This window comes from Panthera tigris, chromosome B1 (genome assembly GCF_018350195.1).
Source record: "Panthera tigris isolate Pti1 chromosome B1, P.tigris_Pti1_mat1.1, whole genome shotgun sequence".
In the NCBI taxonomy this organism is placed as follows: Eukaryota; Metazoa; Chordata; class Mammalia; order Carnivora; family Felidae; genus Panthera; species Panthera tigris.
Genome location: NC_056663.1, coordinates 48,199,981 through 48,488,338, shown reverse-complemented (window position 1 = coordinate 48,488,338; position 288,358 = coordinate 48,199,981). Strand labels below are relative to the sequence as shown.

The window sequence follows — 288,358 nt, the reverse complement described above, 5'->3', positions numbered from 1 at the left end:
CTTCTCTCACTCAGCACCTTCTTAAAGACAAAGGCTAATTTGAACCCACTCTGAAAAGCAAGTCATACTGCTTTCAAGTAAATTAAAGGCATGCCAGAAAAAAGTCCCAGTTGATTTAAAGGAATCCAACAAAACCCAGGACCAATAATGTAGAATTCAAAATGTCTGGCATTCAAAAAAACTTCATCAGGCATACAAAGAAGTAAGACACTATAACATTTAGTCAGGAGAAAAATCTATGGATGCAAATCTAGAAATGGTGGCTGTGATGGAATTAAGCAAGATTTTAAGATTTCTACAAATGTGCTCCATATGTTCAAGAAACTAGTGGAAAGTATAGATAGAAGAAATAGAAGATATTAAAAAAAAAGACCCAAATGCATTTTCTAGAATGAAAAATACAATATTGGAAAAAAATACTGGGGGTGATATTAATGGCTGGTTAGTTACAGCAAAGGGAAACTTGAAGTTAAAGACAAAGAAATAAAAACTATCTAAAACTAAGCAAGGAATGAAAAGGACTAAAGAAATGAAGAGGACAGCAGTGACCTGTGGAACAAGATAAAATGCTTTATCTTATGTGTAGAGTCTCAGAAGGAGAGGAGAACGTTGCGGGTGGCGAGGGAACAGAAAAACATAGGAAGAAATAATGGCTGACAGCTTTGAGATTTCATAACAAGTATAAGCATCAGATTTAAAAATCCCAACAAGCTCCAAGGAGGATAAACAGAGAAAAATCATACCAAGACGCACCCCAACCAAAATGCTGAAAAAAAAAATGATAAAGAGAAAAAGCTTGAAAACAGCTTATGGAAGAAATACCTTACATACAGAGGATCAAAGCAAAGAGTGATAGCTCACTCTTGTCAGAAAATAATTGTTATGGGCTGAACATGAACTCCCCAAATTCCTATGCTGAAGCCCTAATGCCCAGTACTTCAGAATGTGATTGTGTTTGGAGATAGGTCTTTAAAGAAGTAATTCAGTTAAAATGAGATTGTATGGTGGTCCCTAATCCAATCGAACTGCTATTCTTTTTTTTTAATGTTTATTTATTTTCAAGAGAGAGAGAGAGAGAGAGAGAGAGAGAATGAGCAAGGGAGGGGCACAGAGAGAGGGAGACACAGAATCCGAAGCAGGCTCCAGGCTCTGAGCTGTCAGCACAGAGCCCGACACAGGGTTTGAACTCACGGACCATGAGATCATGACCTGAGCTGAAGTCAGACGCTCAGCCGACTGAGCCACCCAGGCACCCCTGACTGGTGTTTTCATAAGAGGAGGAGGTAAGGACGTGTACAGAGGAAAGACCATGTGACAAAGGAAAGACACAGCAAGAAGATGGCCATCTGCAAGTCAAGGAGAGAAGCCTCCGAAGAAATCAACCCTGCAGAGACCTTGATCTTGGACTTTCCAGCCTCCAGAACTGTGAGCAAATAAATGTCTGTTGGGTAAGCCACCTAGTCTGCAGTAGTTTGTATGGCAGCCCTAACAAACTAATAAAATAATGAAGCAAAATCTTTAAAGTTCTGAAAGGAAAAAGAACTGGCAACTAAAAATTATAACTGCAACAAAAATATCCTTCGAGAATGAAGGTGATTCAGATCACCGATATCTGAGAGAATTCATTGCCAGCAGATCTGAACTAAAAGAAATGATAACAAACTTTCCTCAAGGAGAAGGAAAATGCTATCAGATTTATGTAAAATAGTATCAGGAATCATAAATATGTGGGTGATATAAACACATTTGTTTTCTTATTTAAAAATGTTTAAAGCAAAATTAATGACAGTGTAGTGAGGGCTTTTTAACACATAAAAATGAAATGTATTACAAGAAGGAACAAAAGATTGGAGGTCTGAAATGGAGGTATTTATAAGGTTTTTATACTATAGGAGAGGGGTTATGATGTTTAACAAGAGACTGAAGTAAGTTGAGGATGTATGTTATAAGCCTTAGAGTAACAATGAAAACAACAACGCCAGCAAGAAAGATGAGAACCAGAAAAACAGAGAGGTGTAGCTAATAAGCCGAGACTGGGAATAAAATAGAATATTAAAAAAAAATCCAATCCAAAACAAGACAAGAGAAAAGAAACAAAGGCCAAGTGGGACAAATGTAAAGCAAATAGCAAGATGATTTATTTACATCTAACCACACTAATAATATTTTCATTTATTTCCTTGAGTTTTATTGAGATATAATTGACATACAGCACTGTAAAAGTTTAATGTGTACAACATAATGACTTGACTTACGTATATTGTGAAATGATTACAATACGTTAGCATCCATTATCTCATATAGATACAAAAAAAAAAAAGAAAAGAAAAAAATGGATTTTTCCTGTGATGAGAACTCAGAATTTACTCTCTTAACAACTTTCACATATACCATATTGATAATTCCATTAAATTTAAAGGGTCTAAACACTCCAATTAAAATGTACAGACTGTCACGTTGGACAAAAAAGCGAGATGCAGCTATTTGTTAGACACAGATAACCCACTTTAAATATAAATACAAAGGTAGGTTAAAAGTAAAAGGATAAATTAAGATCTATCATGCAAGTAGCAATGAAAACCGAGCTGGAATGGCCACATTCATATCAGACAAATTAGATTTCAGAACAGGGATTATTGCCAGGCACAAAGGGAGAAAATATATAACAACAAAGGAGTCGATTTATCAAAAGAAAATAATAATTATGGATACATGGGCATCTAATAACAAGAACTTCAAAATACACAAAACCTGATAGAACTGAAAAGAAAATCAGTTGACCAACTTGACCAACTAAAACATTATATCCAACAATAACGGAATGTACATTCTTTTTCAAATTCACATGGAATTCATCAAGAAGGACTATATTCAGGGCCATAAAACAAGTTCCAAAACATTTAGGAGGATGGAAATGATACAAAATAAGTTTTTTGACCATGATGGAACTGAAGTAGAAATCAGCAAGAGAGATATGTGGAAATCCCCAAATATCTAAGAATTAAACAACATACTTTAATCCATGGGTGAAAGCATAAATCACAAGAAAAATTAGAAATATTTTGAACTGAATGAAAACAAAAACATATGAAAAATTATAGGATGCAGCTATAGAAATGCTTAGGGAGAAATTTGTATCTTTAAATGCCTATGTTAGAAAAAGAAGATCTGAAGTCCATCTTAAGAATTTAGAAAGGGAAGAACAAATTAACCCCAAAGTAACTGAAAGGAACGCATAAAGATAAGAACAGGGCACCCAAGTTGGCTCAGTCAGTTAGGCATCCAACTCTTGGTTTTGGCTCAGGTCGTGATCTCGTGGTTCTTGGGATCGAGCCTGCGTCAGGCTCTGTGCTGACAGCATGGAGCTTGCTTGGGATTCTCTCTGTCCCCCTCTCTCTGTCCCTCCCCTACTCTCTCTCTCTCTATATATATATATGTATATATATATATACATATATATATATATACATATATATAAATAAATAATTATATAATTATATATACGATTATATATATAATTATATAATTATATATATATATATATAAATAAACATTTTAAAAAACCAGAGAGATAATAGCCAATTATTTCTCTGGATGAAGATATAGAAATGACAGTACCCCATGGATAATGTTGAGTTTGGTTTCCTTGCAAGTGTGATGCAGAGTAATGTGTCTCAAACTGGGCATGTGACACATGGGGATATGCAAAGCTACAAGATAAAAATTTCACATCTTCTTAGAGGATTATTTTTATTGGAAAGTTGGGAGAAAATCTTGTTATGGTAAATATGAAAATCAAATACAATACAAAAATGTACCTAGATTTTTAAATTGCAGTAAAAGCACATCATGTAAAAGCTACCATTTTAACTATTTTTAAGTGTACAGTTTAGTAAGTGTTAAACATATTCACATTGCTGTGAAACATATTTCCAGAAATTTTTCATCCTGCAAAACTGAAACTCTGCACTCATTAAACCACTCCCCTACCCTTCTCCCTCCCCTCAGCCTCTGGTAACCCCCACTCTACTTTCTGTGGCTATGAGTTTAATTGCTTTAGATACCACATATAAGTGGAAGCAGACAATATTTATATTTTTGTGACTGGCTTATTTCAGTTAACATCAAGTCGTTAAGGTTCAGCCATATTGTAACATGGGACATGATTTCCTTTCTTTTCAAGAATTGTATGAATTCCGTTGTATGAATACATCACATTTTGTTTATCCATTTATCCATTGGTAGACATCCTCTTTTTGGCTAATGTGAATAACGATGATGGGAGCATATGAACATTACAGAAGGTTAGCTTTGTCTACTATATTCCACAAACCCTAAGGATCAATTTTCACTCTTCTCTACCATTAGGCTTACTTGGTGGAAAAGTTTGGGTAGTCCCAGGGTAGTGGTTAAAAACACGGTCTTTACAACCAGTGCAACCTGGATTTATACATACCGATCTCTTATTAATTACCTCTGTGAATCTTGGTAAGTGACTAAACTTTGGAAGCCTTTTTTATCTCTCTGTAAAACGAAGATTCAGTAACTACTATGGCTACAATGCTTAACACAGTGCCTGGCACACGACTAATGTTCAATAAATAGTAGCTAGTGCTATTCTATTGTTGTTTTCTATAAATGACACCAAAGTCTGTTTCCTCTTCCTAATGATAGTGTTATCATAATGTTGTCTTCATGATTTGAAAATATCATTTCCACCCTTACTTCTATTCCATGTATCTCCAATAATTACTTGCATGTGATGTTTACAAATCCCTCAAATTTGTTTCATTCTGCTATAGGTGCTTTCTAGTTGGCCTGTATCTCTTAAAATGTGATGCTCACCCTCATGTACTGCTTTTCTAAACCCTAATAGGTTGGGCCATTTTAGCAAGCCATTTGGCAATATTTAACATGACACTTAAAAATGCCCATACCCATTTATTTAGGTATATTCCTTCTAAAAATCTAATCTAAAGAAATATTCTGAAATACAAAGCTGCATCAACACTAATGTTCATCAAAGTGTTAAATATAAGCATGCAAATAATGTAAATGTTTAGCAATAGGGAAATAATTTAAAAAGTAGACAACAAAGGGGCACCTGGGTGGCTCAGTTGGTTGAGCATCTCTTTTTTAGCTCAGGTCATGATACCAGGATAGTGGGATCTGTCCCCATATCAGGCTCTGTGCTGAGTGTAGAGCCTGCTTGAGATTCTCTCTCTCTCTCTGTCTCCTCCCACCCACCCGCCCCTCTCTTCTGCTCACACTTGCTCTCTCTCTCTCTCTCTCAAAACAAGTAGGGAACAGTTATATAATAAATATTTATTAAAAATTTTAATGTTATAGGGAGTGTGATTCAGCAGTCCCTATGAAATAAAAAAATTATATAATATTAAGTAGAAAAAGCAAGATAATTCTCAACCATACAAAATTATATGGGCATAAACACAGCGACATGCTAATTTATGCACTAAGTCTTTCATTTTACTAAGATCCTATTATGGGTTAGGTCTTGTGCAAGGTTCTGAGGACACACATATAAACACAATTAAAATTCCTATTCTGAAATGTCTTGCAATCTAGCTAAGACAGAGTTTTAAAATATTGTAATAAGTCCTATAATGTAAGTATATGCTTCATGAGCAGAGGGCAGGCCTTACTCTTCAGGGGAGGGGGAGGAGGCGGGGGCAAGAAGGGTACACAGAGGAATCATGTCTAAGCTAACTTTTGGAGGATAACTGGGAAAAGGTAAGGCCAGCAGAGGATGGAAAGAAAAGAATGGGGGACAGAAGTGGAGAGCCTTCCAGACCAAGAGAAGAGCAGGTGCAAAGGTGAGAATGTCACATGGCATTCTGGAAGTGACAAGTGGCTCCCCAAAGCAAGGATTTATGTTAATATGTGGAATTGCCAAGAGCTGGAGCTGGAAGGACTGGCAGGATTCTTCACATGGCCTGGAGGGGTGGGAACTAACCAGTGTGGGCGTGGTCCTGTGAGTCTTATGGAGCGTTTAAGGCAAGAGAACAACACACTTGTAATTTGGAAGGCCATTAGCAGCGAGGAAAGGGCTGTGACAATAAGCAGGAGTCTGGTGGGGAGGATACAGAAGAAGACCAGGCAGGGTAGGAGCCTGCACTAAGAATGTGATGGTGAGAAGGGACACTGGGTATCTCAGTCAGTTAAGCGTCCCACTCTGGATTTTGACTCAGATCATGATCTCACAATTCATCAGTTCGAGCCCCACATCGGGCTCCATGCCACCAGTGCCAAGCCTGCTTGGGATTCTGTGTCCCTCTCTCTGTGCCTCCCCTGCTTGCACTCTCTCTCTCTCAAAATAAACAAAAATAACGTGATGGTGAGGGAGTGGAGGGAGGGATTGAAACAGGAGGAATCGACAGAACTTGGTGACTGAATAGAGAGATTTCCACGTTTCTGGCTTGAGCAGATGGGCAGATGGTGCTGCCATCATCAAGATGAGAGTATGGGAGGAGGGGAAGGTTCCGTGAAGAAAGATTTGGTTTGGGGTGTGAGAAATTTGAGATGTGATTTCTTTAAGTAATATAATTGAGCTGATTTCTTGATTACAATTAAGTTACATAATTTGCTGATGAGCCGTTTCTCATTAACACTATTAGGGAGTAGTGGGGTGCTGTGCTTAACAACCAAAGCTGGGGAACAAGTAGACATAAGCAATCTCAGAAGCAGGAACCGCAGTAATATCCCAATATTCACATGCTTGAGTGAAGTTTCAGCCCTAGCTATAAATACATGAGAAAATATATGCTTGCATGTAGAGTAACTAATTAATGCTAAGTGTGGTGCACATTTTAACTTGCCTTGAGCATAACTTCAAATTATCATAAGTCATTACAGCCGCAGGGAGTCTGTTTCATAAGTATGTGTTTAGTTTGCATCCCGAAACTTTGGATAAAGACTCCACACTTCCCAAAGTCCCTTACTGCTAGGTGTCAGTTTACCAATTTTTGACCAGGAAATGCAATTAGGACAATACGATTTTCAGGAAGTAGGGTTTTTTTTTAATTAATTTTTTTTCACATTTATTTATTTGGCAGGGGGGAGGGGCAGAGAAAGGGAGACAGAAGATCTGAAGCAGGCTCCACACTGTGAGGGCAGAGACCGATACGGGGCTCAAACTCAGGAACCATGAGATCATGACCTGAGCTGAAATCAAGAGTCGGCCACTTCACTGACTGAGCCACCCAGGTGCCCCTCCCGGAAGTGTTTTTAATTGGAGAAGTGTGCCCTTTTTCTTCCATTTCCTATCTCCTGCTGGATTGACCATTGGTGGGATGGCTGGAGCTGGGTCAACGATCTTGGATCCTGAGGTGAAAATAGGAAAAGAAGTATACATGGGGGCAGAAGCCTGGATCCCTAACAGCACAGGCACCAAACATACTTCAGACATTTGAAAGAGAAATAAACCCTTTTGTGAGTGTGTGTGTGTGTGTGTGTGTGTGTAACAATTGGATCTAATCATATTGAATTTAATTTCTGTTTTCATTAGTAACATTAATATAAAATTGTTGTCTTCCCAGTGCCCTGACACTGTAATAATGCTGTGGGAGCACTGGGGTCATGGACATGAATAAAAGGACTATAAAACTTGTGTTCTCTTGGGGAAGAATCACACACCACCAACCACACAGCCACAGGTGATCAGTTCCATTGCTGTTATTTGCTGGAGGCACAGAAGAGGGGGTCATTAGCTCAGGTTGAGTGAGAATGACATTTAAGCTGAATCCTCGGGGTAAGGAGGCAGTCACCAGGTATGGAAGGAGTGTGGGGAGAGGACATTTAGAGGATCATACAGCATGGATAAAGGCAATGGCTATGTGCAACTTCTAGGAATGTTCTCTGGAAGACTAGTGTGTTTAGGGAACAGTGTGTTATCCAGAATGGCCAGAATGACATTTGCAATGGGACTGGCAGAAGATGAGCCAGGGAAGGGCCCCAATGTCAAAATAAGTAATTCACACCTAATCTACAGGTAGTTAAGAGCCATCTAATAATCTGCAAAGATAAGAAGTCTAGTCCCAGCCTGCCAGGGCAATGATCACACAATTCCATTTTCAGAACATCAATCTGTTGGTAGCAAAGTAGCAGAGGGACTTCCTGTAGAAATACAATATAATTACGATTTCTTTTCAGAGACTCAAATAATTTTTTGGGCAAGAAGTGGGAGTTCGGAGAAGGAAAGGAGGGAGGGAGGGACACACGCACACACACACACACACAGAATGTGTACGTTGGACATATTTAATAGATGCTCCAGATGGTAGATAAGGGAGGGAAGAAAGCCTGAAGCCTGAATAAGAAAAGATTTCCAAGGAATGGAAGGAAGGATCAAGACGAATTTTGAAAAGTTTAATTAAGATCATGGGAGATTTTTGCCTTAGGGAAGGAGAAAACTGTGTCTAAATTTATTTGTAATGAGATCTTCACACTTTCTTCCTTGGTCTATTTTTGTGGCTTCTTTGCAGGTGAATGGTAATAGAGGTTAAATGTCTGTTTAGTTTGGTTTCTAGAAATGTTATATGTGGTATTTATTTAATTTCAGGTTTATTTTTTTATAAATACCCAAGGGAAATTTTATAATTTTAAAATTAAATTCTGCACTGGGAACCAGAGAAGAAAACAGACCTGAGATGTCTCCTGTATGCACTATGGCCCTTAGACCGTCTCACTTCATTTGGTTTACTCATCGCCATAACCCTATGAGGTAGACATTATTGCACCCATTTCACAGAGGTTGCTGATGGTCTCAGAGATTGAGGATAGTGCCCAGGTTCTTTCCAAGTGGAAGAACCAGGATTTGAATTCTTTTGTTTTTTTGAGAGAGAGACAGGGAGAGAGAGGAGGAGAGGGGAGGGGCAGAGGGAGGGAGAGAGAGAATCTTAAGGAGGTTCCTTGCTTAGCATGGAACCCGACAGGTTGGGGTTTGACCTCACTACCCAGGGTGGGGTTGACCTCACGACTGTGAGATCATGACCAGAGCTGAAACCAAGAGTTGGATGCTTAATCCACTGAGCCACCCAGGCCACCCCCCCCCCAACCCCACAGGATTTGAAATCTAATCAGCTTGACTGTAGAACCTATGTTCCTTTGAAACACAAAGAACATTCTGGCTCTGCCTTTCACAGGCTGAGAGAATTAGGGGTTTGTCATACAGCTGTAATGAGGTGAACTAAGTTATGCTCTGAATTCCCAAAGGAGATACCTCTGGGTACCTTGAAATGAGGCACACTAGTGATTCCAGGTTAATTTTCTCATGGGAAGGAAATAGAGCACTCATCCATTTTTTCTTGTTGGCAGTTTTATTTGGGTCCCTTGAATCTATGCAGAAAAGACTTCTAAAGCCACTTGTAATGCTCTGGCCTCAGCGAAACAGGGGAGATAGCTGAACAATCCTAAGCCACCTTAAATCACCTAATCTCTTCACATATAAACCATATGCTTCTTTGAAAGGTGAGGACTGTAAGGCTCTTGATTCATATGGGAAGCTTCAAGAACACAGGGATGCCTTGTTATGTGCTGTTTTTAGTCAGTTTGCTTCAGAAGTCTTGAATGTCTCAAAAATCAAACAGGATATTAATCTATTTTAACTTCTAAAATTCAAGAGAGGTATTCGAACACTCATGGTAATGTGCATTTAGTTTTCTTACTTCCTTTCCTCCATGGTGATTTCATGGAATTGCCATACATGTGGAAGTAGAAATATGGTCTTATGGGTCGAAAGCTCTGTCTTCAGATTGTGGGACCCTGATGCAGAGACAGGAAATGGTCGAAGACATACAAGCACCTTGTATTGCCCTAAAGACCAGACATCAAGAGTTCACACATTCTGGCATTTCTCTTTCCAATCCTAGCTTTTAATGTTTCTTTTTTGCAAAGCCCTCTGGCCTCCGGGCATCGTGCCCATCATGAAATACGTATTTCCAACTCTGTGCCTTCCCTCCTGCCTCCCTCCTCCTTCCCTCGCGCTTCTCCTTCATCTATTTATTTGCCTCTGATTAAATTATTTGAGAACCTAGCCAGCACTCAATGGGCTGCTTAGGAAATGCTGGTGGAGAACTGACAGGTGGCACACCCCTGGGGGAACCCTCCTTTCTGCTGCCTGGCGGGTAATGGAAGTACAGTTCCACTCTCAAAACCTCCCGGGGACCCAGCTCTGTTCTCCACCTTTTTTTTTTTCCTGGTGTTTCTCACTCTACTTCCTGAGAATCTTCTGTTTGCTCGCACATTGCCCACCGCTGTCCTCTGATGCTCATCTTTCAGATCCTCAGGATTCTTGATGCTGGCTTTCTGCTGTTGTCTGGCCCACAGACCTGGTGCGATCTGTTGGTCTCAGAAATACCAGGACATGCAGCTCTCTGCTTCCCTGAAGGACTGACAGTGATCGCGATGCCTATAGCTCATCTGTGGGATGGCGGTAATATAGTTGTGACAAGTCACAGATGCAGTGTCTGAGGCTTTACTGTGGTACAGGAAATATAATAAACACTTAATAAAACGTTAGATCTTATCATTAGCTTCCTTTACATGCCTGTGCTTCCTCACACCTGGGATTACCTGACTTTTCTTGATTAGTTTTGGAAAAGTTTCAATTATTATTTCTTAATCGTGTATGCTGCCTAGAAGCCAGACACTTTACTTTTTTTTTCTTAATGCTTATTTATTATTGAGAGACAGAGAGAGACAGAGCGTGAGCAGGGAAAGGGCAGAGAGAGGAGGAGACTCAGAATCTGAAGCAGGCTCCAGGCTCTGAGCTGGCAACACAGACCCCGACACGGGGCTCGAACCCACAAACCGCGAGATCATGACCTGAGCCAAAGTCAGACACTCAACCGACTGAGCCACCTAGGTGCTCCTAGAAGCAAGACATTTTTAAATATAAAGAGATAAAGAAGTTTAAAGTAAAAACAATAAAAACAGACATGCTAACGCTAATCCAAACAAAGTTGGTCTGGCTTTCTCATAGGCAGCATATAACTGAGTTCTGTTTTTCTACTCAAACTATTTTTACCTTTGAACTGGTGTGTTTAAATGATTTTATATATATATTTTTTTTTCTTTTTAGAGAGACAGAGTTCGAGCCAGGGAGGGGCAGAGGGAGAGAGAGAGAATCTGAAGCGGGTTCCATGCTTATCACAGAGCCCGACTTGGGACTCAATCTCACAAACCATGAGGTCATGACCTGAGCCAAAATCAAGAGACAGACACTTAACCGACTAAGCAACCCAGGCGCCCCGAACTACCTTATGATCTAGTAATCACACTACTGGATATTTACCCAAAGAATAACAAAATACTAATTTGAAAAGATATATGCACCCGTAAGTTTATAGCAGCATTAATTACAATAGCCAAATTATGGAAGCAGCCCAAGTGTTCATCGAAAGATGAATGGATGAAGAAGATGTGGTGCACACACACACACACACACACACATATACATATATAATGTATTATGAGTAATACTACTCAGGCATAAAAAAGAATGAGATCTTGCCATTTACACAATATGGATGGATCTACCCATATGAAATATTATGAACATGAAATATTATGTATATGAAACATTATGTATAATATGAAATATTATATGAAATATTATGTATAATATGAAATATTATAAACATGAAATATTGTGTATAATATGAAATATGAATACGAAATATTTTGTAAAAGAAATATGTATAATATGAATTATGTATAAAAATATGTATAATATGAAATCTTATTTATAAGAAATCTTACATATAATATGAAATATGTATATGAAATATTATCTATATGAAATATTACATATAATATGAAATATTATGAATATGATATATTATGTATAATGTGAAATATTATCTATAAGATGACATATTATGTATAATATGAAATATGTATGAGAAATAATATGTATAATATGAAATATTATATATAAGAAATATGTATAATATGAAATATTATGTAGAAGATATGTATAATATGAATTATGTATAAGATATATTATGTATAATATGAACTGTTATGTATAAAATGAATTATGTATAAGATATATGTATAATATGAAATATTATGTATATGAATATTATGTATAATATGAAATATTATATATAACATGAAATATTATGTATACTATGAAATATTATATATAACATGAATATATAATATGAAATATTATATATAACATGAAATATTATATATAACAAACATAAATATTATATGTAACATGAAATATATATAACATGAAATATTATAGATAAGATATATTATGTATAACATGAAATATTATGAATATGAAATATGTGTAATATGAAATGTATGAATAATATGAAATATTACGAAAATGAAATATTATGTATAATATGAAATATTATATACATGAACACATAAGATCTAAGTTATTCAGTTATATTTCAGTTGTATACCTCCTTAGGTATACACCCAACAGCGACCACACAATAAGAGGAGACAATGTAGATGCATGTTTTCACAGAGTGGTTTGCCCAAAGCTAGATTCTCACTCATTTTCTCTTCCTCTCTTGACCTACCCTGTGTTCTGATTTCATCCAATCCCATGGTTTAAAAACCGTGTTTAGTTGGATGTCTTCTGAATCATCTATATCAGGTCTTTCTAACTCCCCTGAGCTACAGACTCTAGATGGACACTGTCACTCTTACTTAGATCTTACTGGACACTGCAACCTAGACGTATCCTCAAACCAGTCCCCAAGGCCGGTGGCCCTTTGCTTTCCTCCTGATTTCTCTGTAGCTCTCACAGAAAGATGCAATGAGATTAAAGCCCAAGTCTTCACGGAAAGCCTTCAATGCCCTTCTCTGTGTCCTATGATCTGCGTGTGCTCCCGATGCCAGAGGTCCTGAACCAATGCCAGGATATGAAATATTACATATGATATGAAACATTATATAAAATATGAAATATTACAAATCGTATAAAATATGACATATGATATTAAATAGTACATATGATATGAAATATTACAGCAGATATGAAATATTATAGATGATATGAAATATTATATAAGATATGAAATATTATATAAGATATGAAATATTACAGATGATATGAAATAATATAGATGACATGAAAGATTACAGATGATATGAAATATTATATAAGATATGAAATATTACACATGATATGAAATATTACACATTATATGAAATATTATATATGAAGACATAACACGTAAGTTATTCAGTTATATTTCTGCTGTATACCTATCCTTAGGTATACAAACAACAGCGACCACAAAATACGAGGAGACAATGTAGATGCATGTTTTCACAAAGTGGTTTGCCCAAAGTTAGATTCTCACGCATTTTCTCTTCCTCTCTTTACCTACCCTGTGTTCTGTTTTCATCCAATCCCACCGTTTAGTTGCATGTCTTCTGAATTTTCTATATCGGGTCCTTCTAACTCCCCTGAGCTACAGACTCTAGACGGACACTGTCTCTCTTAGATCTTACTGGACACCGCATCCTAGACATATCCTCAAACCAGTGCCCAAGACCGGTGGCCCTTTGCTTTCCTCCTGATTTCTCTGTAGCTCTCACAGAAAGAGACAACAATGAGATTAAAGCCCAAAGCTTCATGGAGAGCTTTCAACGCCCTTCTCTGTATCCTATGACCTGCATGTACTCCTGATGCCAGAGGTCCTGAACCAATGCCAGGGTATGAAATATTATATATCATGAAATATTATATATCATATGAAATATTACATATGAAATATTATGTATGAAATATTACATATAATATGAAATATTACATATAACATGATATATTATGCATAATATGAAATATTACAGGTAATATGAAATATTACTTATAATATGAAATGTTATAGATAATATTAATATTACATATAGTGAAATATTACAGATGATATGAAATATTATATATGATGTGTAATATTATATATGATATGAAATATTATGTGTAATATGAAGTAGTGTTTTTTTCTACCATGAAAAAAAAATATATTACATTGATGGTAGTACTACAATCTTTGTCATCATGAAATCCTAAGAATTAACCATGCATGAAAATGATACAAGCAGTAGTCATAATAGGATGTTTTATTTCATGAGGAGCCCTCCTAACCTGAAAAGAATAAAGGACATAATGAGTGTTTAGTCTGGATTAAGGGTATTGAGTAAGGAAGTGGGCAGTCAGAAAAAAGTAGGCTTCCCCAGGAAGAACCTAACAAAGATTTGTCTTGTTGGAGTCAAAAACAGTATGTTTTTTGATATTTATTATCAAATATAAAATTTTTGATATTTTTTGATATTAAAATTTTTTGATATTTATTTATGTTTGAGACAGAGAGAGAGAGAGAGTGAGAGCAGGGGAGGGGCAGAGAGAGAGAGGGGGACAGTGGATCTGAAGCAGGCTCTGTGCTGATAGAGATCGTGATGCAGGGCTTGAACTCCCGAACCAAACCTTGAGATCATGACCTGACTTGAAGTCGGATGCTCAACCGACAGAAACACCCAGGTGCCCCCAAAACAGTATGTTTAGCTTAACATCACAGAGAGCAGAAGAGGATGTAGGAGAGTCAAATGTACCAAGTTCAGTGACATCAAAGCTAAGTATTAAAATTGAAGTCACATAGTTAAGAATTCAGAAACTGAATTATTTAATACCAAGCAAAGCAAAACAAGAGGAACAGAGAGTGGGGTGTTCGAAGCCATGTTTTCAAATGCCAGTTAACATTTAAACTATTCCATGGATGTCCTTAGCAATAAGAAAGGGCTGGGCCAGGCCTAAATGGCTTACCTATGTTAGGGAGTAACCTCACGGGACCCCTCTTCTGACCCTTCCTAGCCCTTGCTGGTCCCCATGAGATATTTCTAAAGCATCCGCTCTGCTCTGTTTGGGAATTATTCTATATCTGTTTCCTGCCCTTTACACTCAAACCTCTCTCTGTTGGCAGCGGGTTTTACAATCTTCATCCTTTTTCTTGGATAGAGACTAACCCTGCAAATTGACCACCTAGATAGGTCTGCTTTCTTTTTTTCCCCCCCAAAAGTGTCTGCATGTGGGGTTAGCTTAGTATTTTTTAATCAAGATTTATTTAGTCAAACACATTGGTCTTATACACAGAGAAATTCAACCCTTGGTATCAGAGATAAATGTTGAGTTCCAATTATCTCCAATTGTGGGACTTCATAGTAAAACCCTTACTCAAATTCACGTTATGGGTGTTTTTCCATGGCAACAAACGAAATACAAGTGTTATACTACCTAGAAAGTAAAGAAAAGGAAACCGTTTACTCATGAAATTTACTATCAAATAAATTACACTTCTAAAACACTATCTTAAGAATTATAATTCTATCCAATTTCCATCTGAGTATGATCACTTGACTGTAGCAGTGAAACCAAATGAAAGACAATTCAAAATTACTTTAGAGGAGAAACAAAAAATTGGCAGTGTTTCTGGAACAACAGAAGAGATTTGTGAAGTAGCAATGACACGTCTAGACTCCCTAGAAATCAAATTAGAGGATATAATTTAGTAGCAGGATTCACATTTATATAAATGTACATTTATAAAACACTATCCTAAGATTTAGAATTCTTTCAGACTACCATTAGAGCTATTGTAGAGTCACTTTGAAAATAGCAATAAGGGGCGCTTGGGTGGCTCAGTCGGTTAAGGGTCCGACTTCAGCTCAGGTCACAATCTCACGGTCCGTGAGTTCGAGCCCCGCGTCGGGCTCTGGGCTGATGGCCCAGAGCCTGGAGCCTGCTTCCGATTCTGTGTCTGCCTCTCTCTCTGCTCCTCCCCCGTTCATGCTCTGTCTCTCTCTGTCTCAAAAATAAATAAACGTTAAAAAAAAAATTTATAAAAAAAAAAAGAAAATAGCAATAAAACTAAAAGGGAAAAAGAAATCAAAATTACTGTACCAAGTCCAAGAAGAAAGACAAAAAAAAAAATTCTTTGGTCATTCTGGATTATTCAAATGGGTTTGTTAACAATAACAAAAACACTAAAACAAGAGCACACTTATAAATAGAATCAAAAGAAAGCAATTTATAAGATTGACATTTAAATCATCTACAACTAGAAAACATTACACTAAAAATTATAATCCTACCAAGCTTCCAGTGAGCCAAAAGACAGCCTTCAGTTTTGAATATGAAATATTATATACATTATGAAATATTGTCTATAATGAGAAATATTGTATATAATATGAAATATCATGTATAATATGAAATATCATGTATAATATGAAATATTGTATATAATATGAAATATTGTATATAATATGAAATTGGGGAAATTTGAACACAGACTCGTTATTAGGGTGTTCATATAAGTTGTCATATGAACAGGGAATGTTGAAATTGAAAGGGTCCGAAGGTATAAACTGGGTCTGTCCGGCAGACTTGGTTGCCCTGGTATTACTCATTTGTATGGAATTGTTGGTAATTTTTAGGCTGACCATGTTATTCTATTTATTTTTTTAAGCTCTGTGCTAGAAAAGCAATTCTTTTTTTTTAACTTGTTTTATTTTTTATTTTTAAAAATTTACATCCAAATTAATTAGCATATAGTGCAACAATGATGTCAGGAGTAGATTCCTTAGTGCCCCTTACCCATTTAGCCCATCCCCCCTCCCACAACCCCTCCAGTAACCCTCAGTTTGTTCTCCATATTTATGAGTCTCTTCTGTTTTGTCCCCCTCCCCGTTTTTATATATTTTTTGCTTCCCTTCCTTTATGTTCATCTGTTTTGTCTCTTAAAGTCCTCATATGAGTGAAGTCATATGATTTTTGTCTTTCTCTGACTAATTTCACTTAGCATAATACCCTCCAGTTCCATCCATGTAGTTGCAAATTGCAAAATTCATTCTTTTTGACGGCCGAGTAATACTCCAATGTGTGTGTGTGTGTGTGTGTGTGTGTGTGTGTGTGTGTTATAGCACATCTTCTTTATCCATTCATCCATCGATGGACATTTGGGCTCTTTCCATACTTTGGCTATTGTGGATAGTGCTGCTGCTATAAACATGGGGGTGCATGTGTCCCTTCGAAACAGCACACCTGTATCCCTTGGATAAATGTCTAGTAGTGCAATTGCTGGGTTGCAGGGTAGTTCTATTTTTAGTTTTTTGAGGAACCTCCATACTGTTTTCCAGAGTGGCTGTACCAGCTTGCATTCCAAGCTAGAAAAGCAATTCTTTAAACTTTCAGTCTTGGGGCACCTGGGTGTCTCAGTCGGTTAAGTGTCCGACTTTGGCTCAGGTCAAGATCTCAGTTTGTGGGTTTGAGCCCCGCATTGGGCTCTGTGCTGATGGCTTGGAGCCTGGAGCCTGCTTTGGATTCTGTGTCTTGCTCTCTCTCTCTCTGTCCCACCCCAGCTTATGCTCTTTCTCTCTCTGTCTCAAAAATAAATTAAAAACATTAAAAAATTAAAAAAAATTTTCAGTCTCAGGACTCTTTACACTTCTAAAAATGAGAGTCATACTCACAAAGATGTCTAGAATCAAGACCGCTGGAAATAACAAATTTGGGGAAACCTGTGGAGAATTGGAACGCCTATACATTGGTGGTTGAAACGTAAAATGATGCAGCTGCTGTGGAAAGTAGTTTGACAGTTTTTCAGAAAGTTAAGTGAAGAGTTAACACAGAGTTCAACACATGACTCAGCAATCCTGTTCCTGGGTGTAGAGCCCGGAGAACTAACAACAAGGATTCTTACAAGAACTTGGACACAGATGTTCACGGTGGCATTATTATTCCTGATAGCCAGAAGAGGAAACAACCCCAAATTCCATAAACTGATAAATAAATGAACAAAATGTGGTATATACGTGCAGTGGAATATTTTTCAGGTATAAAAAGGAATGAGGTTCTCACCCACGCTACAATATGGATGAACCTTGAAGACATGCTAAGTGAAATTAGCCAGACACAAAAGATTTCATTTATATCAAATGTCTAGAAGAAACAAGTTGGAGTCAGAAAGGGGATGGTGGGGAGAGGGGAGAATGGAGGCTCACTGGTAACAGTTAATGGAGTTTCTTTATATCATGGTAAGAATGTTCTAGAATTAGCTAGTGGTGACCATTGCCTAACCCCATAAATACACTAAAACCTACTGAATTATATACTTTAAAAAGGTGAATCTTTTGGTATGTGGATTAAATCTCAATTAAAACATTAAAAAAGTATTGAGGACACCCCCCCCAGAGCTTTTCTTTATGTGAAATAGATGTTTCTCTATAGTAGAAATTAAAACTGAAAAGATTTTTAAATCACTTTTTTATGTTTACTTATTTTTGAGAGAGAGAGAGAAAGAGAGAGCACATGAGCAGGGAGAGGCAGAGAGAGGTTAGAGGATCCAAAACGGGCTCCGCGCTGACAGCAGAGAGCCCAACGTGGGGCTCAAACTCACGAACCGTGAGATCATGACCTGAGCCAAAGTCAGACACTTAATTAACTGAGCCACCCAGGTGCCCCAAAACTGACAAATTTTTAAAATATCCATTTGATTCTTTTAAGAAAGCAACAACATAAGCATACATGTTTAAATATGTTTCCAAACTTATTTTTATAGAAAAGAAGTATATATTCGAAGACCAAAAAAATAGAGTGGCATTGTCTTCTATTTTTATGAACAGATTCATCAAAATTTGCAACTCTCTTTCATGTGGGTTTAGTTCAAGACAGCTGGCTTGTCAGATCTGCCACTGCATTCAGTCCGTGTCAGAAAACTCCAATGTACCTTCGTGAGGAAATGAGAGTGAAAAGACGAACAGTGTATTAATATTATTATAATAATAGTTTTGACCTGGTAAGAAAACCCTCCTGATAAGAAAACCCTCAGGGGTCTCCAGATCACACTTGGAGAACTGCTATCTGGAGGACACACAAATATTCGCAGTTGACATGATACGATATCTGGGATTCACTTTAACATTCACTCCCTGGAGGGGGTGGAGAGAATGAGTGATTGAGAGATGGACGGCCAAAGGTTATCTTGGCTGTGGTGACAACGTTGAATTTTGGTGGTGGACCACGGGTATTCGTTCTGTTAGTCTTTCTACTTTGGTGTGAGCCCGTAATTCTCCATAGTAACAAATTGTCATTGCTCTTACTTTTCATCAGTGCTGGTTTAACTGTGCAAAAGGCCTTGTGGTCATTGGTAGGAAGGAAAACCAAGTTCGGGGTTAGATATGTAAAGATGCAAAGGTGAGTCCGATACAATCCCTGCTTCAGCAGGCTTTCATCCACGGGGGCACATATGGAGAGGGGGCTGCGGGGAAGGCATTTGAGAAAGAGTGTCACCTATACCGAGCATCAGGCACTCTGCTCAGGGCCTTCTAGATGTTTCCTCCTCACAGCCACCCTCCGAGGCTGACACCATTATCTCCATTCTGCAGATGAGGGAACTAAAGCTGAGAAGTCGGGTAACTTGCCCAAGATCCCACAGTGGAAGGGGTAAAGTGGGGACTTGAGGTGAGGTCGGTTTGACCCCCAAGTCTGTACTATTCACGGCTCTGACCTTCCTTTCTAAACCCCCAGATGCACAATCATGGAGGATCACTTTGCACACCTTGTGAATAGAGTCCCTCCACAGAGGCCCAGGTGGTCACCTGGGGTGCCTCCAGTCTTTAGAAGAAGTAATAATAATATAAACTGGGTTGGTCATTACCCTGTACCTGTGCCCTCATTCAATCCACACAATTTATTTTATTTTATTTTATTTTATTTTATTTTATTTTACATCCAAGTTAGTTAGCAGATAGTGCAACAATGATTTCAGGGGTAGATTCCTTAATGCCCCTTCCCCATTTAGCCCATCCCCCCTCCCACAACCCCTTCAGTAACCCTCTGTTTGTTCTCCATATTTAAGAGTCTCCTATGTTTTGTCCCCCTCCCTGTTTTTATATTATTTTTGCTTCCCTTCCCTTGTGTTCATCTGTTCTGTGTCTTAAAGTCCTCATATGAGTGAAGTCATATGATATTTGTCTGTCTCTGACTAATTTCACTTAGCATAATACCCTCTAGTTCCATCCATGTAGTTGCCAATGGCAAGATTTCATTCTTTTTGATTGCTGAGTAATACTCTACTGTGTGTGTATACTACATCTTCTTTATCCATTCATCCATCGATGGACATTTGGGCTCTTTCCATACTTTGGCTATTGTTGATATTGCTGCTATAAACATGGGGGTGCATGAGTCCCTTTGAAACAGCACACCTGTATCCCGTGGGTAAATGCCTAGTAGTGTAATTGCTGGGTCGTAGGGTAGTTCTATTTTTAGTTTTTTGAGAAACCTCCATACTGTTTTCCAGAGTGGCTGCACCAGTTTGCATTCCCACCAGCAGTGAAAAAGAGATCCTCTTTCTCTGCATCCTCACCAACATCAGTTGTTGCTTGTTAATGTTAGCCATTCTGACAGGTGTGACGTGATATCTTATTGTGGTCTTGTTTGTATTTCCCTGATGATGAGTGATGTTGAGCATTTTTTTTCATGTGTCGGTTGGCCATCTGGATGTCTTCTTTGGAGAAGTGTCTATTCATGTCATTTGCCCATTTCCTCACCGGATTATTTGGTTTTTTGGGTGTTGAGTTTGATAAGTTCTTTATAGATTTTGGATACTAGCCCTTTATCTGATATGTCGTTTGCAAATATCTTCTCCCATTCCATCAGTTGCCTTTTAGTTTTGCTGATTGTTTCCTTCACTGTGCAGAAGCTTTTTGTTTTGATGAGGTCCCAACAATCCACACAATTTAAATTCACAGGGTAAGCATCTTGTCCACACTTGCTGTCCTCTCCTTGACTCTTCCTTCCTCTTCCAGTTTTTTGGAAAGAAATCTGGCCACACCTCTTAAAAGAATGAATGAGTAGGGGAACCTGGGTGGCTCATTTAAGCATCCGACTTTGGCTTAGGTCATGATCTCACGTTTTGTGGGTTCGAGCCCCACATCGGGCTCTGTGCTGACAGCTTGGAGCCTGGAGCCTGCTTCAGATTCTGTGTCCCCCTCTCTCTCTGCCCCTCCTTTGCTTATGTTTTCTCTCTCTCTGTCTCTCTCAAAAATAAATAAACATTAAAAGAAATTAAAAAAAAAAGAATGAATGAATTCACTGGTAGCTGGACTCCTGAGACCCTGTCAGGTACAGACATCCATATGTAAGGATATGGGTTTAAGACCACAAGGGTAAACAAGTAGGTTCATTGTGTGACTTCACAGGGCAAAAAGCTGAACACAAAGTGAAGGCTCATCAGTGGCACCTCGGCACTGGGGAATTCTTCCACCATTTACTAAAAGAATGAAGTGGAGCTCAACCAGAATACTGGGAGGGTTCTCCATAAGGTGTTGTGCAGTGGTGATCACAGGATGCAAGAGAGACGCTATGACCACCGTTTTATAAAACAATGCTTTTAAAAATGCATGCTTCTGCAGGAAAAGACCTCTCTGACCTCAGCCGCAGCAATTTCTTACTTGACACATCCCCAAAGGCAAGGGAATTAAAAGCAAAAATGAACTATTGGGACCTCATGAAGATAAAAAGCTTCTGCCCAGCAAAAGAAACAACCAACAAAACTAAAAGGCAACCAACGGAATGGGAAAAGATATTTGCAAATGACATATCGGACAAAGGGCTAGTATCCAAAATCTATAAAGAGCTCACCAAACTCCACACCCAAAAAACAAATAACCCAGTGAAGAAATGGGCAGAAAACATGAATAGACACTTCTCTAAAGAAGACATCCAGATGGCCAACAGGCACATGAAAAGATGCTCAACATCGCTCCTCATCAGGGAAATACAAAACCACACTCAGATATCACCTTACACCAGTCAGAGTGGCCAAAATGAACAAATCAGGAGAGGATGTGGAGAAATGGGAGCCCTCTTGCACTGTTGGTGGGAATGCAAACTGGTGCAGCCACTCTGGAAAACAGTGTGGAGGTTCCTCAAAAAATTAAAAATAGACCTACCCTATGACCCAGCAGTAGCACTGCTAGGAATTTACCCAAGGGATACAGGAGTACTGATGCATAGGGGCACCTGTACCCCAATGTTTATAGCAGCACTCTCAACAATAGCCAAATTATGAAAAGAACCTAAATGTCCATCAACTGATGAATGGATAAAGAAATTGTGGTTTATATACACAATGGAGTACTACGTGGCAATGAAAAAGAATGAAATATGGCCCTTTGTAGCAATGTGGATGGAACAGGAGAGTGTGATGCTAAGTGAAATAAGCCATACAGAGAAAGACAGATACCATATGTTTTCATTTTTATGTGGATCCTGAGAAACTTAACAGAAACCCATGGAGGAGGGGAAGGAAAAAAAAAAAAAGAGGTTAGAGTGGGAGAGAGCCAAAGCATAAGAGACTGTTAAAAACTGAGAACAAACTGAGGGTTGATGGGGGGTGGGAGGGAGGGGAGGGTAGGTGATGGGTATCGAAGAGGGCATCTTTTGGGATGAACACTGGGTGTTGTATGGAAACCAATTTGACAATAGATTTCATATATTAAAAAAAATAAAAAAGAAAAAATAAAACTGAGTATAACCTAAAAAAAAAAAAAAATGCATGCTTCTGTAAGTAAGATACATGAATATGTGTCAGGGTCGAAGAATACCCGGGTGAGAAAACACGGAAGGATACATCCCAGGTTCTTGGCACAGATGGCCTTGGACGTTCTGGTAGGGCAAAGGAGGAAGAGAGGAAGCTGCTAGAGCAACAGCAAACCAAAAACACGGAGAGGAAAGACTGGCCACACCGCTTCACAAAGCATATAGGTGACTTCCGGAAAATTACGTATGGATGTGGTTATATGTAAAGGGATTAAATTGTTAAATATTTCCTTTAAGGAGACATGGAAGAATGCAATAAATTCCAGAGATTTGGTGGCTGAACATTTAGCAATGCCTCTCAGTTTCTCCAAGGCCATATAATTAACGATTTGAGGAGAAGACTTCTTCCTAAGGAGAAACAAAAATGAGAGAAAGTCAAACAGACAAGGGTCCGCTCCCCTGCATGCTACAAAGAGTAAAAGCTGATGTGTTCAGAGCGTGACAGCATTGCAGCTACGCCTCTCAGGGTTCCCGCGGTCTCAGCGTGGTTAATAATAGGGTTTGGAACACACTGAAGGTCATTACTGCTCGTGGCAGAGCCACTTTTCTGATTGCCGGCCAAATGGGAAAAGGAGAGGACAATTTACAGCCCTTGAATGCCTGTGGAGAGCGAGGCGGCCACTATATCGTTTTGCATATGAGGCTACAAAATTTTTAACCTAATGAAGGCTGGCTTGGGTGTAAAGAGTATACGAATTATTTCGAAGGTTCACACGTGCATAAGATTTGTAGGGTAAGCACCAAATGGCTTTTAATGAGCCAGAATTCTTTGAAACAGTGTCAAGAGAGCTATAAAACAAAAGAATCCCGTAAACACCGAATATCCACCAGAATAACAAAAGCCATACCTGTGTTGAAAATTTGACTTACATGAGCCCGCTTTCGCTGTGCTATAAATCCACTGCATCTCCAATATGCCTTTCTCCCTCCTAAACGCTAGGTTTGCTTAGCTCCTTTTTCAGATCTGTGCCGTCAGCTTAATATTTCTACACGCGTTTCTTTTTAAGGTGGCGTAGGCTCTAAGAACACCTTACCCAGGGGCTGCTCCTTCTATGGGGGCTGGGATCCTGCTCACTTGTGTTTCCTTGAGGACTTCATTCCAACGGCATTCCCTTCCTGTGTTCTAATCATTCCCCTTAGTGCCCCAAAGGGCTCCCTCCATTCCACCGTTCAAATGTTCTTCCTGATGCCAAGCCCCTCTGCGGCCACCACCCTATTTGTCTGCTCAGCAAAACGTCTCAAAACAGAAAACAAAATAGCAAACCCACTCCCCGTCTCTGTCATTCGCTTAGAAAAATTTTTTTCGAATGTTTATTTATTCTGAGAGAGAGAAAGAGAGAGGGAGAGATTTAGAGCCAGAGCAGGGGAGGGGCAGAGAGAGAGGGAGAGAGAATCCCAAGCAGGCCCCACATCGTCAGCGCAGACCCTGATGTGGGGCTTGAACCCACAAACCTGAGCTGAAACCAAGAGTCAGATGACCAACTGACTGAGCTACCCAGGCACCCCTAGAATTTTTTTTATCATGGAAATTTTCCTCCTGGTTATCTCTCTTGAGTTTTGAAATCTGTATAATAGCTTCCCTATTTTTTAAAAAGTGCCATCGAAGGGGCGCCTGGGTGGCACCGTTGGGTTAGTGTCAGACTCTTGGTCCTAGCTCAGATCATGATCTCACAGTACATGAGTTCGAGCCCCAAATCGGGCTCTGTGCTGATGATGGTGTCCAGCCTGCTTGGGATTCTGTCTCTCCTCTCTGCCCTTCTCTCTGAGAGAGTGCTTTCTCTCTCTCTCTCAAAATAAATAAATTAAAAAAAAAATGCCATTGAAGAAACAAGGCTGTTTGTCTTGTAAAAGGACTGAAACTCTGGATTTAGCAGATTGCTGCTTCTTGGTGTCATTGACTTTTCCCCTTTATCTCCCCCATTTCCTATAGAGTGATTGTTAGATCTAGAGGCACAATTAAATGCAGGGTCAGCCTCAGGGGCAGGGTTGTGTACTTCTGATTGTATCACTGGAGGCACGTGACTTTCCCTTTACATTGATGAGAGATCTATCTGGTATAAAGTTCCCCATCAACCTTTCCCTTGATATTTCAATACAGTTTGTACAGGAAAAGCATGGCAAATGCTTGGTTCTTCTCCTTTACTTACCAAGTTTAAGGATGAGTCCAGCGTCCTACCAGCCTTCAGTGAATACCTGATATTTTGCTGTTGTTCGTTTCATATGATCTCAAGGAATTTTATATATTTGATGAGTTTTATTCCATTGTCATTATTCTTTTCATACTCACATTATCCTATCTCTTGCCAAAGGGAGTCTTGAAAATATCTTTAAAAATACAGTAATTTTTCGAGCAGTTTTAGATTTACACCAAAACGGAGGGAAATGTACAGATTTCCTGTATACTCCCCCACCCCACCCCCACTCACACACATACACACACACACACACACACTTTTGAGGCCAATGGGAGTCTTTTCATGTTGGCTCCTGTGTCTTTTTGACATGACCAGAAATCTTGGATTTCTTCCTTGCTTTCTAGAATAGTAAGATTGAATTAACCATTCGGGAGCCTGGGCTCCTTCTAAAAGGAAATGTTATTTAAAGGCTATAATCCAGGGTCTCCTGTGTGGCTTAGTCAGTTGAGTGTCTGACTCTTGATTTCAGCTCAGGTCATATCTCCCGGTTTGTGAGATCGAGCCCTGCATCAGGCTCTGCTCTGACAGCACAGAACCTGCTTGGGATTCTCTCTCTCCCCCTCTCTCTCTGCCCCTCTCCCGCTTGCACACTCTCCTTCTCCCTCAAAATAAATAAGCTTTAAAATAAATAAAGGCTATAATCCAAACAGTGGGATACCATTCCTCCTGAGTTTTTATTGATTTTAGGTTTCCAGGGGATGCCTGGGTGGCTCAGTCAGCTAAGTGTCTGACACTTATTTCAACTCAGGTTATGATCTCACCGTTAGTGAGTTCCAGCCCCACATCAGGCTCTGTGCCAACAGTGCAGAGCCTGCTTGGGATTCTCTCTCCCTGTCTCTCTTTCCCTCCCCTGCTTACTCTCTCTCTCTCTTTCTCAAAATAAAGAAATAAACATTGACTTTAGGTTTCCAGCCTCAGCAGACACATCTAGGAAATATTTCAGCACGTCTGAAATATTTCTTCTCAGAAAAAGAAAATAAATCACGAATTCATATTGATATTCCCAATTCAAAATAAGGTATTAGGTTTATGCTTTCGAAGTATAAGACATATTTCTCTTTCACTGAAAATCTTATTTTCTAAAAACATTAACAATTATTTGCTTTATCCTAAATATACACATAAAGATATTTAAAAAGTGTTATCACTAAACATAAGGTTATTGAACATGATTTAAGATTTCTTTGCTGTTCTTTTTTGTGTTTAGGATATGCCAGTGAATAATCACAATCAAATGTGTGTCAAGCCACCTGAAAAATGTTTTTCCTGTGTTTATGGCTCTGGGACCAACCTGATATACATGTACTCGATTCACTTACTTTTGTTTCTTTTCAGTTTTGTAGGAATGGCTTCTTTCTCCTCATTGACTTTTCGACACCCTCAACTCCACCTTCACTACCCACCCACCCCGAATCTAGCAAAACTGCTCTCGGGCCACCGATGGTCCCCTCGTTGCCAAAGCCAGCGGCCGCTTTCATACATCTCTTGTTTGATGGCTAAGGAACATTTGACTCTTGATCTTTCTCTCTTTAAAGCCTTCTCTTCTCCAGCTTGTGCAGAGCTCACCTCTCCTGGTTCTCCTTCCCCTTCTGTCACTCCTCCTTTCCTGGATCCTCTGCCTCCTCCTGGTCTTGAAAGGCTGTAGTGCCTCAGGGCTTGTCACAGACCCCTTCCTCATTGCCAGCCTTCTCTCCTGAGGTGAGCCCATGCTTCCTGCAGCCTTCAGTCCCACCTGTAAGTTCAATCCCCACTGTGGACATGTAGCCCACTCTCGCCACTGAGCTTCGGAATTGTGCATTCAGGGGACACCTGGGGGGCTCAGTCAGTTAAGTGTCTGATTGATTTCGGCTCAGGTCATGATCTCACAGTTGTGAGATCAAGTCCCGAGTGGGGCCTGCTTGGGCTTCTCTCTCTCTCTCTCTCTCTCTCCTCTCTCTCTCTCTCCCTCTCTCAAAATAAATAAACTTTAAAAAACAAACAAACAGGAGCTCCTCAGTGGCTCAGTCAGTTAAGCTTCCGACTTCAACTCAGGTCATGATCTCAGTTTGTGAGTTCGAGCCCCATGTCGGGCTCTGTGTTGGGCTCTGTGCTGATAGCTCAGAGCCTGGAGCCTGCTTGAGATTCTGTGTCTCTTTGTCTCTCTGCCCCTGATCACTCTCTCTCTCCAAAAAATAAACTTTAAAAAAGACATAAACAAACAAACAAAATCATGCATTCAGATTCCTATATAGCATTTCCATTGGTATGTCTCATGAGTAAATTTAATATTTCTAAACCGAAATTAGAATCTTCCCCTCGAAAACTTTTCTTTCTATATTCTCATTCTGATTGAATGACCCTTCCATTCACCAAGTCGTTTAGCCAGAAACCTGTCACCCTTCCTATTCCCTCCCTCCCCACACGCAATCTGTTGGCAATTCTGTTGATTTTATCTCCAAAAATGTACGTTGAATTCATCAATTTTTCTTTGCTGCTGCTAGCCCCATCTCAGTCCAGGTTTACCTCACCTGATCCATTTTGGTAGCCTTCCAGTTGGCCTCTTGCTTCCATTCTTGTCCACCATCCCATCTCCTTTAAAAACTCAACTCAAATAATGTCACTTCTCTTTAAACCCTGTTATCATAACTTAAAACCCCTTACTGTCGCTGCTTGGACCTACATGATGTGCCCCAGTGTCCCTTAAATCTCATCTTGTACCTCTCTTCTTCTCTTGCTGAGCTCCAACCACACTGGATTCGTTCCCCAGTCATCCGGGCTCTGTCTTGCCACCACGTTCTCACGTATGCTCTCCTGTCTGGTCTTTCCTCAGTTCTTGTCATTCTTCCTGTTTCTGCTTAAATACCTCTTGCTCTGAGAGGTCTTTCCTGCCTGCGCTAACACCTACCCTACGTTTAATTTATGTGGGCGCTGCATACTTTATCACGTTTGGCACATGTATACATTATATTTAGTATCTGTCTCTCCCATAAGACCATAAACATCTTGGGAGTAGGGGCCATTTGGTTTTTGTTTATCAGTTAATATATGTTGGCCGATGAATAAATTTAAGAGTTTCGAATACATATTCCTCAATATTTGGCTCTAAGTACAAGGATCCATATCAGACTTCTCTACAAACAGCAGATTCATTGTCTATCAGCTATGCCCAGTCAAGTAAAGCAAATCCTGGGTGTGGCACCTGTGACATCGTAAACGCTTGATGAAGGACTACTGGATTGTTGGAGGAAATACAGAAGCTTTCTTATTTCTTGCAGACTTTTCATTTAGTCCCCTTACTTGGGGGTCTAAATCCCTATTACTTTAGAAACAAAAATAGCTTATATTTGAATCTGACTTTGAGCCTGTGTTATACATTCTTTTATGTATTCTTCTTAACCACAGTCTGGAGGCGGTATGATTATCTCCATCTTACAGAGGAGAAAAGTAACGCTTAGATTACTTAGATTAGCCAGGTCTCCCAGCTAATTAGAGACAGAGCTGGGTTTAAAACCCATTTTTTGTTCCACTACACAATGTATGTAGCCTCCTAATGAGAAGCAGCACAGAAGGTGCCCCTGATCTCCTAAAAAGCCACAGTTCATTGCTGTAAACCTTTTGCTTCTCCAATACTGAGCCCTTCCCCCACTGTAAAACTATAATGAACAAAAAGCATTCATTCAAAACTTTGCTCTCTTCATTTGTGCTGACTTCATGCATTTCTCTTTGCAAACCAGACTTAAGGAAATTCTGTTGCATTCTATGGGTAGCCCTTGCTTTAAGAAAACCTGATTTTACATGAAGATTTTAGTGTTTCAAATTTCAGGAATTAAAAAGTGAAAAAGTCCTTAAACATCTTTTTAAAGACTTTTTTTAGTCCTCAGTAGACTCAAAGGTAGAATTCCCTTAAGTAATGAAATAGGCTTGACACATTCAAGGCAACTATTCAATCCTGTGGGCACCCTCACCAGAACATACAAGATGTCTGTCATGCATTGCCTTGTTCTGAGTCTGAATGTAGAAGATTCTGCTCTTACAGACCTGTAATGAATTTGCTGGGGTTACTGTCTTTACTCTCTCTTCAGCATGTAATAAAGGAATAATCTGCTGCTTTGCAGAATAGTTTGAGGACATTATATTCTAATTCTAAGCACAAAGAAATGCAGATTTCCCCCTCTTTGCCATTTTTCTTTTCAAAAAGGTTGCTTAAAGTAGTACTTAAAAGATAATTCTAGCTTGCTAAATTTAGGGTGTGGAAAAAGTCCAAAATGAGAATATTCCGGGGGTAATTGTGCAAGAAATGTTAGTATGAGCAGTAAGAGGAGGATGTCCTACACTCTGGATGTATTTCTCCCCTCCCTTGCCCCTTCTTTTTTCCTCGACACCAGCATAACGTTGAGCAGGGTTAAAAGTTACCAGGGGCAGTGAAAAATTCTTTACTCACCCCATTTTAAATATAAAATGACCTGAGTCGCTTCTAAAACCACCCTGAAGTCAGAGCTTCCCTTCAAAATTTATCTGCAAGTTATCAAAAAGTGCATCTCATCATATTCAAGGCAGATTTCTGGTCATTCTCCATTCAGTTGGAAACAGAGAAGCTAACTGTCAAGTGTAATATAAGAAGTGTACTGGAATCTGAAGTTTGCTTTCAAATGCATTGAAAACAATACATGGATTGTGGATAAATGGATAGATATAGGATAAAAACAAATATAACAAAATGTTGATTGTGGAATACAGGTGGTTCACGCTGTAATTCTTCAACCTGAAAAGGAAAATGGTGGCAGGTCCCGAGGTTACTGGGGGCTGGCACCTTAGCCTGAGATGGTGTCAGTGGAGGAAGCTGTGTGGGTTGGGCCCTTAACGCCTCAGCAGACCTCTCAGACTGCAAACTGGGCACCGGGAATGATAGATATGGAGTCTCAGAACCCAGAAAACAGACGAATCAGTGGTTTCATTGGGTGTACAGAGGATGGGGTTAGAGGGTTGATCTGCATAAGACTCTAAGACTCCCGAATAATTCGGGGAGGAAGACAAGCACGGTGTGTACGGAAAGATGAGGAGAAAGTTGGTGGCTCAGGGTCGAAGGCAATTTGAAGGGAAGAAAACAATGTATTTCCGGAGTGACTGAGTTTGTCATGGAGATTCATGCTTACAACATAATTTTGAAGACCACCATTAAGTTGCTTGCCCCTATATCTTTACCCATGCAGATTTAAGATACGCCAGTTTCTTCCTCATGGGACTTTTTATAGCCTCTCTGTTTTTTCGCAGACATAAAAATCTGAATAAAGTTATTCAATAGAGGTTTGGTCAATACTGAAGAACATTGAAGAAAGTGGAGAGGATGCTGAGTATAGACACGCTATTGCATTTTGGATTTACTGGGATTTTTACTAACTTATGCCCAACTTGACATCCACTGTGCTTCCAGATCAGTTTCTATCAGCTGAAGTAAACCTGTTGTTTCCTTCTTTTGGTTTTGGGTGTAGTGGCCCCTCTCATATTGCATCATGCCTTTATTTTTTTAATTCATTTTTTAAATTTATCTTTTTTATTTGGGGGGGGTGGAGAAGGAGGGAGAGGGAGGGCATGAGCAGGGGAGAGGGAGAGAGAGAATCTTAAGAGAGAGAATCTTAAGCCCCCTGATGTGGGGCTCGATCTCATGACCCTGGGATTATGACCTGAGCCAAAATCAAGAGTCAGATGCTCAACAGACTGAGCCACACACACACCCCTGTATCGTACATTTAAAGTCATCATAGATTCTCTTTGTGTCTTAGAGAATATCAGCCACTCAGCCACCTTCTTCTTCTTTTTTTTTTTTTTAAAGCAGGGAAAAAACCCTTCATTTCTATCAATTTAAAAAGTAGGAAACATTCTTCAAGCAAGATAATCAAAACAGTCAATAACAATGAACAGGAGAGCATGTACAGATTAGACTACAGATTTAGATACTTTGCATTAAGCATGTATAACCAAATCAAGAGGGCTGACAACTTTTGCACTGAGGAAAAGCAGTGATTCATCATGAACACACAACTTATGGGAAACTGGAGCTGACTTTTCGCAGGACAGCAAACCAAAGCGACAAACTGTCACTTGGCTTAGAGAACAGATTTGAACATGAAAGGGGTCACAGTGAAACATCATTGTAATGCACCAGTGTCCCCAGAGATCTGTTCATTTCTAAAACAGGGGTATATATGGGGCACCTGGGTAGCTCAGTTGGTTAAGCATCTGACTTTGGCTCAGGTCGTGGTCTCACACCTTGTGTGTTTGAGCTCCACATCAGGATCTCTGCTGAGAGCCCACTTCAGATCCTCTGTTCCCCTCTCTCCCTGCCCCTCCTCCACTTGTTCTCTCCCTCAAAAATAAATTAATAAACTTAAAAGAAAATTAAGAAAAATAATAAAACAGGGATATATGAAAATCAGTACTACAAATTCTCATAAAACTAGAAAAACCCTCTAAGCCCTAACACTTTGGAGATTACATAAAGACTGTTTTTTTTTTTTCCCCCTTCCCTTTACTCTTCTCTAAATTAAATACAAAACAGGGGCACCTGGGCGGCTAAGTCAGTTAAGTATCCAGCTCTTGATTTCAGCTCAGATCATGATCTCATGGTTTGTGGGTTCGAGCCCGCGTCTGGTTCTCCACTGACAATGTGGAGCCTGCTTAGGATTCTCTCTTCCTTTTCCTTTCTCTGCCCCTCCCCCACTCACACACTCTTTCTAACAATAAGTAAGCTTATGGGGCGCCTGGGTGGCTCCTTCGGTTAAGTGTCCGACTTCAGCTCAGGTCATGATCTTGCAGTTTGTGAGTTCAAGCCCCGTGTTGGGCTCTGTGCTGACAGCTCAGAGCCTGGAGCCTGCTTCAGATTCTGTGTCTCCCTGTCTCTCGGCCCCTCCCCTGCTCATGCTCTGTCTCTCAATAATAAATAAATGTTAAAAAAATTTTTTTAATAGGTAAACTTAAAAAAAATCTTCAAAAAAATAAAAAGCAAGGGGCACCTGGGTGGCTCAGGTCATGATCTCGCAGTTCATGAGTTCAAGCCCCACGTCAGGCTCTGTGCTGACAGCTCAGAGCCTGGAGCCTGTTTCGGATTCTGTGTCTCCCTCTCTCTCTGCCCCTCCCCTGTTCACACTCTCTCTCAAAAATAAATAAACATTTAAAAAATTAAAAAAAAACAAAATGAATAAATTAAATACAAAACAGTTTGTTTTTATTTAGTACATTTTTTTTTTTAAGAGAGAGAGAGAGAGCAGGGGAGGGGGCAGAGGGAGTGAGAGAGAGGATCCCAGTCCCAAGCAGGCTTCATGCTCAGCACAGAGCCCAACCTGGGACTCAGTCCCACAACCCCAGGATCATGACCTGAGCCCAAATCAAGGGTCAGGTGCTCAACCAACTGAGACACCCAGGCACCCCAGTATATTTCTGACTTACAACCAAAGCTTTGAAATGAAGAAAGGTTTTATGAAATGGAAATAGACCCACATCAACTCTAGGGAGAATCTCAAGGATTGCTCCTTGGAAAAGTTTTAAAACAGGAAATTTTATTTCCATGATGACACTGTATTTCCTTGAATACCTAATTATTACCAGGAAGGAATGCATATCCATGCCATCCAAGGACTCTCATTTCATTGGAAATGTTTCACCATCTCTCCATCCCCCACCTACTCCCTCCCTACCTCTACTCCCAACACACAGACACATAGACAAACAGACAGACACACACACACACACACACACACGCTCATCAAATTGGGAGAATTTCCTGAAGCATACAGATAATGGCATTTATTTTGGCAAGAATTCTGCAATTTGTCAAAAGAAAGATAAAGTATGGCATTTATGAGCAATTGTAATTATAGTATTTCTCAACAGATGCAGGAAGTAGATTTTTCTTCAGAGTTGAAATATGGCTTCATGGTTTTCTGCATCTGGGTCTTGCAACTTTTCATCTAGAAACCAGACTAGATCAGTTATTTGCAGAAAGAGATGATAACCTATGACTGTATTTTTTAAAAAGTCACCGTTGCTAGGTTCTTCTTTTGAGACACCAAATAGACAAGGGAGTTACTAAAAATGCAGGGGAATTGAAAAGAGCAATTCCTACTAAGAACATAACTTGGCCTTATGAATTGCCTCTCTGGCAAATTAACTGTGGCAAGAAAAGATACTGTCTTTTAAATGAAAAGTAATTAATGCCATTCATCAGGTAGATACAAATGTCTCCAGAGATCCTATAACCCAGTGGAGTGCAGGTGAGATACATGCCCTCTGTATATACAGTGTGAAACTTACCACCAGGACCACCTGAGTGCCCATTTCTTGCCTCAGCACCAGAGCACCAAAAGCAAAGACTCCAGGTACAAGCAAATAACACTGTTTTACCTATTAATTAGAATGGGGAACTCAAAGAAGGAAAAGGTACAAAAAAGGAGCTTTTGAATTTCCTGGTTGATCCCTATAGGGACACGAAGACACACGATTAAGTAAACAGGATGATTTCAGGTTTTTTTTGTTGTTTATTTATTTATTTTGAAAGAGAGAGAGAGAGAGAACAGCTGGGGAGGGGCAGAAAGAGGGAGAGAGGGAGAGAGAGAATCTCAAGCAGGCTCCATGCCGTTGGCGTGGCACCCAATGCGGGGCTCGATTGCACGACCCTGGGATCATGACCTGAGCCAAAATCAAGAGTCAGATGCTTAACCGACTGAACTACCTCAGGTGCCTCTGATTTCAGTTTTTATACAAAGATATCAACTACCTTCCTGGGACTTAATGAGCATATATAAATATTAAACATTTAGAAATTCAGAGCTGGTCCCTGGGGGACCTCACACCATCATCTTGGTATAAATCTTTAGTAATTGGTGGTATCTTTTGAACCATTCATGACAATCATGGGCCATCAGGAGGGGTCTGCAGTGGCTTTGGTGTGCTCAGTAATATCAGAGAATAGGCTGGGATGAAGAAAAAAAGGAAGAGGGAGAAAAAAGGAATGAGAGAGAAGAAGGATAAGAAAAATGGGCTGATGGATAGCAGTGGTGGAAAGTGACAAAGACTGAGAAGAACACCAGGAGCCACCAAAAACGTCTTCTTGTGCTCCTTCCTGGTGCTGGCAGCTTCCCTTTTGTCTACAGAGCACATGCCCTGGATCGTTGTTGAGGCTGTCACATAGAGATAAGAACAGAAGCTACTTCAAAGCACAAAGGTGACATTGGCCATATCCCCCTGTTTACATAGTATCGTCAGTCTATCAAAGGAAGAATTAAATGGGCATAATTTCTTAGAGTAGGACCAGTAGGAATCCAGCGCTGTTGATGGTCTTGGGTCTGGGGGACATTGGCTATATATCAGCCCACACGACTGGTCATCATTTGACCTTCCTGTCTCTAATTTGGTCACATCAGTTGCTCTGGATCTGTCCATATGGCTTTGACAGAAGATTCACCTGTAGTGAGTAAGTGGTGTGGTCAAGGGCATCCATGATGTTATTCTGACACCCAGAGACAGAAGAAGAGGGTAGAATGGAAGATACAGGCTGTTGGGGGAGGGGGGGGGAATGGCCAAAATGGGGAGGCAGAAAAGGCCCTAATGAGAATGGGCAAAGCCCCAGTGGGTAGAGGGTGACTTTGAGTTGGAATAGAAGACTTGACGGGAGAGAAACAGGAACAGTAAGCCTCCATTCTTCAAGGCAGCCATTGTCCCAATCTGTCAAAGTCTGGGATGTTCAAATTCTGCTCTGAGTTTCTCATTCCTATTTCAATTACCCATTTTGTGAATGGTGGATCGACGTATGATTCCTTAAAAGAAGTAATCTACCGTGGAGTTAAAAAAAAAATCCAGTCCTAGATAATGGTAATCACACAAATCACTTGACAGTAATCTGGGGTTTGTGTCTTCCATGAGGGCGTCTGCCCAGGAGCTCATAGCACCTGCTATTTTCAGAATCTTCATGGAGAGCAGTCAGCCTCCAAAGCTGTTTTTGGTCAGCAAATCCAACGCTGAACTTAGCTGTGCACAATCTGTGTAAGTATGAGTAGGCTACTTAGGTGCTTTTCTCAACACTCTTTTCCTAATCCCAAACTCAGAGGGGGTATATACAGAAAGGAAAGCAAAATGTATTTTATAAAAGAACACACTGAGGGGTAAGTGCTCGTTATCTTTCGATTGATTGGTGTTTGCTTTGCCACAGATCATTGGAGTTGGGATCCTGGTATATATGATTATCGCTCAGCTTCCTTCAGTTTTTTACTTTGTTTTTTGTTTGTTTGGGTTTAAGTAATCCCTATGCCCAACGTGGGGCTCAAATTTATAACCCCAAAATCAAGAGTTGCATGCTCTATCAACTGAGTCAGCCACGTTTTTAAAAACCCATGGTTTTTACTTTCTTTCTCTTCCTTCCTTCCTTTCCTTAGCGCAAGCCTGCTAAAATCAAGAGTCAGATGCTCAACCGACTGAGCCACCCAGGCACCCCTTTTTGCTCTTTGAAACACGTTTAAGATTCAAATTCTTTTTCAGCAGTGGGAGCAGTGCTATCTACATGTAGTTTCCTGTGAACATTTTGTGCAAGGAAGAAAAGCATTGGCTTAGCTTCCAAATGGTGCTCTGATCTTTTAAAAGCCTGATCCAAGGAACTTCAGGATTCTTACTCTATCAAGTCTCAGGTTCCAGTCCCACCTGGGACTGTCTCTCTCCCAGCCTTTCCCCACCTCAGCTTCACACTGACTCGCGTGCACTCTCTGACCCCCACAAGGCTGGTTAATCCCTGGGGTGCTTTTATCCAGGATAGTACCTCAGGATTCAGCTCATGTATCCCCTCCCCACGGGTGAGCTTGCTCACCCAAAACACACCGTTGCTTTCCCAACGCAAGGAATGTCTTGCCTTCCAGCACGTGGCAGTGTCTAGCCCAGGTGATCTGGACACATTGCGCTGAGAAACAAGACCACACTAATGACCATGAATTTGGGGCTGGGACTGTGACTGGTTACTGCCATTCCCGTCTGATCAGTGAGAACATAGTGCGTGTTCGCCGCTGCGCACCGTAGTACCACCTACCTAGCTCCGAGGCATTTTTACCCCGTCATTTTGACGTCAGGACAATGCCATTCAATTTTGTAAACACATTTTAGTCCCAACATTCTAATCAGAATATGCCAGCACTGGTAAATTCTCCCTAAGAGGAGGGGAGACGGCAAGGTAGGAGCATGTAGATGGTGAAGCCAACCTGTTAGACCACCTTTCCCCCCTCGTCCCAGACCTGCCTCCACCATAAGGCTGCAGCAGGAGCTAGAGGGAGGGTCTGTTTTGCTAAGGAAATACATTTATTCTGCACACTGAAACTGGCAGGACTAGAACGGGTGCCCGATGAGGAAAAGACCAGACTTTGTAGGGTTGGAAACAACAAGGAGGGGGCAGAGGCAGGGAGCAGGGGTTATGCCCAGTGTGGAGGAGGTCCTTGGGCAAAGGAGAGGTGCTGACAACCTCACGAGGACCGCCTCGGGTCTGTCAAGCACGAGCACCCGGTGTGCCGACAGCCTCCATGGCACAACTGCGGGGGAGGGAGGGGGTCACGCCTGCCCTTTAGGCCTGGCTCCTCTGGGTGCATGGGCGGCTCTTGCACATCCATGACCCACGGCTACATTAGACTTCGCTCAACAAATATTCCTACTGTGCCCAGGGCCTGCTCCCCTGGGACGACCATTGGCCACTGCCGTGTTCCACTGACAAGGGTCAACCGCGGCCCACCGGCTCCATGCTGTGATGCCCAAGAACATTGTTCACGGCCCTCATAATCCATTTTGCGTATCTGTTATTGGTTCCACGCTCCCTTGAGACACTGAGAGCAAAGCTGGAGGGTGTGGGTACAAGATCTGAGCGCACAGAGGGGCATACATTCGTTAATGCCAACACTTCTAGATGTGGGTTCAGTGGGTAGCATGTGTCCATAATGGTCAGCGAGTAGGCAAGAGAAAAGCTTAATAAGGGAAAGAGATCAAGCCTCTATGGTAGCAACCTTGACCTTTAGTTGTGCTAAGAGCACAATTGCTTGAATTAAACATAGGACGCTATTCAAGTCTTTGGAATTTCAGCATCCTGTCACACACTTGGGTGACATACATCAACTTTCTTTAAGCCTGCCTTTAGAATATTTTTAATCTGGTCTTAAAGTACACTGATGTGAGCCCTATGTTATATGGGTAATAACCTGATATCAGTTTTGTTTTTTTTTAAGAATTAGGAACCTTTGTGCACATAGTGTGCCCTGAGTATGGAGAAGCGAGAGGCGGGTAGAGAACTTGTTTCCTCTGCTGGCAGAAAAGGGCCAAGAGACACAGGCCACAACCACACGCAAAAAGAGAAACTTGTTATTAAATTTAATTTTCTTTAAATACATACCTTTCTCCCACCCTCACCTATTCTGTGGGGGGAGGAGGAGAGAGGAAACCCCACCCCCTCCATTCAGGGGATTCCATGTATAAAGCCTGAGATGGTGAGGATGAAGTATAAAAATACTATTTACAAAGGGGAAGAAGGTATCTGTTGCCACCTTAACCTTCAGACACCCCCATCCCCAGGCCCCTTTTGCTCCTTTAGAAAAAGCCCCTGGGAATTCATTTGAGTGTAAAATAAGCCCTTCCTCTGGAGGGGTACTATAACCCCAAAACGGAATAGGACGCTCTGAGATCAGCTGAGGAAGACAGTGAATGGATAGCACCTCAGATCCTAGCAGAGGGAAGGCATCTGCCCCCCATTACCCTGTGGTCAGCAGGCCTACAGGCCAAGCCTTTATTTCCATAGGCCCCATGTAAACATTGACTTTCCTTTTTCCGTGTCCCTGTTCTTCCTGATTTCCTACAGAGCCTCCCTCGCTTGCACTGGAGGCACTTGGTTCCTTGATGGTTCCTTCCTCCCCTTCTCCCCTTCCTGTGGAAGGAGCGAAGAGGGGAGGCAGGTTACAGGTGGGGCAGGGCCCATCTCCTCCCTTCTTCTAGGTCAGGGCAGCCAGTCCTCCTAAGGGGTGAACTCCAAGTTCTCGGCCAGATAGGGGTGGATTGCCTTCCCCAGCTTCCCCCACAGGGACAGGCAGGTAGACAGTCCGGTACCAGGATACAGCGTTCTTGATGGGTGACACCGCCAGTGCTGAGTAGCAGGTGCTGAGTAGCTGAAGTGCTCAGCAGCAGTGCTGAGTAGCTGAAGAAGGCTTCAGGAGGCAGAAAGGTGGGGCGACTCAGGCCTCCCCCTGATGGTGGGAGCCCAGCCCTGCATTACTGCCCCTTCAGGTAAGCACATCAGTCACCACCCACCAGTCTTGTTCACCCGTAGCTGTGCGGAGGGGCCAGGCACCCATGAGGCAAGCGGTCTTCTCCAGGCCTTGGTGTAGAGGCAGCATTCACACCAGCTCATCCAATAGGATTCCAATGCTCTGAGTGGCCTCTGAGGGCCCAGCAATGGGCTTGTTACACATAGGGCAGACACAGCGTACTTCTAGCCACTTCACCAGACACCTGTGGGCGGAAGAAGACCAGTTTTCCCCTAAGACCCCCAACCCGTTCCACGTGTCTCTCACTCAGAGAGCCCAGCTGCTTCTCCGAACAGCAACACCTCCATCCTTGCCCCGGTCCAACCCCTCCGGCTTGCCTGGTGTCCAGACAGGATGTCAGGCATCGCTGGCAAGGGACAGATGGGAGGGGGTAGGGATTACAGGTTCTCGAAGACGCTCCCTACTTATTCCTTTCAAAAGGTATCCCCTGGACACACGTCCCCCACGGTGGATACTTACTTCCGGTGAAAGGCATGTTGGCATGGGAGCACACCTAGCTCGTCCTTCCCCTTGAAGTCTTCCAGACAGACTGCACAGGTCTGCTGTGGGAAGAAAGGGAAGGTGTGAGAGGAGATTGGGGAAGAACCGCATTCACCCATCAGCTCATCCCCATCCAAGAAAACAAAGCTCTAACCCAGTTTCCTGATTAGCCACGGAAACTTGAGTCATAGGGTAGCCACTAACCACACCAGACTGTTCACAAGACCAAAGGAAGATGAAATTAAAGGTTTAGTTCCTCAGTTGCACTAGGTACATTTCAGCGGCTCGGTAACCACAATGTGGCCATGGTGGCTCCCATACTGGACAGGGCAGATATAGAACATTTCTATCATCACAGAAATTTCCATTGACCGTAAGTGTTCTAGAGGAGTATTTTTTAAACCTTTCTAGCCTAGTACATTTTGCAAGGAGGCATGCATCTATATCTAAAGGTAAAAATGGGGGTATAATGTTCAGTTCATATTCTTGGACTCTAGCTTTCTGTAATTCTGGACTAACTTCTTGATCACAGCTGAATTCTCCCTCTCAAGGAGGGCTCAGGGAACACTGAATTTGCTGAGATGTGATAGCACACATCAAAGAGGGATAAAATGAAGCATTCCTAGGCTGTCTCATGTCTCGCGATCCCCGTGGGTCCGCCTGGTGCCCAACCACCACAAACATCCTGTGCACAAGTGTCTGTGGTTATGGACAGAAGTCTTGAGAAAGTTAGATGATCTCATGGGCACAAGTAGGGAAGGAAGAGGCAACAGCCCACTCCTAAAGAGTCTGTGTTGATGGGACCCAAAGAGTGGCAGTATTGCTTGGGGCAGGGGACTGGAGAGCAAACAGGCAAGAATGGCAGGGCTAGATGCACTGGTCAGGTCCACAGTCTGCCAGGACAGAGTATATGTGTAAGGGTAAAAAGGGCCTTCTTTAGTGAAAAACCAAGACGGGAGACCTAGAAGCAGGGAAGGGTAGCTGGGATCTGGCGTGGAGAGGTAGACCCATCCTCCCCTTAAACATGATGCACAGCAGCCTTTCCGGGGCCACGTGTCCTCGCTCATTCCAACCCTTCCACGATCCTGTTATGTTTTCTGCCTGCGCCGGTTCCAGACATAATGAATTCCATACACGGATTACCTACTGGAATGAGTCACATTTATTTGGCCCAAGGAGATAAGTTCCTGAAAGGCCCTGGCTGAGAGCTGGAGAGGGTGCTGTCTGCCTTGCCAGCCAGGGCCCTCCTGCACCCTGGCCCAGGACACTTACCCCATATAACTGCAACTTCTTGGCATCACCTTTAAGCACCACCTGAAAAGGAGAGAGGAGGCATGGCGTCAGAAGAAGCCAAGCACAGGGGCCAGGTGCTATCATCCAGCCAAGGGAATCCCCAGCCCCGCACAGGCGTGTCTTCCTCTTCCTCTGGTGAAGGGGGAGGGCTTGGCCACTGCCTGGGCCGGGCCAGGCCAGACTCGAGGACGGTACAAAGCACTGGCCAGGGGGAGCCAGCAGGGAGGCCGAGGGGGTTCAGCTTGCTTGCTGCCTATCCTCTCTCTAGCAGGGCAGGTAGCAGAGAGGAAGTCTCACAGGAAGATGTAGCACTTGGGGCGCCTGGGTGGCTCAGTCGGTTAAGCGTCTGACTTCATCTCAGGTCATAATCTCACAGTCCGTGGGTTCAAGCCCCGCGTCGGGCTCTATGCTGACAGCTGGGAGCCTGGAGCCTGCTTCGGATTGTGTCTCCCTCCCCCACTCACCCTCTGTCTCTGTCTCTCAAAAATAAACATTGAAAAAAATGTTTTTAAAAGAAAGAAAGATGTAGCACTTTACCTCTTTATAGCCGTATCGCTCACTCTGTGCCTGGTTCCGGAGTTTGCTAGGGGAGAGAGAAAGGAGAGGTTACCATGCCTTTGTACAAATTAGAGCCATTCAGAGTGAGAGAGGCAGGCAGGCTGCGTGGGCCCTCTTCTGGGGGCGGAGAGGCTGCTCCTCAGAGGGGCGTCTTGTCCTGGAGAAGCCATGGAGTATGGTGTGGTTGGACCTGTGCAGGTCGCCCAGAGTTGATTAAGGACTCAGACTCTTACTCAGCCACAACAGCCTCAAAACTTACCATCCGGTCCCACAGATCGGGGAATTCTGGCAGAGCACATTCTGGCAGAATTATTCATTTGTACTCCCTGCTGTTTCCCAGAAAGTCAGTCTCCTCAGGCCCCCCAAGTCGAGAGGTCAACACTCCGCTTCCTGAGTATACAGAAGTTAGATATTCTTACAAGGGATCTTGCCATTAAGCCAGGGTAGCAGTGTAAGTGAGTCTCTGTTGACTCTGGGGAATTTTCCACCCAGGGGAACACTAATATTCTGAACCAAAGCACACTCTCCCCTTCACAGCACCTAGGCAAACACTGAGGATGCCCTCTTTGTTTTCTTCTCTTCAGTTTCCAGCTGGTGGCCTGCACACAACCTAACTCAATAGCCAAAACCCAGTGCGTTGTTACTAACGGCAATAACGCAGCGGTTGTATCGAGGACTTGATGTGCACCCATCCCTGTGTTACCATTTTCACATACTTTGTGAGAAACCCTCCTTTTTACAGATGAGGAAAATGGAGTCCAAAGAAGTAACTCGCCCAAACCTCCCGCTAGTTGGCAGCAAGAGGTGGATTTGAATCAGTCTATCAGAGCATAGGGCCTGAGCGCTTTAACAGTGTGGCCTGTTTTCGCCTATTAGGTGGGACACACCATCGTCCTGAGAAGGAGACCACATCCCTTGGGAAACACCCGATCTTCATCAACAAGCCTACAGCGAACGGCTAGGATCACGATTACGCAGTATTGATGCTTCTTTATTTGCAGGGAGAGAAACTGTCCAAATTAAGCAGGTGGCTCTGTGTCCTCCTATACTTGGGAGCCACATGGGGCTTTCTCTCCACTGAGCACTTCTGCCAGATCTGCGTTATTGGAAGGAAACATCAGAAACCCGTCAAGTTAGAATAGATGTGGCGGACGATGGCCTAAGGGCCACTTGTTCAATAGAGCCTATGAGCTAAGACTGATTTTTATTCTTAACTTTTTAAATGTTTATTTTTGAGAGAGAGAGAGAGAGAGAGCGCATGTGTGCACGTGATAATAATTAAATATTACATATTATCTGTGGCGGCTTTTGCACAGTAGAGTGGGGGTAATTAAGAAAGAGACTGTGTGACTTCCAAAGCCCCAAATGTTTGTCCTTTTGCAGAACAAGAAGGCTGACAGGAGTCAGAGGAAGCGAATCTCAAATCAGGAGCCTCAACGAGAAGGTAAGAAGGTGCCTGTGCCACAGGCACTGTGGAGAAGCTGAATAGAACAGCGGAAGGTGCGGAATGAGGGGCAGAGCAGAGCCATGCCCCAAGCACAGTCGGGGGGCAGATCTCGATCTGGCTCCCAGCTATCTCCACTGTTCCTAGCACAAGTCAGGGCCCTGGGAGGCCGGGTGCCTGGAGACTCTTAAGAACTCCAGTCCAGGGTCACCTGGCTGGCTCAGTGGTGGAGCATGTGACTCTCGATCTCAGGATTGGGAGTTTGAGCCCCATGTTGGATGTAGAGAGGACTTGAAAAAAATCTTAAGGGGCCTCTGGGTGGCTCAGTCCATTAAGCGTCTGACTCTTGGTTTCAGCTCAGGTCATGATCACGGTTTGGTTAGTTTGAGCCCCTCATTGGGCTCTGTGCTGACAGTGCGGAGCCTGCTTGGGATTCTCTCTCCCTCTCTCTCTCTGCCCCTCCCCCGCTCATGCTGTCTCTGTCTTCCTCAAAATAAATAAACTTAAAAAAAAAATAATAAAATCTTAAAAAAGAACTCCAGTCCAGGTTGACTCCTGCACCATAGGGCTAAGTCCCAGGGCAGCACATCCACTGGAGGGTCTCTGGTCATTGGAGGGTTGGGCCAAAGACCTAGCCAGGACTCCCACTGTTCCGTCCTTTACTCAGAGAACTCCTCAGTCCGGGAAAGCTTTTCAGATGCATGCATCTCTGTGCCCGCTTCCAAACAAGACGGGCGGTGCAGGGTGCATGCAAAGCTTCAACGAACAACTGTCACCTGGCTGACACTGAATGAAGCTGGGGAAGCAAAAAAGTGTTCTCACGGTCAAAGCGCTCACAGCCGCATTCTCAGGCAGTCACCGTCGCTGTCGCGGGGATGCCGAAGAGTAAATAAGGAAGTGGTGAGGGGCCTGCTTTTTAACCCCGAGAATGAGAGGATGCCACACATCCTTGGGGTCTCAACCACCTCACCTGCAACATGGCTCTATGCAGGTAGGGTGTGCCGTGCCTTTCTGCTTGCTGTGTCCTGGGATGCGCAGGGCGCCCCCTGTCCACCCTCACCCCCTGTGTCTGTCTGGCTCCACTTGATGGTCGCAGTCAAGGATCCTCCAGCAGCCTGGGTCTCAGAGCCCAGTACCACCAGAAGAGTGAAAGGCTGCAGACCCACCCCCTTCGCCCTGCATGCAGACTTTCCAGAACAGGAAGGTATACATTGTGATGAGACCCAATAAGGTTGCAAGGGAAACAAAGCAGAAAAGCAAAGCCCCTGGGACATCCCAGCAGAGGAGGCAGTGCCGGCTACTTTGGACAGGTGGCCCTCTCAGCTGTTGGGTGAGCAAAGCTACTAAAAATACTCCGATTTCAATGAGACCATTTCTAGCCACTGCCAGCGGGCTCTCCCTCACTGCTTTTCCCTTTTGGAGCAAACAATGCCACCAGGTCCTGAAAATAATTGCTCCTTTCCTGCCTATTTGTACTTCACTGGCCCCTCCATCCTGTGTAGGGCAGAGGTCAGCTCCTGGGGAACAGGGAAGAACGGGTGAGGGGAGCAGGGGAGAGGAGGCTGGCGTTGGCCAATGAGCTCACCAGGTGGAGAGTAGGGGTCATGGGCCTATTTTGGCTATGGAGGAAACTGAGAAGCGGGGAGAGGAAGTGGCTTCTGTGCCTGTGTGTCTTTCTATATATAGACACCCACAGGCTGCCACACAGCAGCGAGCCTCTGGAACCATGAAAGTCTGGGGTCAGCTGACTCTGGGCAGGCTGCAGGACAGAAGGTGGGGGTGACAGAAGGGGCAGATTACTGCGGAAGGGACAGGTGGCGCCAAGCGGCCCGCAGTCAGGAAAGCTTTTGGTATCATGTGGTTATGGCTCTGTTCTTCCACTCCAGCCAGACAAAAATAAATCAGCCCTATCTAGCTCCCCAGCCTGTCCTTCTGCAGGACCCCCATCTCGGGCCGTATGGGGGTGCTAAGGGATGCTGCAGCTGTTCCTTTTATTTCCATTCAAGGAGTGGGAACCCGACAGGGAAGGTGAACATATGGAATCTGAAAGACTCTAGCTAATGACCACTGGGCTAGCCCACCCCTGGATCTTCCTCGATATAGGACCTTGGGCAAATTCTTAACTGCCAGAGCATGAATTTCCTCATTTACAACGTGGGCTAATATAGAAACTGGAGGGGTGTTTCACAAAATGCCAACCATAGTGTGGCACAAAGAAGGCACTTGGTAAAGAAGAACTAAAACCCAAGGTCGCACGTATTAGTGGCAGAGTTAGGAAATGAACCCTGGTCACCCACATCCTGGCCCAGAGTGATTTTCTAGATTTTTCTTCACTTGACTGCCTTTGCAGCTTGTGTGTGTGTGTGTGTGTGTGTGTGTGTGTGTGTGTGTGTATACCAGAGCTGCTTTTGGAGACCCCTCCCCCAGTATCATATATAAACCTTTGGTATTTGGTATGTCTCCATCTTTAGTCCCTCGGGAACTGCATGAATTGCTCGGTATGGGGAGATGGGGGTGGCTGGTGGTCAGGAAGGCAGAGTGTTTGAGGAAGAAAACGTAGGCTTGGGGAAAGGGGAAGGGGTGGGGAGATGCTAGAAAACTGCCCTCACTCCCACTTATGCAAATGTTAGGCTCGGTTGTACAAGAGGGAAAATACACCACGATCTTCTCTGCATCAACTTTTAAGTGGAAAACTCCAGTCCCAGGAACTTTTTTAAAGTTCTGAGAAAGAAGAGGCCTAAAGTAGCTGACTGGGGGCACTGAGGGCCCTTCCCCTTTTTTAGAGGAAACTCTTGCTAGCCTTAGGAATAGAGACTGAGTGTCTGCCTCCCCCTAGCCCCTTCTCTGGGCAAAGCATTCAGACCCACCAAGACATCTCAGGAGGAAGCCAGAACTCCTCTGTCCCTCCTTTTAATGTAAAGGATTTAAGACTCCAGCTGCTGGCTACGTAGAGATTTCGTAAGGTGTGGTGGGGGTAGGGGGTGGTTATCACAATGGCCCTAAAGACCATTAGCATGTTCAGGGATGCTCAACATCCCCCAGTGTGCAGGACAGTCCCATACAATGAGGAACTGGCAATCCCAACAGTATGCCCTTGCCAGAAACACTACTTTCATTTCAACTCTAAATGCCAGTCATGCCCTAAATTTTTGGTAGAAAACCAGCCACCAATTCCCATGTCTTTCAACAGGAGGTGAAGAAACACCTCCCTGGCTAGCCCTGCCATGCTCAAGTCCTCCCCTGGATCTCCACGCAGTAAGAATAAGGGGCGTTTTTAGGGTTTTTCTCACTATCAAAAAAGAAGAGCTTACGAGGCAGACCACGCAGCTCTCCAGACATCAGCTTGCTAATATTAGCATCTGGATGGCTGACGGCAGGATTTCCCAGGAGGGCAGAGGAACATGCCGTTGGTGTAACCGATGCCCACCTATCCCCGGCCACCCAGAGGTTACGCGTGGGGAGTGGAGACACGGTTAAGGGATGACCAATGATATTACTTGGTCAGATAGTAATTCTAGGCCACCCTAGAATAACTGGCCAAGAGATGCGATGTAGCCCAACCAGTGGTGACCTTATATGCTCTGGGACAACTCCAGAGGCTGCTGAAAATAGAAACACCAGGCCTCAGGGGCCCAAGGAAGGACAGGCTGAGCCTTGTCCTCAAAGCAGGGGTCCCAGTGGGAAGTTAGGGACTGCTGTGGTAATCTCACTTGGCCCACCCTACCCCCCAGCCTCCTCTTCCTGGACTCTCTGCCCCAGGTCACCCAGGGTGCCACCCACCTGATAAAATAGCAGCAGAAGATGAGACTGAGCATGAAGACGAAGATGCCTGTGCCAAAGATGACCATGTAGATGTTGAGGGGAAGGTCTTGGAAACTGATGGGTGGCATTGAGCAGGACTTGTTGGTGCTAACCAGGCCCAGGCCACAAAAACACCCTGAAAAGAAAGGGAGAGGGAAAGCATTATAGTTGGAAATTGACCACTGGGGCTGATGGTACTCAGGTCAGGCAGGACGGACAGAGAAATGGCAGGCTCTGGGGTCCTAAACCTCTCTGATGCCAACACTTAAGTTTATAACCCAGCTCTGATACTGACTAGCTACGTTATCTTGGGTCACTCAGCGATCCGTGAAATGGGATACTACACACAGTACTTAAAACTGCATCCCCATCCAGGGGATCAAGGATTCAGCAAATGGGAAACTCGACTCCATCGCGTAGAAGCTCATTTAGTGCAGTAGCAGAATGAAGAGCCGTAGGTGAGAAAATGGGTACTTGGGTTCCAACACTGCCTCTCCCTAGAGAGGTGACCTTTAAGAACTTACTTATCTAAGCTTCACTTTGTCATTTAAAAACAAGCAAAATGCAGAGAGGACCCAAACTGGTGTAAGACATGTACTTTGTAAATTGCCAAGGTGCAGTTGCAAAGGTCATCTGTCATTATTAAGCCACCTGCTCCAGGAGACAGGCTGCACCAGGACCAGAATAGAAACTGTTCACCCTGAGGCTGGGCCAGTGTTCCAGAAAGAGATGGGGGGGGGGGGTGCAGCTTACTTTGGGCACCCTTCCCTTTCCTACTCAAAGCAGTGCCACAGTAGTACTGGCAGCCCCTGGAGCTTGTTAGAAATGCAAAATCTCCGGCCCACCCTGGACAGAATGAATCAGAATCTACATTTTAACAAGGTCCTCATCAGATTCCTATACCTGCAGCGGGGAAGCACTGACCAGCCACCAGATGCTTCCCCTTCTCACGTGACTCAGAGGGTAAATCCTGATTGGCTGACCAAGCATCCTCAGAGGGTAAATCCTGATTGGCTTATCAATCATCGTTGTCACCTGCCTCTTGCCAGAGTTTGGTGTTGAGGTAAGTATGTGACAGGGTTCTGGCCAAGGAAACAAAGACAAGTTCTGCCAGAGCAGGAAAGATTGGAATGGTGGCAGCCAAGTTAGAGCTGGAAAGAAAGCAGTTCAATATAAAGCCAATGGCCGAGGGTGGCGGAAGGGAGAGGGAAAGAAATGATTTATGTCCGTGAAATTGCTGGATTAACCAGTCCTGGGGCCACTCTCTATTTTGGGAGTACTCGTTCTGAGAATTAGTAAATGTTCTGTACTGTTTAACAGTAAGAAAAAAATATAGGATAGAAACAATAAGCTGGTGGAGTGTTTAGTCCTGCAACCAGGACAAAATATTATCGTGATCCAAAAGGCAAGAATAAAATTCTTAGATTTCAGAAAGTGAGGCGACGAGAAAACTAGAATCTTGCAATATCCCAAGCACATTCTCACGCTACCAATTTAATCTTTGTAATGCCACTGAGAAATTTACTTACCCTTTCTACAGGAAAAAAAGACTCAATCATTAAATAAATTGTCTAACGTCAAACAGCTAAGAAGGCTTGTTTCCAAAGACCTCTGTACCCAAGTCTTCAACATGGGTTTTAAGTACCTGCCTGACAGCTTGGTTAGAAGCCAGGACCCATTAATATACTTGGGAATTCTAGATTAAAATTACCAGTGCTACAATTCAGCAGAAGACTGGCTGAAAGGACCGGAAGTCGATTTTGACATCCTACATCTCATGCCTCAGTCATCCCCTAGATCAATCTAGTGATCATATAATGAGCCTCCCTTCAAACCTCTTTCAGATGTCGGGACCAGTTCTATTCCAAGTCCCCACCCCAGACCCTCATTGATGTCAAGTCCTTCCTCTACTTTAGCCCATGTGTGTGACATATCCTCCCACTCAGTTTCCATTATGTATTTCCCAGGCTCATGACTGGTTTTAAGTGCTGCTAAACATGCACGCACTGGGTCGCCTCAACCTCCACTGCTCATAGTTTTCCAGCATCCCCCAACATAGACCAGTCTCCTATTTCTTGTCCAACCTGTCCTCACCTGCCTCCATACCTTTGTTCATGAAACTTTCCCGGCCTGAAACTCCCCCTCCCTTCTGGACGCCCACCAAGCCTGGTCCTCATGATATTCCAGTGACCCCTCTCTTCCCTGAATTCTACAGTACTCACAGCCTCTACCACACATTCTGGCTCTTGAATACTTAGTATTGTGTTATGTTGCCCAAATATTCCAAGCATCAACTTAATTTAACTCGAACATCGATTATATGACAAGTACCATGATAGACGCGTAAGATAAAAAAAAATTAAAAAAGGAATCATGGGGTGATTTTACAGTGTAGGGATGAAGAGAACACAAAGGCTTCTGCCATACAAAGGGAGGCACGGCAATAGAGACGCAACTAGAATACTGGGATCAGAAATGACAAAGTCCTAATAAGCTCGAATACTCCCAAGTCTCAGGACAGCAACTTGGACTTTTGTAGCTCCTCCAGTGCCTAGCCTGGTGTTTGGCTTGCTTTCACTTAATTAGTTAGCAGATAAGTAACTCCTGATTTTTCAAGACAACCTGGTACCCTTGGCAAAAGCTCCCATCCCAAAGTAAGGAGAGTGATATTTGGGAAAGTTGCCCAGAAACTGCCCTCAGCTAATGAATGGCCAGCCAACCAACAAGTATTAATCGAGGGCTGATTTATGCACTGACCTAGACATTGTGGGAAAACAAAACGTAGAAGTAGTTCTTGTCCTGAAAGACTTTGTTGGAAAGATTAAATAATTAGCTCCTACCCTTATTATCCTCAACAAGAAGCCCTTGCTTCTGGGCTCCCTACCTCACTAACAACTGATGCACTAAGCAGGTCTAACCTCCGATCTGTCTTGGCTCTCCATGCACCTTTTAGGAGATGAATCCTGGTTACCTTTAGGGTCCCAGAGAACCCCATTTGGTTTCCTGTCCTGGGAAATTGTAGAGCACTGGCTATTACAGAGGATATGTATCTGCACTCTGGTCTCAAGTGGTCCTCTGATCAGTTTACCTTGACCATCTTACCTCTCCTAACAGACTTTCCCTGGGCTTCCAGGATGGAGTCAGTGAGCTTGGAACTTTATGTGAGAAAGAGTTGTAGGAGAGAAACACTTGTAAGGGCAGAATACCAACCCCAGAAAAGAGAGCCTCCAGATATTTTTCCACAAAGGGGCTGGGGGAAGGGAGTGCTTCCTCACTGGAGTCAAAACAGAGGATCTATCAGCCACTTTAAGAAGTGAAAAGAAAAAGAGCAAGTCTTCTGCTGGTCTAAAAACCCGATATGAAAATAGGAGCGCCAGAATAAAGTGCCAGCCACCTTGGTTCTTGCGAAGTCTCTGTTCCATTGTCTCAGCTGACCTATGAAAGCCTTGACATCAGAATGTCTCATCTCGGTGGTGTGCAGGCTGGGAGTTGGAATGACGTCAAGAGAAGGCTGGCCAAGAAAGATCGGTGGGTCTGGGAAATGCTTCCCCCTCCCAGCCGCCGGGAATCTTTCCCAGATGCTGGGATGCACCGTCCTTCCCCACCCCCCGTCCCTCAATGCCCGCCTATCACACACAGCTTGGTTCATTTTCAGGAAATTAGATCCTACCAGCAAGAGGAAGAGGGGGTTGGGGGACGTTCATACACATGCTGTCCAAACCCTGCCTTAAAACAAAAGCCACTTGAAATAATTAATCCAAGATCTGGCTGGGGTCTGCCCTCAAGAATGGATTTTTTTTTTTCTTTTTGTAACTACCCAGCCTACCACACTCAGAGATAAGGCCCCCTGCCCCCACACACCTCCTCCAGAAACTCCAAGCCTTGGGACTACGCAGTCAAAACACCAAAACCATTGGAACGTTAGTATCTAACACCAATACCTTTTAACTGAGTCGCTCAGAAAGACCCTCCTTTAAGATAGCTTGGGTGAGGAGTCAGAACCAACCTGTATCACCTGAAATACCAAAAAAAAAAAAAAAAAAAAAAGAAGAAGAAAAAAAAGCCTCAGGTGAGATGAATTTAGCATCATTCCAGGGCGGGTGGGTAGGGAATGGGGTGGAGGGGTGACTTAGGTAAGGGGGTGCGGCCACCACCACAGCTCAGAAGCTAGTACCACAGTGTGGCCTTGGGGCCAGAGAGCACGACTCCTGCTGGCCTAACTCTGCACCCAAAGGTACCCGGGCGCTGAGACATCTGCAAGGCTTTATCAATACAATAAAGGCACGCTCTTTAATCCGTCATCTTCCTCAAGCACAAAGCCCCCTAGCAGCCAGTGAGAAGCCAACAAAGGCACAGAGGAAGCCGCCTCCGCGCACCGTCCCGCACGCTGCATTGTATACATATTTAAAATAGCCTGCAAAGTTCCAGGCCGGGAACTTGAGCTCCCTCTAGGAGATCCCAGCCCGAGCGCGGATTTAATTCTCCTCCGACAACCACAACAAAGACCAGAGTTTGAGCGCACAAAGGCAAGGGAAGGGGGTAGAAGAGCTAAGGCGCCACACAAAGGCCGCGAACCCCTCGGCTCCCACGCCCCCCGCACGTTCAGAGACGTTCCGCCCCTGGAATTAAACCTGATTTTTTTGTTTCAAATTCCGCGCTGTGCAGAGCCTCGTTGGGCGCCAGGACGCCTGCTCGCCCGTCCCATTTCATGACAAACTTAGCTGAAGAGGAAGAACGAGCCCTCCGTCTGATCATAAGCCTTGCGCCCCTCCGCGTCTGCGGCCGGCCGGGCGTCCGCTCGCCCTCCCGCCCCGGGAACTCACCGTTACACCACTGGAATGGGTGCATCAATGAATTCTCGGCTGGCTTCCTCCGGCGAACGAACGCAGGCGGCCGGCGGGTAGGGCAGACGGGGTGGGCGCACCGGCTTTCGGGTCCGCAGGAGGGGCCGGTGCTGTCCGCGGCAGCCGCCTTTCTTCACAAGTCGAACGCCCTCCGGGGTGGTGGTGGGGGGGGGGGGGGTTCGGCTTGAATGGTTTCGGAGCAACAAAGAGGGAAAAGGGGAAAACAAACAAACAGAAAGTCCCCAGAATCAACGCACCGCCGAGGAAATGCAGGAAGGGCCCCCGAGCTGGGGGAGATGCAGGGCGCTACAGAACAGGGTGGGGGCCCGGTTCGCAGAGGAGGGAAAAGCTTCACCGGGAGCCTCGGCTCAGGATCCTTGGCGCGAAGGTGAGCCGCCAGGACTCCGAAACTGACACGGGCTGCGCACACCCCCCTCCCTTTTACTCCCCCCACCCCGCAAACTCCGCCCCCCGCCCGTCACCTGCCCTCGGGCCAATGAGAGTCTTCCTGCTGGCCCCGGGTATTATTTGCAGGCCCGCCCCCGTCCAAGGGGAGAGCATCTTTGCACAGTGGGCGCCTCCCCTTTCGCCTTCCCGGTCCTCGGGAAACTTAACTCTAAAGACAAGCAAGCTGCGCGGTGCGAAGCTTGGCGCAGGCGGGGGCCAGCCTCCTCCGCCGGGACCTGGAGGAAACCGAAGGATTAGTACCACATTGTTTTCCGCCTCCAGAGCTGTTACTGTTTAGTATTTCTATAGCTCTTTGAGAAGCCAGTTCTAGGGAGGGGTTACATTTCTGCTCCGAGGTCCAGGACTCGGTCCTGGCTGGTGGCTAGCAGCACGTTCCTTCGCTCACTGCTAAAGGGGGAACTGAAGCAAGAGGGTAAAGCAGATGAATTGCAAAAATGAGATCTGGAAAGAGGTCGGGTTGTCCTCTCATGTTTGGTCAGCCCCTCATTTTACAAACAAGGAGCCAAAGAGTAAGCTTAAGGTAGATCTGTCAAGGCCTCCATGCTCCAGAGTAGCAGAATCAAATCCAGAAATCCACGTGGGCAATACGTTAAGGGCAGTATCTTCAGCATCTAGAACCACCTAGGTATTGAATAGCACTTGGAAGAAAGACTGTTTTAATTCCCCGTCCAAAATAATTTCTTTTTATCTGACATTGCATCGCTTGTTTTTTTCTGTCTGTCATTCTGTCTTTCATTTATACAGAATGTGTTCACCGTGAACCTACTTAGTGCCCAGCGCTGTTTACACCGGAGACCCATCTAGGTCCCTAGGGACGGAAGGATTCTACTCTTCCTGAGATTCTTAGTGCCTGAGGAGACAGACAGTAAACACGCAAGCAAACAAATAAGAATGACTCAATCTCATCTTCCAATTAAGCTTAATCTGTTAATTGAAGGTGATAAACACTTTCCCTAACGCTTGGGAATTTGTGACACTCAAATAAGATTATGCATATGAGTGCTTTGTCATTTAAAAGCATGATGGTTAAGGTATTAAATAACTTGGCTGAGATCACACAGCAGTATGCAACAAACAGTTTAGCACTTAATTACGTAATTGTCTTATAACAATTGTTTTTCTTTAAGAGCTGGTCTGGGGGATTGGAATCATGTACGGATCCAACTCATTTCATCTCTTAATTGGGCAATTGCAAAAGCTTCCTAACTGACCTCTTTGACTCCAGTCTCTGCCCCAGACTTTAGAGCCCACAGGAATCACTTATGTTAGAGATGTTACATATACAGACTCCCAGGCCTGGAGCCCAGAGATTCTGATTCAGTAGTTAAAGGGTGGGCTCCAGAATGCTTTGTCTCCACCTTCCCCCAGCCCTCCTCAGCCAAATTCTCAAGCAATTATGCTGAAAGAAATAATGCTCTGATCTCACTCTCAAATCTGTCCTCTCTGCTGGGCCCAGAGTTATCTTCCTAAAATGTAAATCTGCTCCTTTACTTCTCTTGCTTGATAACCTTTATTGGTACCCATTACTTACTGGGTAAAGTCAAATTGTAGAGTATGGCATTCAGATGGTTTCAGTCCGGCCTTTGCCTGTCTTCCTAATGCCAAATACTCTCTTGCTCACATGCTATTCATCAGCCACAAAGCTATTGCTGTTGTCCCCTAAACATAGGACATTCTTTCTTGACTGTGATTTCGTACACGGCATCACTTATGTTTGAATGCCCTTTTTCTTTCTGTGCCTGACATTTTGTAAGATTCAGCTGAAAATACATCTCTTCGGTGGCTCACCACTGTCATTGTCCCTCTCTGCATTTCTTTCACCTCATGTAAAATGTGGTCTATTGTGGGATTATTGGGATAATTCCAGTGATTTCCTAAATTTGAGCCCTTCACGGGAGCCCTCCTTGAAAGAGATTTTTCAAGGGCAGGAACCACTTTTGTAGGACCAGTGTCTGGTTCACTAAGTACTTTTGGAATAGATGTATGTGCGAGCATGTGTATCAATTACCATACAATTTAAGCTATGTTCCAGACAGTGTTGATGATTTAAAAATGTGTATAATTATTATGCAAGAATTCTTTCTATACATTGGCTCAAGGGGAAGGTGTCGATAGGTGAGCCTGACTGCATTGAGTTCCTGCTATGTGTTGGTCCCTGTAGGGCACAGATTTTCCAACTTTGACGGATAAATTGACAAGAAGTGAGGAATGTCTCCTCTCCCCACCCTTCTTAAAGAGCCCCAAAGTGGGAAGACACCTTGAAGGTAGGAACAGCACAAGTTCTCATGGGGAAAGACCTGGTCTATCAGGACAGTGACCATCTGAGGTCACACCTATAAGGGCCATGATTACAGTCATCAGAATGTTCTATAACAACTTATGTTTTAAGCCTGATATTTTAAGCATTCAGTAAGATCTCCCGAGGCACTAAAGGACTCCAATATGGGAAGCCCAATGCATCCCTTCCCAGTCTCCTCTCACCCTCACCCCTCCTGGGGATGGCCAGGAGGGCTGTGCCTCGGATGATGGCTTAGATTGAGAGATACAGGTTGAAAGGCTTTGGTCTTACACATCCTTGAAAAGATTAGTTCAGTCTCCCAGCATTTTCTAGACTGAAGGTCTTACCAAAGACAAGCTGATTTCCCACATCATGTGAATACAATTTAGGTAACTTACCCCTACTTCCCCATCCAGAGCGTTCAGACCCCTACCCTCTTGTGAGTCAGGAAGATATATCTGGTTACTTTATGGAGGAAGACACTGAAACAGTAAAGAAGATGATGGATTATATATTCAAAGTTACTTGAGAAAGCTGAAGTAGAATTATGTTTCTAAATCTCCCGTGGAAAGAGGGAAAGGTAATACTAAGCCTCCAGGAAAACGTTTAAGGAGCCGGAGATTCTCTTCATCCCTACCTCCCTACCCCAGCATCCTCTTAGACACCCCATGTTCCCCTATTTTAAGGCCTTGCAAGCATTAGAGAACCACTTCGGGGAGAGACAGCTCATTCTGTGGAGGAGCATGGGGCCAGAAAACTTGACTGTCCCATTTCGCCTTCAGTAAGGGAGTCTCTCTTCTGTGGTCCTCCTGATCCAGCCCTAAGGTCTGGAAGAGAACACTAACCATGCTGATAATTAAAAAGTGATCATTGGGTCACCTGTGTGGCTCGGTGGGTTGGGCACCTGACTCTTGATTTCGGCTCAGGTCGTGATCTCTCAGTTCATGAGATTGAGCCCTGTGTCAGGCTCTGCACTGACGATGCAAAGCCTGCTTGAGATTTTCTCTCTCCGTCTCTCTCTGCCCCTCCCCTGTGCCCTCACTCACTCTCTCTCTCTCTCAAAATACATAAATAAATAAAAATTTAAAAAGTGATAATTCAGCCCAAATGAACATAACATACTTCAAAATTAGGCAAAGTTAGACATTTCCCCCAATTTTTCTTTTCTTGAGAGAGAGTGGAAGAGAGAGGGAGAGGGAGAGAGAGAATCCTAAGCAGCCTCCATGCCTAGCTCAGAGCCTGACACAGGGCCCCAGGCAGGGCTCCATCCCACAACTGTGAGATTATGACCTGAGTGAAAATTAAGAGTTTGTTGCTCAACCGATTGAGCCACCCAGGCACCCCACATTTCCCCAAACTTTTATTTCTTTCAAAAAAATTTTTTTAATGTTGGGGCGCCTGGGTGGCTCAGTTGGTTAAGCGCCCGACTTCGGCTCAGGTCATGATCTCGAGGTTTGTGAGTTCGAGCCCCACGTCGGGCTCTGTGCTGACAGCTCAGAGCCTGGAGCTTGCTTCAGATTCTGTGTCCCCCTCTCTCTCTGCCCTTCCCATGCTCATGCTCTGTCTCTCTCTGTCTCTCAATAATAAACGTTAAAAAATTAAAAAAATTTTTTTAATGTTTATTTATTGTTGAGAGAGAGAGAGAGGGAGAGAGAGAGAGCAGGTTTAGCTCTCACCTCAGTTCCTCACCTCAATTCCTCACCTTGTAGCAGAATCTACCACAGAGGGTCACATGAGTAACAACATTCGATAAATGCTTGGCATATGACAGAACAAAATAACTCCAGAGACTAGCAGGGAGAGGCCTCTCCCCTCAATTCTCAAGCCCCCGGTAAATGCTCATTCTTATCACCACCAAACTACATCATGAAGTATCATGGCTGAGAAGCAGCATTGGACCAAACAGCCAGTATGTCTCGTGTATTAATTAGGACACACGCTGGGTCTTTGTGGTGGTTTCGAAAGTATGTCCCCAAATTCTTGAATGCTCCTCCCCGGAAGAGGTGGGGCCTGGTTACCACTCTCTTGAGATGGTGCTGGGCTTGTGGACCTTCTAACAAGTAGAATGAAGCACAAGTGACCACCCTTGACTTTGGAGATTGGGTCGTAATAGTGTACTGCAGTTTCCTTCAAAGACACTCAGGGCGCCTGGGTGGCCCGGTCGGTTAAGTGTCCCACTTGGGCTCAGGTCATGATCTCACGGTTTGTGAGTTTGAGCCCCGCGTCTGACAGCGCAGAGTCTGCTTGGGATTCTCTCTCTTTTCCCCCCACCCCACACTCTCTCTCAAAATAAATAAACTAAAACCAACAAACAAAAAGACAGTCACCTATGCAAAAGCGGTGTGGTAAGGAATGAAGGTCTCTGATAACAGCCATGGGAATGAACTTGGAAGGAGATATTTTTGCTTTAGTCAAACGTCAAGTGACTGCAGGGCTTGCCAGCACCCTGGCTGCAAACCGCAGGAGAGACCCTGGGACAAAACCACACAGTTAAACTGCCCCTGAATTCCTGACCCGCAGAAATGATGAGACAACAAACGTTTGTTGTTTGAAGCCACTGAGTTTGGGGGAGGTAACGTGCTATTTAACAAAAGATAAATCAGCCAGTTATTGTAACAATGAGACATAAAAATGCAGAGCCTCAAAAGACTCTAGTTTATTTCTGTCTTGTAAATATTCCAAGAAAAGGAGGTACAAGGCAAGGAGGTAGTTCTGCTTCACAAAGCCATCCAGAGACTCAGGCTCTTTTCTCTTGCTACTTGGCTCATCCTGAGATGTGTTCCTTGTTCATACATTAGAGGCTGGCTTGCCAGCTACGTGTCTTATGTTTCAACCCCAAGGGAAGGTATGAAAGAGTGGGGGGACGGAGTCTTCTCTGTAAGAAATGGAGCATTACTCTTGTTCCCATTCCATTGGTGAGAACTTAGTCACATGGTTCCAGCTATCTGCAAAGGATGTTGGGAAATGGAGTCTCTAGATGGACAGTCATGAGTCCTGCTGAAGCTCAGGATGGTTCTGTTAATAACAGGAAGAGGTGGAGAATGGTCTGTGAGTAGTGTCTCCCTACCCAAGTCCTGGTGTTTGTGTCCTCTCTGAGACTTCGGTTAGTTACCTCTCCAGGGCTGCTTTCTCCTTTATAAAATGAAGAATCAGTTGGTTAAGCATCTGACTTCGACTCAGATCATGATCTCCTGGTTTGTGAATCTGAGCCTGGGGTCAGGCTCTGTGCTGACAGCTCAGAGCCTGGAGCCTGGAGCCTGCTTTGTATTCTGTGTCTCCCTCTCCCTCTGCCCCTCCCCTGCTTGCACTCTGTCTCAAAAATAACTAGACATCAAAAAATAAAAACAAAAAATAAAGTGATTGGTGGATTACAAACCTTTTTTTTGAGAAGAATCTTTTTATTACATATATATGTGTGTGTGTATATATATATATATATATATATATTTTTTTTTTTTTTTTTCGAGAGAGATCATGAAAGCAGGGAAGAGGAGCAGAGAGAGAATCTTAAGCAGGCTTCATGCTCAGCATGGAGCCCCATGCAGGGCTAGATCCCGTCATCTTGGGATCATGACCCAAGCAGAAATCAAGAGTCGGACATTCAACTGATCGAGCCACCCAGACAGCCCTATTAAATAATATTTAAAAATGGAAACTGCATACATAAGGAAATAAAAACAGATCTGCTCTGTTTGAATCACCATAGGGTTTCTCTTCCTGCACCTGCTCCCCATCGATGGCCCCATGAAAAGCTATTTGAAATGCCAGGGCTCTGTGAGGCAGGGTCAGAAAAGTCACAGAATGAGAGATTCTCCTGGATTCCCTCCACTTCTGGTATTTTTGAGGTTGTGATCATTCACCTGTGTGTCCTGAGCTGGGCCGGATCGCACAGCCTTGTCTTGTTTGGCAGCTGGGAGTTTGCTGTACATGCATGTGTTTTTGGCAGAGGTTACCTGAGCCTTTGCTCCAGGTGTCCGGCCTCTCCTCACTTCCTTTTAACCCTTTCCTGATCTCGTGGCGCATCTCTCCTTTCTCCTAATGTGAGTGAGCGTCCTCCCATCCCTGGGCCGGGGGCCAAGGTGCTGTGCAGCTGGGAAGGAGTGCTCTAAGTTGCCGATACACCTTACCCTTGTGTTCAGTCCCACAGGTGGGGGTGTGGAAATTCTTGAAGCTGACCCTGTCTTCCTCCCAGGTTAATATTTCTACCACCCCTCTCGCCTCGGCCTTTTTTGGGCTATTTTTGGCTTCAACTGGGATTAAGAACTCAGGCTCTGCCAAGGTCATAGGTGGTGAATGTGGACTTGCCCAGCCCTGACCAAGTTTGTGAGGGAACTCCAGAGACTAGCAGGGAGAGGCCTCTCCCCTCAATTCTCAACTGTACAAACCGCCTCCAGGAAAGTCGCCTAGGAGGACGAGAGTCCTTTTCTTTTAGTCTGCAGACCATCAGAACGTCGCTGATAAACATTCCTCTCCTTGCTTCCCGAGGTCACTTTCAAGTTCTCCCCACTGGCTTCCAAGGGATCTTCCTGAGGGACGGGCTGTACTAGCCACGTTCTCCCAGGCTGCTTCCAGACGCTTAAATGAGAGTTTGGCAGAGGACTTAAATGTCTGCCAAATCAAGGGAACAATCCTAGGCCATTTCGCAGGCTAGTGACCACTGCCCACGAGCAGAACAGTCCAAGAATGGCAGGGGTCGAGGTGGAGATTGGGAAAAAATGAGGCAAAATGGACTTCTCTGGGCTTCTTAGGATAAGGAATATCTCACATTTCTTGGTAAGATATTAAGACACCGTGATAGGGTTGATTTACCACAGGGGCTGTAGGCAAATGATCTTTTTTTTTTTTTTTTTAAATATGATTTATTATCAAGTTAGCTAACGTGCTCTTGGCTTTAGGAGTAGATTCCCATGATTCATCGCTTGCACACAACAGCCGGTGCCCATCCCAACAAGTGCCCTCCTCAATGCCCATCACCCATTTTCTTCTCTCCCCCACCTGCCCCCATCAACGCTCAGTTTGTTCTCTGTATAACAGTCCCTTATGGTTTGCCTCCCTCTCTGTTTGAAACTGTTTTTTCCCCTTCCCTTCCCCCATGGTCTTCTGTTAAGTTTCTCAAATTCCACATATGAGTGAAAACATATGATATCTGTGTTTCTCTGACTGACTTATTTCGCTTGGCATAATATCCTCCAGTTCCATCCACGTTGTTGCAAATGGCCAAGATTTCATTCTTTTTGATTGCCGAGTAATATACCACTTCTTCTTTATCCATTCCTCAGTTGGTGGACATTTGGGCTCTTTCCATAATTTGGTTATTGTTGAAAGCGCTGCTCTAAATATTGGGGGCGCATGTGTGTAGGCAAATGATCTTGAATGAAGCAGGCTCAGTGTAAGAACATAGTGATGGGGAGTGAGGACCTGGAGAGCAGGTATTACTTCATCCCAACGGGACAGCCCCTACTCACCATTGTCATGTGAAAATGTAGGTTCACTGTTCCTTTCAAAAGTTTAGGAGGAACTAGAAATCCCAGGCGTGGAACCGTTGCACAGATCATGAGATACCCTCTGCTAGTAAATTTATGTGTCAGGCTGCCAGTTTGCTACCCCTGATGTAAAGCCCTTCCCAAATGAATCTTTCTCCCCCTACAGTGTGTCACCAGCTCTCAGCTGAAACAAAACAAAACAACAACAAAAAAACATACTGGAGATTAGTCTCAGCATTTGGAACCAGTGGTTAGATGCTCACGTGGAAAGGTCTTCATGGAGAATTGAGGGGCTGATATTCGTTTCTCATTGCTGTTGTAACAAATCACCACAAAGTGAATGGCTTAACCAATGAGAATTTATTATCTTATAGTTTTGTAGATCAGAAGTCTGACATGGGTCTCGCTGGGCTAAAATCAAGCCCAGTCAGCAGGGCGGTGTTCTCTTCTGGAGGATCAGGGGAGAATCTGTTTTCTTGCCTTTTCCCACTTCTAGAAGCCAGCTGCCTTCCTTTGTTCACAGCCTCCTTCCTTGTCTTCTAAGCCAGCAATGAAGGTTCAGCCCCCATGTCAAATCTCTCACCACAGTGTGAAGAGGTTCTCTGATTTTCAGGGTTCATGGGGCCCACCAGACAGTCCAGTGTTATTTCCCCATGCAAGGTTATAGTTTAAAGTTTTGGTTTTTTTTTTTAATTTATTTAAGTAATTTCTACACCCGACATGGGGATCAAACTCACCACCCCAAGAGCAAGAGTTGCATCCTCCATCAACTGTGCCAGGCACCCCCAAAGTTGTATTTTAATCACCTCTGCAAAATCCCTTTGGCCACATGAGGTAACATTTTCATAGGATCCAGGGATTAGGGTATGAACATGGCTCTTCCCTAAACGTTTGGATCTTTGCTCCATCTTCAAAAAAAGCTCTAGGGAGAGGAATCTATGATGAACTGGATCCCTCCCTCCCTCCTTCCTTCTTTCTTCCTTCCTTCCTTTCCTCTCTCTTTCTCCCTTCCTTCCCTTTTGTTTTTATTTATTTGTTTATTTATTATTATTATTATTATTTTTTTTTTACCGTTTATTCAGTTTTGAGAGAGAGAGAGAGAGACAGACAGACAGAGACAGAGCATGAGCAGGAGAGGGGCAGAGAGAGAGGGACAACACAGAATCGGATGCAAGCTCCAGGCACTGAGCTGTCAGCACAGAGCCCGACGCGGGGCTCGAACCCACAAACTGTGAGATCATGACCTGAGCCGAAGCCGGACGCCTAAGGGACTGAGCCACCCAGGCGCCTCGGGTTTGTCTTTCTTCTCAACCAGATTCGTTCTCCCCGGCCAGGCTTCCTTCTTTGTAAGACCCTGTTCTGGCGGAGGCCTTTCTGCGCAGCCAGCCGGGCCCAGCCCTCTCCATGCGGCAGACACAGTTCTCAGCCGCCTGTCTGGTTGCAGATCCATCTGCTACGTAGGGGATCAGAGCAGCCGTTCTCTCTTAGCTCCTCTCCCTGTGGAGCTTCTCAACTGGGATTAGTTACAGGGGTGACGGACTGGGCAAACATTCCTCCTTCTCTCCAGAGGCAGCCCAGGCTCTGGGGCTCGCCACAAGGGCTTGAGTCAACATCGCACAGGCCAAGGCTGGAGGCGGCAAGGGCAGGAGCGCAGCAGGATTACACGATTGACTGGGGCCGCAGCTCCCGAGGGGCGAGGCCCAGCCGGCTGGAAGAACAGGCTGAATCTAACAAGGGCTCACTTATTCCTGTGCATTTCCCCTTTGCTTGGGTTCAAATGGTCAACTTCTTCCAAGAAGAGGATTAGGGAGACTGGACGTTCAACGTCGGTTCTGGCAGGTGGCACAAGACCCAGCTGTGACAGCAGACATCGCCAGCCCCTTGGGAAGACAGCACTGATTCTTTCTGTGTAACAGCCAGGCTGTAGCCAGCCTCTTCTCTCCCTGCAACCATATAGGCCCACAACACACACACACACACACACACAGACACACACACAACCTTAAATGGTGGAGTTAGGGACCAAAGGCGTAGAAGCAGGATGATCACACACACAGCTTCTGGGGCCAGAGCGCCAGGTTTGAATCCTAACGCTTACATTTACTGCTTGTGTGCCCTTGGGAACAGTATTTCACCTCAATTTCCCTGTTCTTCAGCAATGCCAATGACACCTTTCGCAGGGGTTTTATGGGGATTAAATGAGCTGGTGTCTTAATATCTGCAAAGGCAGAAGACTCCCTAAGCAAAGCAAAGCATGGCTTTGTTAAATGATAAAAATATGCCACCTCCTCTGTGAAGATCATCTTTGGTCAAATATACTTTAGTAACTATCCTTTTCTACCAGAAGTTAGAAATAAATTCTCAAGTTGTTCAGCTTGAAAAAATTCCAGGGGATTTATGGGAGGCAGATTCAGACTGCAGGAATACAGCCGAGGCTGCGGTTACCTCAAGAGTAATCTATCTACTAGACTAAAATGGGGGGGGGGGGTGTCCCAGCTCTACCGTACTTTGTACTGGTCAGGTCACACTGACAGTCCTTCTGAGAGCCTGCGTTACTTCTGGGTTATTTGTACTTACTCTTGAGTCCTCCTGCACCTAGTTCTGACAGGGATTCGATGCATTTGGATTAGAATCCACATTCCTAAGGAAGACCTCACTCTGCCCCTTAGAATAATTTGACCCTCAACGGTAATAGAAATTTGAGGTCCCAGCTACTAGGTCCTGCTGGTCTCCTGTCGTCTAGGTGTAGCTTCACGCACAGAGACCAGCGCTGGTTGCCACAATCAGATGCCTCCGGTGGCAAGGCTGGGGAGGAAACTCATGACAAATGCACTCTTGGAAACAATCAGAGCTGCTCGGCGGAAAGTAAGAGGACACAGGAGAACCAGAGAGCTGGCTTCAAATCGCGGGGAGGGACGCAGCAAGAGAAAGAACACTTATTAAATGCTGACTGGGCTCCAAGCTTTGTATTGCATATCTAATCAAATGCCCGGAGCAACTCCGTGGAAGCAGACAGAACTATGGCCTGTGAGTAGGTGGGCAAGAGACAAAGCGACTTGCCCAAAGGCCCTCCGAGCCACAGAGCCCGGGCTGCCAGATCTTTTGGCTTCATCTCACTACCACTGTAGCAGGACTGTGTGACGCAGGCACAGTATCAGAGCCTTTTCATGTCGAGAGCTAGTAAAATGGGGTGGAAGCTATCAAAGGTGTCCAAGGTGTCGAAGCAAGTGCCTGATGATGATCACGAAAGACTTTAAACAGGCGATTTATTTATGCCTTGTTGGAGGCTGGAAATGGAGTATTTAGGAAGGTACCTTCCAGCTTTGAGATTCTGTTTCTATACTTTGGGGTAAGATATGCTCTTCAGGCATATTGAGCAATTTCTCTTCCCTGTATTTTTCACTTTCTCTTCTGTCTCCTTCTACTCATGCAGATATTCTGCTCTGGGAACTTGTCTTTTTTAAAAGGAGGGACGTGGGAGCTGGCAGTTTGGCAGCTGGGAGAACAGAAAGACCATACTATTCTCTCTGGTGGGTGAGTCTAAATTTTTATCAGTTTACTAAGGAGACGTTGTTACACTCTAATGAGGCAAACCTGGAAAGATTACAAGAAGAAGCAATCACCTCAAGCCTCCTTCCCTCTCCTCCAACTCCTTGGTAACCAGGCAAAACCCGAACCCCTGAATGTAGGATTTAAGGCTGGGGTTGATTTAACATGGGTATTCGATCCCATCACGATGGGGACTTGATAGAGAAATGAGAAATGTTTGAAAACGAAGGTATTATTTCCTACACCCCTGAGTTTGGGAATAGGGACCTATGTTAAGCTTGGCAGACGGAGGAGGGCATGCCCGGCCAGCAGCTACACCAACTGGTTGCAAACCTGAAGTTTTTGGTCCTCTGCTGCCCCTGTGTGGACATGGAGGGAAATAACAATTCAAGATTTCGCTTGTGGCCCACGTAAAATGGGACTTGAGAGAAAAGAAACCATCCCTAAGAACTACTGGGGGTTTATGACCACTGTGAGGGAGTCAGGAACTGTGGCTATCTCCAGCAAGACGGGGGCTCCCAGAAGGGAGGTGGGGAGCCCCTACGAGCTGTCAATGACTTCACAAGGCTCTTCTCTTGTCCACCGTCTTTATTTCTCCTGGAGACACCTGCAGCCAGCAAGTGAGCGACCCTCTAAAGACTCCCAGCCATGCCCTTCTGCAGCTTCTGGCCGCAGCCAGCGCCCACGGGCACAGCGCCAATCCTCCCACACTTCCTCTTCCTGAGCTTGGAGTAACACGTCTGTGGGTTTCTCCCTCTGGTCTCACAGCTTTTCACACCCTCTCTGCACCGTCTGTCTCTACACCACCATCTACACACAAGGGGACACCATCACGTTCGTGCCTGCGGCATCCCCGACTCCCTGCACAGGCATGGGGCAGAGATGGCACTTTTGTTTCGATAAGGGAGTGAGGGGGGACACTTGGGCACAATGGGGGGAAGGGGCTCTGGGTCACTGCGAGCAGCCTGGCTGGAATCCAGGGTGTCTGAATCCCAGGACTGCCGTCTACCTACACCATAGCTGCTTCCTTCTCTGGTCAGCTCCCTCCTGGGCGCCCAGCACATCACCCGACCTCACTCCCCATTCCCTCCCAGCAAATAGCAGCAGTGGTGGCAGCCTCAGCCCTGTCGCTCTCCTGCCTACAGGGGACGGTGGGACATCTGGGCCTCCTCCCTCCAGCTGGAAGCCAGGGACCCATGCACCTGGCCTGACTTCCTTTCCTCTCCCCTCATGCCTCCAGACCCTGCCGCAGCCTGCGGTCCAGGGCCAGGAGCTGCCTCAAGAAGCCCCGGTTGGGGATGATGCCTCGGTGGTCCTTGACTTTCTTGATGGCCTCCACGAGGGTCAGGTGGTGGTACAGCATGAGGTAGGCCAGGACCAGTGTGGCGGACCGGCTCACGCCCACGGCACAGTGCACCAGGATCCTCCCTGCGAGGACATACACACGAGGCAGCTGTGGGGCTGTTGGTGGGGGGTGGAGAAGGCTAGGGAGAGAGCTGCAGGGACAGGTGAGGAGGAAGACAGGTAAGGAGGGGTGCGGGGAGACGGGATGGGGTGCAGACTAGCGGTGGGAAGAACGAAGACCCCCCGGGAGGCCCAGACAGAATAAGATGGACAACATAGCAGCTCAGCTCAGCAACTCACAGGGAGACACTCATCACCGACGGAAGCCTGGGTCTGGCCTAGAATGGGGACCCAGGGGATATTTCCCGAGTGCGTTATCATCGCCACTCTGTTAACATTTTGGATTATCTCCTTCCTTCCTTCCTTTTCATGCATTGCCTTTTGCAAACAGTTGAGGGCATTTTTCTTTCCTTGATACTATACGCTAAGCATTTGGTCATGTCATTAAAATCTCTTCCATACTTGAACCCTCGGGCTTTCCCCTAACTTAATGTCCATTGTTTCTTTCCTCCCTTCTCTTCCCTCCTACCTCCTGGCTGGTTCAGTGCCCGGTGGATGAAATCGGCAGCCGTCTGGAAGTGGATGCTCATGTCAAAGGCTGGTGAGTCGTGGGCCTCGACACCCAGGTAGCGGATGCCCAGCCCCTCGTAGGCCTCCGGCGTCCCTCGCCACCTGCTGTGCGAGGCATTGAGGACGTGGGTGATGCCCAGGCGGCGGAGCTCCCGGCGGTTGTTAGCTATGTCCCTGCATTGGGTAGAGGTTAAAGGGAGGGTGGGGAAGCGAGGCTCTGGAGCGAGGAGCCCTCATCTCCCCCCTGGCTGCTGCCTAGCTAATGTCATTGGCTCCATGCGTCTGCCTTACTTACTGATGACCCAGAGCGGGGACCCAAGATGGGCAATGACCCGGAGTCTCGTCCTTGAGCAAGGGTTGAGAGCACTGGGGAGGTTCTGCCTGGGGAAGAGAAGACTACGGGGTGGGTGAACAACAAACATGATAAAATATTGAGCGCTCTGAGGCGGCAGGGTTTGACTTGATCTATGGGAAGAATTCACCGGATCTGTACTTTGTGTAAGGAAGTCTGTCCCAGCCATGGAATCACGCTGAAGAAAGATTGAATGGTTTTCAATCATTGGCAGAGAATGATTTTCCTGCCACTGGGGTATTCAAGCAGAGGGAGGAGGTCAGTGTGGAGGCATGGATGTGGCAGAGGGAATTTGGACATCAGGTGGGCTGTTGGGCCAGCTCACATTTAACCTCCCTGGTAACCTTGAGGTGCTGTGATTCTGGCCCTTGCTCCCACACCTAGCTCCCCTGTTACCTTACGCTCTCTTTGACACCCAGAACCTTCTCATGTTTCACCAGTTACTCCACGCCCACATTTACCGTTTTATGATGTCACCTTCAGGTGTCCGTCTGGCCCACACCCCTCAGCTCAGTGGTAGATACCTCTCAGGCACCATGGCCATATCTCAGGGCAAATGCCCTGTCCAGTGCAAACTCCTCAAGTAGAAAGAGCACTGAACTTGAACCTGCAAGTCCTGGCTCTGCTACTTACGCCCCGTGTGACCTTGGGCCAGTCACCACTTCTCTGAGCTTCAGTTTCCTCATCTGTAACCTGGGGATAGTGGTACCTACCTCACAAGGCTGTTGTGAAGATCAAGAGAGAAAATGCATGTGAAAAACTCCTTGTACACTGTAACGCCCTTGAGAGAGAGAGGGGAGGACTACTCTTCCTGTGATGCTCTTCTCTCCATGGCCCCCATCTTCCAGAACCTCTGCACACATCGTGGCTTTGCCTGGTCAACCCTTCAGCTTACTACCAACTTCCTGGCTCCCACTGCCTGCCTTTTTTTTCCCCCCCAGAATCACAGCACAATAGATGGAAGGTCAGAGTAGTCATCTATTATGTCCGGTTTGTAGCACTGGCACTCAATAATTAATTTTGCTAAATCAATGACATTATCATGTGAACAGAGACTTTCTGTCCAGAGTTGGGTATCTTCAAAATCCTCCACTCTCTGTCCATGCACCCCTACCCCTCAGTCCTCAACCTGGAACCCACAACACGAGTCAGCGCCTCCCCTCCACCCTTCTCCTTCCTTCTTGCATGCATATGCGCGTGCACGCGCGTGCACGCGCGCACACACACACACACACACACACTCAGCAGTGACCCCGGGGCTGCCAGGTACATACTGGTCTCCGAGGTAGAGGCCTGGCCAGACCTCATCGGCATGGTTACAGGCTGTCTTGCCTGTGTAGAGGAGCCTCTCCAACTCAAAGACATTGAGGAAGGGATGTTGAACAGCCGGCATCTCTTCCAGGACCCCTCTAGTGCGAACAGGAGACCTTGAGCTACTCCGGGAGAAGCGGGCCATAAAAGTCATAGACGCCCAGAGCCAGTTACCGGGGCACATCTTAGAGGTGGTGGAAACCGTGTGGCAGCTGCAGGGGCGGCTGCCGTGAGGATGCGTCCGTCTCCAGGTGACTGTTGCTGGAGGAGGAACGGATGGGAGGCACACCTGAGTGAGCCTAGGGCAGAGGCTCCCCTTCTTGCCAACTGGACTGGGCCCCGGGGAGAGGATCCTCAGGGAGGGAAGGGAAGCCTGGCCCTAGCAGGGGGACCTCCACAATTATTCTCTCCTTCAAGCTGCCGCAGCTCCTTTCTGCTCTTTGGCTCAGCCGCACAAGGAGGTGGGAGAGTCACATGTCCTTGTTTACGGGGAAAGGGAGATGCCCAGCTGCTGGCTTTCTGCTCCGCCACTCCACCCCCATGCCCAACACACGTACACAAACACACACACACACACACACACACACACACACACACACACACACATTTGATATTTGGGTGGCCATGCCCACTGCTGGAGCTCCTGCCAGCCTGAATCTGGGTCTCATCTGCCTGGGGCCACAGGCAGAGAGCTTAGGGAGCTGGGATGGGAATGAGGGGTGGCTTTGGACCCACCCAGAGAGAATTAGCAGGAAGGCAGCAGCAGCTGGGGCCATGACATATGCCAAGCCTGTCTCCTCAGCGCCAGAGAGATGGGCTGCTTTAACCCACTGCTGCCCTATCACTGCCTCAGAGCTAAGCGTGCTATGGGAAGTGTCTGTTGGGGGACGGGGTGAGTGGGGATTAGCAAAGAAGAGGAAGTGTACGTTTTTGAAAAACACTTGCTGGATGCATGAGCTAATGGAAGAAGGTGCCGATCTATGTGCACGACAGACAAACCACCCTCCTTCGATCAGCGTACAGAAATTATTGATTAAACCTCATCCCTAATGTGAGGATTTCTGAGTCAAGCGAGGCTGGAGTAGTGTGTCTGGGTGTGTTGGGGAGAGGTGGAGGCTGGGGGGTTGAAGAAGGGGGAGGCAGGGAAAGGATGAGGGATCCTGCCAGGCCCAGGAGCTCAGAGGCTGCAGTGACCATCTGTGTTGCTGTTGGAGTCAAGTGACCCCTAGGAAGGGCATGGGATTGGCAGTGAGGGGCTTAGCATGTGTGCCTCGGGCTCTGTCCCTTCTGAAAGGGCCCTTCTGGCCAGCTGGCCCTTCTGAAAGGGGAAGCCTGCGCAGCGTGGGGGAGAGAGCCAGCCTTGGAGACTCTTCCTGGGCCCTTCAGGCAGAGAGACCACTTGGCAAAACCCCGTCTCCTCTTCCTCCTCCTTCTCTCCCACTGTGATGGTGGGCTGGTCCCAAGGGTCCCCCTTCTTGATCTTCTGCCCCCTACACCTCAACCAAAAGTCTGGTAGGGAGAGGCCATCTTTGACATGCATACACTCTGGGAACCCATCCTTCATGGCCAGCCAGGCCCCCCCCCCCCAGCTCTCCTTTCCCCCAGGCCAGGGGAGACAATGTACCTACAGGCCTTAGGAAGCAGGGGCATTAGGATCACGACCGCTGAGGGGAGCCTGGATCTTAGGGTGTTCAGGGAGAGAGAATTTTGCAATGGTTGGGGCTGAAGAAGCACAGAAATATGGGACTATAGCCACAACCACCGCCACCACCATCATCATCATCTGCCTTGTCTCCTTAGGCCTAAAGACCCCATCAATTTATTCCCAAACCACGGTTTCTCGGTTTCTCCAAACAGGTTCTGCTGCCTGTGTGATGCTGAATGGTAAAAAGGAAGCGGGAAGGAGACCAGGTGTAGGGAAGAGCTCGGTGGGACTCGAATTCTCCCCGGGGCTGGAGAAGCCCCGTTCCGTCCCGGGGAGGGGGGGACGCCCCTCCGCCTTCTCCAATCCCATCAGCCGCTTCCAGGGGCCCTCACCCGCGGCACCCCTCCCCCCACGTCCGCCGTGGCGGTTGTAACAGGTTCATGGCTGTCGCCCGAGCCCCGGCCAGCCCAGACAGCCAGGCGCTGAGGGAGCAGGGAGGCAGCCCGGGGGTGGGGGGTGGGGTGGGGGTGGGGTGCTTAGCCAGCTCTGCTCCAGCGTCCCCTGCCTGGGCGCTCCCTGCCCCGCACCCCGCCCCCAGCCTCGAGCCGTTAGCCTCTCGGCGCGCCGGGGAGGCGACCACCCCCCCGCAGTCCGGTACCTCGGTGCGAGCGCGGCGCGGGGTCTCAGTCCCGGAGGCAGATCGCAGGCGCAGCCAGCCCCACGGCCATGACTCTCCCGCCGCCGCCGCCGCCGCCGCCGCCGCCCCCGCCGCCGTTGCGAGACCGGCTGACGGATTAGCCTCTATTTTTAAGCCATGACACGCACGTCGAAGCAGGGCTCATATCAGCGTGTGTGTGTGTGTGTCGGTGACACGCAGAGACACAGCCTCACACCCAGCGGTCCGAGTGGACGCGCAGCGTGGGCTCGCCCGCGGGTGTTTGCAGACCAGACACGGACCACAGCCCCGCCCGGTGTGCACGCCCCAGCAGACGTGTATTTTCGGAGCTGCGCCAATTACAAGGCATTTTGCTTGAAGATGACATTATACAAGTCGTCCCAGACAGCGCCTTAAACACACCCGCTCCTCCCCTGGCAGCATTAACTAATTACACAGACATGATGGTGCACCTCGCTCGTCCATTTCGTATCAAGAGCACCATGTCATAAATGACACCGATCCGTAGCCCTTATTAGCATTTACTATAGACCTCGTGTTTCACGTAACTCCGTTTGTCCTCACCACCGGTCTGTGAGATACAGAGTATTATCAGGTCCCCATGCTAGAGAAGAGGAGACTGAGGCTCCGGGAGGCCAAGTAATTTGCCCAGGCCACATGCTAGTTATGGGCTGAGCTGAGCTTCAAATCCTGGCAGTGGCACTCAAAGGTCATGTCCTTAACTGTTCTAGATAGTGACCCCACACCATGGAGAAGGGCACGGTGGATTTCTATCAGCTAGCCACTCCCACCAGCTCAGCTCCTGGCCGGCGCCACTTTCCCCCTGACTTTGGAAGAAATTGACGCCCAAACCGCTTCATTTGTGCTTTTAGTGAGGTTTACCTCGACTTCCTTTTCTACTCTAATCACCTCATCAGTTACAAGATTGTCAACACGTGGAAGGCAAGGATGGTGTTGGGGTACCCAGTCTCTAGTTCACTGTGTGATGGCGGAGGTGGGGGAGGTAATGAATGGCATCAGATGATGCTGTTGAAAACCAGGTAGATGGCAGACTCCAGGAGAGCTGTCTGCGGGAGGGAGGCAGGAAGTAGATAAGATCACCCTGGACCTGGTTTCAGATGAGAAGACATTAGCAACTGTAGCTGAAATCAAGATTGACTGTGTTCCCTGTAGGGGTGGGAGATGAGGCTTTGATTTCTGGGTTAGGTCAGTTCTGTGCTAAAGGGGAAGTTCCAGCACAGACCAATTTCAGTCTTCTTGGCCTTTTCCTTCTGGAGAAGCAAACTCAATTCCTTTCCATGCCTTCTTGGCTCTGGAGTTTACATGCAGAAATGAAATCCTCATCATTTAAAACAAAGGCTTGGCCTGGGAAAGTTGAAAATGTACTCTGTCGTTCCAGGAAAAAATCAGTAAAAAATTGCCATAAGTCAAATTGTGAAAGACCACATATTACTGGACAAATCTCATTTTAAATGACAGAGTCTTTAGGGTTGGTAGGTTGAGAAGATGTCGTAGATGAACTTGACCTCAACCTTTGGCAAGGCCTTCATTTCAACCCTGCATTTCACTTTTCTCAAAAAGCTGGAAAAATATGTTTTAAAGCATGCTATAGACCTCATGGGCAGATGTTTATGGGCTATTATAGAGATTGTCCATGGATCAACATCTTCATGAAAACCATTAAATTACTAGGAATCAACCCACAACTCAAGGGGCTTTATGTTTTTCTTTGTAACTAGGAGGTCCAGATGACACCAAACTAAGGACAAGAGGGGGAGGGAGGCTGGAAGAAAGAGTTAATGGGGAGAAGGTAATGGAGAAGGTAGGACAGGAGAGGGGACGAAACTAATAGACGCAGCATGTATTGATAATTTATTATCTGTCAATTCCTTGGGCTTTCACATTTATCAGCTCATTTAATCCCACCCAATTTTTAGGTGGGTGTTATTACCTTCACTGAATACATGAGGAGACTGACGCTTGGCTAGATGAGTTTACTCACCCACAGCTAGTAAATGGCAAAGCACAGGTGGAAACCCAAGGCTATCTGATTCCAAACGTGTATATTTCAAGATGAGGCTGACGAATCACTTCCTTTAAAAAGTCTTCTAGATTCACTCTCTTTTGTCTGTTTCTTTCTTTGTGTTGATACAGACATCTATCAAAGGACCTATGACCTATATTTTACTTCTATATTTCTTTGAATCTCTGCTCTCAGTACTAGAAGTCATGAATGGACACACTATATGGGGATGAACTAAGATGGAAAAATGAGGCTACTAAAAAAATAGGAATAGGTCTCCAAACGGTCTCAAAAGAAATGCCTCCTTCGCCCAAAAATATTTAAATAAGAGAGAGAGGGAGAAGAAGGAGAGTGGGGGGTGGGGAAGGAAGGAAGACCAACAACCATGTGTTAAATGGTAATTCCAACTGCTACCATTAACTGTGAGCTGGGCACTACGCTAAGTGCTCTACATAGATTAGCTAATTTAATCCCATGAAGTGGATATTATTAATTCCATTTTACGGTTGAGGAAATGGGTTTAGAGTTGTGGTAAATCTACCCTGCAGCAGCCAAATAGCTAATACGTGGGATTTGAGCATGGATTTAAACCCATGACTGTTTTAAACCAAAGCCTGTGCCTCAAATCACTGTAGCAAGTACGCATACCTAAAGAAAAAGAATAGCAATGGCTAAAACGTACCAAGCCCTACTGCGTGTCAGGCACGTAGTGTAAGTTACAGGAAGGAAGGCATTCTCCAGCCTTGAGCCCTGGGCCCTTAGGGGGCGTGGCTCCCACCCGCAGGATCCGCCAGGTGCGCGCGCCGAAGGCTGGAGCGGTTGGGGACGCCGGCTGCTGCACCGCGTGGCTTTCGGCTACACAGGACAAAGCAGAAGCGGCACCTGGCTTCCCGCCAACCACGCCCAAAGTGCCGCCACGCCCACCGCTCCTGGGCTCGTCCACAGGGCTCTGCTGCCAGTTTAGATGGCCTTTTCACCCGAAGGCTGCGGTAGCAAGCAGAGGACAGACAGTGGCGACTTTATTTAGCGGTGGGCGTGTGGTGTGGTGAGGGGAGGCGGGGCAGAAGACTCGAGGCGCCCCGTGTTGATTCTGACTTAACTCTTCTAGTTCTCCATTCTCCCAATTCTCCCAGTGCTCGTCCTTCGGCTTCTTCCTGGGCCCCTAGTTAGCACCTTCTCTCCCCCCAGGTCCCCACGTGGGATAGGTGGGCCTGTCCTCTCCGGCGTCAGCCAGCCGGGTGTTCGGATTTCCTCTGCCGGGCTCCTGCTGGGTCTGAATTGGGGGTAACGGGGAGGTACGCAGTCCTTTTGGTAGAGTGACAGTCTGGTTTTTGCTTCAACTCTAACGCCATCCTTCTCCACCTCTCCATCCAATGCATTCGGTAGCCCCTTTCCTTCTGATTTACCTCTAGGTGAGCACATCTGACCACTGTGAATATTCACTCTCTTCTAAGAGCCACACGTTATGGCAATTAGCCTGGCTTTGGAATGAAAATAAACTCTAGAGAGGCTAGAGCTCTTCTAGCAGAAATGAACCAGGACATTATTCGCAAATAAAGCAAGAATCAAAAGGGAAAATGCAGCAAATGTCCCTATTTAAAAAAGAAGAAAATAAAAAGAAGAGCAGCTATAAATACACATTTTGAAGAAGACTGAGAGGAAATACGCCGAATATTAAAAGAGGTAATCTCCAGCCAAAGGGGAATGACAGATAATTTCTATCTTGTGCTTTAAAAACATCTACATTTCTCAATTTTTCAGCAATCCATATGAATTAATTTTCAATGTCCGTTCTATGAAATTGGTTGAGATTTTCTTTTTAGTGGCTTCCTGTGTGGCCAATTTTAGCAAATATCCTGCACATGCTTGCAGAGAATAGTTAATCTCTGTTTTGGAATGGACATTTCTATTTTTATTTTCATCCTATATAACGTTTTAAAATAGTCTATATCCTTATTTCTTTAATCCTGATTTATCAGCTTTTGAGAGATGGATTAAAATCTCCCAGGTTTGGGGCACCTGGGTGGCTCGGTTGGTTGAGCGTCCGACTTCGGCTCAGGTCATGATCTCTTGGTGGTGGGTTCAAGCCCTGTGTAGGACTTGGTGCTGACAGCTCAGAGCCTGGAGCCTGCTTCAGATTCTGTTGTCTCCCTCTCTCTCTGCCCCTCTCATGCTCTGTCTCTGTCTCTCAAAAACAAGTAAATATTAAAAAAAAAAAAAAATTTCCCAGGTTTATGGACTTGTTAATCCCTTGGTCTAATTCTGCCCATTTTTTGTGGTCCTAGATACATAACATTCACAGGTTTACAAAAAAATGAATATTTATAACTTAAAAAAATGTTTATTTTGAGAGAGAAAGAGAGAGAGCATGCCAGGGAGGGGCAGAGAGAGAGATAGAGAGAGAGAGAGAGAGAACCCCAAGAAGGCTCTGTGCTGTCCGTGCAGAGCCCAACTCGGGGCTCTATCTCATGAACTGTGAGATCATGACCTGAGTGGAAATCGAGGTCTGCTTGGTCCACTTAACCGACTGAACCACCCAGGCTCCCCTATAACTTTTTTTAGTTGGTGAGTCATCTAAAACTTTAAAAAAAAATCTTTGGAATGCATGTATATACACTTCATTTTAAGTGTAACTCGTATAAACTATTTATAACTAGGTTTAAAAAATCGCTATTTTAATAGTGATTCTTGTTTTGTATTTATTGTGATTACTGATGTATTGAAAATAATTTCTGCCGTCTTATTTTGTGTCTTTTTCAATTTATCATGCTTTCTCTCTCTCTCTCTCTCTCTCACTCTTTTTTCCCTCCTTTGGTTGGGTTTACCTAGGTTTTTTGTTCTCTGTCAATTTTTAAGTTAAACAAAGTCTACATCTAATTGGTACTTTCACTCTCTACGTGAAGATTTTTATTTTAATTTCCTTCAGAAATACTTTTTCTCCCATCTTTTTTGTCATTATTATCCAGTACTTTGAGTCCAGCCTTAGAAAAATTTCTTTGGTAGTGGCTCAGTTGGTTGAACACCCGACTCTTGATTTTGGCTCAGGTCATGATCCTAGGGGTCCTGGGAGACCTGCTTAAGATTCTCTCTCTCTCCCCCACTTACCGTCTCCCCCACTCATGCTCTCTCTCTCTCAAAAAAAAATTCTTTGTTTTCATGGTCATCAGTCCCATAACACGCATAAAGATTGATGTTCTCTGCAGGGGCGCCTGGGGGGCTCAGTTGGTTGAACATCTGACTTCGGCTCAGGTCATGATCTCACGGTTTGTGGGTTCAAGCCCCGCCTCGGGCTCTGTGCTGCCAGCTCAGAGCCTGGAGCCTCCTTCAGATTCTGTGTCTCCATCTTTCTCTGCCTCTCCCCCACTCATGCTCTGTCTCTGTCTCTCAAAAATAAATAAACGTTAAAAAAATTAAAAGAAAAAAATCTGTGTTTTCTGCAATACTTGTAAAACAACAGCAACCCTCTGCTTACAGCTCTCCATCTGGGTCTTCCCCCTTCGCCCTTACTTCTCATCCTGGTTCCCTACTGCCTGGAAGCAAACATATTGAAAAACGCCAGGTATTTCTTTAATCTTATCTCTCTCTCAATAATACGTTTATATTGCTGTTTTTTGAGTTTTAAGTTTTAGACATTCCCTACTGATTTCTCACTATGAACATTGAGGGTTTTTTTCTCTTTATTCCGTCCCCCACCAAAATATAGACAAACATCCCTCTCTTTGCATTTGTCTTTTTTTTTTTAATTAATTTATTTATTTTGGGGGAGGGAGGGGCAGAGGGAGAGGGAGAGGGAGAAGGAGAGAAACCCAAGCAGGGTCTGCGCTATCAGCACGAGCCCAGTGCAGGGCTTGAATGCACAAACTGTGAGATCATGACCTGAGCTGAAATCAAGAGTCAGATTCAGGGCACCTGGGTGGCTCAGTCAGTTAAGCGTCCTACTCTGGGTTTTGGCTCAGGTCCGGATCGATCTCACAGTTTTGGGAGTTTGAGCCTCGCATCGGGCTCTGTGCTGGCAGTGCGGAATCTGCTTGGGATTCTCTCTCCCTCCCTCTCTCTCCTTCCCCCACTCATGCAGTCTGTGTCTCTCTCAAAATAAATAATAAATAAATAAACTTAAAAAAAAAAAGAGTCAGATGCTTAACCAACTGAGCCACCCACGTGCCCTCTATGCATTTGCCTTCAACAGTTATATCATAATTTTGTTTATAAGTAGCCAGTGTGAATATAATTATTATTCACAGTTGAATCATGTTGTTTGCTATTACTTTTCCTCTCTTGCATAACTTTGTTTTCCGTTCAGTTAAGAATTATTGTTTGTTTAATTTCCAGCAGATGTCTCACTAATTCAGCCTCACACTTTCCCCTAATTGCCTAAATCTCCTCTTGGCAAATATATCAATTACTTTCTCAGTGTCATTTGTTTTTTGTTTTTTGTTTTTTTTCCCATAAGTCTTTTCTGGACCTTTCTGACCTATCCTCATCTCTACGCTAGTGTAGAGCCGTTGCCCTGGGATCTCCTCTTATTCTCATTCTCGGAATTCCTTTGGCTTCTGGAAGCCTGGTTTCCTGGGCATCCTCCTGTTTTTAGTAGGATACCAGCGTGCTCAAACACCCCTGATATTCCCCTCGTCAAGAGACCCTCTCTTTTAATCTTCAGAGAGTGAGCCTCCAGTCTTATGCTGGGGGAGGGGAAGAGCAAATGCCTGATGTGCAGTGATAGATCTGTCGAGTTCACCTTAAAAGATGCCCAATGCAGTCTGTGGGTTTCGTCCGTCTTCCGCTCACCTCTACTGACAGCTAGCGTTGCCAGTTGCCTGGCCTTTTGAGTGCTCTGTCCTGTAAATCAGATCGATTGCCAATATTCCCCAACTGACTTGCCTCCTGCTTTTCGGCATCCAGCATTTTGTTGCTGCTGAAATACTTCCTGTTCTTTTCATTCTGGTGGGCTTCATGTTTGAAAAAAAAAATCTGTTGATTGTCATTTTTTGTGGGGTTTCAGGAAGAAGCAGAATCAAATGGTAGCTTTTAATATGCTATCTTTAACTGGGAGTGCCAGCTGGTTTTTGAAAACACACACAAAATGATTGATGTTGTAATTTTTTTCACATTCAGTATTTATTTAGACTTACCAGCATATTTTAACAATTCTTCTGCATACTCTTGCTTCTTTGTCCTTTTCATCCCTTCTAGGTTCATTTTTTTCTTATTTAGTATTTCTTTTTGTGAGGGTCTATTAGTAGTAATTTCTAAGTGCTTAAGTGTCAAAAAATTTCTCATTTGCCTCGACTTGTAAATGATATTTTGCCTCACTTTAGAAATTTTGGTTCCAATTTTGTTTCCTCAGCACATCAAAGATATTACTTCTTTGTCTTCCAGCATTTACTTTTTGCTGATGAAAAGTTTTTTTTTTTTTGTTTTTTTTTTGTTTTGTTTTTTTTTTTTTTTTTCAGTATTCTTGCCATGACTTTATTGTAATCTGCCTTTTTCCTTTGTTGGCTATAGAGTTTTTTCTTTGTCCTTGTAGAATGCTGGCTTCCCAAATCGTACCCAAATAACCTCTTGGTAGCAAAAAACTGTGTTTATTGCTTATTAGAGGAAGGGAGAATGACAAGTCCACAGATAGTGTCTCCACAAGACCTGACTGACTGGGATGTTGAACTGTGGTTTAAGGCAGGTCTTTCAACTCAGGGACTTGGTTGCAACGAGGTAATTATCATGATATAAGAGTTTGGGATTTGTGGCAGTAGCAAGGTGAGGGTTTTGATACAAGGCATTCAAAGAGTCTTGGAGTGTGAACTCTGTGTTGATGTTTTCTTGAATCGCTGGGTCTTATGATGAGTTCCTATGATGAGCTACAAAGTTATTTGCAACTTTTCCTTTCTTGGATACAAATCACCTGGGATAGCAAAATTATGCTACTGACGGCTGTGGAATGGGAAGGGGCGGTGGAATGGGAAGGGGCCGTGGAATAGGAAGGGCGTGTTAAAGCAGACACCAAACGATGTGGGTGTAGATAGTTTTCGTTTTCATTGTTCTCCCTTGGGGCCACTTTCAGCCTGAGCTAGAGGAGAATGGGCCGCTAGTATAGGTCTTCGCTGCTCTTTGAGGTCTCACATTCTGGTACCAAGTTTCTGGGAATGTTTAGTTCAACCTCCAAGGTTCTGAGCATGTTTGTTTCAACCTCTGTCAGCATCAGATTTCTTGCTCGTTTTGCTGGACGAGTATTTGCTCCCAGCTCTTGACTTTACACGTCTCTGCAGGACCTGGTGCGCCTATGGGGCCAACTCTTGCTTTGCTCATTGAAAACTCAGCCCCCCTCTTTGCCTGGTCTTCACCCTGCTGCGGGACCCATGGGTTTGTCCCTCTCTTAGCACTCCTCCCGTTTCTGGTGTGTAGAGGTTTTCCTTTCTATTGCTATGTATTTTTCTCATCAACATTTTATGCTAAAGAACTCCAGTCTTAAAGAGAATTTAAAAATATAGTGAAATGAATATTCTTCATCCTCTAGATTTAACAGTTGTTAATTTTGTCACATTTGCTCAATTTGTGTATGTATAAACATGTTTATATAAATATGTATGTGACTTATTTCTAATTTCTTGCTGAGATATATCTATATCTATCTATCTATCTACATACACACATAATTTTCTGCTGTTTTATAAATATAAATTTATAATTAATTTGTGGACCCCCAACATCCTTTTATCTCAAATACCTTAGCATGTACTTACTAAAAATAAGCACATTCTCATATATACCCCCAGTGCCATTATGAAACCTAAGGAAATTGATAGTAATTCTTCTATGTATTTTAAGAGGTATACTCAATTTTCTCCAATTGAGGATATATATTTTTAAGTTTATTCATTTATTTTTGAGAGAGAGAGAGAGAGAGAGAGAAGGTAAGGGGCAGAGAGAGAGAGAGAGGAGCAGAGAATATGAAGAGGGCTCTATGCTGACAGCAGAGAACCCCATGAAGGGCTTGAACTCACAAACCATGAGATCATGGGCCAATGTCAGAAGCTCAACCGACTGAGCCACCCAGGCGCACCCTGAGGAAAAATTTCTGTAGCGTATTTTTTTCAACAACGACCTAACCGATGTTCACGAATTACATTTGGTTGTTAGGCCTTTGAACTAAGAATACAATCCCTCCACCATGTTTCCCCTCATTACATTGGCTTATTAGACATACCAGCCCATTGCCTTAAAGGATGTCCCACATACTGGACTTATTTGACTGTTTCTTCATAGTTCAATTAAAATTTTCTTCTACCCCTGTATTTCTTGTACACTTAGAGTTATGTCAACAGCTGTAATTAGTCTTGGGGTAATCAATTCGGCTCAAGTCAGTGGAGCATGTGATGCTTGATCTTGGGGCTGTTATTTGAGCCCCATGTTGAGTGTAGAGATTATTTCACAGGTGGTACTGTGCATTTCATATTATAACACATTAAAAATGGCTATATACTTCTAAAGTATAATTTTACATTAAACGTATTTATGTGTTTTGAGCTGAGTAGGAATGGCAACAATTCAGTATGTGCTCAAATAATCATTTATGGTAGCAATACAGTTTTCATTTGTTTGTTTTTTAAGATTTTATTTGTAAGTAATCTCTGTACCCAACATGGGGCTCAAACTCACAACTCCAAGATCAAGAGTTGCATGCTCTTCCGACTGAGCCAGCCAGGGGCCTCTGCTCCTTTTTTTTTTTTTTTTTTTTTTTTTGGCTTTTTCTTAAGAGAACAGATACCCTACAATATAAATGTTGAATGAGTGACTAAATAAATGCAAATTTAAGGAGCATGTCCAGTTCTGGGTTGCACGAAGGGGAGCGTGGTCTAGAGAGACCATGAGGAAGATCATCTTGACATTTTTTTCACCAATGGTCAAAACCTCCTGGTATTTAATTTAGCATTAATTCAGCATTTAATTCAAATCAGCGTGGTGTTTAATTCAACACTAGCTTAAGCACTGAAAGTCTCTACCGTGTGCAGGACATAGTCCTTACCTGTCAATCTTTTAAAATTCATTTTAGCAACACAGATTCCAGAGATTAGAAAATACGATCATTTGCAAAAAACAAAACAAAACAAAACACCAAAAAACTTTTACTGATGAGTAATTTGGCTGCAGAAGGGAGGACTGGAGAGAAATTAAAAGACTTTTTTTTAGTGTATAAAGTATTCTTCATCCTTGATGAAGTCAGATGTGCTTCCACATTAGAGGCCAAGAATAGATAAATAGGACTTCTGACAGTGTTAGATCTGTTACAGAATGTTCCTAGCAGGGCACCTGGGTGGCTCAGTCGGTTAAGCGTCCAACTTCGGCTCAGGTCATGATCTCGCCATTCCCGATTTCAAGCCCTGGGTCTGTCTCTGTGCTGTCAGCTCAGCCTGGAGCCTGCTTAGATTCTGTGTCTTCCTCTCTCTCTCTGCCCCTCCCCCACTCACACTCTGTCTTTCTCTCTCAAAAATAAACATTGAAAAACAAACCAAAATCACCCCAAAATGTTCCTAGCAATACATGTGTGTTATGAATAAATATATAGTACAGCCAGAAGCTGGGATTAATTTTCTTCAATCTGAAATAGTTTAAGTTAACTTCTACAGTTCATCGGGTCAGTGGTCTCAATGACGTCTCTAGGGATTTTCATACTTCTGATTTCAGGTTGAAAATAGGTAGCAAAAATTAATTTAGCTGATTCTTAGTCATTCATGGTGGGAGGAAAAATTAGGAGAGTAAATGTATACAGACTAAACAGTTCTTTTTTTTAATTTTAATTTTAACTTATTTGTTTTTAATATAATTTATTGTCAAATTGGCTAACATACAGTGTGTAAAGTGTGCTCTTGGCTTTTGGGGTAGATTCCTGTGGTTCATTGCTTACATATAGCACGCAGTGCTCATCCCAACAAGTGTCCTCCTCAATGCCCATCACCCACTTTCCCCTCTCCCCCACCCCCCATCCACCCCCGGTTTGTTCTCAGTATTTAGGAGTCTGTTATGGTTTGCCTCCCTCCCTCTCCGTTTGTAACTGTTTTTTTTTTTTCTTCTACTTCCTTTCCCCCATGGTCTTCTGTTAAGTTTCTCAAGATCACATATGAGTGAAAACATATAATATCTGTCCTTTTCTGACTGACTTGTTTCACTTAGCGTAAGAGCCTCCAGTTCCATCCATGTTGCTACAAAGGGCCATATTTTATTCTTTCTCATTGCCAAGTAGTATTCCATTGTATATATAAATCACGTCTTCTTTATCCATTCATCAGCTGATGGGCATTTGGGCTCTTTCCATAATTTGGCTATTGTTCAAAGCGCTGCTGTAAACATTGGGGTACAAGTGCCCCTATGCATCAGTACCCCTGTATCCCTTGGGTAAATTCCTAACAGTGCTATTGCTGGGTCCTAGGGTAGTTCTATTTTTAAGTTTTTGAGGAACCTCCAGACTGTTTTCCAGATTGCCTGCACCAGTTTGCATTCCCACCAACAGTGCAAGAGGGTTCCCCTTTTTCTACATCCTTGCCAACATCTGTTGTTTCTTGAGTTGTTCATTCTAGCTACTCTGCCCAGTGTGAGGAGGTATCTCAGTGTGGCTTTGATTTGTATTTCCCTGATGCTGAGTGATATTGAGCATCTTTTCATGTGTTCGTTGGCCATCTTCCTTGGAGAAGTGTCTATTCATGTCTTCTGCCCGTTTCTTCACTGGACTATTTGTTTTTCAGGTGTTGAGTTTGGTAAGTTCTTTATAGATGAGACTAAACATCCTACAATGGTGACATTCTTTACTAGTGATCCTGAGAAATTATACCTCATGAACTCACTGAGATACTTCTACCCAGAGTTAGTGAAAGGTTGGTGAAAAGTGTATGGAAGTTCCTTGTACTGTTCTTGCAACTTTTCTGTAAATTGGAAATTATTTCAACATAAAGAGTTAAAATAAAGCCTCTGGCACCTAAGAGACAGATATATCGAATATATTTCTCTCTGGGTGCCACACGGTCATGATTGTTAATATGTTTTACTTATGTGCCCTTATCAATGCATATTTACCTTTCTCTGGATAGAATTTCAACATGATTGGTTTCTCCTTCTAAATCTGTAGGAGATTAAAGGAAGCAAATCAGAAATCTAGAATGGTGATATTTTGCAACCTAATAGCAATGCCTTCAGAAAAAGGCAAAAAAAAAAAAATCCAAGAATTAAAAAATGTAGAGGCAGATAGTCCCCATACTTCAATAGCTCCTCAAGCATTGCTGATTTACGGGATTGCAAAAAACTGAACGATGCACGGATATTGATTAAGGAATTCATATGTGTAAAGCAATTAGAATAGTGTCTGGTGCCTGGTAAGCACTAAATAAATATTAGGCTATTATTAGGTTTATCAGGATATTCTTGTGTTGTCACACAAAGGATAAATTCAGCTCTTTTTTTCCTAAGAAGGCAAGCAACTTTGCCGTATATTGTGTTGGATGGTTGAAGGTGATGATGAAAGTTTGGTGCCTCTCCTGTGCTCTAGAAAAATGTAGACCCAGTTTTCCTCCCCCTCCCCCCCAGCCGGCTTGCTACTCCTTATGTAGCGTGTTCTGCTAGGCAGTGGCTGTAGCAGCCATGTGGATAGGGGTGGGGGCTGTAACTCACACTCCAAGGCAGCATAGACTATTCCAAATAGTTTGAAAGTAATCGAGGGAAACAGAGGAGAGGAAGGGGGATAAAGCAGGGAGGAAGGAGTGGAAATGGATGATAGGGAAGCAAGCCCTCAGCTATCTAGGAAACTCAGCTGTTCACAATGAGTCATTTCCTTCAAGTTCGGCTGGCATCTAGGACTTCTTTCCAAAGATGGAATGAAAGGTTTTGTGTCTAGTAAGGGAATTTCAGAGCCCAGGAAAACAGGAGTAAATAAAGGAACACAGTGCTTGAGTATTGGCTCTAGGCCATTTTCACTGCCTGTGGCAAACCACCTAACCTCACGGAGACTTCCCTCCTCACCTGTAGATGGAGAATTCTGATTTCTACCCAGCGCCGCCGTTGACTTTTCAGGGCTGTTTGAGGCTCTTAGGGAGGTCATCTATGGGGACCACGTTTCCTGAACCAAGAATCAAAAATGCATGATCTGACAAAAGCAAGGGTATGTGCACAGGATATTTGTAACTGTGTTGCCTCAGAAAATCCAGGACTTGTAGGGATAAATGAACTGGGAGAAAAAAGCAAAAAAAGAAGCGGTTTGGGGTTACGAGCAAGAAAAAGAGATCTGGGAGGAATTCACCTCTCCAGCCACTGGAGGCTGCTCTGGTTTTTCTTATAAGTAGCTCCATGCAGTCAACATGCTTTATTAGCCAAGGAATCTGAACACTGAACACTGAGGAGCAGAGATAGGAAAGAAAGATGATCGAAGGAGAAAACTGTGGACAAGAGCTCTTCGTCCCTGGCAGAAGAAGGATGACTCATGAAGAGGGCATCTCCTATGAGGGCATAACTCCTTATGAAAGTCCGGTGTGTGTTGGGTGGGGGAGGAGGGGCTCCTGGGTGTGTCTGAGGGTTAAGCATCTGACTCTTGATTTTGGCTCAGGTCATGAGCTCATGGTTTGTGAGATCGAGCCCCAAGTCAGGCTCCGTGCTGAGTGTGGGGCCTGCTTGGGATTCTCTCTCTCTCTCCCTCTCTCTCTCTCTGCCCCTGTCCCGCTCATGCTTCCCCCCCCCCCCAAGTAAATAAACTTAAAAAAAATAAAAGGAAGTCTGGTGGGTTAGTAGGTGGGCTCAGCTACGTGACATCTGACATTATGGAACTCAGGTTTCCTCTTAATTAGAGAACATAAGGGGACGGTAAATACCTCTGAGGGAGAGGTGTCAAATTCACACAGAGGTGCAAATGACTAACACCAGGTTCTTTCCTGATAGTGAAACTTTATGAGCCAGAGGAAGGAATGAAATCTATTTCCTCCTAAAAACCTGTTTCTAATTGTAAACCTTTCCATTATGGGGAAAAAATGCAAAAAAGTATAAGAAAAACCTATTGCTCTTGGTCCTGCAATCCAGAGATAACTTCTGCCGATTTGGTGAATTTATTTTCGGTTTTAAAATTTGCCACTGTAGATATAGAATAAATTTATAAGGCAAACCGTTTGGAAACAATATGAATTTTTAAACCCTGGGATATTAAATATGCATTGTTTTGAGTTTGGCAAATGCATAAAGACACAACAAGGAAATAAAAAATCATTTCAAATTCTCAATACTCAGAATGATATTTTGCTGTTTTTCTTTCCATTTTTTCTTCTAAGTATAGATGCACACATATTTTTCTGAAAATTAGAATCCTATTGTACGTACTATTTATACGTATGCACTATTTATGTATCATACCCGTTCTTTTCCACTTAGGAGTACTTCACAATGATTTCCCCCATTCGTTAAATATTTTTAAATACAAACCATTTTAAATGGTAACACATTATATCACTGTGTGAATATATCCTAGCGTTACCAATTAGAAAGGGACATTTAAAAAAATATGCAGGAAAAGAAATTTCCCAGTACTTAAAAGCACTTGGAGACAACCATTTAAATCCAAACAATTAGAGAATTCTTACATGTTCACAAAAGAAGATTCGGTAAGACAGGTCAAACAGGAGACAGTAAAGATAAAGACAAAACAAGGCAAGGGGTGCTGGGTTGGCTCAGTTGGTAGAGCATGTGACTCTTGATCTCAGGGTTGTGAGTTCTAGCCCCACTTTGAGGGTAAAGGCAAAATTAAAAAAAATAATTAAAAGAAAATAAAGCAAAACCCAACACAGTCATAATTTTTCACATAAAGTCTATAATTTAGATTTTTTTAAAGGTTTTTTTTTTTTTTTTTTTTTTTTGAGTAGGCACCACACCCAACATGGGGCTTGAACTCATGACCCTGAGATCTGTAGTCACATTCTCTACCCACTAAGCCAGCCAGGTACCCCTATAATTTAGTTTTCTGTTAACTCTAGTCTCTGCCCAGTGAGCCCAAACTAATGGAGGGGCTTTCGTGTTAGTATTTATCTTATAAACACTCAAACCCAACGTTCTCTAAACCACATTGATTTCTCTCTTCTCCCCATTCCTCTATCTCCTGTCTTATTAGCAATGTGGCTCCCTTTCCTCCAGTTGCCTAATCCTGAGACCTAAACTCAGGCTCCCTTAGTTCCTCCCCTGCCCCCACCTGATTCATCAGGTCTGTACCCTGGGGTCGGTCCTGCTCATATCTTGCTTAGACTACCCTAACTGTTTCCAGACTGGCCTCCTACTCTCCATTTTGAATTTGCTCCAAGTTTCTTTCTAGGTTGCTAACTGAGTAGGGGCCTTTTTAAGCACACATTTCATTTTGTCCCCATTGATTACAATAGTTCCCTGGCTCCCCACTGGCTTCAGAGAAAATCCAAGCTCAGCAGGGCAACCTGTCTAACCTCATTTCTAATTTCCCACTCAATCGTATTGTACACCAGCCCTAAGCAACCTTGCACAAGTTCCAAAATAGTCCGTGTTCCTTCTCATCGGCATGGCCTCGTACAGGCCAAGGATCTCCTGGTGAGTCCCCCTGCCTCCCCCCACCCCCCCCCTTTTTTTTTAAAGTGGCTCTATCTACTCATCACTTAAAACTCATCTCCAAGGTTATCTTACCTGGTCGGTGTGTCCTTTTCTCCTCTCACTCTCCAGTCTGGTGTAGTTCTCTCCTTTATGGGCTCGTATAAACCGCCAGAAACAGAATCCTGTCATAATACTTTCCCACTGCCTTGTGACAAGTGGTTACTTATTTCTCACCTGCATTCAACTTGGAGCCATCTGAGGCAGGGACACTGTCTTTTATCTCTGCATTCCCCTCTAACTGCTAAGTACTTGGGACATAGAGGGCGCTCAGTAAATATTCTACTCATTGGTGAATGACAGACACTTTGGACTGAGCAAGGGCTCACACCATTCATAAATGGGTGTTAGAATCAAGAAAATAATTTCTGATGTGTGGGAACTTCTCAGAACCTGGGACAGCTTGGGTCATTTAACTGAGAGAGGTAAGATCCCTGAGAGGAAGGAAGAGGTTTGTGTTTTTAAATTAATGCTTTTTAAAATTTAAGTGTATTTATTTACTTTTGAGAGAGAGAGAGAGAGAGAGAGAGCAAGCAGCGGAGGGGCAGAGAGAGAGGGAGGGATAGAATCCCAAGCAGGCTTCGCACTGTCAGTGCACAGCCCAATGTAGGGCTCGAACTCACAAACCGTGACATCTTGACCTGAGCAGAGATCAAGAGCCAGACACTTAACCCCTAAATTAATGCTTTCTTAAGTTGATAGGTGTGGTGTCATTAAAATATGTCCATTAATTGTTTTGGTATTTCTCCTTTTATTTGTTTTCTTAGAGATTTTTTTTAATTTTTAGGTAATCTTTACATCCAACTTGGGGCTTGAACTCACAACTCCGAGACTAAGAGTCGCCTGCTCCACTGACTGAGCCAGGCTGGCGCCCCAATATTTATCCTTTTAAAAAGTGGAGCCTAATTCTCCTCCCCTTGAACGTGGGTTGTATTTACTGATTTGTAATGAATTGAATGTGGTAGAAGTGAAGGCATGTGACTTCAGAGACGAGGTCATAGAAGGCGTTGCAGTTTCCTCCTTGAGCTCTCTCCATGGACAACTTGCTTTAGGGAAACCAGCTGCCATGTCATGAGTGTGATACTGTGATTTATAATAAGAAATGCATATTTGGTCTTTCTCTCTGTTCCTGGCACAGAATGCCTGAAACCTTTGTGATTTCCTCTGTGATGAGTGATAAAGGGTGTCTTGTTATGTTCAAGTGGTGACTTTTGGAAAGCCCTTAGGGGACTTAAGGATGGGGATTGGTCGGGGGGAATCCAACTGGAGGGTTAGAACTTTTAGTCCCATCCCTATGACCTTTGGGAAGGAAAGAGGGGCTGAAGAGGGGAGGATAGAGTTCAGTTGCCAATGGCCAGTGATATAATCAATCGTGCCTATGTAATAAACTCTCCATAAAAACGTGTCAGTATGTAAGTACAGGGTTTGGAGAGCCTCCAGTTGTTGAACATATGGAGGTGTTCACACATCTCTCTGAGTGACACAGCGCATGGAGCTCTGCTCCCCTTCCCACGTACCTTGTCCTGTGAATCTCTTCATCTGGCTGTTGATTTGCGTCCTTTAATATCCTTTGTGATAAACGCTCATGTAGCGAGTGAACACTTTCCTGAGTTCTGTGAGCTGTTCTAGCGTATTAGCCTAACACAAGGAGGGAGTTCTGGGAACCTCTGATTCATAGCCGGTCAGTCAGAAGCACAGGTGACACCCTGGACTTCTGACTGGTGTCTGAAGTGGGGCGGTCTCGTGAGACTGAGCCCTCAACCTGTGGGATCTGCACGTAGATAGTGTCAGACTTGAACCGAGTCATGGGACACCCCACTGGTGTTGGAGAGTTGCTGGCTTGCGTGGGGAAAGAACCCACGTGTTGGTAGCGACCCAGCGGAGATACCCAAGTGGCAAGCATCTGAAGCCTCCTGCCAAAAGCCAGCAAGGAGCTCAGGTGAGTGAGCCATCTGAGGAGTGGACCCTCTGGTGCCAGCCAACATCCTGACCGCGACCTCATAAGAGACCCTGTGCCGGAACCACCTGGCTAAGTCGCTTGAATGCCTGGACCACAGAGATAATAAAAGTTTGCTCTTCGAAGCTTTTAATTTTGGAGCACTTTGTTATACAGCAACAGATAGCACAGTGGGGCAGAGCACAAAGGAGCAGCAGATAACTCCTCGTGTCGAAGCCTGGCTGCTTTCTGGCAGGCACTACCGATCCCCTGCCCAGCCTGACAAGTCTTCCGGTTCTCATGAAAAGGCCCTTATCCTGAAATGGAACGGTGGCTTCTACAGGGACCCCAAAGGCTCTAAAAAGCTCCGGGAGTAGAGTAATTAGGTGGGCAGCCCAACCAGTCCATTGTGTTGGCTGTTCTTCTGTATCAGCTGAAAGGGAAAGTTTTTGGCAAATTTCTCAGCTTTGTTATTTGACACCAGGGCCCACAAAACATATTTAATCGAAAGAGGAAGAAAACTGTAGGAAAAGGAGATTCTGTTTGTTTATTTTTTCAGCTTCCCTTGCCCCCCACCTCATCAACACAGCTCCTGCCTTTGATTTATGTTTGTAAATATGAGTTGTTAGAATTTTCACTGGGTAGAGAGGGGGAGTTCTGATGGACTATTATGGTAAAATAAGAAAGAACTGAGGACTCCAATGAAACATTTTGCATAGTCCTTGATTAAATTCTCACACACTTTGGTGGAGGGATTTGCTTTATAGTGTGGGCTATTGCACGGGAAGGACCAGGGCTCAAATCTGGGGGCTTTGCAGAACACCTGGGTGGCTCAGTCAGTTAGGCATCAGACTCTTGATTTTGGCTCAGGTTGTGATCTCACGGTTTGTGAGTTCGAGCCCTGCTTCGAGCTCTGTGCTGACGGCACGGAGCTGCTTGGGATTCTCTCTCTTCCTCTCTCTCTGCCCCTCTTCTACTCGTGCATGCACGCTCTCTCTCTAAACATAAATAAATAAACTTAAAAAATATTAAAGAAAAATCTAGGACTTTGCTAAAAGCTCTGTGTCTCTGGACACATTTCTAAACCTCATTAGCTCCAGCTTCCTCTAAAATACAGGAAAATCATACCTGTCGTAGCCATTGAACAGATATTTGTTGAGTACCTGTCATGTATGTTGACTATCATGTGCCAGATAATGAGTGTGGTCCCAAGTATACAGGTAGTCCCTATTCTTAAAAAAAAAAATTTTTTTTTAATGCTTATTTTTGAGAGAGAGACAGAGACAGAGCACAAGTCAGGGAGGAGCAGAGAGAGAAAGGGAGACACAGAACCCGAAGCAGGCTCCAGGCTCTGAGCTGTCCTCACAGAGCGTGACACGGGGCTCGAACTCACGAACCATGAGATTGTGACCTGAGATGAAGTTCGACACTCAGTTGACTGAGCTACCCAGGCGCCCCTGGTTCCTATTCTTACTGACCTCTAAGCTCAGGGGAGGAAAAGGACAAGTCAACATGAACTTTGATTTTAAGAGTCTGATTAGTGCCACCTTAGAGATTATTAATGGGTCCTATGGTATCTTGAAGGATAGGTAGTAAACTCAGTCTTGGAGTGTGGAAGAGGTTTTCAGGAGGAAGAGACTTCTGAGCTAAGACCTCAAAGATTAGTAGACATTAGTCAGAAGAACATCAGGGTGGGTGGTAGTGACAAGGGCAGAGGGTCCAGGCAGAAAAAGCACCATTTATAGAGGACTGCAGAAGAGAGATAACTTGGAACTTCAGGAAACAGACAGAAGGTAGTTCTGTGTGGCTGAAGAACGGAGTTCTGGGTAGAGATTAGTGAGAGGAACCAGAGGCATAGCAGATGCCAGACTGGGAAGGACTTCACTAAGTTGATGTAAAATTTAAGTGAGATAATGTGTGGAAAGTATATCAGTAGCATCTTGTTCCAGAGTTTATCTTGTGTGATGAGGGGACGATATTCTGTAGTTTGGGGGCTCTGATTTTCACTGAAGGATGCTTGTACAAAGACAGTTGCCAGCTCATTGAGGAATAAGGACCAGGTGGTATTCATCTTTTTTATATGTCGAACTAAGTCTCGGGCTTTGTTGGATTGAAGCCCGAGTCCAGGATGTTTTCAGAGTGCCTTCCTTTAGATATTCTCTCTGCTGGTGCCATTTACTTCTTATCCTTCTTAGGATTTGTTAGTGTGTGGATGTCTTGGGGAGCTGATAACAGCTGAGGTTACAGTAAATGAAACAGATGAAAAGCAATTGTTCGTAGAGAAAAATACTTGGCAAACGCACTCTGCTGTCAGATTGGAGACAGCTGGGACAGTGGGCATGGCCAACATTCCCCACAACCATTGCAGATGGGTGGGAGAGCAGGGGGGTGACAGGAGGGAGAAGGCAGGGGTGAAGAAGGGCTCCTGCCTTTTAGGTCCTCGTGATATGCTAAAGGAGACGCGTGCAAATATAACCCTTACATTAGAGCAGATTGTGGAAATGTCTCAAAGAGGCCTGAAAATATCAGATATAGAGAAATTACTTCCGACTGAGGGATCTGGGGAAATGCAGAGGTAGAATTTGGGCTGCAAGGAGGGATGTAAAATGCTTGGCACACAGAGCACTCATTCACTGGATGTTACACCTTCCGCTTCACTGTGTCTTCTGCTCTTATCCTCTCTGCTTAAGATCAAGCGATAGTCTATACCTAGAAGCTGCTCTGGAAGGATACTGTGTAGGGACAGCAGGTTTTTTGGCTGTGGTTCCCGGGTGCCTTGCAGGATTGTTGGGAGGATGAAGCGGGCCAGAAGAAACTCGACACACATGAGCTGAATACAAATGTGATTTGAATGAGTTACGTGCCAGGCTTTGGGATTTTTTTTTTTTTTTTAATGGAGAAGGGAATTTAATCACCAAATATAGTCACCGAGAAAAATGCCATCCCCAAAGCTGTTCTTGATTTTGAATGCTAAATTGGTCTCGATCTGCCTATTACTATTTTGTATTTCCTTATTTTGGCAAAATATACATAGCATGAAATTTACCATTTTAACTATTTTTTTAAGTGTAAAATTCAGTGGCAATACTTGCATTCACTATGTTGTGCAACCATCACTGGTATCTATTTCCAAATCTCATTTGTTACCCCAAACAGAAACTCTGTAACCATGAAAGGAAGCAATAACTTAAAAAAATTTATTTAATGTTTATTTATTTCTGAAACAGAGAGAGACAGAGCATGAGCGGGGGAGGGGCAGAAAGAGAGGGAGACACAGAATCCCAAGCAGGCTCCAGGCTCTGAGCTGTCAGCACAGAGCCCAATGCGGGGCTCGAACTCACAGATCGCAAGATCATGACCTGAGCCGAAGTCGAACGCTCGACCGACTGAGCCACCCAGTCATCCTAAGCCAGTTGTAATTTCTAACCTACTTTTTGTCTCTATGAATTTGCCTATTCTCTGTACCTCATGAAATGGAATAATACAGTATCTGTCCTTTTTGTGTTGGTTCATTTCATGTAGCATAATGTTTGCAAGGTTCATTTATGTTGTGATGTGTCAGTACTTCATATTTCTTTATGGCTGAATAATAATTCATTGCATGGACATACCACATTTTGCTTACTCATTCATCTGTTGACAGACCCTAGGGCTGTATCCATCTTTTGGTTATCGTGAATAATGCCGCTGTGAACATTCGTGTACAAGTACCCGTTTAAATTCTTTCTTTCAATCCCTTTGAGTATATACCAAGGAGTGGAGTGCCGGCTCACCTGCAAATTCTATATTTAGCTTTTTGAGGAGCTGCCAAAGTGTTCTGCACCACAGTTGCAGGATTTTAGGTTTCCACAGGCAATGCATAAAGGTTCCGATGTCTCCATATCCTCACCGACATTTGTTATTTTTTTTTAATCAAAAAATTTTTAAAGCATTTGAGAGTGAGAGAAGGAGAGGGAGAGCATTTTAAGCAGGCTCCACGCTCCGTGCAGAGCCTGAGCCCATGACTCTGGGATCATGACCTGAGCCGTAATCAAGAATCAGACGCTCGACCGACTGAGCCACCCAGGTGCCCCAACATTTGTTAGGTTTTTAAATTTTTTTTTAAATTTAAATTAAATTTTTAAAAAAAATAATAGCTATCCTAATTGGTATCGAGTAATACCTTGTTGTGATTTTGATTTGTATTTTCCTAACAGCTAGTGATATTGGGCATTTCAGGCCTTAAGATTTCATGCACGTTTTATCTCTTGCTTTCCAAACCATTACTACCATTCTGTGGATGTTGAAACCGAGAGCTCTTATGAATTGTGACTTGGCCGGTTTCACTGGTTTAAAAGGTGGAGCCAGAATGGAAATTCAGAACTTTTGACTTTGTCCCTTCTTATTTGGTAGATTGTTAAGCACTTTACAGCACAAGGTAATCTTTATGCTATTCTTTTTTTTTTCTTAAATTTTTTTTAATGTTTATTTATTTTTGAGACAGAGAGAGACAGAGCATGAACGGGGGAGGGTCAGAGAGAGAGGGAGACACAGAATCTGAAACAGGCTCCAGGCTCTGAGCTGTCAGCACAGAGCCCGACGCGGGGCTCGAACTCATGGACCGCGAGATCATGACCTGAGCCGAAGTCGGCCGCTTAACTGACTGAGCCACCCAGGCACCCCTCTTTATGCTATTCTTACATGGCAAGGTGTAAGTCAAGGTTTTGGGCGAGCCTTTCTGGTTTTAAGCATGAATATTTGGGGCTCACTAAAAAGCAGTTAACCTTTTACCTGTTAAGAGTGGACAATAGCTCCTTCCACCCACACTTAGGGCCTGAAGAACACAGGTGACTGATCACAGAAAAGCTGAACCATTTATTAATCAGGAAGGTTCAGGGAGAATCTCTGCCTTGCATTCAGTGGTGATAGTTCCAGAGAGAAAATAGAAGGCAGAAGTCTGGTGGGAAAAGCAACAACAACAAAAAACAACAACAAGAAAAACCAGACTCCCATAATATTGGACCTGAATTCAGTTTCCTTTTTTTCTGGGCTTAGCCTCCCATTCCTAGAAAGCAAAATTCCTATTTGTACTCGGAAGGAAATAGGAGTCACGCAAAATGTTTGATTTTGATTTTGATTTTTGCAAAGGCTCAGCACACACCACCTAGTGGAGAGAATCTGAAAGCACAAGGCTGCATGTTTCCTCCCTTTGCTGGAAGTCCTCTTGACTTCCGTCTTCCTGAAAATGGGTTATGCCAAGATGGCAGGAGTCAGTGCTAGCTTTCTGGTGACTTTCACTTATTTTTTTTTCTTCCAATTTTTATGTTTATGCCATCGGCTTCGCAGAAAGGACGAAGTCTCGAGTATGTGGAACTGCGATGTCTGTTTGTCTTTTCGATGGGATGGAAATCAAGGTTTCAATTGTTTCGAAGTCCTGGATCTGTCTGGCTCAGAGGCAGCAGAGTCCCATCACTCCTCTGCAGTGTGTGTGTGTGTGTGTGTGTGTGTGTGTGTGTGTGCTGGGAGAAACCCAGAAAAAGGGCAGGGAGAGGACCGTGCAGGGCTCAGGGTACAGAGCACCCAGGACAGATCCTGAGTCCTCACCGTAGATCACTTATAGGAGACAGCAGAGCCTTTACATGGCTCGGCCATGATCAAAGTTCAAAGTCCAGGGCAGAGCAGGAGTCCGGCCACAGCATTGTTGGCAACAGTCCAGGCCCTGCAGCCACAGAACACACACCCCATGATGCTGCCCGTCTCGTCCCAGCTTTGGGGAGTTCAGGACAATGCAGTTGCTTCTGAAGTCTGCATCCCAGAATCCAGATACGCCACAGGCAACTTGTGTTCTCATGATCATGTGTTCTCCAGTTGGCAGTCAGGCTTGGGTCCACATTAGCCTACTTTCAGGCAGTATTCACACAGCTGTCTGCTGATGGCTCTGTGCTTTTGAAATAGGGTGTGGATATAGCAGCATTTCTGATGATGAAGGTGTCTGGAGAGATTCCACTCGTCTATTTTCTTCACGAGGCTCTCTCTCAACTTCCTTCATTTTCTGATTCAGTTCGCCCAGTGTTGGCTTAATCAGCTCCCAGCTATCAGGAGAATATTCTGGATTCTTGACCTTTTTCACATGCAGGCTGCTTGCATTGAACAGAGTGTGGAAACTCCTGGTCTGAGTCCTTCTCCCTCGGCCGCCAGCAGCTTCTGACCCTGCATCAGTGGCCGTGGGCTTTGTAAAGGGCTTCCATTTGATGGCGTCACACCCAACCAGCACCTTATCTCTCTTGATTAACCCAAGGATTTGAAACTCAGTTGACATCAGCTGAACCCCTTCACAGCTGCATCTCAACTAGGGTTTGGTCGGATAACAGGGAGATGGTGTGCTAGGGACAAGAGTCACGACAAAGCCCAGATCATCACAAAGCTGTGACTGAAACAACTCACAGATCTAAAATCTAGATAACATGCTTATGAATTTAAATAAATAACTGACCATGTTTGCACACGTCTGGCTTTTGCTAGGTTAGTCACCTCTTTAGATGGCAGGAATGATGCCATATTTTCTGTAGTATGGATGGAAAATGAAGGTGGTCCTAGTGAGTTCTCCATGGCTGATTTTAACCCCCTCTTCATAATTTTATTCTGTGCAGACACAAATAAACGCAAGTTTTGGATTTAAGGATTTCAGGTTTGCCCCCACATGAGAACACTCTCTATGTGGGCAATCTTGTTTTGCTTTCCACGGTTGATGGTTTAGAAAAGCTCTTTTGAGCTCTGAAGCCCCCGCTGGCAGGGCCCCTTCTGGCCCAGCAAGTGCCATGTGCCCAGGGAGCCTCTGGCAACCCTCTCTCCCAGGTGTGAAGAAGAAGCTGTGTATTTGAGGGCCCTTGCGGTAGGGCTGAAAATGGTCCCCCAAAAGATTTCATATCTAATCCCTGGAACCTGTGCATGTTACCTTATGTGGATAAAAGGTCTTTGCAGATGTAGTTAAGGATCTCAAGATGGGGACATTAACCTGGATTGTCTGGATGGGCCTTAAATGCCATCACATGCCTCTTCATAAGAGGGAGGCAGAGAGACAGAAGACACAGGCAGAAGGAGCTAAGGTGATGGGATCATGGAGGCAGAGACCGGAGTGCCAGGCCCACAAGTCAAAAAATGCTGGGAGTCACCAGAAACCGGGAAGGACAAGGAATGCATGTCCCCTAGAGCTTCTAGGAGTGTGGCCCAGCTGACACTTTGACTTGGGCCTACTCACACTGATTTCAGACTGTAGCCTCTAACACGGTGAGAGAGTAAAAGTATCTAAGTGTTGTTTTAAGCTACCAAATTTGTGGTAGTTGGTTACAGTGGCTTAGGAAAATAGTACAATGCTGAAGCTTAGGTTTTATGAGCTTTGCACCCAACCTAACTGCTTTTATGTTTTAGTCTTTTGGGTTGGTGATAGGTGGAGTGAGATTGAAGAGGGTGGCAGAGTCCATGTTCAGAAAGGTATTCGGTGCTTCTGCGTGTCTGCTGAGAAAGCAGTCAGGTTATGGGGCCTCTGGGGACACTGAACCCCATCGGTTTCCCACTGGTGGCCATTTTGTCACAGCTCTGTTTCCTTTCATGCTTAGCGAGGAGAGCAGAAAGGCTTTGTGTTGTTTTGGTACAAACTGCAAAGAAGGATCTAGAAAGGAACAGTGAATTCTTCTGCACATTGGGTCTTGGGAGAAGTGGGGAATAGAATCCTATGAACTAAAACTGAACTGGCAGTTTTGAAGAGGGACTGGGAAAATCAGATCCTAAATCCTTGGGGCCCAACATTAGAGAATGGAAAATCTAGAGCTACTGCTTACTCAGAGGTGGGGGCCGATGCCTCACCTGCATGGCACAACCATACACGGATTTCATTTCTACTAGTGAAGATGGAGGAGGAAAGCTATTAGCCAATAGCAGATTGCATTGTTGTTCTGGATTACTGTTTCTTGTCCTGTAAGAGAAGTACACATCTCTGCCTATTGTCATAAGACTTACTGTACCTGTCTTGGGAGGGTTATACTTCCCCACCTTACCAATACCAGGCTTAGCCATATGGTTTGATTTGGCCAGTGTGATTGGAAAGGGCTGTGTCTACTGCCAGTTCCCATTAGAATCTTCAGGAACCATCAGAATGATTCTCCAGCTCTCCTGCTTCTCTCCTTCTGCTAAGGCGTAAGTACATCCCAGATGGGGACTGTTCCTTTCACTTAGAAGATGAATGAACCCACAGCTGACCCTCCACTGGCAGGTAGTGAGAACAATCTCTGTGATTCTTAGCCTTTGAGATTCTGGAGTTGGCTTGTTCCCACCTAACTCTACAATGAAGTTGATAAAGGAGGCATCTCTTACTGCTTCTCAGTTACCTTAAATGTTAAAAAAAATTTTTTTTTACATTTATTTATTGATTTTTGAGAGACAGAGACAGAGCACAAACGGGGGAGGGGCAGAGAGAGGGAGACACAGAATCCGAAGCAGGCTCCAGGCTCTGAGCTGTCAGCACAGAGCCCGACGCGGGGCCCGAACTCACAGACCTCGAGATCATGACCTGAGCCGAACTTGGACGCTCAACCGACAGAGCCACCCAGGCGCCCCTCAGTTACCTTATATGTTAAGGCAAGAATTATAGTGGTGTCGTGAATGGTTTCAGAGCAAGGGGCATGTGTGGGGGCAGAGGGGCGGGATGGAGGAAGAAAGACAGGGATTTCGTTCAAGGGAGGTTCCTGGTAAAAGTGAACTTTTAGAGGGCTATGAAGGTGTTAGCTAAGTGGGGAAACTTCCTAGCAAAGAGTAGGAGACACAGCCCACAAAAGTAGAGGCGCGCACAATAGGGTGAGGTCTACAAAAGCGTGGATAGGATGGCTCCACTTGCCTGTGTCTCTTGGTGCGTATTTCTTGTGAAGGGATTTGGAGTTCATCCCCACGTCTCTGGGGAGCTAATAAAAGGTTTTAAACAGAAGCACTGGTATCATATTTAGATTGTAGGGCGGATAGAAGGGGTACTTTCTCAGGCAGCAGGATGCGTTCAAACCTGAAAGGCAACAGTGAGATCTACCCTCTGCTAAGTGCTCCCAGGTGTGTGGTTTGCAAAGGTGTGCGAGGGTGGCCACATCACTGCAGACGGGGGATTCCAATGTCCACGAACAAGCAGGTACAACAATACTCGTGTGGATTTTAGAAACAGAACAACATGAGATCTCGGTGTGTTTGAAGTGAGAGCCTTGTGATCCCCCCCTCCCGTGGCAGATGGGTTACACTCAGCTGAGTACCAGTAGCTGCTCCGGTGATCTTTATATGCTTGTGATTTTTACTCTCAGCTCTTGTTTAATATGCTCCTATAACGTGCCACTGGTTGGAGAAGGAAGTGTAAAGAGCTTACACTTTAAGATATAGCAAGTTAGGAGTGGAAACTGAAAACATTTCTGCCAGTTTCCTTCAAGTAGATCATGGTCATCGGTTTGAGTTCTCTTCTGCCGATCAAATGTTTCAGTGGCTCATTGAATGTCTTTAGCCTAAAGTATAGGTTAAAAGGAGGAAATATAGTGATGCTTGTATTCTAGTTTTCTTCTTCATTAAATGGGAGCAAATGCTACTCATACCCAATGTACTATCGCAAAGAGGTGATCTCTTCTCTCATCTTGCCATTTAGAAATAAAACATGAAAACTTAAAACCCCTTTGTATATTAATGCAAAATGAATGAATTCAGAAGTTTAGAGGTGGTGATGGCAGTTTTTGACTAATTTTGATGACTTAACATAAGATTGATTTGAATACATATTTTGATATAAATTCAGTCTTCAAATCATGTGATATGGCACCAGTTAGCAATTTATTTTTGTCAAGAAAAATATATTTTATACGTAATTTAAAATAAAAAACATATCACTGATGAAATAAATTCACACGTGTCTTTGAATTAGAATACCTGGCACATATTATAACCTCAATCCATAGTTGTTAAATAAATGAGTATATATTGTTAAGACTGTATTTAAATAAACTGTATAATACATTCTTTGAAGACATACAGAGCTAAAATAATATTCTTTGTATATAAAACCACTTAAATATTGTAGATTAAGTAAAATGGTGAAATAGTTTTAATTTTAATCAAGTTTGAGTTTCCATTTTTAAAAAAATTTTTGTTTTAAGTTTATCTATTTTTGAGAGAGAGAGCACGAGGAAGAGAGGAGAGTGGGGGAAGGGCAGAGAGAGAGGGAGAAGAGAAAATCCCAAACAGGCTCACACTGCCAGCACAGAGCCTGATGCAGGGCTCAAATGAAGAACCATGAGATCATGATCTGAGCTCAAACCAAGAGTCAGACGCTTAAAGCACCCAGGTGCCCCAAGTTTCCATTTTATTTAAGGTACAGGGACACAGGCTGGCTGTCCCCCTGGGGGCACTACTTGCCTGGAGGATAATGTCACGGGCACTGGAACTGAATTCAGAAGTCAAGGAGATTGACAAACATTTCTCTACCGAGATTGCCTCATGAAATCCTATCTTAAATGTGAGAACACAAAAGCTAACAAGTTCATTGCCTTGTTCCCAACCACTGGGCTGGTTCGTGGAAGGGGGTCGGATCTGAACACAGGTGTCCCTAATTCACTTGCCTGCCCCACTGCCTCACGATCGGTTCTAAGTGGGCAACACGGAGAGACTGAAAAAGTGGTGAGTGGAGGAGGGACACAGTTTAGAGTGTTTGGGGGGATCCAGTGGGCAGGAGTTTGTGGCTGGGCCGGTGGAAGCTGCCGTGTGGGTTGTGGGGGATGGGAGCCAGTTAGGCTTGGACACCGGGTGCTTGTGATTCCGTGGGACGCTGATGTGGACGGGCCCAGCTGGCAGTTTTTCATGTCTGCCTGGAGTTTACGGGCGTTGGTCGGGCTCCTAAGAGGATTTTGAGCAAAAGGTGCGGGGGAAATACGGAAGACAGTGCTGACCTCCTTCTGAGATGTCAGGGACAGATAGCCCTGACAGAGGAACCTTGATGGCCTGGCTCAGGTTCACCGGGAAGAAGAGTCAGATGAGGGCCCTAGAGGTGCACGTGGGCCCATCGTAGTCTCCCCTCCCCACCAGCCCCCTGTATTACATTTAACGTGCGTTTCAGGCCAGCGTGGGAGGCACTATCTATACAACCCAGCACAGTCTTTTGAGGTTTTGTTAGAGGTGTTTTTTCCTAAGTCTATTTATTTTGAAAGAGAAAGAGTGTGTGCACGTGCTGGTGTTGGGGAGGGGCAGAGAGAGAATCCCAAGCAGGCTCCATGCTGTCAGCACAGAGCCCGATGCGGGGCTCGAACTTGCAAAACGGTGAGATCACGGCCTGAGCTGAAACTGAAACGGACTGAACCACCCAGGCACCCTGGTAGAGGTGCTATGTTAATACTGCACTAGGTCGTGGATCCTGAGGAACATCACAGGGCTGGAGCTTAGCTTTGCCGCCAGGAACTTGAAGAGAAACTGCAGTCCTTCCCTAGTTAACTCCTTCCGTGCTGAGCCAGCCTGGGATTCTGGCCGAGGCTGAGTCCTGGGGCCATGTGATGTTGAGGAATGTGACAGAAGACGGTGTCCGTACTCCAGGTCTACTTTGAGCCCAGGCTGGGAATATTACAGTGACGTCTATCACAACCAGCTTATGGCTTTGACTGGGGACACAGGAACGCATTCAGCAGTCACCTCTCCTTTCCTGAGCTGCCGAGTTGAACCTTGATAGGTAAGAGAGTGGTAAACGTGGGTGTGGGAAACATGGGCGGTGTGGGGGGTGGGTTTGGCATGGGTGACATCGTTTTTGAAAGGAGTAACCTTTCTAGAGAGTGCAGGGAAGAGGAAGAGGCATTGTTCTTTGCAGTGCCGGATAGAATGTGGCCTTGACTAAAGTAAGAAAGGTTGAAGGGAGACAGGTGTTGGGAGGAGGCCTTGTCCTGGTGAGGTCATGCGTGGTGCCCGGAAGCATAGGCCTTACCTGTTGGGTGCTGACTCCTGTAACTGCCGAGAGTGGGAACAGACCGCACAGCCCGGCCGCCAGCTGGCCTCCTCTACCTAGCCTCTTCATGATGGATAACCAGCCGAGTACATGTTTAGTCAGAGGCAGCACAGAATCTGTTTGGCCTTGGTGTGAAGGAGTTTGGGTAAATGGCAAATATTCAGCTTACACAGTGAATGTGACTTGACCAAGAATTCTCAGAGATATTCGAGTCTCTCTAGGATTTGTCTCTTCGACGAGTGTCCTGTGCACCAGTCTTACCAGTGGGTAAGGCATGTCAGTTCCCAGTTTGGCATGTCGGGGGACCCAGTTCGTGGCTCTATTTTGTAAGAGTTTAAAACTCACTACTCGGTGTTCGTTTCTCAGGAAGAGAGGCTGGAATAGAGTAGCAATCCAATTTCTTGCCTGTAAACAAGGAAGGTCTCAATCTTAAAGGTTTGAATGTTGCCTCTTATGGGTTGACCTATGTGCCTCCAAATTCACATATTGAAGCCCAACCCCCAGGACTTCAGAATGTAACCTTTTTTGGAAATGGGACTGTGCAGCTATAATTAGTTGAGATGCAGGCATACTGAAGTAAGGTGGTCCCTTAATGAAAGGTGACCTTTTTCTTAAGTCCTTAATAGAAAGGAAATGTGGACACAGTCATGCACACAGGGAAGATGCCGTCTGAAAATGAAGATGGCCGTCTCCAGGCCAAAGAGTGAAGCCTAGAACAGATCCTTCCCTCAGCCCTCAGGAGGAATTAACCCTGCTGATAGGATGTCTAGTCTCCACAATTGTAGGGACTGACTTTTTGTTAAAGCCACCCAGTTTATGGGATTGTGTTAAGGGAGTCCTAGGAAACTAATACACCAACCATGTGGTCAGAAATAACGAACATGCATGTTGCAAAAGTAATTAACTTTCTAGAATCTGAAAAAGCCTTTCTCATCTTGATGAGGGTCAGGTTGCCTTTTGAGCGTCCCCTGGCCTTTGCCTTTAATTAGAGCTTCATCCCAAACAATCCGGGCTAACACCTCTGGTATGACTCAGAGTTATTATAATAGATAATAGAATATATTCAAATTTTTTTTTCTTTTTCCACCCTTGCCATGTTTTCCTTTCCATGTTCACATGCTCACTTGACTGGCTTTAGCCTTGACCTTATGACCTGAGTTGGCCAGTGGAGTGTGGGTGGCTTTAAATGCCACTGCTTTGCTTGGGTTCACATTTTTGCACCCTGCTCTCTGTCACGAGCATCTAGAATGTCTACGGAGCTTCTCCATTGAGTTGGGTCCTGAAATGAGAAGGCGTGTGGAGTCCAGCCTGGCTGGAGGAAACTGAGCAGAGGGTAACGGAATTAGGAAACATGATATAGGGTTCATCTATTAATACGACAGAATCTGACGAATATCCCAATGAATTAGTAATAGCTCTCACCTGTGTGTCAGTTTCTGTGCTAAGAATTTCCATGTGCTCTATTTCACGTGGGTGGGATTTCCACACCTCTGTTGTATTTCTGTTCCCCTGCTGAGGAAATAGGCTCAGAGAGATTAAGTCAATTTCTTGAACTCCCAGGCTGGTAGTGGCAGAGTGTAATCCAGATTATGTTGACTCTAAAAGCAGTGCTCTTTCCTCCAGCCAAGATGTGTCCCTGTCATCAGTTATTTCCATTGTCCGTATATATTGCCAATAATTCCTATTCCTATAAGTAATAATTCTATTACCCTCTTTTTTTGGTCAAAAACCTACTAGATCTCACACTCCATCCTTATACACCCAGGACTGGAATTTGGTTCCTGGAGTCTGGCAGGATCATGGTCTCCATATGTTCTCAGTCTTCTCCCTTTTTCTTCCCACAGCCCTTTCTAACCTTCACATTCGCTTTAGGACTTCCACGGCACCCTTTCCCCCACAGTCTTAGGCATGACTCTGTCTTTTACCGTAAGAATGATTCTCAAACTTGGGCTGTATCCTAATCACCTGGAGGGCTCGTTAAACACAGATTTCTGGGCCCCAATCCTAGAGTTTTTGATTAAGTAGGTCTGGGGTAGGACCTTAGAATTTATTTTATGTGAGTTCTCTGGTGATGTTGATGTTATGGGTCCAGGGACAACACTTTGAGAATTGCCTGGGAGAAAATACTGGTGGTGAACAGAACTTGCTTAATGACTTTCTAAACTGCAAATTTCTACAGCTTCTTGACACATAAACTTCCTACCCTCCTTTCTGCCTGTAACATCCAGCAGGGGCTAGTTGCTTCCACCTGTGATCTGGGTCCCAATTCTGTCTACCTCCTCAGGGGCGATTCAGTTTTTCACTTTTTTCTCTTTTATTTTCAAAATGTGCTTCTCTGTTGTCTTTCCCTTCTGAATATGCATGTGTCTGAGTCTTTCTAATTTTATACGACTGCTTCTCCTCGACACACCTCCTCTCAAAAATATTTATAGCCTGATTTCTTAAAAGTGTTGATATGCTCATTATTACCACTTGTGGTGGCCAAAATTCTAACAATGTTTCCCCCAAGACTCCTATCCCTTGGCTTCCTCATCAAACACCAATCTAGAGACTTTACAGATAGAATTAGGTTACTAGTCCGCTGAATTTAACATAGATTAACCTCGATTATCTTCGTGGACCCAGTGTGATCACTGGAGCCGTAAAAAGCAGAAAAGGAAGGCAGGAGGGATGAACCAGGAGGAGAGGTCAGGGAGATTCAAAGCGTGACCAGGAGTCGATCAGCTGTCCTTGGCTTTGAAGTTGGAGCGGAGGAATGGAGGCAGCCCCTGGAAGCCGAGGACAATCCCTGGCTGGCCGCCAGCAAGGAAATGGGAAACTCAGCCCAACAACCACATGGAACCCAATTCTGCCAACAACTTGAAAGAACAGATTTTCCCCGGAGCCTCCAGATAAGAGCCCGGCCAGCTCACACTTAGATTTAGCCTGGTGAGACCTGAAGCGTCCTCTTGGCTTTTGATTTACAAGCTATGGGATAAGAAGCTTATGTTGGTTCCAGTCGCTAAATTTGTGGTAATTTGTTACAACAGCAGTAGGGCGCAATCTATCCCTTCCCTATCTTCCATTCATTTGTCTGCAGCTTGTTTTCAGCTTTCCCTCATCGCCATTGAAACAATTATGATGAGGTTTGCAGTTATATTTTGTTGTTAAATCCTCTGGATGCTTTTCAGGCCCATCTAACTGGAAACCTCTGTAGCATCTGATGCTGCTTTACTGTAACTCTCACCTCCTTTAAATTCTATGACCCCATCCTCCACATTTTTCTTTTGCTGCCCCTCATCATTTTCCTTCAACAGCTTCTTTTCCTTTGCTGTCATGGAAATAGTGAATTCCCCAGAGTTTTGTTTTTTTCTTATTTTAAGACCTTTCCTTGATTACTCCTCCTTTTTTCATGATTTCTACTATATAATGTTGAAAGAAGTCAGGGAGGAAGCACATTTCCCTATACCCTGGGATTTAGGGTCAAGGAGCCTGTGAATTAAACTACCAAAAGACAGATAAACTGGACAAAAGGCACATAGTTTTTATTAGTGGGAGGTTAGACCATTGGTAGGGAAATGTCAAGGGATGACAGTACAAAAATAAAAAAATGTTGAAAGATCACCTCACCACAGTGAGATATCACCTCACATCTAGCCTGGGTGGCTCAGTTGGTTAAGCGTCCAACTCTTGGTTTCAGCTCGGGTCATGATCTCATGGCTCATTGGTTTGAGCCCTGCATCAGGCTCTGCACTGACAGTGTGGATCCTGCTTGGGATTCTCTGTCTCCCTCTCTCTCTGCCCCTCCCCTGCTCACACTGTCTGTCTCAAAATAAACTTAAAAAAAAAGACAAGAAGTAACAAGTGTTGGCGAAGAAAATTGTGGCCAAAAGGGAACTCTGTGCACTGTTGGTGGGAATGTAAATTGGTGCATCCACTATGGAAAACAGTATAGAGGTTCCTCGAAAAGTTAAAAATAGAGCTACCCGATGATCCAGCAAGTCTAGGTCTGGGTATTTATCTGCAGAAAACGAAAACACTAACTTGAAAAGATATGGGTGTTCTCACGTTCATTACAGCATTACTTACAACAGTCAAGGTATGGAAATGACCTACGTGTCCATCAATGGATTCATAAAGAGAACGTGGCATGTATACACACACACAAAACACACCCCACCGCACACTCCATCCCACACTGGAATATTATTCAGCCATAAGAAGAATGAAATCTAGCCAGTTGTGAAAACATGGATGAACCCGAGGGCATGATGCTAAGTGAAGGAAGTCAGACAGTCAAGACAAAGGCAGTATGATCTCACTTACATGTGGAGTGTTTACTGGACCAAAGCAACACCCCCAAGTTCATAGATACAGAGAACAGATTAGTGGTGGCCAGAAGCAAGGGATGTGAGGTGGGTGAAACGGGTGAAGGGAGTCAAAAGTACAAACTTGCAGTTATAAAAGAAGTCGTGGAAATGTAATGTACAGCATGGTGACTAGAATTAATGATCCCTTGTTGCATATTTGAAAGTGACTAAAAGCATAGATCTTAAAGTTCGTTTTTTAAAAAAAAATTTTTTAATGTTTATTTACTTTTTTTTTTTTTTTTTTTTTTTGAGAGAGACAGAGACAGGATGTGAGTGGGTTGGAGCAGAGAGAGAGGGAGACACAGAATCTCAAGCAGGCTCTGGGCTCCAAGCTGTCAGCACAGAGCCCGATGCGCGGCTCGAACTTACGAGCTGTGAGATCATGACCTGAGCCGAAGTTGGACGCTCACCCGACTGAGCCACTCAGGTGCCCCTTAAAAGTTCTTATCGCAAGAAAAATTCTATAACTATGTATGGGGACAGATGTTAACTAGACTTATGTAGGTGATCATTTTGTAACATATACAAACATCGAATCATCATATTGCACACCAGATACTAATATGATGTTGTATGTCCATTATACCTCAATAAAATAGAAGTAAGTGATAAAGTTGTTAATGACTAGTACGGTATTATGTTTGTGAGCTTTTGGTGTTGAATAAGAGAAATTACTTTCAAAAGAATAAATATCTAATGGTAGAATTTAATGGAAGGTAGTTTGAGACTACCAGCCCTATTTGCTAAATTAAATTATATCAATAAGGCAACTATCTTTCCATTTCCCCTTAAAATTGATGTTATTCTTGTTGCTCTTTTTCTTTCACTTCTTACAAGTATTCTCCTTTTCATCCTTCTTGTGGTTCCTCCAGGGCCTCAATAATCAGTAAGCTTCGTCTCATAAATGAGCTCTGTTCTATTGAGAGTAACTGTTTGGAGGAAGGTGTTCTATATACTGCTTCCCAGATAAGTCAGAAATAAAGCCAAGATCAGTCAGTCATAACTACCATGGGCAGGAATAGTTGCTCGTGTATAATAAATTCACTCCTCCAAACTTAACCAAATATTCGTGATACCATTAATATTATTTGACTAGACTGTGTATCTACGGTCGTTAAGTGACCAGAATTCAAAATTAAAGCAGGGATTAGAGATTTAAAAATCTTCGGTTGAGTTTTTTTCATTCAAAAAGTGAAACCTCAAAATAGTTCCTTTAAAAACCTTTTAATACCATCACAGTGAAAATATCCTTTTCTTGGAGGCGGCAAGTGTGGGATGCCCTGGACTTAAATCTGAATTCCAGCTAATTATAAGTTTAATTAACTGGATGTAGTTAGAATTAGTTAGAAAAAGGCTGATTGTTTCATGTCTTGTGGCAAACGAAATGTATATTCATTAATTAACCTCAGACCATATTAGCAACTGGAACTGCTAAGGCTTAACTGATTTATGTCAGCAATGGTTTTCCATATTTTAATGTACTGTTACTAGATACAGAAATGTCATGTGTAAAAAAAATTAAAAAAAATTTTTTGCATGGAGGGTCATAGAAAAAAACTCAAGCGAATGGGTAGACTTGCGGGCTTATGTACCTTTTAAAAAATGCTTATTTATTTCGAGAGAGGAGGGGGGAGAGGGGAGAGATAGAGAGAGAGAAAATGAATATGAGTGGGGGAGGGGCAGAGAGCGAGGGGGAGAGAGAGAATCCCAAGCAGGCTCTGCATTGTCAGCGCAGAGCCCGATGTGGGCCTTGAACTCACAAACTGTGAGATCACGACCTGGGCCGAAATCAAGAGTCAGACCCTTAACCAGCTGAGCCACCCAGGTGCCCCACTTATGGGAAAGGAAAGGGGGTTTGGGCTTTGAGGGATGAAAAATCCAGGGGAAGTGGCAAGGAAATAAATGGAGGGAGACTGCTGAAGGTAAGGATCATTTTAGTAAGGTTCATGTGTGCAAACTCCTCTCCATCTCCAGTGATAAGAGCTGCTCTCCTCTTCTTGGTATGGAAGAGAGGTCTGCCTTCACAAGGGAAATTTATGCCCTGCTTTCAGACAGATAAGGAAGGACAGAGAACTCTGCCTGTATCTGTTGGTTCTCAGTGGCCTTCAGCTCAAAATAATCCTGATGCCAAAGTGGCATATTCTAGGGTGGCATATTCTGGTCCCCATTCAAAGTCCTTATAGTTCCAAGACTGTTAGTTCTCAATGAACTCTTGTCCTCCTCTTGGAAACACAGACACCTTAAGAAGAACTTGTCCTAAACTGAAGTCATCTTTCCTTTTACCTTTCCCAAATGAAATCTCCTTTTATAGTGTCTATTATTTGCAAACAGCACCACTATCTACCCCATATTAGCATCCACCCTATATTAGATTAAGATTGAATAACAGAAAACCCGAAATAACAGTGGATTAAAATAGATATTGGGCTCTCATGCAAAAGAAATGCAGAGCTAGGCCAATCAAGGGTGGTAGGCTAGCTTCTTAATTACCACACACCCAGGCAACTTCTATCTTTCTGTCTCCACATTACAGAACAGTTTCTGTCCTCAGGGTCACCTCATGGTCCAAGACTGCTGCCCGAGAACCTGCCATTGCATGGGAGCCTAGGCAGCAGGAAGGAGGAAATGAGGAATGTCAGCTAAATCTGTATGGGGGACTGAAACATATGAATATTAATGGCATATATTGTCACCCTGGATAAAACCGAAGTTCCATTACCACACAAGAATGGGAGAATGGATAATATGTAGCCAATGAGCAACCTCTGCAATTACCATTCTTCCACAGCCCAGACTGCCAAAGCCAGGACCTGGAGTTGTCTTTAGTTCCTCTTTCTTATTCACATGCAATCTGCCTTTGGCTTCTGCAGATTCATCTTTCTTCATTCTCACTTCCTTTATTCATAATTTCCTCATTCTAAGCTGCTGATGATATTGATATTAGTAATATTTATCGAACTCCTACCATATATCGGTATGCAAAGTGATTAAGGTGTGCTTTCTAATTTTATCCTCATGACAACTCGATTTGGTGCATACTATTATTATATCAGTATGCCAGATTATAAAACAGAGGTTTAAGAGGTTAAGAAAGCCAGAGGGTCATAAGCATGCGGTTTTATAATTGTCTATTTCTCCACTTTCCCCAGTGGTCTCCAAGCTCCTTGAGGGAATGGCCCAGGTCTTAATTCGTCTTTGCTTCTCTAGGACCTGACAGAGTGCCCGGCTCTTAGTAAATGCTTGTTGAATTACTGAATGCATATCCAGAATAAAGTAGATTCTAAATAAATATGTATTTTGGGGCACCTGGGTGGCTCAGTCGGTTAAGCGTCGACTTCAGCTCAGGTCATGATCTCACAGTTGGTGAGTTCGAGCCCCGCATCGGGCTCTGTGCTGACAGCTTGGAGCCTGGAACCTGCTTTGGATTCTGTGTCTCCCTCTCTCTCTCCCCTCCCCTGCTCACACTCTGTCTCTCTCTCTCTCAAAAATAAATAAAAAACATTAATTAAAATTTAAATAAATATCTATTTCTCTATGATTAAATCATACTGACCTCAACATTTCTAAAATAAAAAAAATGTAGAAGAGAATGGGCACAAAGTCAGGTCTTTATCAAACAATATATATAACACTTAGGTCTCTGGTGCACTTGAGTGGGAAGAGATAGCTTAGCCTGACATTAAAGGTGTGTAGGTTTTAGGGGCACCTGGGTGGCTCAGTTGGTTAAGTGCCTGACTTCGGCTCAGGTCATGATCTCGCCATTGGTGGGTTTGAGCCCTGTGCCGGGATCTGTGCTGACAGCTCAAAGCCTGGAGCCTGCTTCAGAATCTGTGTCTCCCTCCCTCTCTGTTCCTCCCTGACTTAGGCTCTGTCTCTCTCTCTCTCTCTCTCTCTCTCTCTCTCTCTCTCTCTCTATCAAAAATAAATAAACATTAAAAACATTTTTTAAAATGTGTATGGGTTTTGAAATTGGTTGGTATTATAGTTTTTAAAAATATTAAAAAAAAAGTTTATTTACTTTTGAGAAAGAGAGGCAGAGGGAGAGAGAGAATCCCAAACAGTCTCCTCACTGTTAGTGCACAGCCTGACATGGGGCTTGATCTTATGAACCATGAGATCATGACCTGAGCAGAAATTAAGAGTCAGTTGCTTAACCGACTGAGACACCCAGGCGCCCCTGGATGGGATTGTGTTTTAATTACAGCTGTGACACTGATGTGTTTTGTAACCTTTGGACTATTTTTTATTTAGCCTTTTTGAATTTTGGAATCTTGTCAGAAGTAGAACTAATAATGGCTGCCTTTCTGATTGGAAGGATTAAGTGAGATAAAATATAACACCAGTAGCCAGGGCGGGGGGGGGGGGGGCGGGGTGCGCCTGGGTGGCTCCGTCAGTTAAGTGTCTGACTCTTGATCTTGCGGTTCGTGAGTTCGAGCCCTGAGTCGGGTTCTGCACTGACAGTGCAGATCCTACTTGGGATTTTCTCTCTACCACTCTTTCTGTGCCTCCTTCACATTCTCTTGTCTCTCTCTCTCTCTCTCAAAATAAATAAATACGTTAAAAAATATATAACATGGATGCTCTGGTGTCATGCTTACCACCTGGAAGGAAACCAACCCACGTGATCCTATGTTTAATTGTATCTCCCCGTGCTCTCTTTATTTCTGTCTCTTTGCTAGATTCCTCTTCTCTTGTCCCTTTTCCATCCCAGACAGACATCATGTGGAATCTGGGTCTAAAAATGGGAGTTTGAATCTCAGCCCTGCTACTGACTGTGTTTGTTATTTTGTAAAACTGTATAAGCTGTTTTCATTTTCTTCTTCGAGTTATATTTTCTTGTTTCACCCCCAGCTTGTACCATAGCTCTATGGACAGAGTTTAGTCGGTAACGTTGATCTGTTCAGGAAATATCCTCTGGGCTCCTATGGCTGCTAGTCAAAAAGCCAGTTGCTAGAGGGAGGATTTCCATGATGGGGAGGGTAGGCGCATTCTGGGGTGAGCCAGCAGCTGCTGACCTGGCCCGTCAGGACCAGCTCGGAGCCATCTGCGTGGCCTGCACTTGATTGGTTGGACACGGAAAGGAATGAAAACCAATCAAGAAAGATGACCTTTTGTGGAATTAAGCAATTTGCAAGCAGCTGCAGGGGTACTGGGACCCCAGTAAGAGCAAGCAGATTTGCCTGGCTTTTATGTTGGACTCACATCAAACTCGTTAATGTCAATAAGAAAGAAATTGAGCTTGTCTTTGTTGTGAGCCTAATGAAGCCATTGCTGGTTGAGCAAAATCTCTCCCTTTGACTTCCCTCTCTGCCTTTTTTCTGCTTCCTTTTATTTAATGTTCTTCTTGGCAGTGGCTCTTTCACTCGTTTCAAAAAGGAAGAGGAGATAGGGAAGAGGAAGAGAAGTTTAAAAACCAAGAGAAAGTTTCAAGTGAGGGTTTAGCCCTTTTCCATGGCGATATGCTTAGAGCCTCCCAAATCCGACTCTGGGAAAACTCTGCCCCAGACTGGTGGTGGTGAGGTGAAGGTGGGGCACGGTTATGTTGTGGGTTAGAATTCACACCACTGGACGGTGGGGTCCCCCCGCCCCTCTGTGGAACCCCTTCTCAATGGGATGTGTCTCATCTGGGAACACTGGTCAGTTAGACCTCTAATTGACTCCTAGGTGGTAAGTTAGGTTGTAGACAACACAAAGCCCATCTCAAACTGACCTAAGCAAAAGGGAGCCTTTGTTTGCTCATCTGTCTGAAACCTGCCAGGGTGAAGTTCATGTCCTTGGAAACATGTTCCTCTCCCTCTCTCACCTCTGCAGTCGGCTTCCTTGTCTGGCTTCATGTAACAGTTTCTGGCAACTGCAGAGTAATATCTACCCAAGTGTAAGTTCACCAGCTGGTACCATATTACTCCCATACTCTATCGTAACCAATCATTCTTTATATTCAGTTTTCCTGCTCAAATTATTATGTGCTTTCTCTCTCGCGATTGGACCCTGATTGGTAAACAGTGCAAAAAATGTCCTCATACGTATCCCTTTATGGACCTGAAATTTTATTTGGGCATATATACCCCCAAACAGCCTTGCTAGAACACGGGGTAAGTGTTTGATTTCCCTACATAGTTCCTGACTGCTCTTTTGAGTAGCTATACTGTCTGTACCTTCACTATATGGGTGTACTTGTACTTGTGTCCCACCTGACCATCAAGATTTGAAAACAGCTTTCAAGTTTTTGCTTGTCTAACAATGATGAGGCAGTACATTATTTTTCTAAATTGCGTGTCTCTGCTTATTAACATCTCTTTATATTCTTGTTGGCCTTTAGTTTCATCCTCTGTGAACTGCCTTTCCGTATGCTTTGCCCATTTCTTTCATCAGTGTTTATGACGTTTTCTTGTTGAATTGTAGACATTCTTTGTATATTCTGGCAAACATTCCCTTGTCAGTTTTTGACATTGCAGATATCTTCTCTCAATCCTTCCTCTGTCTGAAAACTTTGCCTGTGGTATACTTTATTGAAAAGAAATCCTCTTTTTGAGGTAATAAAAAAGTTGTTTAAGTGTTCTTTTTACCCCCAAAATATTCTGTCACATATCCTCAGATGTATAGTTTTACTTTCACATTTAGGTTTTCTTTTTTCTTTTTTTTTTTTCTATTTTTCTTTTTCTTTTTTTTTTTTTTTTAACATTTATTTATTTTTGAGACAGAGAGAGACAGAGCATGAACAGGGGAGGGTCAGAGAGAGGGAGACACAGAATCTGAAACAGGCTCCAGGCTCTGAGCTGTCAGCACAGAGCCTGACACGGGGCTCGAACTCACAGCCCTCACGGACCGCGAGATCATGACCTGAGCTGAAGTCGGCCGCTTAACCGACTGAGCCACCCAGGGGCCCCTCACATTTAGGTTTTAAATATGCTAAGTGTACTTTTGATTGTGGTGTTAGAAGTGACCCGTGTATTTTTTTCTAATTATTGAGCCAAAAAATTAATATTTTAAAGGAGAAGAGAATATGAATGTCAGCCTTTGTGAGTGACCAAAAAGTAGTTATGACAAAGTTTAAAGGAAAAATGAATTGTCAAGACTAATATACATAAAATGAGATAATGTATCATAAAATAATCCATATCATTATGGTAATTACAGAAATGCTGATTATGATAATTTTTGAGTGTTAGATTAAAGCATTAAACCCAGAGACCTCATGGTGATTGTCTAACTGTGGCTTTGAATGACATTATTCCACTTATGAGAAATTTCATCTTTCTATCCACTACCCAGTTTTTGTGAATAATTGTCTGGCTTGGTTGCCTTGAATCCATTTTTTTAATGCAATAGTATATCACTTTTACTTCTCCATTCTCAGGAACACAAACCTTCTCTATTCTCAGGACACATCATTTGAGTGGGATCTACCCTAGATCAGGAGTAGATTATGTAGCCCAGGGTCAGTGGTCATGGCCCCCAAATTCCCTAGTTTAGTGACTGGTCACTGAGAACATATGACCTGTGTCTGGCCAATTGAGAAACTCTATTTCCGTGTGACAGTGATTGCCTTGGTAATTTCATATTGATCCAATCATAGTTAATCCCAAGATACTAAATCATCACTTTAAAAGTTTTTCTTGGTCTTTAAACCAAGTACTATATAGTGTTTAGAAGGAAAAGGCCAGATGTGTGTGTGTGTATGTGTGTGTGTGTGTGTGTGAAGCGTGTGTATGTGCGTGTGAAGCAATATGGATATAAAGCAATATGAATAGAATTTAAAACTAGGTGCTGAGTGAAGAAAGACCTAGAACACAGTACTGTCTTTGTAAATACACGCACACAAAACAACAGTGTATTTTTGACTAGATTTCATTTAGATAGCAGATATATACCAAGTACAAGTAAAACCTTGGATTGCAAGTAACTTGTTCTGCAAGATGAGCAAACATTTCTAATACATTTTAACTTAATAAACGAGTGATGTCTTGCAATATGGGTGGTACGTGATGCTGAATGTCACATGATCACAACTGAGGCAATGGTTCTTCTCTTTCTCTTTCTCTCTCTCTCTCTCTCTCTCTCTCTCTCTCACTGAGGATTGTGGGTGATCATCAATGCAATGTCACATTTCATTGAAATCCTTTAAAGGAGGCAAAAGCAAGTGTTACTGGATAGGTTCCTTGTTAAAGTTGCATGAAAAGAGAAAGATTCCATTGAGCCAATAGATGGCAGTGACTCCGTTAGCGATAGTGAAAGTCATCCTACACAATAACCTTCCTCTCTCTTGCCTCCCTCACACCAGCCACGAAGGTTTTCAAAGGAAAGTGCAGGTTAACTTGTTTATTTTCTTTATATTTTGTATTTTCTTTATTGTTTTGTATTCTGTTACAGTATTGTAATCATTTTTATATGAGTATTTTTGGGTTGTGGAATGAACCATCTGAGTTCCCATTATTTCTTATGGGGAAATTCGTTTTGATATACAAGTGCTTTGGATTCCAAGCAAGTTCCTGGAATGAATTATGCTCGCAAACCAAGGTTTTACTGTACTTTAGAATGTTTGCTATGTGGGAGATGTCAATAAAAGTAAATATAAACTAAAAAGGGAAGGCTTTATAGACAATTTACAGTAGTGTGCCATGAACTGAAGAGTGTGGTTAAATTAACTTTTGGCACATAAATCAAAAATTTTGAAAAATTTTATTTTTATCATTGCAAATGTTTAGACAGTATATTCTCAGTGTTCAACAAGTAGTTTTTGATTTACCTAGTCTTTTGGGATGAGTGATATCTTTTTCTAAAAAATTTTTTAAGTGTTTATTTTTGAAAGAGAGAGAGAGAGAGAGAGAGAGAGAGAGAGAGAGAGAGATGGAGGGGGCAGGAAGGAGGGGACGAGAGAGAGGGAGATGCAGAATCTGAAGCAGGCTCCAGGCTCTGAGCTGTTAGCACAGAGCCCAAGGCGGGGCTTGAACTCACAGACCCGGGGCTCGAACTCTTGAACCGTAAGATCACAATCTGAGCAGAAGTCAGATGCTTAACTGAGCCACCTAGGCGCCCCATGGGATAAGTGGTATCTTTTCATTAGTTAAAGGACTAAAGGGAAAAATACCAAAACAGTAATATAGGTCATGATGAAAACAATAATAAATAAAAATTAAAATATAATTTAAATTTCATTTTAGAGATGAAACTTTACAAAGATTTGCTCAAGAAGGACTGTAAGTAAAAAGTCTAAAAGAGAAGAAGGCAATGCTTTTTTTTTTTTTTTAATGTTTTATTTTATTTTTGAGAAAGCTCACGCATGAGCATGAGTGTGGGAGGGGCAGAGAGAGAGGGAGACAGAGGACCTAAAGCGGGCTCTTCTTTGGTAGCACAGAACTGGGCCCAAACTCATGAACCTTGAGATCACGACCTGTGCTGAAGTCAGACCCTTAACCGTGGAGCCACCCAGCACCCTTGGCAATGCTTTTTGAGTAACAAGCCATGCTGTTTCATTTACTTAGAAATGAAGTAACATGACAGCGAGGTCAGGGAAATGTGTGCAGTGTCATAAGGTAGGTGGTTAAGATGAACCCTCTGTGACAAAAATAGTTTATAACCTTGATGATCTAACAGTTTACTATAGCAAACATTTTAACAAATACTCCTGTAACAAATATGTGTAGTACCAGAATTGTAAATCGGCAGTCCTTGGGATTGTTAAAGCTTTCAATATTGCAAGGAAGTTCTTTGCCATTCTTAGTAAACTTTCTTGGACAGAACTCAACGTTATGCTGACAAGATACACTCGAAGTCCATAGTTAACTTAAATTTTATGTGTTGGATGTGAATGTTCACTCCGCTTTTCCTCCAATCCAACAAGATGGAATGTCTGGTTAGATACTTTGTCTTCTCAAAGCTCCCATTCAGTCTTCCAGTTCTCTTCAAGGGCTCTCATTATACTGCTAATTAGGTTTTGTAGCCTTTGGCTTCAGTGGCATTTTCTACTCAAGACTGAATTTAAAAATATAGGGCACCCCTGGAGGAGAAATGTTATCAGAGGTCTGTGATTTCCCTGGCGGGCACTAGGAGTGAAACTTTACCATGGCTGGAGGTATGAATCTGGAATTTTATATTTTAACCTGATGGGAACTAGGGAAATATGTTACCACACCAAGCCTAAGTGTTTTGAAGTCAAGGATTCTGTTCCCTTTTCTTTGTGTTTCCCCACATGAAATGCAGATTATAATAAATGCCATATACATATTGAAATTGATTCTCCTGCTATCATTGAACTCAGCAGCAAAACCAGAGAATGTGAATAGTGAGTAAATAATGTTACAGATTATTGCCTAGATCCGCACCTTGGATTTTCCATTTTCCTTGTTCATGCTGTTGTTGTCAGAAGTATTTCTGTATGCAGAGTGGTGCTTTCTTAGGGGAGACTCCATGGTTAAAGCTCAGAGCATACGATTTTATTTTATTTTTTATTTTTTCAACGTTTTTTATTTATTTTTGGGACAGAGAGACAGAGCATGAACGGGGGAGGGGCAGAGAGAGAGGGAGACACAGAATCGGAAACAGGCTCCAGGCTCTGAGCCATCAGCCCAGAGCCTGATGCGGGGCTCGAACTCACGGACCGCGAGATCGTGACCTGGCTGAAGTCGGACGCTTAACCGACTGCGCCACCCAGGCGCCCCGCATACGATTTTATTTTAACGGCATAACCAACCTTCTAGGAATCCTATCCTTATATATTCCAAGTTGGTAGGCAAATGGTTACTTACCAGGGGAAAATATGAAACATTAATATGCCAATACCATCCATCTCTGAGTTTAGGAAAGCAAAATCTAAAATTACATACTATAATATGATTTTGATAAGAGATACCATTTAATTGACTTCTGTCATAGCTGTAAGAAAAAAATCATCTGGCAAGGGGCCCTGCTACACAGTTTTTTTGTTAAAGTTTGGATTTCTTTTCTTATGGGGGTTGCTTCAACTAGATGAGATGATTCTTTCACAAGAGGCATGTTGACATATAGGGACGACCTCCTGCTTTCAGCGTGGAAATTTGGAGAAAAAGTTATAGAACATTAACCCAAGATGAGGAAGGCCGTCACTTGATGTTTCATGCCAAGAATGGTTAATGGTTTCCTAAAGTCTACCCTCTCTGCTACCTGAGCCACTGTGTGGATGGATGTAAGGTGACTCTGGTGTCATGGAAAGAACACGTGAACTCTGGACCAGGTACCGCTTCTCTTCTCTTGTATGAACGGTGTCTGGAGACACATAGGACGTTTGTGTTTACAGGTAGATGGCATATTCTCTCCTTGGGGGAGTCTTCGCATGTGCAGAGTGTGGGTATGTATATATATGAGGATACAGCATAAAGAGATATGTGTGTGTGTATGTGTGTGTAGAGTAGTGGAGTGCTATCTATATACTATGACTCAAAGCGTGTCACTGGAAGTTTCACTCATCTGATCCACCTACATATTCCCCCTATCCCCTACTGACTCTGTCACTTTTCATGGTGCCCCAAATCCTGCCGGTTATTCATGGCTTTGAATTAATTAAGCGACAGAGGCCTCTGTCAGCACCCAAACATTTGGCGGTAATTAATATATTAAATAATTATCCATAGTAACTGGACTCTCATTTTAGGTGGTTTGGCAGAAACAACCAGATCACCGAGGAGGGAAAACCAGAATAGGAAGTTTTGATGGTTAATGGTTGAGGGGGGAATCAGGGAAGGTCCCGAGTGTGTGTGTGGGGGGTCCAGGTTTGGCAACGTGCCTCACTAAATATCTCAAAGGAGAATTTGGACAACTAAGGCTCATCAAAAGGTTTTGGGCCTGGAAAGCAGGGAAAAAGGGAAAATACATCTCCAAAAGGTAAACAGAACCCTGAAGATCAGCTTTGCTTATAAGTTTTCTGAAGTCTGGCTCTCCCTTTCTTTCCCTTAATTGCACTTAAGGTCAAGTGCAAACATTTCAGGTGCCATAGAGAACCCACCTGGGTCTCTGTTTAGCTGAATATGTTTTATGTCTACATATTCTTTTTTATTATTAAAATTTTTTTGAGTTTATTTGTTTTTGCGAGAGAGACAGAGCACAAGTTGGGGAGGAGCAGAGAGAGAGGGAATGAGAGAATCCCAAGCAGACTCCGCACTGCCAGCATGGAGCCCGATGTGGGGCTCGAACTCACAACTGTGAGATCATGACCTGAACCGAAACCAAGAGCCAGACGCTCAACCGACTGAGCCACCCAGGTGCCCCTATGTCCACATATTCTTAAAAAATAGTCTCCTAGTCAGTATGGCTAGGAAGGTACATACATAAGACTCGAGAAGAGCTATGTGATGTGTGCTTATTTATTCCTAGAAGAAAGGGAGATGTGCTATCCTGAGACACAGGGCTCGTCATTAAAAAGTCTGACACTACAGTGTTTCAACAGTAAGTAATTCATCTTGAGTGAATGAAAGGAAACAGGAGACGAATTGCTGTATAATGGGGCGAGTCAGTTAAATAACATAAGTAAGGGGGTAAGTTCGCTAAAGAACCAGGTGAGTTTAGATAGGCAGAAGGGTGACCTACCTCAGAAATGTGCTGAGCTACTGGAATAATAGAACTATTTACCTAAACCGAGGAGCACAGATTGGCCATGGCATCGATCTTGAAATTCTTTTTGTCTGAGGAAAGCAATCTCACTTCTGTACAGCAGGTGGCAGCATTGCTGGCCGCAATCCCTGCTCGGCTACGGTTGGCTGAGTTTGTGTGATGAATCTGCCAAGGCAGAAATGCTTGTTTGCATTACAGGAGACTGTAGCTCTTTAGAATTTCATTAAGAAGAGAAAGACTACTCTTATTGCTATTACAATCATTTTCCATTTTCCATACGTCTCTAGAGCGGACAAATAAGGTAGCGGTGTTATAAGTTACTGCATGGTTAATTCAAAACCAGAGGTAAGAATTTGTTGAATTCTTGCCCACAGTGAAAATAGATGCATTGCTTTTAATTGTATTTGCAAATAATATTAGTGGCTACATCTTGGCAAGATCACAGTCTGAAAATACTCATTGTGTTGGCTAAAGCTTCACGTTCTTAATTTCCAGCTAGAGAAATTATTCTTGTTACCTGTTTTATTTTCTTGAGTCTATCTAGTGAACAATGCCTTATTAAATGGTAATAATTGACAAATTTCTACCATGCTCTGAGTTTCTGCAGAACATGTACATTCTTAGATTGTGAGCTCCTTGAGAGTAGTCATTGCATCTTAATTATGGTGTATTCCCAATATTGACAGAATACATAATCATGATATTAAATATTTATTGAGTGCTTACTCTATGCCAACCAATGTTCCAAATACTTTCCATGTATTAATACAACTCCTTCTCATCAGGATGCTATGAGGAAGATGCTATTATCTCTATTGTATAGATGAGGAAACTGAGGCACAGAGAGATTAAAGTAACCTCTGGAAAATTTTCAGGATATGCTAGTCTTGGTTACTTTTTGTTTTTGTTTTTTAAAAAATTTTTTTTTTTTAACATTTATTTATTTTGGAGACAGAGAGAGAGAGAGAGAGAGAGAGAGGGAGAGAGAGACAGACAGAGCACGAGCAGGGGAGGGGCAGAGAGACAGAGGGAGACACAGAAACCGAAGCAGACCCCAGGGTCTGAGCTGTCAGCACAGAGCCCAACGTGGGGCTCAAACCCATGAACCATGAGATCATGGCCTGAGCCGAAGTCAAATGCTCAAACAACTGAGCCACTCAGGCACCCCGGTTACTTTTTGGTTTCTCAATGGTGTTTTGGTGTGGTATTCCTCATAATGCTAATTGTGTGAGGTCATTAAAAGTTAATGCAAGGCAGGGCAGCTGGGTGGCTCAGCCTGTTAAGCGTCTGACTTCAGCTCAGGTCATGATCTCACAGTTTGTGGGTTCGAGCCCTGCTTTGGGTTCTTGCTCACAGCTCAGACCCTGGAACCTGCTTCAGATTCTGTGTCTCCCTCTCTCTCTGCCCCTCCCCTGCTCATGCTCTGTCTCTCTCTCTCTGTCAAAAATAGATAAACATTAAAAAAAAAAAAAAAAAGGTTGATGCAAGGCAGCATTTCACATATTTAAAAAAGTGTATTGTGTCATTTATGCAAATACTGTCTGATTCGACTTATGTGAGGTATCTAGAGCCGTCAAATCCACAGGAATGGAAATAGAATAGTGGTTGCCAGAGGCTGAGGGAAGGAAGAGATGGGGAGTTGTTGAATAGATACAGAATTTTAGTTTTATAAGATGAAAAATTTCTGGATAATTGTTGTACATCAGTGTGAATATACTTAACACCACTAAACTGGTTAAGATGCTAAATTTTGTGTTACTCTTTTTACCACAATTAAAATTGGTTAAGATGCTAAATTTTGTGTTACTCTTTTTACCACAATTAACAATTTAAAAAGAAACTTGTTAATGGTTAAGATGCTAAATTTTGTGTTACTCTTTTTACCACAATTAAAAATTAAAAAAGAAACTTGTCCAAAGAAACAAACAAACAAACAAAAAAACACATTTTGCTATTATGTAGTGAATTCAGTTTGTAGTTAATTAAAATTTTATTTGAGGGTCTTAAAAATTGAAATTATATTTGTTGGACCAGGAAGCAACATAGCACGCTTGATTGTATCTTTTTATGTTTCTAACAATGAATTAAAAAATTCCATCTGAAATGCCAAAAGCCCTTGATTAAGAGAGTTAATGATATGCAAACGTTTTTTTATTGTGGCAGAAACTGTGTAAAATCTGCCCATTGTAACCATTTTTATGTATACGTTCAGTAAAGTGTACTCACATCTTAGTGCAACAAATATCTACAACTATTTCCTCTAATGACTCTGCAACTCTACGCCCATTCAACACTAATTCTGTCCCCTACCCTGCCCCAGCCTTAGGCAACTACTTTTCTATGTTCTGTTTCTATGATTCTGAGTATTATATGGTTCATATGAGCGGAATCAGACAGTGTTTGTACTACGGTGACTGGCTTATCTTGTAAAATGCAACAGGATTCCCTACTTTTTAGAAGCTGTGTAATATTCTGTCATCCGTATATACTACATTTCCTTTATCCGTTCATCTGGATGGGTTGCCTTCATCTCTTGCCTACTGTGAATAATGCTGAGATGTACATGGATGCGTAGATCTCTCTTTGAGATCCTACTCTGAGTATTTTTGGCTCTATACCGTGGAGTGAGATTGCTGGATCATCTGCTAATTTAGTTTTATTTTTTTGAGGAACCTCCATACTATTTTCCCTAATGGCTGCACCAACTTACATTCCCACCAACGGTGCACAAGGTTTTCAATTTTTCTGCATCCTTGTGAGCACCTGTTATTTTCTGTTCTTTTGATTTGTATTTCTCTTGTGGTTAGTGATGTTGAATGTTTTTGCATATGTATGCTGACCATTCTTACATCTTCTCTGGAGAATTGTCTGTTAAGTCCTTTGCCCGGTTTTTTAATTGGGTTAGTTTTTTGTTTTGTTTTATTTTGTAGTTGAGTGGTAAAAGTTCCTTATATATTCTGGATATTAGCCCCATCAGATATATGATTTGCAATTATTTTCTTTCATTCTTAGATTGCCTTCTTGCTCTGTTGATTGTTTCCTTTGCTCTGTAGAAGTTTAAGTTTCACGTAATCCCATTTTTCTCTTTTAGCTTTTGTTGCCTGTGCTTTTGGTATCGTGTCCAACAAACCATTGCCAAATTTAGTGTCTTGAAGCTTCTCCCTAATGCTTTCATTTTGTTTTATCGTTTTAGGTCTTGTGTTTATACCTTTAATCCATTTTGAATTAAGGTAAGGGTCCAGACTTCATTCATTTGCATGTGCGTCTCTAGTTTTCTGAGTGCTATTTGTTGAAGAGACTGTCCTTTTCCCATCATCTAGTCTTGGCACCCTTGTTGCAAACCATTTGGTCATACACGCAAGGGTTTATTTTTGGGTTCTCTGTTCTATTCCACTGGTATATGGGTCTGTCTTTATGTCTGTGCCATTTTATCTTCATTACCATAGCTTTGTAGTATGTTTTGAAATCAGGAAGTGTGAGGCTTCCAATTTAATTCTTTTTGAGGACTGTTTTGGCTATTCAGGGCCCCTGAGATTTCTTATGGATTTTAGGATCGTCCTATTTCTGGTAAAAAAAAAATGTCCTATTGGGATTTTGATAGAGATTGCATTGAATCTGTAGTTTGCTTTGGGTAGTATGGGCATTTAGTAAACAGTTTCTAAATTATTAAGTATACCTCATTTGTAAAATTTTACCATAAATATGGTATAGTAGGAAGAATCTTAGACTTTGAGACTGAAAACTTGGATTTAAATAATTATTTTGCTTTGTGACCTCATGCAAATTACTGTAGATCTCTGAGCCATAGTTTTATCACCCTTGTAAAAATAATAATCCTTTGTGCCCTCTAGAATTATTAAATAGATTGAATTTGTTAATGACAAGAGAGAACTCAGGAGTATTGATAATCCTTTTTAAAAAAGTCTTTTTCATGTTTATTTATTTATTTATTTTGAGAGAGAAAGAGCGAGAGAGCATACCAGCGGGAGAGGGGCAGACAGGGAGGGAGAAAGAGAATCCCAGGCAGGCTCCATGCTGTCAGCATAGAGCCCAGTGAGGGGCTTGATCCCACAGACTGTGAGGTCATGACCTGAGGTGAAATCAAGAGTCGATGCCCAACTGACTGGGCCATCCAGGAGCCCCAGTGATGATAGTTGTGAAATTATGATCAATACTAGTAATGCCTTACATTTACATGGCAAATTATGTAGAAAAATCTATGCTTTATGTTAGAATAGACTATCCTAGCTTGTAAAGTCCTAGAAGGCAAGGAGTAGTTCTTCTTCAGTGTTTGTATGTGTGATGTAGAAACACAAGCAACAGATTTATGGTGCTGACAGCTGACAGTGATAGTTGAGATGGTCAGGGACAATATTCTCAAACAGCAAAGAACAGTTTTTCACTTGGGAATTAGATACACCTACAGTCTGACTCTCTTAAGTAACCCAACCTAAACTGGTATCAGGGGTAACCCCTTATTATAGGTATGGACTTTTTACAAAGTAGAATTTCTTTCTCTTTTTCTTTCATTACTGTTTTGTTTATCCCACCACCTAGAGATCTAGCTCCTATCACTGTTAACATTCTAGAACACATTCTTTCCTGTTTTTTGTTTTTTTTTTTTTAAGAAAAAAATTTTGAGAGAGTATGTGAGTGTGAGTGGGGAGGGAGGCAGAGAGAGAGGGAGAGAGAGAACCCCAAGCAGGCTCCACACTGGCAGCATGGAGCCTGTTGAGGGGCTTGAATCCACAAACCATGAGATCATGACCTGAACCGAAATTAATAGTTGGACATTTAACCGATTGAGCTACCTAGGTGCCCCTCCTCCTCCTTATTTAAAAAAAAAATTTTTTTTAATGTTTATTTAATTTTGAGAGAGAGTGACAGAGCAGAGAGAGAGAGAGAGAGAGAGAGAATCTGAAGCAGGGTCTAGGCTCTGAGCTGTCAGCACAGAGCCTGATGCATGGCTTGAACCCAGGAAGGGTGAGATCTTGACCTGAGCCGAAGTCAGATGCCTAACCAACTGAGCCACCCAGGCACCCCTCCTTCCTGTTTTTTTTAATGCATATTGCTTACAAAGCTGAACCTAAACTGTACATATAATTTTGCATCTTACCTTTTATAGTTAAAACCGTATTACAGTCATTTCCCCTTGTCTAAGTTTCCGTAAAATCGTATTAATGGCTGCATAATATTTTATCATTGGATTTATGCTAATTGATTTAACCAATATCCTTTTTTAAAAAAAGTTTATTTTGAGAGAGAGAGAGAGAGGGAGAAGGAGAGGAAGGGGCAGAGAGAGAGGGAGAGAGAGAGAGAGAGAGGGAGGGAGGGAGGGAGAAGGAGAGGAAGGGGCAGAGAGAGAAGGAGAGGGAGAATCCCAAGCAGGCTCTGTGCTGTTAGCACTGAGTCTGACATGGGGCTTGAACTCACAAATAGTGAGATCATGACCTGAGCTGAATCCAGGAGTTGGACGCTTAACCAACTGAGGCACCTAGGTGCTCCTAACCAATTTCCTAAATGTGGGACTTTTAACATTATTCAATTTTTCATATTAATACTAAGATTTTGTTGTCACCCCTGTGGAACCATTGATCCAGACCCAACTTTGTTTCTTCGTTAGGAGAATGAGCTCAACTCCTGGATCTAAGGGTTATGGTTCCTATGGAAATTTTTAGTCAACGTGGACATGCCAAGGAGGCTGTGGCGGTCTCTCTGAGATTCAGTGGGGTCTTCAAGGAACCTCAAAAATGCTTACAGTTGTGTCGGTCCCTCAAGTTTCTTTTGTAAAGCTGGGAACAGCCTGATGTTGCCGCAACAACTTAACAAATGAGAATCCGCCTCAGAGTCAATAGTAATTATAGGAATTTATCACAATTGCCAATCAAGGTGTTCTGAAGAGACTCATCTTTCTTGTTAAATTAGCTTTCACTGCACGCAAACAGTGAGTTATCTTTAGGAAATCAATTGCAGGGAAATTACAGCTTTCATGGAGTGATATAACCTTGCCAACTGTCTTGTTATACATAATTCCTCTACCAAGAAATTCAGCTGGGCTCATATGACTTATTTGGGAAGATCATATTTCAATGCAGGAAATGTGGAGAAGTCAGCTTCTAAAGGCCTGGCAAGAAGGTGGAGGCAAGGACCTTTGGAACATCCCCAAACCATTGTAGCCAATTGAACCATCACCACAGAAGAGATCAGTAGCCTGGGGCTTGCCCTCTCAAAAGATCTTGATCTGGAGGATTTAGGGGGAGCGGTTGGTCACTGGTGGTAGATGTTACTGGGTATGCTTTATGTACGTACGGTAGAGGAAACTTTAGTTGGAGGCTACTTTGGATTATTACTGAGCTCTTTAAAGAAGCAGTAATCTAGAAGGTTTTTCTGAAAATCCCTGGTAATACAGAGTGATCAGGGATCATTTCCTGCAGCAGAGGAAGTCCATTTTAGCCTTTCAGGTCTGCTGCAGGTTTCCACATCAAATGTATGGCTCATTGATGCTATAACAAGATGGTAATTAATATGCAATTAACCCAGAATTACCAGGGAATTACCATGTGGTTTTAAAATGAACTTGACTAGGCAATTTTTATATTGATTGGCTGTACCCAGTGTATGTTTTCCTCCCAGAGCATTTGTGAATGTGTTACATGATACCGGCAGTCATGAAAATCAGACAAAATCGGGACTCTCACCTTAGCATGACCCACCTGGGCATGGCATGTGTATAAAATACATAGGTCTTGGGAGGTTATTAGTTGAAGGCAGAAGGGCCTCATTAAAAAAATAAAAAAAATTTTTTAAATTTATTTTAGAGAGAGTATGTGTATAAGCAGGGGAAGGACAGAGGGAGGGAGGGAGGGAGGGAGAGAGAGAGAGAGAGAGAGAGAGAGAGAGAGAGAGAGAGAGAGAGAATATCCCAAGCAGGTTCCATGCTCAGCATGGAGCCCAACACAGGGCTAAATCCAACAACTCTGGGATCATGACTTGGACTGAAATCAGGAGTTGGATGCTCAACTGACTGAGCCACCCAGGCGCCCCCAGAAGGACTTCTTTTAAGTTATGTGTAAGTACTGTGTTAAACACTTCTTCCATAGGCTTTCTCATTTAGTCCTTGCCTCAACGTGGTGAAGTCAGACTGGATTGTTTCCATTTTACAGATCAGGAAACTGAAGCATTTACTCAATGTCACAAAGCTCGAAAATGGCAGAGGAGGAATTTGAATCCAGCCAGTGAACTCTTAGGTCCATCTTCAATGCCTCTGTCCTTGCTGTGTTTTCTAGCGAGGGCCCCTGAGGACCCTACACAACCAGTCGTGCATGAAAGCACACCTTCATTATCAGTCTGTTGGATATTGCCTGTCTTGAGAATATCAGAGACAATTTCTCTCTCCAGAAGCATGGTCTGTCTTTGGTAGATGGATAAATGATAAATGCAGGTTCCGGAGAGGGGCAGATTGCCAGGACTGTACTTCTATTTCTACAACAAAACATTTGTGTGATTTTGGTTAAGTCACTTAATATTTCTAGCCTCAGTGGCCTCATTTTCTCTCAAAAGAAAAAAATGCATCAATGAAGGCTATGACTTCTTCCAGAAACTGGGTTTTTACTTCTGTGGAATTAATCATTTTGGGTACACTCCTGCATTATCATAGAGTTTCAGGGCTCTCTAACATCATCCTGAAATTGGGAATTCAGACCGAGAGCCTGGTTAGAACCCATAATGACATTATTCGCAAAGGGTCACTAGGGATGGAGGAAGGTGCGAGGCAAGAGAAATGAAGCTTTGAGAGAAGGTGGCCAAGGAAGAAGGATCAGAAAGGGATAGTCAGGGAGAAAGAAGTAGGCACTACCATTTGTCAGGCTTCAGTCACAGTGGAAACTAAGGGAAAACTACTGAATGTCTTGCAAAGGGAAGATCCATTGAGGGGCACCTGGGTGGCTCTTGATTTCCCTTCAGGTCATGATCTCACAGTTCGTGAGTTCTAGCCCCCAGTTGGGCTCTGCACTGATAGCACAGAGCCTCCTTGGGATTGTTTCTCTCTTTCTCTCTGCCCCTCCCCCAATGACTCACTCTTTCTCAAAAATAAATAAATAATCATTCAAACGAAATCCATTGACTGTGGGACCTTAAAGGAAAATCTGGCTAAATGAAACCTAGGGTAGTTTTGTCGGTTTCTAACCAACTTTTGCAAGAGAATAACAATGAAATGCTAGGCTTTTCTACCTGGACAGGGGGTATACAGGTTTTAGGCAGATTTCTGTGCTTTTCAGAGACAGGACACACAGGCACGTGCAGGATGGCTCTCTCTTTTTGCTCATGTGGGACCACTGCTAGCACATCTGGTGCTTTGTGTGAGTTAAGAAAAAAAAAAAAAAGACAAAACCACCGCTCCCACTGCTCCTGGGGAGTGTGGCCTGGGAGCAGAGCGTGTGTTTGTGAGAAAGGCATGCCTTCGTCTCTCCAGCTGTCCCCCTGCCAGGGGCATGACTGGGTGAGTGTGCCACGTGCTGAAGGTCAGCTCCCCTCTCCTGCTTAGCCGGGCACCCGCCTTACCACTTTGGGAACCGAGGCCATGATACTGGAAGAATCTAACCCTTCAGCTAAATAAAAGGAGCAGTCCGTGTAGCTACAGGGTTAATTTCCCTCTCTCTGCGAGAGGGGCCTTCTACCTGCAGAGTGAAATTGAGATGTCTCTCCGATTCCGTGTCTCCTGTTTATAGGCTACGGCTTCTGATGTATGTCAGAGGTGCTGATACTTGTTGGTTCTACAGGTTGATAGACTGGAGAGATAGTGCAAGGGCATAAAATCAACCTGCCATTCCCAGTTTCTCTGCTTGATCTAGTTATGAGCTTAGCAGCCGAAATAGTTGATGGCCCGCTCCTGGTTGGAGAGGCTGTTGAAGGTGCCCTGTCCTGAGAAATAAGGCCCTTGCACGAATTCAGCCTGCAAATCTGAAGCAGGGCTGCAAACATCTGGAGTCAGTACCTTTCCTTTCAGAATGGGAAGGGTGAGAGCCTCGGAGCTGCGGTCTTTGAATCGGAGCCCAAGGCTAAACACAATTTGATGGCTCTTCCCTTGCCCTTGGTGTCCCCTGGCGCCCCGAGTCACAAATCTATAGAAGGCAGCAGCTCTTTACCCTGAAGGGGCCTCAGAGCATCTTCCAGTTGTTCTCTGCAAGCTTCTGTCATTGCTAGAAGCAAATGCTACCCTCTAGGCCCCCAGGGCTTAAAGGGACAGGGCCTCCAAGCATCTTGGAAACTGGTGGGGGCAAGGATGGGGGGCGCCTAGTCTGCAAAGAAACCAGGCAATAAGCATTTAAAAAGGGAATGTAATACCTTTTCTCTTGTTCTTATTTGTTATCCCACAAACGATAAAACAACATAAAATAAAATGAAAAGAACAGGAAGATGTGACCCATAGCCCACCCCACCCCACCCCCATCTCTGCACAGCGACTGTTTTCCGTTTGCATATTGACTTCCAGCTCGTTCTTGTATCTGTATATTCACACTGTTGTAAATCAGAGTTGCAGCTTATAATATATTAGGTGAAGGAGGCCGAATTCTAAAAGCTTTCTCGTATTTCTTCTTTCTGTCTTCCCGTTTCTCAATTTTAATGGCTGGGTAATATTCATATATTAAAATGCCATACTTTCAAAGCCTTGCCCTTTAACCTTTGGTTCTTTTCTGTCTTTGCATCTTTCTTAACTTCATCCTGCACTGGACAAGGAATGTTTCTCATGTTTAGACTTTAGAAAACAGGCCAGGCAGGCCCATACTGATATATTGTAAACATAAGGGTCCTGCCCTCATGATTATACTTGCTATCACTTGTTATCGGTGGATTTATAGCAGAGAATTCTCTGTGGTTTAGAAGACCATTTCAGACATGTTCTCTCATGAGACCCTCACCACAGGCATACAGTAGATCTTTTTTTACTTTTATCAGTGAGGAAAGAACACCACATAAAAGTTAGTGGCAGCTCCAAGTGCTGAAAGGCAAACTTCTTACTCCTAGTGTGGTGAACTCCCATTCACCCTTCAGCACCCAGTTCACACATCATGGCTTCTCAGCAACTTTTGTTATCAGTGCCTTCCTAAATCTTATTCTCGTAGAATGAAAATTTTCCTCCACTGCTTTTTTTTTTATTGTAGTAAAATGCATATGACATAAAATCGACCATCTTAACCATTTTTAAGGAAGTTCAGTGGCATTAAGTACATTCGCACTGTGGTGCAACTGTTACGGCTATCCCTCTTCAGAACTTTTTCATCATCTCCTACAGAACTTCCGTGTCTAGTAAATACTGAACTCCCTTTACCGCTGCTCCCTGAAGCCCCTGGTAACCTCCATTATTCTTTCCATCTTTATGAATTTGCCTATCCTGGGTACCTCATGTGAGTGGAATCATATGATTTTGGTCCTTTTGTGTCTGGCTTGTTTTGCTCAGCATTATGTCATGGTTCATCGATGTTGTAGCATATACCAGAATTTCCTTCCTTTATAAGGCTGAATAATATTCCTGTGTGTGTGTGTGTGTGTGTGTGTGTGTGTGTGTGTGTGTGCGCGCGCGCGCGCGCATCATGTTGTGTTTATCCATTCATCTGTTGATGGAGACTTGGTTTGTTTCTGTCTCTCGGCTCTTATGAATAATGTTGCTGTGAGCATTGGTGTACAATATTTGAGTCTTCACTTTCATATGTGATAAATTTATGCTAAACTTTCTTAAGGGCCATTGAACAGCTTTCCATAGTGGCTGTACCTCTTACATTCCTACCGGCAGTGCATGAGAATTCTGACTTCTCACCAACAGTTGTTTTTGAGAGGAGCCATCCTAATGGGTGTGGAGTGGTACCTTCGTTGCCTTTTAAACATCTACTAAACATACCTCTATTGCCCACTCCATCCCCTGGACCATCTCGTGTGCTTTGTGTGCCTGAGTCTTGCGGTGGACTGTGAGGTGCTTGAAGTTAGGGACCGTATATACACACCCAGTCCACAGTACAGTGCCTGGCAGGGTACAGGTACTCAGGGAATGCTTGTCTAGTTGAATTCTACCAGCTCACTGTTTTGGCATATTCTATTCTATTCTATTCTATTCTATTCTATTCTATTCTATTCTATTCTACTCTATTCTATATTATAACTATTCCCCTTCTAGAGTTGAAAATTACTTAGGTAATTTGCTAAAGTCATTATACTGGGCCGAATAATGACTCTCTAAAGATGTGCATGGCCTAATCTTTGGAAGTTGTGAACAGGTCACTTTACATGGCACAAGGGAATTTGCAGATGTGTCCAAAAGGAGGATGATTCTGGATTCTTTGAGTGGGCCCAATCTCACCACATGAATCCTTAAAGTGGAAGAGGGAAGCAGAAGGGGGGTCAGGTATGAATGAGGACTTGACTGCATCTTGCGGGCTTTGAAGATGGGGAAAGGAAACCAGGAGTTAAGAAATGTAGTGGCTTCTAGAAACTGTAAACAGTCCTTAGCCACAGCCAACAAGAAAACAGGGATCTGCATCCCACAAGCACAAAGAACTGAAATCTGCCAACACCTTGAATGAGCAAGGAAATGGATCCTCCCCTACAACTTCCGGGGAGGAACACAGCCTTGCCAATGCCTTCGTTTTAACCTGGTGAGTCTATAGGTATGACCTACAGAACCGTAAGATAATAAACTTGTGTTGTTTACACTGCTAAGTTTGTGGTAATTTGTTTTGACAGCAATAGAAAGCTAATACAGTCACAAAGCTAGTAAAAGCCGAGATTGCACCTGAGGTCATATTAGAAAGCCCACATTCTCTCCATTACGTTTCATCATCTTAAAATGTTCCCTGGTCCACAGTTACCCTACACAAAGTTAAATTAGAAACTAGGAGATGCGGATTTTTTTTTCTTTTGGAGATAATCTTATTGTGTAAAAACAATAGATCTTATTCACAGAGAGTCAAATAATACATACAAATACACAGAAGAAAGTAAAAGCTCCCATAAATTCCATAACCTAAAAATCAGCACTAACATCATTTCCACAAACATCCTTCCAGAAAATCTGCTTTGCATGTATATATGATAAATATTTATATCTTTTTGTATGTTTCTGTAATTGCTTTTTTGACTGGACAATTTTTCATAGACATCTTTGTGTCAGTAAATATAGATCAACACTATCATTTTAGGTTGACTGAGTAATATTCTGTTGTATGGATGTTTCATAATTTACTTAAGCAATTCTTATAAATGGACACTTACGTTGTTTACGATATTTTAGCTCTTCAAAATGATACAGTGATTAATGCCTTTTTATCTTATCTTACTCATTTAAATATCCCATAAAGGTAATTCCTAGGAGTAGGGATTTTCAAAGAGTATACATGAATTACATTTTTATGTATTTTGAGAAAACTGCCCTCCAGGATGGTTTTATAACTTAAATTCTCGATAATACTGCATAAGCAACTCAGTGTTCCCATAAGCTCGTTAACAGGCTTTGTTAATCTTCTCAATCTTTGTCCACCCGATAAGCCAAAAATTAAATAGGTCATTATTCTTTTGGTTTTGACTTTTTGGTTACTATCACAATCGAATATATATATTTTAATGTTTATTGGTCACTTGTGTTTCTCCCTCTGTGGGCTGCCTGTGAGAAATTGATACGCCATGGTGTAAAAGTGTAGACGTTCAACAAACAGACCCGGGTCTGAATCAGTCTTTCACCATCTGCTAACGTTGCGATCTCGAGCAAGTTAATTAAATACTCTGAGCCTCAGTTTTTCCACCTGTCGAATGGGCATAACCTTATATACCTGTTAAAGTTTCTGAGAGAGTTGAAGGAGATAATTTAGATAAAGCTCTTAGTTTGTGACTGGTGTGTCGTAAAGTGTTCCATAACTATCACCAATTATCGGTGAGACCTCTTGCTTATTCTGTTTGATTTGCAAGAACTTACAAGCTTTGTAAATATTAAGGCTATTTATCCTTTTACAGGTATGTTGCAAAATGGCTTACGTGGGTATATATTAAACTGAGAAATGGGGGAAGAAAACACACCTATCAGTGATGTGCCTGGCTGGGGTGAGGGGTGGGTACACCATCATCACTTAAACCCTTAAACCGTCTCCAAACAACTGGTTATTGTTGCTCAACCCGGCCTCACAGACCCTTTCATTAGCATATTAGCTGCTTTAAATTCTTGTTTTTTAGGGGAGAGGAGCCCTGCTCCTGATGTCCCTTTCTTTCTGGTTGGCATTTCTGTCTCTAACAGGTGCATATCTACCTCTGGGGCCCCTTTGCTATCTGGAGCTCTACTGAGCTTACAGGGGCCGGCCCAGGGTGGGAGAGGAGACATGCCCTGCCCCACCCCTGCAGAGACTTTTCCTGAGTTCCTCAGTTTTCTTCCTCATCAGTGACTGACTCTGGGGCCCAGTCACAGCCGCTGACAAAGGAGTGATTCGGTGATTCATGTTAACAACTATTAATAGGGCTCATTATTTCCCGGGAAACCGACAGGATGACGCTCCTCCTTGTCTTCTGTTTTCAGGGCGCAATTGATTCCTCCTCACCACATTAAGTGGCAGCCGTTTAAATCATATTGATGTCTGCAGTTCAAAGTGATGCCTCTGATGTCTTGCGTGTTAACAAATTAAATACGGAAGCTGGAATCCAGAACATGCCATTTGCCTCTTGTCAGGCACGTGGTGGGGCTCACTGCATGGAGTGGGTTTTTTGTTTTGAGGCATAAATGTGTGCATATAGCCCATTTGTGTGGAGTTTCCATAGATCTGTGTCTTTGTGTGACTTCTGTCTGGCTATGCATTTTTTTTTATCGGTTACTAAAATTCTAAATTTCCTTCTTTTTCTTTATCATTAATTTTTTAAAAATTGTCTTTTTTTTTTAAAGTTTATTTATTTTGAGAGAGAGAAAGAGAGTGTGTGAGCAGGGGAGGGGCAGGGAGAGAAGGAGAGACAGAGAATCCCAAGCAGGCTTCATCATGGAGCCAGGCACGGGGCTCGAACTCAGGAACTGTGAGGTTATGACCTGAGCCAAAAATCAAGAGTCGATCGCTCAACTGACTGAGCCACCCAGGTGCCCTGTATCATGCATTTTTATTACATACCCTCAGTGCCTCAATGGAATGAATCGAGAGGATTTTACAAGGTCTGGCAGTCTGGTCTCTTCCAGAAGGATGTTGAACTTGTTTTAAGTATAGATGTATTAGGTTGGTGGAATGGACAGTCGGGTGAGTGAGAATGGGAAATTAAGATGGGGTTGGAAGGAGAAAACATAAGACCGAAGAAGACATAGAAAAAGATGGCGGCTAAAATGAAAGTCACCCAGTAGATAGAGCAGCGTGAAAAAGTGGCATACAGGACCATTGTGTTTTGCTGTTTTCTTTTCTTTTCTTTTCTTTTCTTTTCTTTTCTTTTCTTTTCTTTTCTTTTCCTTTTCTCTTTTTTCTCTTTCCTTTTTTCTTTCTTTCTTTCTTTCTTTCTTTCTTTCTTTCTTTCTTTCTTTCTTTCTTTCTTTCTTTCTTTCTTTCTTTCTCAAAACCCAATAAAATCGTTGTCCTTTTATTTATTGTGGCCAGCATGCTTGCAAAAGGGGGCATTGGTGATCCATCCTTTTTTTTTTTTTTTTTTTTTTTTTTCTCTTCTGACATGGTATTTCCTCACATTTCCCTTTGGGTCTAAGCCCTGTGACCTGGGCCGGAAGGTGGCGTGGATGCCCATGGTCCAGCACCTGCGTGTGTGTGGCTTTCTGTGTGTCTGCTGGAGGACACCCCCTTCCCGGGCAGTGTATTTCTGCGTGCATGCGTTTCTGAATATTTGCGGCTTGTCTAGGAGTAACCGATTTGCCAAGTGTAGCATAAAGCCACAGAAGGAAGGAGAACTCTCCTAAGGACTGATGCATAATGGCTTCACCAGGTGGACTGGACTCAAAACCGCAAGGAGACGGAGCTTATGTGGTGATTGCTTCCCTTTGCATCCCTTAAGTGAGTTGGCAGCCCCAGGTGCTGTGAGTGGCACCCCCGATTGATTGATTTAACATTACAGCCTCCAAAAAATGTGGAGCAGCTGTAATTGTTGCTGGAGGTGGCTGTCAGCTTCATGCCGAGTGAGTGGTACCTGAGAGACCCCTAGCGGGGCTCCTGCCAGCTCAGCACGAGAGGGCTCCCTTCTTGCTCCACCCGCACTTCCGTTGCTGAGCAGAACCCCCAGGGACCAGTTTAAGATCTCTGAAAGCTAATGTGCAGGCAACACACACACGCACACACACACGTGCAGGCACGCATCCACACAGACGTCATACCTTGGGGTCTCGTGGGGAAGGGCAGGGAGATTGAGACTTGGTTGCTCTGTATTTATTTGCTCAGAGTCACAGAACAGAGGGAAGGATATTCCACACAAAAGGACTAACACGTGGCCAAACATGAGTGTGTTTACCCCCAGATGACCGTATTTCCTCCTTTTGGGATGAGTGGGGCTGGAAGAGTCAAGGAAGGCAGGTACTTTGAGTCATGGCTGTGACCCTACTGTTGTCTCAGGAGGTAGCTACAGAGTAATATGAGTCCAAGGCCACTGACCCTTAAGTTCCCTTAATCTGATTTCTGATATTTCATAACTTTGTCCCTTGGTATATAGGGTGTTGTGTACTTAAAAAAAAAGTTTTTATTTATTTTTGAGAGAGAGCATGAGCAGGGGAGGGGCTGGGGGGGGGCAGAGGATCTGAAGCAGGCTCTGTGCTGACAGTAGTGAGCCCCATGTGGGGCTGAAACTCACCAACCATGAGATCATGACCTGAGCCAAAGTCGGATGCTCAACCGCCTGAGCCACCCAGGTGTCCCCAGTTTCTTTTTAAAGAAATCATTTGCTTCTGACTGCAAATTGGTTTATCCGATAGGTCTTCTTCTGTGAACGTGCTTTGAGGGGGCGAGCAAGTGGGGGTGGTGGGCACAAGACTCTTTAGGAGATAACTAGCTTTGCTCTCTAGGGATATTGATGAAATAATTCATAATCTCATGGAAAGTGACTGCTGGGGACTTGGCTGTTCTCTTGGTGTGGTGGCTGAGGTGGTTGGGGCGGGCAGGGGATGGGAGAATGCTCATATGGCGGGTGACCAAACACATTAATGTTTCCTTCAGGCTGTTTCTTTAGATTTGTTTCTTCCATTGCATTGAAGAAACTGAGGGCTTAGGAAATGCTTCTGAAACGGTTCCTGCTGAACATGGCCACATGGCCCGAAGGGCAATGGCATTGATGAATGCCGTGTTCCCTCTCATACCCAGGCCAAACTCCAGGGAAATGGAGGCTACAGCTATTCCTCCTCTTCCCACTTTCCTCCAAACTCCTGATCTCCTCTCAAACCTTCTCCAGGGCAGGCTTCCCTATCTCAGTTGGTAGAAACTCTCTATTCTTCCAGTAGCTCAGGGCCAAAGCCTTTCACCCACTTCTTCAGGCGAACCTGGTGGTTCTGCCCTCAGCATATAGTCAGGATCGAAGACTTATCTTGCCTCCACTGCTGTGACCCTGGTTCAACTACTATCGATGCCTGCCTGGCAAGTTCAACTGCAAGGGCTTCCCGGAAGCTCACTTGCTTTGTCCCCGTAGACTCGAGTCTGTTCTTAGCACAGTAGCCGGTGTGATCCATCTACGGCATAATCCTGATCATGCAACTCCTTTGACTCATAACCTGGCAATAGTTCCCTATTTCGAGGGAGAAACCAATGTCCTTAAAGAAGCCCCAGGGCCCTATATCATTTGACCCCTTAGATTCTCTCACCTCCTTTCTTCTGTTCTTTTTGCTCACGCTGCTCCAGCAATCCCGGTCTTATTATTCCTGGAACAGCCCTGAATGCTGCTACCCTGGGCCTTTGCTTGAGATGTCCCCTTTGCCTAGAAAACTCCTCTCTGTTGAGACCTGCTGGGCTAACTTCCTCAGCTCCTCAACTCTTCACTCAACTGTCATCTTCTCCATGAGCATTTTCCTGGCCATCTTATTTAAAATGGGATCTCCTGCTCTTTACTTCCCTTCCATGCTTTGTCTTTTCTTCTTTCTACAGAATATATTACCTTTTAATACACAGTATAAACTTAATTATTATGTTTATTTGTTTGTGTTTTTGTCTGTCCCTTTCACCAGAACACAAGTTCTTGAATCCCTGTTTTGGTCAGTGATGTATTTTCGGAATACTTAGCACAATGGCTGACACAGTGTAGCTGCTCAGTGTCGTTGTTGTTTATTTTTTGATTGATTTCCTCTCTTAGTTTGGTGCCTTGCCTTAAAAACTCTCCTCTGACTGCTTATTCTGACCTTCTAAACTAAATCTACCTTCCCAGGTAGTGCCTCAAGCTTCTTGATATTTTCAGGTTTTTCATCAATCCCTTTTATCAAAACTTACATATTCTGTATTCTGTTCTCTTAGGACTTCGCTTTTAAGTAGATAATGTAACTCATTAATCAATGCTAAGACGTTATTCATTTTTTTCCCTTTGAAGTGTTTACGGTACAATATAATTTGGTCCTAAAAACCAAATGTGCTACTCCCAGGAGTCACAACTCAGGTTTCTAGCACACTGGAGGGGCAGACATTTTTCATTGGTAGAGGAAAACATTTATATCTCAAATCAGGTAATAATAGAGGTAGTGCTGTTGAGGCTTGCCCTGTCTGCTTCGGAACAGCAGTCTAGAATCCTAGCCCCAGTCCATTTCCCAGATTCTACGTAGTAATTTCCTATCGTTACTGAAAAAACAAACATTGGCTGTGTGTCTATACATGTTATTTCATTTTAACCTTTGCAACATTTCTGTCTAGAGGATATCATCATTTTCATTTTATAGGTGGTGTCACTGAGGTCCAGAGCAGTCATGTAACTTGCCGAAGTTTGCACAGTCAGCGTGTGACCAAGACCACAACAAAGTTAGAGCCCATATCTTTTGAGGCCAAGTTTAATGCCTTTAAAATAATAATAATAATAATAATAATAATAATAATAATAATAATAAAGTTTACTATTACTATTTTTTTTTTTGAGAAGTTTTAGGTTTGCAGCAGAGTTGAGCAGAAGATACAGGGCTCCCAGAGTGGCTGGGTGGCTCAGTTGGTTAAGTGTCCGGCTTTAGCTCAGGTGATCATCTCATGGTTTGTTTGTTCAAGCCCCACATCGGGCTCTCTGCTGTCAGTGCAGAGCCTACTTCCGATCCTCTGTCCCCCTCTCTCTGCCCCTCCCCTGCTCATGCTTGTTCTCTCAAAGAAACAAGTATAGAAAATACAAAAATATAGGGCTCCCTGACCCCATGCATGTGCGACCACCTCCACCCACAGTGGCACTTTTGTTACAATTGATGAACTTACCACCTGAAGTCCATAGTTTAGAGTCTACTCTTGGTGGTGTACCTTTCATGGGTTTGGACAAATGTATTAATGGCATATATCCATCATTACAATATCCTATAGAATAGTTTCACTGCCCTAAATATCCTCCGAGCTCTGCCTGTTCATCCCTCCTTTCCCCTCTCCACTGAAAGCCACTGATCTTTTTTATCTCCATTGTTTTGCCTTTTCCAGAAAAGAGAGTCCTGGAGTTGGAATCGTCAGTATGTAGCCTTTTCAGATTGGCTTCTTTCACTTAGTAACATGCATCGAGTGCTCTTTTTAACATAGCAGACTCCTCTTGGGTCCAAAAAAATCACCCTCTGTTGCTCAGAGTATAAATGCATTTAAACATGCCTAATTTCGTCACTGTAATGCATTTGTATAATAGGTATTTATAAGATGCCTAATTATGGCTGATTGTGCACATGCAGTATGATTTCACTTATTCTGACTTCCCGCCTCCCAGCCCTCAACCTCTTGTGAAAATGGACCCCCTCCTAAGTGCATAGCAACAGGACTCGGAGCTCGTGGCCTCCTTGTAACTAATGAGGTATAAATGGTAAGACAAACAAGATGGGGAAGGAGAAGCCAGAAAGAAGGAGGAGAACGGAGACACGGTGACCTCTGATTATCCAAAGCTGTTTATTGAACACATTTTTGTGCTCAGACCGCCCGCTGTCTCCAGTCGGCACGCCGCTTTACTCCTCCTAATTAAAGCCAGCAGGCTAGGATGCAGGAAAACAATTTTGAGGCAAGAGGGGCGGGGGGTAGGGAGCAAGTAATAGCTTTCTTTTCTCTTTTTAGGGAGACTCTGAGCTTTACTAAGTGAAGCTGGCCTGAAGGACATGCCTGGAAAATTAAAATCCAGGGTAGTCCAAGGCATCTTTGGAATTTTTCTGCATTCCACTTCTCCACGGCCCCTGGACCGTGGCTCAGTGTGGTATAAGACAGGGAGCCTTAAAGAAGGAAAAGTTAGCCTTTGTCAGGCTGGTGTTCTCAATCTGCATGAACCTCTCCTTGCCTTAATTATTACGGGAGGGCATAGCTGTTAACAAATGATGGCATTTGCTGTTTCTCTCCTTTCTTCAGTCTTACCACAAAAGTGATTCTCAAATTTCAGTGAACATCAGAATCACCCAGAGGGCTTATTAAAACACAGATGGCTGGGCCCTGCCTTAAAGTTTCTGATTCAGTAGAACCAGGGCGAGGCCCAAGAATACACATTTCTGGCAAGTTCCCTCTGGATGCCGAGGCTGCTGGTCTGAGGACCACACTTTTTGAAAAACACAGCTCTCAACCAGCTGTTCCCAAACTTTCTCATGTACTGACCTTCACACTCATGATCGCTGTATTTTTCTGATTTGCATTATCCCACAATATATGGAGCTTGACCATGCCAGCATGAGAGGTCATGTTTCCAGCTCAGGATGTCCTGAGTGAACATGATCCCACTGTCAGTGGGCAGTGACCCTTCCATCCATAAGGCCCTGGCAGAGGGGGTTAAGCTCCTTTTCAAGAAAGTTGGGCAAAGAAGAGGTTGGAGCTGAATTTCCCATCTTTTTAGGGAGGCCACATGGTATCATGGAAAAAGCATGCATGGCTTTAGAGTTTATCAAGCCTGGGTCTATTCAATTCTTAGCCCTTCCCTTGTAGTTGATAGACTTTGACTATGTTATTGAACTTGACTGAACTTCAGTCTCCTACCTGTAAAATGTACTTATTCAACAAATATTTATTAAGCACAGACCTTCTTTCTCGCTTCTGGGAATACAGTGGGGGAGGGCACCCCGCCCATGTCTCATGGAATTTATATTCTAGTGGGCGGGGGGCAGACTAGACACAAGTAAACCGGTAAATACGCATTATAACTTCAGCTAATGATATGAACAATAAAAAAAATGAAGTGGGGGAAACATAGCTTTTTGAGTGAACTGCTTTGTGGGTGAAATAAGATAACTGATATAAAGGGTCAGGCATGCCGATGGGACGCACTCAGCATGATGGGCTTTGGCCTTTGCTCTGAAAAGCTGGAGCAGTTAGTGGCCAGGTAGTGGCCAGTTCTCAGGATAGGCCTTTGTGGTGTCTATCAGACTCATGGTGGGGGGGGGGGGAGCTCCTTCCGGTGGGAGGAGCTTCCACATTAGTGGAAGAACATCACCTCTCTGTGCTTAGCTTAATACTCACCTAGGGGGGCACCTGGGTGGCTCAGTCGGTTAAGTGGCCGACTTCGGCTCAGGTCATGATCTCACGGTCTGTGAGTTCGAGCCCCGAGTCGGGCTCTGTGCTGACTGCTCAGAGCCTGGAGCCTGTTTCGGATTCTGTGTCTCCCTCTCTCTCTGACCCTCCCCTGTTCATGCTCTGTCTCTCTCTGTCTCAAAAATAAATAAACGTTAAAATTAAAAAAAATTTAAAAAAAATACTCACCTAGGGATAGCGAGCTCTACACACCAAAAGTACACATGAATTCGGGGACTTTTCTATCCTGCTTCTACTTCTACAAGGCCACCCCCTTCATCCCAAACATGGACCAAGATGGAGTACTTGGAGCCCCACACTCTGTCTTCCTCAGAGGGTGGGGTTCTTGAAAGATGCCAGAGGGAGGGACTAGCATCTTAGGACAAATAGGGCAAATCAGATTTGGGAGGGGGGAAGAGGCATGTTTCATATAGGATGACAATTTCTGTCTGGAAGACAAAGCTGTATCTATCATTTGGATTCCACTAAAACTTCTTGGCCCCTGGGAATACTCAATAGCGAGATCCTGTTTCCTCTCATTGGGGGCTGTGAGACTGTGTGTTTATCAGGAAGGGTAGCAGGGGAAAGGGTTCAGAACACACGACCCCAAAATGTGGAACCTTGGCACACTGGGATATCTCACCACGAGGGAATTTTTAGAAATGGCAGGTGCGGGAAGGAATTCCTGACTTTCCCCTGAAGCAGCTCATGAGACCCTTGTGTAAGAGGTGCCCACCCTGTACCAGGAGGAAAGGAGCATCCTTATCTCTGAAGATGGAGGGATGCTGACAGGACTCTGAAGGAACAGCTCTTCCCAAGTTTCTCCCAGTTTACTACTCTTGGCTTGTACCCTTTGATCACATTTTCTCCATGGCTCTCCACTCTTCATCTAACCTAGCAAAAAACCCCCCAAAATCTCAGGTTTACCCACTTTGTTGGGCCTTCATTTCCTTATGCAGGCTCTCATGTCCTGGAAAGCTTATATTAAATACATTGGGATGCTTTTCTCTTGTTAATCTTTTTGTAAATTTTTTTTAAACATTTATTTATTTTTGAGAGAGAGAGTGCAAGCTGGGGAGGGGCGGGGTTGGGGGGGACACAGAATCCGAAGCAGGATCCAGGCTCTGAGCTGTCAGCACAGGGCCAGACGTGGGACTCGATCTCACGAACGGCAAGATCATGATCTGAGCCGAAGTTGGCCGTTTAACCGACTGAGCCACCCAGGTGCCCCATTAATCTGTCCTTTGTTCCGGGGGGCCGGGTCAAAACTTAGAAGAGTAGAAGAAAAAGATGTTTTCCTCTCTTACATGAAGATAAGAAGATCAAGAAAGATTACCGGATGCCTCTTAGAGACCTTTTATCGCTAATTCTGAGGATTCAAATACTCTGCCACCGAGGCGTTCTCAGGCTGGCCACTGAGGCAGGGGTAATTCTGGGGGTCCTGGAAACCCTTTCTGCCCTGGGTCCCACCCTTCTCACCTGTTCTTCAGCGTGCTGCAGGCATACATAGGACCTTAAACTTCCATCCTTCTCCAGTGTCTAACACTCTTTTGGAAGAGACTTAAAAATATCTTACCATAATTCATATAATTTTAGGTTAATGGGTTTGTCTTTTCTCCCTGGGCTGTCTGTATCCCTTCTTGTTTCTAAGGTATAAATGACCCATAATTAGACTCTTATCTGAGAGCAAGTTTGTTTTAAACGTTTATTTATTTTGAGAGAGAGAGAGAACGAGTGAGCACGAGCAGGGGAGGAAGAGAGAGAATCCCAAGCAGGCTCCACAGTCAGCACGGAGCCTGACGCAGGGCTTGATCTCATGACCGCAAGATCATGACCTGAGCCAAAATCAAGAGTCGGATGCTTAACCAGTTGAGCCACCCAAGCACCCCAAGAGCAAGTTTTGATGGAGAGAAAGGCAAAAGCATAAGGGCCAGCTGAGGCCCTTTAGTAGGATGGGGTGGGGGGGGGGGGAAGGTAGGGAAAGTACTTCTGTACTTTGTATCCTGGTGTAGGGAAAGGGCATGGATTTTGCTTCAGATGGGCCCAAGGTTGAATTCTAGCACCTTCACTTACACTTTGGGCAAATTACTTAACCTTTCTTTGTCATCCATGAAGTGAAAATTAATAATAATAATAATAATAATAATAATAATACCTGTTTCCAAGGCTGGAGTAGGAGGATGGATAGTCCCTGGTCTCAAGTCTCTGCTCCATTAAGTACTTGCTACTTAGCATATCATTTAGAGGCTCCTTTGTACCAGTTCCCTTGCTGTTGACCAGCTCTGTACCTGCTTAGGGGAGACAGGTTTTTTGTTGCCTGGGCTTCCCGCTTTAGGGAAGAAAGACATAAGATACGGTAATTTACATTGAGGTTTGGGGCGCAATACGTCAAAATGCTACCTATGCCACGGGCATTGCATTTTCAAAGGGAGCATCCTGTGGAGAAGGTGAAGCTTGACTACCCGCTTCTCTGGTTCTCATCCCCGGATCCCAGAAAGCGGGTACATGCACCATCTTTGCGATTGCCATGCTCATTGAGGGGAGGGACTTCTCTACCAGTGAGGGCAGACAAACAAGACCCTTTCAGGCCTCAGCGTGGTTCTGTTAGTTTCTGCCCACAACCTGGGGCGGTGGTGGTAGTGTGTGTATATATATAATTGTGTATATTGTATATTTTTTATATTTGTATACATGTGTGTAATATTTGGTGGTGTTCTTTGTCTCCAAGACAGGCTGTGAGAAACGCCACACTAGTGGTAGAAATGAGGAAGTAGGGCCACAGGGAGTGTGGTTGGCAATGGAAGGAAGGAAAGGCTCCCGAAAAAGAATGGGCTGTACCTGGAGGAAGCAGGCAGGAAGGGCATTTGGGGCAGAGGGAGGAGCCTGAGCATGCCCCCGTGTGATGGAGGGTGCACTGGGGCCTGCAAGGAGCTGCTGGCCTCTCGCCCTGGGGTCCCATCCCCACCCCATTCAGTTCAGGGCCTTCCAGACCACTGAGCCGAGAGCAATTCATTTGTCTTGAAGGACAAACTCAGTGCCCTTCCTTTACTCTGATGCTGTGTTCTTTAGGTGTCGGTTCCCAAACAGCCAGGGGATGGGGACGCTGTCTGTCCACACTTGCCTTTTTGAGAGGCAGATGTAACCTTTTTGGTCCCTGGGCGGTTAACCTCTGTGATGGTTTTGCCCATTTGCTATAAATGACGATCTCTACCGCTTGGTTAATTATGTGATTACAGCACCCAGTGACAAGGAGAAAATTAAAAATCCATGCTGCATTTTCTATAACACTTTACAGCTCTATGCAAAAGAGGGCAAATGCAATTTAGCTGAGCTGTGGTGAACAAGAGCTGTTTCCTCTCCTTTCAGCCCCTCCCTCGTCTTCCCCGGAGAGAAGCTGTGTTAGCAGTTGACTAACGCAGGGAAGAGAGCAGGTGTGGAAGAAAACATAAATTACCATTATCCCTGACAATTCTGGACGGCGCCACCCGCAGAGAGGGCGCTCAGCCAGACTTTCCCCCCTAATTTCAATAAAGGCCAGGAAGTTGTGGTCTTTCAGTGAGTGCATTAGTGTAGAGCACAGATCCAGCCCGGGTTCCGCGTTTGATCTTTATTTCTTTATGTTCACCTGTTGTGATCATGCCTCTTTGGAAACATCCAAGGCACTCAGATGGGAACTCAGTGCTCCAGCCCTTGGAGCCAAGAGTTTGCCGGAGTCTTCCTCCTGGTTCTGGTGTCTGAACGTGGGGGCAGGGCTCACTCTCTCGGCTTTAGGTTCCTCACTTATAAAATGGAGAGTTTTAAGATACATTTTTTTTTTCTCGCATTATCTTACGTCTCAGAAATCAGGATGCCCTTATGATGGACGGTGTTTGAGCATGTGTCCCAGTTAACTGATTTTTTTTTTTTTTTTTTTTGGTGTTCCATAAAATAGTAGTGGGTCTTAGAATTGGCATTTTAGGCCTGATAACAGAGGATACCATGCAGGTTTGTTGTAGGGATTTAAAGAGGAAATATCTGTCATCTGTGTGGCTCTGTATAATATTGTTAGACTCCGGAGACATGGATTCTAATTCTGGCATTCTGTGTCACTGACACAAGTTATTCAAACTTGACACTCTCACCTGGAAAATGGGATTATCCCCCAGATCTCCTTAAGAGCTATCATAAGACAGGGTGCCTGGGTGGCTCAGTCGGTTAAGCATCCAACTCTTGATTTTTGGTCAGGCCATGATCTCATGGTTCGTGAGATCGAACCCCGTGTCTGGCTTTGCGCTGAGGGTGGTACCTACTTGGGATTCTCTCTCTCCCTCTCCGTCTGCCCCTCCCCTGCCTGCGTGTGTGCTCTCTTAAAACAAAAAGGAAGAAAGAAGAAAAGAAAAAAGAAGAACAAAAAAAGAATGATCCTAAGGCAGTCTTGGACTGAGGAGCTAAATGAGGAAGAGAGGTCAATATTATCTACACCGTCTCTGCTTCTTCAACACATGTTTGTGGATGCAAAGATTCACAGAGGATACAAAGGTGAAGAAAAGTGGGTCACAGAGATGGTTTATGATACACGGTCACAATAATATTAATATAATTAATATACACACATATGTATAATGCACAGTTATACATTAATTATAAATAATAATACATACTATTATCACAATATTAATATTACTACAAGATGAAGGGGATAGATGTGGTAATTGAGGTATAAAAAGCACTGTGGATAGAAGAAGAGACGATTTCAGCAGACAAGTTCAGGAAACATAACATTGGTTTGGAGTCGAATTATGCTTTCAAAAATGCAGAAATGAAGGAAATGGTCAATGGAACATGTTAATAAGCAGTAAGTTGTGCTCACGAGAGGACATGGTATCCAGTCTGACTCCAGGGTGTTTGGGGCGTTGAGGGGCCAAGCAGGGGATGGGCGGGGGGTACTGCTCACACAGCACCACTTCCTTCCTCCCAGCACTTTGAAGTCAGCTCTGACGTCTTTCCTTCTGTTTCCTCTGCCTCCCTCATGTGACCCAAGAATACCTTTTGTCAGTGTATGTCCCCACGTATCAGGACTCGATTCACCTCTCTCCGTCTCTTTTGCTCCTGCTCGGGTCCAAGCCACCATCGCCTCTCACTTCAATTTCGCGAGAAGTTCCAATGAGCATCTCCCTGCTTCGTCTCTTGCCCCAGATCAATCCCTTGTCCTCCGAGTAGCCAAATGGACCCACTTTGCCTACAAGACCGATGTGGTCCAGGCACTCTGCCCCCTCCTACCCTCACCTCATACCCCTCTCTCCCCCATGTACCTGAAGCTCTACCATTCCTGGTCTTATGGTTCCACCAGGACTTTGTCTTGGTTAGTTCCTATGTTTGACACATTCGTCCCCTGGAGGGTCACGTGGCTTGCTGCCTCTTATTCAGATCTCAGCTTAAATGTCACTTGCTCAGATGCCCTTCCTAACCACCCACCCTGAAACATCTCCCCTGCCATTCTCTGTGATTCAGATGCCTTTTCCTTCAAAGCACTCATCGCTGTTTGAAATTTTGGTTTGTTTCCTTAATTTGTTTCCTTTCTACTGGTCTATAGAATTGGGAGTCTTGACTGGTATTATTTTTCCAGTATCTCCCATACCCTGAGCAGTGCCTGACACGTAAAAGCTATTTATTGACTATGTGAGCAAGACTGCAACAACAGGGCGAGGCTAGGTTTTGCTGTGCTTGGGTGCCATGCTCCAGAGTCTGCGCTTTACTCAATAATCCAGGGGAGAGGTATTGAACGTGCATAGGAGTGGGAGAGGGGCAGACAGAGAGGGAGAAAGAGAATCTTAAGCAGGTTCCATGAGCCTGGCTCATGACCTGAGCCAGACTCAAGTGTCGGATGCTCAGCTGACCAAGCCACCCAGGCAGCCTTTGGCTTCTTTCTTTAGCTTTGTGCATAAGAAATAGCACTTGGAGGCTCATATCAGCGTGCTGTGTTGGTCATGAAACCATTAGAGCATTTATCGCTTTCCAGTGTCCTTGCTCCCTCCCTGTGTCACTACCCTGTGAACTCTTGGAGGCTGGGGATGCATTCTTATTTCTCTCTTGGTCTCAGAGTCCGGCACAATGTAGGGCACAGAGCAAGCACTTCGTGTGCATTTGCAGAGTAAATAGATGTAAGAAGCAAACACTTTCAAGTATTTTCAGAAGGCATTATACTGAGTCGTTTCAGGTTGGCCTGTCGGCAAAAGCCCTTCTCTTGCAGAAACCTTGGAATAAAGCCTTTGATAATCTGGGGAGGCTGAGGTAGAGACAAAGGGGTGATGAGTGAAAAGTTGGTGAGTTTTTCTTCTGGTTTCTTCTCTAGACTTTGACCTACTATTACAGAGCTTTTCGGGTCGTAAATGAAGAGACGTTTAGATCATTTCCTGGAGTGCTGAGAAGATATCTATGGTCATAATTCAGTATGTTTTATTTGGGGGAATGAGAAATTCTGTTTTCCTTTCATTTGTAGTTGCTAAGCTCTAAAGATTGCCAATTAGCCCTTGCCCTCCCTGGATGCCTTGGTGCATTTTTAAAATTCGTGGTTCTTAAAAAAACAAAGCAAACAACCCTATTATTTTCCTGCACCTTTCTATCTTTATTATAGCACTCTTCTAGTCCGCCTTATATTACAGTCATTTGCTGGTGTGTCTTTCTTCTGTGCTAGATTGGAAACTATGTCAGGCAGGCACATGTACATTCATCTCTTGGCATGGTGCCAGGTACACAGAAGGAGCTTAATTGATGCAGGTTGTGTTGTATTGGTTGTAATTGCGCATTAAGACCCCGAGAAGGGACTGTTTCGTTTTTTTCTGTTTCCTCGGGAACTTGGAGTTAATACCAGATTCTCCCCTCTTTCTGATTGAGTTGAAAACATTTGTACACTGCCTTCAGTTGATTCCCAAAGATTATCTATCTATCTATCTATCTATCTATCTATCTATCTATCTATCAATCATCTATCTATCATTTATCTATCTATCTGTTCTGAAAATAGAGCCGTCTGTCCTGCAATAGACTGCTTTTTAGAAGCTGGGCAGTATCCTTGGGATAAGGCCTCCACTGGTATCTTCTGAGATGTTTGCCTTACTTTGCGACTTCAGGGATGTGGGGCAGGAGGTGTTTTCCGAGTCACTGTCAGTGAGGACTTCCGTGGAGTTTTCCTGAGAGGAGACTATGTGTGGAGTAGAGGGTAGAATCAGACCTTAACGTGATTCTTCTTTGAAGAATAAGTAGTGACAGAGGCTATCTGTAGCCTTGGGTTAAACTCAAGTCATATGGATGGATGTACAACCTAGCCCTGGCATAGGTACTCAGAACCCCCAGGAGATGGTGATTCAAATGGGATTTCTGGAGCCACTACCACTAGCACACTTATCCCCAAAGGTCTGATCATCTGGACTCCGTCAGGGCTTGGTCAGGCGGTGTCCTTTTTGTTTCCCTTCACTCGAGAGGAAAGTAGCAAACTGAGAGTAGAAAGACCACCTTCCAAACAGTAGCTTAGAGGGACCTGTGGAAGCCTGGGCAGATGCTGGTGGCAAAAGGTGGTCTTGGCTGCCTTTCTTGCGATCAGGCTGGAACTCGGGATTTAGTCTATACCTCCAGAAAAACCCTCAGGTTCCTTTACTCCACGAGTCCCAGTTTCTTTTTGGGATTTGGTTTTAAGTTTATGTTTCACAGAGCTAATTAAAGAATCATAGTGTTGATGTGTGGTTGGTGCCAGGGGCGGGGGGTGGGGGGTGGAAGAGAAAGCTGGAGCCTCAGGGAAATGCATCAGAGTGACAGGAGGAAACAGACGGTGCACTTAAAAGAGTCACAAAGGTGGTCCTGGCAGTTAAAAGAAACCCCTGTGAGCCAGCCGCAAGCCAGAGATCTTCAATGATAGCTCAGGAGGGAGATTTTCAAATAGCAGTCCATCGGGTGGCTGATAGTTATGGATATCCAGAGAAAGCCACGGCACTAGATATAACCGGCCACAGCATGGAGTATCCTACAGAATGGCACCTTTAAGAACTAACAAGTTTCTGATTCTGTTGAGATAAAGTAACATAAAAGAATTTTTAAGTAAGTGGTCATATCAATGATAGAGAAAGAGATTGCAGTCACATGAATTAAATCAATTCTGGAGACAGAAGGGAGATTACTTCCATCAGATTATTTAGTCTGGGTTGAACAGGCTCAATACTCAGAAGACGTACCAGGTAGTGATTTCTTGGTTTCTAGATGGTTTGCTAACCTGGATTGCCAAAGGTGAGGGCATTGGCCACAAAGCTCCCATTACAGTGATGAAACCCGTCTTATTCTTCTTGCCAATGAAGCCTCTCTTAGAGCCTGGGAAAGGTTAGGGACAGCTTGGCACAGAGGCAACAGAATGGCTATCACACCCTATGGCTATAGTTCCCTGGAAGAGGTTGGAGAGCCCTTGGGGCAGACTAACAGGCAGCTATGAGAATTGCCCAGGGAGATGGTTGTGGGATTGTGGCTGTGGATTAAGGGGGTGGACAGTCTCAGCGTGAGCCAGCACTGGAACTCATTAGCTGTGTGGGGACACGCGATCCATGTTTATGCCTTGGATTCTGCACCTGTCAAGTAGGGATGATAAAGTTACCTCCTGCATGGGCTTTTTTCTGGAGGAAAAAAAAATAACATTAAGTATAATAATAGAGTAGGTGGCCACAAACTATAGCTTGTGGGCCAAAACCAGCCTGCCACCTGTTTTTGTAAATAAAGTTTTATTGGAACTCAGCCATACCCATTCAGTTCATATTGTCTGTGGCTGCTTTCATACCACAATGGCAGAGCTGAGGAATTGTGACAGACACCATAGATCCCACAAAACCTAACATATTTATGGCCCTTCCCAAGAAAGTTTTCCTGACCTCTGTTAGGGGCTTCCAAAGGCAAGCATACAAATCAGGAGGAATGAGGCCACTAAACAAATGAGAAAGAGAATTTGCAAAGTGTCTTAAAGTTGGCAGATAAGAAGACTGGGGGACATATGTGGGGTGGTGAGGTTTGACTCCTAGCCCTCATTTTTTCATAAACACATGTGTCAGTTGTATTAAGAACACGGCCCTGCTGTGTTTTCCCCACCGCAGCACATATCTGGTGCCCAGAGTTACACTGCCTGTCTGTCTGAGCTCCCAGTTTTATCCTCCACTGGGCAAGTGTGTCCACTGTTGGAGGCCTTCCTTGCTGTCCTCAGGCTTCTTACCCGTCTTTCCCTGATCATGGAATACAGTTGTATGTTGGGATCTTCCCAAGGATGGTAGGGAAGGAGATGCCAGAACAGCAGAGAGGGAATTGCCATTTTGTTTAATGCGAAGGAATTTTTGTTTATTGGGTTCAAATTAGCATGTTTCTGTGAACATCTCTCAGGCAGAAGGGACCCTGCTGCCTCCTAAAAAATCAGGGTACTTTCTGTGATCACGGATTTGGGCTCACTCTTGGGAATGCTCAGAAAATGCTTCAAATCTGAAGCCTTGGGGACAGGACAGGCTTTTGTGGTATAATTGGAAGAATTCATCTAAACCAACTTTACCCAAAACATCCTGTTCCCTGTCAGGGGCTGAATGAAGCCCGAGGGTTGATACTTCAAAGGTTTTGAAGTGTCCTTAGGAAGGAGAGCGGTGTTTTGCTGGTGTTTATAATACCCTGTTCCCCGGGGGAGCTGTCTCCTAAACCAGCAAACACATTTGAAAGATTAGGGTCTTAAGATCACAAAAGGACAGGGCCAGTAACGTTGTAGAAATCATCCAACCACCTCCTCTTTGTGAGACGGAAAGAGAGGGCCAGAAATGAGAGGACGCCTACCCAAAGCCTTACTGTCAGTCACAAATCAATGTTCTGACATTAAAGAAGGTTAAGACAAAAGGTCTGGTTCAGTGGGACTCCAGACCTTTAGGGGGCCTTGAAGGTTTTATTAGGAGATTTATGACTGATTTTCTATATTTACCTATGCTAACGTCAAATAGGTTAACTAAAATGCTGGGTTTCATTATTTTAGTTAGAAATAGATTGACCTGGTTTGTTAATGCTGGTTTTTGCATGTAACTGGAAAGCTCTGATTGACATTTCCTATGTATTATATGTAAAATCAGAGCTTATTATTGCATAGATATGTAATATATAGTATATGATATATTTATCATAAAGCTGGAGAACTGTATCTATCCATAAACATTTTCTAAGTATGGCATCTATAAGGGGATGACTACTAAAAGGAGTTTCTGGTGGAGAAATAATTTGGAACTGCTGATCTAGACAAGTGGTCAAGAAACAATAGTGGGCAGGCCAAACTAGTCTTTGTAAATAAAAATTTATTAGCACTCGGACACACTCATTGTATTGTCCTGTGAGGAAACTAACCTGGGAGGGAGGGTGACCTGCCCCAGGCCATTTGGCCATACCTGAAAGAGTCAGACCTGAAACCGTGTTTTTAGTTTCCCTCTTTGTGCCTGGTTACCCCACACCGCGTGGTCCCTCATGCACCTGCTCAAGGCTCTGCTTCTCCAGTTACCAGCCATTCATATCAAGAGGAAATGGGTCCTATGTAGAGGAAGATTTTGAAAAGGGAAAAGGAGGCAAAGACCTGGAACATGGGCGACTCTTGGTGCCAGGGAGGTCATGGTGGGGGAAGTTGGGCAGGTTCACAGGAAGAGGAAATTTACCATGAGGCGTGGCCATCTTTTTCCACTCGATGTTTAAAATTTTTTTGCTGTTGGAAGCTGAGTTGCCCATTCATTGTTGAACCAGCATTTACAGGGCAGGGATGATGATACATCAGACCCTGATCATGTCTTTACAAGTATACGTCATCAGTCCCTATGACAAACATCTGGAGGAAGTGTTATTTTTATTCCTATTTTAAAGATGAGGGTATTATGCTAAGTGAAGTAAGTCAGTTAGAGAAAGACAGATATTATATGTTTTCACTCATATGTGGAATTTGAGAAACTTGACAGAAGACCGCAGGGGAAGGGAAGGAAAAATAAGTTACAGAGAGGGAGGCAAACCTTAAGGGACTCTTAAATACAGAGAACAAACTGAAGGTTGATAGGAGTGAGAGGTTGGAGGGGCAGGGAAAATGGGTGATGGGCATTGAGGGGGGCACTTGTTGGGATGAGCACTGGGTGTTGAAGTGATGAATCACAGGACTCTGCTCCTGAAGCCAAGCCTACACTCTATCTGAGGTAACTTGACAATAAATTATTAAAAAAAAAAAAAAAGATCATGAGACAAAGGCACAGAGATGTTACATAACATGCCCACTATTGCAAAGCTGGAATGTGGTAGAACAGGGGTTTGAACGTGTGAAGATAAACTGTAGGACTAGCCCCATCTAAATAGCCCTTTTTATATGTTTTTGCTTATTTTCTGGTGCTGGGCCTGCCATGGTGGGGAGAGGCTCTCTCCTTCTTTTGGAAAGAAAGCCGACTTTACATGTATATTAACTATAATTTCATTCTCTGTGACTCAACACAGAGAGCCTTTTTGTGTCTTCTTACAGGATAAGGCTGCTCATCCTTTAAACACTGCACAAAGAAGAACCAACTAATAATATTAATAATGTTTACCTCCTGGTTTACAAGGCCCTTCTCCATAAAATTTACCCCAGGAGACCAGGATGCTCAAAGACAGAGAAAGAATAAGATTAGTTTCCAGGGAAGGAAGTTCTGTAACTGAATCCAAATTGTAACTTCAAAATAACAAACAAATCCAAACGGACTTATCTTGGAAACTGTCTTTCACATGATTAGAAATGAAATGATCTTTTGAAAAATAAGAATTTACAGTTTCTTAAAAACTTTTTTATAAATCATTATAGATTCATATGAAGTTGCAACAAAAGAAAAGAAAAGAAGATCTACAGAGAAGATCCATTTTCCCCTAATGGTACCATCTTGCGTAGCTAAAATAATAGTATAAAGTCACAACCAGGAAATTGACATTGGTGCAGTTCACAAAGCTTATGCCAGTTTCACTAGTTTTGCATACATACACTCATTTGTGTATGTATGCATGTACAGTTTTACGTATACAATTTTGTCACATGTGTTACATTTGTATAACCACCACTGTGATCAAGATATAAAATTGTACCGGGGCACCTGGGTGGCTCAGTCTGTTAAGCGTCCCAACTTCAGCTCCGGTCATGATCCCATGGTTCGTGAGTTTGAACCCCGCTTCGGACTCTGTGCTGACAGCTGAGAGCCCGGAGCCTGCTTTGGATTCTGTGTCTCCCTCTCTCTCCGCCCCTCCCATCCTCGCACCCTGTCTCTCCCTCTCTCAAAAATAAAAAACATTTAGAAAAAAAGATATGAAATTGTGCCATCACCACCAGAACCCCCTGAGCTACATCTAATAGCCACATCCATGCCCTTCCCATGCATCCTCCCTAACCCCTGGCAACCACTCCTTTATAATACTGTCATTTTAAGGCTGCTAGTGAATTCAATCATGTAGTATTTAGCCTTTTGAGATTGATTTCCTTTTCACTCAGCATAATGCCCTTGAGACCCATTGAAATTATTACACATATGAATAGTTCTTTCCTTCTTATTGCCATGTAGTATTTCCATGATGAAGATATGCCACTGTTTAACTATTTAGCTGTTGAAGAACATTTTGGTTGTTTCCAGTTTTTGACTGCTCTAAATGAAGCTTCTATGAACATTCATGTACAGGTTGTTTTTTTTTTTTTAATATAAGTTTTCATTTCTCTGGGATAAATGCTCAAGAGTACAATGTTAGGTCATAGAGTTAAGTAATGCTTAGCCTATAAGAAGCTGCCATTTTTTTTCCAGAGTGGTTGAGCCATTTTATAGTCCCACCAGCATTGTATGAGTGATCCCATTTCTCTGCATCTTTACCAGCATTTGGTATTATCGTTATTTTTCATTTTAACAGTTCTGATAGCTTTGTAGTGATACATTATTGCAGTTTAATTTGTATTTCCCTAATGGCTAGTGATATTGAACATGTTTTCATGTACATATTTGCATCTATATATCCTTCGCTGTCTATTTATGCACTATGCCCATTTTTTCTAATAGGATTATTTGTTGTTGAGTTTTGAGAGTTTTTTAAAATATATTTTAGATATGAGGCCTTTGTTGAATATGTACTTTGCACATTTTTTCCTCCTCTGTAGCTTATCTTGTCATCCTCCTTCTGGGCTTTTATTCCCCCCTGAGTAAAGTTTTTAATTTTAATGAGGTTCAATTTGTCAATTTTTCCTTTTATGGATTATGCTTTTGGTGCCAAGTGAAATGATCTTAACAGGAGGTGGGAGTTGGCTGGGAGTGTAGGAATGGAAAGAACATGGGGGATACTCACAAGCACTAAAAGGCTAAGTGTCCCTCTCGCTTCTCCCTACACGAAGTGGGGCCTTATGCCTTGTTTTAGCATCAAGCCATTGGGGGAGTGCACGGTGAGCCCTCTGCATGTCAACAGGGTACAGGAAAGGAGACAGAGGCAGGGTGTCAGTTGTGTGGGCACAGAATAAAACCCTCAGGAGCCAAGAGCTAGCTCTGAGAATTAATGGACTGCTTTCTTCCAGCCTATTCAAATAATCCAGCTCATTTCATGTGAGATAAATTACAGGACCTTGCCACCCTGGCTCCCAGGGGATGACATTTCTGTGATTCATGGCATTCGTCCCCTGGGAGCCTGAGGCGGGGAGAGGGCCTGCCTTACTGACTGATGAGCTGTGGCCCGCTGACCTCGCCTCAAGGCCTCTGCTCAAAGAGCAGGGAGGCGGACAAATTCAAATGAAGCCACTACCCGCAGGACAGGCTGGGAGCATGCCACTGAAAAGGGGCCCTCTTAAGGACCACTGTCAGGTTAGACCCCCTCATCACTGTTGGGCATCCTCAGGGACGCGGCATGGCTTGAGCAAATGCTCCAAACAGACTGGGTTTAGCTTTGTTGTGCTTGGCCTTTGTCACTGTTGGCGGTGGTGGTGGCTGGAGCTGTCATGTACATGTTGCTGTGGGGGGTGTTTTGCAAGGCAGAAGAGAATGCTGGATGTAAGCTAGATATAGTGGGGTTTGCCACAAATGGAGTCTAGAACACGATCTTGTGCAGACAGAGGATTCTACACGTGCCTCTGTATGGGCTGTGTATGTGGTCCTTTGAATGATGGAGATTCATGGGAATCCACCGTAAAGCGGGGCCCCTTCTCCTCCTCCCTTTAGACCTACCCGCGACAGCTGGTTTTCCTGCCGCCAGATCACAACTCCGACTTTGCTGGTAACTCTTGGGTAGTGTAAACCCCAACAATGACTTGCAATAACAAACAGCCTGATTTCAGAAAGTAGAATGTGTACTGCCTGGTAGTAACCAGTAAGTCCACTCTGCCTCCCAGTGGAGACGCTTCCCAGCTGGGTTCGGGCAGGAGGCCTGCAGCAAAGAAAGAGAGGTGTGTGGTCCGCTTCTCCTCCATTTCCTGCTTCTGTCTGCTTACCGGTTATATCTGACCCCTCTGGGTTCGAGACGAGAGGGCAGGTGGAGGGACCAGGGGAGCAGAATTTTATTTAACGGGCACTGTTGGAAGCTGGCTTCAAGTTCTCTAAGCTTGGCAGATATCTAACGTGGAAGCTTCCTCTCCTCGGCTACTCTGGTTGGTCCTTTTGGAGAATTTGGACCACCTTCTAGTTGCCGGTGGTCTCTTACCTGCTTGCTTCTTGCAGCCAGAGATACCTGTGCTCTGGCTGGTCACTTACTCCCTTCATGGCCCCTGGGAATTGGGCAGTACCTTCGGCTAGCATCTCTCTAGTACAGACACTCCCATCCTTCTTGGCTTTTTTCCTCTTTCTCTGTTGGATAACAACAGCAGACATCTACTGAGCTCTCACTGTGTGTAAGGCACTGACTTAAGACCTTTACATGCTTCATTTCCTCACAAGTCAGAGAGGCATGTAGGATGATTATTTTGCTATTGAGGGAACTAATACTTGGAGAAAGATACTATAGTTTGTGTCATATCATGGAGCTGGTAACTAGCAAAATTAAAAAAAAAAGTTGAATTCAAGTCTGCCTGACTCTTTTGTTTTCAATTTTTAACATTTTTTTTTAATATATGAAATTTACTGTCAAATTGGTTTCCATACAACACCCAGTGCTCATCCCAAAAGGTGCCCTCCTCAATACCCATCACCCACCCTGCCCTCCCTCCCACCCCCCATCAACCCTCAGTTTGTTCTCAGTTTTTAACAGTCTCTTATGCTTTGGCTCTCTCCCACTCTAACCTCTTTTTTTTTTTTTTTTTTCTTTCCTTCCCCTCCCCCATGGGTTTCTGTTATGTTTCTCAGGATCCACATAAGAGTGAAACCATATGGTATCTGTCTTTCTCTGTATGGCTTATTTCACTTAGCATCACACTCTCCAGTTCCATCCATGTTGCTACAAAAGGCCATATTTCATTTTTTCTCATTGCCACGTAGCATTCCATTGTGTAAATAAACCACAATTTCTTTATCCATTCATCAGTTGATGGACATTTAGGCTCTTTCCATAATTTGGCTATTGTTGAGAGTGCCGCTATAAACATTGGGGTACAGGTGCCCCTATGCATCAGTACTCCTGTATCCCTTGGATAAATTCCTAGCAGTGCTATTGCTGGGTCATAGGGTAGGTCTATTTTTAATTTTCTGAGGAACCTCCACACTGCTTTCCAGAGCGGCTGCACCAATTTGCATTCCCACCAACAGTGCAAGAGGGTTCCCGTTTCTCCACATCCTCGCCAGCATCTATAGTCTCCTGATTTCTTCATTTTGGCCACTCTGACTGGCGTGAGGTGGTATCTGAGTGTGGTTTTGATTTGTATTTCCCTGATAAGGAGCGACGTTGAGCATCTTTTCATGTGCCTGTTGGCCATCCGGATGTCTTCTTTAGAGAAGTGTCTATTCATGTTTTCTGCCCATTTCTTCACTGGGTTATTTGTTTTTCTGGTGTGGAGTTTGATGAGCTCTTTATAGATTTTGGATACTAGCCCTTTGTCCGATGTGTCATTTGCAAATATCTTTTCCCATTCCGTTGGTTGCCTTTTAGTTTTGTTGGTTGTTTCCTTTGCTGTGCAGAAGCTTTTTATCTTCATAAGGTCCCAGTAATTCACTTTTGCTTTTAATTCCCTTGCCTTTGGGGATGTGCCGAGTAAGAGATTGCTACGGCTGAGGTCAGAGAGGTCTTTTCCTGCTTTCTCCTCTAAGGTTTTGATGGTTTCCTGTCTCACATTCAGGTCCTTTATCCATTTTGAGTTTATTTTTGTGAATGGTGTGAGAAAGTGGTCTAGTTTCAGCCTTCTGCATGTTGCTGTCCAGTTCTCCCAGCACCATTTGTTAAAGAGACTGTCTTTTTTCCATTGGATGTTCTTTCCTGCTTTGTCAAAGATGAGTTGGCCATACGTTTGTGGGTCTAGTTCTGGGGTTTCTATTCTATTCCATTGGTCTATGTGTCTGTTTTTATGCCAATGCCATGCTGTCTTGATGATGACAGCTTTGTAGTAGAGGCTAAATTCTGGGATTGTGATGCCTCCTGCTTTGGTCTTCTTCTTCAAAATTACTTTGGCTATTCGGGGCCTTTTGTGGTTCCATATGAATTTTAGGATTGCTTGTTCTAGTTTCGAGAAGAATGCTGGTGCAATTTTGATTGGGATTGCATTGAATGTGTAGATAGCTTTGGGTAGTATTGACATTTTGACAATATTTATTCTTCCAATCCATGAGCATGGAATGTCTTTCCATTTCTTTATATCTTCTTCAATTACCTGCATAAGCTTTCTATAGTTTTCAGCATACAGATCTTTTACATCTTTGGTTAGATTTATTCCTAGGTATTTTATGCTTCTTGGTGCAATTGTGAATGGGATCAGTTTCTTCATTTGTCTTTCTGTTGCTTCATTGTTAGTGTATAAGAATGCAACTGATTTCTGCACGTTGATTTTGTATCCTGCAACTTTGCTGAATTCATGTATCAGTTCTAGCAGACTTTTGGTGGAGTCTATCGGATTTTCCATGTATAATATCATGTCATCTGCAAAAAGCGAAAGCTTGACTTCATCTTTGCCAATTTTGATGCCTTTGATTTCCTTTTGTTGTCTGATTGCTGATGCTAGAACTTCCAGCACTATATTGAACAGCAGCGGTGACAGTGGGCATCCCTGTCGTGTTCCTGATCTCAGGGAAAAAGCTCTCAGTTTTTCCCCGTTGAGGATGATGTTAGCTGTGGGCTTTTCATAAATGGCCTTTATGATCTTTAAGTATGTTCCTTCTATCCCGACTTTCTCAAGGGTTTTTATTAAGAAAGGGTGCTGGATTTTGTCAAAGGCCTTTTCTGCATCGATTGACAGGATCATATGGTTCTTCTCTTTTTTTTTGTTAATGTGATGCATCACGTTGATCGATTTGCGAATGTTGAACCAGCCCTGCATCCCAGGAATGAATCCCACTTGATCATGGTGAATAATTCTTTTTATATGCTGTTGAATTCGATTTGCTAGTATCTTATTAAGAATTTTTGCATCCATATTCATCAGGGATATTGGCCTGTAGTTCTCTTTTTTTACTGGGTCTCTGTCTGGTTTAGGAATCAAAGTAATACTGGCTTCATAGAATGAGTCTGGAAGTTTTCCTTCCCTTTCTATTTCTTGGAATAGCTTGAGAAGGGTAGGTATTATCTCTGCTTTAAATGTCTGGTAGAACTCCCCTGGGAAGCCATCTGGTCCTGGACTCTTATTTGTTGGGAGATTTTTGATAACCGATTCAATTTCTTCGCTGGTTATGGGTCTGTTCAAGCTTTCTATTTCCTCCTGATTGAGTTTTGGAAGAGTGTGGGTGTTTAGAAATTTGTCCATTTCTTCCAGGTTGTCCAATTTGCTGGCATATAATTTTTCATAGTATTCCCTGATAATTGTTTGTATCTCTGAGGGATTGGTTGTAATCATTCCATTTTCATTCATGATTTTATCTATTTGGGTCATCTCCCTTTTCTTTTTGAGAAGCCTGGCTAGAGGTTTGTCAATTTTGTTTATTTTTTCAAAAAACCAACTCTTGGTTTCGTTGATCTGCTCTACAGTTTTTTTAGATTCTATATTGTTTATTTCTGCTCTGATCTTTATTATTTCTCTTCTTCTGCTGGGTTTAGGCTGCCTTTGCTGTTCTGCTTCTATTTCCTTTAGGTGTGCTATTAGGTTTTGTATTTGGGATTTTTCTTGTTTCTTGAGATAGGCCTGGATTGCAATGTATTTTCCTCTCAGGACTGCCTTCGCTGCATCCCAAAGCGTTTGGATTGTTGTATTTTCATTTTCGTTTGTTTCCATATATATTTTAATTTCTTCTCTAATTGCCTGGTTGACCCACTCATTCGTTAGTAGGGTGTTCTTTAACCTCCATGCTTTTGGAGGTTTTCCAGACTTTTTCCTGTGGTTGATTTCAAGCTTCATAGCATTGTGGTCTGAAAGTATGCATGGTATAATTTCAATTCTTGTAAACTTATGAAGGGCTGTTTTGTGACCCAGAATATGATCTATCTTGGAGAATGTTCCATGTGCACTCGAGAAGAAAGTATATTCAGTTGCTTTGGGATGCAGAGTTCTAAATATATCTGTCAAGTCCATCTGATCCAATGTATCATTCAGGGCCCTTGTTTCTTTATTGACTGTGTGTCTAGATGATCTATCCATTTCTGTAAGTGGGGTGTTAAAGTCCCCTGCAATGACCACATTCTTATCAATAAGGTTGCTTATGTTTATGAGTAATTGTTTTATATATCTGGGGGCTCGGGTATTTGGCGCATAGACATTTATAATAGTTAGCTCTTCCTGGTGGATAGACCCTGTGATTATTATATAATGCCCTTCTTCATCTCTTGTTACAGCCTTTAATTTAAAGTCTAGTTTGTCTGATATAAGTATGGCTACTCCAGCTTTCCTTTGGCTTCCAGGAGCATGATAAATAGTTCTCCATCCCCTCACTCTCAATCTAAAGGTGTCCTCAGATCTAAAATGAGTCTCTTGTAGACAGCAAATAGATGGGTCTTGTTTTTTTATCCATTCTGATACCCTATGTCTTTTAGTTGGCTCATTTAATCCATTTACATTCAGTGTTATTATAGAAAGATATGGGTTTAGAGTCATTGTGATGTCTGTATGTTTTATGTTTGTAGTGATGTCTCTGGTACTTTGTCTCACAGGATCCCCCTTAGGATCTCTTGTAGGGCTGGTTTCGTGGTGACAAATTCCTTCAGTTTTTGTTTGTTTGGGAAGACCTTTATCTCTCCTTCTATTCTAAATGACAGACTTGCTGGATAAAGGATTCTCGGCTGCATATTTTTTCTGTTTAGCACACTGTAGATATCATGCCAAGCCTTTCTGGCCTGCCAAGTTTCAAAGGAGAGATCAGTCACGAGTCTTATAGGTCTCCCTTTATATGTGAGGGCACGTTTATCCCTTGCTGCTTTCAGAATTTTCTCTTTATCCTTGTATTTTTCCAGTTTCACTATGATATGTCGTGCAGAAGATCGATTCAAGTTACGTCTGAAGGGAGTTCTCTGTGCCTCTTGGATTTCAATGCCTTTTTCCTTCCCCAGTTCAGGGAAGTTCTCAGCTATAATTTGTTCAAGTACCCCTTCAGCACCTTTCCCTCTCTCTTCCTCCTCTGGGATACCAATTATGCGTATATTATTTTTTTTTAGTGTATCACTTAGTTCTCTAATTTTCCCCTCATACTCCTGGATTTTTTTATCTCTCTTTCTTTCAGCTTCCTCTTTCTCCATAACTTTATCTTCTAGTTCACCTATTCTCTCCTCTGCCTCTTCAAGCCGAGCCATTGTGGTTTCCATTTTGTTTTGCATTTCGTTTAAAGCGTTTTTCAACTCCTCGTGACTGTTCCTTAGTCCCTCGATCTTTATGGCAAGAGATTCTCTGCTGTCCTGTATACTGTTTTCAAGCCCAGCGATTAATTTTATGACTATTATTCTAAATTCACTTTCTGTTATATTATTTAAATCCTTTTTGATCAGTTCATTAGCTGTTGTTATTTCCTGGAGATTCTTCTGAGGGGAGTTCTTCCGTTTGGTCATTTTGGAGAGTCCCTGGCGTGGTGAGGACCTGCAGTGCACTTCCCCTGTGCTGTGGTGTATAACTGGAGTTAGTGGGCGGGGCCGCAGTCCGACCCGATGTCTGCCCCCAGCCCACTGCTGGGGCCACAGTCAGACTGGTGTGTGCCTTCTCTTCCCCTCTCCTAGGGGCGGGATTCACTGTGGGGTGGCGTGTCCCGTCTGGGCTACTTGCACACTGCCAGGCTTGTGTTGCTGGGGATCTGGCGTATTAGCTGGGGTGGGTAGGCAAGGTGCACGGGGGTGGAGGGGCAGGCTTAGCTCGCTTCTCCTTAGGTGATCCACTTCAGGAGGAGCCCTGTGGCAGCGGGAGGGAGTCAGATCCGCTGCCGGAGGTTTGGCTCCGCAGAAGCACAGAGTTGGGTGTTTGCGCGGAGCGAGCAAGTTCCCTGGCAGGAACTGGTTCCCTTTGGGATTTTGGCTGGGGGATGGGCGGGGGAGATGGCGCTGGTGCCTTTGGTCCCCGCCAAGCTGAGCTCTGCCGTCCGGGGGCTCAGCAGCTCTCCCTCCCTTTGTCCTCCAGCCTTCCCGCTTTCCGAGCAGAGCTGTTAACTTATGCCCTCCCAGACGCTAAATCGCGCTTGCTGTCGGAACACAGTCTGTCCGGCCCCTCCGCTTTTGCCAGCCAGACTCGGGGGCTCTGCTTGGCCGGCGAGCCGCCCCTCCGCCCCGGCTCCCTCCCGCCAGTCCGTGGAGCGCGCACCGCCTCGCCGCCCTTCCTACCCTCTTCTGTGGGCCTCTAGTCTGCGCTTGACTCCTGAGACTCCCTTCTGCTAATCCTCTGGCGGTTTTCTGGGTTCTTTAGGCAGGTGTAGGTGGAATCTAAGTGATCGGCCGGATGCGCTGTGAGCCCCGCGTCCTCCTACGCCGCCATCTTCCGGAACCCCCTCAATTTTTAACATTTTTATTCATTTTTGAGAGACAGAGAGAGAGCAGGGGAGGGACAGGGAAAGAGGGAGAAGCTAGCAAAATAAAAAAAAAAAAGTTGAATTCAAGTCTGCCTGACACTTTTGTTTTCAATTTTTAACATTTTTATTCATTTTTGAGAGACAGAGACAGAGAGAGAGCAGGGGAGGGACAGAGAGAGAGGGAGACACAGAACCCAAAGCAGGCTCCAGGCTCTGAGCTGTCAGCACAGAGCCGGATGCAGGGTTCGAACCCACAAACTATGAGATCATGACCTGAGCTGAAGTTGGACGCTTAACCGACTGAGCCACCCAGGCACCCCAAGTCTCCCTGACTCTCAATCTCTACATTGTTCTTCCTTGAGTTTAGGTTTGCTTTGTTTGGAAGAAAAATCTCAAGCCATCCTTTGTTCTTAGCTATTTCCCTATATTTTGATGGAGGAAATTCACTGATTCATTTGAAACACTGAGAAAAGTTTACCCCTCAAAACATCAGGTCTTCACCCCATACCTCTATCACCCGGAGGCGTGCTTTCTTCGCCCCCTTTGGGCCACTTAATTACATTCTCTCTTCTTTAGGAGGAAAGCTGACATGTAATTATTTTCATGATTAACACTCTTGTGCAGCTAATTGTAATTATGCCTTATAATCACAGTTATGATCGTCAATTACTCATTCCTGCCTCACTTGAATGTTTTTCTTTATCCCAGCTTCACCAAGCTGATGGAGCTAATGCATCTGCTTCTATGTTCCTCCCTGCCCCCACCCATAAATACACAGACTTCTAAATCATGCCTGGCCATTATTTGGTCTTCTGTATTGTTCTCACCTTTGTTCTTGCCCCATTTCACTGGCCATTGCCCATTTGCCTTTCGCTTTTGGCTTGGCGTGTTTTAATTGCTTCCTATGGACCCCATTGGTGAGGGAGGGATCCCACCCCAGGGTATGGCCAAATACATGAAACCTGACATTGGCCAGATGAGCTCAACAGCAGCTGATTAGTCACATATGCTCCCTGCCCCGAGGAGACGGACACCATGCAGGGCCACATCCAGGGGCTGTGGGCGGCAACCTTTGTAGTGTCAAGAGGTCGGAGTGACCATAGAAGGAAGTGATTGGCTTGTTGCAGTAGTACTGTGGGCTGGCAGGGGACTGACACTTGCTAATCTGGGCTAAGCAGGTGCCCACCATAAGGAGAGTCCTTTGGCTAGGCTTCGTCCACGGGAGCACAGCGGGGACTACAACATGCCGAGGGCCATTCAAGAATGTCACAGATGTTAGGACTAATTGTAGGGCCTTAGGACACAGTGCCCTCACCTTGAAGTGGGAAGAAGAGGTGTAAGCATGGGCCTTGGAGGTGGACTGTGCAGGTTTGAGCTTTTGGATCATGAGAAAGTTACATGACACTTACTGTGCCTTGATTTTCCCATCTGCAAATGGGAATAATGTGCACCTTCTTCATCAGGTTGTTATGAATATGTATGTATTTTTTAAAATTTATTTATTTTGATGGGGGGTGGGGTGGGGGAGGGGCCGAGAGAGAATCCCGAGCAGCTTCCGCACTGTCAGCTCAGAGCCCAGTGCAGGGCTTGAACCCATGAACAGTGAGATCATGACCTGAGCCAAAATCAAGAGTTGGTTGCTCAACTGTCTGAGCCACCCGGGCGCACCGTGGTTGTTGTGAATATTAATCCTGTCCTGCCTTGTCTCCAGAGCATTTAGCTCAGCATCCAGCCCACCGAGTAGTGCTCAGAACCTTCATCCAGTCTTCTGAGCAAGTCTTCTCTGGTTTTGATCTTTGAGTGAGTTCCCTAGGGCCCAGGAGGCAAGTACACTTTCTCTATTTCTTAAGATGCTTGAAGGAAATGATGCGGCCTCCTCTGGTTCTAGATTGCAGAAGCCAAATTCTGGTGGCCGGCTACATGGTCCTCCGTAAAGAAGAACCAAGTGTGGTCTGGAGGCCCCCTGCATCTCGTCCTCTCACCTTCCTTCCTCTGAGTCTGAGGCCATTCGATTATTTAAATCATAAGCACCACACACCTTTCACTTTTCCTCAGATATGCTTAGTCCTGGGCTCCAGCCTCAACAAGCTTAGGGGCCTCAGATCTATATTGCACTTCATGAGTTTCAAGCACATGGAATTGAACAATCAGGCAGCCCGGATGCTCTCCTTTTCTTCAGGCATAAGTGCCTTCTTCGGGGATGCTCTCCGTCATTTCTGCCTATCAAAAGCTCTGAATTCATTAATCCGTTCTATTCTTCAAGCCCCAGGTGGTAGCTTCCCATGAAACTCTTCTTTGCCTTCTCAGTAGGACGTGACTTGGCCTTTTCTAAATTCTTTTATTTATGGTCTGTTCTAGTCTTGGACACTTAACCATCATCACTGCGTCTTGGGTTGCTGATTGGCTTTTTCTAAATGCCGACCTCCTCGTCTACCTAAGATGTGAGTCTGGCACATGGTGGGCCCTGGGTGGACTGTTGCTGATTAACCTTCCAAAAACATTGTGTGTGCTCCAGAGGCCTGGTGGGATAGTGGACGTGGTCCTGGAGGAAGCAGAAGAATGGGGCCCAAGATTGCTGGCAGACATCTCCTGGCTCCTATTTTTGGCCCAGCTGCTGATGCTCGGCTTGGCTCTTGCCATCTGGTGGAGAGAAGCTGATTCTGGGCTTGGTCTTAATTTATGACCTCAAATCTGAGTCACACAAACAAGGGCCCTGGTCCTGGAGAGTTTAGTAGCAGGTTTGCTATAAATTGTCCCCTGGAAAATCCGAGAGGAGTAAAAGAAACTAACGTGCACCGAATGCCTTCTATATGCATCCTGTGACAGTCATTACCACTCTATAAATTGCATCTCTCTGTTACAGGTGTGGTACCGAGGTGGTGCAAGTAGATTCTCTAGGGAGCAGGCTCTGAGATGGAGACTGGCACGTGGGAAGTTTGTTAGGGGAGTTCCTGGGTTTAACGCCCGTGGGGCAAGGAAGGGAGCAGGCATCAGGTAGAGGGAGAAGCTGGGTCATGGTATAGTCACAGCAAAGGCTTTGGTCATCCCAGACAAGTTTCTAAGCTTCCTTGAACCCATGGCCTTCATCTCTGAAAATCACTTCTCATAGTGGCAAGGCTCCAATGCCATGTTTTACTCTGACACCTGTCTCCTGACCTTGGCTGAGTAGACCAGGGGTAGATTGTGGACCCAAGCTCAGCCCATCAACTGTTCTTTCCTGAGACTAATACACGGGATGCCGGTTGTTTGGAGTGGTGGCAGCCATTTTATGCCATCTGTGTGGAGATGTTGAGAAAGTCAGTCTGGACAGCATGTTAACTATAGCAAATAATACTATTTGTATATTTGAAAGTTGCTAAGAGAATAGATCTTAAAAGTTCTCATTACAAGAGGAAATATATTCGAAACTATGTGGGGTGATGGATGTTAACTAGGCTTGTTGTGATCATTTCGCACTATACGCAAATATCGACTCACTATGTTGTACACCTGAAACTAAGATAATGTTATATGCCGATTACATCTCAAAAAATAAATAAAATTAAAAAAAAAAGGAAAGAGAGGTAAAGATTCTCGATTTTATCAGTAACAAGAGAAATGGAGATTAGACTGAGACACCGATTTTCACTTGTGAGAATGACAACTATTTAAAAGAATAACAGAATGTGGGATTGGTAATGGCATTGAGAAATAGTACACAATTTGATTACAAAATGGATTACAAAATGATTACAAAATTCTGGAGAACAATTTTATACCATGTAACTAAAGTCTGAGGTTAGAACTTCGACTTGTAGAAATCTCATTAAAAAAAAAACAAAAAAAAAAACCAGTCTGTAAAGAGACACAGACATCATAACTTGTAACGCATGAGGTCAGAAAGAGATGAAGTGACAGAATGCCTGGATTCCTGAGGACTTTGTATTTCTTGGTCGTCTTTGTTCCCGAGGCTGACTGCACTTCCTGTCTTTGGATTCCGTAAAACAGCCTGGTGTTCTTTTATTTCGCACCTCCCTTTCCTCGAATCAAAGATGGCTTCTGTTACTTGCAAAGACAAGAGCATTGATTAAGACTACAGATGACGACATTGAGGTTCAGAGAGGTCAAGGAACTTATCCAAAATTACATAGCAATTTAGTAACAGAACAAGGATTGAAACTCAGATTTTTTTCCCCAACAGAAGTTATTTTTTTCTGTTATGCAGTGTTACAAATTTAGAATTAACTAAAATCAAGTTCAAGTTTTGGGGTTATTTTATTTATTTACATTTGTTTTATCTTTTAATGTTTTAAAGTAAATTCACTTTCATCATTTTAGTAGATTTGGTCAATATAACAAACTTGGGTACAGGTAGAGTAGATATTATAATCTTCATTTTGCAGATAAGGAAACTGAAGCCTGGGTCTGGGCCAAAGTCAGAGAGAGAGGGAGAGGGGCTGAATTTTGGAGATGAATCTAACATGTCCAGTTTTGGTCTCAACATTCTCTTCTCTTCTCTGGGTGAGTGGAGTGGCTCAAAAGGGGCAGAAGCCAAAAGGCCCTGTTAGTTGTTGGCTTCTGTGGTGGGAGAGTTAGGTGGAACTTTCTAGCTGAAGAATCATGAGATGCTGAGATCTGGAAGAAGTCATGTTCTGAATCTTGTGATGGTCAAGGACATCTGGATTTTGTAGATCCAAGTAATTGAAGGAGAGGTTAGAGCAAAAATGAGGCAACTCTTAGGTGTGTGTGGCTTACTGTCCACTGTCTTACTGTTTGCGATGCTCATTATGATCAGCCTAAAGAACCAGAGGCAGGGGGATAGTATCATGTGATATGAGATTGGCTGGTTCTGTGTAATTTTCCCCTTTCAGTAGTGAATTCTTTTCCAGAATGAAGCCAGGTATAAATAAATAATAAACACAATGAAAGAAGGAGTTCCTCAGGCGAATATGAAGTTTAATAAAGTCACTCTCACTTCTTTGACTCTGAGCTATTTTATCTTTGGAGTTTTGAAAATAGATCTAGTATAGACTGTGGATACTTTGAAACTCAGTAAGTCATAAGTTTTAAGATAGGAATGGAAATGCAGTTTTCTTTCTGAAAATTTTCTACTAGTGTAGCTCATTTGCTACCTCGTCCCGATAGACATTTGGCAGTTGAGTGCCAGAGTTCTGTTCATGGTACTCCAGCTGGTGCACGAGTGTGCTCTTTGTCACTGGCTAACAAATTCCTACATGTGTTTCTCGGTTGGAGATGCTGGTGAGCAGAGTAACCATTGTTAACTGGGTAGTCTGGATCATTCTATTGTAATATTTCCATGTCCACTCTCTATTCTTCAGCTGACTTGATGACAACAGCACACGGGAGAGCACTGGTTGTCTGAAAGTCAATGGATTTTCCTGGAGGTGTACGATGGAATCTGATATCTATATCTATATCTATAGAGAGAGAGACAGAAGGTAAATATGCATTTTTAAGAGATACAGAAGAGAGGAGATTGTGTGTGTTGTCCACCTTAAAGTATAACAGCCAGTTACGAACGCGGGTTTATTGGGGAATAGCAGAGGGCTTGCAGTTAGGGACATGCAAGCTATGGCAAACCATAGCTCGTCTGGAGATCACAAAAGAGGATTGTTACTTTATAGAAAAGAGGAGGAAGTTAGGAGGAAAGACTTTGAAGGGAAGTCCATTGGAGGAGAGCCAGAGCCCTGGCTGGTGATGATTTCTTATTGGCTGAGTTGTGGTATTTTCTTATTGGCTGAACTTGTTGCTGGACAAGGAAGTAAAGTAGGACTCTTCTCATTGGCTCTGCAACTGACAAAGAGTGGTAGTGTATGAGAGCTTCCCTTTCTGGGTTCTGGACCCCATTTAAAATAAGGTTTCTTTTATCCACTTTCACAGTGTGCATGTCAGAGTGTGTGTATACCTGTAAATGTGTGTGTGGGTTTATGGGAAGAGGTGAGGAACATGTGGGTATGGTGGATATAGGGTGGTAAAATGCCTGCTTTAAATTATCCCATTATTTTCAAGTAAACAAGGACAATTAAAAAATTACTCCTGTGGTTCTGGATTTCACTGAAACTTGGATTCAGTGCCTGCTTCGCCTCACCTCACTTCCATCAGAGAGCACAGGGGGCAGGACCATAGCCTCAAAAGGATTCTATAACCTATTCTTAAGAAGATAGAGTCCTCTTTAGATGAATAAACGAAGAGCAGTCTTCCAATTCTGAGGTGACTGTTTTACAGGAGAATATTTGTTCTGGGTGCTTACGTGAACCACAAGTATTAATCTGGGCTCTTCCTTTCATTGGGATGCTTCACATTCTACGTGGTTTCCTGCTGTGGCATGTGTGACTGTTGAAAGTACTCAGTGTCCTGCTCCTCCTCCTTGACAAGCCCACTCAACAACAGTGGCACTGACTTGCTCTCTCCCTGGATCTACTTGTCCCAGTGTCCTCACTAGGACAGGCTTCCTTCCTACCAGAAATGTCATCTTGTGCTTTACTGGCCTGGTTTAGTTGGATCAGAATTTATAAGTTCGACTTAGAAGGCACATTAAGGGCTTATTTTTTACAAATGTGAAAGTGCAGACTCAGAAAAGTGAAGCCATTTGGCTCACAGAACACTTACCGGCAGAGGGGAAATTAGGATCCGGGGCGACATGCCTCCCAAACGTAGGGCTATTTCCATTGTGGTGATTCCGTGGTGTTTACTGATTAATTGTTTAGAGCCTGGTATTTATCAAACACATAAGCCATTCACAGAATTTTTCAACTCATACTCAATATTCTTCCATATGCTGTTCTAGGAGGTTAGGGATAGAGGATGATTTTACATAGGAATATTGAACGTTTAAGAAACTTAAGTAGCAATGCTTAAGTCAGTGACTTGGATGCGTGGTTTTCAAGCAAACACTTTGGGGAATGCCCTGTTAGGGTTCCTGTTTTGGAATTCCAACACCTGATATGCATCCGGTAGATTTGGGGCTAATAGGCACATACCAAATTTGCTCTTGCAGCCTTCTACAAGTTTCCACTGAGTTGATAAGTTAGAAAGTGAGCTTGCTAAATAGCCATTCACTGGTTGATGCTACTTACTGTGTTGAGTGTTTGGGTATGTGGAAAAGAGCGCTTTTGCAAAAATGATTAAAGGAAATTGCTGGCATAGAGGAGAAAATTCTGATCTAATAAAAATCTCTGATCTTCAGAATTTAGAAATTTTGCCATAGTTTGTCAAGAGATTTATGGAAAGTTTTTCTCTTTAGGAGACTTTAGAAAGAAGATCATCATCTTTGTTGTTAGCTTAAGAGCTGAACTTCTTGTAAGTAGAAAAATAAAAGGATAATTGTCATACTGGGTTCCAGTAACACAATAGATTTTCTTGCCATGATACTGATTAATGTGATGGACTCATTTACACTGACATTTAAGATATTTTCAAATGTTCGATTTCTTTAATAAGCTTTATTCCTTGCCTCTCTGTGAGTACTTATTTTTTTCTCACTCCTGATTGCCCATCTTTTAAACCAATTTCCAATTCATAATATAATCAGCCATCAAATTCCACAAGGCTGTCAATATCAAGGGGCTGTTTTCAATCTTGAAACCGTACAGGACAAGGGACCTCTACTGGTGCCCTCCATATCTTTTGGGAGCCTGGTTACTCTGTACCTATTGACCAAAGGCACCATGCTAGGAAGAAGGCTTAATATCTCAAACTCACTGCAAAAAAAAAAAAAAAAAAAAAAAAAAAAAAAAAAAAAAAAAGATTTTTTAATGTGGAGGTGACATTACTCAACCCTTCCCTTCTACCTAGGTAAGCACTATTCAGCAAATACTCTATGTTAAGCCGACCCACAATGAAAAAATCGATTGAGTATATCTACATTTTCTACCTTTGATGAAGATTTTCTGCAAAATTATACAGGTATAGAAAAGAGAGTTCTTATAGCACAATTCCACCACCCAGATATTTTTAATAGTAACATTAAATTCATCTTTCTCTTCATATCCACTGTATGTGCAGATAGGAGTAAGATCATCAAATAAAATCAGATCAATAAGTTGCTTTTGGCACAGTGTATTAACTTTGGTTTTATATTAAGTCAACAGAAAAAAAAGAAACAAGTGAATTTATAGGAAGTGCTGAACTCACATGAATGTTTCCCTACCTCCAGAGTGTTTAGTTTTTAAAAGATCTTTCTAAGGTTATGAGAAAAGACTAGGAAAAAATTAAGAAATGGAAATCCTTGTGTGTGGTTTATAACTCTGTGCTTCCATTTTTGACAGTATTGAGTGACTCCTTGCTAAGAAGATGGAGAAAATTAGCACCTGAATAGCTCTCCCCCCTCTCCCCTTCCCTCCCCACACCCTTACTCCTATTTTTACTGTGTCAGTGTTTATAGCATCCACATTCTGTTCTGTAACCATCATTTCCACAGTTATTGAGTTCAGGTCCTATTTTTACGAACTTTCAAATCCTAAAGTTTGTAACACATTTCTCAATGACACCCACCCCCCAACCCCTGATCCCCATGGGCCACACATCAGATTTTGCTCTCCTGGAGCCAACCTTGTCTAGCTCCCTCCCTGTCTCCTGCTTCCTGCTTCCCTTCATTCCTCTCCTGGGTTAGAGTTAGTGTTGCCTGGACCAGAAGACATCTTCGTTCTTGGTTTATTCCATGTATTTTGGGGAATATCTACTTGACTAACCTTCTGAGAACATCTTATTTCATGACAGCTAATTCCTTAAAAATATTTGTGGGTGGATGCATTTGGTAAAATCTGAAGGTTGACAACAAATACAGGCACAGATTTTAAAACACTGAAATAATTGAGGAGTTGAAACATTCTTCTATTTTAAAAAATCTTTTATTTTCTTTAAGACATGTTCTTTATATGTAATTTAGAAAATACAGATAAACAAGAAGGACACAATAAGCCTTTCCCACAATCCCACTACCCAGAGATAAGAGTAGTTAATTTTTAGTAATTTGTTATTTTGTATTCTTACAATCTCTCTATTCACAGAAAAATACCTGTTTATCTTTAAAAATAGAGATATGATTGGGGTGCCTGGGTGGCTCAGTCGGTTGGGTGTCCGACTTCAGCTCAGGTCATGATCTCACAGCTCGTGAGTTCGAGCCCCGTGTCAGGCTCTGTGCTGACAGCTCAGAGCCTGGAGCCTGCTTCGGATTCTGTGTCTCCCTCTTTCTCTCTACCCTCCTCTGCTCATGCTCTCTCTGTCTTAAAAAATAAACATTAAAAAAATTTTTAATATGAAATTTATTGTCAAATTGGTTTCCATCCAACACCCAGTACTCATCCCAACAGGTGCTCTCCTCAGTGCCCATCACCCACTTTCCCCTCCCTCCCATCCCCCATCAACCCTCAGTTTATTTTCAGTTTTTAAGAGTCTCTTATGGTTTGGCTCCTTCCCTCTCTGTAACTTTTTTTTTTTTCCCCTTCCCCTCCTCCATGGTCTTCTGTTAAGTTTCTCAGGATCCACATGAGAGTGAAAACATGTGGTATTTGTCTTTCTCTGCCTGACTTACTTCACTTAGCATAACACTCTCCAGTTCCATCCACATTGCTACAAAGGGCCAGATTTCATTCTTTCTCATTGCCAAGTAGTACTCCATTGTGTATATAAACCACATCTTCTTTATCCATTCATCAGTTGATGGACATTTAGGCTCTTTCCATAATTTGGCTATTGTTGAAAGTGCTGCTATAAACATTGGGGTACAAGTGCCTCTATGCATTAGCACTCCTGTATCCGTTGGGTAAATTCCTAGCAGTGCTATTGCTGGGTCCTAGGGTAGATCTATTTTTAATTTTTTGAGGAATCTCCATGCTGTTTTCCAGAGCGGCTGCACCAGTTTGCATTCCCACCAACAGTGCAAGAGGGTTCCCGTTTCTCCACATCCTCTCCAGCATCTATGGTCTCCTGATTTGTTCATTTTAGCCACTCTGGCTGGCATGAGGTGATATCTCAGTGTGGTTTTGATTTGTATTTCCGTCATGAGGAATGATGTTGAGCATCTTTTCATGTGACTGTTGGCCATCTGGATGTCTTCTTTGGAGAAGTGTCTGTTCATGTCTTCTGCCCATTTCTTCACTGGATTATTTGTTTTTTGGGTGTGGAGTTTGGTGAGTTCTTTATGTATTTTGGATACTAGCCTTTTGTCCAATATGTCATTTGCAAATATCTTTTCCCATTCTGTCGGTTGCCTTTTAGTTTTGTTGATGGTTTCCTTTGCAGTGCAGAAGTTTTAATAAACATTAAAAAAATTTTTTTAAATAAAAAAATAGAGATATTACTATACTGTAATATAATTTGTAACCTGATGTATTTTTTGGTGACATGATTTTTTAAACTCAACATTATTGTTTAAAAAAATTTTTTTAATGTTTATTTGTTTTTTTTGGGGGGGGGGACAGCATGAGTGGGGGAGGGGCAGAGAGAGAGGGAGACACAGAATCCGAAGCAGCCGCCAGGCTCTGAGAGAGAGAGAGACAGACAGACAGACAGAGACAGATACAGAGAGAGAGAGAGAAAGGGGCAGAGAGAGAGGGAGACACAGAATCTAAAGCAGGCTCCAGGCTCTGAGCTGTCAGCACAGAGCCCAATGAGGGGCTTGAACTCATGAACTGCAAGATCATGACCTGAGCTGAAGTTGGAGGCTCAACCAACTGGGCCACCCAGGTGCCCCTACGGCCTTAGGATTTAGATTGGAATTTATGCCATTGGCTTTTGTGGGTCTCCAGCTTACTGATGGCAGATCAAGGCATTTAGCCTCCATATATAGCCTCCATAGCCTCCAGTGAGCCAATTCCTTCCTCTCTCTCTCTCTCTACATATATATAATGTATACAAGCAATTGAGTGACACATGCAGATGGAACATAAATCAAAACAACATAAGTGTATGTTGAATAATCTGTATTCTATTCATGCCCCCATTACCTAGTTTCCATCTGCTGCAAATATAAACATATATTTTTATCTCCCCAACACCTCACATTTTATACAAAAGGTAGCATACCATATACAGTCTTCTAGACCTGGTTTTTGTCACAAAAAAGTCTTCCCATAAAAATGTAGAGAGAGCTTCTTTATTCTATGATCTACTACATAGTGTTATATGAATGTGCCACAAATTACTTAAACAGCCCCCCTTGAAGGACCCCTGGGTTATTCCAACTTGTTATTATAGACAATTCTGGAAAAAAATTATACACAAACCCTTCAGTACATATGCAGATACATCTAGGAGCAATTCCCAGAAACAAGGTTGCTGAGTCAAAGGGTAAATGTGTGTGTCATTTTGATGGTTCCTGCCAGTTGCCCTCCAGAGTGACTGAGCAAATATATACTGCCTTTACCATGGTATCAAAATATGTTTCCCCAAACTTTTGATATTAGAGTATGTTCTCAAATTTTGGAATTTTTTTTTATGCCACTTTCTTAGGATGAATGAAGTGAGTATACTTCCATATGTTTAAGGTCACTTGTGTTATCTTTTCAGTGAATTACTGAAGTCCTTTGCCATTTTCATCTGGATTGTCCGTTGCTTTAATGTTTAGGTGCTCATTAAGGTAGTTAATTATCTTTATTAAACAACTAAAAAAAATGCAAAAACACTCCTAAATATAAAATCATCCTAAGTGACAATACCCTGAATTTCTGATGTATACATTTTAGACCTATCTCTATGTATAGATACACTTATTTTTATAATACAGCATCGTATCAGACATATGATCAAGCCATCTGCTTTTTAACATATCATGAACATTTTACCATTGCAATCGAAAGGTTTCCACACTGAGGAGGCATGGGACGCTTGGAGCTGGAGGGATGAAACAAGTTCAAATGCACAAGAAATGGAAACGTTTCAGACACCAAGGAGATCAAGAATAAACACCAAGATTGGAGTGTCAGAAATGGGAGCAATGACAGGGGCTTGGAGGTGAGATAAGATTTCAAAGAGGAGATTTGGGCAAGTACAGGTTAGACCAGGTAAGGGAGAGGGGAGACCCTTGGTTGGATAGTCACCTTAAAGTGTGGGTTAATTAGCACTGGGACCAATGATGTGCAGACTCTCGCCTGGGTCAGGGTATCCCAGAGGAAGAGGCAGGGATGAGGTGGGCTTCAGCTGGGTCAAGTATTCCAATTGTGTCTTACATATTTAGAGAATAATTTCACCAGAACTATACTGCTACTTACAAAGACAAGATAAAGATTCATTAAGTTGCATATATTATGTGGGGAAAATAGAGTTTATCTCCTGGTGCCTTTCATCAGAAGGGACATAAGACATAGGATTCAAATTCACATGGTGAGTTGTAATTTTTCCACTGGTTCTTGTAGTTCATCAAAGGAGAGTCCTTCTAGTCTGGGGCACTTGCTCTCCTTCTGCTCTGGAGTGGTCTCTTCTCCACCACACATTCATTTTATATTCCTAATGATTTTCAAAGCTCCCTCTGGTCCCTGGACCTGTAGCATCAGCATCACTTGGGACCTTGTTAAAAATGCCAATTTTGGGGGGTGGTTGGGTGGCTCAGTCAGTTAAGCATCCGACTTCAGTTCAGGTCAGGATCTCATGGTCCATGAGTTCGAGCCCCGTGTCGTGCTTTGTGCTGACAGCTCAGAGCCTGGAGCCTACTTCAGATTCTGTGTCCCCCTCTCTCTGACCCTCCCCTGTTCATGCTCTGTCTTTCTCTGCCTCAAAAATAAATAAACATTTAAAAAAAGTTTAAAAAATGCTGATTTTCAAGCTCCACCCCAGAACTTCTGCATAAGAAAGTAGTAGGTGGAGATCAGCAATCTGGGTATTAACAAGCTTGCCAGATGAGTGTGATGTAAACTAAAGCTTGATGACTGCTGGTTTAGAACAATAGTCTCTCAAAGTTTCTCTTAGGAGGAACTGCAGTGAAGTGTTTAATGGAAGCTGTAGAAAGGTCTTTTGCACTTTATCTTCTGGCAATCCTACATGGCAGGTATATTTACTCTCCTTTTGTACCTGAAGAAACAGGTCCAGAATATTCTAGTTTTGCAGAATTGGAACTGAGATTTCAACTGAGGGATGTGGCCTTTCAGAGAAGGAGGGGTGTTTGTGTGTGTGTGTGTGTGTGTGTGTGTGTGTGTGTGTGTGTGTGTGTGTATTGGGGCCACAGGGAAGGGAGAAAGGAAAATAAATTGTGTAGTCATTGTTAAGGTCCTGGTCTCCACCTCACACCGTATACAAAAAGTAACTCCAAAGGAATCTAAAATTGTAAAACTCTTAGAAGAAAATATAACGGGAAACCTTTGTAACCTTGGATTAGGCTCTGTTTTCTCAGACATAGGACTAAAAGCACTAGCAACAACAATGAAAATAGATACATTGGTCTTCATCAAAATTAAAAAGTTTTGTGCTTAAAAAATTTAAAAAAATGAGACGCACCTGGGTGGCTCAGTCGGTTAAGCGTCCGACTTTGGCTCAGGTCATGATCTCACGGTCCGTGAGTTCAAGCCCTGCGTTGGGCTCTGTGCTGACAGATCAGAGCCTGGAGCCTGCTTCAGATTCTGTGTCTCCCTCTCTCCTGACCCTCCCCCACTTGCACTCTGTCTCTTCCTGTCTCTAAAAAATGAATAAACATTAAAAAAAAAATTAAAAAAAATTTAGAAAAATGAAAAGAAAAAAAGGAAAAGGAGAATCATCTTATAGAATGGGAGAAAATATCTGCAAATTATATACCTGATAAGGAATTTGTATCTAGAATATATAAAGAGTTCTTACTACTCAACAATAAAAACCAAAGAACCCAATTAAAAATGGGTAAAGAAGGAGAACAGTATGGTGATTCATCAAAAAATTAAACATAGAAATGCCATATGATCCAGTACTTACACCATCCAGTATTTACCACTCTCCCCCCAAATGGAAATACTAATCTAAAAAGGTACATAAGCCTATGATTATTGCAGCATTATTTATAATCGCCAAGATAGGGAAACAGTCATCAAGAGATGAATGGATAAAGAAGATGTGGTATAAATGCACAATGGGGTATTTCTCAGCTATTTTTAGAATGAGACCTTGCCATTTGTGACAATATCATTGGACCTAGAGGGTGTCAGACTAAGTGGAATAAGTCAGACAGAGAAAGACAAATACCATTATGATTTCACTCATATGTGGAATCTAAAAACCAAAACAAATGAACAAAAAAACCCAAACTACTAAAAGCAGAAACAGACCCACAAATACAGAGAAGAAACTGATGGTTGCTGCAGGGGAGGGGTGGGGATAGGCAAAATAGGGAAGGGGAGTGGGAGATATAATCTTCCAGTCATGGGAATAAAAGGCACAGCATTGGGAATATAGTCCTTGGTATTGCAATAGCGTTGTATGGTGACAGATGGTAGCTATACTTGTGGAGAGCAGAGCATAATGTGTAGCGTTGTCCAATCACTATGTTGTACACCTGAAACTAATGTAACATTGTGTGTTAACTATACTTCAATGAAATACAGTGGGCAAAGGATTTGCATGGATATTTCTCCAGAGAAGGTATACAAATGGCCAACAAGCACTTAAAAGGGTGCTCAACGTCTTTAGTCATTAGAGGAATATGATCAAACCTATAATGAGATACCACTTCACACCCAGTGGCATGGCTAGAATACAGGTGGCAGATAAGAGCAAGTGTTGGTGAAGGTGTGCAGAAATTGGAGCCCTCATATATTGCTGGTGAGAATGCACAATGGTGCAGCCACTTTGGAAAATAGTTTGACAGTGTTTCAAAATGTTAAACGGAGAGTTACCACGTGAACTGGCAATTCTATTTGTAGGCATATGCCAAAGGCATATGTCCATGCAAAAACTTGTACACAGATGTTCATAGCACACTATTCATAGTAGCCAAAAAGTGGAAACAATCCAAATGCATGTCAAATGAATGGGTACATAATATGTGCGTATCCATAAAATGGAATATTATTTATCAATAAAAGGGAATGAAATACCAACATATGCTATAACATGGATGAACTTTGAAAACATTATGGCCACATATTGTGTGATTCCATTTATATGAAATGTCCGGAATATGTAAGCGCAAAGAAAGCAGATTAATGGTTCCCAGGGGCTTGCAGGAGGGAGAAATGGAGAGTAACTGCTGTGAGTATGGACTTTCTTTGTAGGGTGATGAGAATGTTCTAAAATTAAATGGTGATAATGGTTGCATGACTCTGAATGTACTAATGACCACTGAATTGTATACTTTCAAAAGATGAATTTTATGGTATGTGAATTATAGCTCCGGAAAGCTGTGACAAAAAAATTAGTTAACATCTTGGGGTGTAAAACGGCAGAGCAGGAGTGGTTTCTTTATCAAGCTGTGCTTACCTCTCTAGAGAAACCCCCCAGGAACCACTGAGAAGACAGGTGACTTGGAGACACTGAGCTCTGTCAATAAATTCCATTATATTGCTTGGAGACCCCTGCCCTGAAATATCCTGAAGACATTACAGTAGCAAATTCAGAAAACTAACTCCAAACCTGGATTGGGAGACATCATCAGGAAGGAAGGCATTCAGGTCACTGAACCCCTTCTGACATGATAGAGAGAATGGAGAACTGGTACAGATGGAAAGACTGGGGAGAGACGCCATCACACAAAGAATCCAATTTCGTTATTGTGGGCGTCTTTGCTCATTATTCTGATGAAAGGTGTGAGCCTGTGCCTTCAGTGCAAATGAAGATCGACGTGGAGTATCTGCTGGAAGGTAGCAGTGTCCCAGCTGGCTGTCGCAGCCTGTGGAACCTGGAGTTAGCCTTAATCAGCAGCAAGCACAGTCAACCACGCTCTCTGTGGCTTGTTCCAGGTCACCCCGAAGAGGCCACCAGCTGGTGTTTTGGGAATTGAGCTGATGAGATATTATTATCTGCCAGTCTTCATTTTCAAAACATAAAAAGAGATTCAAATGAATGCAGAGAACCTTGTTTTTAGCTCTCAGCAGAAGTGTGCATGAGGGATGGGAAACGGATAAACGTTTAAAGTGTGGAGGATATGAGAACAGAAATGCTCATAGGAGATCTGCTTGTGATACTAGGAAGCAGGAGGTTGTCCTACCTCCCCTTTTCTCTCCTGTCCACTCCCAATATCCTGGTTTAGGGTCTCCTCCCCTCCTATTTTGTCTTTGAAATTTCCCTTGACAAGTTTCTCTGACTTCTACTTTAACCATGATTTCCAGTTTTGAAGCTGTTGTTTCCTTGCTGAAAAAATCTATGGTAAGTTAGAAAAAAAAATTTTTTTAAGTTTATTTATTTTGAGGGAGACAGAGCACAAGTGGCGGAGAGGCTGAGAGAGGGGAGCAGAGAGGGAGAGGAAGAAGAAGAAGAAGAAGAAGAAGAAGAAGAAGAAGAAGAAAAAAGAGAGAGAGAGAGAGAGAGAGAGAGAGAGAGAGAGAGAGAGAGAATTCCAAGCAGGCTCCATACTGTCAGCCCAGAGCCCAAAGCGGGGCTTGAGCTCATGAACTGTGAGATCATGACATGAGCTGAAATCCAAGAGTTGGATGCTTAAGTGACTGAGCCACCCAGGCGCCCCCATGGTAGACTTTTTTAGATCACAGGATGAAGTACAATGTCTTCACATAGGATTCAAGTCCCCCATCGGGTCACAATATACTCATCCACTTTCACTTTCCTGTCATACCTCCGAAGTCCCTGGTGTATTTCAAGCATTTAGGGAGTATCCGTATCTTCTTTTCTTCACCTTGGATATTCTTACTCATCCTTGAAGGCTCAGTTGAAAAGTATCTCCTCTAAGAAGCCTTTTCTGATTCCTCCAAGCAGGAATAAACACTCCATGGCGTTCCCACAAGGCTACACCCCTTTTCCCAGCACAGAATACTTAGGTGGGTCAGCCAGTTATCTACACTGGGCTACACACTCTAAGAATAGGCTCTTAGTCTATTAGTATGTGTTCTTAGTCGCTAGTGCAATGTCTTCTCCATTCCAGTCTCTGTCTGTCTGTCTGTCTCTCTATTTTTTTTCTTTCCAGTTTCATAATTTATTGTACAAATTGAGTACCACATGATGTGTTGACATTAGCTTCTCCAGGCATGGGAACTTAACAGATGAGGTACACTTTAAAATCTGTTTATGTTGCTTTCACAGCTGGTGTTTTTTTAGACCTTAACTTGAAGTACAAGACCATCAAAGCGATGCCTCCATATGTGGCCAGTACACAATTCATTCTACCTGTGAGGGTGTAAGAGCTGAAGTGTTTTTTCATACCAGTGAATTGGAATTGGGCATCAGTTTCTGGACCTGCCATGATTTCCATCTTGCAAAAGACACCAATTCCGCTGGTTGTGTCCTTCAGCCTATGTGTCTGTCTCTCTCTCTTAATGAAGGCGATGGGCAGTGGGACCAGATAGGCAAATAAAATATAGGCTAAGATGAAATTCAAACTGGGGAAAGGTTGTGCTAAAAATTGGAAACTGCATCGTGTACGGTTTCTTTGTAAATGAAGGGCAGCAAAAATGAAGGCTCCAAGAATGAAGGTGGTGAGAAATGCCAGAATTGTCTGGGGACTTAGTGATTTGAAAATGGTGTCCTTACCAGGAAATTAAACTGAGCTCATTATCTCATTAACGTTTGACTGGAGAGGGAATATTCAGCTGAAATTGTATTATCTTTCCAATATGACAAGTTGATAACAACCTGGGATTTTGAAAGACATTTTGTTTTCTTAGCAAGAAATTCCACCAATACAAATGAGTATCCATGGAGAGGGATTCCATTTTAGAAAGATCCTTAAAGGCAAGAACCATGCATGTCTAAATTGCTTTGTGTGCATGATAAATCCCAATGGTTCACAAAGGTATCTTTACACTAAGATTAAATCTCACCATCAACATATTGGAGTGGTTAAAAATTTTAACTGTTATACAAGATAATTGTGCTTGACCAATCTTTTCCCTTCTCCCTAGAGATCCTTTGCCATGCAGATGACAATCCCAGCATGCTTATTAGAAGCCACCATTTTTAATGTCCTTCAATTTCCAACGGATATTACAAATTCTATGTTTGATTAGATTGTTTACATACAGCCTTGTTTTTCAAAGATGGAAGGAGAGATAGCGAGTTTCTTAAATTTGCTTGTTGGTCGGACAAACATCTACCTTACAAAGTAGAGGGGAACTGTGTTCTCGGAAGAAATTATTTTATTTCTAAAAGTAGGAGGAATGTGATATAGTGGAAAAACAATGGGAAGTCCTTTTTGAAGTCAGGGGCAAGGGTTTTAATTCCAATTATTCCACAAGTTTATTTTCAATTCTCTGTAAAGTAGGTAGAGGACATGCACCATAAGGGGTCTAGGGAGAAGGGGGCTACCGAATGGTATCAAAACAGCAGAGCACTTGATGTTTTGCCTGGTCGCAAAGACTCCCATATCTTAGCCTGGGCAAAGCAGGTGGCAGCATGTGCTAAGCAAATATTCTGGGGGAATGACTTTAACTGATGTCCTTCAGACAAACTTCTGTCTCTGTTGCTCCTCTTAAAGCTTTCAGTTAATACTCAGTGGTAAGGAGTTTAGTACTTTTAAACTCTAATGGCTACAATCACTGTTTGCAGGGTATCTATAAACGCTTTATTTGGGTATGACAGCAAAAGTCTGAGGAAACACCCAGTGAGGTCACCGTTTTGAATAGTAGGCCTCTACACCTGTATGAAGGCAAGCTGAGGGAGAGTTGTCAGGCTGGCCCCAAATTCTCTTTGTGGAATTCTTTTGAATCTGCTTTATCTCATAAAGCAATGAGCACTTATGCTTGGGAAACTAAAATCGCACCCTTTTTACCTACTATAGGTTTTCCTCTGTATTTTCCATAGCGAGATCGATATGAAGCCCACACAATAAAGAGGTCACACTCATAGTTTAAGGAGCATAGAAAACTATAAATTCTCTCTGGGATCTCTACGTGATGTTCAAGGTCTGCACTTGGAACTATAGGAGCTTGGGGCTAGAGGTTGCCTGGGAAGGCTGGGACACAGCTCTTCAGGGCTGTGGAAGGAAGGGGTGGGGAAAGCAGTTAGTCAGCATCTGCAAATAACTTTGCACAAAGATGAAAAGGTAGCAACATCTGAATGAATGTTACAGGTGGCTGAATTAATTAACTCCAAATCCCAACACCCCCAAACATCCGGTGCTGGGATTAGGGAATCAGAGCTAGTTTACTAGTGAATCCCAAATCTCAGACATTATTTGGATTCAAATTGGAACTGTTGCAGAGGGATCCAGGTGGGAAAAAGATTAGGGAAATAGGGTGGTTGGATTTTTGCTTTCTCCTCTGGGAAAAACGATCGACTCTTTTACTTCTTCTCCTTTTGCTTCCTCTCCTTTTGCTTCCTCATACGTCTCATGCTCTTTCTTCTTTACGTCTCTTCTACTGGCCATCCTTCTTCTTTTCCTTCTTCCCTCTACCCACCCATCTCTCTGCCTCCCTAGCATGGGATGCCTGTTCTCATCTCTTTTCACTCCCGTCAGCCACCCTTCACCACTGCTCTGCCTCCTCTCTCTTTCCGCTTTCCCCCTTCCTCTGTTTGTGGTTTAGTTTTGCTTCAAGGCACGAGTGTATACTGCTTCATGAGTGTCTCTCCATTCTGGAACATCTGATTCAACTAAAGTGAAAAAAGTATGCCAGGATGAAGGTGAACGGCCATCAAGAATGGCAGCGTGCAGTAAAGGAGGTGGTTTCGAGTCTGTGTTAATGTGAAATGGTGAACACCCACGGCTGAGCACATCATTGGCAGATGGAGTTTTGGGTTCATGAGGACCAGGCATCTTATCATCACATCAAAGAACATTGGGTACCCTCAGCTTCTATGGCAATGTTTTTTTTTTGTTTGTTTCTTTTTTAATGTTTATTTATTTGAGAGTGAGCATACACGGTGGAGGGGCAGAGGGAGAGAGAGAGGGAGAGAGAGAATCCCAGGCAGGTTCTGCACTGTCAGTGCAGAGCCTGATTCGGGGCTTGAACCCGCGAACTGTGAGATCATGACCTGAGCCAAAATCAAGGACGCTTAATTGACTGAGCCACCCATGCATCCCTATGGCAATGTTTTTGATGGAAAAAAAAAAAAAAAAGAGACTTAAGGGGAAATTAAGTCAGGGGAATCTATTCTATGTAGAGATTTTAGAAATAGGGGTGAGATGGAGTTGATGAGAAAAGAGATTTTGGTTCCAGTAGAGTCTGCTATTCCTCCCAATTTATCTTCAGGCCTTGTGTCCCTGGGGAGGGGCATTTGCTACATGAACAGTGGCAATTATATTGTAACGAACTGGGCTGTGGAGTCAGGCCGACTAAAGTTTGAATTTTCTCTCAGCCATTCATTGACTATTTGACCTTAGGTTTCCCAAGCTTTGAAAGGAGGGGTGATGAAACCTGCCTGGAGATAACACCTTGTGAAATGCTTGGAACAAGGTGTGTGTTCACTAAGTGATAGCTGCTGCTATTATCATTCCCAGTGGGAAAAAGGCCTATGTAAATGCTTGGGTCGTGCTTCAAAGACCCTGCTACTGACATGATCGCTTGGAGCCTTCACATTCTTTTAGAAAGAATGGTAGAGTTTTATGTGTCAGTGGAGCAGCTAAGCATGATACCTTAGACCAGGGTCAGCAAACTTTTCCCGTAAAGAGCCAGATAGTAAATATCTCAGTCTTGGCGGGCCGCAGACTCTGTTCCAGCTGTTCAGCTCCGCCGTTGTACCGTGGAAGCAGCCATAGACAGTCTGTGAATGAACGAGCGTGGCAGGGTTCCCACACCACTTCATTTGTGGCTGCTGAAATTAGGATTTCATGTACTTTTCCTGGGCCATGAAATATAATTTTTCATTTGATTTTTTTTTTCTCTTAACCACGGGAAACCACAAAAACCATTCTTAGCGAGGGGGCCATGCAAAAACAGGGAGCTGGCTAGATTTTTTTTTTTTTAATGTTTATTTTTGAGAGAGAGAGAGAGACAGACAGAGCTTCAGTGGGGGAGGGGCAGAGAGAGAGAGAGGGAGACACAGAATCCCAAGCAGGCTCCAGGCTCTGAGCTGTCAGCACAGAGCCCGATGCGGGCTCGAACTCACGAACTACGAGATCCTGACCTGAGCCGAAGTTGGACGACCTACCAACTGAGCCACCCAGGCACCCCGGGAGCACTCTAGATTTGACTTGAGGGCTGGCTGCACATTACTGACCCTAGTGTTAGAGCCATGAGATTCTAGGACATCAGTTTGCTTCCTTCCTTTGGGCCACAGATGGGGACTCAGAAGCACAAAGACATTCTTTGCTAGGGTTGGAGTCTCTCTTGGCTAAGCAGCAGAGCTGAGACTAGGGTGTAGATCTTTTAATGACAGGTCTCCTGACATTTGGTCCTTGCTGGAGTTTTGCTGACTTCTGCTGCTTCTTTGCTCTAAAACTTCCCTTAGTCTTCATACTGTGATATCATTTGTTTCTCTCAGAATACTTTCCAATCATCTTGCGTATTGATTGCTACAGAGATGCCATCACTTAGCACGGGAGGCAGAGTCAGATGCCTCAGGGACTGGGAAGTTGACAGGCTTTGTCCTAGGCCATACGGGAAATGTGGCACATTGGAGAGCTCACGCCACATCTGTGAGAGAAAATCCTATTCAGCCTCGATGATTGTGGCCTTCAAGAGTGAGTCCAGGGACTTTGAGACTTTTCAGGAGATGCTAGAAATCTGGATTTTTATGTGAAATTTCAAGATGTCAGCACGATGTGTAAAAAGCCCATGGTGGGGGCACCTGGGTGACTCAGTCGGTTAAGCCTCCGACTCTTGATTCTGGTTCAGGTTATGATCTCTTGGTTCAGAGGATCGAGCCCCATGGCAGGCTGTGGGCTGACACCGTCAAGTCTACTTGGGATCCTCTCTCTCCCCCTCTCTCTCTGCCTCTCCCCTGCTCGTGCGTGCGCTTGCTGTGTCAAAATAATTCAATGTTATAAAAAGAAAAAGCCCGTGATGACCAGGCAAAGCATGACTAAAAAGCTACAGCCAGCCTTCAGGAGATCAGTTTGTAATCTTTATCTGAGACTGTCATTTCTTCACGGCACAACAGAAACATGAAGTATAAATATTTTGAAAAGGCTTTCTTGTTTCATTTAGAAATATATTGGTTAAAGTGTCTTCTTCATGAAAAAGATGACAAGTAAAAATAGTTATTGGAAAGATGACAGCAGTGAACACTGGTGTAGGACAAGCAGGTGGCCTTCCCTTCCCTTTTGACCTGTGTGACGATTGCTTGAAAACAGACCTGCCGGGCAACTCTGGAATTCTGGAGGTGGACTGAACAGAAGTTACCAAGCACCTCAGGGATGCGCCACAGATTCTCAATTTTTAAGGCTGTGACTTGCTTGCTTGTGAAACCTTGTATTGCTTTTCCTTCTTCACCAACAAAGCACCAACAATCATGGCAGTTGTTCTGTTTATTGAAGAATGGAGGTTCTCCAGTGGCTCGCTTTCCCTCATTTCACTGATACCTAAGGTAGTACGCTTCTCTCTGAGGTGCCGCCTCACTGTGGAGGGTTTGATCTGAAGTGGGGGCAGGGGCAGTAGCCGATTATGGGATGGCGTCACTGGGGGAGAGCGGAGGGTCCTCGCGACAGTGAGAAAGTGGCTGTACAAAACTCAGCTCAGTCACAGGTTCCCGGGTTTGGGTGCTCAGGATAAGCCAGACTGGCCACATGGCAATCATCTGGGAGCCCACAGTTTCCTGGACCTCATCCTTAGACTCTGTGAATCTGGGATCATATGGGGATGTGTACTTAAAAAATCCACCCAGATGCTTCTGATGCTCAGCCAGGTTTAAGAACCACTACCTAACAGTAGGATCGGGAATACTCTTAAAATTCCCAGAGAAACCCCCTTGGGGGAGTGTGGAGCCCGAGCTAGGGAACACCATGTGAAGGGTGATGTATATTGCTATGGAAGTAATAGAAACCACAAAAATTGGCAATTGAGATACAAACAAAACATACTTTCTGTAGATGGAGGAAAGTCTCCATCAAGGAAAACCAACGCTAGAGGGTTCTTGGCCACGAATAGGCAACAGATTAATCTGGGGAACCGTAGTCTGGAAGCACATATCTCCTGTGCCCATCCAAGACTTCTCAGTCATATTTTCCAATAGGTAAGTCTGGGAGTATCTGTAGAGTCAGGATTGTGGCACTTATGAGTTTGTGGGGTCTTTGAAAGAGCAATTCTTAACATTTTTCTGTCCAGGGTATACTTGAGCAGGATCACATTTTCCACCCAGCCTTTCTGTTCTCATCTGTCACTTTAAAAAAAAAAAAATAACTGTTACTTTCTAAAATGTTATACATACATTAAATGCTTACTTCCCACAATGTGGAAATCACTTCTCCCACTTGGCAGGGAGTTTGGCAGATAGGCACCAACCATGGCTATGGTCAATCCTTCCCCTCCCTGTAGCAAACGCTGCTCCTCATATTGAGAGGTGGAGTCCACTCTTCCGTCTGCACTGGATTTGGGGTGGACTTTGACCCAATAGCACGCTCTAGAAGCGATCTGGTGCCTGTAGGCAGCCTCCAACTCTGCCCTTTGGAAACCTGCCGCCATACAGAAGGTTTGCCTGTCGTGAGCCCCTCAGGCTGTGAAGAGTTACCACATGGAGAGGTCATACCTAGAAAGAGTGATATTCAGTGTTGGGAGTTCAGTCCTCCATGGTGTTCCTACATGTTTTGACAGCTTTTGTCTTGGACTGTCTTTTCAAGGATGTTTGGCTAACAAAGATCCTGGGAGGACAGAGATAGGGTCTTCCTCCTGGGCCAAGGGCAGATTTGTTTCCTGACCAGGGTAAATAGCGATAATGTTTCCTCCCTCGGAGACAAAGTTGGCCATGTTTGTTAGCAGCCCCCTTGTAAGATTTGGAGTTTGCTAAGCCCAGGGTTCCTCAGCTGCGGCGCAGAGCTACTCTGTGAGCGGCAGTTACCTGAGTCACTCCACGTTGCTGCCAGGGGACAGACAGCAGGGGGACCCTGACGCAGACCTGAAGCTTCTGCTGCGCCTGGCACCACGAGTAAGAAGGCCCTCTCTGTTGCTCACATGGGACTTCCGCCGGCATCTCTGAAAGTGCGACAGACTAACTTGTTAGCTTGCACGTGGGGTAAATCACAGATTCTTCACGGTTCTTGATGCCCGGCCAGCCCCTAGCTGTAGAGGGCAGTTCAGATGCTGTGGGCACGTGAACCGAGGCAGCAGGCATCCGAGTGCCAACCTTCTTGGGCCCTTCGGCCCCAGCAGATGCCACATGAAGCAGAAGAGCCGAGCCCAGCCCACGGTGCAGCATCATAAAAAATAACGTATTGTTGTTTTAAGCTGAGTGTGGGAACGGTTTGAGGCATGGTGTGACTGAAAAGAGGGAACACAGCTGTCATCATCTTCTGAGAGCAGCCCAATGGTTCCCATAGAACTTTCTGCTCATTACTCATAAATCCCCACATACCTGGCATCTTACTTTAATATTCAAATAGACGTGCCGGTGTCTTAAATATCTATATTTCAAGATTGAACATAATGGCTCAACGATGGCCACGGGCCCCCTTTGATGACAGGATAAAATTTAAGGTTCTATCTTCTGCCTCTGATCTATTAGACGTTATTGTCCATAACTTCCCTGCCAGAAGTTTTCCTTCAGTTTTTGTTTTTTATTAAAAATTTTTATTTTATTTTTTTATTAATTTTTAGAGAGACAGAGACAGTGTGAGCAGGGGAGGGGCAGAGAGAGAGAGAGGGAGACACAGAATCTGAAGCAGGCTCCAGGTTCCGAGCTGTCAGCACAGAGGCTGATGCAGGGCTCAAACCCACGAGCGAGATCATGACCTGAGTCAAAGTCGGACGCCTAACTGACTGAGCCACTCAGGCACCCCTGGGGTTTTTTTTTGTTTTTGGCTCTGAACTCTAACTTCTACTGTATCTTTGGATAAGCATGCCCTTTCTCTGTCACTACTAAGTCAGACCCACCCCTCTACCTCATACTCCCGTTGATTTTCCCTTCTGCATTCTTGCGGCTGTTAGGATTAGTGCTATGTAGATTCTTCTTCTTCTTTTTTTTTTTTTTTTTAATTTTTTATGTTTATTTTTGAGAGACAGAGCACAGAGAGACAGAGACAGAGGGGCAGAGAGAGACGGAGACACAGAATTCAAAGCAGGCTCCAGGCTCTGAGCTGACAGCACAGAGCCTGATGCAGGGCTCGAAGCCACGGACCACGAAATCATGACCTGAGCTGAAGTCGAATGCTTAGCCTACTGAGCCACTCAGGCGCCCCATCGCTATGTAGATTATTAATCACATGCTGATGTATGTTGTATTCTTAAAAAGTGGCTTCTTATATACAAAAGCAAATATATTCATTATAAAACAAATTCAAAGCAACAGCTCTTCAGATGGAACAAAGCCCTCATCTCACCTCCTACGTCCAACCTCTTTAACTTCCGGCTACTACGTTTTCTGACCTTTTCATACACACCGTGCACACATAGGCACACATTGACATGTGATCATTTTTGAGAATGAAAGGTCGTAAATAATTTTTAAATTATGTAATAAACTTTATTTTTATGTGAAATTACTGGATGCAGATGTCACTGACACCATTCTCAATACTAGAATTAGCCTAACAAGTGTTGAGTTGGGGAGTATTATTTAGTTTGAAGAACGAAAAAAGACTTCAATCAAAGTAATTATTTTTTTATTTTTTTTAAGTTTACTTATTTATTTTGAGAGGGGGAAGGGGCAGAAAGAGAGAGGGAGAGATTGCGAATCCCAAAAGGGCTTCGTGCTGAGCATGAAGGCCATCGTGGGGCTCGAACTCATGAACCGTGAGATTATGACTTGAGCGGAGATCAAGAGGTGAGCGCTTAACTGACTGAGCCACCTGGGTGCCCCAAAGTAATTCTTATATATGCCAAAAACTCATATGTCAATCTGACATGCTTTGGCCAAGAATTAAGTAAGAGCCATGCAGTGGATGTTTTGGGGTAAAAGAGTATGTGTTTTGAATGCTTTTTGATATTCGTTGGTCAATTGCAAAATTTATACTTGTTTATCCTTATTCCTGCAGTGTAAGACAGGGTGTGTTTTCCCCCACCCTGCCAAGATTAGATATGTGTCTATAAACTTTTATACATACATACATATACATATATATATATATATATATATGTATATATGCATATATACATATATATTTGGGGATACAAGTTCAATACTTCTTAGTTAACAGCCTAGTGGCTTATGCTATACAAAGAGCATTCACAAATACGACCACCTCTGATCTTTACAACAATGCCAGGAATAGGAAGGGTCTCACTTTATAGAAGAGAAGATCGAAACTCAGAGAAGTCAAATAGCCCAGGCAGTTTGCACAGTTTGCAAGAGAGCTCAGAAAGGGTCTCAGGTCCTCTGTGCCTTCTCCTGTGCTCTCACGCACCCCTCCAGAAGTTTTCCCTAGAGAGGACGGTATGGGAGGCGGGTAACCCAGCACTCCCTATATGAGAGGGGGGTGTGGAGTTGGAGAACCCAGTCTCGCTCAGCAGCTGCTGGCCCCTCTGATGAGATTCGAGATGCTCTCTGGAGCTTTCTTATTTGGACTGCCTGTGTGCCCACTAATATTTCACTGGCTTGTAAAGGCCACAGATTTTGATTTCCCTCTTTTAATGAAGAGTAATATTAAGGACACATTGAAGAAAATGTGAAAGATCAGCCACTTTCTTCATTAATCACAGGAGATTCTGTGACCTCAAGGTAGATGGGAAAATTGAGGGAGGACAACAGCGAGCAAGAGAGGGAGGAGGTTTGGTGTGTGTGCATTTCAGTTACTGACTGGACGGTCAGCGGCTGCCCTCCCCTAAGCTTCCAGCCAGCGTTTACAGAGTGATGGAGAGAGCCCCGCCCCTCTGGCATGCCAGCAAGCCTTGCTAATGTAATGGAAATGATAATTATTCCCAGTCCCAGGCATTTCATTTCCTCTGGACTGCAGGGGTATTAAAGCTGATTAAATACATATGCTTTGGGTAGACAGCTCCTCCAGTCACATATGGAGTGATCAGTCGTCTTTGTGCTCGACGGAAGGGGGAGACACCAAGACCACAGGAGCCAGGCCAAGGTGGAGCTGGGGTTAGGACATAGGGATTGAGGGAGTCCAAGTCCTTTGTTACAGGCAAGGCAGAGGCACAGCCCAAAGACTTTAAATTCCCTGTATCATTATACAGATTAAAAAAAAAATCCTCAAAAATGTTTATTAAAGTTAAAATTCAAGGGGGCACCTGGGTGGCTCAGTCGGTTAAGCGTCCCACTTTGACTCAGGTCATGATCTCACAGTTCGTGAGTTTGAGCCCCTCGCTGGGCTCTATGCTGACGGCTCAGAGCCTGGAGCCTGCTTCAGATTGTGCGTCCCCCTCTCTCTCTGCCCCTCCGCTGCTTATGCTCGCTCCCTCTCTCTCAAAAGTAAATAAACATTAAAACAAAATTAAAAAATAAATGTTAAAATTCAACTTTAGTCTTAATAGAATTAGCAATTTCCCTCTCCTTAAAAAATATACATTTGACAAATATGAATAATTTATACCTATTTGTCTAAAATTTGCGATTTAGGTCCAAATGCGTATGTGTGTGTTTTGGATTATAGATTGGAAGGACTAGTACATTTTACAGTGGGTGGGCAATGACTCACATGTCCTCAGGATTCAGTTTTTAAAAAATGTATCTCTTAAAATGTCCGCAACATTTCTCAAAGCCAAGAAGGGATGTTTGTCTCATTCGGATTCCTGTGTTTGTTTAATTCATCACAGCTTGATTTTCCACACCGTTGGCATGAGGAAATAGGAAGAGGCTACTCTAAACAGGCTTTTGAATAGTTGATGCTGGATCTCGAGATGAAACTTTTGGACACCCCACTTCTTCCTGCTCAGCGTCAACCCGTCCCTCCAGGTAGCAATGCAGTAAGAGCTCACAGCTTCATGGGCATGGAGGGCATAGTGGCTCCACATAGGCTGGCAAGATGGGTGTTTGGGCACTGGTTGCTCTGGTTATTCTCTGGGGCTATAGAGAGATTTTGTTTGGGCACATTGTACTTGTTTTAGAACAAGGAAAGTTCCTCCCCACTCCATATACCAGAATATCTACGAGGAGGGAATTCATATAACTGGATACACAAATGTTTTAAAAAATATTTTTAATATTTTATTTATTTTATTAAAAATTTTTTTAATGTTTATTTTTGAGGGACAGAGATAGAGTGTGAGCGGGGGACGGGAAGAGAAAGAGGGAGACACAGAATCCGAAGCAGGCTCCAGGCTCTGAGCTGTCAGCACAAAGCCGGATGCGGGGCTCGAACTCACAAACCTCGAGATCATGACCTGAGCTGAAGTTGGATGCTTAACCGACTGAGGCACCCAGGCGCCCCCCTTTTTATTTTTTTAATTTTTTTTTAATTATTTTTATTTTTTTAATTTTTTTTTTATGTTTATTATTGAGAGATAGAGAGAGACAGAGCATGAGCATGGGAGGGACAGAGAGAGGGGGAGACACAGAATCTGAAGCAGGCTCCAGGCTCTGAGCTATCAGCACAGAGCCTGATGCGGGGCTTGAACTCACAAACTGTGAGATCGTGACCTGAGCCAAAGTCAGACGCCTAACCGACTGAGCTACCCAGGCGCCCCAAAAGCGCCCCTCTTTTTAATATGTTAAATATTAAGTTTAAAAAATGCACATTTTTGCCATTATCAGAACTTTTATTTAATTCTTAAAAAGACACTTGTGTTGTTTGTTGTGTTCTAATTTTAAAAAGACTGAGAAAAAAGTTAATATCACCCCAATCCTGTCATTCAGAAATAACCAATGTTAATATTTTAACGTATTTACTTTTCTTCATTCATGACTTTGGGTAGTTTTGCCATCATAAGCATTTATCCTCCATGAAAAGACCTGGAGGAAACTTAAATGCATATCACTAAGTGAAATAAGAATTTACCTTGATTTTCTTATTGTATAGGTGTTTTCCCACATCTTAAAACTATTTTAAAATGTAATTTCAATAGTTTCACACAAAATCAGTTTTTAAAATATTTATTTTTCTTGATTGTAAAAGTACCAACTATTCTTATTAGAAAGTTTGGAAAATTGAAAACATAAGGAATGTAAATCATAAAAGAGCCCATCAGATGATAAACAGTACTTTTGATGTATTTCTCTTTCAATTTCCTCCCCCTCTTCCCTCCTGCCTCCTTTTATACAAATTTATATGTTATACATAAACACATATGCACACACCCTATGTGTGGACGTGTCAAAGTTTGAAAAAAATGAACTGGATGCTTTTCAATCCTTTTTAAAAACCTACTTGTTTGAATTTTTCCAATGGCATTACCAAATTTTTGAAAACCAAAATTTAATGGCTATATAATATTTCACTGTATGGATGTAATTTACCTAACTAATCTTATATTGTTGATATAGATGGGTTGTAACTTTTCATTATTGTAAATATAGAAGTAAATTTCATTCATATATAAAAACTTGTGAGCCCATCATGGCAGCCTTTCTTAGGACATTTTCTTAGAAGGAGGGTAGTATTGCGGTACCTGGCTGGCTCAGCTGGTTAAGCGTCTGACTCTTGGTTTTGGCTCAGGTCATGACCTCATGGTTCATGTGAGGTTTATGCTGACAGTGCAGAGCCTGCTTGGATTCTCTCTCTCCCCTCTCTCTGCCCCTACCCTGCTCATGCTATCTCTGTCTCTCTCAAAATAAATCAATAAACTTAAAAAAAAAAGAGTATAGTAGAGCTGAGGGAAACACAGTGAGGTTTCTGTCATATACTGCAGGTGTCTTTCTAGAAGCTTCTCCACACCTTCCTGGAGGACTCCAGCAGGCTTGTCACACTGCATTCAGCCCCATGATGTCACTTGCCTATCCCACTGCTGCTCATCTCGTGAGCAGAGAAAAGACCAGCTATTATTATTTTTTTTATTAAAATTAATTTTTTAACAATTTTTATTGAAGTATAATTGACATAGGATATTATAGTAATTTTATGTGTATCCCACATGTGATTTGACATTTGTATACATTGCAAACTGATCACCACGGTAAGTCTGGTTACCATTTGTTGTCATTCAAAGTTAATACAAAGTTAATAGAGTACTATTGACTATATTTCTCATGCTGTACATGACATTCCTGTGACTTATTTGTAACTGGATGCTTACACCTTTTGACCACCTTCCCTCATTATGCCTGTGGCCCCAACCCCAGACCCCGCCAAATACCCCTTACCTCTGGCAACCACCACTCTTCTCTGTATCTGTGCATCTAGGTCTTGTTTTATTTTCTTGGTTTTGTTTTGTGTTTTAGATTCAACTTATAAGTGAAATCATGGGGTATTTGTCTTTCTCTGTCTGACTTATTCACTTAGCATAATACCTTCAAGATCCATCCGTGTTGTAAATGGCAAGATTTTGTTCCTTCTTATCATTGAGTAGCATTCCATTTCATACACACACACACACACACGCACACACACACACACACACACACACACACACACACACAGATACACACGGTATCTTTACCCATTCATCTATCAGTGGACACTTAAGTTGCTCTTATATCTTGGCTGTTGTAAAGAATGCTACAAGGAACATAGAGGTGCATATATCTTTCTGAATCAGGTTTTCGTTTTCTTCAGATAGATATTCCAAAAGTAGAATTGCTCCCGTTTTTAATAGATGAAGAAATGATGGTCCAGGTAACTTCACCAAAGATCACAGGGACAAACAAACAGTTAAGAGGGGGTAGCTAAGAGATCTGATTCTTAACTCAGTGCTAGATCCTTAAAACAAAGAGAAGTAAACATAGTTTGTGATGTCCCAGAGGCAATGGGACGATAAAAAGCAATGAGAGAGATACAAATCAACAGGTCTTCTGGCACTTTCGCCGGTCATTTGGAGACTCTAAGGGGAGGGACCAAAATAGCTGTTGCTCTGGTATGTAATTGCCTTAGTCTGTCTAGGGAAAAAAGCGTGAGAGCTCTAATTTGCAGAAGTCACAAACTAAAGTGCTTTGAAATGTACTTAAAAAAAAAAAATCAAAGTGCTGAGACAGCTTTGTTCCCCAATAACCACAATAGAAATTTGGGATAGTTATAGTTTTAATCAGATGTTTAGGGAATCCATGTGGTTATTCTCTTGGTAGCTGTATTTTTCCTTTTTGATAAAGAAGGCACCAAAGTTCCTCAGGATGAATGTTTCTGACCTAGATTAAACTAATAAAAAGCAACATGCAAGCTGTTAACTGTTTGATGGCTCACTGTAGTGGAAAGGAAGAACCAGAATCCCGAAAACTGGACACCGATCACTCAATTTAGCACAGACACCGGTTTATTCTATTCTGCAGCTGCCCCCCCGGTCCTGCTCACATCTGGATCAATTTCCTGAGTCCTGGCAGCCTGAGCTGGTGTTTCACTGAGGGATATTTACTCCCACACAGCTGTTCAGCAGTAGAAGCAGAAAATCAACTCGGATACAATTAATACCATGTTGTAATAAGGAGACGTCACCACAAGAAACAGTTGCTGAATTGATTCTGATGATGCCGAGGAGGATAACTATAATGATAATGGTGATTAATATCACCATTACTGGGTGCAGACTCAAAGAAGGAGCATATTTTTATACTGCCTTTGTTTATGCGGTTGCAATCTTTCCCCACATAGATCATCGACAACAAGACATTCCATATAATTCAGGTAGATGATGGGATGACACCCAAATGCCAGTGTGATTTTTTTTTTCCCTGATAGAGATAACCTTGTATGAGATTGCCAAAGTTCTCATACACAGAATCTTGGAACAGGAACGTCCAGGTGGCTAAGACCAAGTGAGAGGGCCCGGGAGACTCTGATTGTTCAGTATTCCCCCCGCCCCCTGCCCCGTCTTGGGGGAGCCCTGTGAGAACAGTTTAACTGGACAGTGTATCTCCATTGCCTGTGGGACTTCCTCCGTGCGTACTGTCACTGCACGGGGAGGGCAACTCTTCACGTAGGCCTGTCTTGAGAGCCGCAGACCATTTAGCCACTGCAGGTTCAGCATGCTGTTAGTCCCCGGTCATGTGACAACCTAAAATATTCCAGATTGCCCTCCCCATATAGAGATCCATTGGCCTGGGTAATGGAGGTCACTCAACTTTATTCAGTTCAATTGGGTTTTAAGGTTGAAAAGAACAGCTAAGATATGTGCATCCAATTTTCCTTATTTCACTGGTGAACTGTAGGAATTTGTGACCCTTTATGACTCTCAAAACTGATGCCTGAAATCCCACCCCTGGAGATTAAATTACATATGGGAACATAAAAGCACTCACTGTGGCATCTTATTATCTGGGTTCAAATTCTGGTTTCTCCCCTTTTCAGCTGGCGTGATTGTGGACACATCACTGACCCTGGTGTTACAGTGGCGTCATGATTAAAATGGGGACAGAGTAGGGGCACCTGAGTGGCTCAGTTGAGTGTCTGACTTTGGCTCGGGTCATGATCTCACGGTTTGTGGGTTCAAGCCCCGCGTCGGGCTCTGTGCTGACGGCTCAGAGCCTGGAGCCTGCTTCAGATTCTGTGTCTCCCTCTGTCTCTGACCCTCCCTGACTCGTGCTCTGTCTCTCAAAAATAAATAAACATTAAAAAAAAAACTAAAAAAAAAAAAAAGCTGCATGCTCTACTGACTGAGCCAGCCAAGTGTCCCCCTCACAGGATTGTTTGGATGGTTAATAAAGTAATACATGTGAGAGACTGACATAAGATGAACACCCCATAAACTTTGCTTTGTGCATATGTGGTCTGCATTCAGTAAGAGCTGGACTTGAGTCACATAGGAACAGTGGCTGTGGGAGGTAGCCAGCTTTTGTGACCCGGGGCAGCCGGCGGGGAGGTCCTGGCTGGAAGAGAACAGCAGGGAAGACAGCTTCCTCCTGCCTGCGACACCTCAGATGTTAGCTATGTGTACTGTTATGCCCACCATTTTATCGACATCTCGTAGATCACAAGTGCCCTGAGAGGAGAAACGAAGCTTGCTAGAACCTTCCTCCAGGTGGGCGGCAGTCTTAGAACCCACAGAGGTGTGTCTGTCTCAGGGATCTCTCATAGGCCAGTGGGCCTCAGACTTGACTGCGAAGGGAATATTACAAATACAGATTCCTGCTACCCACCTTCCTGAACTCCAGTGGTTTCAAGTGAATATCCTGAATTTTCCTATGAATTCTCTAGGTGATTCTGAAGTAGCTGTCTAATTTGAGAAACAATGATCCAGACGATGTTTTCATTTTTAAAGATGAGAGGACACGAGCCCACCGTCAGCCAGCATGTCGGTGGCAGCGTGGGGCCCGGGAGCCAGGCGGCCTGGTAGCTTCCTGCAGGCTCGTCTCTAACAGCTCGGATCATATCCAGGAGGCGCGGGAAGCGAATGTCTCTCAACTCTGCCTCGCGAGGTCTCTTTTTCTCCTGTTCTCTGGCCTTGGGGCCTTTCAGCTTTTTCATTTAAGCTTTCAGCTCTCTAATTTGACCATCAGAAGCAAATACGGGAAGACCATTTTGTGAGCATTTCTTAAAAGGATCTGGAGACATTTGCTGCAATGAGTCGTGAGTGGCATTTTGCCCACCTGGAGAGAATCGAAGAAGGATACAAGGCCAGGGATGGGAGGCCGGGGCCACTGCAGGTGCTGCTGGAGGGGCTCGTGGGGCCCCGCCTCCTGCCACCAGCCACCACCACCTGTTACGACCTTCTGTCTGCAGGGCAGTCAGAGAAACGTTCTGGTATTGGGACCACACTCACCACCAGGTCACCAAATGTGCTTTTATATTATTTTTAAATGAACTCACCAGTGAGAAGATACGCTTCCTTCCCAAAATCCCCTGCCAGCAAGCCCGCTCTGAACACTGCCTGTACATGCCAATCCATATTTCTAGGCCGTGCAACTACTCATTTACTGGCTTCTGTGCAGAGGCAGCTGGATATCAGCCTCCCTTCTTAATAACATAATGATAATAATATGTGCCATTTTTTTTTACAGTGTGTCAAATACAATGCCAAAGGCACGCTATGTGTAATTTCTCATTTTTCCCACACACAAACCCTGGGGGATAACTAGTATTATTGCCATTTTATGAATGTAATGCTGACGTTTAGTGACGTTAAGTCAGTTGTCCAAGGTTACGCTGCAAGGAAGTGGTCCCGAGGAAGGGCCGTGGCAAGGTAAGACCCCCCACTGGCCCCTGACTGCCAGGCCCACATTCCTCACCACTCACTGTGTTCTGCATCTCGCAAAAACTCAGTCTGCCCGCTCCTGCCTGGGACAGGCATGCCTTGTGTGGGGTGGGGCTGGAATGACCGGTTTGATGCTTGGGGTCTATCACTGTTCCTCCTGTTGGTGACGTCTCTCCCATATTTGACTGCAACCAGCAGCAGGGCCCCCTTTGTTAGAAAGGGCGATAATAGAGGGGAGAAAAGAGCAGCCAGTGAGGCATCTGGGAAGGTAAGAGGATGCCATTTGCTTGGACCCAGTTGACAAGAGAATAGAAAGTCTTAGTTTCCCACTGAGTTTTGCTTGACTTTAACCCTTAGGTGAAGGGGCTCAGAGAACACTGGAATGTTGGGGGCGGGGAGGGGATGGAGATGGAAGGATGATGTGAACTTTGGGAGATTAGACATGTTTTGGTGCTTTCTCATGTTTCTTGGTGATATCCAGCTCCCAAATGGACAGCGGGCCACAGACACCAATTCCCTCCTCCCGTCCAGTGGGTCACTTCTCCCAAGAGTCGGTCCCCTTGAGGGTCAGTCCCACTGTTTTTTCACTCATCAGAGCTCCCTGTGCCTTGAAAGGACCTGGCTCTGCCCTGTGATAAATACCAAGAACCTGGGGCCATCTGTCTTGTTTTGGCCTTATTCCCACGGTGGTGACTCCTTTCTAATCCTATTCTTTTCTGATCATCGGCACCAGCTTGTCAGCCACCATCCTTCCCATGGTCTCCTCAGTGAAGGAGGGAGACAGATGGATTCTAAAGTGGCTGGATAGCTAGACTCAGGACGGACATGTCCTTCCTCCCTGTTCCGTGCCTCAACCTCCCGACAGGCGGGTGTAAGGAAGCTCACGTCTTCCTTTGTGAGCAAGGTCTTGAAGGATTTCTCTCCCTTGGCCATCCTGCCAAATTCAGCCATAACCCAACACAGGAGGTCATAAACAGAACGAGCAATATATTTATCAGCTGTGATCCGTGTAGCCTGGGAACACAGTGTGACAGAACAGCAGCCTCACAGCTGGTGTCCCGCGTCTACCCTTGCCTCGCCAGAGCGTATTTTGCACAAAATTAACAGAGTGAACGGGTCATAGCACATCTGTGTTCTAAACCGGCCAAGGATTCCCTTCTCGCTCAGAGTAAAATCCAAGCTTCTTAGCACGGCTTATCCTTCACAATACGTTTGGGCCCACTGGTACTTCTCTCTTAGCCCCTGTCTCCCCCCCACTCCCCCCACAGCAGCTACATCAGCCTCTTTGCTGTTACTTAAGAAGCAGAGATGATCCCTACCTGAGGGCTCCGTGTTTACTCCTTCTGGTCCCTGGATTGCTCCTTTCCAACTGTCCATATTGATTGTTCCCTCACTCTCTTCAAGTATTCTACTTCAAGATATCATCAGTGAGATCATTCGTGATTACCCTAGATAAAATAACACCAAATTCCTGTGACTTTTCACATCCTTAATTATTATTAGGTTTTGATAGCACTCACAGTCAGATCTGTTCTACATTTGTTTAGTTATTCTCTGAACGTACCCTACTAGTTTGTAAGCTTAGTAAGCACAGTGACATTGTCTATTTCTATCACAAGTGAATAGGGGTTGGCACATAGTAGGTGCTCAATCAGTTTTTTTTTTTGAATGAATGAATGAATGTACAAGGTGCCCTAAAGCAAGTGTCTTGAGGAAAGCAGATGTGACTAGATAAGTTAGTAATCACTAAATTCCCAACGTTCTCCCTGTATCAGAGCTTACATATCTCTTAACCCTTCCATACCTATCTCAATGGAACATTGTAAAAAATGGCCATAATTCCTTTCCCTGTCTGTATACATGCACTTGCAATGTGACCTTGTAACTTCTTTTAAAAAGGGAGTCCCAACTCTTGGACTAAACTTGTGACTTGCTTTGGCCAATGGACACTAATTAACAGACATAAAACACTCAGACTTGAAGTTTGCATGACGAAGCCCTGTTGCCCTTGAGACCCTGAACCCTCATGTGAACAAAGACATGACTAGCCTGAAGCCTAATGAGAGGCATGTGGTCCTGTTGCTCCAGAGCCCCAGCTGGCAGTGAGCCCCACCCTTAGAAGCTGAGTCACTGGGGGCTCTTGGGTGGCTCAGTCAGTTAAGCGTCCGACTTCGGATCAGGTCATGATCTCGCAGTTTGTGAGTTCGAGCCCTGCGTTGGGCTCTCTGCAGACGGCTCGGAGCCTAGAGCCTGCCTCAGATTTTGCCTCTCCCTCTTTCTCTGCTCCTCCCCTGCTCATGTTGTATCTCTGTCTTTCTCCCTCAAACATAAGTAAACATTAAAAAAAAAAAAAAAGCTGACTCCCTGACTTCAGACATGAGTGTGCTGAGCTGAGGTTAGCTGAGCCCATACCACAGTTGCTGCTCGGCTGAACCAGTCCAAATTTCATGATCTAAATGGCCACCGAGTTTGGAGTGGTTTGTTTCATGGCAAAAGCTAGCTTCTGAAATAGAGACGAGCAGAGTTAAATAGTGATGGGAAGTAGCAGAGGCTAGTGTAAGATTTAACAATTACCATAGCCATGTCTAGCCCAAGGGGTATTGTCACTGCTGGGCCATGGGGCAAATATACTTGGCCTTGAATGAGGCTTCTTCAGTGAAGAGAACTAGGGCTTTTTACGTCCCCTGGTGTCCTTTCCCTTTGAAAATGGAGAGGCAGATGTGTAACACAGGTGCATCCGTATGGCTTTGGGACCTAAGCAAGGCAGACCATAGTAGCAAGAGAATGATATAATTTTTTTCTAGGAAGTTGGGGATAAAGATGATAGAGTTCTTCTCTCTGAGAAGTTACAGCAGGGAACAGGAGCGTCCGCCAAGGAGGGCCACTATTTTGTCACTGGCGTTGCCCCTCTCAGGAGTAATCTCCTCACAGGGGCCCCAGGAGAAGAAGAAAGATTGGAAATCAAAGCCTGCTGTAGTCGTGGAGGTCACTTGTGAAATCTAGCAATGTAGGAAACAATGACCTTATTTCACTGCCGTGAGCCAATTTTGTGACCTTGAGTGAGCCTTTTTGTATCTGGGAACTTCAGATTATTTATCACACAACATGAATATCTGGCTACCCATCACAGTTTCTGGATGGGTGTTCTAGAACTTGTCATGAGGCTGGGATGTGTTGGTTCAGAGCTTTTCCTGTGGAAACGGTGTTGGTTAGGAGCAGTTTGGAGTGTGCCCTAGTCAATGAGTGTGTTTGGGTTGGGGTGGGAGCTATCTCTTGTTTGGAACCCAGCTGGTGGGCCTGGGGGAGGGGTGGATGTTTATGGCATCACATGGAGCCAGACTGTAGGGGTCTGTTAATGATTAAACTGTGTAATATGTTGAAGGCTATGACATACCTTTGAAATACATGTTTGTTGGCATGTGATGGAATTGATAAAACCTCCCTGATGTGTTTAAGTGCATAAGTTCTCTGTATCATGCTATGAGTACACTTACACACGAAAAGGAAAAGTATTGCATCATTTCATTCCGAGGATGAAACGTTTGAACCAACTGATGGATGACCCAGCTGTATAGTGACTGAGGGATAATCTAGGAAGGAAGACCATGGGATACCACTTCCTGGAAAGTCAGCTGTACAGTGAGGTGAATAAGCTGTAAGAATGCATCCACTCACTCACCAGAACCTTTTCGCTGCATTCACTCCTGGGAGCATTCATTGGGGAAATGGCTGTTTTGTTATAAGTTCTCAATAATTCCAGAAACTTCTTCCAGAAGTAGTTAAGAATGTATCTGGTGGGGGGGCAGGGCACCTGGTGGCTCAGTCAGTTAAGCATCTGACTTCAGCTCAGTTTCGTGATCTCACAGTTTGTAAGTTCGAGTCCTTCATAGGTTTCTCTGTTGTCAGTGCAGAGCCCGCTTTGGATCCTCTCTCTTTCTGTGTGCCTTTTCCCTGCTTCCCACCCCCCTCCCAAAATCAACAAACATTAAAAAAAAAAAATAGTGGCACATTGTAAATGCTCAATTAATGATTGATGCTTTTTTTTTTTTTTTTAAGGAATGTATCTCAGCTCTGGGAGAAACAATTTTTTTCATTCAATAACTACTTACTGAATGTTTTTGATGTGCTGGGCACTGTTCTAGCACAAGGTACATCAGGAAATAAATCTCACAAAGATCCCCTCCCGGGGGTGGGGTGTGTGTGTGTGGAAACTGACAATAAGTAGTAAGATAATAAAGTAGGTAAATATAAAAAGCTTGTCGAAAGGAGAAATGCGCTATGGGGAAAAAAGCCTAAAGTACGGATGAGAAGTATATCGGGAGAGCTGGAGGGCAGGTAGTTATGTTAAAAATGTGGTCGGGGTGGCCGTCATTGAGAAGGTGAGGTCTGAGCAAGGGCTGAAGGAGGTGAGGCCCAAATGTCACCATGGACAGATGGCAGGTTTGTTTGTTCTTTTTATCTCCTCCAAAGAGTCTAGTCCAATACTTTATACATAGCAGTGGCTTAATAAACTACTCTTGATATAAATTAAATTAAATATAAACAAATATTTCATCTGCATGGGGTGGGGTGGCTTTTCCCAGAAAAGGAGATAGATTTTATTTTTTTAAGAGAGAGCGAGCAAGAGAGAGTGTATGTGCTTGTGAGAATGGGGGAGGGGCGGGGGGTGTGGAGAGAGAATCTTAAGCAGGCTCCATGGTCAGGGATCAGCCCGGAGCCCAACACAGGGCTTGATCCCATGACCCTGGGATCAGGACCTGAACTGAAATCAAGGGTTGGTCGCTCAACTGACTGAGCCACCCAGGCACCCTGATTTTTATCATTGATCTGTCTCTGTTTTCTTCACTCCTTCACTCTCCTCACTCTCTTCAACCCATTGCAATCTGGATTCTGTCTTGATCATGCCAATGAAAAGCTGCCAGTGTGGCCTTGGCTAAAGTATGGCTATGGAGGGAATAGGAGAGTTGCTGTGATTTGTCTGTTCAGCAGCCAAGCCTTAGCTAGTGCTGCCACGAGAGTGTGTATAGACCCTTCCCTGTTCCGGCCGAGGCACCCTGGGACTGCCAGGACACCCCTCCCCTCTCTCCTCCTGCTCTAAAATTCCTGGCAGAGAGCGAGACGAAGCTCACTCCCCTTGACTGTCAGAGGGGTAAGATGTTAACTTCCTTTATTCAAGGAGGAAATGGGCTTGACTGACAGATGAGAGAGAGAGCTGCTCATTTACCCACCAAAAGATATTATATGGCTTTAAGCAGTGTTCAGGAGCATGAGAAGGTAATAAACTATGTGTGTAAGCTCAGTTCTCAGGGGAGGGAGAGCCGCTGCAACACCAACACTCCAATTGTTTCTTTCTTGCTTTCTTTAGGCCCTCTGTGCATGCCATGCTTAATAAAGGTAATAAAAAGGTAAGATCATAAAGAAGAAAGAGGCCTATCAAGGAAAGAAGGCTCTTTATTTGCTCTCCTGTCATGGTATTTTTCCCATTCTCCCCCCATTTCAGCCCAAAATGGTGTGTGTGTGTGTGTGTGTGTGTGTATGACTGGCTGAACAGCAGGCAGGTTAACTGAGCAGCAAATGAGGGCCAGATGGATTATCTGATGAATTCGTGATGTCCCCAGCATTGTCATGGGGGATATCGATGATGGAAGCCCGCTCGCCTACCTCAAGGGATGAATAGTTTGTTCTCCGCAACCAGAGCTGCTCCTTGCTCTTTGAGTGCTACATGGGTGGCAGCAAACGGGTCACAGCTCTTGGGCTCCGATTGCTGTACTGGGTCACCTTAGACGGGTGCCCTACAGTTTATTTGCCTCCTCCATTTCGTTGACGACACAGCTGGGTACACTGTAGGTGCCAGGTAAAGCCTCATTTATAAGTTAATTCGTCTCCCCTGTGCCTTTGATGGCCCGTTTTACTATTGTAAAATAGTAGAATACACTAAAAATATCCTCCCTATTCCTTCTTCCACCTCTACATGAAAATACTTCATCAGCGTGTTTGTCACTGCAAGGAGATGAAGTCTGTGGAGCTTATTAACTCCTTACGGTAGAGTTTTTTCAAAGTTTAGTTGTTTATTCTGAGACAGAGCACGGGAGGGGCAGAGATAGAGACGGAGAGAGACAGAATCCCAAGCAGGCTCCATACTGCCAGCGCAGAGCCTGATGCAGGGCTTTAACCCATAAACCATGAGCCGAAGACAAGAGTAAGATACTTAACTGACTGAGTCACCCAGGCTCCCTATCGTAGAGTTTTTGTAAATAAACCCTAGAGAGTATTACCTTTCCTTTCCTGGAAGCTTCCAGGTATTAGGAAGTCCTGGGAAGAGCCCTGGCAGGACCGGATAATCATGTGACTGTCTCATATTCAGTAACAATGACTGACATATGTCCAATACAATGCATCCAGGACCTGTGCTAGGTGCTTATGTGTATTAATTCATTTAATCCTCACAACATGATGTGGGTTAAGTGCTACTATTATCCCCATATTATAGATGAGAAAATGGAGCTGCAGAGAGATTAAATAGCTAAATTTCCCACGACTTCCAGCTTACAAGCAGCAGAACCTGGATTTGAACCCTGGCCGTAGGGCTCTAGAAATTTCTTTGTAGCCACCAAGCTACAATGGCTCTTCAGCAGCAGTTAGTATAGGATGAGCCTTTGATAGGAATCCTAAGCTTTGGGGGGTGGTAAAGGAAATGCTACAATTGCTTCCAGATGACTGTTACTTATTTAGAGTTTGTCACCTTTCACTTTCACTGCTTTCACTGCTGCTTAAAAAGAAATATCTTTTTAAGTTTAAATTTAATAAGAACTCATAAATTACAGGGGCAGTTATTCATCTTGACAGACAATATAAATAGCCATAGAAATTCCTTCCCATTCATTTACTCAGCTGAGTGATGCAGGTCACTGTATTTACTGTGGGCTACGGACAATGGAGATTATACTGAAGTCACAATTTCTGTCTCCCCGGAAATTTTCCATCCCTAGGAGAAACAAGAATATGCACAGCAGTCCTGAAAGATGTGGTTTCTGTGATAAGTGGTATGCATACAAGGCGGTGACACAGACACTGCTTACTGGAAACTGAGCTTCTGATGGAGCTGGGGGTGTAAGGGAAATACCAGGGGTGGGGGGGGGGGCTGAACCCGCCCCCTGAGATTGGGTGGATTTTGATAGGAGCAGAGAAGCCACAAAGCAATACTAGCCCAGTGTGTTAGTTAGGCAGTATTAGCTCATGGGCTATGAGAGACGTTTCTGGAGCTAGACTGCTTGGGTTCAAATCCTGGTTCTATTACTTTTAGCTTTAAGTATGAGAAATGTAGCAATTTCTCATATATTAGGAGGTAGAAGGAGGGAAAGTTTTGCTCAGGAACAGATGGAGTAGCCTAAATAGATAAGAGGAGGGGCACCTAGTTGGCTCAGTCAGTTAAGGGGCCTCATTCTTGATTTCAGCTCAGGTCATGATCTCACCGGTTGGTGATTGAGGGCCACGTCTGGCTCTGCACTGACAGCCTGGAGCCTGCTTGGGATTCTCTCTCTCCTTCTCTCTCCTCCCCTTACCCCCTCTCTCTCCCTCAAAATTAAATAAACATTAAAAATAGGTAAGAGGAGGATGACTTATTTAGACGTAAGGTAACCCTGAGCAGTGGTGGTAAGGGCAGAGAAAGGGACATCATCCTCAGATCTCTGGGACTGAGGGGAAAGAATGGTCTCCAGAACCTGCAAGCACACGGCAGAGGAAGCCACCTCTTAGGAACCTGTGTGCCAGGCAGAGCTGGCCTAAAGAAACCCCCAGGCAGGGGAAGGAGCCAGGACTGCAACCGCCTTCTCTCCGCCCCGCCCCCTGGACCGCCTACCTGGCCCCGCCCCTCTCTCCCTATTGGCCGAGTCCAACAGAAGCCTGTATCCTTGGGAACTTGTTGCCATCCATTCCCCCTGCGCCCCCACCCCCAAGTCCTGCTCCCAGATGCGAGCTGGTGCAGGAAGGTGCCGTGTGGATCTGGAGGGGCAGCCAGAAGCTATGTGGCACCGAGTGGAAACACCAAAGTGTTTCCAAAGGGAAAGGCTTGCTGGTGCCCAGTCTTGCCAGTTCTTGAGAACTCCGCGTAGGAATTTAGAATTGGTTCTGAACGCGGTGGCAACCATGAGAGTTTCTGAGCACCAGGGTGACGTAATGAGAGAGCAGGCCAACATTGGTGTCTGAAGTAGACCACAAGGCCGAAAGACGGAATAGATGCTGGCAGGAGGAGTGCTGGGTTAGACCTCAGGCTTCCCCGCACCATCCCCTTTCTGTGGTGTTCTGGGCTTTCCTGAGGCACCAGCTGTAGCGCCTTGAACTCGCCTGTGTCCACAGTCCGTAGCTCTTGTCTACACCTCCCGGCAGGGCCTTTCCCAGAGGAAACTTCCTAGGTTGACTCCCTCTCTCCTTCCCGGCCTGTGGTTTTAAGACCAGCTCTAATCACTGTAGCCTCGTTGGCTCCTGACTTTTCAGAAAGCGCCGGATCCGAAGTGGCTCCCTGAACTACAATCTTGGACCTGTCAGGGAGCCAGGGCACAGAACACTCTGCTGTGGAAAGAAAGTTAATGTGCCTCATTATAGCCTGATGCAGAGATTCCCTCTGACAGACACATGTGGTAATGGCTTGGAATGAACACACTCCTACGAACAATTGGAAAAGAGACTTCGCATTGTTCTTTGGGCCCATAATTCATTTGCTGTAAAAATGACTGCGTTGGCTGTAGTACACATTTCCTCTCTGAACAATGCCTTTATTGGATCAACTTAAACATACAAGGAATAAAGCACTTTCTGAAAGAAACAACACTATGCCTGCCTGTATGTGGGCTTAAAAAATCAAGATGTCCCTGTAGCCAAGGCTTTAAGGGATGTTTCTCTATTTCCTGACAGTTGTACGTACGTCTGCCTGGCTGGAAAGAACTTGACCCTGTCTTTTCTGTAATTTTTGTGTGGCAAAGGACGGCAGGGCTAAGTGGCAATGGAAACTCAGCAGCAGCAACCTCTGGGAACAGATGGATTTGTTCCTGCCCCTGCAGAGTGGGCTCTGGAGGCAGATTCCCACCCAGGAGATGGCTCTCAGCCTGGGCATTTTAGTTCTTTTTCCTTCCAGGTGCTTAGTTCTAAGCCTCTAAACCCCAAACCCGGGTGGTACTGCTTCCTTAGAAAAGCCATTACATGGCAAGACATTACTTTTCTTTCTAGAAAGTCACCCATTCGTGCTCCTCTTATCCAAACTGTAGGCTATTCAGAAGTCTGGCTGATTGCAAAGAGGCTTGATTTGGGGGTGGGAGGAGCAAATGGACCTTATTTTCTGATGAACACCGATGAAGTTGCAATTTGCCATTTTCAATCCACAGCATTAGGAGACATCAGCAAAGGTCACTGCACTAACCATATTTTATAAGAGAAATCTGAGATCCCTTCATAGACCAGTCTGCAGGGGCAGTTTTCTGCCCTTTTCCACAGTGCCCCTCGCTTATAGGCTGATCTCAGATGAATTTGGATTGGGCTTCAATTTTGCTTTTAGATGCACATAAAATAATTGCTTTTGAAACAATACCCTCATGATTAAAAAACCAGTGCAGCTAAAAATATTTAAATCAGGAAGCATCCCAAATAAAAGACTTGGCAAAACACATCAGATATGACAAAAATTTTGCTGGCAGAATGTAAAATAAATATCAAAAGACTAAGCTACACAGAAGGCACCGTGAAACGCTAGAGGGTTGCTCGGTACCATTTGGCCCAAGATGTTTATATATCTCCATGTAATTGCAGCTAATCATATAAATTCTTTGTTTCAGTTTGAAATCTGTTCAGGTTGACACCTCCACTCTCGTGTTGATTATTTTTCTCCCATCTTCTGATCTCCTTCTGCCTTTTTTTTTTAAGGATAAATTATTGCCAGAGTATGAGTTTGCAAAGCAGAGATTTGATTCTATTTTTTTTCCTTTTCCCTGTTTTTCTACGTTTATCTCCAGCAGTGCTTGATCTTAAGCTCCAGATCCACCTCAGATTCTCTCAAATCCTTATTTTAATTTTCACCTGTCATACTGATCTCCTCCCTTCCCTCCTCCTTCTTTTCCTCCCTCTCCTCCCCGCCCCCCACCCCTTTTTTCTTATTTTCCTCCCTAGGTTTTCTCCATTGTACAGGGCAGCTCTGAGCTATACAGTCTCATGTATCATGGATGGATTGTTCTGCGTGGTGGGCTGGGTCACAGCTAGATTTCACGACATTAATTTCCCCACTTGGAAGAGAATGCTTTCTCTTTTTGTTAGTGCTTTCCCAGACCAATTAACCAGATTCAAGTTGGCCAAAAGAAAGTGTGAACAATGGTTATGGTTACTATCCTCTCGCTGCCCGCAACAGGGAAGCTGTGCACACGGGTTGTGAAGTGTGCGCCTGGATGGAGGTGATCCATGACAGTGTAGGATCTAAACTGCTGAGATCTGAAGGCTTGTGTGAAATTGTAACCCCCAAGGCGATGGCATTAGGTGGTGGGGACTTTGGGATGTGTTAGGTCACGAAGGCAGACCCCCTTATGACTGGGATTCGTGCCCTCATAAGAAGAGGTCCCAGAGAATTTGCTTGTCCCTTGCCCTGTGACAGCACGGTGAGAAGACGGCCATCAGTATGGAAGCCTGCCCTCATCAGAGACCAAATCTGCCATGCCTTGATCTGAGCTCCCCAGGCTCCAGATTGTGAGAAATAAAATTCTGTTGTTTATAAGGGGCCCCTGGGTGGCTCAGTCGGTTAAGCGTCTGACTTCGGCTCTGGTCATGATCTCACGGTTCATGAGTTCAAGCCCCACATCGGGCTCTGTGCTGACAGCTCAGAGCCTGGAGCCTGCTTGGGATTCTGTGTCTCCCTCTCTCTCTCTGCCCCTCCCCCACGTGCTCTCTCTCTCTTTCAAACATAAATAAACATTAAAAAAAATTTCTGTTGCGTATAAGCCACCCACTTGCTGGTGTTTTTGTTATGGCAGCCTGCAGGGACTAAGACGTAAAGGGGGTAGTGTTGTGGAGACAGGCAAGGCAGGAATGGGATGATGCTGGATAGAACAGAGGGGTTGTCTCACTGTGTCCTTTCTGCATGGGCGTCCCTGGAAACCGAGTCAGGGGTAACTGTGGCACCTGGCTGAGTTCTCCTGCCCCTCAGAGCTCATGGCCCACGACTTCCTTGGAGCTTCAATGTAGTTCTTAACTGGGTGTGACCCCAAGGTTGACAGCGAGGGATTTTTGCATACCTAGATCCCAGAAAGCCCACTGGGATCCAGGGATAGCATCATTTCAGAATATTTTCCTTTAGCAACGTTTCAATGTATTCAACACCCTCCCGCATTAACACCCTAATGTTTAAACAATAGGACATCGATTTCCATCTAGAATTTCGTTAGGTTCCTGCTTCCTGTGATTTCAAGTGGCACCTTTTCTGGCTGCTCAGCTAATGATGTTCTTTCCATTCCAAACTCCCCTTTATGATACCTGGTCTCCAGGAGGGTGGGCGCTGCTTCTCGTTCTCTTTGGATGCCCAGCACTTAGCAAGAAACATGCCACAGAGTTGTAACTCAAAAAGTACTTTCCAGCATTTACCATGTGTTTGTTGATGGTGCAACTAGTTTTTTGTTTTTTTGTTTTTTTTTTTTTAACCACTTAAATATGTTTTGCTTTCCAACCAGATTGTAGCGACTCCAGGGCATTTCATCACATCACCACCACAGAGTGAGGTAGGGGCTCGTTACAGACTTGTTTTGATGATGATTACATGCCACAAATATTTTATCGAATCCCTTCCCTGTGCCAGACAGTGTGGTAGGTACATAGAATGAAAGCACGGAAAATAAAGAACCCTGCCCCCTGGGAAGTCATAATATAGCATGATAGTAATAACATAGCCCTGGGCTCTGGCTGAGAGATGAACCTTAGTCAAATAACTCTTGAATAGCTACATTGTTTTGCAGATCCAATTTCAGAAGTACCTGGTCATTGTTATCTGATCACCTGATGTGTTTAATGCAAGGCTGGGATTGAAGTAATTGTTTTTGAGGTGCCTAAGTATTTGAGCCAGGAATTCTGTGCATTATTTCCCACTTAATAACTTCCTCAATGTGATGCAAAGCAGCCGTCCATGCAGGCTCTGTGCTGGGCACTGGGCAGAGAGAGAGAATGTATTGGCTACATCACAAGGTTTCAAGGACCCACAGCTGGGACTCATCCCAACACTGCTTACCCCCCGCTATGAGGCAGACTCTGCTAAGTCCAAGAACAGAGACAAAAACCAAGCGTTATTGTAATGATTAATTTTGACTGCAGTGATTCTGGCAGACTTCACAAACAAATTGACATTTGAGTTGGCCCTTGATATTGAATTTTGACAAGCAGACACTGGAGGAAAGACCAACTCAGACAAGTGAAAACAGGATAAACAAAGACACACAAGTGTGAAAGTTTCTGTCCTAAATGTGCAGTGGGGGGCATCATAGTTGGGTGTGGCTTAAATACAGATTTTTCAAGGGCTGTGAATGACCCAAGCCAGGGCAGGGTTGTGCTAACATTCTCAGGGGCAAATCAGGCCTTTGGCCAACTTTTGTTTGGTCTAGCACAAGATTTTAATTTTTTTTTTGAGTTGCTGCCAACATTTAAAAATTGGGAGATTTCACCTACACATTCAGATTTCAGGCTTTTCTTGAAAACAGCCTCGCAATACTGTGCCTGCATTTCCTCAGGATAACTGGCTGGAATTGAATAATGGCTGCTCTTTTTGGAAAAGCCGGTGGAGTTCTTCACCTCGACACCCTCCCTGGCTAACTGGCCCCAGTCAAATGGCACAGGCAGGTATTTGAGTTGTCCCCTTTGACCTAAGAGCTTTACTGACTGCTGTTTGCTGTTTCAGGGAGCTTTATGTGGTGGGTCCCATAGACACACATCTGGATGGCTCTTGGGAACCGGCTGACTCTTCACGGAAGGCAAAGTGCCAGGAAGTCATCCCAGATGCTGTTGTGAGGAATCTGGTTCATCTAATTAGATCCTAGGCTGGTACACCTGGTAGATTTTTAAAGGCAGGGAATAATGACCCTCACAGTTCAAAAGATCTCTTTCCATGGCAACCCACCATGCTTTTGTCAGTTTGAGAGCTTGTTAGCGGGTCTGGTTTATCTTTTCCTGATAAGTGAGTTTCCTTTTCTTCTGGAATGTAGACGGGCAGGATGCCAACAAGAATCGAAATCCATTTTCAGAACAAAGGAGGAAAGGTATATATGTTCCCCCCCACCTTCCTTTGTTCAGCTGTAATGTCAGTCAGATGTTCATACTTCTTGGCCCTCTGTGAGCTAACTTTTCCTTTCCCTTTTTCTCATGGAGGGGTGTGCTTTGATTGCACTGGTGCCCATGTACCTGGGCTGGACTTGGGATGTGAAGTCATATCAAGCCCCCAAATGCAAACACATGGTGGTAATATACACACAAAAATGCAGGTGTTTGTGTTCTCCACGCCCACAGAGACCTGTGAGCTCTTGCTCGTACACAAACACATTCTGTGTCTGATGCCTATTAAGAGTGAGAGGTGCCTTACCGACATAACCTTCTTTTCAGAAGAATAAAATAGAAGGTTACTGAGTCGAGGAGCTAATCTGTCTAATTAGATGCCTCTGAGCGAAATGCATACAATTTGCATGAATTATCTTAACATGCAAAGAATAGGACACAGGAAGGAAAAACTCAAGGAAATTTGCATTTTGGTGGGGGGAGGGGGAGACTCCGTGGCTATAATCCAGGAGGTCCTTTCTTTTATGTTTTGGTACTACACTCAAGAGGATCTGCCGTGTGCTGCCTGATGTCAGCAAAGGCAGTCCTTGTATCCTTGGCTTTGCGAACAGTTCCTCCAAATCTTGTGTGCGGATTGCGGGTGAAGCGGCCGTCAAGCTTGGTCGTGCCGTGATGTGGAAGTTTCATTTAGGCAGCGCTGGGGGACAGGGATCGTGGATTTCAGTCCTGGTCTATCGCCGGTTGGAAGGACAATTGCTTCTTGGCCTCTAGGTGGCACTGTTGTATCTATTGTAAGGAGCATGCATCTTGGTTAGCCGTTTCACCGCTCTTTAAGATGGAGGAGAAGAAAGCAAACAAAAAATAACAAAATACACCTCCCCCTGCTGGCCCCCCATCTCCCAACATCACAATCCACTCTACCTAGGCACACTTCCTCCGTCCTGCCCAAGGACATTGTATGTTGTTTAACCTCAAAGGAAATTAGTGGTTCTCTTACTTCCTTTGCTAGCATGACGGTATCAAGCCCAGGGATCATTGTAGAGCTTAGCTGCCCAGGACAGTAGTTGCCTTTCCCCCTTTTGCTACCCCTGCCCCAACCCTCGCATCTTCCCTTCCATGCTGTTGCTGACATTCGTGCTGTGTCAGGACGTAGTGGTTCCTTGGACCCTGGGGAGGAACTGGTTAGGAGTGGAGTCAGGGCTGAAGGAGCAGTTTGGCAGTGGTATGACCAGGAAGATGGCAAACTGGCTGAAATGTGAACGGGAGTGGGAGGGAAGCCAGGTGCTGCTTCTCCCATTCCATTCCTTCTGGCAGTCTGGAAAACCTGCTTCCTCCTGGGCTGACGGGTTTGTGCCAAGTGTGAGAGTACCATTCTGACATATAGTTAGAGGTGGTGAGGTTGAAGTGAGGGGAGAAGAGCTCACTTGCTAAGATTGCCTCAGTTTCCCCAGTGCTGAGATGGGGCGTCCTACTGACCCAATAGGCTAAGCTTTGAGAGCAATATTATGGGTATTTGTAAATAATAATAATAATAATAATAATAATAATGAAAATAATAGTTTCTGGAGATAAGAGTTAATTCTTAAAACGTCATAGCATGTAATGAACAAAAGGAAGAGATACAGGGAAAATAGGTAACATTTGGGCAGCACTAAAAAGTTTGTAAGGACTTTTTCTTCTCTGCTGTTAATAATCTCATTTCCTCCTCACAGCGTTGTTTTCCCTAATTCACCCAGGATGACACGGGGTTCACTCTGTGACTTTGCTCAAGGTCACAGAGTTAGGGTGGTTGTCTAAACCTAAGTTCTTCCCTCACCAGGTGTTGTTCTTATTTATTATTTTCCTGAACAAATTCCTCAGTTGGGAAGCAATATTTAAGTCTAACTGATCAATGTTTGCTTACTTGCCACCCAAGAATCAAATCAAAATATTCTGCTTAGGGGCAACCTAATAAAAGCAGCCCTAGTCTAGTTTGTTTGTTTGTTTGTTTGTTTTTAAGTGACAGTTCTGACTTTACTAAGTTGGCTTGAGAAGCTATAACCTTAGGGCTTATTCTGTGTTCACTTTCAGTTTTGCTGTGGGTTTGTTTTTTTGTTTATCGTTGTATCTGTTTGAGCCTCAGTGGTACCCTCTGTTAAATAGGTTGAACAAACTTTGTCCAGGCCTTGAACACCTAGGGAAAATAAATTAATGTTTTATGAGCCACTCAAGGGTCTTTGAATTGAAAGATTCCAGACAAGCGTTAGTTTTTACCATTGTTTTAATGGCAATTTATTAAGCCCAAACCTTTGGGAATCATGTAAGAATATATGATTTCCTCTGCCTGATTACATCTTTGAGTTTTGTAAAAGTTTATAATGGATGAAATAGTACTTAACAGCTTCATAAACCAAACTGTTACGCACGTTTAAATGGTCTTCACTCTTATTATCTTAACTAATGAATTTTACCAGGCATCTCTGTTATAGCTGTATGATTTATAAAGATTATATTTACTTTTTCTCCTTATAAGAACCTAATGAGACCAAATTGGTTGCATGTAATCAGACACTGGCCTTTTTCATCTCTTCGGGTTTTATTTACGAAAGCTTATTAGAGCAAACGTACTGGGTAATATGCAGCGATAGCTAGGTTTTGCCTAATGATCCCAAACAGCCAACACAGAAGGCAGATAATGAAATGACAGGCTGATTACAAATGCAAGGAGAAAAGTAAATGCGCTCAGGGCCCATTTCGAAAATCCTTACCTAGGCAGAGCACCCATTAACGTGTTTTCAACCTAAGAACATCGGCTTGTACAGAGAGCTGGATTAAGACTGTAATGCATGTCTCAGAAAATGAGGGCTGAGTTCTTTGTTTCCCAAGAGTGTAGGGTTGGGTTCAAGTACTCTGTGTAGGCGGGTGTGACGAATGGAGACTTCTGTGGCACCGAAGATTAGATGACTCCCCCATTCATGAAGAGAAACTGTAGGAGTTCACTTCACAACTGAAATCAAGAATTTGAACCCACATAGGTATTTTCCTCTTAAAGCCAGCACAAAATACAACCCGGATCGATATTACCCAGGTTAGAATTTGGTACATGTTGATCCTCCCACAAAGACGTAAGCACATGACGACATTGCTGGACTGAGTGCCTGACATCAGCCCTGTCTCATGAGTCGATATCCTCTTTGGTTGTCCTTAACCCAGAGCGTCCTTTTACCTTCCGTGTTAGGATGTTCCTTCCATTTTACTAAGACAAACATTTGCTACACTTCCAGAAGTAGAATGTTGAACTGATTGTTTTTTTTTTTTTAAATGTTTATTTACTTATTTTGAGAGAGAGCCCACGCTCGAGCGGGGAAGGGACAGACAGAGAGGGAGAGAGAGAGGATCCCAAGCAGGCTCCTCACTGACAGCACTGTATCTCATGAACCCAACTGTGAAATCATGACCTGAGCCAAGATTAAGAGTCGGTCGCTTACCCGACTGCGCTACCCAAGAGCCCTGAACTAAATTTTTCTAATATGACTTGAAAGACCCTTAGGGATGAGGGACAGCTTTGTTTTCCCAGAAGTCAAGCTTAAATGTTTTCAGTCCTCTGTAGTGTTCTACTCTGTAATGACTTGGCCATTCATAAGACCTTCCCAAACCATGTGGGAAGCCATTTATATATTTATTTCCTCCCCGTACCACCTGCTGGTGCAATGCATTTGGTCAGTTTATTACCCTTTGGGTGAATAACTTCCCCTGTAGAGTTTTAAAATACTCATACTACTATTTTGAGATTTGGAAAATAAGTCTGTTTTCACCTTACTTGTAGCATGGAAGATTTTGTAGTTTGAGACAATGTTCCCTCTCTAGTGTTCACATTTCCAGGTGACTGATGCCTCAAGACCTTGGACCTCCAGTTGGTTTGTGAAACTTTGTCTTCAAGCTATCCCATTGGGAGAGCAGTTATTTGGGTTATTTACTTATTTATTCAGGCCTTTCCTGTCTATGTTTGTTTCCTTCACCTAGACTACATGAAACTAGTCTAGAATAATGTATAGTGAAGGGCAAAAGCAATTACGGAATCAGAGAATGTTAGAGGTCACCCTTACTGTAAGCTGAAGAAAGTCAGGCTTAAAGAAGTAAGGTCACATTATTAGTTGAAGAGAGACCGGGATAACATGCAGTCAAATTGGTCTCATTAGGTTCTTATAAGGAGAAAGGGCAAATATAATATTTATAAATCATATAGCTATAACAGATATGTGTGGAAGAATTCCTTAGTTGAGCTAATAAGAGCAAAGACCTCTTAAACATGCATAACAGGTCTGGATTAGAACTGGACTCTCAGACCAACATTCTTTCCAAAGTCTTGCTTAAAGCCAAATGGACAACTCTTGTTTTTTTTGTTATCCACATGTGGTCAACAGTTCATGGTCAAAATCATCAAGAGTAAAATTGTAAAGTAGGCTATGCTTGTCTCCGGTACTTTTCCATTCCCTATCATGTCTTCCGTTCTGTTGAAGGTGTTCCTGGTCATGCTTGCCAAACACCCAGGGTCTTGGTGTTACTTCCTGTCTGCCTCAGGCCACCATTCACCAGTGTGACCTTGCTAGGCTGTCCTTTTTGTAAGCCATTTCTGCTGCTTGCTCCTTCCCTCAGTTCCACCAACTTGCTACGGGGTTCCTGCGTCAACACTTCCCATCCTGGTACCATACTGTGGCCTTGAGACCCTGAGGGTAGCACCTGAATCAGATATCTGATTCCCAGCTGGAATACCCAGGACTCCAAATCTGTATATTTTCCTCTCTTTTCCTATCACGACAATAATAGAAAGAGTGAATATTGTGGCACTCTGGAAATCATGACTGCCTTCCACCATCTGTTGCTTTTAGGTATTCGCTTGGGTTGCAGCTGGTCTTCCATATATGATTCTGAACCCATCTTTTGCATGGAGGCTACAACTCTGTCATTTTGATCCTCCTCCCTCTTCAGTTCTTTCCTCCCAGAGGGCACGCACGGGGTTGAAAATGACCTTCAGTGCGACTAGATGTAGAACTCCGCCAGGATTAGCATGAGGGCAGCAGGCAGAGGACGGAAAGGCAAGAGCACTCAAGGGAGATGTATGCGGAGAACAGAGAGTAGGAAAGCACCATGGAGAGCAGCTCTTCCTCTTACACCTTACCGTGGATTGTTCCTTTATTATCACGTCTCTCCTCCCACAGTTTGTGGCTCATGTCTTCCTCATTTTGTTTTGTTTTATAACTTGTATTGATATATTTCGTTAATTAAAAAAAATTTTTTTTAATGTTTTATTTATTTTTGAGACAGAGAGAGACAGAGCATGAATGGGGGAGGGTCAGAGAGAGAGGGAGACACAGAATCTGAAACAGGCTCCAGGCTCTGAGCTGTCAGCACAGAGCCCGACGCGGGGCTCGAACTCACGGACCGCGAAATCGTGACCTGAGCCGAAGTCGGAGGCTTAACTGAGCCACCCAGGCGCCCCCTTTTTTTTAAAATTTTTTTTAATGTTTTATTTATTTTCGAGACAGAGAGAGACAGAGCATGAACGGGGGAGGGTCAGAGAGAGAGGGAGACACAGAATCCGAAGCAGGCTCCAGGCTCTGAGCTGTCAGCACAGAGCCCGGATATATTTTATTAATTTTTAAAGTTTATTTATTTGAGAGGGAGAGAGGGGGAGAGAGAGAATCCCAAGCAGGCTCCGCACTGCCAGCGCAGAGCCCGATGCAGGGCTCAGATCCATGTACCATGAGATCATGCATGACCTGATCCGAAATCAAGACTTGGATGCTTAACTGACTGAACCACCCAGGCGCCCCGTGTTTTGTTTTATAGCTTGCCATCTGTTTTCGGGGTTTCTCCTGTTCTGCTTCCTGCAACTGCTCCCTTGGACGCATTTCTTCTTGAGCTGGTGAGCAGTGTTTCTGTGTCACCCTGTCCCAGAGACATTTCCCCTGGTGAACTCTAATTCTCCACCAACAGTAGCTGGCTTTAGATGTTCTTCCCATTTGCCTAGGCTGTTTGGGATTCTGGCTGGAAAGCAAACATTTACTCCTTTCACATTCAGAGTACAGAAGATAGTATTTCGGGGCTTGGTGTCTGCTCTTTCCAGTGGAAGCATTTGAGCCTAAAAGAAGTTATTCCCCAAACTTCTTATCTCCACATTTATGAGAATCTTGTAATAACAATGCTAGAGGCTTTCATCTATATATTCCTTTGAAGATTGTAAGTATATCTCAGGGCTTGCCTTATGCAGCTGTTCAACCTGCCTGCCTGGGTAAAGACCCCAAGAACCTGACGCTTCTACCCCACTTGTAATTGTAAACTCGTGAGTAGGGATGCCATTAATTCCTCCTTTCCAAATTTCATTCCCTTGTTGAAGAATGCTCTGCACACAACGGGCACTCAATTTTCTGGATGGGCTTGTAATTCTCAGCCCTTAACTCAAAAGTGCCCCATACAGATTTACTGTAATTTAAGAAAATCCAATGCATAAAACTAGAATTTACAGCAACATATATTATTTGTATTACAAATGGGTTTATCGCAGGACTTCTTTAACAGCCAACTGCTTCAGTGTGTTCAAGTTATTTTTGTCTTATAAGGCAATTTAATTTACATAGAAAAAACCAGATGAATTTGACGAAGAGTCATATTGATTGCACAAAATAAAAACACTTGATTCTTAGTCGGTGACTCATGGCCTGGTGGCATCTCATCTGATCATACAGTTATGTCATATATAAAGGTGACTTTATTTGTTATTATTATGAACCACAAGCTCTCAGTTTATGAAAATGGAAAGTATTAAGGAGAGGTAGTGTCATGGGAAGGGGAAGCATCCTCCCAGGTTTCAGCCCAGAGCCTAAAATCTCTCCTGTGGTAGATAACTTGAAAGGAATTGGAGATACACGTGCACATGCACATGTGCATACACGTGCGCGTACACACACACACAATCTCTACTGTTTCAGGTAGGGAAGAAGTTACGCATGGCACTGGCCTAGAATGATCCAGCTTTGCTTCTGGGCCTTCCTCAACCCTGCTCTGACCCACCTTAAGCTCCAGGAGACCCCATCTGTGCCCCGGTGGGTGACTTTCCCTGTGACCAGGTCATGTGCCTTCGTTCCCCAGGGCAGGGCAGGGTGAGGAAGACGGCAGGGAAGAAGCAGACACCGGTGTCCCTGAGCTGGCCCCGCTCCCAGTTCAGTCCAGCCACTGTGGGAACACTCCACCGCTGGCTTTCCCCTGATGGAAACAGCCCTCCTCTCCGCTCCTTCTCTCTCTCCTCCTCTTGAAAGCCAATTTCCTGCTTCAATCTTATTCTTATGAATAGAAACACGGAGCTTGCATGGAGAATGAGAAACTACTGTATCATAGGAAGCAATCACACAGAACACAAAAAGCCATTCAAAGTAATTAAACTACTCCCATCCCCTTTTCTATATTTCTTTTCAGCTCCGCACTGATGGGCTGTTTATCTTTGCCACCACAACAGCGGCGGCGGCGGCGGCGCAGGAAACGGCAAGCCATTTTCTGCACCGGCTCCCGCCGAGAGGGCAGAATTAAGACAAACACTTTCATTCTTGGCTGCCAAAGCATTTTAGCTCCCGAAATACAAGGGAAGCAACGCCATCACCCCAGTGAGGAAATAAATAAATAAGGGCCGCGTGGTGAGGGAAGCTGCTGGGCGATTTTGCACTTGTCAGAGGAAAGGGGGTGGGGCCGGCGGGGGTGGGGGTGGGAGCGACGGGGAGCTCATTATCTCCCAGGCCCTGGAAGCTTTTGTTCTCTTCAGCTGTGCTAAGGAGGCTGCAGCTCTGCTCCCAGCTGTGCAGAAGCTTGCAAGCATCTAAGAGTGGCGGAGACGGCAAGGAAGTCTGCAGTACGCATTGCCCCGGGGAGCCGCCAGCTGGGCAGGAAAGTGGAAACCCTGGGCTCTGACCGAGCAGGATTGAGTTAACAGAGCCCCCGTGTGAATACCTGCATAGCTGCTCTTTTCCAGTGCAGATGCAAGGAGAGAGAGAGAGAGCAAGCCGGAGAGCTGAGAGGTTTGCCTGCGGGCTTTAGTATCCTTTCCACCTGCTCCACCCGCCCCAGAGTGGCGATGGCAGCTGCTTCGGAGAGTGGGCACCTTGGATAGTGTCACATCTGTCGGGGCTTGAAGTTGGGAGATAAAAGGGGAAAACTCAGAGTGACTCAGTAGCATCTACTGTACTCTTCCACCAGCCCAGCATCACAAATAGATCTGGAATGTATTTGTTCTCTTGAGAAAATCAAGGTTTCTTTGGAATAGATGCTGTGGGGACACTGGTGAGAGATGTTCAAGAAGTTTGCCCAAGAAAGGGCTCTGAGGGCGCCTGGGTGGCTCAGTCGGTGAAGCGTCCGACTTTGGCTCAGGTCATAATCTCACAGTTCGTGGATTTGAACCCCACTTTAGGTTCTGTGCTGACAGCTCAGAGCCTGGAGCCTGCTTTGGAGTCTGCTCTCTCTCTGCTCCTCCCCCTTTCATGCTCTGTCTTTCTCTGTCTCTCAAAAATAAGTAAAAGTTGAAAAAACAAACAAACCCCAAAACAAAAAGAAAGAGCTTCTGAGCTGCCAAGAAGTCAGTCACTCAGCCAACAGCACTAGATGGGAACTGAGAGGTGTCACAAAGGGCCCACACAGAAAAGCTCTTCGCAGCGGGTTCTTTGTGGAGTGGGCTGGGCTGCCTCACAGCATAACCCTTGGGGCGGACCCTCCGCTGCCCCTACCCTAAGGACCAGCCCTGCTACTGCCCTTTCTGGGTTTCAGGGAACTTCGTATCCAATAGATAACCTGGCCTAGATTGAAAATTTTGCAGAGTATATTTCCCCCAAATGCGAAATCACACCGTGCGGGCCATCTCGAGTCTATTTGAGAAGGAAGGGACCTGTCTTCCATTCCCGGAGACACCCCCCTCACCACCGTTGTAGTAGGCTTAACTTCCTGCTTGAGAAAGATGTCAATTTCAGCGCAGCCCAGGGGCCCCCGTTGCACTCCCTCCTGGTCCCACTGACCCTGTGTAGTAAAGCTGCCTGTTAGGTTTAATCTGGGGAGCTGGCACCTCGCGCATTCCCCACTGACAGACCTGCAGTATTCAGCATTTGTTTTTGCATCTGTCATTATCTTTTGTATGCAAGGAAGTTTAATGTGCAATAAATGTAAATGGGCAATGTATATTCTCTGTTTTATTAACTCTCATTTGAGCCCGTTGTTGCCAGCAACTGCTCTGCTGTGCCAGGATTCATCAGCAAGACATGCGGTGTTTGGTTTCCTTTGCTTGCCCCTTCTCCTTTCTGAGAGCTGCTTTTATCCAGGGTCTATTTCTGCCAAGGCCCCTGTGTCTTCCTCTGGTTCTCAGGGTGGTGGCTACACCCACACTTCAGATGGCAAAGTCTTTCTAGGATAGTTTATTCCATCCCCAGATTTGGGGAGAGGGAGGTGGAGAGGAAGGCCTCTTGTATAGCCATTATCCATCTTATCTGTGAATATTTCCGCAAAAAAATTTCCTGAATTTCAGTAAAATCAAATGTTGCTACCCAGACAGGAACATTAAATCCTTTCCCTGCATTTAAACATTTTTAGAAGGACCCAGTCTTGCAATGATTTCATTCGCTTTGCATAAGTGTTCAATATACTAAATGAAAATGATAATTCAATTTATTCTCACAGTAGGGATCCTTGTAAGGTATAAGAGAGGTGGGGCAATGCCTACTGAAAATTAAATTGAGTCTTTGGGGGTAATGGCAAAACATCTCAGGATTCTTGACTCTCTTGGGCACATGTATTGACATTTGAAAGTCACTGGGGCTAATATGCCTCTTTGAAATACTCACCTTGTGACTTAGTGGGGCTTCAAGTAAGGGGGACAAATTTCGATTCTGACTTTTGGGTGAGAATTGGGAGTAGGACACCAGTGGAAACTGTATTCTTACGGTATTTTCTGAGTCTTAGCTAGTGACTATTCCTGGTTTGAGGATGAGAGAGTATCAACAGTAGCATGTCAGACTGGGTGGGTCAGGGGAAGCCTCATGAGAGAGAGAGAGAGAGAGAGAGAGAGAGAGAGAGAGAAAGAACGTCTGTCAAAATCATAGGGTACTCAGAGAATCACAGCCACACAGTACAGAGGTCTTCCTTTGTGCATTTGGCTGTGTCTTAAATTAAGGGACTTTCAGGGGCACCTGGGTGGCTCAGTTAGTTAAGCATTCGACTCTTGATTTGGGCTCAGGTCATGAGCTCACGGTTCGTGAGAAAACAATACAGGTTTATTGAGACATAATTCATACAGCATACAATTTGCCTAACTGAAGTGCAAAATTCAATGGTTGTTAATATATTCACAGAGTTGGGCAATCATCACCACATCAATTTTGGGATGTTTCCATTACTTCCAAAAAGAAACCCCATATCCATTAGCGGTTACTTCCCAGTCCCTGGCAATTGCCAATCAAATTTCTGTCTCTAAATTTGCCTGATGTACATTTCATGTAAATGGAATCACGTAATAGGCAGCCTTTTGTGACTGACTTCTTTCACTTAGCCTAATGTCTTCAAGGTTTATCCATGTTGTAGCATGTATCAGTAGTTCATTCTTTCTATTGCCAAATGATATTCCATTGTACGACATACCACATTTTGGGGTGCCTAGGTGGCTCAGTCGGTTAAGCATCTGACTTTGACTCAGGTCATGATCTTACGGTTCATGAGTTCTATCTCACAGTTCGTGAGTTTGGGCCCTGTGCGGGGCTCTGTGTTGGGCTCTGTGCTGACAGCTTAGAGCCTGGAGCCTGCTTCAGATTCTGTATCTCCCTCTCTCCCTGTCCCGCCGTCCCCCGCCCCCCCCCCCACTCATGCTCTCTCTCTCTCTGTCTCTCAAAAATAAATAAATGTTGAAACAATGTTTTTTAATTAAAAAAAAGAAAACCACATTTTATTTATCCATTCATCAGTTGATGGACATTTGGGTTGTTTCCAGTCTTTGGCTGTTGTAAATAATGCTGCTATGAACAATTGCATACTGGTTTTTATGTGGGCACATCTTTCATTTCTTTAGGGCACATACCGAGAAGTGAGATTGCCTTTGTCATACCATAACTCTACACTTACCAGGTTGAGAAAGTGCCAGGCTGTTTTCTGAAGTGACTGCACCATATATGTTCTCACTAGCAGTTTAAGAGAGTTTCAATATCTTCATATACTCACTAATGCTTGTCATTGTCTGTCTTTTTTTGTTGTAGTTATTATAGTGGGAAGGGGTAATATTCCAGTGTGGTTTGGATTTACATTTCTCTTATGACTAATGATGTTGAGCATCTTTTCATGTGCGATTTGCTATTTGTTCATCTTCTTTTGAGATGTATCTATTTAGATTCTTTGTCCATGTTAAAATTGGGTCACTTATCTTTTTATTATTGAGTTTGAAGAGTGCTTTATGTAATTAGGATTCAAATCTCTTCTAGATGATATTTGCAAATATTTTCTCCCACTATGAAGTTTGATTTTTCACTTTGTTAATATCCTTTGTAGCACAAGACCTTTTAATGTTGATGAAGTCCAGTCTGTTCATGTTTTCCTTTGTTGGTTGTGCTTTTGGTGATGTATTCCAGAAATGACATTTAAGTATAATAAATAAAGACCCCCACAGGTACAGCAGGAGTACATTGGGTTAGATGTATTTGTGGCAGGAAGGACAAGGCAACTACTTGGAGAACAAAGCTTATCCACTTTATCCAGTAGGTCAGTTTTCACCTGTTTAGAAAGATTTTATCTGTAGAATGCTTCTATGGTCAAACATATTTTAAATTCACACAAGTATTTTTTTCCATATGCTATGTCTTCATTTGAGGAGAGAGGGAATTATTACCAATACTGTTTTATATATTTGAAGGTAACACAATGGAGTACTATGTGGCAATGAGAAAGAATGAAATATGGCCCTTTGTAGCAACGTGGACGGAACTGGAGAGTGTTGTGCTAAGTGATGGAAGCCATATAGAGAAGGACAGATACCATATGCTTTCACTCTTATGTGGATCCTGAGAAACTTAACAGGAACCCATGGGGGAGGGGAAGAAAAAAAAAAGAGGTAAGAGTGGGAGAGAGCCAAAGCATAAGAGACTCTTAAAAAATGAGAACAAACTGAGGGCTGATGGGGGTGGGAGGGAGGGGAGGATAGGTGATGGGTGTTAAGGAGGGCACCTTTTGGGATGAGCACTGGGTGTTGTATGGAAACCAATTTGACAATAAATTTCATATATTGAAAAAAAAATGAAGGCATAGTCTACCAAATCAACTTTGATGTAAACAGGAATTCCTGTATATAATTTAAAGTTCCCCCCCTTTTTAGTGTCATAATATTATTGCCCATGAAGATGCTGATCTCCCACTGTTCAAACTGTCCTTTGTGGAAAGCTCAGTGATTAGGCTTAGCCCCTGTTTCTTGGTGACTTTAAATCTCAAATGCTTCATGATTTGTAGAAGTGGGTCAAACCAGATTAGGTCAAGACGTGTGCAAATTAAATAGGAAAATTAAAATGAAAAATAAAACGAATCAAACAAACACTCGAGGGATTTGATTTAATAAGCTTGAGAGTTACTTGTTTTGTTTGTGTCAATGATGCCGTGAGCAGGGCAGTTGAACGAGGTTATTTTAGATCCTTGGTACTTGAGTGACATAGATGCTATTCAGTAACAGTTTTCAAAGACGAAACGCAATTTCTTTTAAATAAAAAAGGAATCAAGAGCTTTTTAGAGTGTAGTGGTTATGATCTCCAGGTGCTGAAAGGACATGCGGAAGCCTACGCTGTCAAAAATGGAGTCCTTCATGCAGAAATTGTGTGACTGTGGCCTGTGTTATTCTGGGCTGTCAAGTGAAACAGAACCAATAGGAAGGATGGTGTGAGTTTTATTACGAGCAATTGGTTCATGCAATTATGTAGGGTGAGAAGTCCCAAGATCTGGAAGGGGCAAGCTGGGGACCCAGGAGAATGGATGGAGTCATTGCATCGAAGTCCAAGGGCCTGAGAACCAGGATAGTCGAGGTGGAAGTTCCATTCTGAGTCCAAGGCCAAAGACTAGAGAAGACCTCAGTCCTAGCTTGAAGACAGTAAGGCAAAGAGAGAGACTTCTCTCTTCCTTGGCCCTTTTGTTCTGTCCTGAACCGTTTAACTGAATATCTGGGCAAGCTGACACATTAACCGTCATGAGAGCATGGTGGGGTTCTTAGCTCTGTGTGTATCCTCTACAGTCTCTATTAAAGTCCCACGGAAATAATTTCTTATAGCCGTACCTGGTGCACAATGGGGTGAGGTGATCCCACAAATTGTGATCTTGCAAACAACCTAAAGAAAGAACTGTTTCAAAGAGACAGTGTAAATTTTCATCTGCTTTGCTTTCCCTACTCTGCCAGTGTCTCAGACCGTTCCTTATTATAGATTCACATAATTTGGGGAAGGTTGAAACAGTGCCCAGGATTCAGGATAGTATATGGATCTACTAATCCTTTCAATGGGCAATTGGACTCTCCTTCTGTACACATTTGGGAGACAAGTTTCTCATGGTGGCAGTTGCTACTGGTCCTGAATTTAATTATTATAAACTCTTGCATTAGTAAGTGTGAATGTAGCTCTACTGGGCCAAGAATACAGCCTTCAATCTGTGCCTGGGCTTAAAAATCACCAGCACCTTCAGAAGAGAAGGACTCTTCATATCACTAGTGTTGCCATTTTGGAAATGTCAATGATAGCCGAGTGTGTCCCATGGAACGCTCTGACTCTGGGATATGAAGTGGGAAAAATGCCATTAGCTTTGTAGGCCTTTCTGTTTAACACGCATGCTGTTTCTGTCTTCATGTCTGTATCTCAGGAATATTTTCAGCTCTTTTGGCAACTGAACGCACCTTCCACTGACTACAGGATATTAACAGGTTACGTAAACAGAGAACCAGTGAAATGGATTGAAAACAGAAAAATTTAGTCAAACAGCCATTTAGAATCTCAGGGAGGGGGTTGGAGAGGCAGTGGACAGCAGGGAACAGGCAACACAATATCAGGTAATCAGTTTTTTCATTTATTCCCCCCAGAGAATTTATTGGATGTGTGAGCAGGTATCTATGAAGCCAGCTGACATGGTCAATTCAGTCAATTAGCACTGGCTTCTTTTCAGGCTTGTTCTCAGAGGTGCATATAAATTATGCAGGGTTGGCTACAGGCTTTTGGGCAGGTAAAACCTTTGCAAGAAAGCAGTCTCTTTCCCTCTCAAAATGTGCTATATTTGCAACGCCTAAGGCTGTGTAGTTCTCTGTCATGGTAGGGTTGGAAGGGAGATGAAATTCTTTCTAGTTTGAAAACCCCAAACCAACACAATTTGGAGCCAAAAGAGAATGGTCCAGTGATCATGAATCCAGCTGTTAGCCTCTTTCAACTGGCAGAAACTTGAAATATGAGTAAAAGGGCTGAAGAATATACACATTTTCTTACATGTTTTTAAAACAAAAATTTATGGGGCACCTGGGTGGCTCAGTCAGTTAAGTGTCTGACTTCGGCTCAGGTCATGATCTCGAGCCCCGCATCAGACTCTGTGCTGACAGCTCAGAGCCTGGAACCTGCTTCAGATTCTAGTCCCCCTCTCTTTCTGCCCCTCCCCCGCTCCCTTCCCCCTCCCCCCGCCCCTGCCAAGTAGACACATGGAAAAGGATAGTTAGGCCAGATAATAGACCCGTGATTATATGGGAACTTGATAAACATTAAAAACGTTTAAAAAAATTTATGATTTGTGACTATCTCTCAATGTATCTCCTTTAATCAGATGTCAACTCACCCTCCTTTGAACTTCCTTGAGATGTTGTGTTGTTTATTATTATCGTTATTACTTTTACTTCTTCAATCAGCTGGTACAGTTATTTGGGCACTTATTTCATTTTGCTTCATCTACCTTTTTGTATTCAGGAATTTTCATATTTATCTTCATATATTTTCCAGCCCACTAGCACAATGAATCATGCATATGTTTTGCAAATAAATGCATGAATGAATGTATACACAATTCAATTTGAATTGTACTAGATGGTACATAGAACAAGAATCACTGAGCTTCATGAAGAGATAGTATACTCTAAAATGCTGGTGGTTGAATCTGAACGTCAACAATAACTTTTTTTTTGAAACAAAAAGAGACTTTCTCCGTGGTACATAGAGGGGTATGGCTCCAGAAAATGGTGGACTAATAATTCATTACCTCCAGACTTATGTAATGTGAGAAAAAATTCAAAATTTTAGCACTTTTGTTTTAAACCAATTGGTTTGGCAAATGTCTCCTTTATTGCATGTGTTAAATTCTGTCTTGTAAACATGCTACGTATGTAAAAGGTCTGTAAACTGTGTATGTTTAGTTTAAAGAAGGATAATAGAATACACATCTATACATCTACCATCCAAGTCAAGAAATAAACTACCTTAGAGATCTCTTACACTTTCCCTTTGAACCCACCCCACATTCCTCCTTCCCCTTTATAGGCAGCTGCCGAATGTTGAATGAATCATTCTCTGGTATTTTTTTGTACTTCCAATTTATTTTCTTTATACTTTTCATTACAATATCTATGCATAGACAGTAAACAAGACATTGTTTAGTGTTTTCTAAATTATATATAATGTAAGATTTAATATCCTAAAGATATCAATTATTCCCAGGTTGAAGCAAATGTGGTTCCTGGGTTGAACTAAATTTGCATAGATTCAGTAAATTTCAATGAAAGTCTCAGTAAGCATTTCCATGGAGCTTGAAAGTAACACTCTAAAATTCATACGGAGTAGCCAAAGTCAAAAATAACCAAGGTGCTCCTGAAAAAGTAGAAAAAGGTGTGAGGGATGGGAGCCTTTTCCTAACTGATATCAAAATTTATTATTAGGCTGGATCAATTAAGACAGCGTGGCACTGGGGCAGAGATTGACAAGTAGACACATGGAAAACGATAGGCCAGAAATAGACCCATGATTATATGGGAATTATAACGGAAGCTGCACTAAGAACTATGAGGAAGAGAAATGAACTCTCTAGCAAACCATTAACCATATGGACAAAAATAAAATTGGATCTTTGCTTCAAATCATACACAGTGATACATGCCTATTGAATTAAAGATGAATGTGAAAGTTAAGAAAGTAAAAACTATAAAGATTTGAGAAGAAAATATAAGAGAATATCTTTATCGGCTATGGCTATGAATGACTTGTTTTACATTTAATAAAAAAGTACAAACATAAAAGAAAAGGTTGATAAATTCAATTCACTAAAAATAAGAACTTGGTTCATCAAAAAAATGCCATAAAGGGACAAACCGTAAACTGAGAAAATATATTTGCAACAAATGTAACCAAGAAAGATTTAGTATCCTGAACATATAAAGACCTCCTATGAATCATTAAGCAAAAGGAAAACAAGTAAATTTTTAAATGGGCAAAAGTTATGAATATAAGTTTCAGAGAAGAGGGAACCTATAACCTATAAACATATGAAAAGATGCTCAACTTCATTAGTATTCAGTGAAATGCAAATTAAAATCACAATGAGACTTCATTTCATATTTACCAGATTGGCAAAAGTTAATAAATGTTCTCTACCAAACATTTGTGAAAATGTGGAGAAGAAACAGGACAGAACTGGCTCTCTTATCCAATTTTAGTGGGTCAAAACAGAATGCCGCTACCTAATAAATTTAAAAACATCATATTGTTTTACCTTATTAATAGAAAAAAAAAGATGGTGGGGAAGGTGGTGGGTCCCTGGAATTCTCACTAGATGTTCTGAAAAGTTGAATGGCACCGAGGAGGAAGAGAGGAAGAGTGGGTTCGTTCTTTGTTGGGAGAGGTCTCAGTGGCTTTGTAGAAGCTTGGCATTTTTGCATGGATCAATTTGTTAGGAAAATAGGTGAAATTTAATCAATCTTAAAAACCTTTGGTGCTAAGAATGGATTTATGTAATGAAAGCAATCACAACATAGATCTGCCATTCACACACCTTTATGGGAGCTGTACTTGTGGCCTTAGGATTGTATCAAGTTGGAAGTGGGAGGCATGTCAGAGGTTGTCATGCCTCAAAGTTGTGATCACCTATTTCAAATGATTGGGGAGTTGCAGGTCCTAAGCTATGGGTTACAGATTGGGGGGTAAAAGTTAGGAGCCAACTTTTCAGTACACTGTCTGAGTTAGAATTCTAGCTATTGCAAGGGACTTTAAAACATAGCGATTTGACTACATTTCTAGTGGGGGGAACAAAAAAATTGCAAAAAAAATGTTAAACAGATCATAATTCTTATATTATTCATAATAATTTTGGTTACTCTGCACCGTTGTGTTACTCTTGTGTATATTGTCGAGTGAGTAAAAGAAACATGTGTGTACTCCAATTCTATCATTCCTGGTTGTCATTGAGAACTGTACTTCTTCATGTCGGAGAGAGGAAATACACATGTCAATTCGAAGTTCCTAAGTAAAAACTTTGAAGTCTGAGTTTGAAGTGGTATTGAAATGAGTATAAACTCATGATGTATTTTGTGTTAAAAGTTTTTCTTGGTTCTGTCCCTGGGAGTGGCCTAAAAGAAATGATCAATTTAATAGCAATGTGCAGATGGAAGCACCGTTTCTCATCAGAAGGAACTGGAAACCCTTGGAAAGATGGCTGGGAGAGGAAATGCACAAGATTGACGTGGGAAGCCTTGTTTGAGCAGATAGCAAGGCAGCTATTAAAACCCCTAGAGTTTTGTCAAAAAGTTTCAGGAAGCAACTTGAGTTTGGCCAAATAGGAAATAAATGGACATCCATGAGGATGACTGCAGTGAAATTAAATATACATATAATTGAACCCATGAGTTTACAATGAGTTTATCACGATCCTGAGAAAACAAACATAATTGTTCATCATGGTAGGATGCTTGTGAATCTACTTATCATTTAGGAAACTGGTGTATCCAGGGAGCGGATCAAGGCTGCTGTTTCCATGATCTATATAATTGGATAATTGAATAGTTGATATAGGGAATTAATCTTTATAGAAGTATAAATAAATGACGCTAATAAATGAAAGAAGGGGTGATGTAATTAGAATATCACCATTTGGCAAGCTGTGATGAATTACTGGATCTAGGCATCGAACATCAGTGGCTGTTAAATTATAAAATTAAAATTAAAAAAATTAGACAGAAAGAACCAGGCATTACGTTCCTAATGGAAGGGCTCACTGCTGCATATGAAGTCGTCTTGCTGAGAAATCAAACCTGGATCCGTTCTGTCCTCCAGGTCCACCCAGCGGTACAAGAACCTCAGAGAAGGAAGGAGCACTTTCAACAATACCGTGGGGCTGTTATCAGTGGAATCCAGGTTATTGGAAACTGTACAAGACAAACGATCTGGTCTCCTTCACAAATAACTTACAAGAAAACAAGAGAGAGAAAGAGGGGACATTTATAAATTAAAAGAGACTGAAGAGCCAAGTGATGTATCAGCCAATTGGAAAGAGTGAGTCTCATTTGGATCCTGATTTAAATAAGCGGACCATAAAAGCGGAACACAAGCACCAGCTTTGCTGTGGCTAACTGGAACTATTTTCTCAAACATAAGTTTACTTTTTCTCTTTAAGCCTTAGTTTCTTCATCTATGTAATGGGGATAATAAACATGCCTCCCTCATAGAGCTTTTCATTCATAGCTGGAATGAAATGATGTTTGTGAAGCATTTCACACAATGCCTAATACATTGTAAGGACTCAATAAATGTTTGTTGGGATTTTTTTTTTTGGTGCTATTTAGTATTTTTATGATTATTACCATGAAATGTGGTGTTAGAAGCTTGGGTAATAAGGCTAGTATCAGACTACCATATTCAAAACCCAGAAAATTACCAAAACATAGGAAAGCCAAAATGAAAAGCCACCCAGGTTGGCACTGGGCATAGTTGGTATATGAAGAAGATAAAAATAGTTTGCAAGAAAAGCAAGACTGAGGAATACCTTTATCCAGAGTTTCGGAATTACCTATAGCATTCCAAGTGATCGAAAAGTCTGGCATGGCTTTGCCAAGAGCAGAGAAGACAACTACCAAGGAGTAAACATGACTTACAGCACAGCATGCTTGTGGTTAAAGTTGAGATTTGTTCAAGGCCTTGCCTCAGGACTGTGTTAGAGTGAGGACACAAATCTAGGTTTCTTGGCTGCCGGGTTCAGGGCTCTGTGTCCACTACCCTCACCACCGTATATATGTTTCATTGAAGGTGAAATGACAAAGGAAGTAGAAGCGGAACTACGGAGGGCATATTATGATCTTTGCAATATGGCCAGAAATACTCCTGGAATGGGAAAACATACTGACAGACCTGAAAAGAGGAAAATAGATAGTCTTGTATTTTTCGCCATCCTACATTTATGCCTTTGAATGTTTCCTGACTATAAGACCAGTTGAAAGTTGCCAGATGAGACTCTATAAATCTAATTGATGCAATAAGAAGGAAAGAGTACATACTTTTAATCTGAAAATAGACTTGTGAATTAATAATATTATTATAACCATATTTCAAATGAGGAAACTGGGGATTAGAAAAATTAAGTATCTGCCAAGGTCACATAACCAGAAAGGGCAGAGCCAGGACTCAAACCCAGCCATGCTTTTAATATGACACCATTACTGACATAAGGCATAATCTTCAAAAAAGGGAACAGGTCTGGCATGGACATGGCTCTTACTAGTTAAATGAAACTAGATGTTTCTCTTTTCCTTCCTTTGATTAATGTGGCTTTAAACCCTGCAATGAAACCATTAAGAGGAAAGTAAGATTTCAGTTTTTCAGTTTTAAGTTCTTCATGTACCTGTTACTGCTTAATTTCAAGGCCCTACACGTTGCCAGTAGTTTGATCACATCCATCCAGTTTGCTCTTGTACTCCCTGTTGGTGTTTCCATTTAGTTTTTTTACGATCATGATGGAGTTGAGAAATCTCATTGAAGACACTACCAGTAATAAAATCAATTTTTCTTTTATAATTTGTTGTGGTTATCATGGAAATCGTATCTTCTTCAGACTGTAGAAAATTATCTTTTCTGATGCTCTTGGGTGGCTCAGTCGGTTGAGCATCTGACTCTTGATTTCCACTCGGGTCATGATCCCAGGGTTGTGGGATCGAGCCCATGATGAGTGTGGAGCCTGCTTGAGATTCTCTCTCTCTCTCTCTCTCTCTCTCTCTGTTTCTGTTTCTCTCTCTGCCCCTCCCACTTGTGCTCACTCTCTTTCTAAAATTGAAAGAAAAGAAAAAAAAATCCTCTCTTCTGGTTGTTTTAATAAAACATTATATTTAGGGATGCCAGTTTGTATTCAAAACTTGAATTTGAGCTACATTTGAATCAGGGAGCTGGAAGAAATGAGCCAAGAATAACTAGAGTTCAGAAATACAGAAAAAATCTTACTGTGGCTACTAGGCCTTAGTCTCAAGACAGGTCATTTTATTTCCACCCATGGCAGAGAATGACTGCGGGCAGACTATAGCTGTAATATCTCTCAATACATTTCTTCTCATTGTCTTTATCTTAGAAAGTCATCTCAAAACGTGAAAAGATTTTTTAGCTTTCCTTTGGGCTGTCTGTATCACCAAATTCCCCAGTGTGTGAGAGAGAAAACTCTAGAATCATAGAGTGGGAATTAGAGAATATTGCTTAAATGAAAGAAAAGCCCTTCTAATGCCTTTGTTTTTGATAGCTCATGCATCACTTTTTAAACATGTGATTTTGTGTCACTTAATTTTGTATGTATTAATGTTATCAAATAAGCCATCTTTTCTACTAAAGATTTCTAGGAATTGACCTAGACTGGATTCTCAACCACTGGTGCCTCTGCATCATTAAGATTTCTCATGGATGGTTCAGAAATAATTTAAAACTATTAAACAATGTCATATTGTCATCAAGTTTACAAAAACAACCTACTGATGTGAATGAAATGGACTTTAATGCTATCATGATGATGAAATACCTTTAACTCCTAAAGAGATATTAACATCATTTCTGCTTACAAATCACTGTAGAACTTTTTACAAAATAACATTACTCACAGAATTTCAAATTGCCATAGAAATTACAAGTATCATTGAGTCCTGTGGGCTAAAATGACCCAGTGTCAGAACTGCTTACACTATGGTCTGGACTAGCTAGAGACTTTCTCTTGTTCTGGACTCCAGTAAAAAGTTCTATCCTTGGTAAATGACATAGAGCCACACACCCCATGTGTTATGTGTTGATTTCAAAATGCTCATTCAAATACTCATCCTCTTGTAGTGGTAGGGGATGAAGGGAGAGAAATTTATCTTTCACTTCAGAGGATATCCAGTCTAGATACTGGACTTCCAGAAAGTTCACTGAATTAGATCATCTTGGAGTTTATTGCCCATCCTATGACACAGTTATGTCTTACCAGGGCATTTAGGGTACCTGTTATTTCTTGTTTACCAGCTTCTATCCACATGATGACTTCAATAAAGTGGACCCACATGGTGTTCTATGAAATGGTGAGATAATCAAAGTCTCTGTGAACAAGATTATGACAAAAGTTTGGATAGTTGAGCAAAAGAGTGAAATTATCCTCCTGACCAAAAACTGAAAGTAAACCACTTCAAATGATTTTTTGCTTCATGCTTTAGAAAATAAAGACTTTCCAGATCAATGCTGTATACCAGGTGTTTCAGAATGTGTTGATTTGCTCCAGTAAAGAGATCACATCTGGAGCAGCAGATTCATTTCATGATTCAGTTTATGATAATTTACTGTCCTTCTTCAAGACCCATCTGCCTTTTGCACAAACCAAACCAGGGAGTGAAATGGGATGCTAAGAATCATCACCCCTGAATCTTTCAAGTTTTTGTTAGTGGCACTAGTCTCTCCCCAGGGATAAGTTACTGGTTCTGGTTTACTATTGTAGTAGGGAGATGGGGCTCTATGGGCCTCTCTTTAGGTGCTTCCAATACCCTAGTCCTTACATAGTGGGCCAGGGGACCAGTGTGGGTGTTTTGGTAGTTGCTGAGCATATCTATTTCAACTATATGTTTCACTATTCTGGGGGAAATATCCATGGGATGAACTAGACCCATTATAAAATAGACTGGGGCCAAAATTTATTATCAAACCCACTTAAACTCTGGTAGATCTTAGTACATTCTTTGATTATAAAAATGAGCTCAGAGCTAGTATCCAATTATCCCTGGAAGGTCCGATTGTTTCCCTTCCTTTTGGACATCGTCATTGCAGTAAGTGGTGACAGGTTCCTTTGAGGAGGATCAGACAGATGACTTAAAAAATGTAAATGTCACAAAATTGAGAGGGCCTTCCTTAGTGGTACAGAGTTTTCTCTTTACTCCTAGACCAATATGATATAATCAACTCTGGAATTAGATGAGACCCCAAATCTGACCTCTATATGCCTCCTATAGGGACAGCTTTGGAGTGTAGGCTATTTATTCTGGCTCTAGAAACCTTATGACCAGTTATCCACTGCCAAGAATATTTTGTATTTGTGTAACCACTCTGGTTACCACCAAGACTTGCTCAATATATGTGAAACTTTATTATGAGCAATTGGATCATGGAGGCTAAATAGTCCCACAACCTGATGCTTGAAAGCTAGAAACCCAGGAAAAATAGTGGTATAATGCCAGTTTGAGCCCAAAGGCCTGAGAACCAAGGGAGCTGGTATAAATTCCAGCCAGAAGGCAGGAAAAGCCTGATGTCCCAGCTCAGCCAGGCAGGCAGAAAATAACAAATCTTTCATTTCTTTGCTTTTTGTTCAATTCAGGCCCTCAATGGGTTGAGTGGTGCCAACCCACATTGAAGAAGGTGATCTCCTTTACTGAGTCCACTGATTCAAATGATAATCTCATCTGAAAACTCCCTTACAGACACATCCAGAAATAATATTTAATCTGAACATACCATGGACCAGTCATATTGAAACATAAAATTAACATTACATTTCCTGTAATAAATTCATTCTCATATTTTTATCTCCACCCTTTCTATCATATCCAGGAATTTCTAGCATGTCAATGTTTTTCACATAGCCTCTGCTAAGTCTATATTTCAGTCAACTGAAACATATGTATGATAGGGATGGAAAACAAGCAATATTGTCACCTATTTTTCAAGTAACTTCTATAGGTGATACTGTATTAGGGGATTTGAACAAGGCATTATCAACCTCATCAGACAGAGAGAAATCACTGCTTTTACTAGTAACAGGGCCCATCAACCCTTGGAATTTAGAGAAAATTAAATTATCAAATCCTGTCATTCAAATTTTCAGTGTTCTACTCTTTCCAAGTTTTTCACATAAGAGATGTGTTGATCTGGAATTTAACCAATGGATTATCTAGCATCTGTGAAATCAAAATGTGAGTTGATTATAGCTGATGCCAGGCCTGTGGCCAGAAGACATGATATACAATTTAGGACATAGAAGCTATAGGTTTTTGACTATGCCTTGAACTGAGAATTTAAAATTTTGATTGTATCATTTTCTTCATCCCTCCCTCTCCTATTCCCTTCTTTCCTTCCTCCTATCCTTCCTTCCTTCCTTCTTCCTTCCTTCCTTCCTTCCTTCCTTCCTTCCTTCCTTCCTTCCTTTCCTTGCTCAGTCCCCATATTTCCCATGCTATCCATCATGGTCTTTAGGAGCTACTCTTTAGTCCTTTAAAATTTTGACTTCACTAAGCACTTCATTCAGGTGCACACAGTTAATAATTTAAGTAATTGCTTTTGTCATTGCATGGCATAGAATGCCAATATCTCATCCTCCAAGACTAAACAGATATCCACTATTTTCAAAAACCTACCAGTTTAGGTAATTACAGATTCTCATTTCCTTGAGGGCTTATTGCCTGCAAATTTTTCTGTTATAAATTACTTTATAAAATCAGGTTTCTTAGTGTAGAAAATAGAATCCATTCTAGATAGTACAAGCACAAAGTGATTTAATAAATATATTAGTTAACTTATAGAATTCCCTAGATAGGCAGAAAATGAGGCTTGACTATTGCACAATTTGGAAGTATTTGGGGTGATTGAATGAGTCTGGTGGCCCAATTCTCAGCTTCCGCACCAATATTCCCCATCCTCCATTCCTGCTTTATAATTCTAGATTTTTATCTCACTAAAAATATCATATAAGTGTGTGTGTGTACATATATATATATATATATATATATATATGAAACGCACATACTATGTTATTATTTTGCTTATTGCCCAACTCTATGCACTAAAGTGAGAGTGGGAAATTTTATTCATTTTCTTCACTGTTGTATACTCAGTGCCTAGAAAAATGGCTCACAGTAGATACTCAATAAATATTTGTTGAAATAATTAATAAATAGTCCTTGCTTTTGTGGAGTTTATGTTGAGCGGGTGAGAAAGGCATTAAACATACATAATCTCCCAAATAAAATGTAAATTGGAATTTGTTGTTAAGTTGTGCTAAATTGTTCTATTGTTAGTTTGGTTGAGGAAGGAATTATTTTTTCCCAGAATCCCTTTCTCTGTAGGTTGTGGGACCACAAAGACATGGTCACATGGAGACAACAGCCATACACCTCTTCACAAGATCCCCTTCACAGTCTCATTTTGGCAGTTTAATTTATACAGTTTATTGGATTATGTCATGATAACTATATTTGGAGTAGAAAAGGTGAAGAAAAGTACAAGTGGGCAGATTTTGAGTCTTACTTTGGACATATTAAGTTTGGGGTACTTCTGAGACATTCAATAGGAGATGCTTTTTAAGCACTTGGGGTCTAGAGCACAGTCTTCAAGTCTGAGCTCTAGGTACAACGTTAGGAGACATTTGCATATATGGAGTCCAGTGGAGATGATCACACTTTATGTATGGAAATTCAAATATAGCAATTAAAGCAGAAACCAAAGAGCAAAGATAAAGAGTGCAGTGCTTTAAATAGTGTGGGATTTTCTTGCTGCCATTTCATTCAGTGAGTACATGGCCTGGATTGAGTGGGATTTAGGAGATACTCATCAGCTGTTTCTTCATTCAGTGAGTTCCAGTGTGAGTATTTCACTGAGTTGAATGTGATTCTAATATTTAAAAATACTGAACATAGTTTCCACACAATATAACACCTAAATACAAGCCAACTCTTGCTGGAGATCAACTAAAGAATCAGCAATCTTCCAAAACCTGGGTCAAAAAAAAATCATCTGTGTTGAATTTCTTAAGAGATAAGCATGTCAGTCTCAAATATGGCAATTCTTGTGGGATTTTTTGGGGGCAAATTTTGACAAGTTGCTCTTTTACTTGACAGGCTGATATTAGATATTAATCCTCATGTAAAAGGGAAATTTCACTGTAGCTGAGTGGATGAGATTATATAGGAAAAGAGAATATTGGGAGAAAAGAGAAAATCATTGAGAAACTGTAAAAATTTTTGGCCAGAGTGAGGAGACTAAGTCTAAGAGGTAGGAAAAGTAAAATGGTAGAGAGCCAGAATAAGAAGTGTTGTGCCTTAGAAGCAAAAAAAAAAAAAAAAAGGATGGAGTAGAAACTTATTCTTATGAAGGATGGAGTAGAAACGTATTCTTTAGTAAATTAATTTTTAGATACTCTGGGGAGAGTATTTCTTCAAATTAAAAAAAATGAGCACTTTCATTAAAAAAGATTTTATTGCATAGTTGGCCTCTCATGAAGTAAGATCTTTAAGAAGCAAGTAAAAAAAAAGAAGGGAATAATATAAACTGAAATTAAAATTTAAATGGGCACATTTAAAGAAGTTAACTGTAGGTCTTTTTATAGAACCTGTGTAACTTTCCTCTGTGGCCCTGTTTCTTTGAGGACATATGCATACTTTTACTACAGGAGAAAAAGTGCTTTGTTCCAGTGATAAAGTGAGGGAGTTGAACTCAAGATTCCCAGATCTAACCTGTAAGACTGAGAATGGAGTGATCCCAGATAGATAGAACATCTGGCTTCTGGCAGAAGCAAAACCAAATAATGCCTGGAGGGCTATATTCTCAGTTTAGACTCCCAGGTTTTCCACAGGTTAAAATCAACCAACATGAGTTCATAAACCATCCTGAAGGGAGACATGATAGATTTAGTTCTTCACGGATTTCAGATAATGGACGTATTATCTATATGGATATAAAATAAATATGTGTTTTAGTTTTCTATTGTTATTGTAACATATCACCACAAATTTAGTGGGTTAAAACAACACAAATTTATTGTCTTATCGTTCTGGACTTCAGAAATCTAAAATCAAGGTGTTGGATAAAATGTGTTCCTTTTAGAGGCTTCAGAGGTGAAAAATTTCTTTGCCTTTTCCAGCTTCTAGAGACTGCCTGCATTCCTTGGCTCATAGCCTCTTCCTTCATCTTCAGTGTGCATCCCTCCAATTTCTGGTTCCATTGTTCCATCTCCTTTATTGGCTTTTGTTCTCTTGCTTTCCTCTTATAAGAACTCTTATGATTTCATTGACCCCACCCAGATAATCCTGAATAAACTCCCCTTCTCAAGATCCTTATTCACATCTGCAAAGTCCCTTTTGCCACATAAGATAACATATTTACAGATTTTTGGGATTAGAAAAAGGACATCATTGTGTATGTGAAGTGTGTGTTATTCTGTCTGCCACACTATGCATGAATGCTTAAAGAATGTTTAAAGAATAGAGTTACAAAAAAGAAAAGCACTAAGGCAATACATAAGAATAACCATAGATTTGAAAAGAAGTAACTAAAAATTTTCAAGTAAAATGTGCTTGTCAATTAAAAAACAGAAAACTTAAAGCATAGGCCAAACAACAGAATAGATGCAGCTGAAGAGAGAATTAGTGAACTAGAAGATAAAACTGAAGAGTATTTTGGGATGGCATCCAGAAAACTAAAATGGAAAATATGAAAGAGGGGTTAATAGATATGGACAATAGAATGAGAATGTCTAATATGCTTCTAATAGAAGCCCTGGGAAGAGAAAATAAAAACAGTGGAGGAGAGGCAATATTTGAAAACGATGTTTGAGAATTTTTCAAAACTGATGAAAGATATGAAGTCACAGATCCAGAAACAATGTTTACTAGGCAGAATAAAGTGAAAAGAAACCTATCTCTAAGAGATTGAGCAACAGTAGAACATCAGAGACAAAGAGCTCTAAAAAGTAACCAGGCAAGAAAGGCAGATTACCCCTGCCCACCTAAGAGAACAGGCTTTTTTTAACAGAAAAAAATGAGAGGTAGAATAATTACATATAATAATATTATTACATGTACTGAATTTAGAGAGAAAAAAAACTGTTCATCTAGAATTGCGTCTATCTCAAGAGCAGAGTAATATAAAGGCATTTACATATAAGTCAATGTTGACTACAGACTGAGAGTGTTAATCACAAATAGAACAGAAGAAACTTCTGAAAGATATATTTCAGGAAGAAGAACAGTTATTTTAGGACAAAGTTATGAGATGCAAAATGGAATTGGGAAAACAGTTTAAACATGTAGATAAATAAACAGTGTTTATTGTAGTGATAATGAGTAGCTTGTTATGGCCAAAAAAGACACAATTAAAATATTGGAGATAAAAAGCTTATAAACCAGAATTGAGGTGACCAGAGTTTAAGTGTTCTAAGAGTTCTTGATCACAGTAAGGGGAAATCTTTTTAACTTTAGATTGTTATATATAAATGCTAAATTTCAATAGTTACCTCTAAACAATAGACATAGGGTGTGTAATTTTCAGACAAGTAGTGAATAATTAGAATAAGAAAACAAACAAAAGTTTTATAAGAAAAGAAATGAAGAGCATAAATCAAAAACAAAAATTAAGATAAAAACAGGTTCACAATAAATTTAAAAGGACCACCCTTGATTAAAATACAGAGTTTGTCAATGAGGCCAGCATTATCCTGATATTGAAACTAGACAAGGATGTAACAACAAAAAAAATTATAGGCCAATATCTCTGATAAACATAGATGCAAAAATTTTCAACAAAAAATAGCAAACTTAATTTAGCAATACATTAAAAGGATCACACACCATGACTGAGTGGGATTTATTCAAGGGATGCAAGGATGATTCAACATCTGCAAATCAATCAATATGTTACATCACATTAATAAAATCAAGGATGAAAATCATATTATCACCACAATAAATGCAGGAAAAGCATTAGACAATAGTCAGCATCCATTTATGATAAAAACTCTCACTAAAGTGGTTATAGAAGGAGTGTACCTCAACATAATAAAGGCCATATATGACAAGCCCACAACTAATGTCATACTCAGAAGCTTTCAGCTTTTCACCATTGAGATCAGGAATAAGACAAGGATGCCTACTCTATCTTATTCAACATAGTGTTGGAAATCTCAGGCAGAATAATTAGTCAAGACGAAGAAATATGATGATGAATATTAACCAGACTTATTTGGTGATTATTTTGCAATATGTACACATAATGAATCATGATGTTGTACATATGAAACAAATGTAACTTTATGTGTCAATTATATAACAATAAAAAGCTACCCAATGAATAAATAGCCAAAGGGTCTGAATAGATGTTTTTCCGAAGAAGATATACAACTTGCCAATAAGCACGTGAAAAGATGCTCAACATCATTAGGAAATGCAAATCCAAAATCACGATGAGATATTATTTTACAAGCACAAGGATGGCTATAATAAAAAAGACAGACAATGACAAATACCATAGAGGGTGTGGAGAAATTGTAACTCTCATTCATAGCTGGTGGGCCATAAAATGGTGTAGCTGATTGAAAACTAGTCTGGAAGATAGAGTAACCATTTGGCCCAGCAATTCTGCTCCTAGGTATATACTTAAGAGAAGTAACAACAGATGTGCACACAAAAACTTATACATGAATCATCGTAGCAACACTATTCATAACAATCAAAAAGTTGGAACAACTCAGATAAACAAAAGTGGTGCATTCACACAAGAGTGTGTATTTAGTCATAGAAAGGAATGAGGTACTGATATACCTCACAGATGAACCTTGAAAATATTCCGTTAAGTGAAATAAACCAGTCCCCAAATACCATGTATTGTATGATTCCGTCTATATGAAATGTTTAGAATAGGCAAATACATAGAGGCAGAACATTGGTTATTGTGTGCTAGGGCCAAGGAGTAAGGGTTTATCACGAGGAAATGGGGAGTGATTGCAAATGGGTTTTTTGTTAGTTTGCTTTGTGGTGGACGAAAATGTATTAAAATTAGATTCTGGTGATGATTGTACAACCCTGTGAATATGTGAAGAAATATTGAATTACATCTTTTTTTTTTTTTTGAATTACATCTCTTAAATGGGTGAGTTGTATAGCATATGAATTATGTATCAGTAAAGCTGTTAAAAATGATCCAAAACAAAATAAAACGAAAACAAAACTACAGTTTGTCAAATTGGATTAAGAACAATAACAAATGCAGCTTTCTGGCCTTTTAAAGACAACCTAAAACATAAAGACACAGGTTGAAAATATAGCAAAGGAAAATGATAAATAAATCCAAATCAAAAGTAAATGAAACTTACTTTGGTCAATAAAAGTGACTTTTGGATAAAAAAGCATGACAAGAAATAATGGAGGTTATTACATGATGATAAGAAGTTTAATTTATCAGGAAAATATAGCATTTCTGAACTTGCTTCTCATAATATTGTGAACAATATAGTAAGCAAAACCTGATAGAACTTCAGGGAGAAATTGAGAAATGTACCTCCAGAATAGGAAATTTTGATATGTTTTTTTCCTTTATTGGTGGATGAAACAGATAAAAGAATTGGTGAAGAAATAAACTATTTCTACACTGTCATCAACTTGCTTGGTATATTGGACATATGTAAACCTCTGCTCTCAATCAGTAGAAGGCACATATTCTTCCTAAGCACACATGAAATGTTGATAAAAATTGCCATGTGTTAAGTCACAAAGCAAGTTTCAGCAAATTTCAGTAACTCATTATCAAAGAGATCACATTCCCTGATCAATTTTATTAAATTCATGGCAAAAAATGGAAGTAATCCTATATTTTATTTTATTTATTGAAACCTTTTTTTGCATGGTATAGCATTAACTGTTTTAACCATGTTAAAAGTGTGCAACTCAGTGGCTTATGCTACATTCATAGGGTTGTGTGAATCACCACCACTATCTATTCCCAGAACGTTTGATCATCACCGAAAGAAACTCCTTATCTATTAACAATTATTCTTCACCCCCCACCATTGCTCCAACCCTGGTAACTATTAGTTTGTTTTCTGTCTCTATGGATTTGTCTGTTCTGGACATTCACGTAAATGGGATGATACAATATGTTGTCTTTTGTGCCTCACTTCTGTCACTTAGCTTAATATTTTCAAAATTTATCTAGTTTGTAGTGCATATCAATATGTCATTCTTTTGTTGCCAGATAATATCCCATTGTATGAGTATACCATATTTTATTTATCCGTTCATCAGCTGATGAACATTTGGGTCATTCCCACTTTTTAGTTATTATATATAATGCTTCTGTGAACATCCATATATTAGTTTAAATATGGACACGTTTTCACTTCTTTAGGGTAAATATCTAAAAGTAAAATTTCTGGGTCATATGATAATGATACGTTTACATTTTCTGATAAACTACCAAATTGTTATCCAAAGTGGCTGCATCATTTTTTATTCCCACCAGTAATGTATGAAGGTTCTGGTTTGTCTATATCCTTACCAACACCTGTTATTCTCTATTAAAGAAAATAAATTATAGCCATCCTAGTGAGTGTGACCTGATTTAATATTTCATTGTGATTTTCATTTTCATTTTCTTAATGACTGATATTAACATCTTTTCACGTGCTTATTGGCCATTAATATATCTTCTTGTGAGAACTGTCTATTCAAGGCCTTTGTCCATTTTTGTAACTGGGTTGTTTGTCTTTTTGTCGTTGAGTTGTAAGAGTTCTTTATATACTTTGGAAACTAGACCCTTATCAGATATATAATTTGCAAATACTTTTCTCCCATTCTGTAGGGTGTCTTTTGACTCTCTTGATAGTGTTCTTTGATACATAACAGTTTTTCGTTTGGAAGTCTTATTTAGTTAAGTTTTTTTCTTTTGTTTCTTGTGCTTTTGGTGTCATATCCAAGAATCTATTGCCAAATCCAAAGTCATGAAGATTCACTGTTATATTTTCTTTCAAGAGTTTTATAGCTTTAGCTCTTAACATTTAGGTCTTTGATTCATTTTGGGTTAATTTCTGCGTATGGTGTGAGGTCAGGTCCAGCTTCATTCTTTTGCTTATGGTTATTCAGCTGTCCTAACATCATTTGTTCAAAAGACTGTACTTTCCCTTTCCTTGGCAATCTTGTTGAAAATCCGTTGATCATATGTGTATGGGTTTAATCCCTATATTTTTGAAGAAAGTCTTCTAAATAACTCACAGGTCATAAAATAAACATTGATGGAAAATCAAAATATTTAAATCTGAAAAATAGTAAAAACCTGATGTTTTAATACTGTGGGAATCCTGCTTCAAGCAAGGACAAACTAGCTTGTTTCATATCAACCCTCCTACAAAGAACAACTAAAAAAGTGAAAAAAAAAAAAAGAAAATTAATCTGTTTGAAAGTAGTGGAGGGCTATGAAAACAGTTAGGGCTTGTTACTGTAAGACCTCAGATAGAAGGAAAGCCTGGGGGAGTGAGTCACCCATGACATCATTGTCCTCCTCAAGGCATTTGCCGCCTCAAAAACAATGGCTGAAAGGTAGAGCTGAAAAGCAAGAGAGAGATAGAAAGAAGATACAGGAGAGGCATAGAAAATAGATGGGAAATATGGAAGGTAAAACCTTCTAACATACATGACATTGAAGTCCCAGAAAGAGAAAGAAAATGGACAGAAGCAATCTTTAAGGAGATAACAGCCACAAATTTTCCAGAAATTACAGGCATCAGGCCACAAATGCAAGCAGGATACATGTAAAGAAAATCACACCTGTTGACACATCACACTCAAACTGCTGAAAACAAGAGATGAAGATAAAGTCATAAAAGAGCCAGGGAAAAATGGTATATTACTTTCTAAGAAGCAACAATAAGACTAAAAAGCAGCATTAGATATAAAAGGGGGCACCTTATAAAGATCAAAGGGTCAGCCTATTAGAAATATATACTAATGCTAAATTGGTATTAGTACAGAACCAAAAGGATAAATAAGCAAGCTCATACTTATAGTGAGAGATCTTAACACACTTTCCCCAACAACTGATAAACCAAGTAGAAAAATAAAATATCAACAAGTCTATTGAATTCAATAGATTATTAATAAACTGATGTAATTTACATTTGTAGCACACAGCACAACAATGTTTTCCCATTACTCTATTTTTCAGTGGTATTGGACTATTTACAAAATTTACCTAGACACCAATAATAAAATAGCTCGAAAAGTTCTCAAATATTTTCATGTTATAAAATCAACTTCTAAGAATTCTTGGGTCAAGCAAGAATCACAATAAAAATTAGAAAATATTCTTAAGTTGAAGAGAATGTAACTATGAGATAGAAAAATGTGTAATGTAGAGGTAAAATTACATTTAAAGGAAATATATAGGCTTTACTATACATACTGAAATAAAAAAGAAAGGCTAAAACCAATGATGTGTGTCTTTATGTCAAGAAATTAGAAAAAATTGCAAATTAAGCCCAAAGGAAGTAGGATAAAATAAAAAGGGCAGAGGGGTGCCTGAGTGGCTCAGTTGGTTAAGTGTCTGACTTTAGCTCAGGTCATGATCTCACGGTTTATGAGTTTGAGCCCCACATCAGGCTCTGTGCTGACAGCTCAGAGCCTGGAGCCCACTTCGAATTCAGTCTCTGTCTCTCTGCCCCTCCCCTACTCACTCTCTGCCTCTCCCTCAAATATAAAACATAAGAAAAAATTTTTTAAAAAAGGGCAGAAATTAACAAAATTAGTAAAACCGTACGCATGAGTGCATCCTTAAATTCAAATTCAAAAATTGTTTCCTTTAAAACATTAATAGGCTTATATGCTTCTGGGAGGGTCAATATAGGATAAAAAAGGAGAAAATAAAAAAAAACAATATCAAGAATTAAAAAAATGACAGTTACATTTTTGACAGACATTTAAAAAGAGAAGATGTTATAAATAATTCTATATGAATAAATATTTTAAAAATAAGGAAGATAATATTAAAAAACTATAAAACTGGTACAAGAAGAAATAAATAATTTTATAGATATAAAAAAGTCTCAAATCTACTGTTTTCTTTCCCACAAAGAAAACTCTAGACCTGGATTATTTCATCTGAGTGTTCTACCAAAGAACTGCTAGAAAAAATAATAACACAAATGTATCTTTTTTTTCTGGTCATTAAGCTGTTGTGTCTCAACCCCAAGTCCATTCTTGTATGCTTTACTTTCTGATGCCGGAGCTGGGATTTTGTAATTTACAGTTCTTTTTCACTGGGTGGCTTCGCATTAGGCTCTGCAGAAGTAGAGCTCAAGGGCAAGACTGGAAAAAGGAGACAGGGAGATAGGGTGATATTATATAATATCAAATATCTACTCCTGAAACCGAAAACAAAACAATGAAAAAACCCAAATGAACAAAAAATAAAAGACACATCAGCCATTTGTAATGTATTGACCTTATTTGGATCCTAATTCAAACAAACTTAAATATGCATAAATATTATTTTATGTATATATGTGTATATACACATTATGTTGTATGCATGTGTGTATATAATGCATCTGTACAATATATGTGTATACACATGTATACATATACATATGTAAACATATACATAAAGGAAGTGAGAACACAGACTCCATTAAAAAATCAAATATCAAAAAAATTATATATTAATTAAAAAAACAGATTATAAGACCAAAGAAGAAAGAGATAGTGGTCAATAGAGAAGTCAGATAAGATGAAGACCAAATATAATCTATGAGCTTGTGATGTAGCTGTTGGTGCATTTAGGGAGAGCTGCTGAAGAAGAATGAGAGGGGCAGAGGCCAGATTAGAATGGATTTACAAATGAGTAGAAAGAATGGAGACCAGTGGCATGGGCTGGTGCTCGCTGTTGCTGGGTTCAGATGGTACTGCCATAATAGATTTCAGGTCTTTAGCAGCCAACTATATGTTGGTGTGACTGAGACAGGCATGGGCTGACAGCATGCACCCCAAGGTCTAACTATTAGGAAGCGTAAGTGCAGATTAAATATTGATTCAGGGCTTTACCTAGAGTTGGCTCCATAAACCATACATAAGCCATACAGTGGTATTGCAGGGCTAAACTACTAAGTCACTGTAGTTGCTTTCATGTCAAACCTCACAGTCCAACAAAATTATCCCTGGTGATCCAGACCACCTGATTATTTTCCATTCAGTCTGGTTTTCTATTAATACAGAGATTTAGTTTTATGCCACAGCAGATGTTTATGCCTCTGAGGGAGTCTAACTGTATTTAATACTTAATTAACAGGGGATATTATCTGGTTACAGGATTAAATGGCCCAGTCCATTAAAATAGGCTTTGAGACCAAGCTCCTGGCTCTAGATGCTTGTACTTGGGATCTGAGATTTGGCAGAAAGGAAAGTTCTGCTCCTGCAGGCTGTTTCCAGGAAGTGGCTTTCATCTGAAATGCATTCAAGGCACTCCTTCCTGATATCACATCTTGCGTCATGTTGGAAGATCTTGGTTTTACAGAGGAGCTACAGCAATGTTTCAGATGAGCTCACAAAGAAGGCCACGACAGGGGCTCTGTTAATGAGGTAACCTTAAAAATCCAGCCAAGGGAAACCTCCCCTCCCGGGGTTATTAGTAAACATTTTATAAATAACATCCACACATGCTTAAAAATGAAGGGGTTTGGTTTAGTTTATGGAGTTTGCTTCTTTGGATAAAATTCAAGTAACTCCTAAGACAGTGGACCTTCCCTTGGTCCTTAGAGGACAACCAAGAAGGGCAGAGAGGCACAAAGCCATTCATCCATATCGCTTGAGGAATAACTCAGGTAGAGAGCCATCCAATAAGAAGCCTACCTACTCCTCCATGAGCAATCCCCAGATACCACTTGATTGCTTGATTCTCTCAGGATTTCTTAGTGTCCTTTTTCCCGGAAAACAGGGCCTGTTTTCCTTATCCTCAGAGGTTCCTTCTCTCAATAATGGCTTGTTTCATGCTCTAGGGTAAGGATGCTGGATATAGAGGGAAAGCTGGACCAAGACACCTGCAAATCTAATCAATCTAAACAGTCACAGTGGTTGGCACAGGGTCACGGGGGGAGCATACAAACAGGAAATATTAGCTAACAAAGACGAGAAATCCATCCTAGAGTGTCTTCTTCATATTTCTTTTGCTGATTCTCCCTTTCTCATTTTTGTTCACAGCAGGAAGTATGTGTATCCTGTGTTAAAGAAGCTATCAATTGTTTTTAATAACCCAGGAGTGAATTGCATTTGGTAAGCTTGTCTTCAAGGTAAAGTATGCCGTAGAAAGCACACAATAAAGAAGGTTAAAGAAGTTTTAAGATTGTCTATGTTCAGATACCTCATCCTCTATACGAAGCGACAATGTCCAATATCTCTGGGCAACTATATGATATTGAGCCATGTGGTAGATTGACTTCCAAAGAGTAAATGACTTCCAAAGAGTCACACATTCCAGGATCCAAGCACTCACATATTCCTCTTCCACATGGACTCTGAATTCAGCCACTGGCTTGCTTTGGCCAATGGGATATCACAAATGAGACCCAGGTAGGGCCTTGTGAAGCACTTGCATATTGGGGCTTTCCCCCTGTGATGTTGCCCTGAGCTGTTGCGCTACCCAAGCCCACAGTGAAAGGCCACATGGAGAGAGAGGCTGAACCATGTGGAGCTGAACCAGCTGTCTCAGTGGAGCCCAGTGGCTATCTGTCCAGCTGGCTGAATGTAGCCATATGAGCGGTCATGGGAGAGCATCAGAAGGACCACCCAGGCAACTTCTGGATCATGAAAAATAATGTCATGTTTCTTTTAAAAGTAGTGAGTTTGTGGAACTGGAGGGTATTATGCTAAATGAAATAAGTCAGGCAGAGAAAGACAGATACCATATGTTTTCACTCATATGTGGATCCTGAGAAACTTAACAGAAGACCATGGAGGGGGGGGAATGGAAGGGGAAAAAAAGTTACAGAGAGGGAGGAAGGCAAACCATAAGAGACTCTTAAATACTGAGAATAAACTGAGGGTTGATGGGAGGTGGGAGGGAGGGGAAAGTGGGTGATGGGCACCGAGGGCACCTGTTGGGATGAGCACTGGGTGTTGTATGGAACCCAGTTTGATGATACATTATATTTAATAAAAAATTATGTTGCAAATAGAATGAAGGCAAAAAAAAATAAAAGTAGTAAGTTTTGGGCTGTTTTGTTGCACAACAATAGACAACTAAAACAGGCCAGGATCTTATATTTTCCATATTACATTCATTTTTTTTGCATGTGTCTGAGAGTAATGCCTAGACCTATAATTATCCATGCCCATATATATTAAAATATAACTAGAAGAGAGTAGGATGATGGTTGCCAAGGTGTGTGAGCGCTGGAAATGGGGAGATATTGGTCAAAGGGCACAAACAGCCTTCCAGTTATAAGATGAATACATTCTGGGGACCTAATATACAGCATGGTGACTATAGTTGACAATACTGTATCGTACCCTTGAAAGTTGCTAAGGGAGGAGATCTTAAATGTTCTCGTCACACACGTATGCACACATACACACACACACAAAGTTAATTATGTGAGGTGATGGAGATGCTGACTAACCTTTTTGTGGTAATGATTTTGTAATATATGTGTATAGCAAATCATCACCTTGTATATCTTATGCTTACACAATGTTATACATCAGTTAGATGGTAATAACCCTGGAAATAAAGAAAAACTATGATTATAGAGAACGGAGACTGTTCTCCTTAAGCCACACCCCAAATCTATCCCATCATTCAGGACTCTGTGTGCACATATTGTATAATTCAAAGTGGTAAGAGACGAGAAAGATTAGGTGAAAGAATACACGTAATTGGGAAACTAGAGAAGACATATGGGTGTGTATGTAGGTGTTGTGCATGTGCACACTCAGAAAGAGAGAGAGAGAGAGAGAGAGGTAGATATCAGGGAAATGATTAGAGGAAGCTAGTTAAATAGAAATGGTTCTCAGTGGGTGGTGGTGTACTAAACAGCACAGGTGGTAGAGACATGCTAACTTCTGAGTTCAAGACCTAATGATTAAAGCAATCTGCATGTGGCATCTAAGCATTGGCTCATAATTAAAAGATCACCAAAAGCATTGGTATTCCAGGGGATTTTTTCCTAGGGTTTGGTTTACTTTTTCTTGATACTGTTGGAAATTCTTTGCAAATGAAGTGTGTAATGCTGGAGCCCCAAAGAAAAATGGGACATTAAAAAAAGCACATAATCTTATTTTGACATCAAATTGCCTGTAGACTGTCCTATGGTATTCTGTTTTTTTTTTTTTAAGCTACAAAGAACACAGAAAAAATAGACTTTTCCCAGTGAATAGGTAAAGAAAATATATTAAAAATATTCGGTTAGAAATATGTTTGTGAAAGGGTGCCTGGGTGGCTCAGTCGGTTGGGCGTCGGGCCTTGGCTCAGGTCATGATCTCGCGGTTCATGAGTTTGAGCCCCGCGTCGGGCTCTGTGCTGATAGCTCGGAGCCTGGAGCCTGCTTCTGATTCTGTGTCTCCCTCTCTCTGCCCCTTCCCCACTCATGCTCTGTCTCTCTCGGTCTCTCAAAAATGAATAAATGTTAAAAAAAAAAAGAAATGTGTTTGGAAAGCAACACTTAGCTGTATTTAAAACATTCTCTCTAATGTGTGTGTGTGTGCATATATGTATATGTGTTTGCAAAATAGACTTTTTATAGCTAAGAAGTTCTGTCAGCTGAGGTTTCACCGCAACTCGTACTGTCATTGAGCGCGTTGAGGCTTCAGTCGCAGGGCAGTCTATGGGTCACCCACCTCCTTGTCTGAACAGCTTTCTTCCCGTATACGCACGTAATGTCCATTTGCAATGAAACAAAATGAATTCTCCTGCAATAAACACTTCCTGCAGATCAGCAAAGTGGTGAGGAAACTATGTATAAATATACACCTAATTATGTTTGATTTACGAAAAGCAATTAAAATGTACATGCAGATGCACACACACACACACACACACACACACCCTTACACAGGGCTATGTTCTGCATATTAGAAGACACCACCACTGCCACACCCATTTGGGACCTAAACTTCTTGATGGTTCTGGCACAGACCCACATTCTTGTTAGATGGGAAAAACTGGAAGCAGTATTAATCAAATCTTTCTCACTGCTTCCCTAATTGTCTTGCTATTATAACAGTGATGATTTCTTCGGAAGAATCACTTGATGTGAAGCAAAATGCTATTTGCTGAATGCCCCAGCCAGAGCCCCCAGGTTAGACAGCTTTCTTGCTCCCCAGAAAGAGAAGACACAACTGGAAAGGAAGCAGGTGTGGCTGGTGGCACCCTGTGGCAGGTGTTCATTACACTGAGGTGTAATGATACCTGGCCTTGCGGGGAAGGGGTAAGAACAACTTCAATGGCTTCATTTCTGAATGATTTGCTTAAGGACCCTTTGCGCTCATAAATAATTTTTAAATTACAATCTTACCTCTTCCCCCTTCTTGACACTGTGTACCCCCGCAGTTCCACCACAGGGCTTCACCACCCACAGCACCTTCTGGGTGAAAATTACAGAATCAGAAAGCCGGTGTCAACGGCGAGACTGCTCATAGCGAGTTTTCGCTGAGGTAGAGTTGAACGATTATACTTTTATTTTAAAGTGGTGTTTCTTAGAGTGTGGTCTGGAGACTAGTGCTTCAGCAAAGGGTAAACGGCACTCCAGGGGCAATGTCATATGCTTGCACTTGCTCTCCCAAGGCTGTGCTAGAATTTTCCTGGAAATTAACACACAGCAAAACAAGTTTCTACATTCCTAGGAAAACCAGTCTGAAGCTCAATGAAATCTGATTCTCTTACTAGTATCTTGGCAATAGCTCAGGACATATGCAGTCCAGCCTTTCTTATCTCCCCTCTGCTGGAGACCAACTGCCTTGGAATTACTGGTGAAAGTTACTTGTGAAAATACAGATTCGTAAAACCCCTGGAAAATTCTGAATTAGTCGGTCCGGGGTGAGAGCAAGGAGTCTGTACATTGTACAAGCACCTAGCAGATTCTTATGCACCAGTGTCTGACAGATCCTGTTAAAAGATAGGGAGTGAAGGCTCAGATACCATGATGATTCACACCTGAGACACAGGATTGCTCTTGGATAGAGGTTTCTGACTCACAGAGGTTAAGTACTCTTTAATACTTGTGAGGTCATTTGTATTATCAAAGTGCTGCTTTGTGTATTTATATATGACATTTGGTCTTCCAACTCAGCAGAAAGTCAACATATGTCAAGTGTCTACTCTGGCCCTTGTCTTGCTATTGTTACATCATTTTATATCCATGCTGGACAGTATTGCCATTTTCACGTTACTAAGGAGAAACGAGATGGAGAGACACAGATGTTAATTATTAACTTTGGGCCCATAATCTTTCCCCTGTTATTGATGCTTTCTTTCCCTACGATAAAATAAAGCTATTTGTAACTGGACACACGAACCCAAGTACTAATGATTACGTTATCCGATCTTCCTTGTAGCTAGATGTGAGCATGTGATAAAGTTTTGCTCTTGGTATGTAAAGAGAAGCCATGTACAGCTTCCACAGGTATCGCTTTGATATTTTTCATTTTATTTTATTAACTTTTATCTTTTTTTCCATACCGATTACCTAGCTTTAATAGTTATCAACACTTGGTGAATCTTATCACATCTCTTTTCTCTCCTCCACCTGCTCTCCAAACCTACCACCCTCCACTGGCCATGCACCCGTCCTTGTCCCTTATTCCTTCCTGCCAGCTGGAATATGCACATGACAGGTGAACCCTGAGTACATGTCTTACACCACAGGTGGAAGCCACAGCATGAGGATGGCAGAAAAAAAAAGAAAGAAGGACCCTAGGCTCCTGAAGTCTTTATGAAGTCATCCTCACATCCTGGACTATATACTACTGGACTTTTATGTATAAGAGGAATACATTTCTACACAGTTAAAGCCACTGTTTTATGACCTCCAGCCAAAATTATCTCGAATGTTTATAGTGGATTAAATAGAAGACCCCGGTGGGCCATTTTACCAAAACAAAGCCACACCAAACCATTCTTGTCCCCATTCCTGGCTGAGTAAATTCCATGTCATACAAAAAAATTAAACCTTTGATAATCGAAGATGCTCATGGGTTCCAAATCATCAATCTGATCATCAGTGAATACTTCACTGTAGGAAGTTGAGCATTGGGTGAATAATTAACATTAGGTAATAAAAGTTGAAGCAGAGACTACTTACTGGTCGTTTCCTATTATCTGTTTTTCTTTCTTTTTTCCCTCTTATACTAGGTCCCAAGTTTCCAGCTGAGCACATGAACATGGCCTTATGAAATAGAACTCGCCCTTCCTCACCTTATTTATAGGACAAGGCCATCAGGGTACTAAAATTCTGAACAATGCGAAGTTAAGTAGAAGAGATACACACTTAAGGGACGTGTCCTTAGAGGGGCAGAGATGCTCTTCTTATGTTCCACCCTCCTTTTCTTAGTGTCTGGAATGCAGATGTGCTGAACAGGGCTTACAGGCACCTGGGACCATGAGGTAGAAACCGCACCTTGGGAAGGGTGAAACACCAAGTTAGAATGGGGACAACAGCCAGCCTGAACTGCTGGTCTCTAAATTCCATTTATGTGAGAGAGAAATAAATTTCTCTTTTATTTATTTCATGTTATTTTAGTTTTCTCTTGAAGCCACACCTAAACCAAACTGATTAATATTCTCATACTTTTTTTTTCTCTTTAAGCATTAAGTATGACTGCAATCTTGCCTCTCTGTATTTTCTTTAGATTAGATGGGTTTTTGTTTAATTGGTGCCTGACATAATATTTTAAACAGACTCTACCTTGGGTGTATAGTTTATAATTTATTATTATGAATATGTGTTGAGAAGGCAGTATGAGATATTAAGCCTTGGCCTGGTCTGTACCAGAAAGTAGTATTGGCATAATACACTTGAAATAAACACAGTCTTTCCCGTCCATTTCCTACCACTATTGGCTAAAACCTCTTTGTTCCCAACTCTTGTTTGGGGATTCTTTTTGGAGTCTCCAATGTAAGGGCAGACTTTTGGCAAAAATCACTAAACATTCTGTGAATTGAAAAATAGATGAACGGGATGGTGAATCTCTTTAATTTTGTTCTTCCTGGTCTACACTGTGACTTTGTTCATCCTGCTGTGTGCACGGGGAGCCCGACCCACCTGAAATGCATGAATGCGCTCTCTCACTCTCCAGTTAGATGAATGGACGCCACTCACAGGTGATGGGAAGGATGGGAAAAGTATGGTCAGGGCACTTATTTTTATGACTTCCTCTCTCCCGTCACTCCATGTTGGCTGCTTCCCTTGATTAAAAGTTTTTATCAGTCAGCTATTGCCGCCTTAAAAGGTTTTTCCTAACTTAGTGACTTAAACAACCATTTATTTGGTTCCTGATTCCGTGGGGTTGAAAATTAGGCTGGCCTTGGTTGGCTAGTTCTGGGCCTGGGCCTGGCTTGGCCAGGTCATTTTTGAATCTGCGGTCGGTCAGTTTGTGGGTTGGCTGGGTGTTGGCTGGCCTGGGATGCTTTCACTTCACAATTTGGCAGTTGGCTGGCTGTCAGTTGGGACAACAGGAGAGAAACAGACATTTGTGTCTTATCATCCAGCAATCTAGCTCAAGGTTATTTTCATGGCAGCTGGGCAGGGTTTCCAGAGAGCAAGCTGGAAGCCACCAGGTGTCTTGAGGCCTCATCTTCCCTAGGGGCTGCCTACCTGTCATTCTGCTATATTCCATTGGCTAATGTAACATGAGATCAGCCCACATTTAAGGGTCAGAGATATGGACTCCAGCTTTTAGTGAAAAGAACTGCAATACTACAAATGGCATGGTTGCGGGCAGAAGTAAAGAGTGGTGGCCATTTTGACGATCTAGCAGAGGGCCACATCTGTTCAATGACTCTGTCCACACAGCTTTTTCTTTGGGTTCTGGAAACTTCTCTCTCTGTTTGTTATTCTTTGCGGGGTAGTAATGGCTCCATGACATCATTGGAAGTGTCCAGACACTTCATTCGACTGCCCTCGGTTATCCAGCTCTGGTTTGCCTTCTGTTCCCCTGCCAAGATCCACGCCGAAATGCTGGAATCTTCCTGTTAAACACAGAAAACTGCACCTCTGTTTATACCTTTGGAAATTTCACTTTTGGTGGGGGGGAGGAAGGCTTTAAATCTATATGGATAAAAATAATGTGAGAGATGACAAAATTAATCAAACAATATTGAAATCAAGCATTATCAGAAAGGTGAGCAAGTGAGGTCTTGCTGCAGGACCACACGGAGAGCCTCAGGAAACTGAAGCCCCAGGGACCTGAAAGCAGAGACAAAGGATGAAGTAAAAACAGAAGGAATTAGCGGAGGGCTGTGCAAGGGGCAGCAGGCCCCCCATAATGCCTTTTAGACGCTTGCTGAAGATAGGAGAATTTTCAAGAGGAACTGAACCTATATAGATTTGGGGGAAGTTGGCATGGAAATGAGTAGGAATAATTTGTCTTCATGGTATCAGGGAGAATGAAGTGAAAGTCCATACACTAAAATGTCAGACTGCATGGCTGCCCCTGTTCATCTCCCAGCCCTCCCAGTTCCAAGAATGCTTGTAACCAGGCACAGATGGCCTCTATCTTGGCAGGGCAGAAGATTTGAACATTCTTCGCTGCAGAAGTTGGCTGACCCTAAATGAGATCTATAGACACTGACATTTGGATACCCTCCCCATGAAAAGGTCAAGTCCTGACGTGTGACAGTGTGACTCATTTATTGAAAATCCACCTTCACCCACAGAAGTCCCACTGAGCTTCTTGGTGCCTCAGTCCTAAATGTTTGATTAAGCCAAGGATCCCCACACAACTGAGAAAAGCCCCAAACATGAAAGATGGTGACAAAACCAACCAAAGGGAATGAAAGTAAATTTAAGAATAAAGAAACAATGTAGGGAGCCAATGAAAATTTGAAAATAAAACAAAATAAAACACAAAATAACAAACATAGCTATGATCCATATTCTCAGATACACAAAAGCAGATATTATATTCATAAAACAAAAATAGGGTAGTTTTGCCAAAAGTAACAACAATGAACCAGACAGACAACATAAAAGAGCCAGGTAGAGGTCTTGGGATGTAAAAATATAACAGCAGAAATGGAAAAAAAAAATTCAGCTGATGAGTTAAAAGATAAAGTTGAAGAAATCTCCCAGAATGTATAAAATGACAAAACGATAGAAAATTGGGGGTCCATTTAGGAGCCCTTATGTCAAATATAGGACATTTAGCATGAACAAAGAAAAGGTGGAGGGTATAGCACAGAAATAACATCTCTCAGAACTGCAAAGCATGATTTTTTCATAGGCAAAGTACCTACCAAATACTCATTCCTATTAAGGTAAGACAATGTGGAACAGAGACGTAAGGGGAAAAAAAGTTTGATAGGACAGGCTCTGAAGATAGAGGGAGGGGCCATAAGCCAAGGGATGTAGTTGTTTTCTGGAAGCTAGAATGGATGAGGACACGGATTCTCCACTGGAACTGTTCCAAGGAAAGCAGTCCTGCAGATCTATTTCAGACTTCCGGCCTCCAGAACGGAAAGCTACTACATTCATGTGTTAAGACATTAAGTTTGTAGTAATTTGTTACAGGAGCAAGAAGAAACCAATTCGCTGGCCAAATTATTAACAGAGTGTGCAAAGTAAAGACCTTTCAGATACTCATGCCTCAAAGTGTTTGCCTCCATTTTCCTTTTATCAGGAATTTACTAGAAAACATGTTCTACTCAGTGAGGGCCCAAGCATAAGACAGAGTCTGAAATGGGGTCCAGGAAATGGAGGCCAATAGGAAAGAGGAGAGAGGCATGCCCAGGTGGAGGGTGAAAGGGAGCGCCAGGTTTATAACTGGGCAAGGCTCTGCTCCAGATTGAAGCAGAGCCAGGAGGGGAAAACAAGACTTGATGGTTGATTATTTATTGGCCTACACTGGGTGAGGGTTGAGACCTCAGCCTTAAGAAGCCAGAATGTCTGGGTCTCAGCTTTGTTTCATCACTTACTAACCATGCCAGCAACTTACTTAACTCGGTTTTCTTTTTTGCACCATGGAAATAATAATAGTTCTGCCATATAGCGTTGAAGTAAGGTTTAAATTAATACATGTGGCATGCTTAAAATAGCTTCTGGTACGTAGGTCAGGGCCCAATTGTCATTACCTTTTGTTATTGAAGATGCTTTAGAGTTCTGTCGGATATTTTGGGGGAGGAATTACTGATAGGTGCATGGAATATTGAACAAATATACCTCTCCATGAGGCAATTACAGTTTCGTAGTACAAACTCCAGATGTCAAGGCTATTTACCATCATAATTACATAAGCATTAACTATTGATTTAACTAACACTGTGGTTTAAGTGTTTGGGGAGGTGGGTAGAGGGTGTTGTGTGTGTGGGGTGGTGGTGGGGGCAATGAGTTGTGTGGATAAGACATCAAATGATGAGGTATCAGATTGTAAAATCAAAATATAGCTGAGCAGGGGCACCTGGGTGGCTCAGTTGATTAAGAGCCCGACTTCGGCTCAGGTCCTGATCTCGTGGCTGGTGAGTTCCAGCCCCGCATCGGGCTCTGTGCTGACAGCTCAGAGCCTGGAGCCTGCTTCGGATTCTGTGTCTCCTTCTCGCTCTCTGCTCCTCCCTTGTTTTTGCTCTCTCTCTCTCTCTCTCAAAAGTAAACATTAAAAAAGTTAAAAAATATATAGCAGAGCAAGAGTATTATTTAGATATACCTAAAGAGATAATGTTGGTTGTCCCTGGGGATCGAGACATTGGCATGGGGCAAAGTCAGACAGGAAACTATTGATTTCCACTATAAGCCCCATGGCATTATTTGACTTTTTAAAGTATGCACAGGTATGCTTTGATAAAAATGTTTAAATGAATAATTAAGTTAACATGTGATAGAACACATTTAGTGAGGTAGGCAAGCCACATACACTTTATTACCAATAGTGATATAATTAACATTCTTTGACTCTGTTGTCCAAAAATGTGAGCCATAGAGCAAAAATTAACGTCAGAGTTTTGGAAATTGCAAATAATTCAGCAATCTTTAGGTCTTGTCTCTAGTGATATTTCAAAGCTAACGGCGCTCAACCTGGACAGCAAATAAAAATAATCTGGGGTATACATTGTAGTTACCTGGGGAACTCTTAAAACTCCTAATGGCCCAGCTCTGCCCCAGACCAATTTAAATCAGAATCTCTGGAGGTGGGTCCAAATATCAGTGCTCTAAAGCTCCCCAGGTGATTTACAATGTGTGATCAAGGTTGAAGACAACTGTATGAAAATATTTGAGTGGTGTTTGATAGGACTTTTTTTTTTTTTTTAATTCACTGGCTATGTAATAAGCAGCACCCCACCTTCATCAGCTTGGTAGGAACAGATGTGGGATTGGTGATAGCTCACAGAAATAAATAAACATAAAGTATAAATATGTGTGTGTGTGTGTGTGGGTATGTACTTCCTAAATACTATAATTTGTATTAGGATCATGTCGGAGCACTTCTTTGGTTGATTTTGCTGAACCATATATAGCTTGACACCAGTTTTTCTAGTTATTTAATGCATGAATCAGATTCCCAAGTCTTAGAGGTTTAAATACTGATTGCTATTGTTGAAACACACAGATCTGTGTGAATCAGGATTTACTAATGAACTAATGAATAATAACTAAATTGCACCAGAAAGACCTAGTATTAATTACCATGTAATTCATACTGCATTTTATAAATCAGATACAAAATCCAATAATTATAGGACAATTGCTTTGCAATTACCTTGACTCCACATTAGTAATTACAGGGTAATTTTGTAAATAGTTCACATCACACACCCATAAAAAGAACGGCTATTACTTTGCACCCTGGAGTTGAAAATAACTGGCTTGGGGATTCTAACATTGGGTTAGAGAGGAAACAATATATGATCTTCACTCCATAGTGTAGGATGCCGAAGTCATCTCAGATTTAGTTGGTGACCTGCTCAGTATTTGGCATTTGCTCTAAGAGATATTTATTGATACTAGATATTGATACTAGATTGATACTAGAGATATTTGTGTAATGCAATTGGTATAGCGTAAGTTAAGCTTTCTATCTCCTGTCCTGTAATATCCAACATATAAAGTAAATCATACGTAACCAAACAGATGCCAGTAGATATCTATGAGGAGGAATGAGCTTTGAAAATTGAGATAAACTAGATCATGGTAGAAAATGCTGCTCTTCCTTTGAAGGTACTGCCTAAACAGTTTTATTCTAGCTGATTTTGAGTTGGCCAAAGGCTTCTCTGGCAAGTAGGAAGCCTATGATCTGAGTAGCTCTCCACAGAAAGTTTTTTTTCCTCCAGACGTTTCAGCTCCGTTGGCAGTACTGTGTGTTGGGGAGCTAAGAAAGACTGATCCAGGAGGAAGAGGAGTGGCCAGAATTGCCATGAACCAGGGGAAAATCTAATACTATCCCCTGCCCAGCAAAGGGCTTACAGTCTAAGACCAAATTTAAGGAACAACCAAGAAGTTTACGCCCATGTCTAAATAGAGCTGAGACTGATATGAGATTGAGTCTGGAAGAATGGTATGTGGGTGAGTTTCCCGTGGTTCATATGGAGACACTGCATGTGTCAACAACTGAGTCATTTCAGGGATCGCAGCAGCGTGGCAAAAGAAACAGTGATAAGACGCAGATGGATTTGCCAGACCTCTACCACCCACACAAAGCATTACTCTCTGACTGTCAGCTCCCTGGAGAACAGATAAAGCCCAAACAAGATAGGATCCAGAAAAATGTTCAGAAAAGCCTGTCTCTCCATTAGGGTCATAGGAGTCCTCAGGCATAGAGTTGAGGGAACAGTTCCTTCTGAGGCTCTAGGCTGAGGTCTGAGATTTCCTGGATTTGGAACAATCTATTGTTAATTATTTAAAGCGGTGAAAGCAACAACTATGACAATATTTGAAGGGTTATAAAGATGAAGCTCAATTAGATGATGAAACCTAATCTATTAGCTTCCAAAGTTTCCCTGTCAGATAAGGATGACCAAACCTCCCTGTCTGGTAAGCATCTGGACACTCATAATATGAAGCCACAGAAGTATTCAGATCAACTTTGAACTACACCAAAATAAAATGCAGACTCCCTGATTCCTGTCCACTCAAGTGTAATTATTAGCTAATTGATAAAGCAACGAAACCACACACCAGGATGCAAACACTACTGGGGCAAGACTTTGTTAATGGAACAAATGGTTCTGTAAGTATATCCCTAACCCCCCCGAAGCCTGAAATGCCAACCTAATTAAGAAAAAGCCAAAGAACCCCAAAGTTTGGCCTTCAGTGTTCTCCACAAAGTGTCTTAATGTTAACTGGAGTCTTTCTCTCCCACTGTGCACTTTGTGTATCCTGCCACTCCATCATCTAGAATACTCATCTTTTGCTAAGCAAACCTGCAATTTCCTGTTACCGGGTTCTTCCCTTTTTCTGAAACGGCCCATCCATCAGCGTGTCTCCTGCCCAAATCTTATTCTTTAAGACCCAGCATAAATGCTACCTCTGCCAGGAACCATTTTCTTATCACCCCAGTAAAGAGACCCCTCTTCCTTCTTGAAAATCTTAGACCTATTTTCTCTATATTTTTTGTACACATCTTCTCTACTGGTGTGTGAGCTCCTGCAAGCAGGTGCCAGAATGTACACATCTTTGGGTTATTCCAAATATGTATTAATTGTCACAACACAATTAAAAATTAGAATGTTCTTCTAGATATTTCATTTTTTTTAAGTTTAAGCATTTTTAGGTTATATAAATTATTAGACCCCAGGAGTGCTGATCTATTGAATAAATATTTTTAGTGTCAGAGAAAAGATCATTCAGAGAAAAGATCCTTTTTTTTTTTTTGAGAGAGGGAGTGAGTGAGAGAGAGTGAGCACATGTGCATGAGTGGAGGAGGGGCAGAGGAGGTGGAGAGAGAGAGAGACAGAGGATCTTAGGGCTCGATCTCATGACCCTGGGATCAAGACATGTGCCAAAATCAACTTGGACACCCAAATGACTGAGCCATCAAGAAAAGGTCCATTTAGGTCACCTGGGTAGCTCAGCTGGTTAAGTGTCCGACTTTGGCTCAGGTCACGATCTCAGAGTTTGTGAGTTTGAGCCCTGGGGCAGGCTCTGGTGTTAGTGCGGAGCCTGCTTCAGATCCTCTGCCTCCCTCTCTCTCTCCCTTTCCCCTGCTCGTGCTCGCTCTCTCTCACCCTCTCTCTCAAAAATAAATAAACATTTTAGAAAAAGGAAAGGTCCATTTTATGCTACAAGTATTTTCTTGTTATCATATTGGTGACTATTAATAACTTGCTTTTTGACTGACATTGAAGATTTCGTGTGGGAATTTGAAGTTGGCCTCTTTGAGTAATGTTAACAGATCTAATATTATAGAATTAGACATAGGTAGCACTCTTTGAAGGAGATAAGGTATAGTTCCCTTAAGACTTCACAAGTGACACCAGATTTGAAAGTAGGAACAGTGAAAAGGAGGTCTGAGTACTGTTGGAAGATCCCAGATGGGCATTCAGGAGAGCAAGGACTGCCCATTTCCCTCAATAACTAGCCATGTGAGTTGGAGCAGGGCCAGGAAATAAAATGTGGGGTTTAGTTTATGTGAGTTTGAAGACACCCATTAGCCCTAAAACATCACGGGTGTTAAGGAAAGCAGGCCATGAATAAATATCTCAGAGATAAAAAGGCTGTGATAAACTCTAGAACTATTGGGAAAGGTAATTATGAATCAGTGGTTATGTTTTTCCTCAGACTTGACCCTAGGGGAAAATTCTGGTGAGGTCCCTCTCTTCCTTTCCCCCGCAGCCACTTCTCCTTGTGTCAGTCCAAGGTCATTGCTCTCATCCCAGTGAAGGTAGAGGGGAAGGTGGTGAAGATCCTGCACCTGCTGTAGAACTGCATGGAGAGGCACGCACGTGAGTCCTGGCAGGTTTCCAAGTCCCAAAGAAGAAAGAGGTTCCAGCGTAAGGTTTTGAGGGACTCTTGCAGGTCTTAAATGCCATCCGGCTTACCCTCCTCTCAGGAGAGCACTGTGTAGTTAGCATAAATCATTGGTTCTAATTATTTGAGAGATGTTTACCATTACAGTTTCCATCCTACTGGTACTATCATCTTTAAAACAACTGAAGTTATTTTAGCCCAAGTCAGTTTCCCTGAACATGTGGTGTTAAAATGTTTCAATAATGAAGGCTTTACAGGGCAGAGAGACCAGCCTGGGAAGAGAGGCACTGGACCTGCTCTCAGTCCAGTCACCTTTATATCCCAGGCAAGCATGAGGCTCCCTGTGGCACAGAGGAGCTGGACCCACTCCTGACAGAGCAGTGGAGAATTCCTACAGGAGCATGTGGTTTTCCCAGCACCTAACACAATGCCTGGCACATAGCTGGATGTTAATATACACCAGCTGAAAAGCGATCCTAATCATGTTATGTAATTACTAAATATATTACACTAAATAAATATATATGTAATTACTAAATATATAACACTAAATATATTAATATAAATATAAATAGGTTACTATTTGCATCTCAGTGGGGTAATTAATAAGTAAATTTTCTGAACTGTCTTAATGCAGTATGAATTCGAATCTAGTTATTTGAAAGGTTCAGACTTTAAGGAAAATAATTCAAAGTCTTAAAAGTAATATATTTTAGAAAGTTGCAGGTTAGCAGTTGTACAGGTCACTTCCCTGAAACGACCTAGTTTTCTGTCTGAGGTAAGTATACTTTCTTGTTACTTAACTGTTTCTGATCTTCAGGGTGGTTGAAATTCTTTCCCTTGACCAAGACTTACTTGAACTAAGCCTAGAGGTGGCTTGCAAAACCATATTAGGATTTAATGAGGGACTGAGTATAGGGACAGAACCTATGTTTTGCAAACGATGGAATAGATCTTTTGTGCAGAGTGAGTTTCAGATTTCTGTCTCTTTGTTTATTGCTTCAGGGAGATTTCAGTGCGTGGTGCTTCTTCAATGGCCTCCCAAACAGTTGATTTAAATAGAACAAGGAAATGTAGACAATATCCATTCATCTACCTTATAGAAAAGTAGTGGGTCATTGACTTAGGGCCCTGCCCCAAAGTGAAAGGTCACTGTGATGAGTATAACTCAAGACCATTTATAAGTATGCAAAACAGTAAAACAAGATTGGAAAGTGTCATGAGTGACTGTCCTAGAGATAACCATAATAGAACACTACCGTTTTTCTAGGGAGTGTCCCTACCTATAAAATGAAACCACTTCTCCCCAAACTACCCAGTAAAGATAGCTAGCTGTAGAGTAGACCATGCTCCCAAACAATCCCAAAGTACTTTTAGATGCTCAGTTGATTTACCTTCCTAATTATGTTTTGTATCTCTTGATACCCAATAAAAATTCAGCACATGTTCATAGTGTTTAGGTTGATTTAAAAATATTTTAATTGAAAAAAAAAAAAGAACATTTACAACTTACAAAGTAGTTTAGAAAAAGGATCTGTCAGAAAAGGACCACTGAGGGGTGCTGGGGTGGCTCAGTTGGTTAAGCGACCAACTTCCACTCAGCACCAACTTCTGCATCCAGCTTAGGCTCAGGTCATGATCTCATGGTTGGTGGGTTCAAGCCCCACGTGGGGGCTCTGTGCTGACTGCTCAGAGCCTGGGGCCTGCTTCAGATTCTGTGTCTCCCTCTCTGACCCAACCCTGCTCATGCTCTGTCTCTGTCTCTCTCTCTCCAAAACAAATAAACATTAAAAAATTAAAAAAAAAAAAAAAAAAAAAAAAAAAAAAAAAAAAAAAGGAAAGGACCACTGAAATACAGCTCCAAGTCCTGATCACAGCTGCTGTAAGTAAATTCTATAATCTTCTGGGGAGCAATTTGGCAATATGAATGAAAAATTGTGTAATGTGCATTTTTTTTCATATAGCAATTCCCATTCTAAGAATTTATCATGAAGAAATAATGCTGTGTCTATAAAGATGTGTTGAATATACCAAGAATATTCCACACAGTTTGGTTTACACTACCAAAAATTGGAGTCAAGTTAAATGTTCAACAAGAGAGACTTGGTAGCATAAATTAGCAATCATTAAAACTGATGATGCAGATCTATATATTTTTTCAGAATATATTGCTAAGTGAAAAAGTAGTTTTCAAGCAGAATGTATGGTATGCAACCATTTTCTAATTTAAAAAATTGATTGTTTTCATCTATAGCAAAAATTCCGGCAGACTATAAATTAGTTTTCAACTGTGGTTATGTTCAGATAGTGGAATTATGGGTGATTGTGTTTTCTTTTACTTATCTATATATTCTATTTTTTTTTTCTCAGAAGGATCACAAATGACTTATGTAATGATCTACCCTAGATATTATCCTTGTAAGAACTTAGGAAATGACAACTCTACTAGTATTTTTTTAGATAGTAGAGTCATATTATTATATGAAACATGTCAAAGAAAGAAATTTAATTTCTTATTCAATAAGCATTTCTATAGCTACTTGAATAGCTACTATATAACTATATGCCAGACACAATTTTCTCTCTGTCTCCCCAACTACCTCCCTGTTTCCCTTTTATATACATTCTAATTGGCCTAAAATTTACTACTGTTGGTGTACATATCTGTGAGTTTTGTTAAACACATACAGTAGTATAACTACCACCATCATCAAGATACAGAAGAGTTTCATTACCCTCCAACTCTTGCAAATTTCCTTGTGCTCCTTTGTAGTAAATCCTTATACCTTCAACCTCTAGCTCCTAGAAGCCACTGATCTATTTTCTGTCCTATAGTTTTGCCTTTTCTGGAATGTCATATAAGTGCAACCTTTCGAGCTTAGCTTCTCTTAGCACAATGTATTTGAGATCGGTACATTGTTCTATTATTCAATTGTATGGATGTACCATAGTGTGATTATCCATCATCACCTGAGGAATATTTGAGCTGTTTTTGGGTTTTGGCAATTATGAATAAAGCAGCTATAAACATGTGCATATAGATTTTCATGTGAACTTAAGTTTTCATTTCTCTTGTGTAAATATCTAGCAATGAGATTGCTGGGTCATTAACTTTATAAGAAGCTGCCAAAGTGTTTTACAAAATGGCTGTACCATTTGGCATTCCCATCACTAATGTATGAGAATTCCAGTTACTCCGCCTTCTTGCCAGCACTTGCTATTGTCAGTTATTTTTATTTTGTTTTCTTTTTAAAGTTTATTTATTTATTTTGAGAGAGAGTGAGAGCGGAGGGAGGGCACAGAGAAAAGGAGAGAGAGAGGATCCCAAGCAGGCTCCACACTGTCAGCGCAAGAGCCGGACATGGGGCTTGAACCCATGAACTGTGAGATCGTGACCTGAGCCAAAGAGTCAGACACTAAACTGACTGAACCACCCCGGCCCCCCTGTCAGTTATTTTTAAATTTTAGCAACTGCTATTTGAAATGTTTACAAATACTAACTCATTTAACCTGACAAGATAAACACTATTCTTTATGTGTCTCATGATATATAACAGTAACTTTGATGATTTGATAATTCTTTAATAATAAATATCAGTTTTACTGATGAAGAAATGTCAAGAGACATCAAGTTACTGTCTCAAATTTGCACAGCCAGTAAGTGGCAGAGCTGGGTTGGAGCTCTGGTCGTCTAAACCGGAACATATGCTCGTAATATACTGTGCTATGATTTTCCTTCAGTCAATACAGGAAAGAAAGGCTTGAAATACTTCTACTGCCAGTTTGAAAGTTCATCTATTTCTGGTCCTGGAAAGTTGGCTAAAATTTATTGAATCCCAATTTAACTTCCCAAAAATGTAATGCAGTTCAGCATTGGACATTCCATCAGCTAATTAAAGAATGTCAGTAGGCTGGCTCCTGAGATGTCTTTCAGAATGCTGTGAACTTGCTGGATTCCCAGTAGTCCAGTGTCCTGCCCTTAGCTTTGCAAGCCCTGAAACTTGATCTATTTGGTGTCCCAGAAGTGACAGTACTTAGCCATGCTGGAAGACTCAGGATGCAAAGTTCATAAGACACGACTATGTTAAACACAATGGCAATTTATTAATTTACAGTGAGAAATAGAATGGCCAAAGGGAACAAATATTCATTTCTATTTGACAGGTATCTTCTCCCTGTAGAAAAACTGCATGGGAGCCAAATTATAATCAGGTTTCCAGGTGTGCCTAGAAACATAAGTAGGTAGGAGAGTTCTCTGCTTTTAACAGCTGAAGCTTTTAAACACGACCATAAAACGAAGTCCTGGCAGTTTGTGCCTGAAATAGCCCCATGTCTTTGTTTCCACAGAATGCATGGGTCTGCCCAGGCTCCACAGAGAAAGATCAGGTGCCTTGGATGGGCGTGTTCAACATCTGCCCTTTCATTACCTCACCTCTGATCAATCCAACTTCTGACTGATATCTTCCTTCCTTAGACATGGATCTTCAATCTAATGAAATCAATTCTTATTCCTCTGCAACAACCTAACATTTGTTTATCATCTACGGCTTGCCAAGACTATTCTAGAGGTAGGGAGTATCATTCATCTTAGGACTCATTCTATCCCCTTTGGAGATTTTAAAATATCTCCTCTTGGATTTATTTTGTGTAAGTACATGGTATAATCTTCTGAGGACAGCCTTGGTTTTCAGATCTTTGGGCCACCTCTCTGTGGTTCCCCTGTACTGACTTGGAACATGTATTCTTTGAATTTGTGTGATTATCTATTTTCTTTTGTCTTTCCACAACCCCTGTCAACTATAACCAACGTGTGAACACTTTTTAAGTCTAAGTTTTTTATACAACACATTTTCCTCTCCTGAGCTAAATTAAATTCATGAATTTTAATTGGCTAGCTGTCACCATATGAACATTTTGCTAGCCTCTCAAACCCGATGTGACTCGGGCCAAATTTGTCACTTTCCTCTTACAAACTGGCTCTTCTTTTGATCTACTTATATTTGAAATCAACGCAGTCAGCCATTCCAGAATGTAATCTTCATGATCTCATTTCCTTCTGCACCCAATGAGTTGACACATTGCAAGAAGACCTTACAAACCCAGCTCTTTCTTGCTCTTGGCTGCGTATTTTTGAATACCACTGCTGTTGGCTGGGTTAGGTTTTCGTCTCTTCTCTCCTGGATGTGAAGGGAGTTGATGAGCTGAGCTCACTCACTTTACTCCCCCCCCCCCCTTTTCATGTCTAACCAACTATTGGCATGTCATCACACACCTTACCTGAGGTCTGTTATGCCATGGTTGAGGCAACAAGTTCTTCTTCTTCTTCTTCTTCTTCAAATTTTTGTCTACATTCTAGTTAGTTAACATATAGTGAAATATTGTTTTTGGGAGTAGAACTTAGTGATTCCTCACTTACTTATGACACCCGGTGCTCAACATAACAAGTGCCCTCCTTAGTCCCCATCACCCATCTAGCCCATCCCCACCCACCTCCCTCCATCAACCCTCAGTTTGTTCTCAGTCTTAAAGAGTCTCTTCTGACTTTTTTCTCTTTCTCCATCTTCTATCCCCCTTCCCTTATGTTCATCTGTTTTATTTCTTAGATCCCACATGAGTAAAATCCTATGGTATTTGTCTTTCTTTGACTTATTTCACTTAGCATAATACCCTCTAGCTCCAAACGTGTCAGAGGCAACAAGCTCTTAAGCAGCAGACTCTTCTCTTTCCTTTTTGTTGTTCCAGAGAACTCCTCCTGGCCCTTCCTTGTGTTTGCCATTCTGAGTCCCAACTACTTTATTATGCCGGATTGCCACTCTACAATGGGTTTCTATATACCATTTCTGTCTTTGGCTGTCTGTTTCTTTTGGACTTAAATGCCATGAAGCATCCCTTAATCCTTGATCCTGCCTTGTTCTGAGGTGCCACTCATCTGTGCTCTATGCATCTTCCCAAGTTAGCCCTGTATAAGCTCATCCTCTCCAGCACCTGCTCTCCTCTTCTTTTTCATCATGCTTCCAACCTGACTCAACCTCCTTTTCTCCTCCTCTCCTTTCCCTTTACCATCTCCTTACATCTTGTCTTGTTCTTGGCTTTCTCCTCTGTTTGCCTAGTGTGGAAATGTAGACAATGCCATCACCCTTTTGATCAAAACTTCAGCATCTCCCAAATGAAGGCAGACCCTTCTCACTGAGATAGATTAGTGCTTCACCATCTTGGTCAAACCTATATTTTCAGGCTTGACTTTTTATGTTTCTCCTACAGAGAACCCTGTTCCAGTTGAAATAGGGTCTTCCTTCTCTCATGGTATTCCATGACATGAGCTAATCTTTATCCTGTTTGCTAACCTTAGAAAGTTCTTCCATTTCCCGTATAGAAATTCTGCTCCTTAAGCAAATGCATGTTTTCCTTTAAGAGTTTCCTGGGGCACCTGGGTGGCTCAGTCGGTTGAGCGTCCGACTTCGGCTCAGGTCATGATCTCACAGTCTGTGGGTTCGAGCCCCGCATCAGGCTCTGTGCTGACTGCTTGCTCAGAGCCTGGAGCCTGCTTCAGATTCTGTGTGTCCTCTCTCTGCCCCTCCCCCGCTCACGCTTTGTCTTACTCTGTTTCTCAAAAATAAATAAATGTAAAAAAAGAGTTTCCTATTACCCCCAATCAGGAAAGTATCCCCTGCTGCCTTTAAATTAGAAAAGTGCTCTGTTTTTAGGTCACATTTGACAGCTTAAAAGTTGTTCATATATCTGTCTCCCACTCTGTGAGATTATAAATTTACTGAAGGTAGAAGTTAAAGCGTATTAGCTTTTAGTTTCCCACCCACTTTCTAGCAGGTACTTTGCCCCTTGCAGGAGCTGAATGACATAAATCTATTGAGTGAAGGAATGACAGGAGTCACTACAGCCTTACACACAGTTCCATTTGTTCTCTATTCATCCCATCACCCTCCTGAAAAATGTCCTTCTTTAACCCCATATTTGTAAATGGCCACCGTTTACAGGCAAAGCCCACACTTCGTTCTATTCTGCCGCCTTCAAGTCTTCAACATGAATCACAGCTCCAAGAATGTCCTCCTTCCCTCAGATTTCTCCTTTTCAGACTCCAGTTACACGCATGCAGGCTGGAGCCCTCCCTCCCCTGGCTGTGTGGGGAAATTCCTGACATAATGGCCTGACCTGAAATGTCACCGAGGCAGGTTTGTGCTGGCTCCCAGCCCAATGCAAACAGCGGGGAGAAACGGCAGTGCTCGGCTCAACACTTCACCAGTTAAGCTGTCATTAAAAGGGAAACACCCGCTACCCAGAGAGTTTTTATATTTCACTTTACCGCAGGGGTCTACTCTGGACTTGTCAACTGATTGCTTTGGGGCTAGGTTGGAAAAAAAATACATTATCTCCCCATGTAACTACCAAGTAAGGAAGCAAGATTCCTCTGTATGATTGGGCCCATCCACAAAACAGGCTCACGGAAGGTATAGAAGCACATGCTATACTTTAAAAAAGGAGGAATACACTCTGTCTAGCTGTTCTCTGGAAGAATGGAACAGGGGCAGACGACAGCACTGTGCGGTTAGAATACAACCATCAGCGGGAGTCTCTGCTCCACAGCAGACTTCTCTGTTATTCCGACTTTATTTGTTGCAGACTGAAAGATAACAGGATAAATTTAGGATCTGCCAGCTTCTGAACCTGTATCATTTGGGATGTAGGAGGCACAAGGGTTCAAGACCCAACTCCCCAGCTCAGTGTTTGTTTTGACTTTGGGCGATGTGTTTACGTCTCTGAATCTTCTTCATCAGTGTCATGTGGGGGTGAGAGGGAACGGTCAGAGTTTCCTAATCTAGATACAACAGTCTGAGTCTGTGGCTAGTTAATACTTCCTAACTCCTCTACTTCCCTAACCTAAAGCACCAGCCAGTAGCCCTTCATTAGGCAGAGAATTTTGTCAGGATTTACGGTGAAATCTCCCTGGTTTGTGCTCCCACAGGGGGCAGTGAATAGTTTGAATTATGAGCTACTTTTTCAGAAATGCCATTTTTATTACTTTCAAATGGGCACGATAAATATACTGGGCTAACAAAATGTTGCCAGGATGTTTTGCCAAATATAGATCTTTGCGTGAATGTATCAGAATGATATGTAATTAACTTTTATTGTTTATACATCAGCGTGGGGTACAAAAGTGCTTAAAACAGTTTGTTCCCTTAAGTGGTTTAGCAAGTACCGTTGTCACCAGACTCGTACTCACGTGGGGTCCTAGGTACAGTTTGTTGGGGCAGAGGTAAAACTGAACTCCTCTTTTTCTCTGCTATCAAAACTTGAAGACAAGTGATACTTGTGCTATTCTGAATGATGACAAGGTGGTAGTTGCAAGATTTTCCTGGATGCACATCTCTTCTATGTTGGCATCATACGAAGCCCTGGAATCCTGAAGTCTCTGTAGAATTAGTCCTTATGTTTAGACCATTGGTTCAGAAGTTTCCTTTCCTTGTCTGGTTCAACTTGACATGCAGGTTTATGTTGAAAACTCCAAGAGATTCTTTGGGGTTGAATCTATGTTACTCAGTAAGTCACCGGCCATCCCTCCTGCTCCTATGCCCTTAGATCCCAGGTCCCACCTTTCTGAGCACCTTCTAGAACTTTGGGCCCTTCCTATCTTGTTGTCCCATAGGACCTCTCAACTCCAGAGCTCCTCAGTATTACCCAGGAAACACCATTCTCTGCAGGGCAAAGCATTGCAGCTTAGGAAGGGATAACTGATAGTTGCTGGCAACCTGGTCTTTGAAGTCTCATTAAGTCAGTAGCTATTTACTGAATGCCTCCTGTGAATAAACTACAGAGAACTGAGCAGAGATGAATAAGACACAGATCTGCTTTTAGGAGTTTGCTTGCTACCAAGTAAAGGAGGCTAATCCCTTCATAATTATGTTTCTATTTTCTAGGGGAGCTGATTTTCCCCTTGTCTTCTGGCTTCAATATCCACTGCATTCCACAGAAACTGTCACCTTCTCAACAGTGGTGACAGAAAAAGGCATGCTTTTATTGTATGCTTGACCTAGACGAAGGAGAAATGACCTCAAGAGAATATTGCTTGGCTTAATTGCAGCTTCCACAAAACAAATAATTTACGACATTATTAGAAACCACAAAGTAGCCTAATGATATATTGAAAATCCTACAACAAATAAACAGGGAGAAAGAATGATAGGATTTTTTTTTAAACAAAAACAAAACTGAGTTTTTGGGAGAAGGTTGGAGAGAGGTAGGATCTTGGCTCTGGGCAGCATCAACTGATGGACCACATAAGGGAAGAAAAAACCAATGAACTAGGATGTCTTGACTACCTTCTATGAAGACGGAACCTGGGCTGACCTCTCCCCGTATCTTCATTGCTTCCAATGTTGTTAGAAAGAGGTAGCATGCAAGTTTATGACCCACTGTTTTGCCTATTGACAGAGAAGCAATGGCTGTCCTTGTGGTGTGACTCAAGATACCTCAAGGTCAAGATGACGTCTGATAGTTCTTCCCCTGGCTGGCAGCAACTCCAGTCCCCTCACTCCCACCTTACTGAAGTTTGCAGGTAGGTGCTTTCTGGAGACATTTACTCTGTAAATGGATTAAGATCTTATTACTTAGAAGGTAACGTCTTGGATAGTTTCTACATAGCGGGGCTTTGCTTCTCTAGAGAGTCCTTTAGCGTTCAGTTTCACCTAAGGGACAGAAGTGAGCTGGGAAAGAAGAATGGGAAATTGATAAGGTTTAATGAAGTATGGATGGGAGACAGAGGAGAGAAGCTCTCAGGCTGCTCTAAAGCCTTGGCGGCTTTAGAAAAATGTGTTGAAGTCTTTGGCTGTCCACTGGGGGCCATAGGAGCTATAGTCTCTGCCTTCTCTCCTCTTGCTGTTTCCTCATCAAGAAGCATGGCTGAGGTGCTCAGCATCAAATGGTCATGTACATTGTGCATGCTTGGTTGTTTTGCTATAAACCAAAATGCACCAAGGGCTCTTCTCCTCACAGCGGCCAGAGAGCATTTCCATGGCATGGAGATAGCATTGGACTGGCGGCCAGGTCCCTTAGGTCCTTGGTCTGGCTCTGCCGGGAATTACTGTGTGGCTCGAGGCAAGCACATTCCTCTTTCCAGAGACCCAGTTTCTTGAACTATCCGTGCCAAGGATGGTGGAGGGAGGAGCAGTATGGGAGTACCTGCCTTGTTCCTCATTGAAATTTGTACCTATGGTTTATAAAAGCAGAGAAGGCTGTAGTATTTGAGAACTGGGCCTTACACTTCATTGTCTCAGAAATAAATGAATTTTAATCTCATACCAAGAGGTGGTTCTGAACTCTGCTGGGGGGGGAGGGGGACGGAATCTAACACATGTAAAAGTTGAATAAAAGGCTGCACATCCAAAACCTTTCCCAAGCCTTTTTACCCACTGAGTCATCTTCCAAAGTCTGGGTTTGTGGCTCCTGGGGTATGCCCGGCTTTGTCCCAAGCGAGGCAGCAGACATCTACGAAGGGCAGAAACTTGGATTTTAATATAACAACTGGAGCCAATTTACAGAAGTAATATGATTTTCTAAATCATTGGAATTAGCTAGTCAAGCCTGAGAGTTACAATTATTCAGAGGCTCACAAGCCCTAATAACATCTGGCAAACTCCAACTGAGGCAGAAGGCAAAAAAACAAAACAAAACAAAAAACCCCCACACCATACGCAACAACGAGCAAATAAGCAAAAAACAAACCCAAGGCACTATCATCCATTTTTATTATGACATCCTTAAGGTCACCATGTCAAGGGATAGAAGGAAATTAAAAAGAAGCTTCGTAGAGGACACTGCTTACAAGGATTGCTTTACTTAGAGCTTGTTAATTTTCACAGTACAGTTGCCCTGGGTTGTGAATTAAAGAAACAGATGAAAAAAATATTGCGCCTTTAACTGTACTGGAGGCCCCTTGCATACTCCTGTGCCTTTTGATGAGAAACATTAAACATTTTTAATTTAGCACATCAATTTGAAAATCTAATTTTTTTTTAATGCTTTGTAGAAGCAGACGCGTTCACGGTGCTGTCACGACCATAGAAGAATTATGAGAAACTTGAACCGCAAAAAGTAAATTAGAAAAATCTCATTTCAGTTACTCTAAAAAGAGGGGAAATTAGATTTTGATTAAAATCACTCACACATACAATTTTAGGTAAACTAATTTAGCAAGACTGACTATATAATTTTTTTTCCTGCCAGTATGTCCTTTTAATACTGGCTCTGAGGTATTTGTACCCATAACCTTTCTCACAACCAATGGATGAAAAAAAGAAACTCTAATAAAGTGGCCTCTTGACCACTGTGTATGAGGTCTGGTAGGGAGAGATTAAAGTAGTGTATTTGTCAATATAATAGGCAGAAGCTGGGAATGAATTAAGATTCCTTGTACAGTCTTTTTTAGCTGGCCCTCAGCTTTGCCTTTTCAACTGTTTTTTTTTTTTTTAAGGTTTCTACTTGGACATTTTACTTTAAGGAATGGTGTGTCAGCTAATGTCAGAATTAATTGCATCATTAGTGCTGCATAATGTACAGAGCACTGTTACGGTGCTGGGGTAGGCGAATGCTGCCGCCTCCTTCGCCAGATGGGGGAACCGCAGCCACGCTTATTAATTATGGCAAAGGTGTGGCCTGATAAAGTGTGATGACGCACATGGATGTGTTTCGTAAACTGTAAAGTGCTGCTCAGGACTGTAGTGTCGGTAATAGGTTGGTGTCTGAGTTCGAATTCCGGCCCTGCCGTGTCTGAGCTGGGCTCTCTGAAATCCCAGTCTAGAATCTCGGTTCTAAGAGGGAAAGAGATTGATAGGGCATTTTAGTTATTAAGCATCTCATACCAAACCTCATGTTGAAAATTGCACTGCTAATGAATGAATTAGAAACTTTGAAATTAAGGCTGAGGGGCAGATTATTAACTCTCTGGAAATACAGGAAGGGTGGGTCTGCAGAGGATAGTGTCCACAATTGTTCTTCTTCCCTGTTGAGCACAAGACGGGAAGACACAGGCTTCCTTGAACTTGCTAATGAGATATGGTGGGATCTGCATGACGTGATGGGTGTGAAAGCCTTTGAAAATGGTAACACAATGTGTAGGCCAAATACTGTTTAAAAAAGTGACAAACTACAAAAATAACAGTTGAATAGTAGGTAGGTAAGTAGCAGAAGGACAATGGGGGCAGAAAGTGAGCCTTCATTCACTAGTCCCATTTATCACCACCACCTCCAGATCCTGGCATCCCCTGAGAAGATGGATACAAGGCATAAGATTGAGTCAGGAGACAGAAGAATAGGCAAGGAAAGAGAATCAGAAAAGGAGTAAATTAGGCTAGAGAAGTATGAAGTTGAGAGCATAGAAAGTAGAGGAAAGAGGGAAAGGAAAAGAGAAAAGCAAGAATCAGAAAAACACAGGGAAGGGGTGCCTGGGTGGCTCAGTTTAAGTTTCTGACTCTTGGTTTCAGCTCAGGGCATGATCTCACGGTCTCAAACGTTTGTGAGTTCGAGCCCCGTATCCGGCTACGTGCTGATAGTGCGGAGCCTGCTTGGGATTCTCTCTTTCCATCTCTCTCTCTCTCTCTTTCAAAAATAAATAAATAAACTTAAAAAAACAAAGAAAGAAAAACACAGGGGAAAGAAAAAAAGGCAGTGGGGCCAACCTGATCTTTCTTAATCTTCCAGTCCATTCTCAACATCCTGTGGTCAAGCTAAACCTCATACATAATTTTCAGCCTTGGAAGGGTCAGAAACCTTCCTTAAACCTTCAAACCACCCATAAAAGGAAAGTCCTGGCATTTTTTTCACTAGGCATCTGTCCCTACTGTCACCCACAGCCTGGAGTCCATGGTTCAGCATTATAAATCACCTTATTGCAAATACCCAAAGCATGTCTCTCTTCCCAAACCCAACTGTCCACTTCTGTCTGTCTGTCTGTCTGTCTGTCCCAGAGCAGCATAATGTTTCTGGGTTAATGCAGCCATCTGGCTTTTAATATCCAAACTTTATAAAACATAAACATTTCTCGGTAAGACATTCCACAGACCTCGTGTCATTGGTTTAGAAGATTTACTGTCCCCACTACTCTTCAGTGCCTTTCTCTAAAAAGTTTATTTATTTTGAGAGAGAGAGAGCATGAGAGGGGAGGAGCAGACAGAGAGACAGGAAGAGAGGGAATCCCAAGCAGGTTCTGCACTGATAGTGCAGACTCGGGGCTTGACCCCGTGAACCGTGAGATCATGACCTGAGTTGAAATCAAGAGTTGGATGCTCAATTGACTGAGACACCCAGGCGCCCCTTCAGTGTCTTTTAAAGAAATAAAAATAAAAACTAAACCATGAATCCTTATCTGTTTGGTGACCTTCTTTTCTATTCTGTTTATGTATGTGTCTCTGTTCCAACAGCACATTGTCTGAAAGCTCTCTGATTTCTTTCTCTTTAAAATTGCCTCAACTATTCTTGACCTTCGTATTTCTATATTCGTTTTAGAATCAGCACGCCAACTTCTACAAACAAAAGAAAAATCCCTTCTAAGGCTTTGATTTAAATTGCATTGAATATCTAGATAAAATTTTTGAAAATGGCATCTTCACAATATTTAGCCTTTTAATCTACAGACATGATGTATGTCTGCATTCATCTGGATCTTCCTTTAGTTCTCTAGTCTTTTGTTTTCTGTGCAGAGGTCTTTTTCCAATTCTATATTGCCTTATTTCCTTTTTCTTTGATCTGTCATTGCAGAGATATAATCATTTTGTTACTCTTTTCAAGAAAGCAACTTTTGGCTTTGCTGATTCATTTCGCAGAACTATTCAAAGTATTGTCTATAGATTGGTGATGGTCTGTGAAGTGTTTCCTACTGGTTTGAGATGTGCTAAGAATAAGAAATCGAGAGTGAGTGTTTAGAAACTTTTATGGCAATTTGATATTGCTCTGACATCTAAGCACATCATCAGTCCTACAAGAGCTCTTATTTTACGGAATTGTTTATGGAAAAAATTTAAAATAGTTAGAAAGCATAGAAATCACACATACACATATACACACATATCTACATGTTCATATTTATGTATTCTTTGGGCCTAAAAGTAAAATTTTAGTGAAAAAATAAAGTTGGCACCAGCTGGAGGTCAATAATATGCATCAGAGAGTTGGAGATCTTAAAGAACAATAAAGTATAAATTTGAGCTCCTAGAAGATAATACAGGAAAAATCTAGATGATTCGGGGTTTGGTAAGATAAAACACCAAAGGCACAATCCATGAAAGAAATAATTGATAAGCTGGGCTCATTACTATCCCACGCTTCTGCTCTGTGAAAGACACCGTCAAGAGAATGAGAAGACAAGCCACGGATTGGGAGAAAATGTTTACAAAAGACATACCAGATAAAGCATTATTACCCAAAAGCTCTGAAGAATGCTTGAAACTCCATGATAAGACAATGAACAACCTGATTATAAAATGGACACCTCACCAAAGAAGATATACAGATGGCAAATGAGCATTTGGCAAGATACGCAACATCACATGTCATTAGGGATTGCAGATTACAACAAGACACACTACACAACATTAGAACAGCGCAAATCCAAAACTGATAAACCATATGCTGGCAAAGCAACAGAAGCAACAGAAACTCTCGATCATTGCTGGTGGGAAAGTGAAATGGTACAACCCCTTTGGAAGATAGTTTGGCAGTTTCTTACAAAATGGAACATACTTCTTATGTATGATCCAGCAAGTGTGTTTCTTGATATTTACTCAAAATAAGTTGAAAACTGATGTCCACACAAAAAACTACATAGATTATAAATTATAAAATTGCCCAAATTCAGAAGCAACCAAAAAGTTCTTCAGTAGGTGAATGGATAAGCAAACTGTGGTACATTCAGGCAATGAAATATTATTCAGTGCTGAAAAGAAATGAGGTACGGAGCTGTGAAAGATATGGAGGAAACTTAAATGCATATTATTTATTTTTTAATTAAAAAATTTTTTCTTAATGATTATTTTTGAGAGAGAGACAGAGACAGAGTGTGAGCAGGGGAGGGGCAGAGAGAGAGGGCGACACAGAATCCGAAGAGGGCTCCAGGCTCCAAGCTGTCAGCACAAAGCCCGACGCGGGGCTCGAGCCCACAAACCGTGAGATCATTACCTGAGCCGAAGTTGGATGCTCAACCGACTGAGCCACCCAGGAGCCCCAAATGCATATTATTAACTGGGAGTCTAAAAAGGGTATATAAGGTATAATCCCATGTCTATGATTCTGGAAAAGGCAAAGCTATGGAGGCAGCAAAAAGATCAGTGGTTGCCTGGGGTCAGAGAAGAGGGAGGAGAAAGGCAGAGGACAGAGGATTTTTAGGGCAAACTGTCCTGTATGATACGATGATGATGGATACATCCCATAACATATTTGTACAAATCCATTGCACAACACCGAAAGTGAATCCTAATGTAAATTATGGACTTCAGCTGATAAGGAGATGTCAGTGTGGGTTCATCAGTTGTAGCAAACGTACCACTCTGGTGCAGGATAAGGTGGCAGGTTGTGCATGTGGGGGGGCAAGGGGTAGATGGGAAGTCGCTACACTTTGTTCTCAATTTTTCTGTAAACCTAAAGCTGCTTGAAAAAATAAAGTCTATTAAAACAAGACCTAAAATACGAGGATGAATGTCAATTAATAAATAAGTTTGAGGTTACTAGAGGGTGTTATGATGGATGTGGAATTTGAAATTAAATTTATTTTTTTGTTTGCTTCTCCTTATCTGTGCTTAGAAGGCACAAAAGCACAAATTTGGTATCAGACACATTCATTCATTTGAATCCCTGTTTTGTTATTGACAAACTCTATGACCTTGGGTGAAATACTTAACGTCTCTGTCTCTGTCATCCCATTTATAAAGCATGCACTGTGTACATCCAAATACTGCTTTCGTTGTGTTAGTAGTAAGATTAAATGACCTCTGTGATAAACACAGTGCATGGTACCTGATAATTTCTCAGTAAGTGGTGGCTATTAGCGACTACAGTTGTAACAGTAACCTTTGTAGTAGTTAGGAACAGATGTACCACTGTGTGGTATGATGTGCCATTTACAGATAATAGATTATGTTTGTAAAGTATTTTATAGGTAAAGAAGTGTTTTGCATATCTTTTTTTTGATATTCATAACAAGGCCTTGAGTTGGATAGGGAGATACCGCTGTCTTTTGTTACAGAGACGAAATTATTTTCATTTTTTAAAAATATAATTTATTGTCAAATTGGCTAACATACAGTACATAAAGTGTGCTCTTGGTTTTTGGGGTAGATTCCTGTGGTTCATCGCTTACATACAACACCCTGTGTTCATACCAACAAGTGCCCTCCTCAATGCCCCTCACCCATTTTCCCTTCTCCCCCACCAAGAAAATTATTTTCTTATGCAACCAGCTTGCTTAAGATTATATAGTGAGAACGGTTTTTTTATACTATTTTTTTAACCTTTATTTATTATTGAGAGACAGAGAGAGACAGAGCATGAGCATGGGAGGGGCAGAGAAAGGGAGACAGAATCCAAAGCAGGTTCCAGGCTCCAAGCTGTCAGCCCACAGCCCGATGCGGGGCTTGAACTCACAAACCACGAGATCATGACCTGAGCATAAGTCGGACACTTAACCGACTGAGCCACCCAGGTGCCCCAGTGAGAACGTTTTTATTCTAGAGAGAAAAGAAAGAAGAAATTCTCTGAATTTTGGGGGAAAAAAAAACACAAAAAAACCCCAAGTGAAATGAAAAGATATAAGAGTTCAAGGATAAAAAAAAAAAGTGGATGGCAGAATTCAGGAGAGGAATTGAAAATAACCATCAGCGTTTTACCAGAACGGAGAACCATCCAGGTTGGAAGCAGTAAGTGGAATAGATGGAGTCAGGGATATGGAGAATGTGCCTGGGAAGGTCACAAATGAAGAACCAAAAGATAAAGACGATTCCAAAGAGGAAAACAGATATGTGGAACAGAGTAGAATTCAGTATGTTACTAATCATTTGTAATGAGAGAAAGAATATAAACGTAAGAAAAGCTTCAAGAATCCATTGTCCTAAAAGGCATACTGTTTCAAGAGGAAAAAAATAATGTAGAACAGTAGATATTGAGATGTAGCCTAATAAACTTAGTAAGCTTCAAAGGAAGGAGAAATCCTATAGAAATTAAGGGAGAGGAAGAAGGGAGAAGATGTGAGGTTGAACCCAGATTAACCATTTAATTTAAAAATAGAATGGATAGATGTCTATAGATTTCTATAGGGCTAAAAAGGAGACCTAAGGATTATATTCTATACCAACTTGTCTTTCAAGTAAAAATAAAGGCATTCTTAAACATGCATGTTACTGAGAAGTGAATGCTCATAAACCCTTTCAAAATAATTACTTCGTGATGGAAAACAGCCGCCAACTAAATGAAATTATTTTAGATAAAGGATTCAGGGATGGGGAAGCAGCAGTATGAAAAATCTGGAGGTGAACAATGCATTCATTTGAATACATAAGGAAGTTGAAAAATAAAGGCGATGGGGGTTTGGGGAACAGAAGGAAACACAACTGATACAAACCTTGACCCTGTAAAATGATAATAACATAATCAGAAATCTGCAGGGAGACAGGGAAGAGGGGACATGGAAATACAAGAGGGTGTACTTATTTCCTTATTTTTGATAGTTGGAAGTCAAAAGACACCGCACAAAGTTGATGTCAATAAATAGAGGTTGCAGCAGATAAAGTTTGAAGAACTTAAAAAAGATACTGACAACATATCTTTTAAATGATCAGAACGGTGCAAGGAATTAACATGAAGAAAAGACCCGAAGGAAAAGTTAGCAGATAACAGAACTACAGAAACAGTAACCTAAAATAAGATGAAAAGTTGAGACTCAATACGTTTCTTATAAAACAGCGTAGAAGGAATAAATCCACTTAATAAAACAGAATGTCTGCGATTATATAAGAGGGGCAGATTAAAATAAAATAACTCCAAAATATCAACTCTGAATCAATAGGCAAAGCCATACCCAGCAGATGAATACATGCAGGTAAAAAACAACCACAACAACAAAAAAACAGACAACAAAAACTATAGCCCAAACCAAAAACAAGGAAGAGTGACAAAAACCAGGAGTGAGAACTATTAATATGAGAGAAGAGTGAATTTAAAACAAAAAAGCATCACAGAAAACCAAAATAAATAATTGATATTAGTAAAGAGTGTACACCATGTGGAGACTAAAACAATATTTTTACACCAACTAACACAGCATCAAAGTACTTAAGGCTAAAATTATAGTAAATAAAAAAAAATTTCCACTTGTTCTAGTGGTAGGAACCTCTAATGTGCTGCTCTTATCCCATGACAGGTGACGCAAATAAAAAATAACTAAAATTACATGGGGTTTTTATAATATAAATAATGAGGTTGTTCATGTGTACACTTCCACAAGCATATATCCATTCAAATCCGTGAAGTATTTTTTAAAAATTGGTCCTATGCTTTCACTTAAATTTACTGTATGAAAAAATGAGCAATTTCTAGAAGCTTCTACCCCATAATTTTGGCAAGTGTCTCTGAAACCATAGAGTTTCATCAGCTAGAGTCTGAAAACCTTTGGATCAAGAAATGAGAGCTGTGTTATTATATCGGCATCACGGATAAGTTTCCTTTCAATATCAAACCAGCTTTCCTATTGTTATTTCAGAGAAAACACTGTTATGATTACAGTTGTCTGGGCAGCTGTAGTTATAACCAATTTTAGCATTTTCCAGCAAAAGAACTAAGGAAAACCTGGAATCAGAGATCAGCTCTCAAAGATGATTTCAGTAATAATACTTTTGGTTGCGACATACTTGAGCTCGTAAGGGACTCGCTGGTGTCCTGGACCAGCTTCTCAGATCTTCTCTTGCAACACATTCGTGACACACAAAGGGTTGCTTTGGAAGAAGAGGATGTCTTCCTGTCGGCTGGTAACAAAACTAGGAATTGAACCCATATCTCCTGAATCCCAGTCCTTCATTTCTTCAAGCCACATGGCTTTTCCTCAACACACATAAGGACTGTGGCTCTAAAGCAGCTTTTCCTTTGACTTAATGTTACAAGAGATGTTGCATTTAAGTGGTTTTCTACCAGAGCTCCTGTGGCTTTAGCAATTTTCCAAAATCTTCATACTCAGCCCTCTGGGTGTTCACCGTGTAAAATGTGTTTGATTGATCGGCCTATTCCGTATTGCATAACTCTCTTGCCCACACAAGATTATTGCTGCAAAGGAGAGCTTCCAAAACAACTTTTCCCTTACAAAAACCCTCTGCTCAGCTTTTTGCCCACACTAGACCCATCTGTCCCAGCTCTGTGCTGACATCTCCTGGGTACTAATCTAATAGCTCTGGTCACATGACCTCGCAGTTACAGCACGGCATATGTGTTTCTTCTAACCCACTGTGAATGCCGTTGCATACATGTATTTGCCAGTCCTCTGCATACTCCTATTAGTGGAAAGCTTGATCAGGTGTTTAATATGCTCTGGCTATTTCCCTTTATAACCACACGTCATTTGTAATAATAAACGAAAACATTCTTACTTAAAGAATATTCAAAGAGGTCCTGTGATGTGAAAATGAAATATTGCTTTGTATACTCTCTTTCTAGATATCCACCCAGATTTTGGCTTCTGCTGAAGGAATAAAGCTTTGCTAAGCCACTGAGAGGCTAGTCCTATTAAAGAGAAGGAGTGGATAGTATTAGCTGATTCTGGAAGCAGCATACCATTCTGACATGGGCAGTATCTTTATTTTTACCATCAAGACTGTCTCTAAGCTGAGATATCACATGCGGGCCCTCCTGGACAAGTATGGGAAACTTAATTAATATTTATACTGCTAAAAATCTGGCTGTTTTAAAACCAGATGATGAAAACTTCCCAGAATGGTGAATTTATTAGTGCAATGTGCTAGCAATCATTTCTCATCTTTCCCTTTGGTGTCCCTTTTTAAATAAAAACACACAGAAAAATACAGCTAGACTAATTAAGCTTTGTATTTTAGAGGAAAGCTATGTTGAGATAATAATTCCCCTCTGGCCTATGAGGCAACTTTTTAAAGTCCAAGAGAGTTGGTGATTAGCATCTGAGCTACTTAATAGAATTGGCAGGAAGTGACTGCGTAATACATTTTCATTCATTCAGTCGTTTTGTAAACATTTATTGAACAGTTTCTGCTCCAGTGTATTGTGCAGGATACAATAGGGCATGTGTGCAAAAGGATACAGCAGTCTCCTCAGCCAGACTCCTGGCTCATTGAGGCCAAGATGGGATGCCTGTGTAAGTCATTTTAATACAAGATAGAAAATATTAAGTATAATGGGAGAGAGAGGTGAAGGGCTTCGAGAGGCCAAGGGCAGCAGAAATTGCTTCTGGCTGGGGAATCTGGGAAGAGACAGTATTTGAGGTGAACATGGAGAATAGCTGGGATTTTGGCCTACAGAAACAGGTAGCAATACCCTTAATCAAGAGCAACATGGTGATCAAAGTTGCATCAACCTCTAATTGAATTATGTTTCTTAGGATCTTGCTAGAGAACCAGGCCCATTTGCAATTAGACACCCCATTTCCAGCCAGTAATAACTTTGATCTCTGTGTTTGGGGTCTCTGTTGTTCTACAAAAGCAAACCCCAGGCCAGATGACAGCAACAACCTCTTCAAAGCTCCTAGAGCCTGTAGACCCCTGAGCATGTGGTAGAGTGACTCAGGGCATTGCAACCCATCTGTCCTTCAGAGCCCCTGCCTGGCACATTCTCCCTCCAGCCATCTGCTCCTGCCAGCTGTCCATCACCTTGGAAAAGACCTTTCTCTGCTGGATGTGTCTAACACAGGTATTGCTAGGGTGTAGATTCTGAGTTTTATAAAAAAGTGTAGCAAAATATCTGGCAATGGAATAGTACAATAAAGAAACTGGACTTTTGTGGTCCACTACCTGCCGAAATTTTAACAAAATCCGTTTGCATCTCCGGGTTTCAGTTTTTCTACCTGGAAAATGGGAATATTACCACTGGACTTGTTTCGGCCGTCCGTGGCAGTTGAGAGAGTGAGTTGTAAGGCACTGCTTTGGCCCTGGATTTCACATGAGAGCAGACGGATCTCATTCTCTGGACTAGATTTAGTCCCATGAATTTAGCTATGGGATATTGTCAGCAAATTAAAAGATATTTTTCTATCAATTTTCATCATAAGAGCCAGATATGTTCATGGAAGGAAGAACTCCAGGCACAAAATCGTAAGTAGTAACTAATGCACTTTCAGAATCTCACATTATCTCAGACCATCTTTTTTGATAATCCACCAGTATCACTTTAAATAAGGTACCCCCTAAAATAATGTACTTGCAACCAGGTTCCCCTGGAATTAATCCCATGTGAGAATAAGGTAGGTGGGTATGTGTTTCATGCCATTGGAAATAATGCATTTCATCTCTACTATGTGTCTGGTGTTCTTTAGCCATACCAAGCATTTAACAAAATTCGTTGGCAGTTTCCTACATAGCTGGTGGGCTTGTAATCATGAACAAGCTTCTCAAAGGGTAATTTGGCCATGCGTATCAAAGGCCTTAACACATTTCTACCCTTTAACCCAGTAATTCCATGCCTGGGAATTTATCGTAAGGCAATAATCAATGTGCCTAAAGATTTATGTATGATATTTATCACAACATTTTTTTATAATAGAAAACAGTAGAAACAACCTAAATGTCAAACAATAGGGTTGGTTAAATAAATTATGGTACATGTATATCCAGAATACAGTATGATCATTAAAAATAATTATCTGAAAGAATTTTTGAAAGTTATCGGAAAATGCTTATGATGTTATTAGGAGAGAAGGGAAAGAGTCAATAGAACAGATTCCAGTGTGTGTGTGTGTGTGTGTGTGTGTGTGTGTGTGTGTGTGTGTGTGTTTTAAAAGCATCTATATCTCTGTATAGCAAAAAGATTATGGATATATAGCAAAATGTTAGTAGTCACTATGGGCAGAACAGATGATTGTTTTTTTCTTTATTTTTTCTCAGTTTTTAGATTTCATATATATTACTATTGTCTTCCCCCCAAACTTATATATATGTATATTATATATATATGTATATATGTATTATATATGTATATTATATATATTACATATAATATATATATCTCCATATTCACCATATATATATAATATTATATATATAATTAATATATATAATTAATATATTAATATATTATTAATATATATAAATATATATAATATATATTATATATTATATATTATATATATATATAATATGCTGTTGTCTGTTTGGGCTGCAATCACAAGATAACCACAGACTGGATAGATAACAAACAAAAGAAATTTATTTATCACAGTTCTGGAGTCTGGGAAGTCCAAGGTCAGGGTGCCAGACTGGCCACATTCTGGTGACAGCTCTCCTCCTGGGTCATAGCTGATGCCCTCTTGCTGTGTTCTCACATGGTGAGAGGGGAGAAGGCACTCTCTGAGGTCTCTTCTACAAGGGCAATAGTCCATTCATGAAGGCTCCATCAGCATGACCTATCACCTCCCAAACCCACCTCCTGATAATATCATTTTGGGGGGTTAGGATTTCACTATATGAATTTTGAGGGAACGTAAACATTCAGACCAGAGCACTATATACATGTCATATAATATATAATTTACATTAAACATCTACACTTCCCATCCTAATTCAGGAGGTTCCCTGAGGCTTTCAGCTGCTCTCTGTTTGTTTCATGCTGGGATTTCTTATGAACTCCTTCAGTGTGACTTTGGGGTAGCTGTCTAGTGTTGCACCATTAATTCAGAAACTTGATTTCATCATTATGTTGACAAGTGATGGGACTCTGGGAGATGGGCTGTCACTAATCAAACTAAAAAAAAAAGACTGATTTCAATGAAAATAAAGACAACAATTAATTTGGAAAATGGACTATAGATTTCCAGTGATCAGAATTCCTTTGACTCAGTGACCCATGAGCTGGAAGAGCCCTTAATGATGACAAATTCCAGAATGTTGGAGTAACTTTCCAAGGTTATGTGGCTAGAAGTGGCAAAATGACACCAGAACTTCAGACTCCCTTCTCTTTTCAGCTATTTTTAAAAAATGTTTATTTATGTACATCAAGAGAGAGAAGAGAGAGTGAGAGAGCGTGTGCAGGGGAGAGACAGAGAGAGAGAGAGAGAGAGAGAGAGAGAGAGACAGAGAGAGAATCCCAAGCAGGCCTCCACGCTGTCAGTGCAGAGCCTGACACGGGGCTTGGTCTCACGAATCATGAGATCATGACCTGAATGGAAATCAAGAGTCAGATGCTTAACCAACTGAACCAGCCAGGTGCCCCTCAGCTATTTTTAATTGAGTTCTGAGGTTTGCTCTGTAGGACATTCCCTTTTTGCTATCAAGATGCTGGACAATTTAAGTTAACATGCTAACTTTTTATTTTAAGGACTTTTTTTTTAATTTTAAGAGCCGTTTTAGGTTGACAGCAAAATTGAGAAGAAAGTACAGAGATTCCTGTAGAACTTCTTGCTGGCACATATATACACAGCCTCCTCCATTATGAACATCCTGGATCAGAGTGGTATGTTTGTTACACTTGATGAACTTGCACTGACACATTTTAACCACTCAAAGTCCATAGTGTATCTTCGGGTTTATTCTTGGTGGTGTACCTTTCATGGGATTGGACAAATGAATAATGACATGTATCCATGGTTATGGTATCACACAGAGAATTTTCAATGCCCTAAAAATCCTCTGAGCTCTGCCTATTCATCCCTTCCCGCATTCTCAACCCCTGGCATCCACTGATCTTCTTATTGTCTATAGTTTTACCTTTTCCAGAATGTCATATAGTTGGAATCATACAACATGTAGCCTTTTTAGATTGGCTTCTTTCATTTAGTGATGTGCATTTAAAGTTCATCCATTTTCATGACTTGATAGCTCATTTCTTTTTAGCACTGAATAATATTCCTTTGTCTGGCCGTACCAGCATTTTATTTTATTTTTTTTTAATTTTTATTTTTTGGCCGTACCAGCATTTTAAAATTCATTCACCTACTGAAGGACCTCTTGGTTGCTTCCAAGTTTTGTCAATTATAAATAAACCCACGAAACTTCTACCTGGTAGCAGTTCTGGTAACTAATTCCATCTGACAAAGCCAGCTGAAAGATCTTCTGGGGATGATACAGACTGGCTGCTTTTGAGGGCTGTACTTCTTATTTGATAAAATATTTGTTGGGTGGACTGAAATATTTACATATATCAAATATAAGGGTCCTTTGCAGTACATGGAGAGAACTGGAAAAACACTGATGAATTCTTACTCTTTCCTTTATTTAAGATTTTTAATGTTACCAGAGACTTCTGTCATTCTGACCCCATCTGGTTGCAGTTTTCTGAGAGAATAGCTGCTCTTTACATTTATATGGTTGCTTAGCTCTGATGACACATAGAGAAGCACTGCTGTTCATTATATGTGGATTCTAGTGCTCTCCAGATATAGAGGGAGAATTATGGTGGAACTTGTCCATCAGCTGAGAAGTAGTTCTTTTGTGGTGAACAGTTGTCCCTTTTCCACATCTTACACTAACTCCTCAACTGTCATGATACTTCAAATACCATAATCTAATTCATATTAGTACTTTGAAGGTTTGCTCAAAGACACTGACTAGGTCAATATCTGCTTTATGGTGACCAAAGTCCTACACTTATTTTTTTCTACCAGGAAACTTTTTTTCAAATGATACCAGCCCATGATAAGAGATCCAGTTTTCTAATTATCCTTTCCTTCTTCCTTCCTTCCTTCCATCCTTCCATCCTTCCTTCCATCCTTCCATCCTTCCTTCCATCCTTCCATCCTTCCATCCTTCCTTCCATCCTTCCTTCCATCCTTCCTTCCATCCTTCCTTCCTTCCTTCCTTCCTTCCTTCCTTCCTTCCTTCCTTCCATCTCTCCCTCTCTTCCTCCCTTTCTTTCTTTTGTCCCTCCCTCCCTCTCTCCCTTCCTCCCTTCCTTCCTTCCTTCCTCCCTTTATTCCTCCCTCCCTTAATTCCTCCCTTCTTTTCTTCCTTCCCTCCATCTTTCTTTCTTTCTTTTTTTCTTTCTTTCTTTCTTTCTTTCTTTCTTTCTTTCTTTCTTTCTTTCTTTCATTTTTGTATCACATGTTTCCTTTAGACAGTATCTCTCTATATTTCAATTCTATCATTGCTGCAACTGTTTTTTATATAGAAAAAGTGACAAGAGGATGATATAAATATTATGAAATAAGAAATTAAGTAAACCTCTAATGAATTTTCTTCTCTACAATCATTCACCTCTAGGTATGGGATCCAGAGGGTGTTGGTTGGGTGGGGGGGGGGAGGGCGGGGGGGTGTGTATATGGGGATTTCAGCACAGATAATATCAATGCAATGGCAATACATCTTCCCATTAGATTCTGAACACCACCTGAAGATAATTTGGAAGGTGTAGCAGCAGAAAATTAAACCCTGTAAATGCTGTCTGGCAAATTAAAAGACATAATTGATTATATTAGCTTATTTAAGTGCTTCTAATTGCCAGAGATAGCGTTTGTTTGGTATAGCTTTTCAACTTGCCAGGCAAAGTTTCCACTTTCAACAAGCACATAATAGAAGTTGCCAAATGGCTCTTTTAAAAATTTCAACTCTCAGGTGCTTGATTTTATTTGATACTTTGTTTTTTGGTGCCAGGGTCTATGGTAAGTGGGGAAATCCTAAAATTGTCATGTTGGACTTGGAAAGGGTCCCCAGTGCCCACCTAGCCTTCCACACTGCAGCCAACTGTTCTAACCCCATATCCTGGCAAAGAGATTTTATTGCTTTTTGAGTTACTGATTGCGACAGTCAGAGCTCATACTCAGAGAGATTCCTGGATCTGGTTTTTCAGTCAGCCCTGAAGGATACCATTTTCTCTCTTGTGAGCCAGGATGGTGGTTGCTCTGAGTTGCAGAAAGATCACTGTGCTTGAGTCAGCACCTAAGTGCTCCAGGCCCAGGGGCTCTAGTGCCATGCGGGCAAGGCATCCCTGGCAGAATGTCATTCTCCAGGACAAATGGGCGAGGCAATGGGAAAGCACCCCAGTTGCTCCTGCTTATTCCCCTAAACCTCTTAATTATGCACACAGATTACCTGGAGCTATTAGGGATGGATAAACGAGTTCACAGATGCCTTCCACCTAATTGAAATTGCATTAGTTTTCTGAATATTGAGTCCCTCTGTTAATGAATCAATACATATTTATTGGGCATTTTTAAATGCATACGACACCATTCTGGATGCTCTCGGGATAGTGAAGAGAGTGTAAAGTCAAAGTTTTAGTCCTCAAGGAGTTTACAATAGGTTGGGGAGCCAGTACATGGTTTACCTTAAAATAGCAACAACATAAGTCATTTATTTGTGTCAACTGACAAGCCTCAGGGACCTGTTCTGAATTCTGCTAAGTTGTAAGTACTGAGAAGGCAGGGACTCAGAATTCCGGAAGGCCAGCTTGGGCTTGTTCCCTTGTGTTCACTCAGCATCTATGCCAGGGGACCACTTGGAACATAAGGTTATTGTGCTTGGTTGTTAAAAAACTTTAAAGTTCAATGAATAATGCCCTCACTGTTGTCCTTTTCCACCTGGGCAGAGGAAACAGAAAATGGTCACTGGCATGCTATTTCCTGGCTTGCCCGCTCCATTTGGAAATACCACTTACTGAAAAAATGGAACAGAGACAGCCAAGAAAATTTTGATGGCTTATATGTGTCCTCATATTTGTATGCTGAGCCTGCTACCAGATTCCCCCAATTCAGATGAAACTGTGAATGTGAAAGAGTTTTTAAAAGCATAAATAATTGTTATAGCCAGCATTTATGAGCACTGTATACCAGGCACTTGGCTAAGCATTTTGTATAGATGATTTATTTTAATCCTTAGGACAATGCATAGCTGATGAGTGTGGGCAGGACAAAGATTGGAGCCTAGGTCTGAGCGACACTGGTACTCAAGTTTTCTCCCACCACTTTCAACTGTCTCCTGTTAAGCGTTTTATTACGCCAAAGGATGGTGATGTTTTACATAAATAATTGTGGTGACAGCTCTTGGAGGTAGAAAGAGGCTCTCTGGCGCCACCTATTGGGATTTCCCCATATTCCCATTTGTCCTGTTGCCGTTTGCAACATGAATCGGATAGAGGTATCACTTCTGTGCTTCACAAAGGCTAGGTCTGTCTTCATTTGGACACAGGGTCCTGCCTTGAGACAAACCACCCTTTGTCAGATGAGGTCAGATCTTCAGCTTTGGGTCATACCAGTGGCTGGCCGTTTGTGAATCCGTGGCCATAGCTGTCTGAGGACCACAGAAGTCTTCCCTTGACACTCTGCATTCTCGAAGTCGGCTGTGCCTGCTCACAGTTATTCACTGGCTCCTTAACTGTGGTTGAGGGTCTTTGACTTCCGGATCCCTTCTCTCTCCTCAGTAGCCCATCCCTGTGTTGTTTCACTGGGTTGTGGTATCAGCCTCCATTCAGACCCATTCTAGCTTGCTGGTAGTGTGGCTTTGGGAGTTATTTGAAGTTTCTAAACTTCACCTTCCTCTGTGTAAAATGGCTTATTAGTACTTACACGTTTGGGTGATTGTAAAGAGTAAATAATACCTGTAAAATACTTAGCACACTGCCAGGCACAAAGAAGACAGTCAGTGAGTGGTTAATATTGATTAATGTCTATCCTTTTATGCAGCTTTTTCTTTCTCTGAGTAACTGGACTGATGGCCCTTACTGCCATCCTTGGGGAAGGTCTAGCTTAGCCCTTAGACAATGTCCTAGAGGCGAGAAGAAGTGAGTGGCTGACATCCTGGGTGTCTACCTCATTTAGATCTGCTCTGGGTGTCCCTATGGTTCCCCAGAAGGTGATGTTGCCTCACGGGGTTGATAGTTAGGAACCACAGAAGCCCCAGCTGGCCACTCTGGAGAACAACTGTGACTGGGTCAGGATCACATTTCTGTCTTCACATTTCTACCCCTTTGCTGTAGCTTTACTGAGACCACTTCAGTTACTCCCTACTAAAATCTCAACGACTTTATCATTTGCTTTGCCATTAGGCTTCTGACTGCACGCTGGTCTGACGTGCCAACACTTTTGCTCTCATGTTAGGGCTTAACTCTGTGACCAGAGCCACTGATCTCCAGGCTGTACCCCACTTCCCATCGTCCTGATCGAGACACAGCCCTTGCCCCATTATGTAAACTCCTGGTGCCGGCTCTGCCTTTAACCCAACCTTCTCGAGGGGCTTCCCTGATTGCATGTTTCCTTCAATTCCTGCCTCCTGCATTTCGCTTCTGACGGAGCCCCTTATGTGACAATGCGGCAGCCACCTCAGGTAACCTGGGTGGATGCGTGAGGAACGCAATTCCTTCTCCAGCGACCTGAGCAAGGCCATCTTCTTCAGCTGCATGTGGAGAATTGTTCTCATTATGACTATTTTAATGTAATAAATCTTTGTGCCTCACTAGTGGTATAGAGTAAAGCCTCATTAATTAAGGCCCCACTGATTCAGAATTTAAGATAATTTGTTCACAGGCCAAGCTAAAATTTACATTTGTCCTCTCTATGAAAAAAAAAAGGTTCATTAAGTAAATCAATAAAGTAAGGAAGATTGCAGGAAGCCTGTTTAATCTAATTAAGAAAACAAACTATTTTCAAGCACTTCATAATACCTTTGACATATAAACAATGTGCTCATTACAAATGACTTTTATGTGCTCATTAAAACATATGGAGGAAGATTCCTGTTTGACAACTTAAAAATGATTAGTTTGAGTAAATGTATTTAATTGAAGGTAATGAAATTGCTTTTAGAGATTGCCTGTGGTTTTGGCTTTTCATGTAATGGGACGGATCTGTAAGGTGGTGGTCTAGGAGAGAGGGAACTCGGGAATAAGAATTGAGTTCTCATCTTGTCTCTGCCAGTGAACTTGGACAAGTTCCCTTTCTATAGGCCATGGTTTCCTTTTCTCAAAGAGGTCTTATGAGGCGTAAATGAAATAATATATGTAAAGTGCTTTTCAGTATCCTTGATACCTAATAAGCAACAAAGTGTTGTTATTTTGTCTCCAACTGTCCAACAGAACCTGAGAAAGTTCTTATTCTTCTCATTTTACACATGAAGAAATACGGGCTCTGAAATATTGAGCAACTTCTCCTGGTCCCCCATGGAGGAGCTGGGACGTGGGCTCAGGCCGCCTGGGCCCCCACCCTTGGGCCGTGGCTCACTGTGTTCTGTTTGGTGGCTCCCAGGGGGGTTGCCCGTGAGGACAGGGATGCTTTCTGATGAGTACTACACTTGGAGGTACTGTGTTAGTACCCAGTCGTGGCTCATAGCTGTTCATCTCCACGTTAAGGCAGTGGAAAGAATGAAACCCTTTCTCTGCCCCATTTTTATTTTATTTTTAAATTTTGGAGGAGGATTAGCTTGGCGGTGAGAAGGAAAACCAGATAAAGGGTATCAGCAATGGGGCTTTGGGGAGCAGCAGAGAAGTTCTGGTGTCGCAGAAAAGGGAGGGAAGAGAAAACGACGAACCTCTGCTGTCACAAAGGCACAGGCCGACCTCAGCCATACACGAATTACTCAGAGGAGACCTAGGGCCCTCGCTTTCATACTGAAACCAGAGCTTCAAAAATGATGGATATGTATTGTTGACAAGGGGGAAGAAATATGGATTAAGCCTATAACTATGTTTACAGCATCAGGGGATGAATTAACCTAATTGGAGTATTAGTCTCAGTTACAGAGAATGATCACTACAGGCTGTCTCTGTTTTCATTAGAAATTTAATTAAGTTTATCAATGTTTGGCCTCTCTAGCTTTCCTTTTCCAGACTCTCCCCAAATAGCCCTATTGTTTAAGAGGACTTTTCTTTTGTTTCATTCTGTGTTCCAGGAAGGGGGCTGGGCTGGGGCAGGGCCAGTTGGGGTGGAGAAGTGGGGAAGGTGGTGATGGGCTGTTCCCCCCCATCTCCCCCCACTCTGAGAGGGACAGACAGACATCAGCAGTGATGTGTAAGGTCCTGGCTCTCGCGTGTAGCACTGGGGCTTCCCATAGCTGAACACATCAAGAAAAGACACACTTATCTAAGTCGGGGAGCTGAGCATTTTCTGAAGCTACCTGGGAAATCACTAAAGCCTCTCTTTAATTACCTCCAAGAAGAGCACAGAGGTGGCCCTCAGTGATTCTGCAGTTTAGGGGGACAGACACATCTCCTCTAGGAAAACAGAACATTGTATCTAGTCATATGGTGTCTGCGGCCACTATTTATAGGAAGAATGGTGTGTGCTCCCAGATGCTTACAAGGAGAGTGAGAGCTTTGCAGTTCAGCAGGAAGCGTGTGCCCCCCTCCCTGGTTTCCTTCCTCTCTTTCTCCTCTCCAACCACCCCTCCTTTTCCTCCCTCCATCCTTCACCTCAAACTCTTTCTACCCCGTTCTCCTTCCTTCTTCTGCAATGAGCTTGGGTCTCTGATGAATAAATTCCCTTCTGCTGGTTCTCCTCTTCCTGCTCTGACCCTGGCCACTCCCAGTATTTTACTTAAAACTCTTTTCAAATCTCTTTTGTCATTTTTATCCCCCCTCTCTCTTTCTCTCTCTCCACATATGTAGAGATAGGTGGGTAAATGTATTTGTAGTATTTGATTTTGCTGAATAATCTTAAAGAAGGTTGAAAACATCAATATATTGTACTCAAATATTGTAGCATGTAATAAAGTAAATGACCCTGAGCGTAAAGGCCATCTCTCTGTAGAAAGAATACTTTGAATGGGGTCTTTTCGGGACTCAGGGGAGAAGGGTCGACACAAGGATTTAATTGGTGAAGGCAATTTGAACCAAATTGGTCTAACAACCCTCTTCATCCCTTTGACCACTCCCCACCCAAAAGTTACTTCTACGACCCCAACAAGCAGAATCCACAGCTTTTTTTTTCCCCTTTAGTGGTAAATTTATTTTCTAGGATAATTAATCCATTTTGTTTTCTTTTCTTCTCTTGTTCTAAGCTTGGCTGTATAAAGCAGTGGGGTCTATATAAAGGTTTTAAACACCACTCCAGCTGTTCCTAACCGGGCCATGTGACACTGGATAAGCCGATGAATCTGTCCGGTCTTCAGCATCCCCTGCTGAAAAATGGAGGGGGTGGGTAGGATGGCAGTTAAAGATCTTCTAGGAACTTAAAAAAAATATATCAACTTTATGGAGTTATAATTTGCATCCAACAAAATGACCCGATTTTAAGAATCCAGCACGATGAATTTTGACAAATGTGTACATCCATGTAACCACCACACATATCTATACGGAACATTTGCATTTCTCCACAATGTTCCCTAGGGCTACCTGGCAGTTAATCCCCGCGCTAGTCTCCACCCTGGGCAAACCCTGACTTGTTTCCTGTTACTATAAATTAGCCTATTTTAGAATTTCCTACAGTATATACTTTCTTGTGTTGGCTTCTTTTGCTCAGTATAATGTTTTTGGAATTTCGCATGCTGTATATAACCATAGCTATTCCTTTTTATTTTTAGTGTTCCGTTATTATATAAATAAGAAAAGTAGAATATAAACAATATAATTCACCTAACATAAATATCACAAATCACAGTCTTTTCAGTATCCCGTGGAGTTTACATGGAATTTCCATTGATAGGGCTTTGGTGCTGTTGCTGTTGGACATTTGTTTTTACATATATCGTGTGCCCTGTTTTGTTTTGTTTTGCCTTGCATTTTTTTCTAACAGGAACTCAGTGGTATTTATTATTTTGGTTCCCTTCTATTTATTTTTTCCATCTGATTTTAAGAGTTTTGTCCCTTTTATTGCTTTTTAGTCTTTTGATTTTGATGTGTCTTTGTATGTATGGGTTTCCCTGTGTTTATCTTGCTTGGGCTATGTTGAACTTCATGGAAAGTTATCATCAAAGGTAACTTCCAAAATTTCTTCAAATTTGGAAAATTTATCTTTTCTTTATTTATTTCTACTTCTTTTTTTTTTTTATCTCTGCCCTGCCACTCTCTCTCTTCTTTTTCATTATGTAGAAATTTCAATTACATACATGTAATTCACTTAATATAGCCACTCTTATATAATTCACTTGTGTGTGTTTCCTTTTGTACTTTTTTTCTTTTATCTGTTAGATGGTTTTTGTTGATATGTCTTTAAGTTTCTTGATTGTTTCTTCTCCAGTGTCTAATCTGTTTTAAACCTCATTCAGGTAAATTTTTCATCTTCTTGTATTTTTCAGCTGTAGAAGTTCCATTTAAAAAATGTAATTTTTTCTCCTTATGTTCATGTTTTTCTCTTTATCCTTGATTATATTTCTAATGATGATTTTTAAAGTGAGGTGATGAGGTACCTGGATGATACCAGTTAAGCGTCCGATTCTTGATTTCAGCTCAGGTCATGATCTCATGGTTTGTGAGTTCAAGCTCTGCACTGACAGCATGGAGCCTGCTTGGGAGTCTCTCTCTTCCTTCTCTCTCTCCCGTCTCTCCCTTCTTGCACTTTCTCTCTCTCAAAATAAATAAACTTAAAAAAATAAAATTCTTATCTGCTAATTCCATTATCCATGTCATTTCTGGGTCTGTTTCTATTGGTCGCTTTTTCTTCCCATTATGGGTCAAATTTTCTAGCTCTTTTTTGCATGAATAGTTATGTGCGCAAAATAGATGTTGGCTATTTTATGTTGTTGAGTATCTGGATTTTGTTATTGTTTTGTTGTTGCTGTTCCTTAAAATAACTTCAGATTGTGTTAGTAGACAGGTAAGTTATTTACAGGTCAACTTAATAATTTTTATACTTGTTTGTAAATTTGTTAAGGGCTGCAGTGTGGTGTCTATTCCTACTAAGACCTGACCAGATCTCCTGAGCACCCTGGTGTTCAGAGAAGCCTCTTTATTCTGGCTGGTGAGAACTTAAATGCAAATCTTTGTCCTGCCTCATGCCGTTTTACCCTGCACGTGCACAGCTTAGTTCTCAGCGATAGACTTATGGGGACCCCTGGACAGTTTTCTGGATCGCTTTCTTTGCACAGCTCCCTTCTGGTCAGTGCCATACACCATAAATTTCAGCTGCCTCAGTGTCCCTGGACTCCCATCTCTGTGTTCTCAGTTCCACGGGATTTGCTGTGGGCTGGCTGATCTTCCCTTCCCTGAGTTACGCCGCTAAGTACCTCTTGGGACCAAGTGGGGTGATTCTAAACCTGATCTTGTTTGCTTTTATTCTCTAGGGATCCCATTCTGTGCTGCCTGTTGTCCAACATCTAAAAACCCTCGTTTTGTGTAGTTTGTCCAATTTTCTAGTTGTCTACAACAACAGAGAATGTCTGTTAATAGTTACTCCATTGTGGCCAGAAGTAGAAACTTCCCTACTCCTCTTATCTCCAAACTCTACCATTTCCAGATATAATCATAACTTATTAGATATCATAGCCTAAAGAAAACCCTCTTTTTTTGGCGCTCATATGTACAAAAATGGAAACAAATACAAAGTCTCAACTGTAAGACCACACTTCTGGAATGGATGAACAAATGGTAACTTCCAGTCCATCTCGGTATCCGTTTACTCCAGTTTTTTTTATTTGCTGACTTGTATAGATATATATGTTCTCTAGTGGTCCACGAAGATCTACACCTATATTTCTCTACCCCTATCCATATTTATACCAATATTTGCCCTTGTATCTGCACTTCTTTAAGTTTTTTGTTTATGTATGTATCTATCCGAACCTACATTTTTACTACCTCCCTTTCTGTCCATATTAATATAGATATGGAAAAGCAACAGAGTCTCATATCTAAGAGAACAGGTGTGGGATCCAAACTGCTCAGACTGAATCCCATTCCACCAAATATTGTGAGTCTCTGGGTGGATTATCTAATCTTCACATACCTGAGTTTCTTCACCTGGAAAATGGGATAACATCATCGTCTACTTCTTAAGTTTGTGGTGATGAATAAATGAGTAAAGTGTGTAGAATCTTGTCTAGTACATAGTAAGTGGTATTTATCTATTTAAAGAACTCCAGCAGGGGAGAGGGGTGGAAGGAGAGAGACTCTTAAACAGTCCCCATGCTCAGTGAAGACCCTGATGTGGGGCTTGATCCCACGACTCTGGGATCATGATCTGAGCCAAAATCAAGAGTCAGATGCTCAACAGACTGAGCCACCCAGATGCCGCCATAGTAAGTGCAATTTAAAGCGTAAGTGTTAGTAGCTATATCTGATTACAGAGAAGGGTCTTACTGAGTCCCTGGGACCAAGCTTCCAGCATTGTTGTGTTTGAGCTGCTGGCGCCTGTACTTGCTTTCAGAAACATCTGGGAGTGAACTTGCTATTTCCTGGGTTGAATAGAAATGAATGTGACCTGGAAAGATATGAAAATTTCTATTCATATCAACACATATCTTCTCAGGAACGGTAGTCTTTCTGGGTAAGTAGTATGGCCCCTGAGAAGAATCACGCCCCTGGGCATCACATAATACCTAATAGCTATTCTCCTGGGCTTCATGTTTCTGAAGCTCCTTTATTGACAACCCTGTGTGGTGGTATTCGTGGTGTAGCCTGGCCACCAGTTGCCTCTTTGTAAAGTGTCTTTCTCTTTCTATAGCAGACTACCTCGGAGTCACTGTGGTTTCGCTGCGTGCTTTACATGGTCCTTCCCCAAGGCTTCTCAGTCCATTACAACTTGCTTACGCACGGCAATTGATCTCTTTTGCTGCTTCTATTTCCTCATTTGCATGACCTCTCATACCACATTCCTCATCCAAAAGGCTTCTTCTGTACGAGGAGTCA

At 42.6% G+C, this 288,358-nt stretch overlaps 3 protein-coding genes and 1 long non-coding RNA gene across 7 annotated transcripts; 1 reads left to right on the top strand and 3 right to left on the bottom strand.

Moving 5' to 3' along the window:
• Nucleotides 1–37,223: 37,223 nt before the first annotated feature.
• On the bottom strand, nt 37,224–50,753 carry RNF122 (ring finger protein 122). 2 transcript variants are annotated; one of them, XM_007097185.2, is made up of 6 exons: nt 50,562–50,753; nt 45,718–45,874; nt 40,473–40,518; nt 39,915–39,956; nt 38,622–38,704; nt 37,224–38,346 (listed from the first exon to the last, which is right to left on the bottom strand). In XM_007097185.2, exons 1-6 carry the CDS (start codon nt 50,584–50,586, stop codon nt 38,232–38,234), a joined length of 468 nt encoding a protein of 155 aa, XP_007097247.2. In that variant the 5' UTR covers nt 50,587–50,753; the 3' UTR covers nt 37,224–38,231. The 2 variants fall into 2 exon arrangements, with proteins under 2 accessions (XP_007097247.2, XP_042839448.1); XM_042983514.1 differs by lacking the exon at nt 50,562–50,753 and adding an exon at nt 49,680–49,754.
• Nucleotides 50,754–62,933: 12,180 nt separating this feature from the next.
• Nucleotides 62,934–68,615, bottom strand: DUSP26 (dual specificity phosphatase 26). The gene is made up of 4 exons (XM_042983513.1): nt 68,301–68,615; nt 65,961–66,258; nt 64,294–64,508; nt 62,934–63,788 (listed from the first exon to the last, which is right to left on the bottom strand). The coding sequence occupies exons 2-4, from the start codon at nt 66,179–66,181 to the stop codon at nt 63,589–63,591; spliced, it is 636 nt and encodes a 211-aa protein (XP_042839447.1). The 5' UTR covers nt 66,182–66,258; nt 68,301–68,615; the 3' UTR covers nt 62,934–63,588.
• Nucleotides 68,616–71,174: 2,559 nt separating this feature from the next.
• LOC122237907 lies at nt 71,175–262,948 on the top strand. Of its 3 annotated transcripts, XR_006216658.1 has the most exons (6): nt 108,033–108,104; nt 168,257–168,410; nt 184,313–184,451; nt 238,635–238,904; nt 239,523–239,594; nt 262,877–262,948. It is a non-coding gene; the product is annotated as an uncharacterized LOC122237907 (long non-coding RNA). The 3 variants fall into 3 exon arrangements; XR_006216656.1 differs by lacking the exons at nt 108,033–108,104; nt 168,257–168,410; nt 262,877–262,948 and adding exons at nt 71,175–72,024; nt 73,816–73,900 and having other exon boundaries at nt 239,523–239,637; XR_006216657.1 differs by lacking the exon at nt 262,877–262,948 and having other exon boundaries at nt 239,523–239,637.
• Nucleotides 173,498–173,766, bottom strand: LOC102954512 (ATP synthase membrane subunit K, mitochondrial-like). Its single transcript, XM_042983512.1, has one exon. It carries the CDS (start codon nt 173,764–173,766, stop codon nt 173,590–173,592), a length of 177 nt encoding a protein of 58 aa, XP_042839446.1. The 3' UTR covers nt 173,498–173,589.
• Nucleotides 262,949–288,358: the final 25,410 nt, after the last annotated feature.

Coding starts and splice junctions, on each gene's coding strand:
- RNF122 (XM_007097185.2), bottom strand. CDS start 50,586: ATGCACCCATTCCAGTGGTGTAACG. Junction 40,519..45,717: donor TTCTGCTGCTATTTTATCAG/GTGGGTGGCACC, acceptor TCTCTCCCCTAG/CAAACTCCGGAACCAGGCAC. Junction 38,347..38,621: donor CAACATGCCTTTCACCGGAA/GTAAGTATCCAC, acceptor TTCCGCCCACAG/GTGTCTGGTGAAGTGGCTAG.
- DUSP26 (XM_042983513.1), bottom strand. CDS start 66,181: ATGTGCCCCGGTAACTGGCTCTGGGCGTCTATGACTTTTATGGCCCGC. Junction 64,509..65,960: donor GGCCTCTACCTCGGAGACCA/GTATGTACCTGG, acceptor TACCCAATGCAG/GGACATAGCTAACAACCGCC. Junction 63,789..64,293: donor GGCACTGAACCAGCCAGGAG/GTAGGAGGGAAG, acceptor ATGTCCTCGCAG/GGAGGATCCTGGTGCACTGT.
- LOC102954512 (XM_042983512.1), bottom strand. CDS start 173,766: ATGGCAGGTCCAGAAACTGATGCCCAATTCCAATTCACTGGTATGAAA.